The sequence below is a fragment of the Elgaria multicarinata genome, chromosome 6 (assembly GCF_023053635.1).
Source record: "Elgaria multicarinata webbii isolate HBS135686 ecotype San Diego chromosome 6, rElgMul1.1.pri, whole genome shotgun sequence".
In the NCBI taxonomy this organism is placed as follows: Eukaryota; Metazoa; Chordata; class Lepidosauria; order Squamata; family Anguidae; genus Elgaria; species Elgaria multicarinata.
This window is the reverse complement of record NC_086176.1, coordinates 56,920,375-57,208,732: the sequence shown is the minus strand read 5'-3', so window position 1 is coordinate 57,208,732 and position 288,358 is coordinate 56,920,375. Positions and strand designations below refer to the sequence as shown.

General features: G+C 41.7%; 2 protein-coding genes across 2 annotated transcripts; both read left to right on the top strand.

The window, feature by feature from the left end:
- The first annotated feature begins 48,629 nt into the window (after nucleotides 1–48,629).
- On the top strand, nucleotides 48,630–86,810 carry SPTLC1 (serine palmitoyltransferase long chain base subunit 1). Its single transcript, XM_063129452.1, has 15 exons — nucleotides 48,630–48,747; nucleotides 51,585–51,692; nucleotides 55,328–55,422; nucleotides 60,590–60,683; nucleotides 61,739–61,811; nucleotides 65,178–65,310; nucleotides 69,463–69,592; nucleotides 70,428–70,517; nucleotides 74,050–74,157; nucleotides 75,977–76,072; nucleotides 76,850–76,946; nucleotides 78,488–78,542; nucleotides 82,370–82,487; nucleotides 84,115–84,188; nucleotides 85,291–86,810. The coding sequence occupies exons 1-15, from the start codon at nucleotides 48,682–48,684 to the stop codon at nucleotides 85,382–85,384; spliced, it is 1,431 nt and encodes a 476-aa protein (XP_062985522.1). The 5' UTR covers nucleotides 48,630–48,681; the 3' UTR covers nucleotides 85,385–86,810.
- Nucleotides 86,811–133,244: 46,434 nt separating this feature from the next.
- ROR2 (receptor tyrosine kinase like orphan receptor 2) lies at nucleotides 133,245–274,910 on the top strand. The gene is made up of 9 exons (XM_063128589.1): nucleotides 133,245–133,368; nucleotides 230,423–230,500; nucleotides 237,117–237,404; nucleotides 239,260–239,290; nucleotides 255,070–255,197; nucleotides 261,677–261,991; nucleotides 266,605–266,850; nucleotides 270,773–270,975; nucleotides 271,915–274,910. Exons 1-9 carry the CDS (start codon nucleotides 133,296–133,298, stop codon nucleotides 273,355–273,357), a joined length of 2,805 nt encoding a protein of 934 aa, XP_062984659.1. The 5' UTR covers nucleotides 133,245–133,295; the 3' UTR covers nucleotides 273,358–274,910.
- The last annotated feature ends 13,448 nt before the right edge of the window (nucleotides 274,911–288,358 follow it).

Here is a 288,358-nt window from a genome sequence, read left to right as displayed (position 1 = left end):
CATGAGCCCAGCATGAACTCTGATGATTGGTACCACTTTATAGATCATTACACTTAGATTAGCAGCATTTTGACCTTGATAGCGCTTTATTGTCTATCTGCAGAATGCTTCTATATACTGATATTTGTAGTTTTACCTGCTTACAAGGGAAGTATATTTTACCCCTTGCCCACTGTCCATTCTTCCCCCCTTCTGCTATGTTCCCTACTCCTCTATTTTCATCTTTTTACCCACCCTATGTTGTGCTATAGAGCCTTTCGACACAAGGCTTTTATTGATCCCTCACTCCTGGTAGTTTTCAAGTCCTTTACATAATGTCCTCATCCTCCAGGGCCTCTCCTGTGCTTTGCACCCATTATCGCAGGTTGTTTTTTTTCTTAACAAGGGAAGTGTGGTATTTTCTCTGAATCACATTTCAGAGCTCTTGTTTATTTGTCCTCCACTATACCATAGTGCCACCTAGTGATTGTGTAATGTATCATATAGAAAAGGAAGTGAAAGAAAAACCCTGGGGAAAACGCTGACCTTAATTACACAAAGAATCTGGAAGCAGAAGCCTCAGTAAAAGTGCAGATTAAAAGCCTCTTGTAGAAAAGCTGATATTTACTTTCTTTACTGAGTTTTTAATATATGTTCTATTTTAGCTACATTTTGTTATTAGAAAACTCAAAAGGTTTTTTCAAATTAAAAAGTCCCTCAGAGGTCATCTGTTCCCCATGCCTGCCTTAAGAACAAATATAAAAATGAAATGAAGACTCTTGAAATCTATTAGCAAAATTGGCCTTATGATGCAAGGAGGTGAAGTGTGGAAAAGGCAAATCTCCAACCATTTTTAATTTGCTTTGCTTATTAGTTAAACATTCAGGCAAAGTCTGTAAAATTAATGCTCATTTCCCCACCCATTACTCCAAATTAGACTAGCCAAAGTAATTACTGGATTTATTTTGCTGATTCTGCAGGATCTGCCTGCCCTAAGATTAGCACTAATGGGTAAAATTCCAACAGATCATTTGTTTGATTCCATTAGCCTCATTTTCTTCTTGCAGAATCTCTGAGTGTGATTCCCACCCCCCAACTCTGCAACCTGTTCCTCAAAGTGCTGTACCGGCAAGATGAACAGGGCTCAAGTGCAGGTAGAATTATATCCCCATTATTTTCTAGATTTATATGGCACAGTGCTTTTCAGTATACAATGAAACTCTTATTTGATTGCTCAAAGCGCTTTGTGTTACACAGTAGCACATACAAATAAAATCAGTACGTAAATAAATAGTTTATTTGGATAAATAATTTATTTGTAGTTTTACCTGCTTACAAGGGAATGACAAAAAACCTGGGGTCTTTAGTCCACAGTTAGTCCATTGTAAGCCACTTCAACAGAGGTGTGCTATGATGCAGATGGCATCATATAAGCCACCTTTGACATCCCTGATGTAAAAGTTTAGAGCTGAGACGAATTCTGCGTACCACAAGGTGCCATGCAGTTTAACATCTACATGAAATCCCTGGGAACGATCATCTGGAAGCATGGGGGCGGGGTGCTCTCAATATGCTGATGACATCCAAATATATTTCTCTATGCCTTCGACAATAGCGTCAGCTAAGTATAGTGTGCCTCCTCTGAATGAATGCATGGAACTGGTAATGGGTTGGATGAGGAAAAACAAACAAACTGAAGGCCCCAACCTGGGTTTGGAGGTGTGTCAAACAGTTCTGGATGGGGTTACACTCCCCCTGAAAGACTGTGTTTGCAGCTTGGGGGTGCACCTGCATCCATCGCTCCAAATGACAGTCCAGATAGATGCGACGGTCAGGAGTGACTACTATCAGCTTCGGCTGATATGCCAGCTGTGTCCCCTCCTAGAGCTGGAAGTCCTAAAGATGGTAGTGCATGTGCTGGTAACTTCGAGGTTCGACTTCTGCAATGCGCTGTACATAGGGCTACCTTTGTGCCTAGTCCGGAAACTTCAACTAGTTCAAAATATGGCAGCCAGGTTGGTCACCAGTACACCTGGGGTGACCATATTACACCAATTTTAAAATCACTTCACTGGCTGCCAATTAGTTTCTGGGAAAAGTATAAAGTGTTGGTTATTACCTTTAAAGCCCTACATTGTTTGGGTCCAGGCTACCTGTGGGATCGCCTTCTCCCGTACAATCTGTCCTGCACACTCAGGCCCTTTGGGAAGAATTTGCTTCAGTCAGCAAAAACTAGGCTTACAACCATGACCCAGAGGACCTTCTCTTCTGCTGCTCCCAGACTGTGGAATGGCCTGCTGGGAGAGATTCGCCAACTCAACAGTCTTTCTGAATTTAAAAAAGCTATAAAGACAGATCTCTTCTGGCAGGCCTACCCAATCGTATTTTAAAATGACTTAAAAGCTTTTGAGATTTTAATAACGTATTGGTTTTATGCTTTTAATCGGTTGTATGTATTTTATATTTTTGTATTCAGTGCTGTTCTCCACCTTGATTCAGAGGGAGAGGCAGGTAAGAAAATAATAATAATAGTAATAGTAATAATAATAATAATAATAATATGTTACCGTTTGCTTGCCTCAAAAGCCATCAATAATGTGATCAAAATGTACATCTTCTAGATTAGGTGATGTGTTATACTAGAGCTGGGGAATCATTTTTAGCCTTACCTTGGCTCTGCTTCCTACTTCTCTTCCACATTTGCAACGAGCTGAAATTACACAGGCGAGAGAGTGACAACATGGCTTGTACAATTCAATGGGACGGCACCCTCTAGTTGGCATTTTATAGCAAAACTTTGCCTACACGTGGCAGCAAATTCTGACAAATACCGATATATCTCAGAGGAGTTGGATTTTCTGACTTTATTTTTTTATCGCTAAAACCAAGAAATAGAGTGGGAGACATGCAGAATGCTGCCAGCATCGTGAAAGTGACCTGTGGACTATGAATGGCCAGGCACAAGCATGCTATAAAACACTCGTTTAAAGATGTTCAAGGTCAAACTCGCTCTTTCTCTCTCATGTGTACATGAATGTGTACATTCATACACATCACCCGAGAACACACATACCTATTCTACACCCTATACATCCTTTCATTCACATACAACATCCATTTACACCTAACACACATCCTTTCATTTACACTCATTCATTTCACATATAAGACCCACAGGTCCTCCTCCAGGTGGCTACTCCAAGGGAGGCTCAGAAGACAGCATTAAAGGAGAGGGCCTTCTGTGTGGTAGCTCCCCAATTGTGGAATGATCTCCCTAATGAGGCCTGCCTGGCACCGACATTGTTATCTTTTTGATGCCAGGTCAAGACTTTTATAAACCGCCTAGAGAACTTTGGCTATGGAGTGGTATAGAAATGTAATAAATCTTAATTCATTTCACATGGAACATCAGTGCACTCTCTCACACATATACACTGAGAGGTCTGAATTGAGGGGGGGAAGGCCAGCACCCCCAGAGATGTAGGGGCTGGACTCAGTGTGCACAGTCCCATCACTGTATCCACTTTAAGCATACACATGGCCAACCAGTGTGGTATAGTGGTTTGAATGTTAGACTAGGAATAGGAGTCCTGGGTTCTAGTCCCCACTTGGCCATGGAAACCCACTGGGTGACTTTCGGTCAGTCACAGACTCTCAGCCCAACCTACCTCACGGGGTTGTTGTTGTTGTGAAGATAAATGGTAAGGTGGTAGAGGAGGATTATGTATGTTTCTTTATGTTTCTTAAGAAGGAAAAAGGTAGGATGTCAATGTAATACATAAATGAAATAAGATGGGTTTTTTTTAAAAAAAAATGTATTCAGGTAACAGCACAATAAATGTTACCCTAAAATTATACATGACACAAGTGTGTGTGTTGCCAGAAACTGTGCATATGAAAAATAGGTGGCTTTAGACATATGTACACATCTAAAACCATCCTTCTGTTTAAAAAGCAAGAATATTGACCATTCATGTCAGGCAGTCTGTCTGCTTTTCCTTCCCTTCCCTCTGCTCTAATTATTTGCCTACCCCTAACTAATGTAGCACATTTGTATTGCTGACGGAGAGTCAGATGAATTATTTGTGAACTGGGAGAGGAAGACTGGCAGAGAATTTATTCACAAAGGCTCTTTTCTCCCCTGTCTAGCGGCTACCTCCTGTTTTATTTCCACTCAAGTCTGGATAACAGATGTGCACAGATGACTGCAAAGGGACTCCTAAACAGATATATGGGGTTCCACTTTACAAAATTATCCTTCTTCCCTCCAAGAAAATCAGTGCTTTTGTTCTGTGTAGGGCTACTCCTCAACACAAAGAGACAGTCCACTTCCAGACAGAAGGAAAACCTTGTGTCCAGCTTCATCTCCAAAGGTCATGTTTGTGTCCAGACATTATGGGGAGGATGCAGATTGCTTTCATTTCTTTCATGACAGTTTTCCACTGCAGATCTTCCTTTTTCCATCCTTTTCCATAGCTGGCTTCACCATAATTTCCTGGCAAAGCTTTTCTCCATTATGGGAGGACTGTTCAGTTGTGATCACACTGTCTGGAAGGACACATGAAGCTCTGCTTCAGCTGCCTTCTCCTTATGATTTGGGACTGTTGCAGTGCAAGCAGAATATGATAGCACCTGTCTACCCAAAATATCCCAAACCCTAAAAATAATAATTTCATAGGAATGATAAGCAGGCAAGTGACTGGATGGGATATTTTTCACCTCAGCTACTATGCACCTGGGCTTAGTTATTAAAAATAACACAAACTTTTAATTCAAGAACACCTGCTGGGCAGCCTTCCCCAACTTGTTGTCTTCAAGATGTTTTGGACTTCAACTCGTATCAGCCTCTGCCAGCTTTGACAATGGTTGGGAATGCTGGGACTTGTAAACCAAAACACCTAGAGGGGAAAAGTTCTAGTTGGAGAAGGCTCACCACATAGAGGAAAATCACGTTTGCTTACAATCGCTTCTCCGCCTGTGCGTTTGTCCCTAATTACTTCTTTTGAAAGAGGAAGTAAACGACTTGCACATGGCCAATTCAGTGGGCTGCTTTGATCGCGCTGCTTCTCCTGCACACAGCAGGAGATAGCGGCAACTTCTGTCTTTAAAAATAAGTCTGACTTACTGGGGTGAGTTTTTTGTCACGTGAAGGAGGCCAGAAGAGATGGGAGGCAGATATCTTTGTGAGAGGGACCCATGAAAATCCGTGAGTGCCCAGTAACAAATGTGCAATAAAATGCTTGTCTGATGGATGTCTTCTGGTACAGGCTGTGATAATTATATTCAAATTTAACAGTTTCACACCAGTATTACTAAGTCCCATCGCGTAAACTGTGAATAAGTCTCATTAAGTCACATTGACTAAAAGCATGTCCAATTAAGTTAAAGGTAAAGTATAGGATTGCAACTTGAATTACTCTTGTCCAGATCCTCATCAACACCTCAAATTTCTCTGCTGCTTGATACTCCTAGCAGAAATGAATAACAGCAGTAATACTTCATTGACAGTATGACTTACACACACACACCCCAAAAGAGAAGGGTCATATTTAAAATAACACTCCGTTTCTAAATTGTGATCTCACTAAATGTACCCCTAGGGGGAGCTGTAACTTCAACATTCACTGGGCTTCAATTGGAAATTCAACCCTCTCCCCCATCGTTTTGGGGAGGTGGATTCCAAAATTCCCCTTTTGAACTTGAGCGAACGGTGATCAGGAAGGTTGACCAAAAGAGTTTGCCCCCACCTTGCAGTTGTGAAGGAAAGCAGATTTTCCTGCTAACGTTTCTTTGGAAAATGTTAGTCGTATTCATTGCATAATACAGATCACTGAAGTGTTTGATGTGCCGCCAATTTTTGCAGGCAATGGAGGGTACCTAAGAAACTTCAGAGCTTCAGGTGAAACTAAGAGAAGTTCCAATAGGTTGTGATTGGTCCAAATCATTATATTGTTTCATTACTTTTAATTTAAGGCAAAAACATAATTGGGGGGGGCAGGGGGAGAGAATCCTTGCATGATTTCAGACTTGCGTCTCCCCAGTCTCTATGGCAGGCTCTTTTCCATCAGGATTTCACACTTGACATCATAATTTGAGGGGCTTGACTCCACTGGTTAAAATAATATAATGTGGATTTTTATGAAATTTGGCAGCTATGGCAATCATACGAGCCTAATATAAAACATGTGTCCTGAGATTTGTAGAGCTTAAATTCAAAATTGAATTGCACGCTTGTGTTCCAGAGGCCATTCTGTATTATGCCATATAGAGGGCCTTTCTCACAGCAGATTCTGTCTCCTCTTATCAAAAGAAACACGGTCTTCAGAGATGGAGTCAGATGGAGATGTGAATGTTATGAAACATGGCAATGATCAGCCCCAGCTACTGATCACCTGCAGAAATCTGGACACTGATGCTGGTATCCAGTTTGCCGCTCCTTCACCAAATACAGAATTTAGCCCTTGATTATATATTTTTTAGCATTGGTGATTATTGAAACAGTCTTGAGTCCTCATCTCTCCTTAATATTGATTTATTTAGTAATTATTTGTGATACTTATACATCACATGTAAATATTAAAATCATTTTTAAATACAATATTAAAACACAACATTAGAAACAATTCCAATTACAATAAAAGCAATAAAAGGAGCAGTGAGATGCAGCAGCATGATTCATTCAGGTACAACCTGGAGAAAACCTGGGCAATCGTGTGCATTGTCCGGAGACATTTTTGAAAGATGGCACATTTTCTGCCTCCCAACTGCACAGGGTAGAGTTTTCCTGAGGGTGGGCACCACCACCACCACCAAGAAGGCCTGCCACGGAGGTATTGCATGGCAGCATTCCATTAATTTCAGAATGACCAGCAAGGCCTCGTCTCATCTGACAATCCTAAAGGCTGGCTGGGTGTATATATAAGGGAAGGTGGTCTGCTAGATATCCTGGTTCCAAATTGTTTAGGGCTTTATAGGATACATAAACTTGTAGGAGGTTTGGTAGCTAATAGGCAGTCAGTGCAGTTGTTTTAACATAGATGTTATGTGAGAATAGCTGGGTATCCTAGTGAGCCCCCTAGATGCTGCATTCTGCTGTAGCTTCTGAACCATCTACAAGGGCAGCCCTACATAAAGTGCATTGCAGTGGTCTAATAGTGAGGTTACCAATGCATGGATCACTGTGGCTAGGCTACCCTTACCCAGGAACAGGCATAATTGGCATACCAACCAAAATTAGTAATGGCTGCTGTGAGCCATCAAGGTCAGCTGGGCTTTCAGTGACAAAGATGGATCCAGGAGCACCCCCAAACTACATACTTACTCCTTCAGAGGCAGTGAAGACTCATCTAGAACAGGCAAACAAACTAATTCCAGGACCTGGGAACTGTCAAACCGCAGGGTCTCTGTCTTATTGGGATTAAGCTTCAGTTTATTAGCCCCCATCCAAGCCATAACTGCATCCAGCTGAGTGTGTGCACTGCCTCTCCTGATTCAGGTGTCACAGTGAAATAGAGCTGGGTGTTGTCAGCATACTGGTGGCACCTTGCCCCCGACCGCCTGCTAACCACTCCCAATGGCTTCGTATAGATATTAATTAACATTGGGAGAAGATGGTGTCCTGTGGCACTCCATGGTTCAGCTGCCATGGGGCTGAGGCACAGTCACCCAATGCTGTTCTCTGGAATGAACCCATAAAGTACAAGTTGAATCACTGTAGAACAGTACCTCTAACTCCCAACTCACAGAGGCGGTCCAGGAGAATGCCATGCACACAGGGCCGGCACCAGACTATATTGCACCCTAGGCAGGTGCATTCTGAAGCCTCTGCCCCACGCCACACCCGCCCGCTCGCCCACCCGCTTGCTTGCTCACCGCCCGCTCACTCTGCTCGCTTGATTGGTCGCTCACCGCCCGCCCGCTCACCGCCCGCCCACTCGCTCACCGCCCACCCACTCGTTCACTCGCTCACTGCCCGCCCACTCACTCACTCACCCGCTCACCGCCCACTCCTGGCTTTGAAGCCAGGAAGCTGGGGTTGGGGGAGCGGGAAGGAGGCTTCGAAGTGGCGCGCTCGGAAGTGGCTTCCTGGTGCGCCATACTGAAGCCTCCGCCTCCAACCCCAGCATCCTGGTTTCGAGCTTCGAAGCCAGGATGCTGGGGTTGGGGGACGGCCGGGGCGACAGCTTTGGAACAGTGCGCCCGGAAGCCGCTCTAGGAGAGCAGCTTCCGGGTGTGCTGTTTGGTGCCCTCGTTTGCTTGGCGTGCTAGGCCGCCGCCTGAGTTGCCTCTATAGCAGTGCCGGCTCTGCATGCACAACGGTATCAAAAGCCACTGAGAGATCAAAAGGAAACAGGGTCACACTCCCCCTTGTCCGTCTTCCAAAAAAGGTCATCTATCAGAGCAACCAAGGCTGATTCTGGGCCTGAATTCAGACTGAACTGGATTCAGATAATCAGTTCCATTCAAAAGCACCTGCACCTGAGGCACCATCTCTCTCTCTCTCAAGCACCTAAATCAGGAATGGGGGGTTGTGACCGGATGATAGCACAGATCTTTGAATCCAAGGAGGGTTTTTTCAGGACTTTTTACACAAACATATGATGAACTTCAGCTAAGCCCCAGGTGGAGTTCTGGAAGTTCTAGCTATATCAGCTCTCAGTTGGAACTTGAAAGCTGTTGGCAACAACACCTTACCTCAGCTTCCAGTGCCTTGCATCTTTTGTTCCCCTTGACCCTTCCTTGTTTTTGGACCTCCATGCTACTGACCCCTAGACTCCTGCTGATACTGCTTTTGGGCTGTGTTTTCATTTGACTGATCTCCTGGATTTTGACCTTGGTTGTGCCTCAGAATTCGTTTCTGGAAACCACCTACTTGGGAAAACCCAAAGGCAGGACAACAAAAAGGCAACAGTTCTGAACAGTTTCCAGAAGTGAGGTCTGAGGCACAGCCAAGGTTACATTCCAGGAGTCCAGTCAAGTGAAAACACAGCCCCAAAGCAGGCAGGAGTCCAGGAGTTAGTAGCATGGGAGTTCAAAAATGAGACATAGCCAAGGAAACAAAGGTACAAGGCACTGGAAGCTGAGGCAACATGTTTCCAACAGTTCTCAAGTTCCAACTGAGAGCTGATATAGTTAAAACTTCCAGAACACCACATGGGGTTCAGCTGATGTTTCTCACAGGCATGCACAAAAGGCATCCTCCTGAGGAGTCCAGGTGCTGTGGCTCTTGAGGTGTGACTTTTGCCTCCAGATGGTGTCCTGTGCTTCTATCTTCTGGTGCCAGCAAGTTCTAGGGATAGGTGGATGCTCAGCATCCTTCTCAGATTCAATAGGGGATGTATGGTCCTCAGGGCCATCATGCAGAGGGTTCCTCACTGCCCACTAGTAATGGAGGTCCTGGTCTAGCTTCCCTGGGTTGCTAGCAGTGCCATTGTCAGGAGGATGCATGGGGTCATTGGATTCCACAATCACAGAATCATCATCATCATCATCATCATCATCAGCAGCAGCAGCAGCAGCATCCAATGAGTCATCCTGGCTTGGCTAATTCATATTCCTAAACTCAGCATCTATACCAGAGGACTGGAAGACGGCCAATGTAAGACCCATTTTTAAAAAGGGATCCAGGGGGTATCTGGGAAATTACAGGCCAGTTAGCTTGACATCTGTTCCAGGTAAATTGGTTGAAAGCATTATTAAAGACAAAATTAGTAACCATGTAGAACGGCATGTCCTGCTGAAGAAGAATCAACATAGCTTCCACAAAGGCAAGTCCTGTCTCACTAATTTTCTAGAATTCTTTGAGAGTGTCAACATTTGTCACTCAATGTCAATCAAAGGCTTTTGATAAAGTCCCTCACCAAAGATTCCTAAACAAACTTCGCAGTTATGGAATAAGAGGAGAGGTCCTCTTATAGATCAGTAACTGGTTAAAGAACAGAAAGCAGAGAATAGGAATAAATGGTAAATTTTCCAATGAAGGAAGTAAATAGTGGGGTCCAACAGGGGGCAGTATTGGGAACGACTCTTTTCAACTTGTTCTTGAATGATCTGCAATTAGGAGTGAGCAATTAGGAGTGCACCAGTTGCCAGGGAACATGGGTGGGAGGGTGCTGTTGCACCCTGTCCTGCTTTGTTGGTCCATGGTCAACAGCTGGTTGACCACTGTGTGAATAGAGTGGTGGACTAGATGGACCCTCGGTCTGATCCAGCATGGCACTTAAGTTTTTATGACAGCCAGGAGCCTGACATATAGACATACAGCAGAACGAGGTGGGAATGAGGTGGTAAAGTCTGCATGCTTTATTCTATATTTTGATTCTTTTTCTCTTTTTATTGCTTACTGCCCCAGAAACTTCCTTGATATAAAGTGGTCTATAATTTTGGTAAATAAAATAAAATTTAAATTAAAAAGTAAGTCTGGTTGTAGTAGAACAAATTGTACCACTTTGGACTGCAGCTGAGAATATGATAAATGAATGATTCCCCCATGTTTTGTTTTGTGTTTAAATACTCTGCAGGTAAAAACCTAACATATCAGGAAGAAAGTTAAAATTCAGTCTGATGTGCTAAGGTATGTGTTTCATTTTTACTTGCGGGAAGTTTAGAAAAACCAAAGTATCCTCAGCATTACCTCAGAGCATATAAACATGTCATTACTTACCTGTAGTCTGAAGTGGTATAGAGCATACTTCCACCTCAGGATTACACTACCTCATTGCTCTGCATGTCAGCCAAAATGCTCCATCACACCTGAACGTTTGCCCTTGTATTATCCCCCTCCGTTTACTTAGAGTTTGAAAGCCTTAGATTTCATTCATCTTTACACCTCTCCTTGGAATCGCTGTTTCCCCCCACCCTGCAGAACTCATTTGTACCTCCCCTTACAATCTATTGGTTGTTCGAAGGGACACCTTGCTCTGGCATGCCCCCTCCCTTTCATCAGCAATGCCGCCCGCACTCAGAACATCGGATTGAGTACAATGGGATAAAATACATGAAGAGGGTCGAGCGCGTTACTGAAAAAACTGTTCCTTCCCCGCACTTGGAAACCTCGCAAAGTGGGGTGGGGGGAGGCGAGATCAGGACAGGACATGAACGGCATCATCTGAGTCCTTTGTATGCAACACACCATGACAGTGGGCTGTAACGCTGGTGTGATTGAGCTCTGAGGTCTCCTCTACACATTTGGGACTAGTTGAGATATGAGCAATGCTGATCTCAGTTCAATGGTAGAAAGCAAATAAGAAATTTGCTTTCTAGTGGTTAGAGTATTAGACTTCAGGTCTGTCTAAATGCTTTGAAAGCCCTGTGGTGGCTGCATGGTGGCGCTACAAAGCAGCAGCCATCACAGGGCTTTCCCATGAAACTGTGAATTAGAAAAGTCAGGGACTTACCCTGACGTTTTCACTGGAGTGAGGTCAGTACAGTGCCTCCACCAACTAACCTTGTGCTGGTGTCATGGCAGAGGCCTTCCCAGGCAGATGGCAACCCCTGATTGGTCGCCATCCACCTAGGAAAGGGGTGGGCCTGGCCGACAGAAAGCCCGCGCCCTCCCTCTGTGTTGGGATTAGCCACCGCCACCCTGCAGCAGAGAAAGTGTGGGGTTTCCTTAACCATGGCAGCAACGCAGCACCATCAAGGCAGGGCCATGGACTGGGGGAAACTGTGTTTGAATCTTCACTCAGGCCCTGAAGTTATAAAATCAATCAACAGAGTATACAAGGCAGGACTTACTTTCTAGTATGCTGAGAGTCACTGGATTCTATGCAGTGTGTGTGTGATATAACATTTCTGTGCCAAAATAAATTGTCATTCCACCCCCCCAAAACTCAGTCAACAAGAAAGAGGAAGTCTTTCTGTCATGTTTTGACAGCAGTTGAGGTTGAAGGATATATGCTTCCTCTGTCTTTGCTTTGGTAATTATAGAAGCAATGCCTTGTGTTTAAATTCAGAAGGCTTCTGGGGAACATAAAGATGAACACCTGCTTTACTTTTAGTCTAGCCTTGCCAACTTTTCTACTTGCAGCTTGAAGAACAGACATTGACACAGGGTGGGCAACGTGTAGGCCAAAACATCTGGAGGTCCTACAGGTCCCATCATCCTTAGCCAGGACAACCAATTGTGAGGTGACAGAGGATTGGTAGGTCAAAACATCTGGAGGGCTACAGGTTGCATTAATATGTGAGAATGTACAGCTGTGAAGGATTGATTTTATTGTGTTTATTTATTTATTTATTGCATTTGTATACCGCCCCATAGCCAAAGTTCTCTGGGCGGTTTACATAGTATTAATGCACTTAAAAACAATATACAAAAATTTAAAACCACAAAAACATACAATATATACATACATCTAAAACCACTATAACAACTTGAAAAACTATGAGCCTAAAAAACAGACCCAGGCTCATTTCATATTGCTAAATGCCTGGGAGAAGAGAAAAGTCTTGACCTGGTGCCGAAAAGACAACAATGTTGGCGCCAGGTGGGCCTGTCAGGGAGATTGTTCCACGGTTGGGGGGCCACCACAGAGAAGGCCATCCTCCAAGCTTCCCTCAGAGTAGACACCCGAAGGAGGACCTTAGATGTTGAACGTAGTATTTGAATAGGTTCATGTTGGGAAAGGCGTTCCGTCAGGTATTGTGATCCCAAGCTGTAAGAACATAAGAAAAGCCATGCTAGATCAGACTAAGGGTCCATCTGGTCCAGCATTCTGTTCACACAGTGGCCAACCAGCTATTGACCAGGAACCCACAAGCCGGAAACGGGTGCAATAGCAACTGGTTTACTACCTCTGGTGCTGGAGGCAGCACATAGCCATCAGAACTAGTAGCCATTGATAGTAGCCTTTTTGCCATTGTAGCCATTGATAGTAGCCTTTTTCTCCAGGAATTAATCTACCTCCCTTTTAAATCCATCCAAACTGGTGGTGGTAATCACTACAACTTGTGGTAGTGAATTCCTAACTGCTGTTCAGTCACAAGGAGGCCAGGCAAGACTTTTTTTCTGGTCAGTTGGCAACTCTCCTTTGGCCTGATCCCATTATTCCCTTTGAAGAGCTTTTTGTGTAATTCTAGGGTGGCCACTTATGCATCATCAAAAAAGAGGACAAAAGCCACTGTTTTGCATCATATTTGCTTGTGCTGTTATATGTATAGCTGCAATTTGGCAAATAATTATTATAATTTTAATAGATGTAAAATACATCTCACCATAGTGGGGAAGACCATGACCAGGTGACCTGTGTACCTGCACAGTTTGTTGTCAAGGTGCTAATTCTTGATGGGTAACTTCAAGGCTTCTGTTCTCCCTTCCTACTAGACTTAGATGGGAGAGCCCTTCAAGAGAAGGACACCAGGACTGTGCTTGGACAGCCTTTCCAACAGAGAACTCTCCTCTTTAAAGCGGAATGCCTGGCCTCCCTTTGTCATTCCCACCCACCATCTCCAATTAGAGGACAAACAGGACCTGTGAAGTATCTGACACAGCCAAGCAGTGATCAAGGAAGGGGCCAAGGTGTGGTGTCCAGGTTGTGATACTGCACCTGTGCAAAATTCTCCATAAGCTTACACAGATAACATCAACCAGCAGGGTAGAAGAAGGTACCCCTTAAAGCTTCTTCAGACAAGCTTCTCCATCGTACGCTCGCGACTGGCCACTCACGGTTCTTCGCAGGAGATTTTGACGATGCAGCATTCCTCCCACGTGTCTCCCACTCCTTCTGCTCTTTTCTACCCTCATAAGATATGGGGTGGTGGGTTTTTTTTTGGCCATAACAAAACTTGCCGCCATTTCCTGCTGTGTGTAGGAGAAGCTGCACGATAGAACGGTCTACTGAATCGGCTATGTGGTGGTTGCTTGCTTCCTCTTTCTTCCTTGTGTGAAGAAAGGGGAAGCTGTGAGTCCCTATTGTGGAACAGAAGCAGGAGGCAAACTGACGGCAGGGAAACGCGATCCCCCCCCCTCCACCGTCTGATGATCCTCTAAGACGTTGCACAAGCTCATCTCTGCAGCATGCATAACTCATGAGCTGAGCTGTCCCTCTGTTCTTATTCACCAAGCACTAGCGCTGACCCGTAAGAGGACAAAGGCCCTTTTTGCTCATTGCTTGGCATAGGAATAGGAGGGGGAGTGCAGCAGGCTCCCCTGCCCAGGCTGATATAGCAACATGAGCTGAAGGGAAAGGGCAATATGTACTAAAGATTTGCTGGCCACCACTGTGGCATACAGGCCACTGGAGGAAAATCAAGAGGAGTGCAATGAACCTAGGAGGATCCATTTGAAGTGAAAACAATGAAGATTCCCCTGTTATTAAACTTCAGAAAGTCAGGAGGGAGCCTTTGGAGGGGTTTTCTTTTGCCATTCATGGCTTGAGAGGACGCCATGAATTGGCATGGTGCGCTTAGCCAGCAAACAAATCAACAGAAATGTGGAATGGAAGTCTATTGTTTAAAATCTCAGCTCAGCCTTGGACTTGCTGGGTGGTCTTTAGGCAAGCAATACTTTCCCAGACTTTGGAATGTGAGACTGATAATACAAGTTTATACTGTAGGGTTGTTTTGCTATAAAGTTTGGCAGTGATTTGGGAAGACCTTTTTCCATATGAGTGGAATCCCCTTCCCCTGGTTTGCCTGGCCTTCATGCTGCAGGCCTTTCTCCATGCGCTGCTAGTTTGTTGGGCTTTTGATTTGATTGCCTTGCTATCTTTTATTAACCTACAAGTTTTTTTGGTTTCGGTTTTTTTTTTTTTTTTTTTGCTGTAGCTGCTGTTCCATTTTATGATGGCATTTTAATTGTTAATTATAGTTTTATCTGCTAGCTGCTTTGGGGGGGTTTGATCTTCAGGCACAAAGACCGCATATGCAATTTTAAACAAACAAGTAACATCAAGACTTACACATGAACTTTAGCTGTGTTCGAGGGTAGTTCCAAAATAAGAAAAGAATGAACAAGGTGTCTGTGTTAAAATGGATGAGTGACAGTTCTCCGCTAGTGCTTCTTATCGGTATTGAAGTGCACCAATAACTTTGGGGGAACATTATGTATCCTGTATACCACTTTTCTAGTGTTATTTCCTGCTTTTTATTACACGTTATCCAAAACACCACAACAGATATCATTGAGGTTCTCTACAGTAAGCAAAACTCCCACATCCTTACCCTGGCTTTCTTCTTCCAGAATCTTTTCAGGTTTATGATGGGCCTCTTTACATGGCGAACATGTGATTTGAAATTGAAAATTTCCCTTCTTGGACAATGCTTTATATGTTCAATGGAACAGCACCTTCTAATGGCTGAATTACAGCACAACTATTATTTCAGCTTATCTATGACCTTTTTAAAAGCAGGATAAAGGGAGAAAAACATGAGAGATGTTCAGGAGGATGACAACATCATGTAAAGGACCCACAAACTTCCACAAGTGGTCAATCACAAGCGTGCAATAAATCACTCCTGTAGAGAAGCTCATTGTGTGCACTACAAATTATAAATGCACAAGAGGGATATAGTGTCACCATGATTTATTTATTTATTTATTTATTTCGCTTATATACCACCCCCATAGCCAGGGCTCTCTGGGCAGTTTACAGAAATTCTAAAAAATTAAGATAAAACGAGTATACAAAATTTAAAATTCTAAAACACAGAACATACATACATAAAGCATTAAAAGCCATTAAAAACTAAACCTGTGGGTAATTAAGATGTGCCACTATATGCCTGGGCAAAGAGGAGATTGTATTGTTACGATATGAAGTGTACATCTGGCCCAGGTGATTGTGTTAAAATAGATGAATGACAGTGTTAACAAGGAACAGCAAAACACTGGATTTGTGGCTGTATACAAAATTGCCTGTTAGTGCTGGTTTATTGGTTCATCTTGTAGCACAGCAGAGTTCTGGATAGTTTTTTCAGTTTCGCCCAAAGTGATGACCCTCAACAAACAGACGTTCTGAACTGTGGTAGATGTGATTTGGACACATTTACCACATTTATTTTCAGAGCAGAGAATATGTGTTAAAACCACTTCCAGCACACATTAAGGGCGTAGTCAGACGGATTTTTGTGTGTGTTTCCTTACCGTCGTTATGGCCTTCTGCTGTTGCCCCACAATAGCAACGATCTCTTTACACAGGGAGAGAGAGAGGAAGTAAACAATGACCACGTGGCTCATTTAGTGGGTGTTTTTTATTGCGCTGCTTTTCCTGCACACAGCAGGAAATGGTGGCAAGTTTAGTTTTAAAAAAATAAGTCGGATTTTGCGGGTCTTTTTTTGCAACAGAAAACCAAGTGGAAGGAGTGGGATGTGCATTGGAGGCAGATGGCTTTGTCTAAAGGATGCGTGAAAAACTGTGAATGGATAGTAAAGAGTGTGCGATAAAATGTAGGTTGGACCCCACCCTCAGTTAAGTGGTAATTGCATAAATTCTATTGCTCATGCAATTGGACCCAATGTTTACATAAGGCAGCGGTAGGAAACCTGTGGCCCTTCAGATGTTGCTGGACTTCAACTCCCACCATCCCTGGCCATCGGTCATGCAGCTGGGGCTGATGGGAATTGGAGTCTAACAAAATTTGGAGGGCCACAGCTTCCTCCTGCTGCCATAAGAAAACAACAAAATAGCAATTGGTCATAGATACGGTGGGTCCAGTGTGCTTCATAACAAGACTGTGGAGTTCGAACTGAGGGGAAAGAAGAGCAGTGGGATGAAGCTGGTGTATCCTTTACTGGGTGTGTTGATATTTCCAGCATACTTTGCTTGATCAACAAAAAGAAGCATCATTCCAAACACGGTCATGAGTCAAAGGCCGACAAGGGGGACTCGTGTTGGCTTGACATGATTTTCTGACACATTTCGAGTCAGCAATACTGCAATCAATTTTAAAAGTTATATTTTTGTTAAGCTATAAAAAGTCTGGTAATTTGTTTTCTCAGCTGGTAGAAATCTTTTAAAAACCATTATTTCATAGTCTCTAACTCTTCTCCACCTTATTAGATTCTTGCACAACGGACTGTGGTGAACATTCAGTGGAGATGGTAGAATATGAGTAATGCCAAGTGGATTGCTGGGTGTGGACGGCTGGGGAGAGGGCAGCGAGGCCAAGTCATCATGACAATATTTTCTGCTGAAACAGCTGAGAAATGCTATTTGCCCCCAGCAGCCTTTTGAAAACAAAACACTTCCCAGCATTTGGAATATTCTTTAAAAAATAATTCTGTCTTTCTTTTTGTACTTCTATCAGCCCAGTACTGTGCATCTTTACTCAGAAGTAAGTCCTAGAATGTTCACTGTGGCTTTCTTTCAGATAAAAGTGCATAAGGTTGTAGCTTAGGGTTGCTTCCACCCAGCCATTCTGTCTGCACTCACCATTTTTGTTAACTGTCTTTTACAGAGCATCCAGACACCATAGTTACCAATCTATTGCATACCAGTATTGTCCTTCCATCTTTTTTCCCCAGACATGATTTGGGGCTTTTTTTTTTCTTTTAAAATGCATTGGTAGTTACAGTCTGTCCAAAGTACTATTGAAGCTTTTCAGAGCTACTGTGTTTTTAATTAGAAGCTTCTTTCTTGCAGTTTCTGCTTTCTGTTCAGTATGGCTAATGAACTGCCCTTTGATTAGTCAGCTCCTTTTCCCATAGGTGAGTTGGCTTTTACTAGCTTACTTATGTCATTTAAAATTTGTAAAATGGTGATATTTCTAGTCAGAAAAGTAAAGACAAATTAATAAATGAAAGCTTGAATTATAGCCTCCCTACCAGAGGAAAAGACATGGACAAACTAAAGGACAGCTAAGGGAATTCATTGGCCATGCTGAACAGAAAGTTTTTTTTAAAAAAAATTGTACACCACTCCAAATTTTTTAATGGAGAGAGGTATATAAATATTGTAAATCAATCAGAAGGAACCACAAGGGGGAAACTTCTAATTAAAGTTGCAAGGGACCTTTGCTGTACAGGACATATTTCTGAGTAAACATTATATAAGATTCTTAGCCATGAGGATGGCAATTGCTAGAACCATCATTTTAATTCCACTTCCATCTGATTGCTCAAAAGCAGTGCTTCAACAGCCTTAAGTGCCCTAGCCCGAAAGTAATCCAAATCTTGTATCTTGTTCAATGACTCAGAACACAGTATTTGCCATCAGTGATGTGTCTCTTCTTCTTTCATTCGGTAATGATATTTCTGACCCATTGTAATAATAATAATTTTTAAAAATGAAGCCCACTTCTAAATAGAGCCAAGCCAAACTGCTGCACCTCTCTGTAATGTTGGTTATACCCACACACAAACACACACCAGTAACATAATCACATTTCCTGGGACTCAGCAATTTAATTAGTTATTTCAAGCATGCATGAGGTTTCAGGGCCAATATTTTAGGCATTTTCTTTGTGCTATTCTGCAAAATCGTTGATTTGTTCTTGATTTTGTTCCACATGAAGCATACTTACTGTTATAATTCTCCTACAAAATACAACCCATGCCATTTTATAGATTGAAATACAAACCAGTGACATTTTAAATGTGCACCATTTGAAGATAAATAGCTTCAAACTTAATTTAGATTAGATAGAAGATAGACAGATGCATGCCTAAGAGCACCAAAAATAAAAATACTGTGGTATCAAACTAGATTATATATGATCTCTGTCAATTAGATAAGTTGATGAGAACATGCTGAAAGATAAAGTGGTCTTTTTGCATATTGAACATAATTATTTATAGGGAAAATGAAACCTAGTTTGAAACTTTATCAACTGAAGCAAGTCGTATAGCTTCCAAAAGAAATGTAAGTATCTGTAAGCGAGCCTACATATTCACCACATGCTAAGTCTTTTCCTGGATTGTACTACTGAAGTCTGCAAGTTGGGGAGGGTGCATGTTTGAATACCTCCCCTGGGTGTGCGGGTGGGAGACTTTACTCATAGAAAAAAAATCAGCACATCAATACATTATCCGGATATGCCATGATGAAGAAGGAAACCATTAGTTTCTGAAGGTCTTGTTTACATACGCACTGTACTGAATAGATTTACTCAAATAGTAAATCTAGGGTAGCTAGTCCTCTATCTTAGTGGCTTCCAGAGGACCATCCTCATCAACAACGAGCAACTTGTGGTCCTCCAGAAGCTGTTGGATTGCAACTCCCATTAACCCTCACAATTAGCTTTGTTGGCTAGGGCCGATGGGAGTTGAAGTCCAACAAGTTACTGCTCTATTGGAAGGCCTGTGCAGTCAAAGGCCAGCTTAAAGATAGAGAAACCATATGAAGCGAAAACAGCAGGGAGATTCAAGTTACCCATCAAGAGATAGCCCCTGGGCAGCCGACTGAAGGTCACCCGGCCACAGCCTCCCTCACTAGGGTGAGAGATATTGTATTTCAACTTAAATGACAGATAGATAGATAGATAGATAGATAGATAGATAGATAGATAGATTTCTTACTCACCTCTCCCTCCGGATAGAGGTGGGGAACAACATTAAATATGATACAATACATAAAACTAGTTTAAAAAGCATATAAAACCAATACAATATAAAAAATAACAATCACAGCATCTTAAAATCCTTAGGTTTAAAATTCATCTGGGTAGGCCTGCTGGAAGAGATTAGTCTTTATGGCTGTCTCAGAGAGAGTATTAAGTTCATGAATCTCCTCCAGCAGGCCATTCCAAAGTCTGGGGGCAGCAGAAGATAAGGTCCTCTGGGTAACAGTTGTCAGCCTAGTTTTGACTGACTGGAGTAAGTTCTCCCCAGAGGACCTGAGGGTGTGGGGTGGATTGTATGGGGGAAGGCGATCCCACAGGTAACCTGGACCCAAACCATGTAGGGCTTTAAAGGTAATAACCAACACTTTGTACTTCGCCTGGAAACTAATTGGCAGCCAGTGGAGTGATTTTAGCGTTGGTGTACAAAGACATAGACCAGAATGTGTATGACTACATAGGCCAGAATCCAACAGGGTGCTCCTCCCACCAATTCTTTCCCACCCCACCCATTCACTTGCACAAGTGGTGGGTCCCGCTGATTATATTGCACAAGTGGGACTCAGGACTTACGCAAGGGAGATTTTAGAGCTTCCATGGGGACCCCCCGAAAGAAGTGGAAAAGGTTGTTTCTGGAAGGGAACATGCCGGTGGAGTTCCCTTATGCAAGATCTCCCAATCAGCCTTCTTCCAGAAGCTTGTATTTCTACTCATTTCAGGTTGTCCTGAAAGTGCTAAATCGCTGTTGTGCAAGCGGTGGGAGCACTTACGTAACACAATCTGCTGGGCGGAAGAGAAGTAGCAGAGTTTTAAGTGCCCCATTGGATTCTTCCCTTATAAAACTGCATATGCAGTTTCATGCAAATCTGTCATCTCTATTGCCCTGTTTGTTGGTCATGCATGTCCACTTTTTTGGGCAATGTGTAAATGGCTCCCTGCATCAGAGACAGCTGGTCACAGCAGCACTGGTGGCGGTTCTCACTTTCTGGCAGCAAAAGTGAGAGAAATGTCATGCTTCTAAATGTTGGTATTCTCCAGTTCTAGGTCAGGTATGGGGTATGAACTGAAGAATAGGGCCCCAAAATATAAAATGGATCTCCCCTTTTTAAATTGAAAGCAACTGAAAATAAATGTTCCAATTCTATCATTCAACAAGTAGCCCTTTCCCTGGAAAGATTCTGTGCAAAATGTTTATATGATCAATGTCTTCATCGCCATAAACCTGGTACAGCAATTCTCAAAAACTAGGATGATTGTAAACACTCCGTGGATTTTCCCAAAAATTAATGCTGAACTTTCTGGTCTGCAATGTTCTGGAATGTCCATTCCAATAGAGAGAATCTATTGGAATGGCTATCCAATGTAAGGTGACCATATAAAAAGGAGGACAGGGCTCGTGTATCTTTAACAGTTGTACAGAAAAGGGAATTTGTAAGCATGCAGCACCTGGTGAAATTTCCCCTTCATCACAACTGTTAAAACTGCAGGAGCTCTGCCCTCTTTTGGTCATGTTAGGCAGAGCTCCTGCAGCTTGAACTGTTGTGATGAAGAGGGAATTTCACCAGGTGCTGCATACTTACAAATGACACCTGTCGAAATACCCATTTCAATACAACTGTTAAAGATACAGGAGCCCTGTCCTCTTTTCCATATGGTCAGCCTAATACAATGTAATCACTGGTACAATCATGCTCTGGGGCCTGGCAGATGTGGGGAGGAAGTGTCTGCATTACTGAGTCATTCCTGCCCCACTGCATCATCTGTGATTTTCAAGATATTTGTTTTGTTTATTTTTTAAATGTAACCCCCACATTTTTGTCTCCTCTCAATTCAGTTTAGGTAATAAAGCAATAAAAACATAATTGCAACCACTTAAAAGACATTTAAGCTTTTATTTAAAAATACAGCCAGGAACACATGAATCTAAATTGGTGCAAGATGAAACATGAGTAATTGGTTCCTAGATGTCAAAAGCATGGCAGAAGAGGAAAGACTATTTTTTTAAAAAATTGCCACTAGAACTAGTCTGTCAGGCAGGCCCATCGCAGAACATTTTGCTGCCAGAGGGAGAACAAGAAATGGTGTCCTATAGCCTTCCTCTCAAAGATAAAGACCTGGTTCACACGATCGCAGCAGGGTTAACACGCCACCATGGTTTGTTAAACCCCGCTGCGCATGCCAGTCACATGCTGGCCAGATTTCCCTAATTACTCTTGGTTGCTGTACTTACAACCTTCAATACTCCATGAGCTGTTGAGTTATTTGAGGATGGCTGCCACCACCCGACAAGCCATGTTGCATGAGTTCAGACAACATGGCAAGGAGCACCAGCAAGAGTAGTGAGGGAAATCCAGCTGGCATATAACAGGCATGTGCAGCGGGTGAAATAATCTACTGTGGCTTATTTTCCTTGCTACAATCATGCTAACTAGTCCAATGTCAAGGTACGCAGTATTCAAGGTACATGGTCAAGTATTTTTGGCACAGACCCCCATCCCTGGCAGTAAAACGACATAATAATATATTTAATAACTGATGATAACAACAACAGTTTATTGCTTATTAGCCAGTCAGGCCATGTGCATACAGAAACATAATAAAATACTCCTCTCGCCAGAGGGAATGCCATAATACAAAGTGTTAATAAAATGGCTAACAAGAGCAAGTTAAAACATCTTGTAATCCTGGACAATATTTGCTAACCTGTTATATTCTATTGATAAGTTTAGTCTTTTATGGCTCCAGAGCTGGTTTGACAAACTTGTCAGTCCTATATGAGGTATAATAATCTGTACCAGCAAATAGTGTTAGAGTTATGCTTACAGAGGAGTTATAACTAGATCCAACTATTAAGGGCTCAAGATATTGCTTAATAACTAACAACTTGCTGCCGTTTCATGACATTCAAGATTAGCTGTCTGAGATAGCTGCTTCTCCCTACCTACTGGTAGGGCCATGTGAAGGAAATTCCACAAACATAAGAAGGGCCATGCTGGATCAGACAGAGGGTCCATCTAGTTCAGCACTGTGCCCACACAGTAGCCAACCAACTGTTGACCAGGGACCAACAAAGCAGGACATGGTGCAACACCACCCTCCCACCCATGTTCCCCAGCAACTGGTGCACATAGGCTTACTGCCTCGGATACTGGAGGTAGCACCTAGTCATCAGGGATAGTAGCTATTGATAGCCTTCTCCTCCAGGAATTTATCCAACCCCCTTTTAAAGCCATCCAAGTTGGTGGCCATCACTACTTCTTGTGATAGTGAATTCCATAATTTAACTATGCGCTGTGTGAAGAAGTACTTCCTTTTATTTGTCCTGAATCTCCCACCAATCAGCTTCATGGGATGACCCCAGGTTCTATTATTTTGAGAGAGGGAGAAAAATGTCTCCCTACCCACATTCTGCACACCATACCTAATTTTGTATACCTCTATCATGTCTCCCCTTAGCCTCCTTTTTTCCAAGCTAAACTATCCCAGTTGATGTAACCTTCCTTCATCGGGGAGATGCTCCAGCCCCTTAATCATTTTAGTTGCCTTTTTAGTTGCCACGAAAGGGGAAGATGCTCAGTTTCCAGGCCCAGCTAATCTTGCTTCAGACAGCAGTGACACCTGAAATAGGACAACATTTGTAGACACCATCAGGTATGTTTGTGTGCATACACCTATGAGAGAGAATTAGAAACAGGCATTCCCTAAGGTATCCTGATTCCATACCTTTTAGGAATTTACAGTGAAATCCTATGCCCTCTTTCCCTGACATTTATGGGGGGGGGGATCTTCATGGTGCCACTTTCACTGCTGAATTCCCCAAAACCTGCAGCATTACAGTTGCAAAACGACAAAAATCACGATACATCGGCAGGATTGAATGTGGAATATCCTGCCCCCAAACCTCTCAGGATCAGTTACATGGCTGTAATGCCCATCAAATAGCAACTAACGATGGAGTTCGGAAAGTATTGCTGCTGCTTCTGCTTAACTCTGTAGCAGTGAAAGGATGACTCCATGCACCTACAAAACTACACAGCTTTAAATCAAAAGGCACCCATCCTTTTTCAGCTCTGCTCCATCATAGTTGCAAATCTTTGAATCAACAGGCTCCTCGCCCCCACTCATATGCTCATAAAGTGAAATGGAAGAATTACTTCTGAGTAGACACGCAAACATCCACCTGTACCCCTCTCTCTCTTTCTGTGATGGGAGGGGTGCCTCTAAGTGCACAACTGCAGCAAGGAGTGGAAAGGCAGCGATTGAGCCCACATTCGCAACAGCGCAGTTTCAAAGCAGCTGGGTTGGCTCCCCTCTCGACTCCTGTACTCTGCAAAATGCAATGGAAAGCAATCACTCCACCCCACACAACTTCCCCTTAGGCCAGTCAGCAGCGCTTCCATCAGCCCACGCTAAAGCCAGTTGAGGTCACAAAGCCTCTCAAACTGCACTGAAAGCCCCATCACCTCTAAGTCAAATGCGCAGCTCCCATCGCTTCTCTGTCACTCTGATATCGCTTCCTGAAAAAAAGAAGTAATTCGCCCCATTCATAGCTTCATCACTCCAGGATTATACTGTGCAATCACTGCAAATAGCATGCAAAGGACTCAGAAGTTTTCTAGTTTATAATCTGCTTTGACTGTGAAGTACTCCCGTGCATCCTGCTTTAATTGTGCTTTAAAGCCAAAAGACCTGACCTATTTTGCTACCTGTTTAGGAGCGAATCATTTGTTGTTTTCCGAGCGGCCACTGGGGGTGCAGGAGGAGGATTTGATATGGTTAAAGTACAAATTAAACAAACGCTTACATCTGTGTAAGTTTTAAAGATAAAGATATCAAAATTGGCACTGTAATAGATATTAAAGAGAGCTTTAAGCACACCAAATTTGAAACGGATTGGGTCATCCATTGATTTTTTATGATTTTTTTACATTTCCCCCCTTGAACCCTTTTCCTGGTATGCAAAGGATCTTAGGAGCGCTGCTACCCGGGGTGTGATTTAGCTAACAACAACAACAACGACAGCTTTATGCTACAGGGGATAATTCGAGGGAAATAGGTTCGTGGAATGAAGCCTTCAGTCTGGTAGGAGAAAGCAGCAACCGGACTTTCTCTGGGGGTGGGGGGTGTTGCGGTGCAACAAAGACCAGAAGGGGCAGAATGGGTGCAAGAGGCAGACAACGTCATGTGAATAATCCGTGAGTGCCCAGTAATGAGTGTACAGTAAAACGCTCCCCAGATGGAGCTTTGAATCTACAGTGATGGGAAAATCCATCACAAAATGAGTTTGTGGGTGGGGGTGGGGGGACAAATTTAGAGCAAGAATACAATTCCTTTAACTAGTTCCAGCCAAATGCCCTGTTGCCTTATTCTGGAATCTTCCATATATCTACAAGGGCAGATCCACATGGAGTAAATTACAGAAATCACATCAAGAGATTACTAAGACTGCAGCTAGATCATTACGTGCATGATGATTCCCTTTCCTTCTGGATCAGAGGGCAAGAAAGCTGAAGTGTAGGCAATGCATGGTCATTTCCTGATGCTTCTATTCTCGGAGGTGGGTTTTCTCAACTTTCTATCTTGGCTCCAGGCATTCCCTGTCTATGTAGACAAACCCTTGAAAACACACACACGGAAGATTTTTTAAAAAATAATCAGACCTATTTCTATAGAAATATGTGAGAATCAAAGTGTAATACTGTACTGGATCTGTTACACTTCAGTGTATTGGTAAAGCCATGGCAATGCTGAGAAGTTAGAAAACAGCTGCTAAACCTATACAGTGTCTAATGTGCAGACCAAATATCAGTAAAGAGGACAAGAACTGTCTGCTTTTGTGTTTGATCCAATTGTTCGTGTACAGCTAAGCCCAAATTTCTCGAAACACCACCAATCATAAATCAACATGCGCCCCTAACTGCCTTTACTGGTTGGAAACATATGCAGCGTGGTTAATAATCCTAATGTCATGCTGTGTAGGGGAAGCTTGTGACTCATCAGTATAGACCATGAGTGCATGGGAAAAAATGTATTCTCCTCTGGTAGCTTGAGATAACATTTGGTTTGCAAGTCAATGCTTCAGTAAAATAAAAATGGGTTTTTGAAAAATCCCTGAAGGAAACACAATAAGTGTATTGACAATTGAGTGGAACTCTGTGTAACAGATGACGATTTGTGAAAGGACAGAGCTTGCTCCAACCCATTTGATTAAGCTCTAATTGAATACTCAGGACATGACCTCACTAATAACTGCAAAAAGACAAGATTCAGATACAGCTTTCCTCCCTTCTAACAGCAATGTAGACTAGAATATTGCCAAACTAAACATGTTTATTTGGCCAGTGCTTGCCTCACCTAAGGAGGAAAGAGGCCCACTCGGTTACCACATTACTAACATAGAAAGGCATTTTTGTAACTACGTTTATAGGAAAAAGCCAGAGGATACAATAAAGAATCTAATCTCCTGTAAATCTGGCAATAACTGCTCCCAAACCGCTTAAAGGCACTGATAGTTGGGTTTCATTAACCCCCTTCGGATTGATCCAGATGCTAGGTATCTACCTGCAGTCCTATGCATGTCTGCTCAGAAATACGTCCCACTAATTTCAGGCATTTATTCCCAGGTGTGTATAGGATTGTAGCCTAAAATACCTAGAAGATAACCAGCCTGATCTGAAAGGTTTTCTCAAGGCAGTTGAAGGGAAATATTGGACTAGCCAATCCTTATAAAAAATCAATTTATCCACATGCTGAGTGGACCCATATGGTAAATTCCATTATTCTTAATTACAGTGTGCATATGGTACTCTGGTGCTGAATTAATCTTTCATCAGTATCTGCAATGAAACATCGACTCCCATATATTTACTTTTAAGAGTGCTAATTGTACAATTTGTTGACACTGCAGTCCTGCTTTTGTTCAGAGTGCTGATAGGATGTTGCTGCTACTCTTAATGCTTATTTGCTCAAGATATTATTTATTTATTTATTTATTTATTTATTACATTTATATCCCACCTTTTTCCTCCAAGGAACCCAAGGCAGTGTACATTATCCTTCTCCTCTCCATTTTATCCTCACAACAACAACCCTGTGAGGCTGGGCTGAAAGTCTATGACTGGCCCAAAGTTACACAAAGCTCCATCACACCAGTGTTATAGTCTGCTGTTGTGGTGAATTGCATGCAAAGGACTCAGATGACGTCAACCATGTCCTGCTGTGATTGCAGTTCTTCCTCCCCTCTTAGAGACGTATTTTGGCACGTGGAAAGTCTGGTTCTTCTGGTAATACGAAAGCACACTGCTTAAACTTCAACGTGTATTTTCATCCATCGTTTTCAATCCGATTTTCTGTGGACATGTTTTCAAGGGGCGGTATTGCTGACGAAAGAGAGGGGCATGTATTTTCTCCAGCTGGCTGAGTAGCTTCTCTCCCCTCCCCTTTCCCTTTCTCCTTTTCAATAAAAGGGAGTTTTAGTAGATTAATCAATTAATCTATGGATTAAATTTGCATGTGGGTTATAACCAGTCCCTCTGGAGCAAGAAGAGGTCCCATTGAACTTTACTCCTGAGTAGGCATTTTCACCTTAAAAGAAATGTGTAAAATGCACCGTCCTTGCCAGCAGCACCCTCATTTTTAAAGGTAAAGAGATCAAAATTGGCACAGTAATAGCTCTTAACGAGAGCTTTCAGCATGTCCAATTTGAATCCATTTGGATTATCCCTTGATTTTAAGGGATTTTTAAAATGGAAATTAAACAAATGCTTACATCTGCGTAAGTTTTAAAGATAAAGAGATCCAAATTGGCACAGTGATAGCTCTTAAGAAGGGCTTTCAGCATACCAAATTTGAATCATATTGGGTCATTCTTTAATTTTTTAATGATTTTTTAAATCCCCCGTTAAATTCTTTTCCTCTGTTTTGCACCAGTGCAAAGGATCTTAGGATCGATCTTCCATTCCTTTGATCATGCGAAGCTGTGCCATCTTCAAGTTCATAAACTACAGATCTGCTGTTCCCTTACTCAAAAGTAAATCCCATTTATTTCAACTGCAAAAGTCACATGCAGGCTTACCATTAAGTAAACCCCACTGAACAGAGAGAGTCTTACTTCTGAGTAAACACATATTCCAGTTCTAGAGAGCCACGGAGGGCTTGTGTGTGTGTGTGCACACGCACGTTTGACAGATGGAGAGGTGCACCATGCGAGGCGGGGAGAGGAAGGAGGGAGGGGAACCAAGTTTGCCTGGTGCCCTTTCCACAAGGCTTGGACACCAGCTGTCTCCGCAGTTGGCTGAGGATACCAATCCCAGGGGGGCTGCAGTGGTGGCTTCTTTTCTTATTCAGTGTGTGTGTGTGTGTGTCAGGCTCTGTTTTGCATCAAGGGGAGGTGGAGAGGCAACCTTGAGTCAAGCAGCGGGAAAGCAAGAGCCCAGTGTCTCTTTCCATCCTGGTGTGCACTTTACTGAAGTGGGATTCTCTCTCTCTCTCTCTCTCTCTCTCTCTCCACACACACACACACACACCTCTTTCCTTTCTACCAGCCAGATCCCAGGCTGTGTTCAGTGCTCCTAATTCTGCCTGGGAACAGTGCTCTTGCCCTTTCCCCTAAGATCTGGCCCCGATCCTATTAGGGACAGTTTCATTTATTACTTTGGGCAGGCTTAGGTAAGTCTACTCAGAAGTAAGCCTCATTGAGTTTGCTGGGGCTTACTCTCAGGTAAGTGGGTTATTTATTTATTTAAAGGGCAGAATGGAACAAACCTGGACTTACTTTTGCCCTCATATTATTGAGTAAGAGGGCGCTTAATGACTTATAGGGGATATCCATGAAACTACTTAGGGGAGAGAAGTCCTTGTTTTTCCCAAATCTGTTCAGCAACAAGAGAAGCTACTGCCGAGGAAAAAGCAGAGCAACATCTAGTAGCCCCATGTCCATCGTAGAGCTTTATCACACCAGCGTTACACTGTGCAATCACTGCGAATTGCATGGAAAGAACTCAGACATTTTCCACCATATAATCTGCTTTGATTGTGAAGTACTCCCATGCATCCTGCCTTAATTATGCTATAAAGCCAAAAGATTCACCGCATTTAGCCCCTACTTTTTGAGCGTATCTTCCGAACCGCCACTGGGGCGCAGGAGCAGGATTTTAAACAAATGCTTACATGTGCGTAAGCTTTAAAGATAAAGACACCAAAATTGGCACAGTAATAGATATTAGGGAGAACTTTAAGCATACCAAATTTGAATTGGATTGGGTCATCCGTTGATTTTTTTACATTTCACCCCTTAAACTCACTTCCTGGCAAAGGATTGCTGCTGCCCGGTAGCAAAAACAACCACCACCGCGAAAGCTTAGCGCTACGGGGATAATCCGAGGGAAGCAGGTACGTGGGATGAAGTTTACAGTCAGTGCAGGGGGCGGCAGGGGGTTGTCCAACCACCAACCACCAATAAAGTGTAGGGGGAGGTATGAAGGAGATCCGCGGGCGGATGCAATAGCGATTCGTAGGTGCTCGGGGAGGAGAGGTGTAAAGATGCATGAACCCTAAGAGTGCACAGGTGTAAGTGATCTGGGCTTCACACGCTATGGAAACGAAGGGGGATAATATGAGGGCAAAAGTGTAGGTGTGATGGAGCTTACAGAAAGGTTCTATGGCTGAGTGGGGACTAGAACCCGGATCTCCCGACTCCCAGTCCGACACTCTCACCACTATACTATGCTGGTGTAGCTATTGTTGCTGCAGCTCTTACTTATTTGTGCAAAGCTCAGGTTCATAGGTCTGGGAAGGAAGGGATTAATAAGACCTTTGCCAGTGGCTGAAGCTCAACCTGTGGGCTGGTTCACATGGTGCCTGCAACCACCATTTTGCATATCTATCCCCTGCTTGGAGGGTAGAACAGACCATTGATTGTTTAACCCTCACACTGCCAGGTTTGCATGATACAGAAATCCCGGAGCAGGGTTGGATATGTAAAGTGGTGCCCATGACTAGCCGCACCGTCATCATCATCTATTTAATTTATACCCTGCCTATGTAGAGAATACCTAGGCAGCAATATCACATTATAAGGAAGTCCCATCTCATCGTCGTCCACCCCCTCGCTATGTTTTTCTTTAAAAAAAATCTAAATTAGTTTGGGAAGGCTATGGGATGGAGTAGAGAAACCACAGACAAGAAAAAACTGCTTAACCCTTCCCTATTTGATCAATTTCCAACTCAAAATCATCCCCACGCCTGCTTTTTTAGCTGTGGAGGAAAAGACTTTCCCCCTGCAGGTTTTCAACCAAAGCACCCTAAGTTGTAGGTATATAAACAAGCTATAGTAAAAACAACAACAACAAGTGTGTGTAATTTCAAGCTGGAAGAAACAGAGGGATGCAACATTTTACTGTCACTTCTCTGATTAGGATTTTGTATGTCGTATGTAAATGTAGATGTTGACATGTTACGTTACGCCTCAGCAAGGCCTGCACCCTCCAGATAGTCCAACTGTTCCCATTATTCCCAGCCAGCAGCCCTCCCAATTGGTTGGAAGGATGGGAGGATGAGATTTGTAGTCCAAAACATCTGGAGGTCTCTAGGGATGGGGAAGGCCGCCTCAGCACACGGGCTCCCTATCTGTGGAGTCCTTTTGCCACCACCAACTTTTTTTAAAAAAAAATAAACCTGACCATCAGGAGATGCACCTGGCAAAATACATTACTGGCGCCCAGATTGCTGTCAGGGTACTGAAGTGGCCCCTGTGTACAGAAGTGGGCCAGTCCTGCCTTAGAGCATTCCAATACCATCTGTTTCTTTAAGGGACCAAACTTAGTAATACACAATGGAATGTTCCATCAAGGATTTAGCTTATGTCCGTTCCTCATGGAAGATCTGGAATTACTTCCTTTTCCCTGCAGTGTTCTTGATCACTCTTGAGTTATTTCCCTTCAGAATTGTGGTAAGGATAACTGCTCTCAGTCAATATATTTTGGCATTTTGAAAGAAATATTGCTCAACAGATACCTCTAGATGATTATTTGTCTGTTTAATCATCCTCTGAAGCAATCCACCCTTTACCAATTCAGAGGTAAATGCGACACATCGGCTGCTTCTGGTCCCCACCCTTATAGTAAAGCACTTTAACATGCTATGTCACATTCCATATTCATTCAAGACTTGTTGACAGCTGCAGCATCTTTTGATCTCTCTACCCTTGATTATTCTATAGTTCATTATTGGCAGATGAATGTGTGAACTGACTCTGCAAAAACTCATTAGCTTTTTTAACAAAGCTGAGGCCAAACCAGAGGCAAACCACAAGCCAGAGGTTGTGCCAGAAGGCCAAGCTAAGCACCAGAACTGAGGGATGAAGCCAGGGGGCTGTCTTTACGGCACCGGATTGGAGCTACCTCCCTCTGAAACTCCATGGTTTTCCTCTCCCATTGTGGTGTTGGGTAATCCTGGTGCCAAGGAGGGAGTGCAGCGTTTCCTGGCACTCATTCGGGTACCAGAGCCACCCCCCACCTTCTTCCTGGTGTACGGTGACCAATTGCTGGTTGCCTTCTACCGTGGACCACCTCTGGATTGGCCCCAGAGCGACGTCAGATGGTGCAAGAGCCATACTGATGTCACTCCAATTGAAACAGTCAGGGTAAGTAAACTTTTCAATACTCAGCTTCGTGGAAAAGCCCCACGGTGGCTGCGAAGCTGTGCCTGCATCATGTAACGGATGCAGCGCAGATCCACAGCCACCACAGGGACAGCCCCCAGGAATCTAAGCTGAGGAACAAACCTGAAGCACACCAGAGCCTAGAAGATTTCTGTTGCTCAGGTATACGTTGTGGACTAAACAGGAAGCTCTTTATAGCACTTCCTCTCTCTAGGAGGGTACATGTTTCCTGCCTCAAGGGGAGGTTTAACAAGACATCTATGCCCAGGAACAACATTGTCCTACCCCAGGAATGGCAGTGGCACTGCAGCTCTACCCCCTTCCTAGTCTACATTGGCAGGCATTACCACAGCAAGTACAACTTCTTTTAGTTGTTCTGGGGCTGGAGCATCCTCTCTGTATTTGGCTGATTCTGGCTACTCTGTGGAAGCAGGGTGGCCACTTATGTATGCCAAAAAAGAGGAAATGCAACAATAAAAGGAACTGATTTACATACAAATGGATATGCTCATTTATATGTATAGATGCAAATTTAGAAATAATTACTAGTATATTATCAGTAGAAATACAATAGGCCTCACCATTTGTGATCCCAGTAACATGCAGCTGTCCAGCATTTCAGAGCTGTTGGATGGGTGAGTTGGGGTTCTGAAAATGTTTGAAAATCTGTGTAGGCCTTGTAGACACAAAATCCTCATGCTTAATGGAAAAAACTAGAGGTGACACAGGGAATCCATGTTGTGCCTATCTTTTCCCTAGCTCCATAGCCTCCATCCAAATGCCTTGCCTTCCACAATGGTTTGTAACCAAATAAAAGTATGCCACAAGTTTCACCAGGTTGAAGAAAGGCAAATTTCATGGCTTCAGTTATCTCGCTATAAAACTGTGTGGATACCAGTGCTGTCTCTTGGGGCAGGGGGAACAGGGTGACTTCCTTGGGGGTAGCAAATGACTCCCTGAAGATGGTAGTGGTAGTGCAGGTCAGTGACAGTAGCAGCACTCCGGATTCTCCTAGCTGGTGCTAGGACCCACAGCCATCTGCTCATGGGAACTATTCATAGAGCAGCAGGCCAACATCGAGCTCTGAGGGGTTTTCTGAGCACCTGCATGGTGCTCTGGAGAGCTCTCAGGCTACAGGATTCCTAGCACAGCCCTCCAGAGTGTCACCACCCCTAACTCTGAGAACCCCATGAGAGTGGGATAGGCTCTTGGGGAAACCTGACTAGCTGTTTCCCTCCTGCAACAAATTTCCTACCAGAAAAACAGCCTGTGAAGTTATACAGAGACCCAACTGCCTCACTGTGAGGTCTATAGTGAGGTATTGAGGTGGCCTTAGAGATTGTCTGGGCCACAGCAGCAGGCAATCTCTAGGTAGGCCTCTGTGTGGCAAGAGAGGCACTCAGGCAGCAGCCAGGAGTGAAACGGGAGTAGTAGTGGTGGCCAGTGTATATAGGGAGAAGGAAAGGGAGGAGGAGGAGGAGGCAGCGACCAGGGGGAGGAAAAGCGGAGGAGGAGGAGGAGACAACAGTGGTAGCAACAGCCAGGATGGAAGTGAGTGGTGGAGGCAGGGTGGGAGAAAGCAAGGAGGAGGAGATAGGGTGGCAGCAATGGCAGCAGCTGCCACTGGGGATGGAGGCAAGAGAGAAGAGAAGGCATGTGGGATGCCAAAATAGGTCAATATAGTCCTGGTGGATGCATTTTGTGAACAGGCCTTTCCTGTCCTCCTCTCTCTCTCCCCACCCACCCCCTGCCGCTTCCGCCCTCCAATTGGGAGCAAAGGTCAGGTTGGGAGGTTCTCCTCCTGCCTGAATTTTTAAAGCTAACCAGACTGGTTTCTTTGCAGGTCACTTTCTTCTTTGGTTTCTCGTTCTACAGAATGCTTGTTGTTCTGCTCCTGTTACAAAGGCCAAACTCAGCCCTGATTGAACAATGTGAAACCTAAGCAAAATGCTTACTGGGTGATAGCCAGATGAGCAGCGCCTTCCTTTTGTTGAAGGATGCTTTGGCCATCCCCAAGGGGGTTCCCATTCCTGTTTTCGTTCCAATGAAAACAAGAGCTATGATACCACATCCTGAGACCCTCTGCAGGAATTATATCAGCATTTAGTTTATCACAATAGCCAATATTAAAGGTCAGCACTGACCCTTTTAGGAATATTCTTGTACCTTTAACATCTGGCTGGCAGTGAGGGGTTTGGCAGCTGCGCTTACTCCTATCACTTGGTAGAACGGGGTTGCTAGATGCTGCCTCCCTGCACATTTCTCCAGGCGGCTATTAAAAAAACAGGTGCTCTCCATTTAAGCCAACCTCAATATTAATTTTTTTTGCCAGGATTTCTGTTCAGTGACCCCTTTCAATTTCTCATTATTTTTCAATAATATTTTATTACTTGGCTAGATTACAAGTCTGGTATATTACGATCTGCCAATTACCTGTTCACCTAGGGTGAATAGCAGTTGCCTCTGGGTAAGTCTTAAAGGGGCAAACAGTGCCTGTCCTACTGAGGCACTCTATCAAGACCCATGTGTTTAAGATCCACATCACAGCATTATGTTATCATGGGGCAAAAGCAGCAACACATAAAGTCTCTGACTATTTCAGAACAGTAAGTTAGAAAAAGTACCACCACAACACACCATGCTCGCTGCACAGGCAATTTGAAGTCTCTTTCTGGCTTTTAGCCTTACAAAGTAACCTTTTGAAACTAGAAGAGGAAAAAGGGGAGGGAAACTGTACATGACCGTGACAAACCCATTTAAGTTTCAGTCTGCCCCAGTTATACATTAAACCAATGGAATGTCCAAATTTTAGAACAGAAAGCAAGTACGGGTGAGGGGAGAGGATGACACCGCCCCTATTGTTCTTGCAATGTCCTTCCCTAGAGCTCCTCTCCCTGTGCACTTTTCTTCCAGCGGAGCTCGCTTCCAGTATTGGAGCTCAGCTGAGGAGAAAAGTACTGGGATGGATAGGTTTAATATGTTGCCTCTGTCTATCATTGAGACAGGCCCAGTTTTAAACAAACAGGCTGGCCAACATCATGTCTAGTTTGGTGCTGAGCCACACATGTGCTGGCACACTGCCTTCCCTGTGTTGGTGACTATGAGCTTCTCCACATGTAACATGAGCAAATTGTGGGAAAATTAACCCACAATTTGCCAGATTGTATGCCCTGCTCAAGCCACCGCCATTCTGAATATGGCCCAATCGGAGATTATTTCATGTCATGCAAACCTATGGGTTAATCGTGGGTTAAACACCCCATGATTAACCTAAGAACAAATTTAGGTTAACTGCGGATTGTTTAACCCACAATTAACCCATAATGACCAGGTTCGCATGTCATGAAATCTCCAGTCAGGCTGATCAGAGATTGTATATTCAAAACTATGGTGGCACACGACCGTGACAAATTGTTAAAAAGACTGAGCCCATTAGAATGTTGGACTGGGAGTCGGGAGATTCGGGTTCTAGTCCCCATCCAGCCATGAAGCTCACTGGGTGATTTTGGTCCAGTAACGTACTCTCCCCCCAACCTATCTCACAGAGTTGTTGTGAGGAGGGCTCCTTAAGGAGGAAAGAAGGTGGGATACAAACGTAATAATAAAAAACCACATTACTTTGCATCTGTTTCTAGTCACTTCGTCTTTACAAATAAAATTCTATAGGGTACGTACAGGGCCCCTGATCCAGATCTTTAAAACCATCCCCAACTACATGATAAGAGCCCCAATCCAAATTGGGGCCCCTGTGCCTACTCTAGAGTGAAAATGAGGGAGGAAATCACTGCTAGATACAGATCTAAAGTAATGTCTGTTTTGGCCCAGACATACATATTCAGAGCAAGCCAATATTTAAAACCTGGATGAAAGGCCTGATTGGGAAACTGCACCACTAAAGAGAATGTGGGTTGTGGGAGAGAATACCCAGTATGTGGGAGATATGAGTGTGATGATAGAAGGGGAAATAGGACCAGAGACTGGTAGAGGGTAACAAGAAAAAGCCAAACATGGGCATAAACAGACAGGAGATTCAGGGAAAAGCAAAGGTTCCAGTCCAGAGAATTATATGCAGGGATATTTGATACACATATGACAGAAACTATAGAGAAAGCAGGTTAGCCAATTAAGCACTCATAGGAATGGCAAGAAAGAGATGGTAATATAATTCATGTGCTTCAGTCTGTAGCTATTGTACTGCTCTGATCCAATTGGGAAAAGTTTTGACTAGGGTTGCCGACACATTTTTCTAAGAAAACTCTGTGACTTCAACAGCTACAGAGTGGCATAGCGGTACACTTTGAAGTGCAGACATTCATAATGACTTTTCCCATAGCCACACCCCCAAAGAGAGTCCAAAAATGCAGGAAGTTGTGTCGACTCATATCAACAAACCAAGTTCTAGCAGGGAGTATGTAATATAGGTAGCCTACACCAGTAAGATGAAAGAATAATTGGCTCATTTCTTGACACAGTTCTGTTTGGCATCCGTCTTGTAACCACACCCAGAGGCAAAGAACTGGAGCCTGCTCAGTTCCAACTATTCTAAGAGAAACATTTTTGCCTTTCTACCACTAGGTGGCAACGCATAACATATATTACAGAGTAAATCTTTTGAAAAGCTACAGGTTTAAATTGTTCAGTCAAATCCAAGTGACACCCTGCCTTCCCCTGCGCCCTGCAAAATACTTTGCATTTTGTTCCTGGGGAAAATTATTTCCCAGAGCTACTGTGAGGATTGCAGCTAAGCTCGGAGGGAACCGGATAACTTTCCTGCAAGTCCTGGCTCCACTACAACACTGCAACTGCATGACAAGCAGAGATTCAATCAATTAAACTTTTCCAGCCTGAAGAATCTTTAACTGTTGAATCTGCTTCTGTAATGCAGCCATTATAGGAACTGGAGCCTTGCTGGAAAATAATGGTTTGCAACCCTACTTCCCTGAGACCTCTGATTTAAGGCTAGTGGGAATGGACAACAGCATGTGCACTTATAGCTCCATCACACCAGTTTGCCCTGGTTTGCCCTCGAATTATCCGCCTTCGTTTTCACAGCGTATGAAAGCCTGAGCACTTACACCTTTGCGTTTTCATGTTTCATTCATCTTTACACCTCTCCTCTCCTGCTCACCAGTGTATCGCTGTTGTTCGTTGTTCCTTTGTACCTCCCCCTACAGTTCATTGGTTGGTGGTAGTTGGACACCTCGCCCTCCCTAGTAATCAACATGGGACACTCCTGGTCTTGCACTGCTTTTTCCTAGGAAGTAGCTTCTCTTGTTACGGAACTCACTTCATGAAAACTCTCTCTCTCTCTCCTATGTACTTTCATGGTTATTCCCTGTTGCCTAGGCTCCACCCATTCCCCTCACCCTGCCTGGAGGCTTGTGTAAATCCCATTGATATCAACTACCTTTACATCCAAGTCATACTAAAATCCAATGCATGCTTACCTTTGAGTAAACCCCATTGAACAGAGACAGACTTACTAAAATGGGGTTTACTCAAAGGTAAGCATGCATGGGATTTTAGTATGAATTAGATGTAAATGCAGTTGAAATCAATGGGATTTACTCTTGAGTAAGGGAACAGCAGATATCTATTCTATAAACTTGGAAATGCACAACTTAGCATGATCAAAGGAGTGATCCTTCGCACTTGCGGACTACCAGGAAAAGGGTTTAAGGGGGGAATTTTTTTTAAATCCTAAAAAATTAAGGAATGGACCAATCTCACTCAAACTTGGCATGCTGAAAACTCTACTTAAGAGCTATCACTGTGCCAATTTTGATCCCTTTATCTTTAAAAATGTGGGAGGGTGAATTTTCCAAGTTTCTTTTAAGGTGAGAATGTACCTCTGGTCATGCCTACTCAGGAGTAAGAACATAGAGTTAAATGGGACCTCTCTCACTCCCCCTTCATGGTTGAGTGGATAATCATAGTACCCTCCTCTTTTGTTAGCAAGACACCTCCAACAACAAAGAACGGGATGGTCGATAGAACGCAACCACAGAAATACACAGGAGGGAGGAGAACATTTATTTAGCAGGGAGGGAAAATAATCCAGACTTTCTGCACTCCTAAAAGAAATGAAACATGGAGGATAAGAGCTGAAATGAGTGCAGCATGTGGACAACGTCATGTGGGTATCGGGCTGTAAAACTACATACCAGGCATAGGGAGTGTGTGATAAATCTCTGATGTGATGGAGCCCATAGATACTTGTAATAATACTGGGTTTCTATTCCCAGGTATGTGGTCCTTAGAAAATTAAAAAAAAACATAGCCCTTGATAGTCTTCTCATATTCTGTGAATTATGAATAACCTTGGACAGGCTAACTGGCTTTCATGAATGTTAATGAAACAATATCTTCATCAGATATGTGCACCTCAGAAATACATTCCATTTATTAATGTAATAAATTTGTGTTACATCTCTAGAACGTTTGAATTCTAACTGTATGTTTGGAATGTTAAGAAGAAAGGTTAAGTGTCCTGAAAATAATTAGTTTTCTGATCCACTCAAATGCACATAACTTACAGTACTAAAAAAAAATATTGCTCCAGGACTAACTAGATATTTGATAACCGGGGTGGGGGTAGGTGGGTGGGAGTCATAAGAATTGCTTATGTGTTGCAACCTTGGAACATAGGACCTACCTACTGGCAGCCTTCCAAATTTTTGAAGCTTTAATTTGCAAGCATTGAAGTACCTAGTGCAGAACTGCTCTCTAGTGGACAAGAGTTACCACTACAGATTATTTCCGGGCGTAGCTGTGAAATCAGTTAAGTATGTTGCCTTAACAAAGACAAACAATCTCTAGCTGGATTTCTTTCCATATTTATTTATTCTGGGTAGGAGGAGGATGCTAGATTACTTTCTGTGGAACATGCAATTGTGGAAATTAGCACAGCTAGAATTTTACTGGGTTGGATCCAGCTACTTTTTCACTGGCAGGAGCATTCCCTGAGAGTTCCGTTCAGAATGCCCGTTAGTAGAAAGGGGTTCAGGAGGTGATATATGCCGATTCCCCCCAATCCTCTGCAGTCTCCAGTGCCACTTTCCCCACAGTACAAATCACCCCAGGGAAGGGGTGGTTTTAGGGGATTGCCGGGAGACAACCTAATCAACAGAGATAGCTTTTCCTCCTTCCACCAGTGGGATTCTTCTACTGGTTCAGACATTTCCCATGGATGGAATAAATTTTCATCCATCCCTGGGAAAATCTGCCTGAAAGGGGCTGGGGGAAAATAACATTGCATTTGTGCAAATCTTCGTGATGGAAAAAATAGGTGCTGCTGTCTAGGGAAGTGACACAGAGTATCACTGAGTATGTTCAAGACATAATGGAGATGGGATATCGTTAGCAAGATCACAAGGAGTGACTGGGTTACCGCTGCTCTTGCAAGGTGCCTCTGTAGCCCTTTCTAACAAGTCAAACACAAGCCATTGTGGTGGGTTTATACATCAGGACAAGTTACTCTGAAAACAAGCCAGTGTGAACAACCCAACAACAAGCCGTGGGTTCTCAGGCTGGCTTGTGCATGGTTAACAAACCATGCTGAAGAAACCATGCTGGGTTTAGACGCCTGACTGTGTCATATGAATCAGATCAGTGCCTTAAACCTTTATTTCCATTTTCATAAAGATGTTTTATGGCAGGCTTGGATATTCAAAAACACAATGGGGCATGCATTTTCTGATTACATTTGTGTCCTAAAAAGGCTAGCCACTATTTATCTGTTTGGCTATGCCTTTTCAGTTCTAGAAAACTGAACTACAGTGCAAAGCTTAAGGATGACAGTCAATCAATCAATCAATCAATCAATCAATCAAAACCCTGTTTTTCCTGTTGTAGGAGCTTCTTTGGCTGTGCTCTTTTCTCTCTTGCAGCAAAATTATGTTACGTTAATGAGTTGCTTCAAACGATCAAGGAAGTATGAAATCAACAGTACAACATGCTCTCAATACATGTGCATGAAGGATATTTCTACACATGTTCTAACCACAAGATGAAGAAACAGGCTATTTCTTGGCAGTTATGGAAGGAAAAGGCTACAGTGGATTAACACATTAGGTCTACTTTGACATAAACAAATGTGTGTGGCAGGCATTTTTTTCCCAGTGCAAACATTTCATAGGAGCAAAGTTGAAAAACAGTAAATGGCCCATGCTGGCGAGGAAGCTTGTGCAAAAACTGTTTAGAACTTTGTAAGGCAATTCACAAGCCATTCCTTTCTTTTATCTTTTTATTTCAGATGTGTTACTGTGGATTTATAGAGATGATGCAGCGGTCAGAAACTGGCCTATAAGCCTAACATTTACAGTAGAATGAAGGGGATGCTGATGACACCACTTATTTATGGCTACAGTTTGTCCATTGCTTATTACAGGCCTACTGATGCTAATAAGACTTCTCTGGGACAAGTAGGCTATGATTTTTTAAACCTAATTTGTACTTGCTATCCAAGTTTGCTAAGCAGTGCTGGTTTTTAATTAAGTGCCACCCCGACAAAAAATAAACAAATTGCAATCTACAGTAGTGGAGCTGCTAGGGTGGCCAAATACCCCACTTTACCCAGAACAGTCCTCTGTTTGAAGTGCTGTCAGTCAAAGTCCGTTCTAAAGATAAAGAACCATAAAGGGGGGGGGGGGGAGAGCAGGGGCCTTGAAAACGCCCATCAACAGTTTAGCATCCAGACAGCTGACTGACCAGGCAACTTCAGGATCTACACTACTGCTTTAAAGTGCTTTAAAGCGCTTTATAACAGTTTTGACAACTGTTGGGGCCCAGGACACACTGCATATACAGTTTTCAAAACGTTTTCAAAGTGCTTTAAAGTGCTTTAAGAGCAATAGTGTAGATCCTGAAGTTGCCTGGTCAGTCAGCTGTCCGGATAGTAGTCGTCACCACTATGATGAAATACAAATTTAATTTCTATTTAAATTACAGTAATTATTTACAATTTTGCATCTATACTTATAAATTAACATAAGCAATTGGTATGAAATCTGTGCCCTCTTTTTAATGTTGTGTAAGTAGCTACCCTAAGAACTTCTTTAGATAAGAGATAAAAATAAAAAAGGACAGGAACTGAGAAATACAGATTACCATCTAAACACCCTGGAAATCCATCAAAACAGTTTGCCCACATTAGTCACTGCATGTAAAATACTTGCAAAGGACTATGGGAGTTGCAGAAGAACATGCAATTCATTTTTACCAATAGTTTTTTTTTAATGTTTCTTCTCTATAATTCAATTAGTAGCTGCAGACAGAAAATACCTTTATCATTTAATTTGCAGGTAGGGCTGGTTCCAAAATCACATTTGCTTCCACTGGAGTGTTTTTGACATTATTCTTATAGAAGAATTAATGTAGAAAATGTCAGGTGGCCATCCTTGTAAGGCGTTTTTTTAATTAGGAAAGAAGTGTGTGCTAAATTGCTGCTGGCAGGTGCAGAAATTTCCTGGTTGATGTTCTTAAATTCATTCAGAACACGAATTCTGACCTAACTATGCCCACAGGTTTTGTTCCATAGGAGTTATTCCATAGAGTGCCTCTTATCATCTTAGGCTGGTATCCCAGCTATGACTATATGTACTAGATGTGGATTACTTGACTTCAGCTATCCATGCCCTGCTCACCTCCTGTTTGGATTACTGTAATTCATTGGACATGGAGCTGCCTTTGAAGAACGTCTGGAAAGTTCAGCCGGTGCAGAACATGGCAGGGAAAGTTGTAACCAGGACCAGGCATTATGAACATTTTGTGCCAGACCTTTCTTGCCTTCACTGCCTTCTGATTTGTTTCCAGACCCAGTTCAAAATACTGTTTTTTGACTAGTGCAGTACCAAAGGCTTCAGTTCTTTCATTTCAGCATTTTGTGAGGGAGAAATGGAGACTCCAGCAAAAGAGGCTGGGGAGGGGAAGAACTCCAAATAATTTTCTTATTGGAGAGGGGTTCTGTTTACATTTTTAAGGTAAAAAGGTTTAGGAGCTGCCTGAGGAGTCTTCTCTCTATTATTATTATTATTATTTTTACTCCACATTTCATACTTGTTCTTGCTTGCAGCATTGTAGGACTCTTTGCACAAGAGACTTTCAGTCTAGCATCTCTTCCTGGAATGCCGATGAGATCATGCAATGTCGTGGGATCTCATGGGCATTCAGGAACTGCTGATATGAAAATCTTTCTGCAAAGAGCCCCATGATGCAAAGTAGACCTTTCAAACTCCTCCTACATGTAAAAAGATAAACTTGCCCCTGCTCCTATTCTCCTATGAGAAAATTATTTAAAATTCTTCTTCTCATAAGAACATAAGAAGTGCCCTGATGCTGGATCAGACTGAGGGTCCATCTAGTCCAGTGGCCAACCAGCTGTTGACCAGGGAGCCACGAAGCAGGACATGGTGCAAGAGCACCGTCCCACCCATATTCCCCAGCAACTGGTGCACACAGGCTTACTGCCTTGGATAGTGGAGGTAGCACATAACCATCAGAGCTAGTAGCCATTAATAGCCTTCTCCTCCAAGAATTTTCCAACCCCCTTTTAAAGCCATTCAAATTATGAAAAAGACCAAAAAAACCACAAACAAACCAGGAAGCAAAAAAATCCACAAAAGTAGGGTTAAGCATGGCACTAGCTTTGACCTATAATTACCATGGTACCTGAAGGAACACTTCCCCACCCCATATGTACCTTTCTCTGCCCTACGTATATCTATAGAGACCCCTTTCTACCCCCACATCAAAAATTCAGAGGGTAGCTATGAAGGAGAGGGCATTTTCTGCTCCCCACCCAATTTTGGAATACTCTCCTTAGAGAGGCTTGCTTGATGTCTTTACTAAAGTCTTTCAAATACCAGGCAAAATATTTCTTTAATTCTCACTGTTCTTTTAACATCATTTTAATATCACTTGAACATTGGTTTGGTTTCTTTAAAGATTGATACTAGTACAGTTTCTACTGACTGATGGTGGTTATTTGTAGTTTTGGAGGGTGGGGGTTGTCTAGCTCTTGATATGTGTCGGCATTTTTTAAAAAAAACTGTGTGCTGTCTTTGCTTTTAAGTGTGCAATTTGATTACATTATATTTAAGTTTTAAAAACTTGTTTGATATTTAATGGATTGTACATCACCTAGGGCAGGGATAGGCAATGTGATACCCATGGGCACCAATGCACCTCCGCAAGACACCTTTCTTGGCACCCACAAATCTGCCTACCCTTCCCACTTTTTAAAATAAATAAATAAATAACACATTTCCTTTCCAGCTGCTGGGATTGCTGTGAAATAGTTTTCTGTTGGTGCTGAAAATTGTGAGTTCAAAGGAGTTGATTAGAGTGTTGGAGCTCAAGCCATACCTCTGCCTTTTACTCAGTCTTTTGGGAAGGTTACTTGTCCTTTGCCACACCTACCATGTCAGCCATTTTTTGGTGGCGCCCGACACTTTCTCAAATTGCCAAATGTGCCTACATCCCAAAAAGATTGCCTTGCCCTGACTTAGAGAATTCATTATGACACAACTAACAAATATACATAACAAATAAATAAGTCCCAGAGAAGAAAAATTATTGTCAGCAAAGGCCCATAGTCATAAACAGTGTAAGGTGTTTCTGTAATGGTATGATGCAAATCTGTGACTTCCAAAGGAGTTGTTTAGCTGAATGCATAATACCTTCAGCTTTAAGAATAAGGACATACCTTTTTATTGGGCAATGTATCCTGTGGATCCGGAAGCTATTTTTCAGGCCTTATTCAGGATGACTCCTGTTTTTCCAAGACTGAAGACACAGGAGATCCGTCATCTGTTCATATATTCCATTCTCTGCACTCTGTAATGCTGTGGATCTTGGTGGTGAACTCAGGCAAAGTTCTTGCTGCCTGTCAGACGTGAAGTGTTCTGCCATCACCTTCATGCATGTTTTACCCATAACTCGAAGGAATTCCTGTTTGCCTTCTGGTGTAGATTACATGGACCTGTAAACACAGCAATGCCCTTATGAACTTACATAAGCTGGCAGAATCTACTGGTTAGCTCTTTTTTTTCCAGTTGACAAATGGATTTTAGGGATACCAAGGCTGTTCTGGTCTGGTGGTTTGAGCATCAGCTCTCTGGAATCCACATTTTAAACAACTATGCAATATTGAAAATTACAGAGTATGTGTACTGCGGAAAAGCCTGCGACTACACACTGGCATTCGAGCTTTATGAAATGGTAAACTCTCCAATTCCAAGGACTTGTTCTTCTGTTAGGTTTGCCGTACTGATCACCACAATGCTCTCCGGAGAAATCTTATGATTTCTTTCATAATGGTTGTGGTTTATACTTGTGGTTGTAGTGAAATGATCATGGTATAAATGCCAGGTAGGCTGTTTCATGGCTTTTACTATGCAGAAGAAATAAAGTATTGACTTATTTAACATCTAAATACCTAGTAACTTCAACCTAGGGCAGGTCTTCTCAGGAATGTCCTGTAAGGAAGCACCCTATTGGAAGTGCAGAAACAGAAAGTACCAGAAGAAAAATGAAGTGCAATGGAGCTTTGGGTGTCTTTATGGTACACAAACTCTCATTGCTCCTGCAAGGCAAAACCTCTTCCATTTGATCATCTCCCTTGCACCAAGGGGACTTGTTAGCTGGCCTTTCTTTCTTCTATACTCTCCATCAATTATGATGGGCAATGGGGTATGTATGTCTCCCCCCACCCCACTACAATGCTTTCAGGCTTTTTTTCTTCATTTTTTTTCATTCCCTGCTCTTCATTTGAAGCACATTCTGTCAGTTCCTCCTCCTACCACTTCTGCTCCATCACACCTACTTTTTTTCCTGATATGCATCTGCAATTTTGACCTCCATTTCATTAGTGGGGCAAGAGCTAGTCCCTTTCATGATCATCGCTATACCAGGGGACTCTCTTTTCACATGTTTTCTCTCCCGCTATTTCACCTGGCCCACCCCACCCCTTCTCCTTCCCCCTCCACTTCATTGGTTCTTGTTGGGTGATGGATGTGGGCTCCTCCACTCGGGACCTGATTTATTTATTTATACAGAGTGTTCCCAACATCAGAGTGATTACAACGGTTAAAGTTTGTGGAGTCACAGGCAGGACTTCCTTATGTTGCAGAAGTCCCAAAGAGTTTGGGAAGTGCTGGTGGGGGAGCAAGGAGGATTTTAAGCCAGGCGCAGAGTCCTCCTGACAACACAGGGGTGACTTTCTTCACCACTTCTTTGCTTAATGTCAAGCCAGCTTCCCAGCTTTCACACACTCTTTTCCCCATACCTCATTGGAAAAGCATCGCCAAGGCTGCCCCCTGCCCCTTCTTCAGCATTTAAAGATCTCAGTGCACCCCATATTTTCAAGCTCCACACCCGTTATTTTATCCCCTATCTCCCAATCCCAATTCATAACACTTAACATAGGATGACTGAACCCATTCTTCCCAGCCAAAGTCCCAATGAAACAAACAACTTTGTACGTAACTGGAAAATCCCAAACCCATCAGCCAATGTGATGGATGTAACCAAAATGCTTACAGCTTCTTCATTTTTAAAGATAAAGAGATGAAACTTGGGACTGTAAAGGAAGAGCTCCCAGCAACCAGCTGGCTTTTTGACTGGATTTAGCACGGATCCCCAGGTACAGACATTCACGGCTCACACAAAATGAGGTTTAAGACCATTTATTAGGAAAAGGGTAGGAATACATGGGATTAGCAGAATAAAACTATAAAAGCATGCATAAAAGTGTAAGAACCCAGAGCAAGCAAGCTAAAAACTACAACTACAATTCATACGTCACCCCAGACCGATCTCAGCTGACGACCCCCCTGTTCCCTTCACAGGGATGTCTTTATACTATTCTTTTTCACTCCTTCCCCCCTCCCTTCAGCTTTGATGCATGGAGCGTCTTCACACCTCCGCCGGGGATGGTTAATCACTCAAGGACAAGCGGACAGTTACAATCGGCTTGGCTCCAGTCTTCTCCCCCATACAGCTGCCTGGTTCTTATCTCCCTTCCTATGGAACCATAAAATTCATAAATTAAAGACATGCCAGCCCCAAGGTACAGTTTAACCCTCGCCTTACCCTTACAGGGACCATGATAGCTCTTAAGTAGGGCTTTAGGCATGCCAAATTTGAACAAGATCCCTTCATCAGTTGATTTTTTAAAAAATTATATCCCTGAAACCACTCACCCACATAAACATACACACACACCTCAGACATAAATGTGTGGATTAACACAGAATCAGAGAGGTGTGTGTGGAGGTGTTTATGTGGGTGAATGGTTTCAGGGATTTTAAAAAAAAATCATAGAAAATCAACCAATGAAGGGATCACATTCAAACTCAGCATGCTTAAAGCCCTACTTAAGAGCTACCATGGTGCTCTTCCCATTGACTGTAATTTGATGGTGAAGACCTGCTCTGCACACCCCTATTGTCTAGTTTTACAAGGTTTCATCAGCTGAGTGCTGTTTTTGCAGGCAATGAGGGTAGGGTTGGAGCAGTGAAAGTCCATTCAACAGACTCAGCACGAGCTGGCATGCTGGAGAAGGGGAACCACCTGCCCATCTCTTTAGTCAGCAAGACCTCCTTTCAAAGCACACGCCCCCAACAAAGAACATGGCATAAGAATGACAAAACATGGGGGAGGAAGAGTGCTTTAATCCCACGTGGAATAAATAAACCGGACTTTCCCCACTCTAGGAAAACATGAAAAATGGAGGGGAAGAGGTGGGGTGACTGCAGGACAGGCATGGCATCATGTGAGTACCGCACTGCAAAACAGCAAACCAGGCATGACAAGAGTGTGATAAAACGCTGGTGTGATGGAGTCCATACTCTCTCTTATGAAGGGTGACCATATGAAAAGGAGGACAGGGCTCCTGTATCTTTAACAATTGCATAGAAAAGGGAATTTCAGCAGGTGTCATTTGTATATATGGAGAACCTGAGGAAATTGCCTCTTCATCACAACAGTTCAAGCTGCAGGAGCTATACTAGTGTGACCAGATTTAAAAGAAGGCAGGGCTCCTGTGACTTTAAATGTTGTGATGAAGAGGAAATTTCCCCAGGTTATGCATGCATACAGATGACACCTGCTGAAATTTCCTTTTCAATACAACTGTTAAAGATACAGGAGCCCTGTCCTCCTTTCCATATGGTCACCCTATCTTATGTAAATGGAGGAGCAATTTAGGGTCCAAGCCACTGCCACCCTCCAGTCCAAAGACTGCAGTCTGAGAACTGCAATAATGTGCATTAATATCCACATAACAGAATCCCCTCCCCAAAAGGAATAGCTGCTCATTTTGTTTATTCTATTGTTTAAGAATTTATATCCACTCTTCAATGTTTCTTCTTTCAGTATTTCTTTCATTTTCACATGAACTCCTTCACCATGAGTCACTTTCCTCATCCTTTGAAGGATATCTCTATACCAGTGAAGTTCTTTTGCTGGAACATCTGCATCATGCGATGGTATTCAATATAGGGCAGAACTGATGCTGTATTCAGGGCTGCTTCCAGACAGAGGGCCCTTAGTGCTACCCAAAAGCACTGTGTAGCTATTCTATCTTTTCAGCCTTGACAGACTTTCTTTTCCTGGTAAAAAGAAAAGATGGAAGAAGCAGTGGAAGAAATGGAAGGGCTACAAATTGAAGACAATTATGTCTAGACCCATCCCAATAAAATTCAGTGAATGAGGCAGGGCAATTGTTTACAAAAACTCTCTTGTCTGGAGTCTCCTCCTCAGGAAGCAACGTGTTGATGATCAAATCAGAAGCAGATCTATGTAGGAGGGGTGTGTTTTTGCTGCTTTTAAATAGAAGAATGTGCAAGGTCTGGGCATATTTAATAACCTTATTTATTCAGACTGTTGTTTATAAGGCAAAGCAGGGCAGGCAACGGAACGGGTGTGGCTATACTGAGAAGCTACAAAACTGCAGTCCTGTTTCTCTGCTTGTTTTGCCCCTAGCCACCAGCTGAAATGTATTATTACTTCAGTCACCGCTCCCACACACTTTGCTCCCCATCTGGCATTATTACAAATGCCTGAAATTACAGTGTTTCATAAACTGCTCTGGATGTTTTGTGCATGAGGGTTGTTGCACTGGTAATTTATCACAACCGTGGTATTAGCATTGATCCCACGTGAATTCTTCTCTTAGGAAATATTGTGCAGGTGAGTGGAAGTCATGGGAAAAGTTATTCCTTCAAAATGCTGGTGAGCCAGCAGCACTTTCTTTTACTTATGCTTGCACGTCCCTTTAAGTTGTTATTATTATTTATTACATTTATATACTGCCCCATAGCCGAAGCTCTCTGGGCAGTTTGCACAAGTTGCTACAGCTTGTGCAGAAGTAAGCTCCACTGAGTTCATAGGCACTATGCTCAACGTTGCAGTCATAATCATTCTTATGATTGACTCTTTTAAAATTAATACTTGTGTTTTTTCTATTTTACATAACAGATACGTAAAAATATTAGACCCAAACACGCTAGGTGTTTGGAGTAAACGTAACTTGCTTCCTCATACCCTAGTATGTTAAGCCTATGATTCTAGCAATTACAGACTAATGTTTCTTTCTCTGGATGGTAGGAGCTGTAGAAATTGAGATGTCACTATTATTATTATTTATTTATATAGCACCAACAATGCACTTTCCTACTCTTTCCTTATGGCAGGCATGTTACTCCAGCAAATCCATTCATACTAGGGTGTCATGTGTCCTACTTTGCAGAGGACAGTCCTATATTCTCTCATAGGACAATCCTGTTTGAAGAGCTGGCTGGACCCAAGTCTGGTTTAAAGATGAAGAACCATATGAAGGGAGAGCAGAGCCCTGAACTTGCCTATCAGCAGACTAGCTCCAGTCTAACCCACCATGGTGAGATGTATTGTATATCTATGTAAAACTAAAGTAATTAATTCTGAATTTCTGGCCATAATATAAATTAGCATTTATTTGACGCGTTTCCTTTTCCCAGGTTATGCATAAGCGCCCAGCCTATTTCATGTCTAGGATGTGCCTGTTTGAACTGGAGCCTGATTTACAATAGGGCCAAAGCTGACACAATGCTACATGTGACATTACAAACCTTGTCGGGTTTTAAAAAAATAACATTAGGCACCCTGGTGGGGAGGGGAGGGGAGGGGAGGGGAGGGGAGCTCCAATTGGCGCGCTCTTATGCACAAAAGCCTCATAGCGGTGGGAAACATTTTTGTTGGGAGCATGGCTGGAGAGGAAGCAGTCTCTTTCCCATAACATTATGGCCCTGTTGAATTTTTTTTAAAAAGAAAATAATAACAGCAATTAAGACTGTAGTCTTAACCTGGCCCTACCCCACTCCTGGCTATTAAAAAGAGCAAGCCCAACAAAGCGGCAGATATGGCGTAGCTCGGAGGTGGGGAAAGTATGTGTGAGCGCGCGTGCGCCTTGCAGGCCCTCCCGTGCTGCGCCACAACTTCCTTCCCCCCTCCTTTGGACGCAGAGTGACGTAGCCGCGCACGCCTGGACCCGGAAGCAACTCGGGGCGATGGCGGCAGCGGAGGGCATGGGGCAGCAGTGGGTGCTGGTGGAGATGGTCCAGGCTTTCTATGAGGTGAGGGCGCGGCGGGCGCGGACGGTGGGGCATGTGGAGGCCAGCGTTTCGGGGGTAGCCTGTCTGTCCTGAAATGAATGAGGGGAGGCGGCGGAAGAAGCAGTTTTTAGGCGTTGTTGGGGAAGGAAGCAAAAACGGGCAGGTGACCACCGCCTCCCCTCCTCGCTTTTGGTTCGAGGTCTGAGGCGCGAGAATCCTAGGAACGGAAGAGGAGGAGGTCGGACTCCTATAAGGGCGTAATAGAAGTTGGAGTGGGTCTTGTGCATAGAGGGGTTGATTCCAAGGTTTGTCTAACCTAACCCCTATTCATTTCAATGGGTCTTCTCTAAGGAGGACTAACCGGATACAACCCACTGTAAGGAATCGTGATGTCTGGCTAGTGCGAGGTGTGTGTATTCACCCACCTGTAAGCATACACACCACAAGTGCATCTTGAGGAGGAGGCTTTGTTCTTTTGCAATTTCATTTTGGATATAACCGAGAATAGATGTTTGATCCTTTCCCACTTTTTAAAATCTCTTGGATTTGTACCCACAAATGATGACCCTCTGGGTAGGGTAGGTGTAAGTTATCTCACTCTCCCACTCCAAGAAAACTACTTTTCTTTCCTTTTTGACTCAGGGGAAGGAAAATGTCATGCCCATGTTTAACCAAACTTTGAGAGTGACATAGCTATGTATGTCCAGTCAAAATATATCTGGGCCACATTGGTCTTAGAACAGAACAGTTTAGGGTGCAGTCTAATGAACCTTTCAGAAGGAAGCCTTCTCTTTTGGACATGGTTGAGCATGCATGCAGATGACTGGGCAGTAGATTCCTGCTGTTCAAGAATTACTGGCAGTTTCTCACTAAGGGAGGGTCAAGTTGGATATGGGATGGCGCACTGCAAGCAGTTTTTGATTCTTATCAAAATTCCTGAAAGCTTAGACATTAAGATTGTAACTATAAGGATGGTTCTTGGGAATTTAAGACTGTCATCATCTAGAATCCTTTGCTAACTCCATGTTGCTCTCAGTCCTGCAGCATGGAGTTATTTTCTGCAGACAAAGAGCTTGTCAGGTTTTTAAAATCCTTTTTTTGTTTGCTTAGGTATTCTTGACATCTATCTGCTAGTTCATTTTCTATTTGTGTTCTATTTTTAAGTTGTAAACCACCCTGGAATCCATTTGGATAAAGGCTGAATAAAAATGTTTTCAATTAGTAAGCTTTTATTAATTGAAAACTCCATTATCTTTGCTCAGTTTCTACTAAATATAATTCAGAGTGAAATGTGAAAAAAAATGTTTTCTGCGATGGGAGAATTGGGTGGGGGAGCTCAGCAGTAGGGCTTGTGTTCCATGTTCTAAATTCAACCCTAAGACTTTCCAGTAAAGGATCTTGGGGATCCCACCCAATAGCCCCCAAAGAGACCTTGGAAAGCCATTACCAGTCAGAGCTGACATACGCTGCAATCTTGTACACACTTACTTGAGAGTAAGCCCCATTGAACACAATGAGACTTATTTTTTTAGTAGATATGTGTACTATTGCACTGTTAGTGATACATCCAGGACAAGGCAGACTCATGTCCATGGCCGGATCTACACTACTGCTTTAAAGCACTTTATAGCAGTTTTGACAACTATATATGGAGTGTGTCCTGGGCCCCAATAGTTGTCAAAACTGTTATAAAGCGCTTTAAAGCAGTAGAGTAGATCCTGCCCATATGAACTACACTATTCCAATATGAGCTGCAATATCCCGATATTCCTCTGGTTTAATCCTTTAAAGATGCAATCCTATGCCTATTTAAACAGAAAAAGACCTACAACTGCCATCATGCCTCAGTCTAAACATGCATGTGGGCCTTTTTTTCTGTATAAACATGCATAGGATTATGCCTTAAACTTGTTCTTAAAATGCTGGCAGGGTTCAGCCAGAGTATAGCACAGTCTGGAATTCGAAAGTACATTTTTTAATACAGATTGTTAGATAAACCTTACAAATAAATGAAATATTCTGCTAACCTTCATATAACTATGAGCCCTAGAGCAGTTTGGTTGGTTGAGCAAACAATTTGACAAGAAGCTATTATTCTTCCACTAGGTGAGTGCCAAATTATAAGTCTATTATAGATACATGAACACATAATTTGCATTATAAACATAATGCTTAACCAAATGAGCATAGATACTGCTGTCTGAGACATTTTTCTTCAAAATATAGGTGTTGACCTGAGTTTCATGAGAACCAATGGACTTTATGCAATTCTACAGTTTGGCTCCATAATGTTGGTCACAGCAGTCTTCCTCAACATGTTTTAGACTTCAGCTCCCCTCAACCAGTATGGCCAGTTGGCAGGAAAGTGGTCCAAAACAACTGGAGGGAACTACTTTGGAGAAGCATCTATGGGGGAATAGCGAATGTAATTATAGAAGACACTCTGGGCATAAAATGGTATTCAAGTGCATAGAAGTTACGTTCTGAGCTATACCTGTTCCACTGTGGACATACCACCTGGGAGAGGCCTGCTATCATGAACATGGAATTCTAATAGTGTTCCTTCTTCTTTAGTTCATCAGGCACATGTTGGTGCTCCCATAATATGCATTTTAATTTTCAATTCAAACCCTCAGAACACTTTAATGCATGAGAATACATCCAGCACCGTTCCAGTATCTCCCATGAAACTTTAATTGGACAATACTGGGCATCCTAGAAGTAATTCTTACACAGACATAATAATCACGTTGCAAGTTGAGCTATGGATAGCAGAAATGCTGAATATACAATTTGAAAGCCATGAAAATCCTAGAGAAATTATTAATATCCAGTCAATATTTTTGTTTAATTTCTAGGCTCCAACTTACCATCTTATTCTGGAAGGTATTCTGATCCTATGGATAATTAGACTGCTTTTCTCCAAAACATACAAGCTTCAAGAACGATCTGACCTCACACCTAAGGTTTGATATTTTAAAACAATCTTCATACACATCAGTGCTGTAATAAAGATGCTCAATATACTTGATGGCTGTAAAGCATGATATAAGGGCTTCATACTAATAATAATTGGCTATAGAACTCCCATTCTTTTCATTGAGACTCCACAACATCACACTGTGCTCAGTTATGGCCTTTGTTGGATTATTTCATATTAGCAGCTTGGCTGTAGAGATGCCTGTGTACATAAGGTGGGGAAGGAGTTGCAACTGGCATCTAAGAGATGCTGATGAGAATGTAGCACCCCCTCTCACCTTACCCTTCTTTGGATGCAAGTCTGTGTAACAATTTGCAATATTCACAGAAGCTACAGGGGATGAAAAACTGTTGGTTTCCATGTGCCATAAATATTTCTATTGTAATGGTTATTCTTTCAAACTGGTGAGTTAGGAGTGGGGAAAACATTTTTGTTTTAAAATATGTTAAATCTGCAATGGATGATTCTAGGCTACAAACAGCTTTATTTTCTCAATGCCAGCTTAGGAATAGTTTCTGTAGCCTTAAAGAGCAGCAGCACACCCCACGGACAGCTACCCTACAAGCCAAACAGCTCTTCTAGAACAATCTTTATGTTAATAAAGCACCTAACCCTAAGTTATCCTGAAAAGGGATTGCTTAGTTAAAGCAAGCGCTCTCCATGGTACATAATTTTGCCATGCAATATTTGTCCATGGGAGTACTGCCATAATGACACAATGGCAGTATGGCTGGAAAACACCCTGCCTTGCCCCTTACCAACTCTGATGACTGGCTTCTTCACAGCTGTTACTAATGACAAAGTAGGGTAATTTTTTAATTAGTATTAAAAAAAATTATCTGACCTTTTCAATGTTCAAGGCAGCTAACAAAATCAAAAAGTAAATCACATTATGCTACAATAAAACTAGGGCTGTGCTCCGCTTCGCTTCAGAGAAGCGATAGCGGAGCGGCCTGATTCGCCTCCGACAAAGGTGGCAACGTATCGGGTCAGGGGGATGTAGATCGAGGCGAAGCAGTTCACCTCGATCTGGAGCTCCGGACGCAGGTAAGTGGTGGGGAGGGAGACTCACCTGGCGGCGGCAGAGCAGTCCGTGCAGTGCCGGTGATGGAGCCAGGTAAGGGGGGAGGGGGGGGCTTACCTGTGTTCGTCAAGGGCTTCAATTGAGGCCCCGGCTTCAAGCTGGGGCCCCAATTGAAGCCCGCAACGGACACAGGTAAGGGGGGGAGGGGGAGTTGGGCTTACCTGGCTCCTCCGCCACCGTTGCCGTCCATGTGGCAATGGCGGTGGAGCCAGGTGAGGGGGGCTTACCTCCCTCCTTCGGCCTGCTTCCGCTTTGAGGTGTGGCCCTCTGTTGAAGCCCGCAACGGACACAGGTAAGAGGGTGGTGGGGAGTTTTGCTTACCTGGCGCTGCCGCCGCAGTCAGTGCGGCGGAGCCAGGTAAGGGCAGACGGGGGCTTACCTGCCTCATCGTGGCCTTCTCTTCCGGCTTCAACCGGGGCCTCAATTGAAGCCCGTGACGGACCGCGACGGAGGCAGGTAAGGGGGTGGGGGGCTTACCTGGCACCGCCGTCCATATGGCGACAGAGCCGGATCAACCCGAAGCGGTTCGGGCCCAATCCGGAAGTTCTGGATCAGGCCACAAAGCGATTTGGGTGTGTGTGTGTGTGTCTGTGCACAGCTCTAAATAGAACCAACAAACAATACATTCAAAACTTAAGCAGTTACAGAAGGGGCATAGCCCAGTGGTAGAGCACATGGTTTGCATGCAGAAGGGCCCTGGTTCCACCCCCAGCATCTCCAGGTAGGGCTGGAAAAATTCCTGCTTGAAACCCTGAAGAGCTGCTGCCAGTTGGTGTTGACAATACTAGATTAAATGGGCCAATCGTCTGCTTAGTATAAGGCAGCCTCCTATGTTCTTGTTAAAAGAACATAAATATCGATATAACAAACAACAAGATCACCAGCCTTCTGAAGCAGATACAGCCTACAGAAAGCTTTGGGAGGGGAGTAACTTCACTATATTGTAGGGGTTGGCATTCCTTGGTTGAGGGCATAGCTCAGTGAGGGGAACATGTGTCCCTCCCTATGTTGTTGGGTTGCTGCCCCCATCATCTCTCACAATTAGCTATGCTGGTAGGTCTGATGGGACTTGTAGTCCAGCAGCGTCTGGCCAGGAACATGTTCCCCATACCTGTGCTATAACAGCTAATGATGGGCATTTTGCCCAGTCTTTTTTTTTTTTTTAAAAAAAAAAAACTAAGCTAGTTGCTGTCAGCACATCTTGTGGTATAAATTCTAGGAGGTAATTAGGAAATTCATGAAGAAATCTTTCCTTCAGGCTGCTAGGCATCTTCCTGTTCGCCAGGGACATCCACCATAAATGCTATATTTATTTTCCTTGATCACCTAAACCGCTTCTAGTTTTGAAAGTATCAAAGTAGAAGGGACTATAACCTTGAGAGTGTTGTTTTCTACGGCCTTGGTAGCTGTCACTTCTGCTTTTCCTTTTGTGAAATGAGTAGTAGTGATGACTTGCTTACAAGTGAGATGGAGTTTTTAAAGAATAATCTGTGCTGTGGTTGCAACAGAAACAGAATATTAATCATTGCTGCTTTCATAGCTGGTTGTGTTTGTTTATTATTTTATTTATTTATTAATTACATTTCTATACTGCCCAATAGCCGGAGCTCTCTGGGCGGTTCACAAAAATTAAAAACAAAGTATAAAACAACAGTATAAAACCATAATATAAAATAAATATAAAAGCTCAACTAGATAAAAACAGCAGCAATGCAAAATTACAAATTTAAAACACCAAATTAAAATTTATTTATAGACTGTTAAAATGCTGAGACAATAAAAAGGTCTTCACCTGGCATCTAAAAGCATATAACGTAGGTGCCAAGCGAACCTCCTTAGGGAGTTCATTCCACAGCCGGGGTGCCACAGCAGAGAAAGCCCTTCTCTGTGTTGTTAGAACACATCTTGAGTTTCTTCCAAGCTTGTGTATTTTTTCTCTTTGTCCATTAATTCAATTTTTAAAACGATATTAAAACAATATTGCCCAAGTTAGAAAGTGACCATGTATATCATGTATATGATGTATTGTTAAGTTAAAATGAAGTTTTCACTGGGAGACAGAACTGTGATAACATGTTAAAATTTGTGGCAGCCTCAATTGAATGATCATGCTTAGTGCCCCTGTAAGGAGAAATCCATTAACTTCACAACCACCCCAAGTCTTTATAAACAGTTGTAAGTCTGTTGGGAAAGAGATGCATTTGCTTCATAATCAAATATTTTGTAATATGCTCCTAGGTAATGTAAAGGCTCTTGTGCAAACCAATATGTTGTAATTACTATAGCAACTAGTTAATATTTGTAATATGTGCATTACAAAATGAGAGACTCTATATAAATGAATGTTTTAAAGTTTTCTCTCCCTTGATGGTTTAAATAAACTTGATTTATCTACCCAGGTAACCTCTTAACTTGTGTATCCCTTTCATTTACCAAATACATTTATAAATGTTGCCATCTACTTAGATCAAACAATCGTCATCAGTTCTCACAGTAAAGTTAATAAAGATCAATATTTTGGCTTCTGATTGTTTTAGGAAAAGGAAGAATTGATTGAAGAATGGCAGCCAGAACCTCTTGTTCCTCCTGTACCAAAAGACCATCCGGCTCTCAACTACAATGTTGTTTCAGGGTATGAAGGAATTTCATGTTTGACCTAACATCCCAATCCTTTACATTCTTACGTGAAGGTCACTCTAATTGTTTTCCGAGGCACTGGCTTTCTAGTAAGTGCTTAGGATTGCAACCTTGATCACTTTCAAGGATCATTATGATTTGTTATTTTGCAGACTTTGAAGGCCGTGTTACAGCATGGGTTGAAATTTGGGCATTCAGTTGAGTTCTGAAATACTTGAAGTAGTCACAAAGATATTTGACATGTTTGTGCCAAACTGCTAAATTAACTGATAGTTGATAATTGTTCAGAAAGTTGATTAAGGACAACTGTGTCTTCAGATTTCAGCTAATTCATCTGAGGAGATTTTGGTGATTAAGAAACAAATCCTTTGAAGGTGTTAATGAGTACCAAAATAAGGCACTTCTAACTAATACTTAGCCATGAAAGTTTGCTGTATTCTGTCTCATAGAATTGCTTGTTATTTATCAATAAAGAAGCACAGAACTTTGATCAGTAAGACAAAGTGACTAATTTGGTGTGGTTCTGAACATCTTTTGAGTTATATAGAAAGTCAATCAATTTATCTCTCTGTTGGGAGTTACCACTGAAGTAGAAGGCTCTTTGTGGTATTCTTATTTCCTGGCATTGGCCTCTCCTGTTAATCAGTTCCTAAGCTTTTGATGTTTGTCCTGTGGTTGAATGAATTGTTAATATCTTCTACAAGGACACTTGAGTAATACTATTTGCAATTATTGTGGTACATGTTGTTAACGCAGTATGCGAACATGATGCACACAATTACACAGGAATTGTACAATCTTTTTTTCTTTATGAATATCATAAAGTGTAACTTACCTTGCTCTAGCAGAACATGAAGCACCTCTTAATATGTGAAAATGTCACGCATAGGTGAGATGCATTTAACTCTTAGCCAAGTTATAAATTCTTACAAGCAGTATATAAATCATATCAAATGAAGTTAGTGAGTGACTCACTGCTTAGTGGCAGCAAGGTAAATGATGTGGAACAAAATTACCTATGTTATGTTGAGGAATTCACTGTGCTTGTATGGGTTAATAATGAGTGGCGATGTTGAATTAGCTTTAGTTTTCAGTCATAGGCTAAGAAGAAGAGTCCTCTTATGGATCATTAATTAGTCAAATAATAGGAAGAGAATAGAGTGGGCAAATCTCATAATGTGGGAAAGCAAGTGTTGGGCAGGATCTACACTATTGCTTTAAAACAGTTTTGACAACTGTTGGGGCTCATGAGACACTCCGTATACAGTTTTCAAAACATTTTCAAAGTGTTTTGTCCTACTTGGTGTACCGTATTTCTTCGATTCTAAGACACACTTTTTTCCCCATATGAACATCTCTAAAAACGGGATGCGTCTTAGAATCGATGGCGTCTTAGAATCGCAGCCTATCCTCTCCCAGAGAACCTGCTGTGGCCAGGCATAACAGGCTGCCCCAAGATGTTGGCTTTACCAGATTGCTTTGCAAGTGTGGAGCCACCGTTATCACGCTCCAGGAAGGCGCTAGGCTAGGCACCGATGAGCACGCCCACGCAGCCTTGGTGGGTCTCGCGACACTGACCAGGAGGCGTGCGGCCCAATTGGGGCCTACAGTGCACCCTGCATGGCTCCAGGCGGCCGTCATCATCCGCGCCCGGAAGACGCGTGGCTCCAATGGTCAGGGGGCTCCCCCCCCAAAGCACCGGGCACTGGGTGGGGCCCCCTGGCCACCACGCTGGGAAGATGCCCGGCTGGGTTGTACCCAGCGGGCGCGTCCACGCAGCTCTGGTGGGTCCTGCGCTGTTGGCCGGGATGTGAGCAGCCTGAGTGGGGCCTGGAAGTCGTCCCCGGCTCCCTGGTCCGCTGGAGGGCAGGATAATGCTCCTCATGCCCGTGGATGCTGGGCCAAAGTGTCCCGAAAAACCTGTGGCCAGAGGTTGAAGAAGCGCTGCTCCGCCGAAGCTGCTCTCACGCCGAAGCTCCAGTTGACTCTCCTCCTCGTACAGGTAGGCTGCCAAAAGAGAAAGCTCCTGCAGCAGCCGTGCTAGTGAAGAGGAGCTGGGAGGGTAAGCGCCTGGTTTTTTGCTTACTCTTAAGCCCCTCCCAGCCCAGTGGCACCAAAACCCAGCTCTTTCTAAGAAATTCTAAGGTATTCTAAGAAATTTCTAAGAAATTCTACTCATAAAAGATATTCTAAGAAATTTATTTTTTCTTAGAATCAAAGCTTTTTTTTTCTGTTGGTGGTACTGAAATTAGTGTGCGCCTTAGAATCGATGGCATCTTACAATCAAAGAAATACGGTAGATCTGGCCATGGAGTCTTCCAAAGATCTCTTGAGATTAGTGCTACTTAGCTTTCATACATGAGTTGGTGGTGAATAGTGAGGTAGCCAAGTTTGCAAATCATGCAAAATTATTCAGTATGATGAAAATCTAAGCAGATTGTGAAGAGCTCCAAAGGGATTTTTTAAGACTAGATGAATAGGTATCAATAACAGATGAGTATTGTTGTAAGTGTCAAATGATCTGTGTTGAAGCAAATAAATAAAAAAATCCTAACTTCACATGTACTGTGCTGGAATCTGAAGTGGCAGCAACTAAGACATAGCATTTTGGTGCTGAGGAACATTAGCTATAGTACATGGCAGCTCCTCCCACGCCATAAAATATTTTCCATCAGCTTGTATGATAGCTTTCCGGTGGCCTAATGTGGCTGTGCGTATACACACATCCTTTGAAAAGTTTTCTGGCTGTTATCTCACCATGAGTTCCAATGGTTATCTGGTCCTGCAGTTGGATATAGCTATTCAGATTTTTAGGAATATGTTCTTGGAAGCTTCTTGTTTTACCTGCAGAGAAAAGTATTATGTTCCCAGTAATCAGTTATTTTGCACTGGATGTAAATCGGGGCATTCTAGTTGTGACATGTTGAAATTACTGCCCTTCAAAATAAGGTTTTTCAGGCCAGCATTGAATAGCAAAAAGGGGACTTGCCATGTGATCCACCTGTAGCCTGTTGGAAAATAGTAAGGGTCAGTAGAGTAGATTAATTCCAGTATCGTAAGTGTCAAATGTATGTTAAATTCAGAATGAAGGTTTTAGATGTGCCATCAAATGGATGCACCAGTATAACCTTGTGCATTAATTCAATGTTGGAAATTTCAGTTGTGTGTTTGACAATTAGACATTTCTTTTCTAATTATTAAATATTGGCATACTATGGCCTAATCTACACCAAGCAGGATATTGCACTATGAAAGTGGCATATAAAAGGCAGGAGCCACACCAAGCAGGATATAGCACTATAAAAGTGGTATATGGTATGAGTTGATGGGCCCCAACCGTTGTCTGCACTCCAATAAAGCAGTTCTGTGGCTCCTGCCTCTTATATATCACTTTCATATCGCAATATCATGCTTGATGTATATTAGGCCTGTGACCACAATCCAACACTGAATTAAGCACACTTAAGACCATTGACTTCAGTTGTTTTGGATTGTGATCTTATGCTAGCAGTCAGAGATGCCTTTGCATGAGTGGATGCAAATCGTAGCCCTGTCTATGTCCACTGATTCCCCCCCCCCCCACACACACACAATTGCACCCTGTCCCATTCTGTTCTAGAAGGTCCCCTGAGACTCAAAACTGGCTGGAATGAAGGGGTGGCTTGGGACCACAGTGGGGAAGAGAACATTGGTGGTGGGGGATCCCATTGTCTAAGTACAGTTTTGGTAACACTTAAAAATGGTATACACTTAACAAAAGGTATGTTGAAACCCATGCCCTCTACTCAAGAAAATTCTCCAAATTTATTTATTTATTTATTTAAGCATTTTTATGCCGCCATTCAGCCAAAAAAGGCTCTCATGGCGGCTTACAAAAGTATTTCCCCCCTCCCTGCGAAAGAGGCAGAAAAAACAATGCCTCTTTCACAAGGAGAGAGAAAGTTCCTAAAAACAGGAGACAGGATTCAGCCTAGTACTACTACTAATAACAAATGCAGACAAATAACCTTAACTAAATGATGAGACTTTACACCAAAATAAAAATCAATAGTTGGATAATTAGATAGAAAAAGGTGTGTGTGTTTGCGAAACACACTGAAAAGCACCTGGAGCACCAGGACCCAGCACTGGTCCACTACAGAGTGAAGTTTGAAAGTTTGGATCACACCCGAGTGCTTGAGATCTAAAACTCCTGGCCTTTTCTAAAGGATTTTGCATTAGATATGTCTTCCTTTGTGTAATATCCTTGCCATTTATAGTGGGTAGCTTATTTCTGGGACTTTGAAATCTACTGTGTTCCACAACTGATGAAGTACCGAAATACAACCTAAGAAGAGGTTTACAAATAGGATCCCCTGCCTCCACCAACAAATTATACTGAGTTTCCCCTGATACCTGGCATGCAGTATCTTTCCATAACAAGATCTATTTGCAATTTCTAATTCAACACTCCCTTAAGCATTGGCATAACACGATCAAATCAGCCTGTCCTAGATAGTAACCTAGCAGCTCTATATTGAACTATGACAGTGATAGATCCAGGAGCACCTCCAAGGTGCATGCCTGATCTTTCAGGGGGAATGCAACCCTCTTCAGGGCAGGATGACCCCCACTCAATGTGGCAGATGAACCACTTGCTAACAGTTTGTTGGCCCTCATCCAGTCCATTACCCTGTTCAGGCACCGATTCAGGACATCTACCACATTACCAGGGTTAGATGAAAAGGAAAGGTAACTCTGGGTGTCAGCATATTAAGGGCACCCCTGGATAACCTTCACCAGCCATTTCATCTAGATGTTAAATGGCATGGGGATAAAACTGAACCCTGGGGGATAAAATTGAGCCCTATGGGATCCCGTGACAGAATTATGACAGAACAAAGCAATAATCCCCCAGCACCATCTTCTGAATTGATCATCCAAGTAGGAATATCCACCAGCTCCCTTTTAATTGAAAAATGCCTTTAATTAGGCCCCTATTATCTTTTACCATCCATAGTTAAGTAGCCAGATTTTCCAGTTCTACCATTGCTTTACGTGTGTGTGTGACGCCAAAGCCATGAAGAATTGAACAGAGTTCTTCCAAACCTGTAGGTTATGTCTGAAACAAACTTATGATGACAATTACTAAGCAAAACAATGTTATGTTTTTATATTTTAAGGCCTCCAACTCATAAAATTATCGTGAATGGCAAGGGATGTATAAACTTCGCATCCTTTAACTTTCTTGGGCTTTTGGATAATGAAAGGGTTAAGGTAAGTGCTCCATAGCTGCTAAAATTTGTAATTTTGCATTACTGCCGTTTTTATCTGGTTGAGCTTTTATATTGTATTTTATATTATGGTTTTATACTGTTGTTTTATACTTTGAATGTTCTTAATTTTTGTGAACCGCCCAGAGAGCTCCAGCTATTGGGCGGTATAGAAATGTAATAAATAAATAAATAAATAAAATGTAGGTATTGTGTCGAAGGATTGGTTCAGATGTAACCATTCTTTATTAAGCCAGGAATGAGTGCTATGCCTGTCTCTTCCTTGTATGCTACAATCAACATGTCTGCTGTGGTTATTTTAAACCAGGGTGGGAGCCCCCCTTTTTTCTTTTTTTGCTAGGGCAGTGTTTCCTCAAGGATAATTTGTGAGGGGCTACATGCTGGTAGTGGCAGGGCCAGGACCAGATGGCGCCACCTCTTTATTCCTACCTAGCTGCAGGTCTATGGACAAGACACAATTGCTTTGGCCAGATGTCGGGGCTGATCTCCTACAGAGGGTTTTTGAAATTACCTATTTCTTCGATTCTAAGACGCACTTTTTTCCCCATATAAACATCTCTAAAAATGGGGTGCGTCTTAGAATCGCAGGCGTGTCTTAGGGTGTTTTTTTTCCCTGTTGGTGGTACTGAAATTAGCGTGCGCCTTACAATCGATGGCGTCTTACAATCGAAGAAATACGGTAGGTTGCTTTAAACCATAGTTTCCTGTAACCAGGAGACACCGATTTAATCCAAACCATGATACGGTCCTGTTTTCATATTACCCTTGTTTGTATCCTGCTTATAGCAGTGTATACGTAGTTCCCAGGCAATCATACCTTTAGGCACTGAAGCCAGACCTCCTTAGATTCTGAGATATCAGCTGTGTCCAATGTCTTCAGACATTCTCAGGATCCTTGTATATAGGACAGCTGTGTTGCATCTGTACTAGCTCTAATATGGAAGTTGCAATATAATAGTGCTGAACGGTCTAGTAATGACTTCATTTCTACTGTAGAATTGCATTTAACATGGCTTTTCCTGTTATGCTTCTTTAAAGACTGCAGCTCAGGCATCTCTGGCAAAATATGGTGTTGGCACTTGTGGCCCTAGAGGGTTTTATGGAACCTTTGGTAAGTATAGCACATATTTCAGTTCAGTATTAAAAGCATTCAAATCTAATTTAATTTTAATGTCGTGTGAAGGAATGGGCAGCCATGCTGAAATCGTCCTAATTCGGTTGAATTGGTACCCAAGCAGGTTGTTTCATATGCCACTATCAATGTGCATGACACTTTAGAGCAGGAAACCTCCCGGATTGGCAGTGGGTGTGGCCAAAGCCATCTCACACTCTTTCCCTCAAGATCATTTCCACCTCACACGGTTTCTCAAGAATGTTGGGAGTAGAAACTGTGTGGGATGGTGGTGATCTTAAGAGAAAGAGAGTGGAGTCATGATGATCACATACGGTAGGAGGTGTGGAGGTGTGGAACAGGATGTGTGTATGTAGTCATACACATCTCAACCCCCATTCATCCATATGCACGTTCCTCTCACTGTATCCATTCATTTACATAGCTGAGTAGTGAAGACAAGGGATGTGGCTCCAGCCTCCTTTTCCCCTGCTGACCAGTGTGGAGGGAGGGGGCTTAAAACTTCCCTTCCTGCAATTTAGACAACTAAAAAAACCCCTGTTTTTAGCTGTCTGGATTGTTTTAAATTTTGTATATTTACATTTTTATGCTGTATTTTACACTTTATTTTAAATGCTGTATTTTATTGTCTTATGAATTGTTGTAAACTTCCCAGAGAGCTTTGGGTATTGGGCAGTATAGAAATGCAATTGATGATGATGATGGGGGAGGGCAATTTTCATCATTCATTTTCATCCCTCAATCATTGCTTAGCTGATTTGGAAACAGCTGTCAGCAGGGGAAAAGGAGGCTGGAGCCACGCCCCTTGACTTCACTGCTCAGCTATGTGCTAAGCAGGAAGGCTCTACCCCCTTCCCCACTGCTCAGCTGATTGGTGGGAAGGGATCTGTGGCTGCATAAACCTAGGCAGTGGGCTGCAGGATGCCCACCTCTACTTTAGAGCAGCAAGAAGAAAGTGTCTATGCCCCAAGAAGGTTAATATCTTAAGTTTGACACAGGTGAGACAACAGAGATGAGAAGAAAATGGAACTGAGGGTGAACGGAAAGATCGTGTATCCAGTTGAGTTAAATATTCTCAAGGAAATTCAGATGTTTTTCTTAACTTGTGGAATGTGTTTAGGTTGTAGTATTTTGACATTAGCATGAGTAGAATAGATGGTGTCCTTGCTGAGTAATGTCTCGAGTTTGTTCCAGAAATATTACTAAGGATTCAGTCCCCATTCTCACCCTCCCATGATTTGCTTACATGGCTATGAAAATATCATATGGGAAGAATTGGCTGAGCTGAAGTAAAGATTGAAATATGTCACAAAGATTGAGCTGTTGCTTTCAAAGTGGCCACGAGAGGGCAGTCTGATTTCTGGATGAAACCCTTTAACTCCTTTACGAACACCATAATACAGATATTGGCGACATACTATGTCTGTGTGGTAATCAAGAGGTTTGAATGCAGGCCTGAAGCAGAGGGTTTTTGTAATACAAATCCTGCTATGAAACTACCATGTCTGTGTTTAATCATAGGATGTGATGGTGTTTCGCATTCCTCTTCTGTCTCCACAGAGCACTATATAGACAGCAATACAGTGAACTTAAACATTTGCTTTATCTTCCCTATGGCCTGATTTTTGGAAGTGGTAGACGTGCTGGTATTTTCCCCAGAAGATTAAAAATGGTTTTCATGGGGCTATTGAGGTATTTGGGTTTCACAAGGCAAACTATTTATATTATCAGTGGCATTTTTGTCTTGTGCTTTAATAGTTAAGCAAAATACCACCACCCCCTTTTTTTCTTAACTGTTGGATGGTAGTAAAACCCTCTGCCTTCCTTTTTTTGGAAGATAGTATTTTGGTAAAATTCTGTCTCTGACCATATAATTGTTTTGACTGGAACCATACCTAGATATCTGACTTTAAAGCCACATGGTCTCTGTATGGGCAAATGATTTCTTACTATGGTGAACAATCAACTGCTTTTCAAAAAATATGTCCTATCTTCTCAGTTTCTGCTATACTTTTGTGTTATAGACTAGTATCTAAAGTGCGTAGGAATATCTGATGTGTAAGATCTAAGCATTTCCTCACATTTGTTCTTTGAATTGAATAACAAATTCTCGTAGGAATGTTGGTAATCCAAATTGGGTCTAAACACAAAGGCTATATGTTTATTTTGAAGATTTAAGTGGATGAGAAAATGTGAGCTGGAGAAACTGTAGCAGTCCTTGTTACCATTATGAAATATATACACAGTGTTGCTTACTGTAAATTTCAAATATCTAAACAAGTTTTTATTACATAAAAATGTAATAAATAAATAAAATGTTGATCTTTATTAGTAAGTACAAGAAACAGTTTAGATGCCAAGAAAAGTACAGGCTCAGTCTTTTGGGTACAGTGGCCACATGTGGAAGAGTTCTATAGCACAATGCCCCCTGTCCCCTGTGCTTAAAGGAGTGTTGGATTGAATGCACAGACCTTCCATTCCCTGCAGTACTCAGCTGCACTACCTGAGTTTGCTATGTTGGGTGGCGGGACGAGGAGGGGCGCAGGAAAGAGAACGATGAGCTCAGTGGAACTCCTCTGTGTGCAGGCAGCGTACCTGTGCTCTACTGGATTGAGTCCTTTATTTCAAAATAGGGCTAATGTTAATCCACATTTTCCCACCATGGTTGAAATTAAATTTTAGAATGGCAACTAGTATTTATTGGGGGATCTGTGAATTACTATTTAGTATTTAAGACTTAATGTTAATGTCTTTTTCTGAAAGAGAAGTTCAGCAGAATAAGGGAAGTTAGGGAAGGGTAGGAAAGGACAGGTGTGTGAATGTGGGGGGAAAAACACCTGAATTGTTGGGGGAAATATGAGCTAGGAATAAGAGTCTGGAGAAGAGATTTAACTCCACTGCTTGTTTCGTTGGTTAATCTAGCTTTTAGCCTCCTTAGGGAATTGCACTTGGAGTGCACTGTGATAATATCAAACCAATAAAATTACCCTTCGCTTCTGAACTAATATTAGTTTCCCAGCCGCATTCAAGTTTTAGTAATCTTTTTCTCGAATATTTCTGATAGGTATATCAGTATGGCTGAATCACTCCAAAAATATTAGTGCCCTTTTAAGGTAATGCAGCCCAACACTGAAGTGGGTTATTTTGTGCCTGGTAAAATGATAGGATATCAGTTATTACTTGGCCCCTTTTTAAAACATTCTCTAGAAAAATGCGGTGCTATGATAGTTTCACAATTCCAGTGTTCAAGTTGAATGGATTTTTGTGGTGTTAATGACCTTGAGTACTTGTGATTCTTTTAAAACAAGCTTTCTATTTATACATTTATGAACTGTTCTCAAACAGATGTACATTTGGAATTGGAGGAACGACTTGCCAGATTTATGAGGACTGAGGAATCCATTTTATATTCCTATGGATTTGCTACAATTGCCAGTGCCATTCCTGCCTATTCAAAACGAGGAGACATTGTGTTTGTGTATGTAATCTTCATGTTTGTGATATTACAGAGAACTTTCTAGAGAGGGTTCTGGAGAACCTTGGTGGTATTTATGCTACTGTTTGAAAGGTTGAAGTACTGTATAGAAAAATTAACTTACTCTATCTGCTCTGTTTCACAAACAATAATAATCTTATTTGTTACATCTATATCCCTCTTGCCGTCCAAGAACATGAAACACACACACCAGTCCCAAGAAAATAAGTTTCTGTAAAACTAAAGCAGTGTTTGGACAATTGCAGGAAGAAAAGCCATCATGGCTTCTCCCCCCCCTTCCCCCCCCCCCCCGGGTCCCTGTGCATGCTGTGCACGTGCCTGTCATTTATATTATTACCCGTGCTGGAATGTGGGTTGGCATGTCATCCAAACCTGCCACATGGCATGGTGGCTTTGTATCCACCTATAACCCCTACTGCAAGACATGGATTATAAGGTGGATACAAAGCCACCCGTGCCGAGCCATGCACTGGGTTTGGATGAAACGCCAACCTGTGCTGCAGCATGGGTAATTATGTAAATGATGGGCACATGAATGACACATGTAGAAGTAGGGTCAGAAGCCACAATGGCTTCTTTCCTCCCATGATTATCTGAAACTAGGACAATGTCTTCTTTGTTTGACTACTTCTACTCAAAGCCGGTTCAGACAAAATAGTCTTGGAGCATTCACAAAAGAAGTGCAAGTTAGAGCTTAGGTCGAGCCTTCAGGGAATTGATTTCCAACGTGGGCAAGAGTACAGTTATGACCAGCATACACACTGAAGCAAACACTGTCTTTTTCAACTACCTTTATGCCGAAAAGGAGAAATGGGCATATAAGCTGGACTGAACCATGAGGCATCTCGTTGGAACAACTTCCTCAGTTGTGGTAGCACTTTCCAGTAACTGCAATCTCAGGAATTGTTGTCAGCAGCTACTGGCAACATCTGTGAACAACCCAGTTATCACAGAAAAGAGTTTCTGCCTGTACATGTGAACCACCTCTTAGGATTCTGTAAACATGTATTCTAAGAACTCCATCTTGGTTTAAAAACCAGTTTTATGGTTAAATGAGAGAGTTGGATGTATTCAACTTTGTAAAAGTGCCCTAATAGATCTTGCCATAGGAGAAAGGTATGGATGGAACTCCAACTATTAGGAGGATTGTCACACATTTTTTTTAGAACTGATTTAAATTAGGCATTACTTAAGATTGCTTATTTGATCTTGTCACTTTCAAAGCTGTGTCTTGATGCCATTTTAAAGGCTGGATAAAGTACAGTTTTAATCACTTATGAAATGCTTTTAAAATGACTACTTGCTTTTAATGATCCATTGCTGCTTCAAAATAAACTCTTTTAAAAATTAGTAACAGCTGTTGAAACGCTTAGTCAGTATCCCCATAGGTTTCAGCCAGGCCTAGAGATGCAGTTGACAAGAGTGGTTAAAATGAATTCAGTTAATGTCAGACACAAGAATTGCCTTCATCATTCTGGCTGAGCTGCTTATGCTTGTTCTGGGCTAGTTGATATTAACTGCAATCCTATATATGACTACTCGGAAGTATTTAGTTCAATGAGACTTAACACCCAGGTAAGTGTGCACAGGGTTGCAGCCTAAGTAGTGTTTTTATTTTTTATTTTCTTCTTGGTCCATGTAACCTAAGCGCTGAGTGATGCAATAGTAAGAATTTATTGATCCGTGTGAATTAATCCTTACTTAAATACCGCATTTCTCTAGTTTGCCTTTCTAAAGAAACAACCCAAAATCGGGGGGCAAACAAAAAATGCAGAAACTGAAGTGACAAATTAAAGCATTATCAAAGTAGGCATTAAGTTTACAACTACAATTAAAAGATCAAAAATGGGTATAAAATGGGCACATGAAATAAAATCTTATTTAATAATTGTTTTTTATTCAAGAAACAATTATTAAAATACCTTCTGGTTATGAGTCACAAAAGCTCAAGAAACAGCGTTCACTAGCACTCGAAAAAAGAAGGAAATACTGTTGCTCTTGGAGATAAGGAAATTAAAAAGGAACATAGAACAGCTCCTGGAGAAGGATGTATTCGCTCTAAAACGCATAGAGCTTAATAAATGTTCTTTCTGTCCTGAGTTTGTCTCCAGACTGGTTTCACTTTACATGAATAAGGCTCAGGCTCATGCACACTCTTCCCATCCCTTCTCCAGTGATGCCACAAGAATCATAGAATTGTAGAATAGCAGAGTTGGAAGGGGCCTACAAGGCCATCGAGTCCAACCCTCTGCTCAATGCAGGAATCCACCCTATAGCATACCTGACAGATGGTTGTCCAGCTGCCTCTTGAAGGCCTCTAGTGTGGGAGACCCCACAACCTCCCTAGGTAGCTGATTCCATTGTCGCACTGCTCTAACAGTCAGGAAGTTTTTCCTGATGTCCAGCTGGAATCTGACTTCCTTTAACTTGAGCCCGTTATTCCGTGTCCTGCACTCTGGGAGGGTCAAGAAGAGATCCTGGCCCTCCTCTGTGTGACAACCTTTTAAGTATTTGAAGAGTGCTATCATGTCTCCCCTCAATCTTCTCTTCTCCAGGCTAAACATGCCCAGTTCTTTTAGTCTCTCTTCATAGGGCTATGTTTCCAGACACCTGATCATCCTGGTTGCCCTCCTCTGAACACGCTCCAGTTTGTCTGCGTCCTTCTTGAATTGTGGAGCCCAGAACTGGACGCAATACTCTAGATGAGGCCTAACCAGGGCCGAATAGAGAGGAACCAGTACCTCACGTGATTTGGAAGCTATACTTCTATTAATGCAACCCAAAATAGCATTTGCCTTTCTTGCAGCCATATCGCACTGTTGGCTCATATTCAGCTTGCAATCTACAACAATTCCAAGATCCTTCTCATTTGTAGTATTGCTGAGCCAAGTATCCCCCATCTTGTAACTGTGCCTTTGGTTTCTATTCCCTAAATGTAGAACTTGGCATTTATCCCTATTAAATTTCATTCTGTTGTTTTCAGCCCAGCACTCCAGCCTATCAAGATCACTTTGAAGTTTGTTTCGGTCATCCAGGGTATTAGCTATGCCACCCAATTTTGTGTCATCTGCAAAATTGATAAGCGTTCCCTGCACCTCCTTGTCCAAATCATTAATAAAAATGTTGAAGAGCACTGGGCCCAGGACTGAGCCCTGCGGCACCCCACTCGTTGCCTCTCCCCAGTTTGAGAAGGTTCCATTGATAAGTACTCTTTGAGTCTGATTCTGTAGCCAACTGTGAATCCACCTAACAGTTGTTCCATCTAGCCCACTTTTAGCTAGTTTGTTAATCAGAATGTCATGTGGTACTTTGTCAAAAGCTTTGCTGAAGTCAAGATATATGACGTCCACAGCATTCCCACGGTCTACAAGGGAGGTTACCTTATCAAAAAATGAGATCAAATTTGTCTGACAGGACTTGTTCTTGACAAATCCATGTTGGCTTCTAGTGATCACCGCATTGATTTCAAGGTGTTTACAGATTGACTTCTTTATAATCTGCTCCAGAATTTTCCGAGGGATGGATGTCAGACTGACTGATCTGTAGTTCCCAGGTTCCTCCTTTTTGCCCTTTTTGAAGATAGGGACAACGTTAACCCTCCTCCAGTCGTCCAGCACCTCACCCGTCTTCCATGATTTTGCAAAGAAGACTGGAAGCTCTCCTTTTCATTTTTAACTAACTGCAGTTTAGGATTACATCTGAACCTGGACACGCTGTGGTTGGTGTTAACTATGGTTTACTGAAATAAGCCAGCTTCAAACTTTAGCTTATGAAGCTGGCTTGTTTCAATATACCATAGTTAAAAGTAACTACAGTTTAGGATTTGGATATAGTGATAAAATATGGTTAATCAGAAACTGAAGTGAAAACTTTGAATCTCATTGTGGCTCCTTCAGAGGGGATATCACAGAAGCTCGAGACTTGTTCACATAACACTAAACTTGAGTTTCTTGTTGCATCCAAATGCAGACTTACTGAGTATGTGTGTGTAGCTGGGAACAGTTGGGGCTGCAAGTATGGACAAAAAGTTATTGTATAAAGCAACTGTTTATTAAGGAACATTATGGAAAGAGATCAGCCTTGAAAAGGCATCTTCAGCTAAGAGTGTACTGACAGAACTCTATGTATTTACAGTGATGAAGCAGCCTGCTTTGCTATCCAGAAAGGTTTACAGGCATCCAGAAGTAACATTCAGTTTTTTAAACATAATGATATGGCTGACCTTGAACATCTACTAAAAGAACAAGAGATTGAAGATCAAAAGGTACTGTTCCTTTGAAGAAATTGGTGTATAGTAGGATGTATTTTTAACTAGGTAGAATATTTGAATTGTTTTATTGCTCATTATTTCTTTGCTAAGCCATTATGGAACTGAACATTGTATAACATTTGAAGTAAGATTTGGCTGCTGTGTTGCATTTACTATGACTGTAATGTTTGGATGGGGGAGTGAGTTAACTTAAGAAACAAAAGAAAATCTGTAGATTGAACTGTTGATACAGTTCATCAGCTTCTTCCTGTCTTTTTGAAAAATTGTTAAAATATGACAACCCGAAGCCATATTATTACCAATATCAATACTATGGGCCTGTTCAGACAACATACACAGCCATGGTTAGTCGGTTAACCCTTTTGCAGCAAATGGTTAGCGAGCACATGTAAACAGCAGCTATGTAGCCACTATGGTTAGGAATGGGTCACATGATGCCCTAAGCTATAATGTGTGTTGTCTGAACAGGGTCAATGTAAAAATATGCAACCTTTTGTTTCACGGAAGAATAGTTAAAGCCATTTTTGTACAGCACCCTTGTTGACAAAATTTGTATTGAGGTAGTTAACAGCATCCTCTGCCATTCTTAAGACATCAGCCTTTGGTTAAAAGGCTAGGTGAAAACCGTAGTAAGCGTTTGAAGAAGCTGTGGAGAGAGTGGTTTAAAGAATGTTTAAGACTCAAACTATCTTATTTAAAACTTGTTTGATACAATTGACCTGCGGTTGGGTGAACCTGAGACCTTGTTCTCAGCACTATCAGCTTTTGATGGCAACGTAAACAAGTTGCTCTTCAAACGACATAGTCATACTAATTTGTTTCTCTGCAGAATCCTCGTAAAGCTCGTGTAACCCGAAAGTTCATTGTGGTAGAGGGTTTGTATATTAATGCTGGAGATATTTGTCCTCTTCCGGAATTGGTAAGTAGGTTTTGTTTTAACTATATATACCCTACGAGGCTTATACATGCTGTGAATTGAAAATGGAAGAATTCTAGGGGCAGTATCCAATGCCCCCGGTCAATTTTGTTGTCCCCTTCAATTCCATTGCACAAGTGTTGGGTCCCACCAGTTCTGTTGCGCAAATGGTGAGTCCTGCTGATTCCGTTTAACACTTCCTAGAGGAAGCCCCGATATGAGCAGAAATGCTCATTTATGAATCGGGCTGGGTCAGCAGAGCGCCCTTATGTGAGCTCTGCTGACCTGCCATATTCCAGAAATGAGTGTTTTCACACCAGAAGTGCTGAACGTGGGAGGTGGGGGGACCACTTGCAAAAGGAGACCGGCAGGGCACATTAGAATCGGCAGGGGTGTAAGCGCCTCCTTGGGTACTGCCCTTGGCTGCTTACTAATAATGTGCTTTTGATCTTCTGTAAATAGGTGTGTTTGCCCCCCACCCCCAATTAGTTGTAGCCAGTAAGACAGTGGCTGATACATAGTGCAAAAGAACCGAGTTCAGCAATCACTCACACCCTGGAAATGGGGTGTCTCGACCTGCAATTGCTGTGTTCCGTTCTCTTACTGTTGCTGAATGACTAAGCAGTAAATTGTTTGAGATTCAGTTTTTTGCCGTAATTAATCGGGTTGAACCCTGAATGTCTGCATTTCGACTTTGTACACTTATAGGCTAAGTAATAAGGGACTTCCTATAAGCATGGTTTTTGGTGTTCAATGGTGTTAACACATGTACAGGGAAGCCACAGAATTCAGCATTATTGAGCTTTCAAAACCCTTATGGTGGTGGAGATGAGCTTTAATGTGGCTGGGGATTATGGGAGTTATAGTCCCACACATCTGGAAGGCAGCAAATTGGAGAAGACTAACGTAGGCAATTTCATTTTCTTGGCAGAGATTCTCGCTTCCTAGTGAAGAAAAACAGTTCTGCATTCCTGAGGGTATTCTTTTTATACTGAAGGTGCAGGATGGATAGATATAAAAGGTTGTTTGTGTTCTGCACTTTAAAAAAAAATCTTCTCCAAGCTTAACAAAATATGTGCTGAGAGAAGCTATTACCTATATAAATGTAGAGAGCTTGAAAATGAGTTCTGCCCGCCATAAGGAAAAGCATGGCATTGTTCCCTCACAGTCTGACTACTGGAGGTCCTGTGTGGTCCACCAACGCTGGCATTTCACTTCCCTCCCCTCACCTGAGATTCCATAAAGGTTTGGCCATGTATTTTTAAGACAAACCTTTCAGCCATAAAGGCTATAAAATGAAGGGATGGAAGAGGTTGTGTTCTTGGTTCTACCTTAACCTTTGAGTGGACTAACAAGTAATGCAGATTTTCTGGGAAGAACATGTTGTTCTACACACACTGCAGTCATTGAGGAGATCCATGTACTCTGAGTGCAGGGACTGTAGCTCTGTCCTTATGTGCTTTATCTATAGGAAGGTTCAGTGTCTATTATAAAAATAAAAAGATCAAGCAGCAGTTGCCTGAGGTCCTGGAGGGCTAGTCTCGGACAGAGCAGGCTGTACTCACCTAGATGAACAAATAATCCTACCCAAATGAAACTATTGATCTTGAATGGGCTTTCATAAACACATTCCATTAAGTGTTCTCTACTTAGACTGACATAACTATTTCTAAGAAATGTTAATGCCATCTAATGCCAGTTTGTTTGTTTATTTGTATGTTGTATTCTGTATTGCAAACTGTTCTATCAGACAGATTTTGCATTAGCATTGTTTGCAGGATTATAGAGTAAACCAGTTCTTTTCTTTCTTTAAATCAAGGTCCCCCCACCCCATCCCCCAAGCATATAAAGAAGCAAAGTAGTATCAAGTTTAAACAGTACACTTTGAATTAATAGCTAAGGAGGTCAAAATTACCAACCTTACATATCATCCTTTCATACAACAAACCCAACGAAGTTGTATGCTTGGAACAATTCAGTTTAAAAAATTGTATTAATATATTAAATGTTTTTAAAGTAGATGTTGTTTTTGATTATTTTATCTAGGTTTTATGTAATTTGTCAGTTTGGCCATTGCAAGAAAGCGCCATATTTTTGCAATCCACCCTTTTAGAGTTGGTACTTAGCTTCCAGTATTTGGAATATAGGATTGTATCCAGTGTTGTTCCTATTTTGAGTAGAGCCATTGAAATAATGTTCCTTAAGATAGACCAACATTGGATATAGCTCATTGATACAGTTACCCATTGGAGCAGCAGTTACCACTTCAAAGTGTTTGTTTTTGTGTCTTTTTCATATTTTAATAATAATCATTATTGTGATTATTATTTATAATATTTTAATAAAAACAATAATGAATCTAATCTTACAGTGTATTCTAAAATGCTTTCCATTAGAATCCCTAGCTTGTTCCAATATTTTTTTCCCCATAAGAGGTCAAATTCACTACATATGATAGAATGCAACACAGCTGCTTGACTTTAAGATTTACTTTTTCATTTTTTAAATAAATGGTTTGCCTCTATCAGACCCATACTTGCAGTGAAAAGTTGTCTAGGTCCATTATCAACACTCGGGGCTAACCCAGCTTTCTACATGGTACAATTTCTAATTTTAACAACTTCTTTTTGTGTATCTTCTATCTAAAAACTCATGAAAGGAGCAAGATGGTTCTGCTCCTGCGATTCACCTTAGCTTGCAGTATGACTCACAAGTTGAAGACCACTGACCCAGACAATTGCTTAGGACTATTTTCATAGACAGGATTTTAAAATTTATTTTTAAACATTTCTACCCCTCCTTTCTGTTCAGAAAAAGCCCCCTAGTCGGCTTCCAACTTAAAGCAAAGATATAGTTAAAGATTACAAAAACACAATCAACCATATCAAACAAAGCAGAGAGCATTAAATAACACCAATTAAAACACCAGCAAGCGAAGAACATAAAGCTGGGTCAGCTAAATATAAAACTATCAACAGCAGGAGGATAACAAGTCAGAGCAAATTAAAGTCTCTGTGTGGGAGAAAGGGGCTTTTTTGTCTACCTGAACCTCAGTTTTGCATTACTAACATGTGTTGGCATTAAAACTATGCCAAATATTATGTTACTGAGACGATTCAAAATACTTTGTAAGAGGGTGTTCTGTGTGCTTCTTTAAGGAAATCTTTCCCTACCTTTGCTCAAGTTTTTAAGATTCTACTGCTGTAAAATCAGAACTATTAAAATATCCTTAAATATATGCTAAAGATAATTGTTCCAAACTTCAGTATTTCCCCAGCTTCAGGTAAGAACGGTTCTGCTAGATACTCAAAGCACAGAAAGTTGCATCCATGCATAATCAGTAGAACTGTGTGTTCTGTGTTTTACAACAATGTCAAGGAACTAAAATACTTGATCCTTACATTCTAGGATTAAGGTGATTGTCTGCCAGAAGTAGAGATACTGTGGCAACTTGTACATTAATCTAGTTCCTTGTTCTGAGTAACCAGTAATCTTGTATTGTTTTGTCTTGCTTGTAAATTGAAAAAATCTGCAGGTAAAGTTAAAATACAAATACAAAGTGAGATTATTTTTGGAAGAAAGTCTTTCCTTCGGAGTATTGGGAGAACATGGACGAGGAGTTACAGAACATTTTGGAATAAATGTAAGTGTGTGGCTGTCTTGAGTGAAAATAGCTTTTAGTGCCAGGAAACTGGTAGGAAAAAGCAAAGTTTGATGCATGTTTTCTTGTTTATAGCAATGCTTTGCTAGCCATTAAATATATATATACATACACACAAAATGTGTGCATGGCAGTTTTGTCTATTACATAGTTCCTCATGTGTAATCCCTTAATCGTTAGTTTTGCATAGGAATGTTAACTGTAGGTGGAATTATTACTAGAAATAAACCCGTAATGTATCTTCAAGTTATCACAGTCTTTCCTTAAATGATCTGACTTCTTGCAACTTGCCCGGTTGCATTTCTGTGAATTGCATAGGAATCTGAATTCAGTAAGAATTTGTTGCGGACTGTAACAAAGGAATGTAAAGAAAAAATGGACATAAAAATATGCCTATGCCTTTGCTCTTTTAACACTTAAAAGGAACCATATATAATCATATCTTTGCATTATGTACATTTGCATATGATATGATAAAATCCTTTGGGGCATTTTACAAAATACTGGCCATGATCAGAAGGCGACATGCATTATGTGGTGTGTGCTTGCAAGTGTTTTAAACCTTCCGCTTTCAGCAGCTGCCCTCAACTCTTCCAGAAGCCATCCCCAAATATTGAAAGGCTGTCAGAGCAGCGCTGATGAAGCTAACATTGGAAGGGGAAATTGGCAGTCTCCTTCCACATGCAAAGAAAGTGCTTTGAGCCTCATGGATCCTGGATCATTTTTGTTCCAGATAACTTGTTCCATCTTAATTATTCTGGGACGCTCCTGTAATGATCTACAAATGCATTAACTATTCCAGAGTTGAGTTGAGAACAGCTTCATATACATTTCACTCCTTTAGATTTTTATAGATAGAATCAAGAAATTTAAAATGAAGTGGATGTCTTACAAGACTGTTACTGACAGGAGAAATTTGTGTTGTGTTTGACTTGCATCTTCTCTCATGTAACTTACTCTTTTCATATTTTGTTTTGTTCATTAAATTATTTCTGAGTCACCTATGTCACCTTTTAGCCCAAAAGAGCTTCCAACTGAAAATTTAAAACATTCAAACAGTTTGCAAGCAGCAACAATAAGGGGCATGGGTGGCCGGGGCCGGGGGGGGGGGGGGGAATCCAAAAAATAGAGAAGAGCTAATACATTTAAAATTGCTTAAAATGAAGAACAAGAAAGTTTTAAACAGCCCATGCAAAACTAAATAAAGAAGGGGCTACGTCTCTCTTCCTTAGGGAGATTTCCACAGCCAGTGTGTTGCCATAGAGAAAGCTCCATCCCATGTTCCCACAACCTAGCCTCTTGGTGGAACACCAGACTTACAGAAAGGCTGCGGAAGCATGCCTTAAAGTATGGGCAGGCTCATACAAGAGGCTGAGGTCTTCCTCATACCCTGACCCCAAATTGTTTAGGCCCTTATAAGAAAGAACCAGCACTTTGAATTATGCCCGGAAACAATTTGGCAGCTAGTTCAGCTGATGCACAGCTAGTGTAACTTGGACAGCAGGGCACATGACAGAAAGCAATCTGGATGCCATATTTTGCACTGGCCGCAGTCTCTGGACGCTCCTCAAGGGCAGCCCTGCATAGAGTGCATTGCAGGAATCAAATGTGTCACTCAGTATATCTATTTAAAGGGCTGCATGCTTCCCCCCCCCCAAAAAAAAAAGAGAGAGAGAGAGAGAGAGAGAAAGTGGGTATTTGAAAACTTAGGAAAGCCAATCTTTTCTTTGTTACAGCTTTATGACTGGTTGCCAAACATGCAGTTTTTAACATTAAACCATTGCCCTTTTTTGTGCAATAGGTGGATGACATTGATCTTATCAGTGCAAGTATGGAAAACTCTCTGGCTTCTATTGGAGGATTTTGCTGTGGACGATCCTTCGTTGTTGACCACCAAGTATGTGTAGATTCTTGAAATGCAAGATACATTTCTTACCGAGTTAAATTCCAATAGAACACTCTGACCAATGGGAGGTATCAGGAGGGGGCGGCACATCCAGCCAATCTCTTAGATGTTGGGGGGGCAGAGTGCATGTATGTGTTACATGTTGTCAACTGAGAATTGCATCACTCCAGTACAATCCCAGGAGTATGGTGCGTCAGCATCTATTGCTGGGAAAAGGGATGGAGGCTTCACTCAGCACAGGGGAATTGGTGTTTCTCCTTGCTATGGCTGAGCTGCCTGGGATATACAAGGGGGGCTGACCAACCAGGTAAGGGGAGAAGAAGGCAGGAGGAAAAAGGTGCTGCAGCCTTCCTGAACCTGCTGCCCTCCAGGTGTTGGACTACAACTCTCGCACATCAGGTTGGCGGAGGCTGTGCTAGTGCAAGAGAAAGCTGGCTATACTATTCCTCTCTTTATCTGAGATCCAGGGTAATTGTGGACACATGGCCACTGACACAACAGGTGGAGCTTTACAAAATTTAAGGGGCCCAATCCTGGACATTGGCAACAATACATGTTTCCCCTTGCAATGGCAAAGGAACCAGGTTGACTGCTCACATCCTGGGTTGGGTTGAAAACTGATACAAGTTTGGACATAGAAACCATTTTGGATTAATTCCATTTTATGACAGGGCATGCTAAACGCCTAAATTCATCTTGTTTAGCAATGGGCTATTCATATAAAATGTAGTTAGAAGTTTACTCAGTCAGTATTGTTTTTCCTTGCAGAGACTGTCTGGTCAGGGGTACTGCTTTTCAGCCTCTCTGCCTCCTCTCCTAGCTGCTGCTGCCATTGAAGCCCTCAATATCATGGAAGAAAACCCAGGTATCTCTTTGAAAAAACCAACTCAACACATTTTTAGCATAATTTGCAAGCAGTGCTGTGAGATACATATTCTCCCTTGGGCTTGCTAGGTGGTTTTGGTTATCCACAGTTCCCCGTAAGTTAACTGTTGGACTTGCCATTCACATTTGAGATGCTTGAAAATCTCCAAGGTGAGAAGATCTTTCTTGAAACAGAAGAAAAGAAAAATAAACTGGCTGTCATGAAGAATGATCATGGATCTGTAGTGACTTAGCTCAAAGTGCTCCAGAAATAGGCCAATTCAATATTGGAAGTTATTACCAAAGGGATTGAAAAGAGCAAGTAAGATCATTGTTTTAAACTGCCCAGAGAGCTTCAGCTAATGGCATTATATAAAACTGAAGATGGCCACACCTCGAAAATTGTGAACTGTGTCCATATTTTTAAAAGAATATTACAGTTGGGGAAAAGTGCCAAAATGGGCAACTGAAATGATCAAGGGGAGGAACATCTGTCCTATCAATCCTGCAGGTCTTTACCTCTCTGTCCTTTGTAAGTGTATCAGTAGAAAGGTGGCTTATGTTGCTGTCCCCCAGTAAAGAAAATGGCTCCTCTCAGCAAAGACCACATTTCTTATGCCTTTGTGGCAGTCCCTGCAGGCTTTTTGCTATTTGCCAGTTCTCCAACTTTCCTGGTGGAAACAATCGGTTGGGCGGGGTTGGTTGTTTTGCAATTGTCAGCCATCATCGCAGCAATTCCTGGGTTGTTTTATCCCAGGAGTTGCTGAAACGAACGGAATGTGCAAGCCGCATTTATTTATTTATTTATTTAATTACATTTATATACCGCCCCACAGCCGAAGCTCTCCGTTTCCGCGTTTAATGCCCCATTTCTGGGTTATTTCGTGACATTCATATCCAGAAACTCTAGGTTGTTCATGGGTTAGACAACCTGGGTTAACTCGGGATTGTTTAACGCATAAATAACCCAGAGTTGTCATGAAACAACTCAGGAACGTGGCCATTCCTGAGTTGTTGATTACAAGTGAAAACATCAAGCACACTGCTCTCATGCTCTAATTGTCCCTGTAATTCCTGGATTAAACAACCCAGGAATTGCTGCTGTGATGTCCAAACCAGTTTAGCAAATGTCCCACTGCTGACATGCTTCTGCAACCACAGCTCCTGTTATTTGGTACCTGCCATCTGATTCCTGATAGCCTGGAGCTGCACCTCAAGGCCCCATGTTTGTGTGGCTAACAGCTGAGTTTATGTACTCTGAATCTTCTCCTATAATGCCTTAAGTGGTAGATGGGCAGATGGGATGTAGAAGTAGCTTGGACAAACTCTAGCACAAGTCTTAAATAGCTGTTTAAGGATGCAATCATATGCAGGGTTAGACAGAAATAAGTCCTACAACTCCCATTATGGTTGGCTGTGGGATGCTGGGAGTTGTAGGACTTATTTTTGTCTAAACCTGCATATGATTGCACCCTAAATGATCTATCTCAGTTTTAGATACCAAAACTGGAACTAAGTTTTGTTTTTGGTGTATTTGTCTAGACATTTTTCAGATTTTACAGCAAAAATGTAAGCGAATACACAAGGCTTTACAAGGGTAAGTAAATACTTTTTCTTATTACTTAAAGCTGAACTTTGAACAGAAAATTACTTCTAAAGGTTTCACATTTGATCAAAGATGTAACTGTTCTTCAAAAGTAAGCTCTATTGTAGTTTGAGCACTTTAGAAAATACAGCTTCTGCCCTTGACTATAGTTGCAGGTATGTCTTAAGGTGATAAACTTGAGAAACATTATTTTAGAGCACAGAGCAATTTCTTGAAATACAATATGGGCAATTTACCCATAATCCATCATTGAGTTAAAAATGCTTTTCCAAGGCATTACAGTAGCAGAGATGGATTAAAGTGACCATATTTCCTCCAGTAATGCTATATTAAATTGTAGTTGAGATAGAAAAACATGTCATGTGCAAAAAAGCTTTTCTAGGCACTCACAGCTTTCCTCCCGCCAGAAGTTATATCAGTAACAAGGACTAAAGTGTTTTGGTTGATTCCAAAGACACAGTCCATGTTTGCAAATAAAAGTGGGGGCATAATTAAAATCTGACAGCCTGACAAAACTCACTTTAAAAAAAAATAGATATTAATGGACACTTATTGCCAAGACTCTTTCTGTGGTTATATTGAAAAGATGTCCTACGCTCCAGATATAGTCATTTAACACAGGATTCCATGCAATGACCAATATCAAGACTTGGGGTACACTAATCAGAACCTCTCTTGTAGAGAATTAATTTTTATGCACATCAATAGATTTGTGACACTTGTATACCACTGCCTATAATAAAAAAAATATTTTGTGTGAAAGGTCCTCCGTTATTGTACCCCATATCTTGATTTGGGTCTCTCCTTGCATTGATGTATTAAGCATTTCTGTTGGAGTTGTGAGATGCCTCTTTCAGAACGGCAGAGGAAAGCCTAGGCAATAGCATAAAATTGGTGTGTATAATTGAAGATGATTCTATCATTCTGTTTTCCCTAGCCAGGCATATCTTATTTATTTGCCTACCTTTGGGTTTTCCTTTTAAAGTCCCAGTCCCATATATTTACTACATATTCTCTAGAGTGTGTGTTCATTGTGAATAGATTGGGCCAAATTCCTTCTCCCTCCCTACGTCAAATACCCATTTTAGAATACGTTTGTCATATAGACAAAGCCAGCCTCTCTCCTCCAGCACAAGCATTAATTGACCTTTTGCCTGAAAGAGCTGTGTCTGGCTCTTTGCTTTGTTTATTGTTCCTCTCTAGTTGGATGTGTACTTGTGTCAGGTGATGGTTTATTTTAAGTAACTGATAAAAGGAACTTGGATATCAACTTGGGATTTGTATAGCAGCCTCTAGAAATTCAGAGTATAGCACTATTTAGGCAAAACCTGCAAATATCAAAGGTTTGAATTAGCTGGGGTTCAAAGACGGTTTTCCCTTTAAAGTACTTTTAATTGTTACATTTGTACCAATTATCTTCGCTTCTGAAACGTGTTAGTATTCAAACTTAAATGTCTCATTATTTGACATGAAGCATGAATATCTTCCTTACTAGAATGGTATATTAAGGGAGCAGTCCCATAGTCCCTAGACATCATCTGAGAGGCCATAGGATACTGAAGATTTCCCCCCTCTGAGGCTGGAGACAGTGTTCAGTGTCCCCTCACAGCCAGCATGGAAAGAACCTGCGCCAAAAATCTACCTCAGGGGGAAAGAGATTCAGTGGGCGGGGAGGGGAGGAGACTGGAGAGGCCAGGATACTAGCTGTCTTGAGGCCTCTCCAACCTCTTTCCCTCCCCCCCCTCCGATGCAGGGTGGATGAGGAGGCAAAGTTCACCTCCACTGCTCCTCCTGCCCACATTGGATGATCATAAACCTCCAAGATTGGGAGCTTCCAATCATCAAGAATGCAATCGATAGAATGGCACCCTAAGACTTCTTTATGTAAATGTTTACCTCGCCATCTGTAGGCATCAATTGCATTTGGTAAAATACTATTTTCCTTGTTAGTGGCTTAAGCTCTTGCATTCTTCTATTTCTAGACATATGTCTATTCATGATCCCTTATTCATGTCTTCTGAATAAAGTCGTAATTTAAAAACTTGCCTAATGACTGTCATCAGCCCTGTGTTTGGGATACACCAAACAGCTCTTGATGGTGGCATATTTGTTTGTTATGAACCCCTGTGGTTCTAAGTCACTATTGAATTATTGTCCCTTAAATAATTATTTACTGGGCTGGGTTGTGTGTTCTTGGCAGAGGATGTGGGATTTAGATATCTACCTCTATATTTAAACTACCATGTCCCATCTTAATGTGGCTTGGCAATTTGTGTAAAATAGTTAAGTAATTTACATTGGCACTCAATGTTCATGGTTTTAATTTTTGTGAACTGCCCCGAGAGCTCAGGCTATTGGGCGGTATATATAAATGTAATAAATAAATATTCAGATGAAGGAAAACACTAATTTTTATTATGTGATAAGCACCTTTTTTAAAGTGATGAGACACAAAAGTCCTTTATGTGCTTGTATAAAAATCTACTTAGGCCACAATTTTATACATGCTTAGAGAGAAAAAAAATCCTACAACTCCCAGCATTCCCCCAGCCGGCCTTTTCTGTGCTGGGAGTTGGACTTTTTTCTGTCTAAACATGCATAGAATTGTGCTCTTAGTTAACTGTACGTCAGGCCTAGAGTTGTTCAAACGATTCTGATTGTGATATTGTTTGCTTTAGACTGTTATCCAAACACTTCTCTTGTGTGTATCCTTCTTGTTGACGGTTTTCTATCATTAAATGGCTTTTACAATAAACTATTGTAGCTTTGCAAACTTTTTAACAACATACTTTTCCAGGAATTTTAATTAATGTGTAACTGTTGGAATCAAGTTAAGCAAAATTAGTAATACACAACTTTAGCAATGGCCTGCCGTGTTCTTGCATCCCCTGTTTAGAACATTGTTTCACTTGTCCTATCAGAGGCAATAAATCTGGGCTGGCAGGGCTTTTTGGCTAATGCGATAGCAGGAAAATATATCCTCTCATTTTTCAAGGAAATACCCATTCTTGATTTAGAAGTACATTTTAGGCACACTTTACTTGGTACTGGCTCTGTTACCAGTGGCAATTGGGGCCAAGCAGGAGCTGAAACTGTCCATAGAGTTTCATATTTTGTCCTTCTCATATCAGATTCCATCAGGCCACGTACTGTCACCTCTGCTCCTGTTAGGCACACTAGCACATTTTTCCCCTTAAAATGTTTGGCAGCTAGAGCAAGAACCCACGCAAGTTGTGGGAGGGAAGACTGCTGTACTGTAGAGTCATGCTAGGGGTTCTTGGGTCCATTTCTAGATGTACTGTTACGCATTCCCTAGATTTTCTGGAATTGGATGACGTCATAGGAAACTTACTCTTGGTCTAATCCAGGAAAGGCTTTCTTGCTATGGTAGAACATGCAGTGCTCTGCATTTAGGAAAGGAGCTCCATTCCCCAAATTATTTTTTTTTGGATACTGGACTATCTTCTAATCCAACAAGGGATGGAATTAGTCAGGCAGGGGAGACGTGGTTTATCCATACCTACCTGTACTTAAAGCATACAGCTTGCTTCTGCTCTATGTGCTTCATGGCACATCATGGCTTGGTTATGTAAATAAATGGATGGGAACAAGGTGGCAGGGCCTTGTTGATTGGGGTAGTCTACCTTGAGGTTAGGATTGAAATTGATCATGTTTTTTCATTTTAGACTCATAATCCTACACTACAGCAAGCAGCGCATTGCATTCAGTTGTATCGAAACTAATTAAATGTGCATATGCACAATTTTTATTTTAATCACTGACTCTGTAGATGATTTTGATATGTTGGCTTTATTTAGGATTCCTGGTCTACGACTGGTGGGACAGTCACTTTCTCCAGCACTACATCTCCAGTTGGAAGAGAGCACTGGATCCCGAGAGAGTGATATGAGGCTACTGAAAGAAATTGTAGATTATGTAAGGTTCCTTTTTGGAAATCCTGTAAGATAACAATAAAAAGGAAGTAATGGGGGCATTCTGTATTATCTGTTATGTCGTCTTGAATTGCTATATGAGCTGAGACTAAATGAAATTTGAAAGTAGCAAACGGCTCCAACAGTCATCTGGGATTGTTCACTGTTTTTTATAAGCCATATGAAAGACAGTCCAAAATCCTAAATATGAGTATAGTAGGAGCTGAACTTGACACGTTCGGAACTGTTGTATGGTATTACATTTTCTGGAGCGTACTGCTTCAAATCCAACTGCTCACCTGCAGGCTGAATTGCTCCTATGGAAAGTTACGGTGTTGGTGGAGAGGGAAAGGTTACAAGCCTAGATTTCACCTGGCAGAGACTGGGGAAGGAATCAAACACACAATTTTAAGTATGAAGTAGTACAGTCCCAGTAGTGTTTGTATCGTGTGATCCTTCATGGAGATCAAATTTAATCCAAGTTTTGAGCCAAAATAAATAGTGACATTCAGACATAACGCCAAATCATAGTTTGCCTGTATTTGGATGTAATGCCAATGTGCTGTGGATTATTTTGCCAGTAATACAAGTCTTAACATATACAACTTGTATTCCCAGTATCTCTCTTCTGCTAATTACCACATAACACTGGGGAAGAAAATTCCCTGCTTTTTCTCAACTAATTAATTAAATACGTTCTAAGTGTTCAGTACTAATTTACTCAACTTGAAAATTCTCAAATGATGTGGGAATATTAAGCTCCGCAATAAAAGAACTGTTTGAACATTATTTCCCTCCCATCTACCCACAGACTTCTACGCATGGCGTTATTGAATCAGCTTTGGCCTTGTCTTATAGGTTTCATATTCTTATCATAATGGGTTTCCCATTTGAAATAAACAAAGGAGCTCCCACTTCAGGCATTGTTCTAAGCAGGGAGAGGCAGCATGTGTGCCCAAGATGCTGCCAAATTGGCCCCAAGATTTGCTAAGAAGCATGACCTACTTGAATAGTTTTTACATGCTTGAGCCCTAAGCTCCTCCTGGGCTCATGCCTCCCCTCTCCTTCTCCTGGTGCAGCTGCAAGGATATGTTTCTAAGCCAGAATCATTGAATATAATTTTATGATAAGATTCTGAGCCAGTATCATTGAATTTTATGATAAGATTCTAAGCCAGGATCATTGGATACAGTTTGATGTTGACTTGTTTCAGTAAACCATGGTTAACACTAACCACAATTTTCTCTGGGTTCAGATAAGATGGGAAACCACAGTTAGTTTTAAATTGAAGCAAAATATTCTGAACACATGGCCACACCAGAGGAGGAGAGTGGAGGGAGAAGCCACAAGCTGGAGGCTTATGCATGTAATCCTAAACTATGATTTAGCATTATGTGCAAACATAGGTAAACCTGGAGAAAGGAACAGTGATGAGGACTGATGTAGGATGGGTTGCACTATGGAAACCAGAGATGGTGGAGATAGCTAGAATGGGAAGAGTAGTAGCAGCAACTAGGATTGAAAATGCTATCCTATGTTGTTGTTGTTGTAGTAGTAGTAGTAATTGTTAGAACATAAGTGTGGCACCTCATGTTCGTAGTTTGGTAACTAGTTTGTATCTATCTTCCCAGTGTATGAACAGAAGTATTGCACTAACACAGGCTCGCTATCTGGAGAAAGAAGAGAAATATCTTCCACCACCCAGGTTAGTAGATACTTGCCTTCCTGCCAAAACCAAACTGCTCAGATCTAGTGTGCTTCAAACAACATTTGTGGTGTGGTGGGAAGCTTGCTGTACCTTGTATTAGAAGCTCCGGATTTTAAAGATTGCTGCACATCAACAAGGGAAGCTATAACATCAAACAAAGAACTCTGGGGGGAAAAACCTGGGCAAAGGAAAGCAGCAAACTGAGACCTTGCATAGGAAGCTGCTTTATACTGAGTCAAAACATTGGTCCATCTAGCCCAGCATTATTACCTCTGACTGCCAGTGGCGCTTCAGGGTTTGACTGTCCTGTTCAAAATTTTGTTTATTTATCCTAAATTATCCTCAAGAAGGTGCTCAAAGCGGCTAACAATTCAACGGTTACAATTGAGAATAAACACAGCAGCTGCAAACAGAATAAGAAAAAGAAAGCTAGCCTATAAATCTGGGGTGGGAAACATTTGTCCGTTGAAGGGTCAAATCTCGCTTGTAAGCAAGCAAGATTTGACCATTTTTTGAACTCCCTAGTGCTTCAGATATCTTTTTTTGTTTAAGAACTTTTTAAAATCACAGTCTTTTTTGTTTAAAAGACTGGTGGGAGGAAGTTCCGGGGGGGCGGGGGAAGTCACCCCCGGAGCTCCCGAAGTTGCCCAATCTTACTTCACAATTTATGGATGCAGCATTTTGTACCAACTGAAGTTTCCAAATAGTTTTCACAAGCAGTCCCAAGTACTGTTTTAAACAGGAGTCCAACTGGATGCATTAGTTAAATTGCATCAGTATGGCCAGGTTTGACTGTGTCTGTATATTGTAAGGTGTATGTGAGAGCCAGTGTGATGTAGTGGCTAGAGTGTTGGAGTGGAAGCTGGGAGATCTGGGTTGTAGTCCCCGCTCAGCTGTGGAAGCTCACTTTGGGCCCGTTACAGACTCTCAGCCCAGCCTACCTTACAGGGCTGTTCTTGTGAAGATAAATGGAGAGGTGGATTATGTAAGCCACCTTGGGTTCTTTGGAGGAAAAAAGGCAGGATACAAATGTAATAAATAAATAATTTTTTGGTGTGCAATAAATGAACATTTACTGATATGTTCTTGCCCCTACCAGCATTCGAGTTGTTGTAACAGTAGAACAAACAGAACTGGAACTGGACAAAGCTGCCTCGCTCATCAGGGAAGCTGCAGAATCTGTTCTGAATTGAGTCTGGCATACTTGGATATTTCTTTCTCACCCACCATCATGGGTGGATACCTATTTCTATGGTATGGTCGATCGTCTTGCACTCCAAAGGTTCAAGTTCTTCGGTTTATTATCTGATGGAACTAAAGCTTGACTTCCACTGAGTCATTCCAGAACAAAAAGATGGGAATATGGGGGATACAAAGAATAAAAAATAAAAATGGGAATGCTAAACATACACTGTATGTTCGGAACTCAGCTCTATTTTTAAGTACCTTTGAAACTGGAGGTCATTGCTACACTGGTATCTTACAATGGTTTCACCTCGGTTCTTAGGGGGCCTTACTCCTTTTCCTAGTTCTCTAAATGTACAAACAAAATGAACTATTTTTGGGAGTTCATGTATAATGCTAATAAGTATGAAAAGAATATGAAAACTTACAGAATATTCTTAATTAACTACTCTTAATAAAATGCTGTGTTAAATAACATTTTTCCAAAAATGTTCTTATTGACAAACTGTAAATGGTATTATAAAATCCTGCTTTTGAATTATGTACTTAAGTAGCTTTTATTACCCTGGGTATAGGAATTTATACACTAATTTGTTTTAGATCTTTTCATTTCTGAAATTCCCAGAAGTGGCAATTTTCTAACCATTTGTCAAATTTTACATCAGTGTCTCATCTCACGCCAGTGCTTTCACTCCATATGACTTTGCCTTTCCCTTGGTTTGCCCATATATTTAACTTATACACCAGTGCTGTGCAGACACGGGAAATCTAATGTCGACAAAGATGTTTGCATGGAGATGCCGAGAGAGAGGGAGAGAGAAAGAGAGAGAGAGAGAGAGAGAGAGAACGAACGTATGTGATTGGTGTGCCAACCAAAGTGCCCACAAGTGCTAAGGGAATGTCTTTATCCAGGCAAATACATACTAATACTGTACTGTATTCTGGTAGGTGCAGAAATTGATGGACAAATTAATTCCACTATGATGTTTCTAGTGTACGTACTTAATCATCAATACCTCTTTTTAAAAAGACTCTTAAGTACATTAGAAATTCCTACATTTGGTTGCAGGGGCCCGTAGCCTTCTGCATTCAAGAAGTTCCGAACTCTGTCCTGAAACTACTTGCTTTAAGACTTCCATTAAGGTCTGCAGTAAAGATTTGTGGGGGTGCGGGAGTTTGCAGGTAAAACAGTACTTCATATTGCAGACGTTACAATATGTCAACTTCTTCCTCTTCTGCCCTTCACAATAGTTGGCGTAGAGTAACTTGCGTAATATGAATCGCCATAAGTAGTGGTCAAAATGCCTGGTAAAGACTGCTTTTAATACTTTGGGTTGTTTCTACACTTTTGTGCCTTTTTTGGTTGCTGCTACATGGATTCCAATGCTATATTTGAGACGTATTTTTTTTAAAATAAAGCATATATTTGATCCAGTTTTGAGTCATACTTCATATTCTGAATATTGTTGCATAGTTATTACCCACCTTTCGCTGCACTATCCACTATCACACTAAGGATGAAATAACAGGATTTATGATGCAACCCCAGAGTCCCCGGGAGGGCAGCACAGAGACCACAGGATTTTGCAGACCACGACCAGCAGAGGCTTCATTAAAGCAACAGAAACCTCTGCTGCTGGCGCTCTGGCAGTAGAAAGAAGGAGCATGTCAGGGTGGGTCTGCTTGATCCAAAACTGCTTTATTCCCCTAGCACACCACCATTGTCTGTATTGGTTTCTCCACTATGGACTCCTTACCTGACACAGGTTAGTGAAAACAGATTAAGTGCTTCATATTAACTTGAGATGGGCCTCAGGCTTGTCTTTCTGTATTTTGAGGTATGTAATCAAGCCACTGCCCTTCACGTTATGCTGCCTTTCTACATAGTAATGAATATAAGATTGCAATAACAAAGCAATTTAGTCTGAAACTTAACAACAGTAGGATTTTTTTTTCAAATGTGGATTTGGGAGTGTTGCCAAATATGCCAAACAGACCAATATAATTTCATCAGCTGCTTTAGCTGTGGTGAAGACTCCTGTTCTATGAAGCCTTCCCACTGAGGCTTCCCATGGCATTTAGAAAACCCATTCTTACAAACCACACTTGAATGTGGAAGAAGAATTTGGCGCCTTCCATGTCCCCGCACACACCAACACGAGATCATCCACTTTTCTATGGTGTCTTAAAATACCAATGGTTTAAAGGGTGGGAATCTGTTGGGCTGTAAATAAGAGGAGATGCATGTATAAAAGGTTGCCTGATATGTGGGGCAGAGCTGAGCAACAAGTTGCAGAATGTGCAAATCTCGTTGCAAATCCATTAACTTACACATCTGCGAACAATGTTCTCATAGAATTTGCAACACTTTGCTCTCTAAGCCGTTAGACCAGAGATGGGGCAGAATGATTTATTTGGTATAAGGATCCCATTCTTGTAATTGGAACATGGTATCCATTCATTTCCAATATTAGGATGAATTATCTGTCAAGCACAAAACTTTGAAACAGCTTTTCTAGAAGCTACTGCCCTAGGAAGATTTTCTTAGGAAATAATAGTGCCCTGGGCTGCACCTGATATGTGTTGGACAAATGTATGGCTACAACTGTTTGTTACTTTTTGACTGCATGAAATCAGATTTTTCATGCTATTCTGTTTCCTAATTCAATAGAGTCAAGGGAAAGTTCACCTCTATTTTTTAAAAATGTTTTTAAAGCTTAGATCTCTACAATTAATTCTTAATCCCATGATCAAAGAAAATGATAGATTTGTAGAGTGGTGATAGTGTGTGGTATGGATTTTTGTCTAGATAAATATTGGATGAAGGTAAACATAAAACTTCTAGTATTGCAATAATATAATTTTGTACAGCATTGTCAAAAAAAGAAAACCTAAGCATTTTACATAAGGCTGACAATCTGAAGGAAAAATGGTTTGAAACCCCCCTCTACAAGTATGTGCATGGGAACCCAGTTTTGTAAGTTTCCAGTGTGTTGTCAAAATGGCTGCTACACTGGGCACATATTGGCTAGTTCCAATGACATCACCAATATGCCTAATTCCCAGAACGGTTTTGCTACTGCTTTTCAAATGTTTGTGAATTTGGGGGGGGGGGGGGGAAGAGAGATACCATGAATGGTGTGTGTGTGTGTGTGTGTGTGTGAAATTCATATCTGCTGTTAAAATGTGTTGTGTTTAAAGGACAGCTTGTATGAAGCACAAGCAAGATAGAAGTGATCTAGCAATCAAGGTAAACTGAATTTGGGTTCCCACTGTGGCTGAATAATCAATTGAACCAACTCTTAAGGATGCTGTGTGTAACTTAACTTGTGATACTTAAGATTTCTTGTGACCAAGGCAACGCTTTCCTTCCTCCTTATCAGAAGTATTCGCAAAATACTGCCATTGTAAGATATCCCTGCGCAAGTAAGGCCACAAACTCACTTGTATGTGTTTTCATTGTTTTCTAGCAGTAGCTAGACTAGAGAGCAAATGTTTGAAACAGCAGTGCTTCACTGAAGCTGGCTGGTGCCAAAACAGTCCTTAGGCAAGAAAATTGGATTATCTGCCAGTATACAGTTACTGCTGTTTCCTTACCACCTCAAAGACTGGAAAAAAAATTAAACCAACAGAAACACTTGGAAAATAATGTGTGATTTTAAAAGGCAAAATCTGTAATTCTGAGTTGATGCTTATTTGGAGGTTAAGGGCTGTAATACACAATGAAAAATGTGTATTAGAAGCAGAGGTTTGCTAGAAAAGCTTTGATTCTCCCACCCCACTGCACCCGCCCTTGCTTTTTCACTTTTGAAATGTGATCCTGGTCACTGCAAAGAATGGTGGACTGTCTTCATTTCTTCTTTTTTTGTCACTCCATCTGGTCTTGATTACTTCAAAAAAGGGTTGTGGGGTGTTGTCATTCGCCAATATCTGAAGCTGCTACTGCAAACCAAACTTGCATCCTGTGATGATTCACAAAATGTACAGGAGCCATAAGTGCTACTCCAGCAAAGGAAATATTTAAGGTTAACCCCAAGCATTTAACAATTTCAGTGCTCCAATAAAAGGAAATGTCTCTCAAGTGTGTGTGTGTGTTTTGTTTGCACACTGTATGGAGAAAGTCTATATTTAAAAATGACCAGCTTGTTCAAAGATTTTCTTCTAGACTCAAAGCATGCACAATAAAAAAGAAGGCAGAAATAAACTTGACTAAATCAAACTCAATTAGAACCATATTATTATTAGAGCATCCGAAGCCAGCTTTGATCACAACTCATATCCTGTACCTGGTGTACTGGCAAATTCTGAACTGTGGGCACTCATGATGACAGCCCCTAGAGCCAGAGCCTGTTGGTCCATATTAACAAATCAGTTCTAGCGGTTCTCCAGTTCCACCAGGAACAGGTCTTTATAAAGCTAGTGAGACTTATTTCTGCATTCAGGACAAAGCTACTTCCAAAATACTTTGCAGGCATAGCTTGCAACAATATCTTGTTGCTGGGGAGGGGGGGGGACATTCCCTCCCCAGCTACTGTGATGTTTGCACCCAAGCTCACAGGGAACAGGGAATCCTGAGGGTGGCAGATGTTGTCGTTATCCCTGCTAATCAAAAGATCACGGTGCTTCGATCGTGCAAGGCCAGGCTGGCTCCACTACACCACTGTTCCTGATGCTGCAACACCTGGAATGCAGCAGGCAAACAATCCAAATCAGTTGCTAGATCATTCTCGTACCATCACCCTGCCTTTGACACATCCTTATTTATTCAATGTGGTGTTAAGCAAATTAAAGGTGCAATCCTATTCAGGTTTAGACAGATAACAGTCATACAACTTCCAGGATTCCCCAGACAGCATTTGAGGCAGTTTGTATGTGTATGTGTGGGTCCCTCTAGTAATGCCCTGACTTCAGAATTCTCTTTCCAAAGACATGCATTTGGCTCCTACTCTTCTGTCTCCTAGGTCCCGAGTTAAAAACAACATGTTTGTTCTCTCGAGCATTTAGTAAGTAATAAATGATGTGTGTGTGTGTGAGAGAGAGAGAGATATTTTTTGTCTGCCTATTCTGCTGGTGGCGGTTCTGTTACTGTTGTACGCTGCAGTTTTGATGTATAAGGATGTTAATTGTTTTCTTTTGAAATGAAACCTTCCTCAAAGGCCTTGCCATGAAAATACAGGATATAAATGTTTTAAAGAATATAAAGGGTTGGATCCAGAATTAAGTTGGTGGGATTCCCCCATCCCCTCCTTCCCATGGCAGTCCCTCCAGCTCCCTGAAAATACATAACAGACACCTGGTTTGCATGACAATCCACCATGGCTTAATTTACCCAGGGGGGCTGTTGTGTGGTGTGGGGCATCCACAGGCACCATTTTGTGAACTGTCCAGAGAGCTTCTGCTATTGGGAGATATAGAAATTAAATTAAATAAATAAATATTTTTGCATGGCACCTTCAGGCATTGCCCACGGCTTGTTGTGGGGTTATTTGAGGGTTGTCTGAGACTGCATGACATGGCAAGCCAAGTGCCATGCAAGAATGACATGACAGCCCCCACAGGTAAATTAACCTATGGTGGGCTGTTGTTTCAGGTGAACCAGGTGTGAGAATCAGAAGACCCTGCTGAATGGATTGAGTGGGGGTGGGGTGGGGGGAGGGAAGGAGGGAGATCCCAAAAGTTGAGTTGAGGGTCCTTCCATGAGTGGAGTCCTCGCAAAAGATCCCTTCCTCTCATGGAAGGCAGTTTCTGGATCCAACCTAAAATAACAAAATGTGTCCTGTGCTTACACATACATGCTTGGCTACGTTCTGTGACCCCAGCACTGCAGAGTCCCCCGTCCCCTGATGCACACCTCCCCAAGTCAGCCATTAAAACAGATTTAGGTTGGAATCCTATACTCATTTACCTGGCCGTAAACTCCATTTAACTCAATGGTGCTGACTTCTTAATAGACATGTACAGGACTATGATACTACACATCCACTTGCATGCATGATGTCACCAATGACGTCAGGTAACCCCCAGCGGAACTATTTCCCTCTCCCTAATAAAAACAAACAGATATAAGCCTATGAGGAATGACATGCAGGAAACCACATAACATGCAGGAAACCCCCGAAATGAGCATCTGTCCTAAGACAGCACTGCTGGGACCAGAGCACCAAAGCCCACAAGAACAACAACACATGTCTTTGGACATTATTTCTTCCCTCTTCACTTCATCCCATCCCAGATTTTGAATTTTATCAGCCCCCTGGGGAGTTGCTGTTGTTTTGATTTTAGCCTTATGGACCAGGAACTTGCTTTTAAAAGCAAAAGAGCTGAGATCCAGGGGATGTTAATATTGAGAACATTGCAACCTCAACTGCAAGTTACAGGAAGGAGGCAGTGTTGCAGTTAGTTAATGCATTGGAATGTTGACCACACCTAGCCTTAGGATGGCTATAGCCTGCAGTGTGGATTTCTCTACTACTCCCTTTCCTTCCCCTGCAACTTGCACCACTGCTGAGGGTACGTGTGTGTTTGCTCTCACTCTCTCCTGCCTGTGTAATGGAACACAAAATGGACTGAACAAAACTTACTTTGAAACTCTACACTGTACCCACATTTTTATGCAAGAATATTGTGAATAAAGCTTTTACCGTTTCTTCACCCTTATATGCATGTAGAATTGGTAAACTCTCATTCTGATTTGCTTTATGATTTTTCTCTGCTAATTGTCTTTCTAACAGGAGCTATAATTACTAAACTAGTGTAAACCCCACGGGGTCTACTAGTGTGAGAATGATTGGATAAAAATATGTTTGCTTGTTTCCATTCCAACTGGAAGAACTTTACACATTTAAATAAATCTACTACAAATAAACTGGCAAAGGTGAAAACAAAAATGAATTAAAGATATTCTTTTTAAAAAGATTATTCACCATTTCTTTAAGTTGAAAAGTTAAATCCCCAGAGCCACAATTCCCAGAGTTCTTTCACAAAGGATTACTCCCCAGCACCACCAATGCGAATGGATTTTGGGGGCGGAGGGTGTTTATTTTATTTATTTATTTATTTATTTAAGGATTTTTATGCCGCCATTCAGCCAAAAAAGGCTCTCACGGCGGCTTACAAAAGTATTTCTTGAAAAGTCCCTGCCCACAGGCTTACAATCTAAGGTGTTGAAGTTTGTTTTCCCTTTCATAAGACTTCCCCCATTATCACTCACTGAAAACTACAAGTCCCATAGTGTTTTGTGTTCTCTCAGTAAGATGGCTTTACCTCAGTCTCTTGTCTCTGGGCCAGGCCCACTCATAGTGCAGTTTTAGCTTCTCCCCCGGCTGTGGCTCATCTGTGGCGGCCACTTTCTTGGGGGCCTTTGTCTTCAAGTCAGGCTGGGCTCAGGGTGGGCCTGGGAGGGGCCTGACCAGGGCTGGGGAGGACACACTGTTGCACCTGCATGAGTGAGGGAAGCATGCAGACAGGGCTCCTTCTCAGTGGGCACAACCCTCTCTGGCCATGTGCTGCATTGCCCCAGGCCAGCCTGAGCAGCAGGAGGGAAGCCTGGGTGGATTTCACTAGGGCCAACATGTTGCCTATGGGCAGCGGCAGCAAGAGTGACAGGAATACGAAGGATAACACAAGATTTCCATTCCCAAAGGAATAGAAGATTGGTACAGAGCCAAGAACCATAGTGTTTCATTCTTAAAGCTCGAGCTTTGAACTTTTTTGCAGTTTCAAAATTTTCTGCACGTCTCAAGCTTCAGTTTTTTGTTTTTTTTAAGTGAGCAAACTCAAGCAGAATCTGCCCGGTAGATCACTAGTAATAAGCCTTACACTACTGTATTCATATATAAATAATTCCCATCAGTTAAATCCCATATCCACAGTGGCTACAGCTGGCCAAAAATCCAGGGCCCCAAATCCAAAGCCTGGCAGGCGATGGGAACAGTGGCAAACCATCCCAGCACCAGCATGGGCATGCCACAGAGCATATATATGATCATTTTCTTCAACAAAATAGTGCTTAATCCCAAGTAAAAGTGTTTATTATCAGGGTAGCAGAAGTAAACTCCATTTCATTCCTATAGTCCTAAACAGGCTAGGATGTAAATGAATTTAACATGTGGAACAGCACATGGCGAGAGTATTTTGTTACAGAATCAGGGTTTGCAAATGGATTCTTCCCTCCCCTCCTAAGAACAAGAAAAGCCATGCTGGATCAGACCAAAGTCCATCTAGTCCAGCAATGGCTAACCAGCTGTTGACCAGGAATTCACAATAGTACATAGCTATCAGGACTAGTAGGCATTGACAGCCATTAAAGCTGTTGTAAAGCATGGAATGGTGTTTAGGGGCCAAGAGAGAAGAGAAATGTTAGTTGTGTGCTTGACAGCAGAAGAACTACAACAGATCTGTCTAAGGAGCATGAAGTCGAGAGTCTTAACTTTTCCTGGCTGCACCACTGTGAATCCAAGATCAAGGTCTGTGCTTGCCATGCACAATTCCAAAATACACCGAAATCAAATTTAGTGGATCCGTGAGTACAGGAAAGAATGAGATTGGTGCAATGTGATCTGAAGCTACACCAACTAGAATAACTGGCACCGTTGATAGGACCAAAATATAGTGTTAGTTGTACCAGTAGCATATAGGTGCTGTTTTCTAACACAAAATAGGTAATAGAAAACCATTCATGGGGAAACTATTTTCATGCTTTCTTACCAGCTAGTCTACGTATATATGTATTTAATCTATTTTGTGAAGAAACATCCTTAAAAATGCCATCCTCTGCTTGGCCTAAAACATCGTTCTGGAGTTTGTTTCAGGCTCACTCGCTCTCTTTCAGCCAAAAGGCTGACAAGTTAAATTACATCTTCTGAACAGTGAAATAAAACACTTAATTTTCCAACAATAGTTTTGCACGTACGTATATAGGTCGTTTCTGTCTGCTAACAAGAAATGCAGCCCTAGTTGTCTTGCTTGTTGGGTTGGAGATCCAGGGTTTGGGCCAAGGCTGAGCCTGCCTTCACATAATTTATTTATTTATTACATTTTTGTACTGCCCACTAGCCGAAGTCATGACTGCAGCCACACAAAATTAACATACCGAGTGTGGCAACAAGTTTTAATTTAGCAATTCTGGATCTTGTATGCCCACCTGGGCCTTTTAGTCCAACCCCCTGCATGGAGGCAGGATGATCCACACCCTTACTTAGGTACCCAAGCTCTAAAATCTCCAAGCAGTCTCTGTATGAAGTTGAGTACAAAGCATTTGCTCATATTAATTTGTTCCTACCATTGTTTCTTCTAGACTTCCTTTTCCTGATTTTTCCCCTACTGTCAAACCTAAGATTGTAATCTCCTTGGGGCAAGCATTTCCAGTTCTTTCACTTATACTGTAAAGTAGTGTTCCACAACCTGGTGCTCTCCAGTTGTTTTGGACTATAATTCCCATCAGCCCAGCCAGCATGACCACTGGTCAGAGATAGTGTGAATTGTAGTCCAAAACAGCTGGGGGGCACTAGGTGGGAGGGAGACTGCTATAAAGCACCAGGTACAATAATGGTGCTGCATGAACGAATAAATACCAACCTACTTGATAAATTCAAATCATGGTGAGGAGGCAGGGAGAATCTTATTGTTGATTGTTTAAAAGTGAATAGATAAATATTTGTCTCTGACAGGTTCACACAACACTATACTCCACAATCAGAGTTGAGTATTGGTTGAGTGTGGGTTGTTGCCGAAACATGGGTTAGCATGTTGTCTGAACCCAGCTGTGTAAACAAACCGTGTTTTGTTAACCACACAGAGCTCATGAAGAGAACCCATGCTGTGTTGTTGGGTTGTGAACTGTGGTTGTTGTGGTTAACAAACCATGGTTTGCTAGCGCAGCTGGGTTCAGTCGACATGATAACCTATATTTCAACATCAAACCATGGTTGTTTGGTTTTTTCAATTGCTTTTTTCTGCTGTGAGCCACTTTGGGCACATAGAGTATATTCAGGCAAAGTTTTTCTCCTGCAATTTACCACTTCTTCCTGTTCTGATTCTTTTCAGGATTTAAAGAGGGTGAAATTGAACAGGTCTTCTCTCCTATGGAGAGTGAATAGAAAGGGCTGAAAGTTTTCCGGGCAGCACGTGCAGAGCAGAACAACCCCCTTTCCATTGCTAAGTGTTGATTCTTTGCAATTTCAGAAGTCTGTGAGCACGTCTACATGAAGGGTTTGCTCTGGGGTGCCTTTGCAGTAGCGACACGTCATCTACATGACGCAGCCACCATTGTGAAGCCATCCAGGGCAAACCCTGGAAACTCTGCTGAAAAAAGGTTGGAGTGGGGAGGAACAGGCAGCCAGAGAGCGGTCAGAGGGAGGAGAGGTGGTTCGCCTGGCGGTCGCGTCCCCCTCCGGCTGCCTCGTTCCTCCCCCCCTTTTTATTTCTAAAAGGGGGGAGGAATGGGGGAGCACTGCATTCTCCTCGTAGCAAATAACATGTGAAAAGGGGAGGTGGGACAATAATTGCATGGCAACAGTGTAGTGTAAAGTGCGTGGGGAAAACAGTGACCAAACCATCATGATCGCATAGAAAATTGCCTGCCCAAAGGACCTCATAGTGTGGGAAAGCAGCATCCACATTAAAGTAATTATAATGATTTTTGTGAGGGGCTGTAGCGCAGAGATCGAGAACATCCTTTGCTTACCGAAGGACCCAGGTTTGATCTTCAGGTAGGGCAAGAAAAACTCTTGCCTGAAGCTCTTGCACGACATCACAACCCAACATGGACAGCCCACCCCACCCCCACACACATTTCCCCTTTTCTGGTCCTTCTTGAGTGATCAAATGAGTTCCTCCTGTCTCTTAGTATTACTTCACCTCCACTCAGCAACCTGGTCCTTGTCAATGGTGCACAAATAAGCCCATCTAGCTTGTCCATTTCCTTGTATATTACTTACTGTTTCCCTATGCTCCCTTGACAGCTGCAACGTACAAGGACATTGACAAGGCAACACTACACAGTTCAGACAGGCCAAAGTCTGCTCTTGTACACCTGCAAAACAATGGGTGTGGGAAATAATTTTAAAATTCTGGAGCATTAATGGCTAATGAAAAGAGTCTGCTGAAGGAAGGATAGCAGCAGAAAATATTTGCAGGTTATATGTGTTACCTGTTCTTATTCTTTTCTATATTTGTTTATATTTATTGTACTTTTATGTACATTATCTTCTATCATTAATGGCTCAAATCAGTTAATCAATATAAGAAACCACTTGAAAATTGCAAAAGAAATAATTAAAAAACACCCTTCAAACGCATAATTCTTCTTAGGAAGATAGATCAGCAACAAGCTCTGGTTCAGGAACATATTTTTTGATGGTGGTCAAAGATATGAGTTCTGGATTGGATGGCAGATAAATCCCAAAGAAACATAAGATGTACTTTTGGGGAGTGCCTTAATACTATTTGGTAATGTCTTTAAGGCTGCAATCCTAAACAGACTTCCTAGTGATTAAGGCCCATTGAATAACGAGGGATTTATCCTCTACTCCGCCTGTCTCCATCCTCAGAAGGGGTTTTCTGAGCCATCCTATGGTCCCTGGGACACTGAAAGAAGGTGAAAAGGTTCAACACAATTCATAGTATTGTGTTGAACCTTTTTCACCCTCTTATAGTGTCCCTTCCGAGGTTGGAGCCAGAGGAGTAGGAGATCTGCCCCCTTGCAGTTGGTGCGGAAAGAAAACCTCAGAGATGGGGGAAAGGGGGCATTGCAATGGGAGAGGGTGAGACTGGAGGAGGCTCAAGATATGATTTATCCTGAGCCTCCTACAGCCTTCGACCCTCTCCCTCTAAAGTGGCCTTGCTAGAAAATATATAGCAGAGTATAGAAAGGGGAGGCAGAGATCATTGACACCACTTCAGCCCAGCAGAGCATAGGAAACTTTGAAACTTGGGGGTTTCAGAGCAGTGAGGGCACAGTCCATAGGATTGCACCCTAAGCCTTCAAAGAGGGATTTCAGCCATTTAGAGCTCCTTCAGACAGGGGAAATCACTTTCCCTTCCTGTTGGCTCTGAAGTTGCATCTCTTCCGCTTCTGCAACTACACAGGGAAAAGAGAGGAGGAAGAGAAGCAACCATGTGGCCCATTCAGTGGAGTGGGACAGCGTCCTCTAGTGGGCATTTTATAGCAAAACTTCACCTGCACACGGCAGGAAATGGCGAATAATTTTGCTATAGGTGAGAACAGTCATGATTTTAGAGGATTATTTTGAAGTGAAAAAAATGGCAGAGGGAGCAGCAGAGGAGCACGGCGTCATCAAAACGTGCAGTGCAGTCCTTTGCAGGTTTACCTGAAAGGAAGCCGCGCTAGGTTCAATGAGACTTACTTCCAAGCCCTAAATAAGTTGTGTACAGGATTGAAACCTAAACCCTGTTGAAACAAATGGGGCCTAAATTAGTTGTAATTAAATGTCCCATTGGTTCCAGTTTGGACTTAGCAATTTAGTAAATTACTGAGATCTGAACATAGTTTGGGATTTGCAATTTTAAGGTTCTCCCTTCACTTTCCTATAAAGAGAAACAATACACATGGACAGAATTTGGACAGAAGATAACCTTTCCCCCCCCAGCCATATCAGTGCAGTCGTCATTGAGAGGTCTATTCGAGAAAGTGTATGGAACATAATTGAAGTTTAATTAATTGCCAAATTGAAAAAGTAACACTTTCTCCCCTCTAGGCAGGTGGTTATGTTTTTGACCTTGTATACACGTAGCTCCTTTAATCATTTAGATATACAGTAGAGCTGAGAAGGTTCCAGATGGAAGCTGAACCTACTGACCCTTTTACATAAAAACATCTCTGACACCAATTACACCATCTGTTGGTCATAAAACCACATTCGCTGCTATCTCTCCTTGGCTCTTGTATTATACAAAGCTGAAGGTTGAGACTTGGGACTGTTCAAGTTTATCCAGGAACTTTAATACAGAACACATTTCCACCAGGAAAGAACAAAGCACAAAAGCCCTACACTTAAATTTACATTCTGAAGTCAGTGAAAACAAAACAAAACTATATGGAAATAAGGAAGTTGTCTAAAACTTATTATTTATGCCCAAAAACTATGGCTGCATAAGTGTATGTCTTCTCATGCCCATATATCTCTATATCTCTATATATAGTTAGAAAAATTTTAATTCTGATTTTTTAAAAGCATAAAGCCAATAAAACTGGTAAGGAAGGAAGGATGAGTAGGATAGATAAGGGCAGGAATCTCTCTCTCTGTGTGTGTGAGAGAGAGAGGGGGGGAGTGGGTGTGGATGGACCTCTGATGAGAGATGAATTGTCTCACAGATTTGCCTTTTGTGAAATGGGTTGTGCTTTTGTTGTGCTTTTATTGGGTCAAATATGTGGATTGGTTTTGGAGTTCAGACCCTAACCCTTCTTGTACTCAGTTCCTTTAGTGAATTACTTATCCTTTGTCCAGCCAGGCCCTCCATGGCAGCCATTATGTGACTAGCCACACCCTCTGTGGGAGCCATTATGGGGTGGTATCCACAGGAGTGGATACCATTATGGGGTGGTATCCAGAGGAGCCCACAGGTCCAAAAAAGATCTGGGACCTTTGTACAAGACTGTTTTAAAAGCCAGTTCAATTCAATACTACTAATAACAGAATTAATACTTAATAAATAGCTATTAAGTGTTTAATGCCAGAATGAACCAAAATAGAGAACAAATTATATATGATTCCCAGGCTTTTAGACACGCCCAGTTTTGTTTTGGGGTGGGAGGAGAAAGCAGGATTTCTCATCCTCCTTCCATTTGCTCAGCCCAGAAATCTCTTGCAGGGTTCTGGGAAAACAAGAAAAAAGGCCTGGATCTGGTTGTTATATGTCAAACTATCTCCCCCACCCCCCTTCCCAGTAAATGAATTATCTAGAAGAGAAAAGAACTGAAAGGGAAGGGAAACCCATGTTTTTTATCATCACAAAAGAGGGATAAAAGTTAGCCGAAACAGGAATGAATTTGGCTCATTGTTATTATTACATCTGACTTAAATTAAAACCAAGAAGAAATTATGTTCTGTCAGGAAATGTCTTATAATGTGATAACGGCACACTTTGAACACACTTTTTCACTGGTTTCTGGACTCTGGATATGAAGATAAATGATCATAATTTTGGCATGCATTTGATTGGTGTCCAGCTATGAATGTGCATGACAGTTTAAGACGTTTTCACTTGTGATGAGTCATGGGAGAAGGCTGGATTATTAACTGTTACATTAAATGTGAATTATATACAATCAAATTCCAGGTAAACTCACAATAGTTGAATTGTCAGAGGCCATCATGAGAGCTTCAGCTATTGGGCAGTATAAAAATGTAATAAATAAGTAAATAAAAATATTGGGCCAGATCCATTGCGCTACAATGGATGTTCCACTCATGCATGGGGACTTTTCAGTTCCCACCACCACCTTCCAGCAGCAACCTTCCATGTCACTTGAAAAGCCCTTCTCGAAGTAAGGGACCCTCTGGAATAGCATCTCATAAATTGAAAGAGGCCACCAGGAGCAGAATACATTGTCCTCTCCATTATGCAAGTACTTTCCACGTGTGCATGGATGGGCTTAGAATTCATACATCCTATGTCTTTATGTATTGGGTTAAATCTGAGCTATCCCTGTGCTGGACAGCTCAATGAAAATGTCAACCTAGTGTGTGGCTGCTGTGAAAAAGGCAAATTCCATGGTAGGTATAATTAGGAAAGAAATTGAGATTAAAACTGCAAAAATCATACTGTCCTTATACAAATCTATGGTGCAATCACACTTAGAATACTGTGTACAGTTCTGGTCATCACACCTTAAAAAAAGATATCGTAGAGCTGGAAAAAGTGCAGAACAGGGCATCTAAAACAATCAAGGGGCTGGAGCAACTTCCCTATGAGTGAAGGTTACAACAGCTGAGATTGTTTAGCTTTAAAAAAGGCATGTAAGGGAAGACATGATAGAGGTGTACGAAATTATGCGTGGTGTGGAGAACGTGGATAGGGCGACATTTTTCTTCCTCTCCTATAATACTAGAATCCAAATGAAGCTGATTGGTGGGAGATTCAGGACAGATAAAATGAAATATTTCTTCACCCAGCACATACAGTAGTTAAACTATGGCATTCATTACCATAAGACATAGTGATGGCCACCAACATAGACAAATTAATGGAGGATACACCTATCAATAGCTACTGGTCCTGATGGCTCTGTGCTACATAGGCATTATGTACACAGTACTGTCTATGGTACACATAGGCAGTATGCTATGTATACCAGTTGCTAGGGAAGATGGGCAGGAGGGTGCTGTTATGGTCATGTCCTGCTTGTGGATTTCCCATGGGCAGGTGGTTGGCCAATGTGCGAACAGAATTCTCAACAAGATAATCCCCTTGGACTGATTCAGCATACTCTTCTTAAGTTTTTATGTTCTAGTGATAAGCTATTAGGTCAGATATGTAACTAACCACTCTCTTGGATGCCTGGTGTTTTTTGACCACATTTCCTCTTTTACAGAAGACAGTCTTCTATTTGAAGGGCTGTCCTGTCCAAGTTCAGCTTAAAGATAAAAGCAAATCAGCAAGAAGGAGCCTTGAAATTTCCCACCAACAGTTAGCACCTGAGTAGCAGATTGAACAGGGAGGCACACAGGCCACCGAGTCCCAGACTCTGCACCCCCTTGAAATTGTATTTCCTTTATTTATTTATTTATTTATTTATTTATTTATTACATTTCTATACCGTCCAATAGCTGAAGCTCTCCAGGCGTTTCGCAAAAATTAAAACCATAATAAAACAACCAACAGGTTAAAAGCACAATTACAAAATACAGTATAAAAAGCACAAGCAGGATAAAACCACGCAGCAAAAATTGATATAAGATTAAAATACAGAGTTAGAACAGTAAAATTTAAATTTAAGTTAAAATTAAGTGTTAAAATACTGAGAGAATAAAAAGGTCTTCAGCTGACGACGAAAGGAGTACAGTGTAGGCGCCAGGCGGACACTTACAAAAAGTTCTGCTAAATTGGCATTGATACATGTTGATTAGCATATGCAAATTTTGTGCAAACCAGTGTCCTCTTTTTTTGGCAATTTATTTATTATTGCAAACTCTCTTTCGAACATTTTATGACATACTGGATTTTTTTTTATCTCCCTGTGTCCTAGCATTGCTATCAAGGTACCCTGTTAGAGAAACATGGGCAGCCAGTTGTCATAAACTTTTGGTTTCATTGCATTTTGCAATAGGATTCTGTAGTTGACAATATGGGCTTTGTCTTCTTAAAGACTTGCAAAACCAAAAACCTCTATGGGAGTTCTTACATGAAGAAACACCGATAGAATTACCTTGTAAATGTTAACGTGAATGAGTGCATTCCTCTTCTTCGGCATGAATAATAAAGTTGGTAAATGATGTCCTGATAAATATGCATCTTATCAATTTGTCTTTCATCTGTGGAGTTTTCATGTTCAAAGCTCAGTGCTGTAAAACTGTGATTCATATTTCTATATATGGTAATTCTGTAAAAGATCGTTATGTTAAAATGTAATCCCTTTGTTGGAAGGTATGTGTTTTTTTTGTTTATGTAGAAGCTGGTTATGTTACTTTTGTTACATATGTCTGATTAGGATTTGCCAAGAAGGTTGTAAACTGGCTCCCCTGGGAACACTCCATTTCTTTTTCTTGCATTGGAGATTTTATTATTTCCATAAGCTTTCCATCTTATTCAGCTCTTTGTTTCAAGTCTGCCCCCCCCCTTCCGCCTCCCACCCCAACAAATTCTAGTTGTTATTCTTCAAATCAACTTAATATATTGCATCAGATTTTAAAATAAATGCTGACAGCAGCAGTACTGGACCTAAATACCAGGCAGATAACACATGGTTTGAATAACTGAAAGCACCCCACGGAGTGTGGATCAAATCAAAATCCTTGGACAGTTATTGCTTAATGTTGATTCAAATCTGTCTTTAAAACTTCTCCTTGATTTTTTAAATAGAATCTTTGGGGGGTATATTCTTCTCTGGATGTATTTATGTAATTCCCATTGAAGCTAATGAGAGTTCCCAAGACTTCCTGGAACTGTAGTTCAATTACTTGGTCATCTTAAGCCTTCATTCTGTACTGGCAATCTAAGTCATAAACATATGTTTATCCAGACAGTCTTGGATGAAACAGATTTTCTAGCTCCATTCCAACTGGGCTTTAGGACTGGTTTTGAAACAGAAACTGACTTGGTCGTCCTGTAGTCACCTATATGAGCTCCGAAGTTATTCCTCGTAGCATCTCCTGGATCCTAGCACTGACTTGTTAGTCCTTGGGTCTAGTAGGGAGCTCACAATAATAAGTAGAATGACTTATAATGCTTTAGCTTAACATCAGATATGTTTCCCCATGATAGGAAAAAAGCCTGATTCAAATCTGTTCATCATATTGGGTTGGATGCAATTCTGGCCTTCTACCAGCAACACAGAAACCGCTGGAATGGATTTCCTCTTCCCTCTACCCCAAATCTGCTCCAGTGGATTGGAGAGAGCAAGGTGAAGTCCACTTGCATGGTGTGGGATTTTAAAAGATTGCAAGTGGGACACAGGAAATTGCTTTATACCAGGGCCCAATCTACATGGAAACAGAATGAGAAGCACTTATTTAACCCTCAAATAACCCCCATGGGCCAGGATGGATTCACACAACATGCTAACTAACCCAATATAGGTTGTTGTTGAACCATAGGTTATCATGTTGTCTGAACTCAGCACTTTTTCCACAGGGTGATTTATCGTGTTGTCTGAACACAGTGTGTTTTCCACAGGGTTTCTCATTAACCATGCAGTGTGGCTTGCTAGCCACCTTGAACAACCAACAACAAGCCATGGGTTCTCAAGGTGGCTTGTCCGAGAAAAATAAACCACAGTACATGGTTATTTATTTGTTACATTTATATACCGCCCCCATAGCTAGAGCTCTCTGGGCGGTTTACAGAAATTCTAAAATGAGATAAAAACAAGTATACAAAATTTAAAATTCTGAAACACAGAACATACATACATGAAGCATTAAAAACCGTTAAAATAAACATGTGGGTGATTAAGATATGCCTGGGCAAAGAGGAAAGTCTTAACCTGGCGCCGGAAAGATAGCAGTGTTGGTGCCAGGCGAGCCTCGTCAGGGAGATCGTTCCATAGTCTGGGGGCCACCACCGAAAAGGCCCTGTCCCTTGTCACCGCACTCCGAGCCCCCACTAAGGAAAACACATAGTGCTCAGACCAAGCCTTGTGTTTTGTAGACCTGGTTAGAAGAACCTTGATTTTTAATGATCTATAGATGGTATTATAAACCTTGGAGGCTTTGTTTTTTTATTCACACATTTGAGCCAAGGTAAGTGCTAGAAAAATTGTAGAAAAACTGTAATCTGCAGGTAATATTATTCATATTCCATGTGACTGGCTGAAGCTAAAACAATTTTGGAAAGAGGTGATAAAACTCATGCATGTTATGACAGGGTTTAACTTGCCAGAAAATCCACAAATGATTCTGATGGGATATATCTATGAGGTAATAAAAAGGAGGATTATTCCATATCTGCTAGCAGCTGCAAGGATTGAAACTTTGGAAAGACAATACGGTCCCTGGAGTCAAATGCTGGACTTAAAAAGCTTTGAGAATTAGCATTGATGGAGAAAATCATTTCCTTTGTTATTTTAAAAGAAGTGAGCACAAGAGCCAATACATTTAGAATTGGATGAATGTATCTTTTTGGACAACTCATTCCTGGGAGTAAGACTGGAAAGCTTACGGAGATACAAATATTTATTTATTAGATTTATTTTATTTTTAATCCTGCCTCACTCAAGGTGGTTTACATCAGTTAAATATCACAATAATAACACAAGATGGAGAGGAGAGGAAGACCATGTAAGCCACCTTGGGCACCTTGCAAGAGGAAAAAAGGTGGGATATACATGTAACAACAACAACAACAACAACGTTCAATGGGATGCAATAGAAACAGGCATGGCAGATAAAACAAACTTCAGTTTCAAATGAGATCTGACCAGCACAGCAAAAATCTGTTGGAATAGAAAAGCCTTCGTTTTAAAAAATAATAATACAGCAGCAAGACTGGCTCCATCCAGACTTTCTAGGGCAGGGTGCTCCAGAGCCTGGGTGCCACCACAGAGAAGGCCCTCTGCCACCCTTGACTCTACCATAGGCAGAATATAGAGACGGGCCTCTCCATTAGATCTCCACTGGATCTTGGCTGGCAGGCAGGTAGGCTGGTATGGGTGGAGGTGGTCCCTTAGGTATCCTGGACCCAGGCTATTAAGGGCTTTGAAGGTGGTCACCAAAACCTTTGTCTCCATTGACAAATTGGCAATAAGGGACAGCTGCTGCAGGACAGGAATAATATGACTCCATTGGCAAGTGCCCACTCACATCCTTGCTGCTACATTCTGGACCAACTGAAGCTGGCGAAGGCTCTTCAGAGGTAGTTCCATGGAGAATGCCTGGAAATAATCCAGTCTAGATGTAATGATAGTGTGTGTTACCCTCACCAGGTCTGACAACTCAGGAATTTATGGAGTTGGCATACCAGCCTAAACTAGGCAAAGGCACTCCCAGTCACTGTTTCCACCTGGATTCAGTGTTACCCCTGGAGGTTCAGGAACATATCTGAACTGTTTCTATCGTGGGAGTGCTACCCCATCCAAAACAGATGGAATCCCTATTCCAGAGTCCGTCTCCCTTCTGACCAGGAACACTTCTGTCTTGTCTGGGTTAAGGGCCCAAACAGTATAGGTAGGTAGAGCTTGTTGATATTTTTGTGAACCGCCCAGAGAGCTTCGGCTATTGGGCGGTATAAAAATATAATAAATAAATAAATAAATAAATAAATTGGACATACTGCATTATCAAGTGATTGTTTATTATGAGGTTCGCTGGATGTTGTATGAATACAGTGTTATGAAACATGATCCTATGCGAATATTACATAGATGCCAGACATTTGTTGTAGAGAAATCTGCTACATCTAGGAGTAGGTTGCTAGTACTTTTCAATGTTTATGAGCTAGTGCTGAACAAAAATGGTGTGTGTGGAGGAGGCGGAAAAGTGCAAAGCTTTTGGCTCTCTTTAAAATATATCCTCCTGTTATCTCTATTTCTCTGATAAAATGTCCACCTATCTCTAGCATAAAATATATCAGCGCATTTATGCATATGTAGGCACAGAGAATTTAAATCCAAAGTCAAATTAGTGGAAGCGATAAAAATAGATTTTCCATAGAATTGAAAACATATTATTATATATTCTAAATCTGGATAAACAGCAACCTTTCTTTGTACACTGATTGCATAAAGAGAAAAGGTACACAAATGCTTTATTTACCCAATTACTAAAAGGCTATGTTGAGGGAGGGGAGGAATGTTTCAGACTATTTCAAAGTATTCAAGATTGCACCAACCTCATGGTCTCAATGTCCCAGAGCACCCCTAGCCAAGATATATGATCTTTTTGCATGCCTCAATTAGAAAAAAGAAAACGAATTAAGTAGAATAATAAGAGTGCCCAGTCCCACCTCTTTTCAAAAACCAGCCCATCTAGATTGGGTAAAAAGGTTTTTTAATCCTGAGATATGTATCAGTCAGTTATTTTACAAGGCAGCAAGAGGGAGAGCTTTGGGCAAGTAAGTCAGAGCTAGGTGCCACTGAGATTGGGCATGGTTTTTTTTTTCAGTATAAGATTCAAGACCAATTAGCATTTAAAATGAGATTCCATGAAGATGAGGAGACATAAAATACTTCCTGGAAAGGCCAGCCAGAGAAAATGGTAGAACATTCCTCCCAACTCTATGTTGCACACATTATTACACAAAGGGAATGCAATTGGACACCAACTTGGAAGATTGCCTTTTAAAATGGTGGCCAGTTATGTCAAACTGACCAAATCACCCCATTTTGACCAACAGAAGCATTAGGAACATAGACCATCTAGCCCAATATTGTCAACACTGACTGGTAGCAGCTCTCCAGGGTTTCAGACAGAATTCCTTCCTAGCCCTACCTGGAGACGCTGTGGGTTTTCATCGGAAGACTAGAGGAGGATTTTGCACATATGGGCCTTTGACTCACTGGCCTGGTTCAGACACCACACTAAACCATGCTGCTTAACCACAAAATGATTAATGGAATACATTATTTCCTTAACCATTTTGTGGTTAAGCAGCATGGTTTAGCATGTTGTCTGAACCACGCCATGGTCTTCTTTCTTTCTTTCTTTTTTAATGGAATGGGCTATAAAACAGAGAAAGGCCAACACTGATTTCATTGAGCTTATAAGGAATACTAGAGCAGATGTTATATTACTGATGATGTTTCTTACATTTCTCTCTCTCTTCATGCTTCTTGTACATAAAACCATAGTATGTCTTGGTTACATTATGCATGACTTGGGGCCTTCCTAGACGGGGCTTTAGCCTGGTGCGAGCCCCGGGCTCACCCCTGTGCATCCAGATGATGCACAGGGTATCCCGGGCTCAGGCAGGGGCAAACCCTCCCTGGGCCCGGGGTAACCAGCACCGCTTCAGGCCGAGACCACAGGTGTGTAGCCAGGTCCACCGCTTTTCCTGGCTACCAGATTTACTCCCGAGTAGCCAGGAAAAGCGGCAGACGGTCTGCAGCGCTCCACAGGAGCGCTGCGGCCAACAGGGCTACAGTGGGGACATGGGGGGGGCAGGAAACAGAGGCTGGGGAGATCGGGAGGAATCGTGGCCCAGGGGACATCGGGGGGAATTGTGGGCGGGGGACATCAGGCGGGGGATCAGACATCGCGGGCGGGTGGCGGGTGGGGGAATGAGAACGGGGACGGGGGGAGATAATAATAATAATAATAAGGACAACGGGGCCAGGGGGGAGATCATGGATGGGGGGAAGGAGAACGGGGCCGGGGGGGGGGAGATCGCGGATGGGGGGGAGGAGAATTAAAAAAACCAACAACCCCTACTTACCTTTCCTGGCTACTGTGCTGCTGCTGCTGCCACTTTAAAAATAATAAAAAAAGGTTCTACTCCAGAGTTCGTCACGGCTCACGTGTGAATAAGGGCAAGATCTCGCGTTATTCATAACGCAAGGTCTCCCCTCCTCTCCCCCGGATTTTCCACCAGGTCTAGCAAGGCCCCAAGAGAAGGGGGCAAAGTTATGTAAATAAGCGGGGTTATTATTTGCTAGTACAAAAGTATTCAACAGTTTTGTCAAATGTTCATTATTTCAAATGTGCTATATATCTGAAAGATGGTGTAATCCACAGTTTGTATGAAGAGCACCATCAAAATGCTCTTCATCTTTGTAATCAAGTCTACATTTTACACCGTGTGACTGCAAAATACCACAAGAGAAATGGCCTAGACAAATGTAACTGGTGTCAGATGAGAAAATGTCCACAGAAAATGTTCTCAAAAATGTTCCCAAATAATATGAAAAAAACCCCACCCAGCTAAACTGTTCCTGAGTAAGCAGTAATACCTAATAGTCTTGGTTGGGGAAGATATTTCCACTGCAATATGGGTGTCTTCTTTGATGTTTCACTGTGGTAGCTGTATTAAGTATGCATACCAGATGTCCTTAAGAAGAAGGCCGAAAATTCTGCCATATGCAGCTGCTCATGTCTGGCTTTGTCCTAGTTGGCTGAGTTTGCCCCATGAAGGCTCTGATTGCTTCCTAACTACATCCAGGAGAGTATAAGGTGAAGTTCTATTCCCTGGCATTTTTCTACCTGGGGATCTATCAGATATGATGGTATCTAATTTTCTTTCCTGGAAAATTAGTCCGGAAACTTCAACTAGTCCAAAATATCGCAGCCAGGCTGGTCACTGGTACACCTAGGGGTGACCACATTAAACCAGTTTTAAAATCTCTTCACTGGCTGCCGATTAGTTTCCGGGCGAAGTACAAAGTGTTGGTTATTACCTTTAAAGCCCTACATGGTTTGGGTCCAGGCTACCTGCGGGATCGCCTTCTCCCGTACAATCCGCCCGCACACTCAGGTCCTCTGGGAAGAATCCACTTCAGCTAGCAAAAACTAGATTAACAACTGTTACCCAGAGAACCTTCTCTTCTGCTGCTCCCAGACTGTGGAATGGCCTGCCGGAGGAGATTCGTCAACTTGACAGTCTTTTAGAATTTAAAAAAGCAATAAAGACTGATCTATTCCGGCAGGCCTATCCAGTGAAATTTTAAAATGTTTTCAGGATGTTTTAATCATGTATGGTATATTTTAATTCGTTTTAATGTGTATTTTATCTCATGTTTTTATACTGTTTGTTTTACACTTTGAATTGTTTTAGTTTTTGTGAACTGCCCAGGGAGCTTCGTCTATTGGGTGGTATAAAAATGCAAATAATAATAATAATAATAATAATAATAATAATAATAATAATAAAATATTATCAGAAAGCTGGTAGTATTGTTATGTAGATTTCCACCCTGCACCAGCAGATTATTCCTCAGAGATTAGCCTGGGGAAGAGAAGAGTGAGGGGTATAGGATAACGCTCTTAAAATACCTAAAGAGCTGTCACTCAGAAGATGGAAAATACTTTTTACTCTACTCCCCTGGAAGGCATGACTAGATCTAATGGGCTTAAATAACAGGAGGGTAGTTTTCAGTTGAACATTTGGAGAAATGTCTCTACGGTTAGAATAGTTTGGAAATCAATTACTTGGAGTTGAGCATCTTTAGATTAAGGAGAAATCACATTACCTTACATGGGCTTTGCTTCCTGCTTCTCTTGCGCAGTCGTAATGGGGCTGCATTACACGGCCGGAGAGGGGCGACCACGTGGTCTATCATGGAAAACTTCCACTCCTCTCGCTGCTCATAGTCCTGAATGGGACAGTACCCTCTTGTGGGTGTTTTGTAGTGCAATTTCCCCTGTACATGGTAGGAAATCCCAAGATATTCCGGCAGAATTGGAATAGTACAGTGTTTTTTTAGAAACGGAATTACTGAGGCAAGGTGCTGGAGACATGCAGGAGGTTGCTGACGTTGTCAAAAGGACCTGTGTTTATCTTATGTGAACCGCCCAGAGAGCTTTGGCTATGGGGCAGTATATAAATGCAATAAAGAAATAAATAAAAACTTGTGTGAGTGGCCGGTCTCGAGGCGTGCTTTATTTCACTTGTGTGAAGAAGCTCTCTTTCTCACCAGAGCTATTCAATTAGAGGCTGGGAATACTGTAACTACCTCTGGATTTCCTTCACTGAGCTGGAGTTTGGACAAAATGACCGACAAGGCTCCCTCCAACTTTATGAGTGTCATCAGATGGGGGAAATTTACATTTCCTTACTGTCACTTCCCCCCCCCACTTCTGTCCCATGATGGGGGAAGAAAGAGGAAGTCAACAATGACCATGTGGCCATTTTTATCACGCTGCTTTTCCTGCATGCTGACGGAAAATGGTGGTACAAGGAGCATGAGGCCCATTCAGTCAGGTAATATAATCACGCTGCTTCTCCCACACACAGCAGGAGAGAGCAGCAAACAGACTTTTTCTGGTTTTTCTTCCAGCGCAAGAAACCAGAAAGGGTAAAAGGAGCACGAGAGGCAGATGACGTCATGTAAGGGACCTCTGAGAAATCTGTGAGTGCCCAGTAACAAGTGTGCAACAAAACCCTCAAATGGAGCTCTGGGACTGAGACTGTGATTGATTGAGTGAGTGCATATATGAGTGTGAGAAAGTGAATGTGGTCTTGGCAATCATGTTGGGGCCGCATGCCAGCAGTGTAGTGCAACATCCCAACATGTCTGCCCAAAACTAATTTTAGCCTTGGACAGACAAAGGTTCCTCAGCCTGTCTTAAAGCATTCTATGGATGCATCTGATTCATGATTAGGCAGAAAAAAATCTTACAGCTATAAAGATTTCCCAGCCAGCCATGTTGGCTGGGAAAAGCTGGGAGTCGAAGGCCTTTTTTCTGTCTCAACATGCATGGGATTGTGCCCTGAATTGCTTTGCTTCATAACAACCAATAATAACAGCAAAAGTTGTTATTATCTTTCAGTTCTCATGGTGAGAGCAAGCGAGAATATTTCAGACTAACCTTAAAATAGCTTCAAAGGGAGGATAGGTTGGTGTTGACTCACTACCAACTTTTTAATGTTTTTTTTAAGAAACCGTTACTCGTCTTTTTCCATTTTGAGGCATCATCCAAACCTGTTTCTAGTGCAGTTCCAATGTTCCATATTTAAGTTGCAGAAACAACAGACATTAAGAAATTAGAATGAACGAAACCTCCCCTCCTCCCCTCACCCCATCTCCTTTTTAAAAAGTGTTTCTGGTTTTATGAGGGTCAGAGGAGTTCAGACTGCAAAATACTACTCAGGATCTCATTAATGCAGATCACTGGGGAGTGATGGGAGGGAGATCTGTTCCTTTGAACAGATCTGAACTATTCCTTTTTTCTTTCTTTTCAAAAATCATAAAAAGTAAGTGTTGAGTTTTGCTTTTGTTTTCAGGAAGGGGAAATGCCAGAAATATTATAGTGTGTACCCTTTCCCACATATCACTTCTGATGACATGAAAGCTCGTCAGCATCTGTCGGCTGCATGGGACTGTCTAACATCTGTTCCAGTAACATGTGGTATGTTTACAGAGGCAAGACAAACCCGGAGCCAGATGTTTTGTGTGTGAACTTAAAAGGGAAGGAAACCAGGAGAGAGAATGCCTCCAAAATATTTTTTAATGATTTAGGAAATTACATTGGGAAAGCATACAATATATTAAGGGTCTTACTAAAATATGAAGTATATGCAATTATATATATATATATATATATATATATATATATATATTACTTAAGGCCAGGACCCAACGAACCGTTCAATTAATTCCAGGTGCCAAATGTGACTTCGGCTGTGGTTTCTCAAACAGCAGCCCCTCATCCCTTGTGGAAAACCTCTTTTGAAATTCACTGGACTTTCGAAAGTAGTTTGTAATGAGGGGACCATTGTTCAAAGAAAAAAGTAGACCAAAACCAGGAAGACATTGACCTGGTTTGGATAACACAACATGGCTCATCATGGGTTATTTAAAGAAGACCATGGGTTATATGAGGGTTGTTTAATCTACACTCACCAGTTTCACGTGATATGTTATACATGGGATTCTGCTATCTATACTTGGAAAATATTTTCAAAAATTCATAAATTTCCCCCTCCCACCATAAAAATCCTTGAATAAGAATAAGATAAACTAACAATTAAAGGAGGTGGGTTTGGCTTTTTGGATCTTGATTTATATTATTAGGCCTATTTTTTGGCATGTACGTAATTTGGGTCTATTCCTCTTAGATCAGATTTTCCACCTTGCTCAGTTTTGGAACTTTCTTGTCTGGATCTTCTCTGTAAATGGATGGCATTAGGTACTTGACTCATTACAGTTACAGTTGTTAGAGACACATGGCATATAATATCATGCCAATTACCTTTTGATCCATTTTCTCATGCTAAATTAGGTAGCATGTAGGTAAACCCAGATTTAAATAGTTGGTAAGATAGTGTTTTTGTGGTGGACTCGGACAGATAAGTTTATTTTTCCTTTGATCAATTAGTGGGTGCTGCTGATGGGTTTTTGTCATTGTCAGCTTTACATGGCAAATATAAGTAGCCTGCTATGCTGAAAGGGAATACTTGCAATTGCAACATTTGTTAGAATCGAAGTTTGTCCCTCTCACTTTTACAGCTTCAGAGTCTCCTTTGCTATTGGAAGCAATTATTGAGGCTGAAAAGTCATATCAACCCACGATCCATGTCTATAAATACTTATTATTGGTGAATAAGTCTGACACTGAGCCTTAAGTAGGAATGGAATAGGAAATTGGATTGTCCCATTTTACCTAATCAGCAGATCACTGCTTTAGCATCTGTATCTGAATTGTCCATGGATTTTAGGTTATGATTTATTTAGCAAAAAATTTGTTCCATGTCTATTAGATGCCACAATGTCTCTTTAGTAAAGGTTTGGCTAGTCAGTTAATTGCTGGAGGTGTAACTCAGCTAATGCTTCTTTTAACCAGATGTTTTGGCATTGCACAATAGTTGACTCTTTCTGGGAGGAGGTTATTATACAGATAAACACTCTGTAACACTGATGTACACGTCCTCATAAATTATCAATCTGCTTCCTGGAAGTTAATGCATGGTTAGGGCAAATAGAATTTCCATGCAGGTTTGACAGCTCAAAGACTGATACTACAAGATTGGAAGGATTAACACTCACCTCCTATAACGTGATGGACTGAAGACCTTTCAATGCTCTCTACGTTTGAACAGGTGGGGTATAAATCCCATCTGCAAGTAGATACTTATTTGGATATTTGGACTGATGTGTATAATTCTTAAAAAGCTGTATTTTCATAAATACTTTATATGTTTGCATTGAAATTGATTCAAATTTATGTAGCTACATTTTTTCTTTTCCTCTTTTTTGTTTTGTTTTGTTGAAATGTACAATAAAACATTATTATTATTATTATTATTATTATTATTATTATTATTATTATTATTAGGTTTGCATGATACGACAACTCCAGAGCAGAGGTTGCATTCAAAATGGTGGCCTAGATCAACCACAGCCTCACTGTGGGTTAAATAACCAACAATTGGCTATCGTGTCATGCGAACAAGGTCATGGTATTTGAAGGATAACCTGTTCCCATATGTCTCTGCTCCATGTCCCAACATCATCATCTGAGGCCCTGCTCTGAGTGCCCCTGAAAAATTGAGATTTGACACATGTCTACTTGTGATAGTCCGCAAACGCGGAATGAGCTCTCTAGAGAAGCCCACCTAGGACAAACTTTGCTGACTTTGTGGCACCAGGTGGAGACCTTTTTGTTCTCTCAGGTCTTTTATGTTTTACATTTTTAGACTGAGCTACAACCTCAGGGCAGGGGTAATCTAAGTGGGGATTTTTCCCTATCCCCACCCCCTCCCAGCCACCACAGAAAGCTCCTATCGTTGGTGCTGCAACCTTGGAAGAGGATGGGGAGGGATGGGGGAGGGAGAGGAGAGGCCGTGGATCCACCAGATCCACAAACCTCTCAGCTCCTTCCCATCAGAGGTCTGTCTAGCAGAAGCTATAAGAAAAAATACAGAAAACCTCCACCATTCCTCTTGCCCTGCTAGCAAGAGCCTGGGGCACGGGATAATAGGATTGCACTCTAAGGGATGTTATTGGATTTATTATTGGTTTTCTTGCCTTTGTTTTTATTATGTATGTCATCCTGAGAACTTCAACTATAGGGCAAATCCTAAATGATGTAAAAATATAATAAATAAATACAAAGTCTATGAGCATACCTAAAGTACCTCTTTGGGAATTGGATTTATGAATCTAATATTGCAGTTGCTTACACAATAGCTTTGGTGAAGCAATTTGATTCAAATCAGTGGTGTAGTAGTAGAGCCTGGGCAGGCAGGGTTGAAGCACTGTGACCATTTGCTTAGCAGGGATGATGACATCCTCTGCCACCCCACCCCATGTTGGAAAATCACACTCTGAACCAGAGTTGAGCAGAAGTAGGAGCGGCTCTCAGTTTAGGACGCAGCAAAGACTCAAAGAGGCAAAGGGTTTTTGTAGTTAAAATAAATCCTTTACTGGCACTTGAATAAATTAGCACACACAAATACTCACAGACGGTCAATATACAGCAGCATACATCGAGATGGAGGGAAGGTAAAAACGTACAGAACACAATTACTTATATAGGGTAGACCTGTACAATGATGCAATCACTAATTGATTAATTGCAGAAAATGCTTCCATACAATAATTCAATAATTCAATAACTGTCCAGCTGAGACCTTGACATTTAAGAGAATACATGTTCTGCTGACTCCTCATTTTCTTCAGGTCTCTAGGTACTTGTAAAAACAGTGGAAAAAGAAAAACTAGATCCAATCCAGGATCCAACACCCCACCCCAGGCTTCCCTGTTGCGCAATCTGCCCGGTAGCTGGAGGGAATGGATTTTTCCCAGCAACAAGTTATTGTTGCACGCTACGCATATTGTAATGCAAAATATGGGGGTGGGGGCTGCTTGGTCTTGAATGGGCAAGTAAGACCCATTAGCTTTATAAAGACCTGCTCCTGGTGGAGGAGAAAAACGCTAGATTTGGATGGCTGATATGGCTCAATGCAGCTGCTGGCAGTTTGGATCCTTTCAGGGCTGTGGCTTTGGGGGACTGTCATGATGAGTGCCTGCCCCATACCACTGATTCCAATAAAAGTTCCTGACACAAGGACATAGAAGAAAGTGGGTTAGCCTTGCTTTTTCATTTAAAGCAAAGGAAAATGAGATGAGCCCTATATTTTCTTACTGAGAGAATGTATGGCTACATACATTTAAACATTCTAAATGTTCACAGAAGAAATTTATCATTTGAGCATTGGGGAAACGCTACCTTGAGAGAAGATGTGTGCCTGTGGTGAAACAGATGAGCCCCACAGATGTGCAGTTATTACTGTATAAACAGATAATCTGGGAAAGGCTTTAGTATTTCACCTGAAGTGACTGGGAGCTCTAATTTTAGGGAGCTCTAATGGCAGAATACTCATTCAGCCTCACCCAAGTACCATTTCTAGGGCTCTTCGAGGGAAGCAAATTAAACTTGCATAAAATTAATATGTCTATAAATTTATAAGGAATTAATATGGGGGCAATACAAGTAAAGGATGTTCCAAAATCTCCAGTGGGAAATGTCTTTATTAGGGCCAATCAAACTCGCACAACATTGGGCCGCCTTTCAAGTTCTCTTGAACTTTTCATCAGGCTGAATAGCACAAAAGCTGATCTTTGTACCATCCATATTTCAGGATGCCTTCATATGTCTTCCCATCTGAATTTCTCCCTCTATTTGGGGGAATGACTTGGTCTAGTTTGTAACACAGTGCCAATACATTAGCAATTCATAGTTTTTCCATGTTGGATTTGTGGGCTCTGTACAGACATCTGCGTCTGTGCAGTTTGCCATAGTTTTCATTGCCACACATATTTATTTGTGTCTTTCTCTGCCCAGTTTACCATTGAACTCATGTGCGGATGGAGGAGGAACAGAAAGATGAAATTTGCAGCAGACTACATATACCAACTCCAGAATTATTTTTTGAAATGCACTATTAAATCAGAAGAAAAGTAGAGTGGAGGGTAGAGCAAACCAATAGAATAGAATGGGGGAATCACCACTCACCTCTGGTTCCAGTATTTGATTGCTGCAATGAGCTCTACTACATGGGGTTGCCTTTGAAGAGCATCTGGAAGCTTCAGTTTGCTCAGAATGTGGCAGGCAGATTGTTGATTACACAACCACGTATTTGCAACGTATGATTCCTTTCCTTGGTTTGTCATTTGTTTCTGGTCCCAGCCATAGCTTTTTGGGCCCAGTACAAACTTGTAATGTGAGCCACCTGCCACACTCATCTCTTCTTCATACTTCATGTATCAGTGTTTGCTACAAGAAACAGCACTTAAATACTGGTGTACACAGCAAGCATAATTACTGTGTAAAGTGTGAAGGTACCCTTGGACATAGTAATTTGTAATTCTTTAGTCTAAAGCTGCAATCCCATTCCTTGGGAGTAAGGCCAATTGAATATGGTGGGACTAATAAGTCAGCCTTCCTAGAACTTGGGCAGGAGAGTGTACCAGTCCTGCTTGTGGGGTTCTTGTGGGCAGCTGGTTGGCCACTGTGTGAACAGAATGCCAGACTAGATGGACCCTTGGCCAGATCCAGCAGGGCTCTTCTTATGTTCTCCCTCAACCTGGTGTCTCCCAGATGTGTTGGTCTACAACTTCCAACATCTCCAGCCAGCATAGCCCTGCTGGTAGGGATGATGGGAATTGTAGTCAATCACATCTGGGATGGAGTACCAGGGTGGGGAAGATGATTCTAAATGAATGCATGCAAGCAATTTCAGGAATGTAGCATTGACCAAATAGATTATTTGTAGCTGTTGTTTTCCCCCTCTCACTACTGTTTTTAAGGAGTATTCTGCCCATTTTTCTTGTTTTTTCAAAGTAAAAAATACTCCAATGTGCTTAGATGACTGGACATGAGCTGCTTCCTCTGTGAACAGTCTCCCAAAGGGATCTGAGGACTGCAGCCTTCATTTGTTCTCTGTCTTGTACTGCAGCCTCCCCCTAGCCTGGTGCCCTCCAGATGTGTTTGGACTACTACTCCCTGCCCAGAATCATCCTTCTGGCTAGGGATGATGGGAGTTATAGTCCAAACACCTCTAGAGGCATCAGATTGGGGAAGGGTATTTTATGCCATTCAGTTTTTCTTTGTTTTTATATTAAAAAGTACTTTATACCTATGTCAGGACTGAAGATTTTATTACCAAGGATGAAATGGAGTTCTGTACAGAGAGCCTCCACCCTACCCAAGTCCTATTTTGAGACTTCAATAGGAATGTAAGTGAAGCCTATGTCATATCCTGGCTCTCCTCATAGCAATTGATTTCACCACAACTCACTGAGTTGAAGTCAGCAGTAAAAATAAGTTCCCATTTTCGGTTTAAGGAGAAGGTCACATCTCACAGAATTTTACATGAAGTGTAACAAGTCCTGTGCAAAGTTTAAGTTCCTCACGGCGCTCTAATAAAACACCACAAACAGCACTAGAGCTTTCATTTTGAACTTTATGTATTTCGTAGGTATAAAAGGATTCAGCTGAGGAAACAAATACCTCTCCAGCAATTCTGTTTATTCCAGTTATGATATTATGGCCAGCCTAACCTGTGGAAGTTTCCTCTTGAACCAACTGGATTAACCTAAGGCTGTTTATATGGGAATAAAAGGCAGTCTATTCTCTGCAGTCACTTCTCTGCAGACTTCCAGAGAAGTGGTCTCATCACAGACATTCTGAAGGGCAGTGTTGGTCAGTTCAGAATATAGGTTTCATCATAAGACTTAGCTACTGCAACACATTTCCTTGGAACTGCCTTTGAAGACTACTTCAAAGACTACTACTACTTCAGCTAGTTCAGAATTCAGCAATCAGATTAGTGACTGAAACTCAGGCCGTAGCTAGATCTAAGGTTTATCCCAGGATTGTCCTGGGGTCAAACCTGTTCATCTAAGTGCCACACAGGGCATCCAGTGCTCAGGCAGGGATGATCCCAGGATGATCCTGGGATAAACCTTAGGTCTAGCTACGGCCTCAGAGGTCAGAATGTATCTCATCAAATCTTCATTGGCTTCCAATCTGTTTCCTATCACAGCGGTTTTGGATGGTGATTGATAACAAATTGGAAATGAAGGACTTGATGAGCGGATTGCCTTGTAAATGTGTTTGGTTGTACTTATTGATAACTGCCATTTGCATTTGCGTGCACTGAAAGGTGGAGTAAACATGAATGATATTCATTGTAAAATGTAAAATAACGGTGGCATGGGCTTTTGTTTGATGCTCTTGCCCTACTGAGTCCTGCCTGGCGACAACACTGTCATCTTTTGGGGGCCAGGTAAAGATGACCCTCGACTCTCAGGTATTTAATGGTATCTGATGCCTGCTATTTTAGAACAGGTGTATTGGGGGGGGGATATGTTTATTTAAATTGTTTTTAGCTGTTTATATTGTTTTAATTTTTTCTATGATAAAAATTTTAGACTATTTTTTATCATGTTGTATTTTGTATTTTTATGAATTGTTGTAAACCTCCTAGAGAGCAGCTATGGGGCAGCATAGAAATGAAATTGTTGTTGTTGATGATGATGATAGATTTGATCCGGATCTATGACTGGGAAGTGTGAACACCACAACAGCAGCACCAGTTACTGTGGTAGTTCCAACAGTGCATTTTTAATTGGCTTGGATGAGGATGGAGTCCAGTGTGGCTCCTTGCGTGGCAGTAGTGGATGGATCGGGTCCTTAATAAACTGCTCACTTTTGTCGTAGATTTAGTGTGCTTAGCCAGAGTAAGTATCCTGGGATTCTGGAAGCAATTATGAAGCCATTGAAACTTTATGAACTAAAGCCTCAGGAACACCAGCGCTCAACAGCATCATGAAAGAGCAGTCAATATAGAAATGTAAAACAGCATGTGGTTCAAAAAAAAAAAAAAAAAAACCCAAAGTTTATCAATATTTGGCTGCAATCCTGAGCACCCTTACTTGGGTGTAAGCCCCATTGAACTCAGTAGCACTTGCTTCCGACAAAACATGCCAAGGATCGGGTGGGGGGTGGCGGTTAGTCAACTATCAGCGGTATCTATGGCTTGCAGCTATTCGCATCAGACACATTTTTAAACCAGATGGTCATGCAAACAGATCTCTGCATAGATCTTTTTTCATCAAACAAAAAGCAAACAGTTTGGGACCAGATGTGAAAGAGCACAAGCCTACATTCTAAAGATGTAAGAGAATGGGGTGAGCAAACCAGAAGCTGTCTGTTCTTTTGTACTTATGGGCCTTTCTTGTCATTTTTTTCCCAACATGGAGGAGGAATTTCTATGGTGGATGATGGTTTGTTTCTTCGCTGTAATTGCTAGGCTAGAACTTTGGGAGCTGTCTCCCCCCCCCCCCCCCCCGCTGCATGAGGGGTGAGCATCATATGAACATACAACATTGCCCAGCCTGGTGCCCTCCAGATCTTCTGGGCTGCAACTTCTGTCATTCCCAGCCAGCATGGCCAGTGGGAATGTCAGGCCTAACGATCTGTTACACACAAATATGTGTAAGGTTACCACTTATACATAGACCCAAAAGAGGAAATGTGTCGCCAAAAAAACCTAGACAAACACAGACACTTGTTTACATAGAATTTTCATTTAATAGATAGATATTTAGAAATAATAATGATCATTTTAATAAAAGTACAATACATCTCTCCATGGGGAGGAGGCTGTAATCCAGGTGGCGCATCGCAGTGTGCCTGCTATTCAGTCTGCTGTGCAGATGCTAACTGCTAATGAGCATTGTTAAGGCCCCTGTTTTCCCTTCTTCTGAGTCTTTCTCTTTAAACTGGACTTAGATTGGACTGCCCTTCGGATTGCCTTCAAATAGAGGAAAGTCCTCTGTAAAGTAGGGCAACCTAGACTATAATGGCACCTTGACGGCCCCTATTTTTAAGGAAAAGCAGCCGTGGGAGGGGATGATTTGGAGCAGAGAAGCAGAAAAATTATGTACACACAAGCACACACTGCAGTCCATCTCATTCCCCCTGAGGGAGGTGAATTTTGTGTGATGTGTAGTTTGGCCCCAGTCATGTTACCTGATATCATAAGAAGAGCCATGCTGCATGAGACCAAGGGTCCATCCAGTCCAGCAGTCTGTTCACGCAGTAGCCAAGGCCAACCAGCTGTCGACCAGAGGCCCACAAGCAGGACACAGGTGCAACAACACTCACCCATGTTTCCTAGCAACTGGTGAACAGAAGCTTACTGCCTCTGATACTGGAGGCAACACATAGCCATCAGGACTAATAGTCATTGATAGCCTTGTCCTCCAGGAATTTATCCAATCCCCTCTTATTCTAAGTATGGCCACACCATAGATTTGTATAAAGGCAGTACGATACTGGCAGTTTTATTCTCGATTCCTTTTCTTATAATGCCTAACATGGAGTTCTAATAATGCCTAACATGAAGTTGTGTTCTTTACAGGGGCTGCACACTAGGTTGTCATTTTCATTGAGCTGTCCACCACAACCCCAAGATCTGTTTAATTGACAATGCCAGGGATGGACAGTGACCTCCTGCATACAAAGTAGGTGCTCTCTGCCTTTAAGCTACCACCCCTCAGCAGCACAATATGGAGTGGCATTTTGTAGTCCTAAAGATATCCATAGGTCTGCTCCAGAATTGGAGAATGTAAGTGCTACAGGCAACATGGTTTTGGATCATTGGGGATACCCTCTTAACAATATCCATCAGATGAAGTAGAGTCTAGTCCCGGAAAGCTTTAGACTACCATACTTTTTTTAGTCTTTTAAGCAGGGATGAGCAATTTGTGGCCATATGTCTGCATGCAGCCTTCAACCTAATTTCAAAAGCCCTCCGCGTATAATGAATTCAGACCTCAGGGAAGAGCAATTGTACAAAAACTCTCTCCCACCCACTCCCAGATACCACTACCACCACAACAACCAATAGTATTGCTCTGTTGTTGCATTTTCACATGAAATTTTATTTTATTTTGAAAGAAAGTTTTAAAGAAATAAAAGCAACAAAAAAGTACAGAAAATAATGTAACAAGATTGCTAAAGAAATAAAGAAACAAGCTAATATCATTCTTAGACTATCACCAATATGCTTGTGGAAGAGCTAGCATGAAATATCTTAAGCAGAAATAATGAAATAATGAAAATACAAGTTATATATTGTGTATGTGTGTTTGTTAGTCAGAAAAAAATACAGGCAACTGTACTTCGTTGGAATTTAAAGGATGTCCATGTAGGAAATAAATGGAAACCATGGTGCTGTAATATGTACCTTTCTTTTGTTTTTCAGTATTCTTAACAATGCTATCTCTATGCCACATTTGGACTGCAAAGATGTACCGAACAGTGTTTTCAGTGTCTGTCTTTTGAGTGTGGAAAAACTTCCCCTTGGTGATTTGCCAAGTGCTAAGTCTAAGCATGTTCTGGAAGTGATGTACGTTTTTATTTCAGCTGGCTTTAGTGGTGGGAGGCTAGCAAGAAGGTAGTGTTTTCATCATTTCAGATTTTATGTTGAACAGGTTTCCCAGCCTGAACCCCTGAGATGGAGAGGGCTACAAATCAAGTATTAAAAACAAGGGCATGATCCACCATGATGTTCCTCTGCACAAGGAGATGAAGAATCCCCATTCAAATGAATGGGGAGAGTATTCAGTCTAATTTTAAAAAATTATACTTTAAGTATTTTAAAAACAGGGCATGAGAATTTTCAATTGTTGTTGTTGTTGTTTAGTTAAAAGGGAAAAAGTTAAGGATATATGTATAAATTAAAATTTAATACATATAAAATTGAATTATTAATACTTTCAAAGAGCACTCCTACACATTAACAGAAAAAGTGATGGAATGAAAACAGTGCTCAGATATACCTTATTATGCACGAGAGTTGAGGCCAATCCAAAACGCCTTGGTGCATTCTATCTACCATTCTGGGGAGTGGCATATAAATCCCTTATTTTGGGAATACTTAAGTCAGCCCCCCCCCCCTTTTTGAAAAACATTTGCTGAGTACTCAACAGCCTAGTGATTGGGCCGCTGACGAAGACTAACAAGTCGAAATGTGTATGGCCAGACTCTAATGAGCACCGTTTTCATTCCATCACTTTATCTGTTAATGTGTAGGAGTGCTCTTTGAAAGTATTAATAATTCAATTTTATATGTATTAAATTTTAATTTATACGTATATCCTTAACTTTTCCCCTTTTTATTGTTTGTTTCTGGTTAAGGTTAGCACCTTGTTATTTGTGCTTGTTGTTGTTTAGCCTTTATTATGTTCAGTGGGTAAGGATTTGAAAATTGCCCTGATGCAAATGATAACTGATGTATGGGTAAAAGAAATTGACCAGTCATTCTCCCTATCCAAATTATAATCAAGAAGTGGCAGCAAATGTTTAAAGATGCATGAAAATATCATCATTAAGTTTTAATGTGTTATCTATTATTTAGATTCTGGAGGAGAATTTCTGTTGTTCTATGACAAAAAACACACAAAAAGTCCTCCCATGGCAACTTAAAGATCAACAAAGAAGAACCAATTTATAGTAGCATAAGCGCTCACAAGGAGAACCTTCCTTCTTCAGAGGAACAACTATCTTTGGTTTGTGAGATTTACTGAGACAGAAGAAACATGCCATTTCATTTTAAAATTAATGACAGGATAGTGTACATCCTAAAGACATTTGTTTGAAAACAGTTCCCTTTTGTTTCAACATAACTTTTTTTCCAGTTACAAGAAAGGATTAGGATGCTGGTCTCTATACACAGCTGTGCTAGGAGACATTGGCCATTGATTTTATATTCAAACTGTTTACTTCAGAAACATTTGCACATAGATGAGCATACCTCCACTGATGTCAGTTGGATGAAGCCCTCAATAAACAACCTCACTAACTTCTAGAAATTTCTCTGGACTCATCACACAGTGGGTAATCACAAACAGAACAGGTGAAAGACTGCCCCTAGAGAAACATCAGCAAATTGTTGTGTTGCTGTGTCGTTCAAAAGGGGTCTTGGGCAATATGAAGATTGAGCTTTGGATTAAAAATTTCCCTTAGAGTTCCTTAAGCAAGTTTTGAGAATCACTGACCTTCATGGCAAAGGATGTCGCTTTGTAGCCATGTCCTCATGTGAAATGTATTCAGATTGCTTCTGTGGTTGCCTTCCCCGGAATGATTCCTTCAAACTCAAAAGGTTTCTTCACATGTGTACAAGACAAAATAACTTAAATTAGCAAGACAACATACTGTTTGAGTTCTTTTCCAAATGACTTTGACAACTGCAATTAATCACTTTTGAAATGTTTTGCAAATTTCAAAGAGCAAACAGAAAAGAATCTTCGGTCCCTTACTGGGTAAAGTTACACAATTTACTTTTAACAGTGAAATGAGTGAAATATAATCCCCTGTGTTTTCGAGAGAGGCTCATGTTCTCTTGGACAGTCTCATCTTAGACTGTGGGTTACTCTTATAATGAAGCCGGACACTTTGTTAGAAAGAGCAATTGGTTTTTGATCACCTTACTTAGAAGTGACATAGATGCTCAGGCTGCAGTTAAAACAAGAAAACAAGCCTGGTTAAAACAGATGTACGTCCGTCTTTTTTTTTCTTTGTGCAGGCGTAAAAGATTATGAGTTCCTGTAAACATTTCCCTCCCCCCTCTGCCCCCAAATTGCTCCATCGTTTGCCACAGAATGTGTGTGACAGTGCTTTCAAACACAGCAAGGCTGTACTATGCAGCTTTTCCTATGTATATTTAGTTATTGCTTAAAGTATTAGTGGATGGCCCTGGCTTTGCTTGGGGTGGAAGAGCCCTTAGATTGTTATAGCAAAGCTTTTAAGCAAATTTATGCTGCTGTCAGGGTGGCCCTAGCTGCCAGCAACTGGCGCCCTAGGTGAACCATGCAATCAGCACCCCCACACACACCCAACCCCCCAAAAGCAGACCTAGGCTGAGTTTTTTGATAAATTGGGAAACATTTTGTCCCTATTTCCCTTTAATGTTTTTAAAACAGATGTATTTAAACAGGTTCATTCCCATAATTATTCTGCCCAACCAGTGTTTCTGAGATCAGATAAAGTAGAGGCATGAAATGTTCATTTTTGTTTGTTTTTGTTTTTTTAGTTGTATTTGCCCCACTCCCCGAATTTGGCACCTCACTTAACTTGGTTAGCTAGTTCACCTATATGGGCGGTCCATCCCTGAGTTTGACACATTGTCTCTGTCCTGTCTGAATGAAGCCATGGCCACTCACACTCCTAGGCATGGTCCCTGCCATATTGCACCCCCATAGCACCCCGAGGGAGGGGTCTGCCAAATCCATTCCCCTGAGAGGGGGCTGCCGCATAGCATGAGGGAGGGGGCAGCCATAAAACTCTTGTTCCCTGGACTACTCAAAAGGTATTCCCTTTTGACTACTCAAAAGGATTTCAAAAGGTATCAAGTGCAAAATTGATGTGCTTTTTTGGGAAGTCTGCCACCTAGTGACTGAAGATGGTACTGTATACATCCAACATTTTAAATTAATTAATGTGTTTTAACACCAAATAACCCAGAAGAGTACACCACTAGAGTCATTTTAGTATGCACATCAAGTGTCAGGTGTCTAATCTTATGGTCTTAGAGCAACCATGCTGACAGACAGATACACATACTCTTATTATTAGAGATTTCTATCCTTCCTTTCTGTCCTACAGAACTACAAGGCAGCTGCTATCAACTGGTTAAGGATTTTTAACTGTTTAACTGAACAGTTAGTTGATTAATAATAGTAATCAATATTTAGTTAATCTCCCCCCATTCATTTAAAATAAATATTTTGCCAAATTATCAATCTCCACTTACAAGAGAATAATCCCAAATTGGTATAAGGTTCATAATATAATATCCTCCAATCATCTCCACTTCCCCATCATTCAGTCTGTGCTGCACATTATTGTTACCTATCATAAGAAAAAGTGTCTATTAAATATAACAGTCTATTAGTTATGCAACCCTAGAATTTTACTGGGATTTATTTGTGTCTGCATTGTTATGTTTTAAATTGTAGAACATCTAAAAACATTTATTTATGAGGTGTTTAATAAATAAAATATTACCAACATATATAGAATTTCTTATATATTTCTGTTTTTTTCATGCAATTGTGTGTGTTCCAAGTACTCAAACAAATGTATTTTTTCTACCTACAGTGTTTAACTTGTGAGAAAGCTTATTGATCATTAAAATGTCACATAACTTTTGTATCCAGTCACCTGTAGCAAGCGTTCTTTTCCCCAAAGCTGAGCAATTAATATGCAGGCTGCTGCCTGTTAGTATTTGTATTGTATGTATTAAAATGTGTAATTTTACAAAGAATAAATTCATTAAAGGAAAATAAAATAGGCAAAAGATTGTAGCAATCTAAAAGCAGGTGTTTAAAATTAAGGCACAAGAAACGCTGAAACATTCAGTGTCAGCCTGTTAACCATTTAAATATGGGAGGGTCTCAAACAGAGTTGTGGGTGGAAGTGAATAGGAGGTGGAATGTACATGCTGCTGTGGGAGTTTGTTTGCGAAGCTGTTATCTTGTTGTTCAGTGGCGAAGACCTCAAGCAAGTTCAGCCTGAAGGTATTCCAAAAGACTTTTGAAAAGAAAAGAAAGGACTCTTTGCAGAGGAAAAGAACATAACTTAGAACTGTATGTATGCAAGGAATACAAGTTGTTCATATGTTGCTAATCTGAAAAGTAAAGATACTCATCCTAAAACCTAGTGTAAGAAGTTTGTTCCAGCACATAGGTTTAAAGGGTGAATCCACTGTGTCACTCTGTTTCAATCAAAATATACCCTAACATAAGCAGAATCAGGGTTTTACAAGAATGAGAGATATCCTTTCAGTGTAACCGAAGAGCACTGTAAGGGCACTGGGCTCTAACAAAAAGTCACTTACTTCTTAGGCAACAATCCTATGCATGTCTAGACAGAAAAAAGTTCTACAACTCTCAACACCCCCCCCCCCCGCCAGCATGATTTCTGACTAAACATGCTGTAAAAGGCATGACCACTCAGCATGAGGACCTGTCTCACCTCCTTGTCTCCCAACAGTTAGCCATACTTGCTTAGAAACATATCCTATCCTATCAGGGATTAGATACTAATATCAAGCCATGACTTCAACATTATTTTCATAGTGACACTTAAAGAATTGGGAGGTATATTAGACTAGTTATTAATCCATAGATAATGGGTTGGGGGCAACTCTGGATCTGACTCAATGTGTTATAGTGTGATGTAAACTTATTTCCAATTTGTCCATATTTTTTGTCTTAGGTTCCTTGTGTTTGTTGTTGCAACAGGAAACCATAGAAACAAGTTGCAATTCTGTTTGCCAGGTCCTGCAAGGATTCCAGATGAACTTCTGTTCAAGGAAGGGTATGGGTAATTTGATGTTTAACAGAGGAGGAGAAGGAGGAGGAGGAGGAAGAAGAAGAAGAAGAACTACTCTGTAAAAAAAATCAGATTTATCGACTGGTAGACTAAGAAGGCGACTATAGCCACAAATGGTCAGCCTCAAAATCTCTGAAGGAAAATAAATAAAAGTGCTTACAGGAGAAATAATCCAATCTAAAGGGGCCACTCGTAAAATTCTACACAATCAAAGCAGATGCCACTTAACCAAAAGAAGTGCCAGATTCACATACAGTGTATCCATACACACACACACAGGATTATTATGTTTTCAGTCAAATTGGAATGATAACTAGATATGGCTTGAGTCTGACTTTGGAAGCAGAACCTCAATTTGCGAAGGGACTCCAACCTCCATAAATCTATATTTGGGGCTTCTCTTATGTATGTATGTATGTATGTTTGTATTATACCAACAACTGAGGGAGGCTTCCCCCCACTTCTAATCTGCCCCATCATTTTCTGAGAACAGCCAGTCCTGTTTCAAAATCAGATGACAAAATCTGAGGAACCTTCCTAACTCCTTCAGAGCAGGCACTTTGGCCTGTTATGAGAGGTTCGCTTCTCAGGGCTAGTTTTCAAATTTGATCATCTCCCAGATGAAGGAGCAAGCTGTGGCTTATTTAGGCCAAGATAACACTACCAAAGAAGAAACACTCTCCTCTCTGTTACGTCTGGAGGGCATTCTTCTCTTCAGATTCTCACTTCAATGGTCTTGTAATCTTAATATTGCCACTCTGACCGTTGAGATTATCATTTTTAAAATGATTGCCCTTCCAATGGAATCATGGAAAAGAAATGATGTGCACCAGTTCCAGGGCTGCTGTACATTCCCTGCCCCTGTCTCAAGAGCCTATCTGGGGATGGGAAGAGCCCCAGACCCTCCCATGTCATCTCTCTGATGTCCCCCCTTTTTGCACTACCACTGGCAGAGCTCTGATGTCATAGAGGCAAGGTCACTGAAGGTTTCTGTGGAGGCTGGAAAGGGGACTATCCTGTGGCCCCTGGGAAACCCTCTCAGTAACCATAAGATTGTAGCATAATAGTGCAAATACATACATACAGTATCTATTTAGAAGTCCTGAGTTTAATGGGGCTGAGTTCCATGTAAACGAGTATAAGATTACACCCTAAAGGCACAGTCCTATGCACGTTTAGACAGAAAAAAGTTCTACAACTCCCTTCCTTGGGAGCTGCAAGATATTTTTCTGTCGAAACATGCATAGGATAGCAGCCTATGAGCTTTATCACACCAGCATTATACTGTGCAATCACTGTGAATTGCGTGCAAAGGACTCCAAAGTTTTCCAGTTTATAATCTGCTTTTATTGTGAAGTACTCCCATGCATCCTGCTTTAATTGTGCTTCTTAACCAAAAGAAGTGCAATATTTTGCTACTAGTTTTCGAGCGTATCATTTGTTGTTTTCTGAGTGGCCACTGGGGCACAGGTGCAGGATTTGAAGAAAAATTAAACAAATGCTTACATCTGCATTTGTAAAGACATCAAAATTGGCACAGTAATAGATATTAAGGAGAGCTTTAAGCATACCAAATTTGAATCAGATTGGATCATCCATTGATTTTTTATGATCTTTTAACATTTCCCCCCTTAAACCCATTTCCTGGTATGCAAAGGATCTAGCTGCCTGGTAGCAACAACAACAGCAATGGCGACAGCTTAGCACTGTAGGGGATAATTCGAGAGAAACAGGTATGTGGGATGAAGCTCTATGTGTACTTAAACACACTGATTTCAATAGGGTTCCACAAATCGAACCCTGCAAAGGATCATAGTACAAATGCATTAAACATAAATGTATTGCAAAAATTTGATGAAGATCTATTTTGAAGCATCTTGAAGGATGGGGATTTCCCCCTGTAAGTTTAATATTACTTACAATTTAATGCAATCAGTCATTTCTAAAAGGAAAATGATTTTATTTCTTTAGTAGATTTGGGATTTATCTAATTGCTTAACACATTTATATATTGCCCCTCAACCAACTGGTTCCCAAGGCAGTTCAGAGTAAGATAAATAGCTATAAAAACAATAATTAGAATAAAACTGACAATAATAAAAACAACAATACCATAAATTAAAAGAAGCATATTTTAATTAAAAGCAAAAATGCTAAACAGACAATATTTCCTACCACAGTAACTTACAACAGCCAAAATATACTTTTACATTGTCCCTGGCCCATCAGGTTGTGAACAATTGGGTTTAAAAGATGTATTGACACCATACAAGTGAAATTGACTTCAGTTACTCATTTATTGTTTAAAGGGGAAAGCCTAGCAGTTTCACCATGAAAATAAACACATGTCCTACATTCGGTAAATAAATAAGAGTTTTTCTTCTCATCAAATTTATCTTAAGAATTACACATAGGAGATAGTTACCAGATGCTCCTAATTTTAAGGAACATTTATTTATTTATTTATTCATTTACAACTTTTATATACTGCTCCACTGCTAAACAGATTATGGAGTGCAGAACAATAAAAGATAAAATGATAAAAAGACAAAAGAAGTAAAACACTATATTAAAAGTATTTTAAAAAGAGAGAGAGAGTAACAATAAAAAGTCAAGGCTTCCTGGAATAAAGCTGCTTTCAGGAGGACCTGGAAACAACACAGTATTGGTAGCTGTCTGAACTCAAGAGGCAGGAGTTCCATAGAAAGGGGGCCACCGCACTAAAGGCCCTTCTCCAGGTGGACTCCAATCGAGTCATAGGTCCATGTGGAACCACCAGGAACATCCCTTATTTTAAACAACTGTATCCCCTTGTTTCGAATTGGGTGAGTGGATCTGTCTTTACAAGGGTTCCCTAGAAAAGAATTACTGGTAGGATACCACCAGTCAGGATGAATCTCCTGATGCATCCAGTTGCTTGCAGAGTTTCCGAGCCCTATTGACATGGCCCAGCCCTAGGGGAAAAAATAACAAGAAAGGTGCTTTGCATTTTCTTGCTCAGGAACACAGGACTCAAGAAAAGCCCTGGCCAGATCTACACCAAGCAGGATATAACACTTTGAAGGTGGTTTGAAAATGGTATATGGAATCAGGGCCAGTGCCAGACTATTTTGCGCCCTAGGCAAGGTGAGCTACTTTCACACACACACACCCCACAAGAAAAATTGCCAACTTTGATTTTTAAGAGCAGATGTTTTGTAGAAAAAAATAAGAAGCACAAAACTACAGCGCCCAGAATGCCCCTGGCCGAGGGAGGCTGCAAGAGGACCACCAACGCAGCGGGGGTGGGAGGGGAGAGAGAGCACGCCAGCCAGCTTCACAACTGTGCGCCGGGAGGGGCAGCGGTTCGGTGGATGCAGAAAGCCCCAGGCGGATCCAGGTTAGGCGAGGCTCTCCTGCCTGAGAGCCTGCGGAGGGGTGACACAACCAGGCACAAGGGAGAGAGCGGGCTCAGGCCTGGTCCCCTCGCCCCTGTGGCGGCTGCCGCCTTCTCCTCCCAAGAGCTGGGCTTCCCCTCCTCCGGCGAGAGCCGCTCAACCTGGAAAAGCCGCTTCCTTTCTCCGCCCACCTTTCCTTAGGGCCAAAGGAGCCCCGACAGGAGAGAAAGTCTTCGCGGCTGCAGTGCCCCTAACGCCATCGCCTTCTCTGATCCCAGATCAGGCCCCGCAAGGGCAGCCACCCATAGGGCGGGCCCCACATGGTGCCGGACCCTCCGCGACACCAGTCCCAGCTGCGCTCGCCTCCCCCACCAGAGAGAAACCGCCGGGGGTGGGGTGACGGGGCGCAGCCCTTTCCTACGTCCCGTCTGTAGTGGGGGAGGGGAGAGAGGAAGGAGCTGCCGCCCCCATGGACCGGCCCCCACTTTCCGTTCACCACCTTCCAGCAGCCGCGAGCATGTCTGGGACGGGGGGGGGTCCTGCAGCCAGCCCTCCCCAACTGCCCCCCCACACTGCTGTCCCCTCCCAGGGCCACCTTGGTTTGCGCTTGGGCCGAGGCTGGGGCAGACGCAATGGGACCAGACGGGTTGCTGGTGCACTCAGATGCCATTCCCCCGGGGCACCATCTCGCCCGCCCAGGCCCAGCCGAATCCTCGGGCCAGGCGGGCCAGCCTCACAGCCAATGCGCGGGTGAGTGCTGCTGTACCTAGCCAACAGCGGCACCTCTCTGAGCTTGGCGCTCTAGGCGGCTGCCTTACTAGCCTCTACAGTCGCGCCGGCCCTGTATGGAATGGGTCCTGGGAATGAAAACACAGGCAGAGAAGCGACAGCAGGGAGCATGCCACCCTCCCCAGTGTGATGGAGTTCTGAGTGTGCTGGTTTGCAAGTGTCTACTTTTATCTTGCAGGTTGGTCTCAAAAGATGGTGGTGGAAATTAAATTTCCACTCCTGTAGCAGATGCTTTGTGGAGTCCAACAAGAATCTATTTTAAAATTGCACCTGGTGTGATTCAACATCAACATGAAATAGCTGGGAGTTGTTGTTTGGGAACTGGGGACACAATGTCATCAGAATGTTGATGAGACCCAACTCTGATGTTTCCTTTTTGTTAGATTCAGGTGTAGCAGCCGGGATTCTGATATCTGCCTGAGGTCAGCAAGAGAATGGATAAGGGTGAGGACACTGAAATTCAATCTTGAAAAGACAGTTACCATAACAAAGTTTGTTATGGTAAGAGGCCAGGGTACCTGGAGAATACTCCTTAATGAGAGTTATTCTTAATCAGGGGAGGAGTGGGCACGATCGTATCTCAGCATGTCTTTCAGATATCTCAGCCTGGCTGCTTCATCGCCGTTTGAAACTCAATATGGCAAAAACTGAACTGCTTGTTTTTCCTCCTAAACCTTCTCCTCACCTCTCATTCTCTCTTACTGTCAACGATGTCACGCTTACTCCGGTCAAGGAAACTCGTAGCCTTGGCTTTATATTTGATTCCTCGCTCTCCTTTATTCCTCATATCGAGGCAGTAGCTAAATCTTGTCGTTTCTTCCTGTATAATATTGCCAGGATTCGACCATTTTTGTCTGTCTCTTCTGCCAAGACTCTCGTTCACGCACTGGTTATCTCTCGGTTGGACTACTGCAACCTCCTCCTCTCTGGCCTCCCCTCATCTCACATCAGTCCGCTGGTCTCTGTCCACCACTCTGCCGCTAAGATCATCTTCCTGGCCCGCCGCTCTGACCATGTCACTCCGCTTCTGAAATCTCTTCATTGGCTCCCAATTCATTCCAGAATCCAATATAAACTTCTCCTGTTGACCTTCAAAGCTTTTCACGGTCTAGCTCCTGCCTATCTCTCCTCTCTCATCTCACACTATTGCCCCGCTCGTGCTCTTCGCTCCTCTGATGCCATGCTTCTTGCCTGCCCAAGGGTCTCTACTTCCCTTGCTCGGCTTCGTCCATTTTCCTCTGCTGCCCCTCATGCCTGGAATGCTCTTCCAGAACACCTGAGAACTACCAACTCAATCACAGCTTTTAAAACACAGCTAAAAACTTTTCTTTTCCCTATAGCTTTTAAACTTTGAGTTTGTTCTGACTCTATACTGTTAGCTTCACCCTTCCCGGTGCCTGTTTACACTTCGCTGTGCCTGTTTGCATTCTCCTTCCCTTCTTATTGTTTACTACAACTTTATTAGATTGTAAGCCTATGCGGCAGGGTCTTGCTATTTACTGTGTTATCTGTACAGCACCATGTACATCGATGGTGCTATATAAATAAATAATAATAATAATAATAAATGATGTATGTGTGTTTAAAATAATTGCCCAGGTGGGAAAGGATTGGGCCCCTGCACTTATTAACATATAGTTTATTGTGTGGAAACCAGTCATTTGAAAATGCATTCACCACTGGCAGACCTGCACGTGTATTCTGCCGTTTCAACTTGGGTGTTTTTTGGTAGTGCAAAGTGTGAATGGATCCCGGGTAGTTATTCGGAGTTATTTTGCAGTGATTTTCAAAAAGACAGTCACACCCACCAAAGTTCTATATATGTGTGGTGCCTTATAGTCATTCTCCTGTGCAGGTTCAGTAGGACGGAGTTTCCAAACTCTTACTGTGGGCAGCATTCCTCATATGCACTTAGTTGGGAGTGAAGCCCCACTGAGCTGGATGGGGCTTCCTCCAGACTCTGAAAGCTCCATCCTTGGAGCATTTTATTGCACGCTCGTTCCTGGGCACTCACGGAGTTTGCTCAGGTCCCTCACATAACGTCATAATGTCGTCTGCCTCCCGCTCGCCTTCCGCCCCTTCTGGCTTTCCTTGTGCAGCAACAAAAAAAACCTCATTAAGTCCGATGATTTTGTAAACTGGAATTGCTGCTCTCTCCTGCTGTGTGCAGGAGAAGCAGCGTCATTAGAACAGCGGACTCAGTGGGCCTCCTGCTCGTTCTGTACTGCCTCTTTTGAAAAGAGGAAGTAACTGAGGAGCGAAAACTCGGGCGGAGAAGCGAAGAAGGTAGGGAGCGTGTTAACCCTGGGTGTGATGGAGCTTAGTGTTGCATCCACAGTTAGTCTTACTTAGAGTAGAGCCATTAAAAGTTAGAGAGGACCATTGAAATGAATGGGACTTCGGTTAGACTAACCTTGGATGCAAGCGACCTGTATAGGATTGCAATGCGCTCTCCCAAAGGGGCCATGGGCGTTTCCCAGAAGGCACCCCATTCCTTCCGTCTCCCCCCTCCCGCCGCTTGCACGGAGATGTGCGAGGGGGAGGACCAGGCTGGCCTTTTCGTCCTCCCGCTCCCTCCCTCCTTCCCGGACGCGCGCCAGCCCAGTCCCCAGGCCCCCTTCTCCCGCTCCCGGGCGAGGGACGCCGGAGGAGGAGGAGCACCTCCCCGCCCCCTTCGCTTTGGGACGGCCGCCCGCTCTCTCGCCGGGCTGCAGGGCAGGCTGAGCAGCCGCCGGCCGGCGTGAAGCGAGGTGCGCGCCCACCAGGAGGACTCAGCGGCTCCCCCCTTCCTCTCCCTGTGGCCAGTGTGGGGCGCGGACTCGGCTCGGAGAAGGCGGAGCGCGGCGGCGGCGGCGGCGGCGGCGGCAGCGGCAGCAGCAGCAGCAGCTTCTCCCTCGGCCAGGGGCGAGCGCGCTGGTCGGTCGGTCGGTCGGGCAGGCAGGCAGCATCCTTGGGAAACGCCGGCAAGAGCCGCCGCCGCCGCCACCTAAGCCAGGAGAAGACGCGCGAGAGGCCACAAAGGGCTCTTTGTGGCGCGGAGGCGGCCCCGTCGTCCCTCTCTCTTGGCCGGCGCCAGGATGGGGGCTGCCCGCGCCGCCTTCCTAGCCCTGCTGGCGGCGGCGTCCGCGCTTCCCCCCCTCGACGCGGCAGGTAAGACCGGCGCGCCCCGACGGCTGGCGCAGCAGCAGCAGGAGCGCCTTACTCCAGAGTAGTCCCATTGACAGCGCGCTCTGAACGGGACGAGGCGTGCGCCCTACTCCGGAGAAGTACTTCGGGCTTCCCTCGGAGTCGTCCCACACTGGCTGGCTTACTCCAGAGCAGCCCTTTCGAACTGAGCCGGGAGCGCGCCGGAGTAGCCGCTTTCTCCGCGGGCGCTCCCTCGGCGGGAAGGGTGACTCTAGAGTAGTCCCACCGGCTTCGCCCTCTGGAGTAGCCCCATAGAAGCCAAGCATCGTCCGGAGACAAAACGTGCCCTGTCCGTCCGGGCGCGCGCCCGTTCTCTGCCCGGGGCGTTCGGCTGACTGCGCCGCAAAGCCCGGTGGGGCGCCCAGCCAGCGGCTCTCGCCGCGGAACCGTGTCCGTCCTTCCTCGCACGGCTTGCTAGGTCGGGCTTGGAGCGCTGCCCTTTGTATGCTGGCTCGGAAGCGAGTCCCACGGAGTTCGGCGGGGACTTCCTCCCCACCGGAGCTGTGTGCCTGCAGTCGCAGCTCAAGGCTCTGGCTCGCGAGTAGCCCCATTGGTGTGCAGGGAAGGATCGCGGGCGGGGGCCTTCTTGACCCCTTTCAGCGGAGAGGGGCCGCCCTCGGCAAGAAAACTGCCCTGGAAAGGGCACCATGAGGGCTGTTCGCCTCTTTAAGCCGTTTGCAACGCAGGGGGCCTGACTAGCAGGCAACCGTGTTGGGACTGGGGCGTGCAAACCCCCTTTATCTCCGAAATCCCCACCGCGCCAACCTTCCCCCCTTTTCTTCCTTCCTTCAATCTTATTGTACAACATAGACATCTAGCATTGCTCTTTGAGGTGCGGCGGGGGGAAAAACGATGAGATGGTGGTTAGAAAAGTTTTGGAAAAGTGATGTGAGTGCATCCAGCGTTCCCCTCCTCTCCCTTTTAACTCTGTTGGAGACATAAAGGCTGCTGCGGTAGTCCTATTTGCGGGCGGGTAGAGGAGGTTGGAGAAAATAAGAGGGGGGCCCTTCAATCCCTGTAACATTTTCTAGGGTGTGGGGGAGACACGGGTCACTTTTGCCTGGGAAGAAGGAGAATACCTGTGTTTCAAAGGAACCCAAGAGCAACTGACAGACACGGTCTCTGCTGCCTCCCTTGCAGTGACTGTAGGACTGTAATTCTTTGGTTGCTGAGTGTAGCCAGGGGCCGATGAGTGTGTGTGTGTGTGTGTGAAACAACTGTGCAAAGGGGCATGAAAGATTCTCTTCCCTCCCTGCCCTTGCTCCTTCCCGAGTTCTTGTTTTTTTGGAGAGCCCCATTTCCTTTGGGTTACCTGGCTGACCGACTCCAGGAAGAAAGCCGAAAGGCCGTGGGGATCAGGAAACATTAGAACTCGGTTCAACAAGCCTTATGCTTGTTTTTAGAGAGCCTGAATTCAAGCAGTCCTATTAACATCTGACCTTGCACCGTGGCGGACTGACTGCTATTGCTGAACTGTTGCCAAGTCGTCTAGCATCTCTCTCTCTCTCTCTTCCCCCTAACAGCAGCAAGATTTATGGGAGAGCTTTAGAGAGGGAGGAGTGCAGAGTGTGTTGAGTGAATATGAGACTCTGGTGGAAGACTTAACAGTCCTTGCAAAAGCAATTGCCTGACTTTGCATTTTATGTCCAGCTGTGGGGTTGTGGCGCTTTCTTCTCCGGCCGACTAGCGCTTAAGTTTTTCTCCTCCCTGTGAAATGAAGTGGCGGGGGTGGGGTGGGGAGAAGACGCACCCCTTTGATCCCTGTGCTAAATCATTCGATGTCCAATCAGCTCCCTTCCCATACACTTTCCAGAAAACTTTTGTCTCTTTTACACTCTTCTCGCTGGCCAGGTTTGCCCGGTCATGGCAGAGATGATGAAGTCCTTCTTCCTTTTGAGTTGTTCTCAACCCCTTGGCAACGGGGTAGTTTGGCAGGTAGCTGGTGGAGTTTCCTCTGTTTTGTTTTATTTAAAATTGTTGTTAAGTTTTCTTGCCCTTAAGAGTAATAAGAGAATCCATCTCAATGGAGGCATAACAGGCCCGAGCTTCAGATTAGAGCAGGCCTGTTAATCAGTTGCATGTTTAAAAGAGCTTTTCTTCCTTTTGTTGAACGCTCTAATCCATTTACCTCTCCCCAGGAGGTGACAGATGCCTCTATTTCCTGTTATTCAGCTCTGGGGGTCTCATGGCCTTGCCATTTGTTGCTTTATCATGGGGTGGGAGATAACATTTCTGAGTTTATTTTTTGTGGGTGGGGGACCTTATGGCCATCTTGAAGGACTTTGTGTGTGTGTGTGTGTGTGTGTGGTGGTGGCAGGGGTGCAAGTTTGCAAAATCAACAAGCGCTCCAGCCAGCTGCAAAATACCCTCCCAAGGGGCTTCAGTTTCTGTTGCTGATGTGGCTTCCCAGAGACAGAAAAACAGGATTGAAATACCCTGAGGACTTGGAGATTGCTGCAAAATAATGGGGGATTATGTATGCAGACTCTGTAAAAAGACTTGGGGGACTGCTTAAGTGAGGATGGCAGGCACTCTCTGAGTGCTGGAGTTCCAACCTCAAAGTGAGAAATAACCTTCCAACCCACCCACCCCCCATTTCCTTTCAACAGCTGGATCTGTTTTAAGGGGGCCGGCAATGAAGGGCACAGAAGAGTCCCCACCCCACCCCGTTTCTCGCTACAAGAGGGTCTCCTTCCTCCTCTGATGGATTTCAGGCAGTCCTAAATTCCCTTTGCTCAGTGTCATAATGGAGCCTTGTTCCTTTAACAAGAGTTACTTTTGCTCCGATAACGTTACTGACCTTTGTACTCCTATGAATCAAATACTTGTTTCCATTTTGTTTGTTTGTTTTAAAAAAGTTCTTGAGGAGTGACATCTTAGTAAAATGCTGGAAATATTTTAATTGTGAAATAAGAAAAGCTGGCTAGGTGTCTGCTTTCCCCTTCCTTTAGCTAATCTTCCCCTCTTTCTCTGAAGTGCCTAATTTTTAAGAATTCTGTGTTTTTATCTCTCTGCGGAAAACCTTCTCTGGGTTTAGCAGTGCAGTCCTATACATGTCTACTCAGAAGTTGCATTGGGTTCACTAAGACTTACTTCCAGTTAAGTATGATGGCAGCCGAAAACACCATTTCCTGATAGTGGTCACACTCTATTTAGTAGGGAAATAGTTCTCTGTGAATTGATTCTAAAAACACAATTGCTCACAGTTTCAGATAAAGGTGGGGATATTTTGTTGCGTCTAATATAAAATATCTGCATGGGTTGTGCTGGGAGTTAGTACTTTAGGGGATGAAGAGTGCCAGCCAAACTATTAGTGAGTAGCATAGAAAATGTCTGCATATGCTGGTGGTTTACTTTGACAATACATCTCTTGCTATGACCAACCTCTTAGAATTTCTGTATAAGGGTATAAGCAATACGTACGTGTGTGTGTGTGTGTGTGTGTGTGAACAGCCAGGGGACATAGCTAATGCCAGCTCCAGGCTTTTGAGGGCCCTTGGGCAAAACACCCTCAACGGGTTCTTTCCTCAGTGTATCTACATTCTTACCAGCTGCTGTTGCGAGAGGCCACATCTTTCTCATCATTGCTACCACTTGTTTGCTTGACAGACAGAGCCAGTAAGTAAGTAAGTAATAATTTATTTCTTACCTGCCTCTCCGATTGGATCGAGGCGGGGAGCAACAGCAAGCACAAAACTGATTAAAACATGGTATACACTGTTTAAAATCCTAAAAACATACTAAAATATCCTAAAATTCTACTGGATAGGCCTGCCGGAAGAGATCATGTACCATTCGCCTTCTCACCACCACCATTGTCTGCACCAGAGTGATAGGCAAGGCGACAAGCAGGTGAAGAGGAGGAGCAAGTCCTGGCAGGTCTTGTCAGTGGGCCTGTGCTGCGGTATGGTGCTCCATCATACCTACCTTTGACATAGGCCTAGTTTATACATTAATGTACTGGGATGCACAGTGGAGGAGCTGTGCAAATTTAGGGGATAGGAAGTAAATGAAGGAGAAATTTGCACAAATGTAGATGTAAACAGGAAGTAAACAGAGGGGAAATTTGTGCAAATTTTAAGTCTGGGCAATAAATGGAGGGAATATTTTCACAACGGGGATAACTACTCCAAGAAGGAGCTGTGAAAATGTGTGTGTGTGTGTGTGTGTGTGTGTGTTGGGGGGAGCAAGTAACTCTCCTTTCTGGTCTTGTTGGAGACTCTGGGAAGTGTTGAAAGGTGGGCGGATGGGGGACACATAGACAGGTGTCAGTTCAACACTTAATAGGGAGAGGGTTACATTGCCAAGTGGAGATATTTTCCCCTCTCTTTGGTGCACTTACTTCATTCACATTTCTTTTTCTTTTTTGTTGCTTTTGAATTGTGCAAATGGATTCCTCCATTGTATTACTATTATTTTCCCCCTGGTCCTTCACAACTGTGCACAAATGAGCCTCTATGCAATCTCACCTGGGCAGTTTTCTCGTACATTACCTACTCCACTTTCTTGCTCCTGTTGACATCTGAAACATGCAAGGAAATTGGCAAGACAACACTGCACATATCAGACCACTGAATCTGTGCTGTTGCGCCTTTGCTAAAGACTGGGGGGACATTTTTTTTTAAATGACCCTCATTGGCATAAATTTCAAGATTCACCCCCAAAAAACCACAACAAACAAACAAAAGCAATTTGCGCAAATAACTATTTGCACAAATGGCGGGATGCCCCCTCCCCAAATGCGCAAAACAATTCTGGAATCAGACAAAAAAATGTGCTACAGTCTGCTTCTGCTTACCCGAACAGAAACACTACAGAATCCTATTGGGATGAAATGGAATGAGATCTCCAAGCTTTGTACATTTGCATGGCCCCCTTTTTGAGAAGGATAAATTGTGGAAATGGTGCCTCTATACAATCAGGTATTTCTGTGTAGGCTCCTGCATAGTAGTGAAGGTATTTGCATGGTAGTGTGGGGTAGCAATGGGAACCTTAAGGACAAAATGGGGTACTTATCAGACAGGTTTCTTTACTCAGAAACACATGTAATTCACTTCCATGGGAATCATTTATTCAGGCTTGCAGAGTTTGTTCAATCATATGCACCAAGCCACATTGGAACTGCTTCTCTGTGGCATAATCCTTGATTGCTCCGGTAGGCATATGCATACCACAACTACTTGGGTGGGAATGATTGTGTGTGTTTTTCAAACCTAATAGTAATTCTCCTTTACAGTGTAGAGCATGTCTACTCCAGAGTAAGCCCTATTAGGTTTAATGGGACTTGCTTATAGGTAAGTGTGTATAGGATTGTAGGCCAAGTCTAAATGGATTTAATGGTACTTTTTCAATGAAGAGATAACAAAATATGAAAGTTTACCCTAAGCAGGAGTGGGCAACTTGTGGATCTCCAGATGTTTTGGCCTACAACTCACATCACCCCTAGTCAGCATAGCCAGTGGTGAGGGATCATGGGAGTTGTAGGGCAAAACATTTGGAGGGCCACAAGTTGATCACTCTTGTTCAAAAGTTAGTACCACTGAGTCAAAGACTGCAACCTTAAGCACACTTAGTGGGAAGTTACCTTAGAATCCAGCTGTTTATGTCATATAAATGTGTTAATGATAGAGGACCAAATGAACCTAAATTAAAGTATGGCTTGCAGTAGAACATAAGTCTTAAGATTGTAAGTCTTTCTTTGATCCAGTAGTGGGTTCTTGTGAATTTCAGACTTTTTAATTAAACACCTTTATTAAAGATGGTAGCTACACTGGAGGATTTGGATTGTAGTTATGAGGATGGAAAGGAGAAGATTTATGTACACCGCCTTGGGTTCCTTAAGAAGGAAAATGGTAGGATGTAATGAAATAATAATAATAATGATAAAATAATAATAAATTCCACCCCAAACATCTCTGCACAAGGAAATAATGTTGGAATGGGCAATAGTTAGGCAAAGGCTTTACAGAAAATGTTTTAAAACATGACTTTAATGAACATAAGAACATAAAAAGAGCCACGCTGGATCAGACCATGGGGCCATCTAGTTCAGGAATCTGTTCACACAGTGGCCAATCAGCCATCGGCCAGGGACCAACAAGCAGGATATGGTGCTACAGCCCCCTCCCACCCATATTCCCCAGCAACTAGTGTATACAGGCTAATGGAGTTTGAGAAATTGTGCTGTATGGGATTATAACATTTAATTTAGGATACGTTATTATTATTATTATTATTATTATTATTATTATTATTATAGTTTTCTAGTGCCTTTAAAATATTAAGACTTAAAAATTCTGTCAAAGAGTTATTAAAAATATTCAGACTTCCAGCATTTAACTGGAGAACTGTTTGATTTTGCAACTGTAGGCTTTCAGCTGCAGTCCTATGCACACCTGAGAGTAAGTCCTAGGCCGTTGCTAGACCATGGGTTAGCGTGGTGCGAGGTCCGTGCTCGTCCCTGTGCGTCCACATGATGCACAGGGGATCCCGGCCTCAGCCAGGGCTCGAGCCACCCTGGCACCGTGCTAACCAGAACTGCTTGTAGTGCTTGTAGTGCAGTTCTTCCCACGGTCCCGGCCTCAGGTCGGGCTGAGGCTGGGACCGCGGTCCACTGCTTTTCCCGGCTACTGCACTTATGCGCGAGTAGCCGGGAAAAGCAGAGGACGGGCCGCAGCGCTCCATAGGAGCGCTGTGCCCATCAGGCTGGGAGAGGAAATCACGGGGGGGGGGGAGATGGGGGCTGGGGGGGAAAGAGCGGACCCGGTGGGAGAGATGGGGGGGAAGAGCGGAGCCAGGGTGGGGAGATCACGGACGGGGGCGGCGGAGGGGGCATCGGACATGGCGGGCGGGCATGGCAGGCGGATGGGCTATCGGGCGGGGGGGCATCAGACATGGTGGATGGGGGGAAGGAGAACGGGGCCAGGGCGATGAGACGGGGGGGGGGGAGAATATATATATATTTAAATAAAAACACCACTTACCTTTCCAGGCTCCTGCGCTGCTGCTGCCGCTTTAAAAATAAAAAAAATGGCGGCCGCGACAGCTCTCCTCCAGAGCTCATCGCAGCTCACATGTTCATAAGGGCGAGATCTCACATTAGTCATAATGCGAGTTCTCCCCTCCTCTCCCCCGGATTTTCGACCTGGTCTAGCAAGGCCCCTACAGAATGTAGGGACTTCCCTTTGAATAAACATGGACAGGCTCAAGCTCACTAACTCCATGAGAAATGCCACCAAGTTGCCCTTCATTCAATTTGTAATGCATTGAACAAACCTCCAGGATTTAATGTGAAAAGGTTTCTTTAGTCACAAAAATCCATCTCCTGTCCTTTACAATTAAATTGACAATTGCAGAATCTTCAGTTTATTCTTGGGTCAAGAAGCAGATAAGGCTTCCACTGAAAAGTCTTTCCCCCCCTGGGAGTGCCCTGATTTTGTAAATAGATCTGTCACAAATACTTTTCCTCCACAGTCTCTTGTCTTCTCCAGAAAGCACAGAAATGCAAGAGAAGGGAGAGGGGAAGGAAGATTGACAAACTTGGGGGATTAATCCTACTTAGGGAGCTTTCAGTTGTTTGCAGGAAAGCTGATCTTACTTTTCTTTTGAAACACACTTCACTTTGGGCAAGGTGTTAATGGCACCCAGCATTTGTCATTTGTGTGGAAGCAATTTGATTACTAATTACAAAATGACCATTCGAACTCTGGGTGGTTAGGATATTGAAATGAAAAACAAAAGGGGAAAAATGTTTTCATGTACCACAAGATGTGTTGCTTAACTGTGTATTTCTTTACTAAGGTTTAAGGTCTGCTGCTTGTAGTTTGAATAATGACTGCCAAGTTAAAATTTTATTCAATGAACATCATATGTTAGAAGCATGTATCAACTGTAGTGTATATTTTAATGCCAGAAAAGTTTAATTACATTCTTCTCATTGGCCTGAACATAACAACTATAGCCAACGTTTGAAACAAAACAAACCCCAAATCTAGCCTGGTATGCATCAATTAGAATATCTTTGCATTGCTGGATGTTTGTTTCATGAAAGAAATTGTGAGGTTAATGTTACTTTTGTAAAATTCTGTTACTTTTGTAGCAGTAGACTCCGTCCCGCAGCGGAGGAGGTGCAATTTAAGCTTGTTTGTTCTCTCTGGGGCTGTTGCTTTTTAAAAGGAAGCTGTCATTAAAGCTCAGTCTGTCTGGAAAGTATGCAAGTGCCCAAGTCTTCTAATCCAGTGAGTACAAACTAGTTAGGACTTCAAAGTAAAGGAATGACAGGCTTTTGCTGCAATGAAAGAAGAGGCATTGTTTGTTAATCCTGTTTTTTATTGTTATTTAGACGGCTGGCTCCTGTAGCATACCCTACAAATATCAATTTGACTTAGGTGATTGCATTTCATTTGTTTTTGTTGACTGAATCACGTGAGAGGTTCGGATTAAAGGCCCCTTCCTCACTTACATTGCCTGTGCCCTCCCAGCCACAAAATGAGGTTGCAGGGGCGGAGCCAGTACTTGCCAGCTCCCGAGGCCCCTTGTTAACTACCCCAACAAGCCACCCTTGCTGGGTTAGTATGACATAAGAAGTTGCGGGGGCTTGAATTGACAATTTGATGCCCACGGGCACCGCAACCCACCGTGGCTAACAAGCCATAGTGGGCTGCAGTGAACATGTGAACCAGGTCTTTCTCTAACACAAACTGCTTCTCTGTTCCCTGGAATCCTAATCTTCCCTGTAATCTCATAGTTTATTCCTTTTCTTTTTGCCCTGCCCCTGTAGCTCTCCAATGTGTTCACAATGCACAGCCTTTTCTCTTCTTCACTGCCATGCGGTGTCTTGGGCCGTGTAGCTGCTTCCCTGCCAGCCGGCTTCAGAGAGTTGCAAACTTAAGACATGGCAAAGTCAGGAGTTTATTTTCCACAGCCCTGCGACTAGCAACAGGGCAGTTATTCTCACTTTGCATGGTGTGCCCAATTAGGTTTGAGGCAGCATGAAAGGATTGTCAGTTTGCATGACTCTAACTGAGGGACCAAGTCAAAGTTTCTTGCCTGTTGTTGTTTATTCGTTTAGTCGCTTCCGACTCTTCGTGACTTCATGGACCAGCCCATGCCAGAGCTTTCTGTCAGCTGTCGCCACCCCCAGCTTCCCCAAGGTCAAGTCTGTCACCTCCAGAATATCCTCCATCCATCTTGCCCTTGGTCGGCCCCTCTTCCTTTTGCCTTCCACTTTCCCTAGCATCAGCCTCTTCTCCAGGGTATCCTGTCTTCTCATTATGTGGCCAAAGTACTTCAGTTTTGCCTTTAATACCATTCCCTCAAGTGAGCAGTCTGGCTTTATTTCCTGGAGTATGGACTGGTTTGATCTTCTTGCAGTCCACGGCACTCTCAGAATTTTCCTCCAACACCACAGTTCAAAAGCATCTATCTTCCTTCGCTCAGCTTTCCTTATGGTCCAGCTCTCGCAGCCATAGGTTACTATGGGGAATACCATTGCTTTAACTATGCGGACCTTTGTTGTCAGTGTGGTGTCTCTGCTCTTAACTATTTTATCGAGATTTGTCATTGCTCTCCTCCCAAGAAGTAAACGTCTTCTGATTTCCTGGCTGCAGTCAGCGTCTGCAGTAATCTTTGCGCCCAGAAATACAAAGTCTGTCACTGCCTCCACATTTTCTCCCTCTATTTGCCAGTTACCAATCAAGCTGGTTGCCATAACCTTGGTTTTTTTGAGGTTTAACTGCAACCCAGCTTTTGCACTTTCTTCTTTCACCTTTGTCATAAGGCTCCTCAGCTCCTCCTCGCTTTCAGCCATCAAAGTGGTGTCATCTGCATATCTGAGATTGTTAATGTTTCTTCCTGCGATTTTAATTCCAGCCTTGGATTCGTCAAGCCCAGCATGTCGCATGATGTGTTCTGCATACAAGTTGAATAGGTAAAGTGAGAGTATACAACCCTGCCGAACTCCTTCCCTATCTTAAACCAGTCCGTTGTTCCGTGGTCTGTTCTTACCGTTGCTACTTGGTCATTATACAGATTCCTCAGGAGACAGACAAGATGACTTGGTATCCCCATACCACCAAGTACTTGCCACAGTTTGTTATGATCCACACAGTCAAAGGCTTTAGAATAGTCAATAAAACAGAAATAGATGTTTTTATGGAACTCCCTGGCTTTCTCCATTATCCAGCGGTTATTTGCAATTTGGTCTCTAGTTCCTCTGCCTTTTCTAAACTCAGCTTGTACATCTGGCAATTCTCGCTCCATGAATTGCTGGAGTCTACCTTGCAGGATCTTGAGCGTTACCTTGCTGGCATGTGAAATAAGTGCCACTGTCCGATAGTTGGAACATTCTTTAGTGTTTCCCTTTTTTGGTCCTGCTTCCTGCTTCTTTTCTTTCAGATGGCTTTTTATAGGGCTGGAGAAGTAATCATATTTGAAACCTAATCCTCTGAATGGTGGCTTAGGAGGATGGGATGGTGCCTTCTCTGTATCAGATTTATTCTGTTGGAGGTTTTGTTATTGCTAACTGCTGCTGCTGCCACCATGTGTATGTATGTTTACCTAAATGTTTGCAGTGTCATTGCTGATTGTTATTGTTTAGTGGCAATATTTGGTATTTGCTCCAATCCAATCCATTGTGTGGTTGATGTAACATTAAGCCAGGGTTTTGCTTCAATACCTTTTTTGAGCAGCGTACTTCTGTATGATGCTTGACCATGATTTTATGTCACAACATAAAATGTTAAACAACATGTGTTTTTATACTCATTTATTTTATACTTTGATTTTTATTTGATGGTTTTAACTTTTGTGAACGCCCAGAGAGCTTCAGCTGTTGGGCAGTATAGAAATGCAATGAATAAATAAATAAATATCTATATAAAGTCTGCTTACTTAATTTATTAACACCAAAGCACTGGAGAGAGATCCCCTTTTTCTGCCCCACATAAAATATTCTATTTAATGCAAGTTAAACAAGCAGAGTACTATCGTTTCATTTTATATTCATATCCTAAGGTCTTGTTTATAAGTATTTTTACTTACCATCACCCTTTGTATGTGTAAGTGATTATAATAGGTGCTGTCTTGCTATTGCTAGCTCTGAAGACCACAACCTCAGTTCCTTCAGTGATAACTTGTTCATGGGGAGAGAAAGGTGCAATAATACAAATATATTATGATCCTGTGCATGTTTATGTAGAAGTAAGCCTTAGTCAGTTCATGGCACTTACTTCCTAACCCTAACCCTTCCCCAAAAGAGAGGTCATGAATCTTTTATTGGACTGGCTTCAGATCTAGTGTACAAAATGGTGCAGGTGATAGTGGATGTTTCTACACCTGCCTTTTTTCCAGGGATCATTTGCATGCAAATGACACACGGGAGCAGGCAGGGACAATCCCTCCATTTTCCTCGGATAATCCTTAGGTGTAGAAAGGGCCAGTGTTTGTGCCTATTCTTGAATTGTATGACATTTAAGAGACTGCTTTCTTCTACACCAACAACCTCCTAAAAACTTCTCCTAATAGCTGTAACTCAAACATTTTCTTCGGTAGCTTTACGCCAATTCTGTTTGTCCTGCTAGAGTAGTTTTAAGCCATTCAGTAACAGTTCATCTGGTAAGTATTATATCACAATGAAGTGGCTGCTCTAACTGAATTTCCTTACTTTTTCCAGTTTAATGCCCTGACATTATTTTTCTGTACTTTTGTGTATTTAACTAGAAGGACTTTGCATGCTGTGTAAAGAAAAGATAAATTCAGCCATGGTTCTGTAGCAGGTTAAGAGTTGGGATTAATTGAGTGTGAAAGTTAACATTTCAACACAGGCTATATAACTGTCCAACTGAATCATAAAACTATCCAAGAAAATGGTGGGTGTTTTTTTTTGGTATTGTGAAGATCGTGCATGATATTTTTCAGGTTCAGAGTAATTAGTATGGAGGTAGCTGAAAGACTTGCCCAGAAATCTGTACTTTTTAAGGAAAATAAGTTCAAATTAAAATTTCATAAAAAGAGGGTTGGGGTAAGGCTCTGGGCATATGATAGCCAATCTCACCGATGGTGAGCCAGTTGTATCGAGCGTCCTTGCCACTGTGTAAATACACAGCTTGTATCACAAGTTGTCAAGCAGCGTTTTTCCAGTTCTTGCCAATGTGTGCTGATAGGTATATTGTACACCTAACCAAAGGTGCAGAAGAGCAGACCAGCTATGCATGATTTGGAGGCACTGCATGAAGGCTTTTCAAGCATCCACTCTGTGCTCAGATCTTCATGTGAAAAAGTCTTTCTTTTTTGCATTGGCCAGATAAGATGAAATTTCTTCCTGTCTTTAAACATGTCTTTCAGAAAGGCATGTTTAAAGACAGGATTTTTTTCATTAAAATATATCAAACTGGGCCTAATGTATACTGAGTGCATTACATTACCTGATGGAACACCTCTCCCGACATGAACCTGCTCATATACTGCGCTCAACATCGAAGGTTCTCCTCCGAGTGCCTACTCCGAGGGAAGCGCGGAGGATGGCAACAAGGGAGAGGGCCTTCTCGGTGGTGGCCCCCCAGTTATGGAATGATCTCCCCGATGAGGCTCACCTGGCTCCAACTTCGTTATCTTTTTGGTGCCTGGTCAAGACTTTTCTCTTTTCCAAGGCATTTAACAGCATTTAGCAATGCTAAGTTTGTTTTTTAACGGACCCCAGAACTGTTGTTTTAAATGGATACCATTGTTTTTATACTGTTTATGTTTTTGATGGTTTTAAATTTTGTATACTTTTCAATGTTCACTCTTTTTAACTTTTGTAAACTGGCCAGAGAGCTTCGGCTATGGGGCAGCATATAAATGCAATAAATCTGTTGTGGCACCCCGACTGTGGAATGCCCTCCCCTTGGAGGCCCGACTGGCACCAACGCTGATTTTATTCCGGCGCCAAGTGAAAACATGGCTTTTTAACAAAGCTTTTAATGGTTGAATTCACTAGGCACATTGTTTTAACTGTTTTAATAGCTTTACTGCTTTTAAATTATATTTTAAATTATATTGTGGGCTCTCCCACACTAGAGGCCTTCAAGAGGCAGCTGGACAACCATCTGTCAGGGATGCTTTAGGGTGGATTCCTGCACTGAGCAGGGGGTTGGACTCGATGGCCTTGTAGTTCCCTTCCAACTCTGCTATTCTATGATTCTATTGTTTTAACTTGGTTTATGGTTTAATTTGTTTTTAGCTGTGTATATTTACTGTTTTTATACTGTATGCTTTTATCTGTATGCCGCCATGAGATCTTATTGACATAGGGTAGGTTATAAATGTTTTAAATAAATAATAAATAAATAAATCAAATCAAATTTTCTTGATCATCCTTGAATAATTCTACTTGAATCACAGCTCTGGGTTAGGTGTGAGTGCAATGTGAAGATTAGGAAGGAGGGCCAAGGGTTAAGTGGCCTAAAGAAAAGTATAAGGAACTTCAAAACTTTTATAGGGCTATTTGTTACTCATAAGAAAATCTAGAAGCATAATCTGGTATTAACATAACTACCCCTGGTTTGCAAATGGTCATGTTTCTAGCAGCCAGGTTTTCTGTGTGTGTTTATTCAGAAATCAATCCAGTTGTATTTAATGGGACTTTCTTCAACACAGGACCACATCCATTGTATCAGCTACAAGTTTGACTTTCAGGGGACATTTTCACTGGAGGAGTATAATCCTACATCCTTGCATGTCTGCTGTGCCCGTGGACAGCCACTGTCTTCTCTGGTTTTGGCAAAAGATGCAGGATCTTGTCAGATTTTTTTTTAAAAAATGCATTTTTCATTGGCCCCTGCATTTATGGATCTCCGTTCCATCAGTGGCGGTACTATAGATTTATAAAAGAGATTCTTAGAATTGAACTTGCCTTTTTAAAATGCCTCTTAGACCAGGTTCTAGTCAAGTCTAGGGGCAAGTTCCTGGAAGAGAGAGAAGGCTGGAGGTCGTGGTATGGGGAATGTGTGAGGCATGACTGAGATGAAAACATAGGCTATAGCTAGACCTAAGGTTTATCCCTGGATCGTCCAGGGCTCAAACCTGTTCATCTAGGTGACACACAGGGGATCCAGTGCTCAGGCAGGGGTGAACCCTGGATGATCCCAGGATAAACCTTAGGTCTAGCTGTGGCCTAAGAACAGCAGCAGCAATAGAGTTTCATTATTGCTCAGGATGGGGAAGTCAGCCTGCCCTTGGAAGCTTTTATAGGGACGAAGCTTTACCACATGTTCTGCTCTGTCTTATGCCTGCCTAAGAGGCTGCTTCGCTGGACTGATTTGTAAGCTTGCTTTGGCTTCAGCTATGTGGTAATGTTAAATCCCTGCCTGACATCTATTAGGTTCCAGGCTCAGGATCCATTGTGCATTTGAGTCTTGACATTGTCCCAAGATACTGAATTATTTTACTGAGGGATCTACAATGACTCCAATATCAGTTTCCCCTCTGGCTTTAGACAGTTCATATTCGATATGAGGAGTAAAGATATGTTTGTTCCAGTGTGCTTCACTTTGCATTTGTAATGATCCTGGTTTGTTGTCCAGTCACCCAATTTGGAGACAGTATTTTGAATCCCTGTGTAAGCCCTATTCAGGTGCGCAGGATGTGAGGAGGGAGCGCATGCTAGTTCTGCCTTTCTAAAGGGGAGAAGCCCCCTGTATTCATGGAGGCTGTCTATGTGGTTTTGAATGCTGATTTCCAGTGTCTGAAAGTCTCCCCTTCAGAGAATTGCCTCCCACGTTTAGAGGGTGATGAAAATGGTAACCGAGGGGCGGAGCTAGCATGCGTCCCCTCCTCATGTGTTTATTCTACACAGTTCCTGAATAGGGCTATGGTCTTCTTCAGATTTCACTGTCCTGAATAATTTAGTGTCATCTGCAAACTTGGACTACCTCAGAATATCCAGAATATTAAAAAATATATATGTTTAAACAGAACAAGTTCCAATAGATTTTTTTTTTTTACCAACCCAATATATTATAGGAAGGTGTGTATGGGAGGTCTCCTTGTGCCTTTTATATTTGAACTGCCAGAGTTTGTCAGTCTGCTAATTCTGAGTCAGGTCAGGTGCTGGATGGCCATACTTGGCAAGAACTGCACTGAAATGCACGGTCCTTTCATGATTAGGAAGAATGTCCAAGGGGGATGGAGACTTGCTGTCCACCAAATGTCTTTAATTTAAAACCACGACTTGGATTGGAGTGATGGGTCTCTAGGGGGAAGGGAAAGGGCCAGTGCTTTTATTTACACTAGTTTGTCATTGTCCTCCCTCATTGGCCTTTTGTTTTGAAAGTGTTATGGTTTACATTGCCTTAAAAAAAAGGAAAGGGGGAAGCACAAAACTGAGTTCATGTGATTTAGTGTCCTGCTCTATGATGAAGTGTCATAGTTTAGCGGTTAACAAGATATTTATGGAGTGATAAGGTTTCTCTACTCTGTGGTCAATTTAGTCTCTGGAATGGGGCAGGAAAAGTTTTTTGTTTTTGTTTTAGCTAGTTAAATCTCAGAGCAGCTTCAAATTCTGCATTAAGACAAAATACAAAAAAAAGGTATTCTTTTGGAAGCTGATTTATTGAAGTGCTCAGAGCTATTGTAAACCTTTACGACAGGGAAAAATTAAATACGTTGATCTGTAGATGGTACATGGCTGCTCTCCAGCAAGAGGACATGGCTGTCCTCCAGCAAGTTTCTAATTGAAAATGCAGCGTTGTTTTTATTTTCACCATTTGTGCACTTGAATAGGTATTCTGCTTCCTTACTGTGGTAGCTGTTAGACATTATATAGAAGAACTTGTACGATTTCGTCTGTGATACCCAATAGCCTGAGAAACTCCTCCAAGACCAACAGCTAAGCTTATCCAGCCATGCTTAAATTGATTTCGAAGTCTGTGTTCTAAAGTGCTTCTGTCCACTCAAAGTGGCTAAAGAAAATACTGTCTCGGCAACTCTGGTAATGTTATTTATTATTTATTTATTTTATTACATTTATATACCACTCCACAGCCGAAGCTCTCTGGGCGGTTCATCCCCCCTGTCACCCCAATCCTAGTGCAGATCATTGTGTGTAAGGCTTTAACTCCTCACCCACCCACCTACCAAATCCCAGTCATATGGAATAGTATCCCTGGGATGGAGGCAAGGTGAAAACTTCCTCCACATCACAGTGGTGCTGCTGAAGGTTACTGCTGCAGGGAGGAAGCTTTCATCTTGCCCTCAGCTCAGCAATTTTCCAGGAAGAGAGGAGGCACAGGGATGACCCGTTGTGCATGACTCCTTGGCAGGCTGGCAGAAGCCCAGTGCCCCAGGGTAGCACTTTTGGAGGTGGTTGGCCAGTACAAATGGCATGCAGCCCACCCCTGTTCTAGGTAATGGGGTAATGCTGAGTTCCATCTTGGACAGCTCTTGAGCAAGTGAGATGTTGTGTTAGCAATGATCAGAACCTAACAGGAGCCCTAAATGATAACTCAGGTCTCATCGATGTGCAAGCCCTAGGCATTCTTTTTCTTTTGCATGTCTTTAGACAGATTATTATTATTATTATTATTGGCATTAAAAACATTTCAACCCCCAAAATGTCCGTTTCCTTTAAATATGGACCTCTTCAATGGCTGCAGTCATATTCTGGCAGTGACAAATGTGGAACCCATCAATTTTAATTTAAAGTGGCTTCACAGCTCTTTATTTTACTGTTAAGTTAGTTGACATTCATCATTTTGTTTGTTTGTTCATTTACTATTGGTACTAGGCTCTGACCGTGACATTTTTGAGTGAGAGATGAAGGATTGAGAGAACAGCTCTCATTTGCATTGAAATGTATGGATAGTGCCATTTCTAGTGCATGTGAGTATATGCTTTAAGTGAACACCTTTATAATGCAATGTGTTTCCAGTCCCATTTAGAAGTTGTTCATTTAAATCCCCACCTGTCCTCAGTCTTTATCTGCTAGAAGAAGAAAAAAACAGCCCTGTGTAATTGTTATGATCGGCTCCAGATTCCTGCATTATTAATTGTAAGCCTTGCAGAAGTTTAGTATTCCACCAAGACTTTGCATGTGTATTTCTTGCTTCAGTCCTATGGTATTAATAGACTTTTCAGTGAGATAAAAGTGGTATTACTTCTAGTGAAACCAAACAGTTCAATCTGTGCAATAAAGCACTTTTTGGGTGGTCTGCTCATTCGAGGAAATATGAGAAACTGATCCTTGGGGAATTTCTGTTCTTATTGCAGTTTGGGATTGAAGAAGGGAGGGAGACTGTGGATGAGCGCTTGCACATTAGCTTTCTTTTAGTGCCAGTGGCCTGTTCAGACAACACACTAATCCATGGTTAGGCTGCTAACCCTTTTGCAGCAAATGGTTAGTGAGCATGTTTAAATTGTAGTTATGTGCCACCATGGTTAGGAATGGTTTACATGACACACTCATTGTTCACATGACACACTAAGCCATAATTCTTAGCTCAAAATGCTTAGTCACCGTGGCTTAGCATGACATCTGAACAGGGTCTCTGCATTGGGCAAAGAGGGGCTTTATTCATTGCTTTATTTGAAACTCTGTAAGTGTTTCAAGTACTGTACAGGAACCTTTCCGAGGGTTCTTTCACATGTGACTTATATCTTCGGTGGATATAATTGCTTAAAGAAAAGCTACATATACCCAGACACATGTGATCTGCACATATGTATATTTTGCCATGTGCCATCATAGCTTAGCGAAATAGAAATGCTAGCTCTTGTGACGGATGATGGCCTAACGCTTTCTATCCAGAAGCAATATTTGTGTAAATAGTTGTGGTGTAAAGGGACTCTGAGCAGTCCTTTGAGACATGTGTTGTAAATGTGCTATTCAGCATGCAGTCTTTGTTTGATGGCGCTTAGAACTGCACAGGTTTAAGCAAGATTTAAACTTTTTATTTCTCTGTCTCATCTTACTGAAATCATTGTGGTGATGAATTCAAAGAAGCCTTTGACATTTTATTTATTTATTTATTGCATTTCTATACCGCCCAATAGTCGAAGCTCTCTGGGCGGCATGCGATTATGTGTGAGCACTAATCTAGATGGCAAGGAATGACTGTGGTGTCATGCCCTATCTGTTCCCACATCCTCTCCACCTCTGAAACAACACCAAAAGGCTTCCTGGCCTCTGGAACACAAGAGACATAAAATACCAGCCATGTTCTTCCTCTGTTTCCTGTTAACCATGTGCTAGAGTTTTGGCTGATGCAGATGTTCTTTCTATGCTTCTTTGATTGGTTTTGTCACTCACATACTATGGCTGTGTTAGGACAACCAGAGGGGGAGAAGAAGCTATCATGGCTTCTTTTTCCCATCCCGTGCGTACTGGCAGCATGGCAGTGATTTCCCTAATTACCCACAATGCGGCGCGGGTTAGTGTGTCGTCTAAACCTGGCCAAGTGTATGGCGGGGATGGCTTGGGCTGTGGGGTGGTTTAGAAACCATCCACGCTGGGTTTGGATGACACGCTAACCCATACCGAGTCATGGGTAATTAGGAAAATCGCCATCATGCAACTGGCATGTGCAGGGTGGAGAAAAGAAGGCATGGTCGCTTTTTCCCCCACTTCTGATCATCCGAACCCAGCCTTTGCCTCTCTCCGTTGTAATTTAATGGAAGATTTGATGTTCTATTAATCTATTTATTTTTAGGTCAAAATCTGGTCACGTTATGAAATAAAGCTGAGTTGATATGCTTACTTTTCTATTGCGCTTTTCTAGATTTTTAAAAACACTCCCTCCATTTACAGGTTTTCCAAAGACAAAATATGTTCAGTTTTCAGAGGCGGTTGAGTGGAAGATAAGTGAGTTAGAAAGGAATAACACAGTACTGGAAGTCATAGGTGGCCATAGATGGCAAAAGAAAAACTTTGTAAGAATGATTGTCCTGGTTATTGTTGTTATGTATTTATATTGGTATTCATCCATTTTAAAAATCTCGATACTGAATTATGTACTGTGAGTGTTGGCTTGATCTCAAAAAGAGTTCTGAACTCTTGTTCTGTTTCTGAACTTCTGCCTTGTTCAAAAAACTTTGGAGATTTTATTGCTTGGTTTGATTCTACTTGGTTTTCCTAAGGCCTACTTCCTTTCCTGCAAGAAATCAACCCTTTCTTTTCAAATAGTCTCTTCTTGGTTTCAAAGGCTGCCTATTCCAACAGCAGGAGGTTATCAGCTTTGCCATTTAGTTCTTCCTTAAGAGGCCAGTGGGTTGATGCTTTTCTACTAGAATCAGAATCTTGAATGGGACTCAATGGGCCATCAAGAGCAAATGGGACTCAATGGGCCATCAAGAGCAACCCTATGGTAAGGCTGGAATTCCCAGGGCTGGTAAAGCATGTCATTTGCTTAGTACTGCAATTTTGAGGCATCTGGGCAATTTCCATCAGTGGGATACCCTGTACTTCAAATATCCTAGACAGATAGCTTCTCCATCTATTCTCAAAACGCTTTGAAAGATGATGTCCCACAGCATCTCAAGACTGTGTATTCCCTTCCTATGTAGTTCTAGTCCTAACTGTTGCAGTTAGGACTAGAACTACTTCCCTCTCATTAAAATTCTTTAGTTCTGCCCTAAGCTACTTTATCTTCTAAGTAGACATTGCTAGGGTAGCCAGATCGGTTTATTTGCTTGTCTCTTTCATTAATGTATAGGTGCCCAGCTTTTACATGAGAAGCAGGGGCTGAGACTCCAGGAATGAGCCAATGTAGTATAGTGGTTAGAGCAAGGATACAATGGAAGACCATAACTCTTATCTACATTTCTTTCTCCCCCCCCCACACACACACACTTCTGGTCGCAGAATATGGATGGGATTGTGGATGTAAATGTCATAGGATTGGGTAGCTGATGTTGGGTTATATTTATAGAACTGGGAGTCTGTTTTATCATGCATCACTTGGAAGTGCAGCAGGCAGATGATTACACAGCAATATGTATTGTGACTGTTTTGCAGCTGGCATTTTAACACATTTGTAAGCAGAACTTGTGACTGTATTCTGTGTTCACTGGATAAATTCCATTCCATTTCTAATCATGAGATGAATATAGTTATAGAGAACACATATCAGATTTGGTGTCTAGATCCTTATTTGAGAGTTCTTACTGTGGGTAGACGATACATGAGTAGGGAGTGAGGATGAGTACAGTATGTCTGCCTCTTCCCCCAGTCATCATCCTCATCATCATAAGAAGAGCCATGCTGGATCAGACCAAGGGTCCATCTAGTCTGGCTTTCTGTTTACACAGTGGCCAACCAGCTGCCCATAGCAAACAAGCAGGACATGATGCAAAATCACCCTCCCGCCCATGTTCCCCAACAACTGGTGTACATAGGCTTACTGCCTCTGATACTGGAGGTAGCATAGAGCCATCAGGACTTAAAGCCATTGACAGCCTTCTGCCCCAGGAATTTGTCCAGTCCCCTTTTAAAGCCATACAAATTGGTGACCATCACTACATCTTGTGGTAGTGAATTCCATAGTTTAACTTTGCACTGTGTGAAAAAGTCGTTCCTTTTCTCTGTCCTGAATCCCACACCAATCAACTTCATAGGATAACTCCCGGGTACATCATCATCATCCTGCACATGTTGAGGGTGATTGTCTGCAGCAGGGAACCTTCGCTATCCATGGAGATTCTCCATACAGTTAAAACATTGATTTTCCAGGTTTCTAAATCATGAGAGGAGATCCTCCACATGTAGAGGAGGCTCCCTGATCCAGAGAGTTGCCCTCAACACGTGGACTCATCCCTGTTCTCCCTCTTTGCATGTAGAGTCTGCCCATGTTAGGAATACCTGAATAGAGCTTGGATGAGTTATTAATTGTGGGAGTGCAATTAACATGAATGTTTTTAAAAATCTAAAGAGCAGCTATGGGAGAGCCTGACCAGCGTCAGGACCACAGGGTATAGGAAAGGGAGAGTTTTACCTTCTCCTCCCCTACCCTGCTGTGGTCCAGACAAAATCCCACTCACCCATCCAAAGCTGGAGGAAGCCTCAATGGGCTCCTGATGCAAATAGCAGCTCTCTCTGAAGGTATTTTTGTCTAGATTACTGCAGAGGGGGATGGCTTGAGTAAGTCTTAATCTCTCCCCTTCCTTTTCCCTGTGTTCCTGATGCTATTCAGGTTTCCCCCTCCAGCTGCTATTTACATTTAGAAAAAACATGCATGCTAATTGCATGAATGCAATTAACATCATGTCTGGTATGGCCCTGAGGCTGTCTATTTTTGACACAATCCTGGCTTCTGTTGGTACCTGAATTGAAGAATAAGAAATACTGGTTAAAAAAAAAAAAGTATCTGCTTGGGTTTTGGGTGGGGGTAATGATGGCATAAAAGTCATTTTGCAATGTTCCGGGGTGTGTGTCCGTCCGTCAATGTGTTTATTTGGAGTATACTCAGGCTATACAATTTGGGGTGAGATGACGTCCCAAACTGCACAAATCCAAATGCTGCCAGTATAATACGTTAACATTTAATTTAATAAATTTCTTATGCAATTAAAAATAAGTGTGAAGTGCCCAAGTGCTTGTTGATTACCTGAATGCCTTTGTTCTTGATTGACTCCAACACTGAGACCTGGGCGTGGAATTGCTATTTTGCAAGCAGCTGGGTAGAATGCTGCCCGCATGCCTTTTCCTTTTAAACCCCATTAACAAAAGGGCCAGAGGGTTACTTTAAAAAGAAAAGAAGAAGAAAGCTTCAAAATTAATAGAAGAGGATTGGCACCCCTGAGACAGCATGGCTCCCACAGAACCTCCCCTGAGTACAGGGCACTGGTCAAATTAAATTAAAACAAAATCTACACTTCATTTCAAGCACCTTGTATAATTTTGCACCCCAGGATATATGGATGGATAAGAAGTGTCTTTTTATATGCCCCAGGAGTTGCTGTTTCAAATCTCACCCACTAGACAAATGCTTTCTGTCAAATAAATAGTTCCTACCTCTTGGGTACTATTTATTTTATTTTATTATTTATTTATTATTAACTCTTCCAGCAGGCCTACCCAGTTGAATTTGAATAATGCCTTTTAATAATGTATTCGTTGTATATTGGATAATAATGGATTCCAGAGGGCTCTGGGGGATTTTCCTGCTGATATGGCCGGTGCTCCTGTCGAAGCCCAGGTCGCTCTGTGGAATGCAGAGATGACTCGGGCGGTTGACACGATCGCGCCCAAGCGTCCTCTCCCTCTGAGCAGAGCCCGGTCAGCTCCTTGGTATACACCTGAGCTGAGGGCAATGAAGCAAGAGGGGAGACGGCTAGAACGCAGGTGGAGGAAGACTCGTGCTGGGTCTGATCGAACACGGGTTAGAGCTCACTATCGAGCCTACTCTGTGGCGGTGAGGGTGGCAAAGAGGCAGTTCTTTTCCACCAGCATTGCGTCTTCTCAGTGTCGTCCGGCGGAGCTTTTCCGGGTGGTTCGCGGCCTGTTACACTCTGGGCCAGGGCGAGAGATGGTGGAACCCTCGGTAGCACGCTGTGACAAATTTACACGGCACTTTGAAGATAAAGTCGCTCAGATTCGTCATGAATTGGACACCACACTTAATGCAGCTCCACTAGTAGAGGTGTTCAGAGCGCCGTCCGGTTCAGTTTTATTGGATGAGTTTCAGTTAGTGAGGCCCGAGGATGTGGACAAGGTGCTTGGCCAAGTCCGGTCGACCACCTGTGTGCTTGACCCTTGCCCCTCGTGGCTCATTACATCAAATAAGGAGGGGATCGCCGGCTGGGTCCAGGAGGTTGTAAATGCCTCCTTGAGAGAGGGAGTGGTGCCGGCCTCTTTAAAAGAGGCGGTAATTAGACCACTCCTGAAGAAGCCTAATCTGGACCCGGAAGATGTTAACAACTACAGGCCGGTGGCTAATATCCCTTTCCTGGGCAAGGTGCTTGAGCGGGTGGTTGCAGGACAACTCCAGGCACTCTTGAATGAAACGGATTATCTAGATCCATTTCAATCGGGCTTCAGGCCTGGTTTTGGAACAGAAACTGCCTTGGTCGCCCTGTGGGATGACCTCTGTCGGGAGAGAGACAGGGGGAGTGCGACCCTGTTGGTTCTCCTGGACCTCTCAGCGGCCTTCGATACCATCGACCATGGTATCCTTCTGGATAGGTTGTCTGAGCTGGGAGTTGGAGGTACTGCGTTGCAGTGGTTCCGCTCCTACTTGGATGGCCGATTCCAGAAGGTGGTGCTGGGGGATTATTGCTCTGTGCCGTGGCACCTAAGCCATGGGGTTCCACAGGGCTCTATCTTATCCCCTATGCTGTTTAACATATACATGAAGCCGCTGGGGGAGGTTATCCGGAGATGTGGACTGAGGTGTCATCAATATGCGGATGATACCCAGCTCTACCTTTCCTTTTCATCAAACCCAGGTGAGGCAGTGGCTGTTCTGAACCAGTGCCTGGGCACGGTAATGGACTGGATGAGGGCTAATAAACTGAAACTCAATCCAGACAAGACGGAGGTACTGTTAGCGGGTGGTTCTTCTGTGATGTGATGTTTGCGAGGTGATGTTTGCCCTGTCCTGGACGGGGTTGCACTCCCCCTAAAGGATCGGGTCCGTAGTTTGGGGGTGCTCTTCGATCCAGAACTGTCACTTGAGGCACAGGTGAACTCAGTGGCAAAGAGCACCTTTTATCAGCTCAGGCTGATATACCAGCTGCGCCCTTATCTGGACAGAGATAGCTTAGCTACAGTTATCCATGCTCTGATAACCTCTCGTTTGGATTACTGCAATGCGTTATACGTGGGGCTGCCTTTGAAAACGGTCCGGAAACTTCAACTGGTGCAAAACAGGGCAGCAAGGTTATTAACAGGGACTGGCCGGCGAGATCACATTACGCCAGTCCTTTTACAACTTCATTGGCTGCCAGTCCAGGTCCGGGCCCAATTCAAAGTGCTGGTATTGACATTTAAAGCCCTAAACGGTTTGGGGCCAGGTTATCTGAAGGAACGCCTCCTCCCATATGTACCTACCCGGACCTTAAGATCATCTACAGGGGGCCTTCTCCGTGAGCCCCTGCCAAAGGAAGTGAGGCAGGTGGCTACTAGGAGGAGGGCTTTCTCCGCTGTGGCACCCCGGTTGTGGAACGAGCTCCCCAGAGAGGTCCGCTTGGCGCCTACACTGTACTGCTTTCGTCGCCAGCTGAAGACCTTTTTATTCACTCAATATTTTAACACTTAATTTTAACTTAAATTTAAATTTTACTGTTTTAACTCTGTATTTTAATCCTATATCAACTTTGCTGTGTGGTTTTATCCTGGTTGCGCTTTTTATACTGTATTTCGTAATTGTGTTTTAAACTGTTGGGTGTTTTACTGTGGTTTTAATTTTTGTGAACCGCCCAGAGAGCTTCGGCTATTGGGCGGTATAAAAATGTAATAAATAAATAAATAAATAAATAAATAAATAAATGTCTTTAATCAGTTTTATGTATTTTATGGTCTTTTGTATTTGGTGTTGTTCCTTGCCTCGATCCAGAGGGAGAGGCGTGTAAGAAATAAATATATTATTACTATTATTACATTTATATCTTGTCTTCTTTTCCTCCTTAAGGAACCCAAGGCAGCGTACATAGCCCTCCTGCTCTCTATTTTATCCTCACAACAACCAAGGTAGGTTGGGCTGAGAGTCTGTGACTGGCCCACAGTCACCCAATGAGCTTCCATGGCCCAGCGGGGACTAGAACCCAGATCTCCTGACTCTCAGTCCAACACACTAACCACTACACCAACTAGCGTGGTCTGTGCTGTCCACATTCCAGGATTCCCATAATAAGCCCAAAGGTGTTCCAGGATAAACATGTCTGCACATCCAGTTGTCATGCTTGAAAAGTTCAATTGGAACTCTTTTTCCAGCCTGTTAAAAGTTCCATGTGAATGCAATTTAATAACTCTTGAGTTGTTTGATTTTTCCCTTCCTTACCATCTGGTTTCTTTCTGTCTCTCTTCCTTTCAGGGTAAAAAGTGTTTTTTCAGCTAACATTTTAAATGTCAGGCATGTCATCTGAACATTTAGCTAGCTCTGAAACTTACTAATGAAATTTGTTTTCAGGGAGAAGGGCTCTGTATCCTCATTCACGCTTTCTCTTCTCACTTATGACTGGAAGCTGAAGACAAGTTAGAATGGCAGGAATGTTGTATCTGTTCCTCCGTACTCTAATATTAGTTGAAGGCTCATTATAAGTAGAGTTATAATATAGCAGTTAGTTTGTCTAGAGAACCTGTTCCTGCAACTTAATTATCAGGCAGAACTTCAGCCCCCACCCCACCCCCTCTGCCCTCCCTCAGAACAATAAAACTGTATTTAAGGTTGCTGTTGCTGTTGGTCTTTTATTTTTCTATGGAAACTGCATGCTAATCTGTTTTAGCCTGACTTTTCTTTTCAGCAAAGTTTTGTTTGATGATATTAAAAGATTTTGTTTTTTTGTTTGTTTTTTATATGTTCCCTTTTAGGCAGGGTATTATTTATTAATTAAATTAATTAATTTCTATACCGCCCAATAGCTGAAGCGCTCTGGGCACTTCACAAAAGTTAAAACCATCAAATACAAGTCAAAGTATAAAACAAACAACAGTATAAAAACACAATATAAAAGCACAACCAGGATAAAGCTGAGCTGAAATACAGAGATTTATACAGATATAAAATATAGATTTAAAACAGAAAAGTGAAATGACTAAGATGATAAACTGTTAAAATACTGGAAAAATAAAAAGGTCTTCACTTGGCGTTGAAAAGAGTGTAATATAGGTGCCAGGCGAACCTCTCTAGGAGCTCATTCCACAGCCGGGGTGCCACAGCAGAGAAGGCCCTCCTCCTGGTAGCCACCTCCCTCACTTCCTTTGGCAGGGGCTTATGGAGAAGGACACCTGGAGATGATCTTTGGGTCCTGTTGTGCCCCAGGGCAAATCTTTTGTCCCTCAACTTCACTTTCAGTTTTGGAAGTGCTGCTTCTCCCCCACAGAGAATTTTTTTTTTCTTTGCATCTCACGTCTGAAAATTGAATGAAACTACTATTCTGCTTATGAACTATATACCTATGGATATATGTACTATACCCGTCTAATAGATCTTTCACTATCTGTAATGCAATAACTACATTCACAAGTGGCACATTCTAAATGGAAAGGCATTGTTATCCCGACTTGTGAAAACACTCCCAAACCAAAGGTAGCAGGTGCTTGGTTGCTGGATGACGTCTCCCATTCACAAGTTAGTGATTAATTAGCTTTGCCACTTTTATCTCTCAGCTGATATCTTGTGCGGAGGAGGGAAGCATGTTTCCCCCCATGAGCTGCAGAAAATAGAAGGGACTATTCCAGACGTCCTGTGAGCATGTGGTTAATAACGGGCAGCCAAGAAGGATCTTCCAATTCATTTTAAGCTTGTAAGGCTGCTCATCCTGGAGCGACAAATGTAGTTTTAACATCTTATAAACTGCATTGCTAAAGGATTTCTTGATAACATAAATAATGAGCCTAATCATCGTCCTTCTGTATACAGATAAAGTAGCTGTGCAGTTGTGAATAAGCACATACATGTGAGAGGAAGGGAAGAGATGAGCCTGTAATGAATATCTGCTTGTCCCAAATCTCACTACGTGGGGGAAAACTAGTTTCAGAATGGTTACTGCTACACAACGGATACACCCTGAGACTCGGTACTGGATTGAATTTCCACTGAAGTTGCACATTTGGGATTTATTGCTAATTCAAAATTCATTCCTATGGCCCCTAGGCATTGCCTGAGAGGCCATAGGATAGTGGGGATTCCACTCTCAGTGCTCTGACCTCCAAAGGGGGAGTGGGAGAGCTGACCCCCCCTCCTCTGCCCTGTCACAGCCAGTATGGAAAAAAAACCCATGATGGCTGCCCTCTGAGGTCAGAAAAAGAAGGTGTTCCAGTGGGCCGGAAGGGGAGGAGACTAGAGTGGGCAGGGTATAAGTTATCCTGAGTCCCTTCCAGGCTTCCTTCCCCCTCTGGAGCGCCTTAGTGCTGTTTAGTGAATTCTTGTGCAAACAGGAGAGCTCCTATAGTGCAGTGATGCAATGTATTAGGGGTTGCACTACAATATGAGAAATATGGTGAATAAGGAAGGTTGAGGCTGCTGCATATAAACTCGAGTAGGCTTGAATGCTATCCCCAGGGATATCCGCTTGGTGCCAAAAATGTCATGTTTTCAGCGCCACATTAAGACTTTCCTCTACTCCCACGCATTTGATGGCATATGATAACTGGATTTAGTGTTTTAAATTGTTATGTAAGTGGATTTTTATATTATCTTATATATTGTATTTTCAAGGTTTTAATTTTTGTAAACCATCCAGAGAACTTTGGCTTTGGGCCAGTATATAAATGTCAATAATAAGTCTTGAGAGAGATTATTCAAAATTTTGCTCAGGATCTTGCACAAACAGAATCACTTCCCTGGATTTTGGAGTCTCAGTTTTTCAACTTCACCCTATTATTAGTTTTTACAAGCAATACAGCATTAAAAAATAAAACCAGACAAAAGGAGAGATTATAGGGTGCAAATAATGCATCACTTGTTGCATTTTCATAGTAAACATATCCATTAACTTTTTATCCTGAGTGTCCTGAGCAACATCTGAGTCTCAGAACACAGGGATTGTCATTCACAGGGGATATAAAGGGAATATCATGTACAGAAATCATCAATTATGGCCTCATTTCTTGACAAGTTTAAACCACAGGTCAAGTTTTCCAATAGAGCTCCATCCCATAGGTGAGTGTACATCCCTTTAAAGAGTCTGTGTCAGAGTCTTTATGCAGAGACAGCTCTGCTGTGTGTAGAAAAGGCACCCTTCCATCTAAGCCAAATTTCTTTTAATGTAGGCATGTTGTTATTTCATGGTATGCCCAACATACACTCCTTTAGTTAATTGTGAAACTTACATTTGTAGATTGGATGTTTTTTGATCTGGATATTTGTTCAAAGACTTGTATACTTAAAATCCAGTAGCTATTCCAGTAGCTATGCTAAACTCTTAATGGAGAACTTTTATACTGCCAATATAGAGAACCAATATAGCATAATGGCTAAGGCTGTGTTCTTAGTCACACTTATGTGAGAAGGTCCATTGAACTCAGTGGAACTTACTTCTGAGTAGTCAAGCATAGCATTGCACTGTTTGGAACAGACATGTGAACCAGAAAGTTCCCAGTTTGTATCTTGCCTCTGCCATGAACTGGCTAGGTGGCCTTAGGCAAGCCATTAGCCAAGCTCAGTACAGATGTTACTGTGGGTAGGAGATTGGACATTACATCTGTACTGGACCCACCTCTTAGCCTTGGCCTAGTACCTACAATATGGATGTTTCAAAGTTGTTGTACTGCATCCCACAGACACTGTTTTCCAAACAAACCTAAGTTTTATTTAAACAAACAAGAGAGGGGACCTCCTCTGTGGTGGCCCCACAATTGTGGAACAATCTCCCTGATGAGGCCCACCTGGCGCCAACATTGTTATCTTTTCGGGATGAGGTCAAGACTTTTCTCTTCTCCCAGGAATTTAGCAATATGTGATGAGCCTGTGTCTCTTTTTTTTAGGCTCATAGTTTTTTAAAATGTATGTGTATATTGAATGTTTTTGTGTTCTTTAATTTTTGTATATTGTTTTTAAGTGTCTTAATCTTATTTAAACTGCCCACCTAGCTTCGGCTATGGGGTGGTATGCAAATGCTACTACTACTACTACTACTACTACTACTAATAATAATAATAATAATATTTGGGGGCCACTACTGAGAAGGCCCTCTCCTTTGTTGCCATCCTCTGAGCTGCACTTGGAGGATGGCCTTAGATGTTGAATGTAGTGTTCAGGTAGGTTCATGTCGGGAGAGGCATTCTGTCAGGTATTGTGGTCCCAAGCCATATAAGGCTTTATAGGTTAAAACCAGCAACTTGAATCGGGCTTGGAAACATATAGGCAGCCAATGCAAGCGGGCCATAGTCGGTCTTATATGTTCAAACCTCCTGGTCCTTGTTATTAATCTGGCTGACGCATTTTGCACAAGCTGCAGCTTCTGAACCGTTTTCAAAGGCAGCCCCACGTAGAGTGCATTGCAGTAATCTAACTTGGAGGTTACCAGAGCATAGACAACTGAAGCGAGGTTATCCCTGTCCAGATAGGGTGTAGCTGGGACACTAACCGAAGTTGGTAGAAGGCGCTCCATGCCACCAAGGCCACCTGAGCCTCAAGTGACAGAGATGATTCTAGGAGAACCCCCAAGCTATGAACCTGCTCCTTCAGGTTCCTTCAGAGTGCAACCCCATCCAGAACAGGTTGAACACCCTCCATTCTGTCAGTAGAACCACCCATGAACAGCATCTCAGTCTTGTCTGGATTGAGTTTCAGTTTATTAGCCCTCATCCAGTCCATTGTCGCAGACAGGACATCCACAGCACATCCACAGCCTCACCTGATGAAGATGAAAAGAAGTAGAGCTGTGCATCATCAGCATACTGATGACAACACACTCCAAAACTCCAGGTGACTGTACTCAGTGGTTTCATGTAGATGTTGAACAGCATAGGGGACAGACTCACTGCAACGCAGTGCCTCCCTCTCCCAACTCAGACATTACTTTTATCATTCAGTGGTCTCTCTGTCTCTTCATAAACACTTTTTTAGAAATTTATTTATTTATTTATTGCATTTTTATACCGCCCAATAGCCGAAGCTCTCTGGGCGGTTCACAAAAATTAAAACCATAATAAAAAACCCAGTAATAAATCTGTTCTTCACCAAATATTCATGGGCACAATGTACTGGGAAGTTCTCCTATCCAACGTCATGGAGAAGGACGTATATCCCATTTATTTCAGTAAGGCTTGTAAAGCTGCTTGGTAGATTGCACACTAAGTAATTATACTTTTTAAAAGATATGTATTTGAGGAATGGACTGTAATAGATTTTACTGTTTTTCCTCCTCCTGAAATAGTTTAATACATGTGTCTGAGCTACTTGCCTTCTAGCCATGGAAGACAGATGTTCTCATCCCCATCGGGAAATTAGTCTCCACTCATTTTTTTTGTCAGCCATGAAACCGGTTTGGGAATTGTGTAAGTCCGCTGTATAATATTACTCCATATGTTCAGCAGAGTATTCATGACAGGATCTTGCAAGATAGTTAACGGAATGTTTCCATTATCTATAATTAAGCAGTGTAATGCCAGCTAGTCTTGTATCTGCTTCTGTGGTTATGCATTTCATAAATATGGATAGGAACTTCTCTTGGGATGCTAAACAGCACTAAATGTAAAACTGCAAGAGTAGTTAAATTACTGTAGTATATTCCATTAAGTCCTGGCCTTCTACCTTTCCAAATTGACTGTACCAATCCAGTATCAGGGTCAAATGTACCCCAAGAAAGCCTTACAAATAAGCATAATACTATTGCAAGTTTTTTTTTTAAAAAAAAACACCTCTTGCCTTTATTAAAGATGTTCCCTTTTTCAGTAAATCAGTATAATTCCACATAAGTCACTGGAGACAATAATAGCTCCCAATATAAAATACAAAACCCAACACAATTGGTCTGTGACCCCATTGCTTTTTAAACATATTTTGCTATTTCCATACGTTTGCCATAATTATAACAGTTGTGCAAGTAGGACTGTGCAATAACAGTGTGTTACTGGTAACAACAATGACAATAAACCTCAGTGATCTTGCTAGGATAGCACATGCTACATGAGCAGCCCATGTGCAGTCGTCACATTTCATAATGAACAGTTACATGAAGCACACAATTGCTACTTCTTCACACAGCGCATACCTCAAGATGTAGTGATGGTCAACAATTTGGATGGTTTTAAAAGGGGTATGGATAAATTCCTGGAGGAGAAGGCTACTAGCCCTGATGGCTACGTGTTACCTCCAGTATCCGAGGCAGTAAGCCTGTGTGCACCAGTTGCTGGGGAACATGGGTGGGAGGGTGCTGTTGCACCACGTCCTGCTTTGTTGGTCCTTGGTCGACAACTGATTGGCCACTGTGTGAAGAGAGTGCTGGATTGGATGGACCCTCGGTCTGATCCAGCATGGCACTTCTTTTGTTCTTATATTCTTATTATTTTCTGTTATTGTCTATTCTTGATGTCCACAATAGCAGCCCTCCCAGTTCTGAGGCTTTCTCTCTTGACATCCCAGGCAAACTTGCTGCATCCCTAGATCCAAAGTAAGGTTTGGTTAACTCTAGACCAGTTCTAGGCCAGAGACATCTTTTGAGATGTTGGAACCATTGTGGGTTTCAAAAATATAGGCATTTAAACAGGCAATGCCCACTATATTTGAAACAAACAAACACACTAGCCTATTGTTTCTTTTTTATATTTACTGTAAGCCACTCAGAGAACTTTCATTTATGGGGTGGCATAGTACTGTTGTTAATAAATAATAAACAACTAGTTCAGACAAACTGGAAAACATCCACCACAGACCTACAGAGAGAGAATGTGTCTTAAGATGCTGGAAAATAGAACTTTATTTTCAATAAAACCCAATATGTTTCAGCTCTATTGTTTTTGGGAGGGGTTCTTCAGGGGTAGCTTTAAAATTGCCTTCTGAGAACTCAGATAAATCTTAAAACAATGTATTTCTTCAGCTCAATAGTTTTTTCCCCCAGGTGTCCCGATAATTTCTATGGGTAGAACTGAGCTGCAAAACTAAGAGTAAAAATATGGCTTTTTCACTAAATTAAGTGGGCTCCTGAAACACCACACAGCCATTTACACCTTGCCAGAGGACTACCTAGAACACATGGAGTTGTGAAAGACTTGTGAGTTGTGAAAGGTACTTTGATTTTTTTCCAGTGCTTTTGGGGTGCATTTCACCCTACTTGTTGAAGGTGGGTTAAAGTGTAAGAAATATCATGCATTTTAGGAGGAAATACTACACCCTTTTTTTGTAAACCACCCTGGAGCTCTGCTAAAGGATGGCCTATAATTATATTAATTCCTTGAATGGGCAGTGTTAAATATTTGTTGTTGTTTTTAATGATTACTTACCGTTTTAGATTTATAACTGCTGCTTGAGAGACTATAGATCTATGTACATAACAGTGCAAAATGACTAAATTACACAAGAAGAAAGGACTACATATGCAAATGTTAAGATTTACAGAGATTAAGCCCTTGCATTTTTCTTTGCAGAAAACATACATTTAAAAACTACTATTTTGTATTAAGTATTTACAAGAGAGTATTCTTTCTGATTTAAATACTAAGCAGCAAAGGGGATGATAGCAAAAAGAATTGTGCTAAATAATATGCTGAAAACTTCATTTTACGGTGCTTTCAGAGTAATCTGCTGAAATGATTACCAGTGTCCAGTGAGCCCCATTATGGCCAACGATTCCGGTTCACAGTCTTCCATGTTTTGGTTAAACCAGCAGTATTCTGTAGAAAGGCTTTGTGCTGTTCCATGTCATTTGAGGGTTGTGACCCTAACAGTCCCATGGACCATGTTGTCTGGTCACTGAAGTGGCTTCATTGGTCGAGCTCTTAATAACCTTGTATGAAGACCACCCAAGATGGAAATGGCTGCTCTAGTTGTATTCTGTGGCATCATCAGCTGCATTTCATATGTGATGTTCAAGCAGTCCTTGAGAGTTCATTTTATTATTTTCTGAATGGCTGCAGCAGGAAATAGCACAGGGCCACAGCAGGAGAGGGTAGGCAGTCACATCTATTTCATGTGGGATATATTTTATACGGCATTCCAAGGGTCTGTTTTATATGAATATTCTTTGCGTCCTAGTGGAGTCTGGAACTAAAATAAATGAAAGCTCAAGTGAATGATTTCCTATCATCAAATGCAGATATATCCTAATGCAATCTTTTAAAAATTGCAATTTACTTCTTGAGAATGAGGTCTATGATGAATTACTGTAGTCACTTAATGGTTAGATGGGAAGATGGAGATTTTGCTGACCATACAAGGCTTTTGATCAGTTTATCGACAGGGAATTATTACAACATAGCCTTATTTTCTTAGTTGTCAGTTAAGTGTACTTTGAGAAACAGATGCTTGTTTAATGCTGGGTTACTGACATTATTGTTGACATAAATATTTAATTACTGATGTGTCATTTTAATTCTTAAGTATTATAACACAACCCCCTTGTGAGTGGGAATATTTAAAAATTATGCTGCTATCTCAAAAAAAGAATGGAAACGCAGGAAAACATGAACAATAAAAGAAAGACACATCAAAAGAAAAGGCAGCCATGTTGGCTCATGAGAAATAAATTCAAAATCCACAGTTGGGCAATACCATTATTAGGGCCAACCAAAATGTCACAAGAGTGTGCAAACCTTTGGTTTTCTGGAATATATCAGTTTAGCTAGTACAAAAAGTAGATGTGAAAAGAAACAAAAAGGTCCAAAAATTAATGTTGTGGCGATAGGGCTTCATTTGAGACTGTGGGCCTTGCTAGACGAGGCCTTAGTGCGCTGTGAGGCCCGGTTTCCCTGCTGTGCTTCCAGATGACGCACAGGGGAATCGGGGGTCAGGCCGCGCTGAAGCCTCCCCTAACGCGCCATAAGTGAAGTCGCTTATGGCGCGCCTTTTCCGCAGCCCCGGCCTGAGGCCGGGGCTGCAGAACGTCTAGCAGAGTCCGTGGCTTTTTGCGGCTACTCGCTTACTCGCCGGGCACAGCATCGGGGATGGCAAGAAGGGTGGGGAGAAGATTGGGGATGGCAAGAGGGGTGGGGGAAAAGCCGGGCACGGCATCGGGGATGGCAAGAGGGGTGGGGAGAAGATTGGGGATGGCAAGGGGGGGGAGAAGATCGGGGACGGGATCGGGGATGGCAAGAGGGGGGAGGACGAGCGAGCAGGCAGGGGGAAATCAGGGGCAGGGAGAGTGGGGGGGGGCTTTATTTTTGTAAAAAAAAAACCTTACCTTGTTCGGAGTCTTCGGGCCGCATGTGGCCCCTTTAACAGTAAAAAAAAAAAGGCCGACGCTGCAGGGCTTCCGTAGTCCCTGCGCGTCGTGCATGTAGGAGGCTGGGCGGCGTGCGCTAAAGTTTCTCTGAAAAAACTTGCATCAGAAATGTCTCCCAATGCCTTAAATCTATTTGGATCTGATTTAGCATCTTTGGATTATGGTTACTTTTGTGGTTTTAATTTACGTAATATATTTTATTTGTGTGGTTTTTTAAAAGTTTTTTTTATTGTGAATATCAACAAACAGAACAGAAAATGCATTGTGACAATGGGGGCGGGGACACCCCATACCTTACGTATATAAGATTATCGTCATTTTTCATCATATGTACCGGGGGGGGGGGGAGGGAGAGTTATACAAAGGTTTCAAGAAAAGCAGACCAGATATCCGTATATTTATCCACTTGCAAGTTGAGTCTATATAACACCCGTTCAAAAGTTGATAATATTATTAGTAAATTTAAATATTTGGATTGTATTTTATATTTTTAAGTGTTCTATGCATTTTAATTTTTTAACTGTTTGCAATCTGCCCAGAGAACATTAGTTACTGGGCAGATTAGAAATGCAATAAACAAACAAACAAACAAACAAACAAACAATAATTCTCTCTCTCTCTCTCTCTCTCTCTCTCTCTCTCTCTCTCTCTCTCTCTCTCTGTGTTTGTGTGTGTGTGTGTGTGTGTGTGTGTGTGTGTGAGAGAGAGAGAGAGAGAGAGAGAGAGAGAGAGAGAGATGGCTATCTGTCTGCCCACCCAAGGGATAATCATTGAAAAAGTATAATTACAGCTTTGAAATTGTCCAGTGTGATTGGTATTGTGTTCAGAAGTGATTTTATGAAATAACACATTTTTGGCAATATGAACATTTCCATGTTAAAATTTAGTAGTGGAAAAATGCCCATCCAATGTCACTGTATGAGTAATAATAAGGCATAGAGAGTGCCTCTGAGTTTGTACAGTGGCCTTTTCTGAGCACTAGCTAAATGACCACAGGGAGACTCCTCTCATATCTAGAATTAGAGAAAAGGGCTTTTAGAAGTTATAGGGAATAACGTCCAGGCAGGCTTTGGTCCAGACACCTCTTGTTATAGATATTAAGCACTGTGTGAATCCAAGAAAAGCCTTGTTCCTGCACCAGCTGTGTCCTCTCCAGATGAATCTTGTGGCAAGTCATAACCTTTGAAATGAGGTATGTTACCCAAAGGAAAAAGGGAAGTTATGGAGAGAAATGAAGTGCAGTAGAGCACGACTATGTTTTCTGGGGCCTGGCCAAGTGGAAAGTGGATGCATGTCAGAACTGATTAAAGAATTCCTCATTGTAAGAGCACAGCACCTTGTATAATGGTGATGGAATGAAGAGAGCGTAATGAGAAAAAATACAGGTTTGGACTGAACATTATTTTGCTTTAATCAGCTCTACATCATGGATTAAAATTAAACAACAACAAAAGAGATTCTTTCCCTAACAAAATGTTTAAACACAATGATTTCACCCAAAATAAATTAATGACTCTATTATTTCTGTTCTTCTATAAAATTGGAACATATAGAGAGGACAGTTTTTGGAAAAATCATACATAGAAAATTATTTGATTAAAATTGCTGCCCTACACTCAAAGACTGGATTCGACGACATGCAACGGCTTGTCATGGGTTATTTAACACATGATGAGCTACAGCGTCTGTGGGTGCAAAGTTGAAAATTCAGTGAGTGTGGGTTTGTGAGGGTTAAACTGCCCTTACATAACTCATGGTCTGTTTTAGGGTTGTGCAAGGGTTACTTTGTGTAACTAACACTCACTGTGTTAGCACAACAAGGGGCACATGGCAGCTGCAAATGCCCTATATGTGCTGCATCCTCAAAGTGGGTTAAATTGTGATATGCAAACAGCCACAAATTATGGGCTTTATACTAATGGCACAGCTGAAGTTCCAGCCAGTGGTTATTCCGTAGACACATATAGTAATGGACTCTTTACCTGTCCATACACACATGCATTCTGTGGCATGGGAGCTGCATCCTCATGGCATGCTCATTCACTCCTTGGGACTGTGTATGTGAATTATATTCACGTGAGGACTGATCTCATGGGTGTCTTCCGCTCCTAGAAGGCTTCCTATTGTACGAAAAAGGCCCGTATATTTGGCCCTGCTTATATCTTGGAAATATTTGTGTGTGCATACATGTCCCCATACATGCATGCACACGCTCATACACAGCCTAGTAGATAGGGATCAAATCATGAGAAAGCGGCTTCTGTACTGCTGCTATGCATGAGGGGGGCTTACTAATAAAAATTACATCTTAACAGGTGGCTTTATATGCAGGAGTTTTATCACCTTAGCCAGTTTTAATTAAATATAATTTCACATGAACATTCTAATCAAGCATGATTTCAGGCCCTTTGGTGATTTCTGCAGACTCACCATTGATTTTTGTTTTCATTCTGCTTGGAAGTCCTAGTTAAGAGGGATTTAAAATATAACTGGAAGTGCCATTAGGAGGTACATTCCTAGAGAACTCAGTTATTATACTTACAAGCTATTTAGGAAAGTAAATTGGTCTGGCAAAGGATTTGGATATATAAACCACCTACAACTCCATTTGCTTATATGGCAGAAGACAGGAACCCAAAGTGAAGGATTTGTGGGAAAGGGAAGCCAGTCACAAACTTAAAACTTGCGTTGTCAAATTAAGCTTAATTTTAGATTATAATATTAAATGACAAGTGATAAACTCAATATGACATTTGCCTCTTCTGTGATGCAAATATGCATTATAAGTGACTAGAAATTCACTAGTTATAAATTATTATGGGAAAGCAGTTCATTACAGGGTAAATGGCAACCCTTAATTAGATTTTGGAACAAGATTATACCACTGGTAAATGTTAGGCAAGAACTAATAGTGATAATGTAAGATATGGACATAAATTACTTTGTTTGGTTTTATTACATAATATAGTATGTATATCATATGATTTTCATTTTTTTGAGCTTGGAGTTAATGGATTTATTGATAAGGTAGAGGTTAAATAAAAAAATGAGGTAATGAGTAGTTTATTGTAAATTGTTTTGTGTGATGCTATTTTAGATCATTTGTATATTTTATGAAAAGGTTTAATGTTAACATTTATATTAAAAACAACTTAACAATAATGTTTGTGCTAAAGGTTTTTAAACGTAGCCACAGCTTCTGGCATGCTTATTTTTATTTTAAATGAGCTCTTGTCATTACAGCCAAAAGTAAATAAACTTGGTATCTTTGCAAAGCAATTGGGCATGTCAGGAGCATCAATTTCATGAATTGAGAATAAATTAAACCTGAATAATTTTGAACTCTGAAAATTGAGTTCATTGCTAAATTTGTCAGATTAATCCTAATACTGTTTATCTAGGATACCAAAATCATATCACAAAACTTAGGAGCTTTAGGTTTTATTTAATATTCTACCTGAAAGGCACCCAAAGTGGTGTATAACTCATATGGTTGCCATTGAATTAAAATACATTTAAACAGACTTTCATGTATGAACCATTGCAAGACTGGAACATAGAAACATAACTGAAAAATTCCAAGCTAGGCTGGAAAAGATTTTAGAACAGTTCAATCCTGTACTTGTTTACTTAGAAGTAAGTCCCATTGAACTCAATGGAGCTTACTCATGGGAAAGTGGGTATAGGATTGAAGCCTGAATTGGCAGGTTCTGATTTCTTTTTTGAAAGGAAAGCTGCCCTGTAAATGAGTGTTTAAAAGTTATTTGATCCATTATCCGAAATTCACATTTGGGCAATGCTTTCATGAGGACTATCTGACATGTCATTAAATAATGAGCTAGCTTTCCTACTCTGGTTTTTTTTTTCCTAATGGGCCAACATGGCTGCCTTTGTGCTCTGTGCTTTGTCGATCTATTATGACAATAATAATAATAATAATAATAATAATAATAATAATTTATTTCTTACCCACCTCTCCACTTGGATCGAGGCGGGGAGCAACAGTGAATATAAAACATATTAAAAACTGATTAAAAACATAGCATACATGATTAAAGCATCCTTAAAACATCCTAAAAAATGATAAGATTGACACTTCGAATAATGAAGAAACATGACAGTTTTATTGTGTGGTGACTGGCAGGGCTGGCCCAAGACATTTGGCTGTCTGAGGCAAAGACCTAGATAGTGTCCCTCCCATTCCACATACACAATTTGACTGGACTGGCAGATTAATCTTCCTTCAATACTGGCACTGAGGCAGCATTCTCCACTGCACCTGAAGGAAGCAGTCTAACTTAATGATTAGGGAGCAGGCTGTGGAGCACAGAGCTCTGTGCTGCAACACCTGGCTGCTGCCTCACAGCATATGGGCGACCACCTTACTCTGTCTAATGGTGACTCCTTTCCTTAAAATAGTGTCTCATTTGCTGTAAAACAAACTCAAACGTTATTTTAAATCAAATTAGTGGGATTTAATTTAAACAAGGATAGTGCCCTGAAAATTGTTCTCCGTAACAGAGGTATGTAACATGGGAGTTGCATGCTCTCAATATCCGGCACCAGTTAGTAACCTGGCAGCAGCATTTTGAGCCAGCTGAAGTTTCCAGAAAACTCTTCAGAGATGTATAGCACATGACAGTGATCCAAGCAAGGTAGCTAGGGTATGTGTCCTTGGCCAGATCTCCAGGTACAGTTGCAGTTGGTTCATGAGCCTTTGCTATGCAGAAGCGCTCCTGGCCACCAACCTGGGAGGTTTCAGTTTTGTGCAATTTTATGTTACTGGTGAAAGTTTTCTTATGGAGAAAAGACAAAGTATTATGTACATTCTCTTCTGAAGGACATAGATTTGTATGTGACCAACACCCCCCCCCCCCAATCCCAGCTTGTCTATCTGTTCAGATAAGGTCCCACAGAATGATCTGAATGCATATATATGATGGAGCAACTTGGAGGAAGATAAGCAGGGGTAAATTGGGATGAGAGACAACTTGGGAACCTTATGTGTTTTACCTTGAGTTCCACAGAAGGTGGGTAGCATATAAATGTAATAAATATAATTCAACCCTTCCTGCTGCTCTCGCCCCCAAACCCTTTGGAAATAGCTGCTATTGTGGCCATGTTTTCTCTTTTAGCATGATTTTACTGGGCCCTTAAGATAGTTTCAGCACCCGGAGGGGCTTGTTAACTCACCTTTCCCAGTGACAGTGGCTTTTCTTTACCTCTTGATGTAAAATAAATTGCCGGTTGTTTTATGTAACAACGGAAGGCTTCGGGGCAGGATTGGTGAAAATGCAAACTGAGCATAATGGGAGGAAGGGATCTTGTGAAGTCTTGAGTAGTGTCTCTGTTCTTGTTATCTTACAAGGCAGATGAAAGTCAATTTGTCAGAGGTAATTTATAGCTTGCATTCTCTGAAAACTTTTTTTAAAGAGCATATGGCCAACCCTGTTGGCATACCTTGAATACTTAGACATTGGTTTCAACTGCCTCTGCTTCTAAGCATAAGTCACAGCCTTCTTTATATGCTAGTAATTCATATTTATGATTAAAAAAAAACATTTTAAGGATTGGAAAGGGTGCTTTGTCCAAGCCAGTGAGCAAACTAATAATAATAATAATAATAATAATAATAATAATAATAATAATAATAATAATAATTTTTACACGCCTCTCCATTTAGATCAAGGCCGGGAACAACAGTAAATATAAAATACATAATACATACAACATCTTGAAGGGCTACATGATTTTTTGCCTGAGCAAAATAAAGCCCTTGGCTTTAACTTCTTCATTTTCCATTGTTTGTTTGTAATGCAAGAACTCTGCAAGAATTAGTTCATTATTTTTATATAAAAAAAAAAACCCCAACCCTGTTAAAAATAAGCCCTTGTATAAAATATCCTAAACACGTTCTTAGATGTGGTCTCATTATGTTTCTTATATCTGTCAGGTTTCTGCTTTTCTTCATAGAAATGTTGCATCACTTTTTTTAAAACAGTGGGGATTGGTGTTGATTAACTAGCATGGTGTTAAGTCTGTAGTGATGGTCATCTGATCACTCTGTGACATGGCTATACTTCAGAACTGGGTTGAGTGGCATGGTGAGCAGAGATTATGGTAATTGGACCCATTTTATACATTAATCTGTGGCATGATTTGTCACAATGCAAGGAAGAAGGAATTTACCCTTCCCAGAAATACTGAAATGTTTTCAGAACCTTTATTTATTTTAGCGTTTTTATCCTTCCCTTTAACCAAAAAAGGCTCTCAAGGCAGCTTACAAAAATATTTCTTAACCTTATGTATACATTACCAAAATACTAATTAGTTAACTGTTGTAGCAGAATTATTATGCTACTTTAGAAAGAAATTGGTCTTTGCTGGAGGTCTAAAGTGCTAGCATCTCATTCTGACACCTCTTTCTTAGAGGGCAGGTGCCATGACACAGGCTCTGAACACGAGACCTCATATCTGCCACCACTTATTATGGGGCAACACAGGCTCTGAACACCAGACCCGGCTGAGGCTACTCCCTGCTCAAGCCAAGCACCACCGCTAGATACGCCTGAGGCAAGGGATAAAGCCCACCTTCCTCCAAACTATGTGGAGAAAGGGGTTTAAAATGGAGAATGGATTTTAATATATATAATAATGCGCTGTGAGTTATATCTGCTTAGGTGAATGATTGTCAGAGTGGGTGTTATATGTGTAAACTTAAGATGATAAATGCCAAACAGACACGTGGGATTTTTGTGGTAGTTTTAAAAACAAAACAATCAAAAATTATTTTTAAAAGTTCATAAGCTTTGTTTCAAATAACAACATTTAAAAACCTTTTTGAAACCTTCCATACAATCCTGTCACTCTCACATTCGCGCTTTCCTTTCTCTCGCACAATCACTCTTGAACTTTCTTTATTCTCAGTATTGATTAATATACTTCCACTACGTGCACACCACACTCTAAAGACACCACTCACTACACTGACTCTCAAATTTCCCAAAACTTAAGTACCATAAATACAGAGAGCACTACAGACTCTAAGAGTCCCTAACAAGTCTCCCTGGAAAGAACTCACAATCCCCTCAGTCATTCCCTTATATATCACTCCTCCCCCCTCCCAAGACATTCTAACTCCGCCCACTCAGGCCAACATTCTACAAACCACAGACTTACAAACTGCAGGCATACCTTTGGGAATTGACTTGTGGGGTGTAACGCCACAGCAGGTTCATAGACTTCTTCAAGCAAGTATGCTTAAGGTGTGCCTTACAACAAGTGCACCCAGTCCCATAAATTATGAGCTGAATCCAGATTTAGGGGTGTACAATAGGACTGACAGGTGGAGATGCTACAGAGAGGGGCGGGGGACCCTGCTGAATGGGTAGGTTTTGGTTTAAGGCAGCTAAGGGAAAGGGGGCATTCCTCAAAATTAGGCAGTGGCACTTCCGTGAGTGGGATTTCCATTTACTTAAACAGTTAACAATTCTATCTGAAGCTCAAGTTGGTAGCTAATATGGCTGTTCTAAATACTAATAAAATTCAGACCATTTGTCCAAAGTATGTGAAATTATTCATTGAGAATCGATGTGCTGAGCACTGGAAATCTATAAACTTGCTTTCCAAGGTAAAGATGAAATTAGATTCAAAGGTATTCATGGGGCTTTTTCTTTCTTTCCTGTGTGATGTCCATGAAGGTAGCATATATTCTCTGAAAGTATTCATATTCTACAATGGATTGCCCCATTGTTATATCTGAGAAGGCTGTTTATTGCTTGGATACAGCTCTTACAAAAACAGCTAGTAGTAGTTTTGGACCATAAACATTAAATAGAAGCTAAAATTGCTATAATCAAAAACTGCAGGTAATTAAGAGAATCCTTATCCGGCCACCACAACAAAACCAGCTACAAGTTTGGTGGCCACAAATCTAAATGTTCTTTAGATAATGTTTTGTACACCTGGGAAAAACATTTATGCACACCAACACCAGGTTTCATTTAAAATCCATTCCATGACTGTAGCCAGAAGCAATTCCATGCTGCCTGAAATAATGTATTCCAGATATCTAAAATAGGATGGAATTTTCTTCTTTCTGACAACTGCATTTTACATTTGATTTGGCTTTTCTTTTAACTAAACACTAAAATACTTTTTACTTGGACAATCTATCATTCTTTAAACCCCCACCACACCCGGTAAGCACAGGAGATGTCTAAAATAAGTTTTAAATCTTAAAATTCACTAAGAGTGAGTCTCCTTAGTTATAAAATTTATTAGTGTGGGGGGATATTTTTTCGATTGCTTTGATTTTACACGATCAATTTCATTGATTATGTAAAACTATTGTTTTATGTAGGGTATCTTTTGTAATAAGTATTATGTAACTGATGATAATGTTTTTGAGGTTGAAACAGTGGGCTGATACTCAAGCATGTGTGTTCATAACTTGATAAGCTCCCTATGGGAAGGACTTAGAACAGATAACTTCAAATACAACTCTTTTCAATGAAATTACTTCACACAGTCAGCTGTGAAATCATAAAGTGTTGACTAACCTAGCAATGAGAAACCAAGCAGCGGACATAAATGCATAAATTGGCCTTATTATCTGAGCAGAGCTTTTCTGCCATAAAAATGTGATCCTTTTAACGTTCAAAATAATAAAATAGCTATAAACGGAATTGATATATAATATTTGATACGCTCAAATTATACGGTTTAATGGGAGGTCCTATGTGAGCTACGCTTTAAATTTATATAACCTTTGGTATTGCAGATGGTGATTCAGCGTGACTTTCCAGGGAATTTTGTTTAAAAGAGCAACTGATGGATGTAATTTCTGAACAGATAAAACTTTGGAACAGCTAAGTCTACTGTTAAGCAAGGAGTCGGATCCAGAAGAAGTTAGTCCTGCTAAAATCAATGAAACAAGTTAGTCATGACTTACTTGTTTCATTGAGTTCAGTGGGGCTAAGCATGACTAATGTCCTCTGGATCCAACCCATGGTTTTTGAATTGAGAAACAGACCAATAATGCAGGTGTCCTTCTGTTTTATACTGCTCTTTGAAATATGTTTCTTTCTGCATCAAACTTAGAACATGATTATTTTGTTAAAAGGCCTATTGATTTCCATGGAACTTACTCTCAAGTCAATGCGTTCATTCCAGAGTTAATCACGCATAATGGGGCTGGCGGAAAGGCGCTCCCCCCCTTACCCTGATAAATGGGATGGGCTGAGAGGAATGGGGGAGATCCCTGAAAACGGGGCACAGATACATTCTGTTCAGCGGGATGTGGTCTTCTCGGAACTTGGCTACTCCTGACCACAGTCTCTTATGTTCCCAAAAGATTACCCTATCATTGGGACTTTTGTATTGAATACAAATCTTTTGCATCTGCATGTCGCTTGGTTCAGTAGATCACTTTGTGATTTCTTTTCATCACTACTTTGTGCGTGATAGCTGTTCTGTGATCTTTGTGTCAGTGTTACATGAAATGAACAAACAGGGAATTAATTTTTGTGAACCGCCCAGAGAGCTTCGGCTATTGGGCGGTATAAAAATGTAATAAATAAATAAATAAATAAATAAATATTTTGGCACTGCTGAACCGTGAACTTCCATTTTTCTCAGCGACAATAGTCACATGCCTCATTTACACCTGGCTTGGAAACGGCCCTCCCTCATCTAGGGCTTGAGGTTTTTTCCCCTCCCTTGCATAGATTTAAACAGATTAATACATTCAAATAAGCAAGGCTATCTAATTGTTTTCCTCTCTGAAAGTACTGACAGCTATTCAATTTACTGCTTTCACTGTACCGGCTTCCTCTCTGAGGAACTCCCTGCCTAGTGATGTTAGGCAGGCTTGATGTCATTTTGTTTTGGCACCTGCTGAAGACATCTTTATTTAAACAAGCCTCCCCTGGTTGACTAGCCATGGAATTATTGACATAATCATATTTTAAATATTTTCATTCTGTACTCTGTTTCTCTTTAGCTCTTATATTGTTCATGACATAGGAATCATGCTGGATGTAGAGCAGTATGGAAATTTTGTAAGTAAATTAAATTAATGTTTTGTTTCTTTAAAATAATTTTCTGAATGCCATATAATTCTACTATCATTTAGTATTTTTCTGCTTTGCAGAGGGATGGGAGCAAGAGCAAAATGGCAGCCACCACATTCAATACTAAAAATGCACTGGGAAAAAAACCATGCTTAATAACCCCTTTAAAAAAAAAGGTTCACACTGCTTTTGATTATGGATAATTCTGCTTTAATTATAAGCATATGGTAGCAAACCTAGGAGGTATTTCTAGTTGCCAAGATAGATGTGGGGCATAATTTTTAATAGACAATTACTACTTTTAAAGGTCAAATTTATCCTTGTTGTCTTACGTCCCCCACCCCAGTGTGTATGAACTTTTAAATGCACTTGCGAACCTTCAGGAACTCATCTTAGTCCCATTCTAGAAGATGGAGGGTTATGTTTGGCTTTATTTCCTTTCTTCCGCTTTAAAAAAATTATCAGCTACCAAAGGGAACGTGCAACCCCCACCACCCCAAACACAAAACTAGCAGATTTCTGGTTTGTTGCTAGCAGATATCTTTGCTTAACATTTCTTCCAGAGTGGTGGATGTATTAGCCATTGATATAATGAAAAAAAAAATGTCAATCCAAAATATGAAAGCGTGCACACTGAAATGGTTATATTCGGCACACCCCACTATGCCTTGGCATGGCCTGCCCTCTAATCTACTGAGCTGGGGGAGTACTCTTGTCTCTATGCTATAGTCAGGCTCAAGTACCTCCCCCCTGTTCCTCACCGGAAGTACCACAAGTTGGACAGTATTTTCTGTTAGTTGTGTATTTTATGTTTGCACATAACTTCAAAATGGAAGCTTCTATGTGAAAGAAGTGCTTTCTTTTGGGCGAGGAGTTTTTAACTATGGGTGGACAGGGTTTCTGTGGCCCAAGAAAGGGCAGCCCCAGCACTGTTGACACATTTAGCACAGTTCTGGTTCTTGAAATGTAGACAACACTTCTGGGTTCTTTAGAAAATCAGGTATGTAATCATGATAACAAAATAATTATACTAATGTGATGACAACCTTCCTTTTAATTTACAATTTCTTTCTGAGCTCCATTTTTATATACAGGAAGTGGGTAATTCACGTATATGAAGAACTACATCTTGCTTAGAGCATTGTTTTTTTTGTTTTGTTTTTTTTTAAAAAAAGCGGGGACGAAGTGTTGATTCTTTTATTACAATTGCAATGTTTTGGGAGAGAACCAATTTTATGAATGTTTTATAGTGGTGCATAACCAATAATTGAGAGAAAAAAGCCACCTGCGTGAATATTTCCCTTTGTTTTCTTATGTTCAGTTGGGCAGGATTTATGCTTGATTAAGTTACTGTCTTTTATCATAATTAAAGAAAAATGTTGTGGAGAATGAACTAAAAACACTGCTCAATGAAAAACAGATTGTCAGAGCTGAAGTGAAACAAAAGGTACCCTGTCACACATGCTGCCTCCTTTTTTCTGAATAATGACCAGTCAGAAAGATTTATCTGCTGTGAGAATGAATCGACTATGTTTTAACGATTGGAAGAAAAAGAGAAAGCGTATTTATATTTTTTCAGAAAAGATGCCGCTAAGTTTGGCTAGGATGATACCCATATTTATTTTATCCAATCTTGCTCCTTCTTACAATTTCTGCCCCCCAAATAAAGTTAGTTGATTTCAACAGCATTAAAGTGCATGTTTGTATGCACATTGCTCTTGACTTACAAGAGAATTAAGTTTTCCTTGTGGTGCCTCAGAGTCTCTGATTTTAAACAGCATAGCCAGTTTTCCTCCTTGAAATATATATGCTTCTATCAGACTAATTCCACAGTTCTCTGAGTTTGTTACTAGCTGCAGATACCCACAACGAGCAATATACTGTATGAAAATCGTAGTGCAATACCATAAGTTAATGAAGGGAAATAGAACACATCTTGGGTTTTTCCTCCCTCTTCCTAACCCCTTTTATTTTTAGTTTAACTCTGCCAAGTTAGAGCAGACCATTTTAGGTTGACCAGAAAAAGAATCTTGATAACACATGTTGAATTATTTAATGTTTTGCCATGTTTATAGTTTTAATTATGTAAAGTCACTTCCAAAGCATGTAGGCAGATGTCAATTGGTTCAACTTCTCAATAGTTAGCAGCACTTGCCATGTGTTTTAAAGCACTCGTGTTGATTTCTCCTTCGGCCCTGCCCTAGCATCCATGAATAATAACTGACTCCATGTTGGCCCTGAATCATGTAGTGAGTGTTGCTAAATATAATGGCTGGTCCAGGGAGGGTAGAAGACTTGCCATAGGAATGTTGATCTTCCAAGCGAATGTAGCATATAGGCCAAGCCTTAGTCATTTGTGGCGTATCAGCAGCTTCAAACCGTTAAAAAAAATCTACCCATAGAAGTTATTTTCAGCTTTCCCAGGTGAACACAAGAATATTTATTCACAAACCACATGGTGGTATTGACAATCCTGTAAGACCAGAGTGTAAGGCAATATTCACTATATTTCCCAAAACAAAGAATCACCCAAGGTGAATAAGGAATGCATGATGTATAGAACAATAGAAATTAAACAGCATGCCTTGAACTATAATTTTACCAGTAAAAATTATGCATAATTACTGATGATCTTCAGATTTATTCTCTTTGTTTATCATCTCTACAGCCATTGTCCAGTGTAAAAGTGTTTTCCAATTCTTATCTCATTTCCTATCTCCTTTATCTTCTGAGGAAGTATGATATTTCTGGATGATGTTGAAATATTAAACAAAAAAACCTTTGTACAGTTCAGGTGCAACATTTTGGAATAACAATGTACTTACTCAGTTTTCTATTTTTTTCTGTGACTGCACTTTTTAAAACACACACACACCATAATATTTCTAAAACTTGTGACTTGAAATGAAACTCTTTAAAAGAAATTCTTTTCATCATTTACTTAAGTTTAAGACTCAATGAAGTATCATTAGTGGTGAGCCACAGGTGATAAGTCATCCCTAGTTCCTAATTTAACTGCAAAATTCCTTGATATAAATAACATTTCTTTAGGGTCATCTGTTTTTCATTTTGAAGGAAGTTCATCCACCACCACAAAATGGAGTAAGAATTACAATGGAAATATATGTGTTTCCCTTTTCAGAATTAATCTGCAAACAGGTTTCTATCAACATCAAAAGGACAACCTTGAACTCTTGGTGGATGGATCTGGTTTGTGCAGTGTGGGGGTATATTTGGTGGTAGCAATGATAGATTAGATCCTGCTGTTGTAATCTGCATAGAAATTTGCTTCTTTGAGTGGCTATATATTGCCTCCTCCCCGCATCAAAATCAAATATCATTAAAGTAAGGCTGAACTAAAACAGCTTTCAAAGATGAATCTCAGGCTGCATATATGTTGTGATGTGCACCTGAATAAATAAATGTTTTGGATTGGCTGCAATAAGTTCCTGCTGACTTCCTTTCTTTCCACCACCACCTGGAATTACTTTGCATGGGAATGAACAAAATCAAATGAGATTTGCCTGGAGTATTTGGGGTTATTTTGTATGGACGTTTTTCTGTACGCCAGTACCCCTTCTGCTTCCTTTAGTAACTATTTGCCAGAGAGCAATGTGTTGGAGAGCCTGCTATTATATATTGTTGGCTACATAATAAGGTTAGTGTGAAAAAATGGTTCCAGACAATAGGGAAAAAGCCTCGAACAGGCAGCATCAAAGCTAAAAATGCTGCACAAACCTAACAGTCTGCCAAAACGGAAACAAACAGGCAATGAATAAGCAAAGCACAACCACCCAAACTCCCCCTGACATGTTTTACCTGTTCCACAGGCAACCCACAAGGCAATGCTTCGCTTGGGTCAGACGAAATGAACCGAATGTTATTCGTTGTTACTACAAAAGCACAGAACTTGAAACAATAGCATCAGGATACCAAACAGAACTTCATAGACTATTTCTGCAAACCTACCCCCATCTAACAGACACTGTAACATAAAGATGATGATGATGATTATGATGATTATTATTATTATTACTATTATTTTTTACATTTATATACCACTCCATAGCTGAAGCTCTCTGGGCGGTTTACAAAAATTAAAACAGTGAACATTAAAAACAAATATACAAAATTTAAAAGCATAAAAAGCTTTTAAATTTTAAATTTAAATTTTTAAATACTATATGTATTTAAAACAACTATTCTGGGGTCAGTTTTAGTTGGATCCTGCAATGATGCAAAGGATGGAGGCTGTGATGTCAGTGGGATGGTGATTCTGTTCCAGGTTTAAGTCAGAAGCAGTCAGAACTCCTCCAAAGGTGCTCTGGCTGGGGTTGTTAATTAAAAGTGGAAATAGGTCTCACATTTTACTCATCCCCATAATTCCTGGATTAAACAACCTAGGAATTTTCTCTATATGTGAACCAGGTCACTCTTGCACATCAGGGAAAACTAATGTATCATTTAAGATTAGATTTATGGTAAGTTGATTATTTACTCAAGGACAAGTTGTATATCTCTAGCCCACTGTGAAATTATTCTAGTAGTTCATTGCATAACTGCCATGTATTTCAAAAAGTGTGCATAAAACCAGAATTTGTGTGTGCTATCTCAGTAACATCAAATGTAAAACACCTCAACAATAAAGCCTTTAAGTTGTTATATAAATACAGTACAGCTAGGGCAGCATAATCTCTCAGTGGTATTTCTAAAATACTTATGAGAATACTCTATCCCAGACAATAATAGGAAGTGTTACTTTCCTTTAATTTAGAGTACTATTCAGATGCCACTGATTTTTCTAGAGTGTGGACCCCATGTTATGTCCCTACTTGAGGAGTCCTCGTCAGAGGAGGAGCTAGAGGACCCAGAAGCCCAGGATGCCCCAAAAAGTGTGTCAAAAATGAATGGGGAGAATGGTGGAATGGCACAGTTACACTAGATTCCCGGAGATACTACGGCCAGCTCCAATATTTCATAGACTGGAAACGTTATGGGCCAGAAGACCATTCGTGGAAAGATGCCAGGAACCTTCATGCTCCAAATCTCATCCTGTTGGAACCAGAGCTTGCTGCTTTGCAGGAATTCCTCGACCAAAAATTGAAGAGGTAGTTCATTCGACGCTCCACTTTTGCAGTGGCCCCTGTCCTGTTTGTGAAGAAGAAGAGTGGGGAACTCAGGCTCTGCAATGATGATGATGATGATGATGATGATGATGATGATGATTTATTTATATAGCACCATCAGTGTACATGGTGCTGTATAGAGTAAAACAATAAAATAGCAAAACCCTACCGCATAGGCTTACATTCTAATAAACTCATAATAAAACAATAAGAAGGGGAAGAGAATGCACCAAACAGGCACATTTTTACAGGGCCTTGATTACAGGGCCTTGAATAAAATTACAGTCTGAAACCAGTACCCTCTTCAGAAATTTTAGAATGCCTCCGAGGAACAGTAATTTACACTAAACTAGATCTGTGGGGAGCATATAACCTGGTCCGAATCCATGCTGGGGATGAATGGAAAATTGTGTTTCGCACCCAGTAGGGCCACTAAGAATATGCCGTAATGCCATTCGGTTTGTGCAATGCTTCAGCCATCTTCCAGCATTTCATGAACGACATCTTTCGGGATATTTTGGACTGCGTTGTCATAATTTATTTAGATGATAACCTGATATTCTCTAAAAGCCCACATCATGTCTGGGCAGTGTTACAGTGACTCAGGGAACATCATTTATATGCTAAATTAAAAAAGTGTGCCTTTGACCTCTCTTCAGTGGACTTTTTGGGACACCACATTTTCCCAGCAGGAATTCCAATGGATCCAGCCAAGGTAGAAGCAATCTTGTCTTGGCAGGCACCTCAGTGGGTTAAAGACATTCAGCACCTTCTGGGGTTTGCTAACTATTACTTGTGGTTTATCCCCAACTTTGCAGGAATCACTGCACCCCTCTCAAACCTGCTTCAGTCACATGTGCCATTTCAGTGGGATATGGCCTCACAGCAGGCATTCCAGCAACTGAAGGAAGCCTTCACCTCAGACCCAATCCTACAGCATCCTGATCCTCAGACTCACTTCTGCTCCCTGATTTATCAGCTCATCTGTTTCGGAATCATCCATCACCACCTCCACCCATTGCAGTGGATGGAGAGGATGAAATGAAGTAGATGGCATACTAGATTCCTGGAGATACTGCAGTCAGCTCCAATATTTCATAGACTGGAAAGGTTATGGGCTAGAAGACTGTTCTTGGGTGGATGCCAGTAACATCCATGCTCCAAATCTCATCTGGTAGTTCCACCGCCAATATCTTGGAAAACCTGGCCCCTGAAATCTGTCGGGGGGGGGATTATGGGGAAGGGAGTGATGTCATGCACATGTACAATAATGGTACTATATAAATAAATAATAATAATGCCCCTACTTGAGTCCTCTTCAGAGTAGGAGCTAGAGGACCAATACGCCCAGGATGCCCCAGAAGCCCAGGATACCAATCCTCACAGAAGCCTGAGCCCTTGGGGTAGATGGTTGCAGGGCCATTCCTGCCAGGAGAAAGATTCTACTTCTGAGGCAGAGGTTGAACAACCCCCTGACACCAGGGAATGTCATTGCCTCAAATGACAGGCAATTGGGCTCTTGCGCAACAAAGGGCTTACCTGCAGAGAAGGACTCAGGAGAAAGTTACTCCTCAGGAGTAAGGCTCTGCAGAAGGAGGCTTGATCATGCCAGCTGAGCTCTGGGTGGGGTCCAACAGGCTATGGGCTTATTTTATTTATTTATTTATTACATTTCTATACCGCCCAATAGCCGGAGCTCTCTGGGCGGTTCACAAAAATTAAAAACATCCAAAGTATAAAACAACAGTATAAAGCCATAATATAAAATACAATATAAAAGCTCAACCAGATAAAACAGCAGCAATGCAAAATTACAAATTTATAACACCAAGTTAAAATTTATTTATAGACTGTTAAAATGTTGGGAGAATAAAAAGATCTTCACCTGGCATCTAAAAGCATATAATGTAGGTGCCAAGCGAACCTCCTTAGGGAGCTCATTCCACAGCCGGGGTGCCACAGCAGAGGAGGCCCTCCTCCTGGTAGCCACCTGCCTCACTTCCTTTGGCAGAGGCTCGTGGAGAAGGACCCCTGAGGATGACCTTAGGGTCTGGGCAGGTACATACAGGAGGAGGCATTCTTTCAGATAGCCTGGCCCCAAGCCATTTAGGGCTTTCAATGTTAATACCAGCACTTAAAAGCCTGCAATAGCAAGCCACCAGCGGTGGAACAACTTTAGTCCACCTGCCTTGTGTCATGTTTCCTGAACTATGCCTCTGCCCGATATGCTGTTCCTTGACCTTTGGACTGCCTAAGAACTCTGTTCTTGGACTATGTAACGTACTGACTGTTTACCCATGTTTCGACCTCTTGCCTGTTCTTTGTGACCACTCTTGTTGATGCCTGCTCCTCTTGTCTGCCTGCCCTCCTGTGCTCTGACCCCAGCTTGGAATTTGACCACTGCTATTGTAATCTGAACTGCAGCAAGAGTCTGTTACTGCCAGAACAGGACACTCCGTACCATCACCATCACCATCTGCCAGCACAGTTTCCCCTCTTTCCTCTGGATATGTGCCACAAGTATTTCTGTAAGCACCCTTCTCTTGGGACCACTGATGGACAATAAAGAGTATTATCTGGAAGTATTCTTATTGACTCAAATAGGAAGCTACACAGCTTTGCTCTTATGTTTTGGCTTTCAGGCAGCTGTCATCTCTGAAAAATTCCACTTACAACCTCACAATAAATATGGAAAACAAAATATGAGTATTCTGTGGCAGTCCAGTATGCAGGCAGATACTAGAATGCATGCAAGCAGCTGAGTGGTAATTACTGGCTTTCAGTACCCATTAGTTTCAAATTTAGATTAATTTTTCTTTTGGAAAAGTTTCCCATGCCTTTTGGTTAAACAAAACCACTTTAGTGTATGATTGACAGGATGATTATTTTTTTCAGCAATTTTGTCAAATGTACATAAATCAAAGGTGCCAAAGCACTTGATGGCATTTTGTCTTTCTTAACTGTGGGCTGGAAAGTTGCTAGGAAACACGCTGTCATGGCTAAACCACTTTTCTGCTGACTTCAAACCGGTTTGTGGTTTTATAACGGCAGACTACGGGGAACCAGAAGATATCTCTACTCCTCTACCCACCCTTTCCTAAATTACTGACTGCTTGTGTGTGTTGTGGAGTGAAGGGCGTATCAGTGCGATCACTGTTCTTTCACCCAGCCAAAGAGTCAAGCGACGCTAGAAGTCAAAATGCCTAATTGCATGAAATTCACATTCGTTCCGAAGAGCAGTTTTATTGTCTTAAGTCCTGATTAGCAGCCAAGTGGGCTTGTTTGTGGGGATGGTGTGTCGTCGTCCCCCCACCTGGTTTTTTTTTCTTTTTTGAGGAGATGTGATTTTTTATAAATGAAAACCGAGTTGGCGTCCTTTGAAATGGAAAATGGAACGTTTGGGATAGCTATAACAACTCACACCAAGAACACCTGTCATCAGCCTAGGTATTTCCTTTCGTAGGGAAGATTTATTAAGGTGGCAGCTTGAGGAAATAGTCGTTGCCATTACCTAAGCAGAGTGCATTGACAAATATGAGTCTTAAGAGTTCCTTCTTTTTATTTCTTTCACTTTATTGTGCCATTTATTTTTCAGCATCTCTCCCCCCACCCAATTCACTCTGCAACATTTTTCATATGGATGGCCAGGATCTCCCCGCCCCCCTCCCCGCTTTACAGCAGGGATCTGCAACAGCTCTGCCTTGACTTGTCATACTCCTGTGAGACCCCTAAAGTAGGGTTGCTCAGCACCATTCAGGAAGTGCTAAGTATCGTTATGGACCTGGCGTGGATGTGCTGGGAGGTCCAGCCGAGGAATCGGTCATGAATGACTTTTCCTTTCATACTTGTTCTCTGAGTCTCTGATGCAAATATTTCTTCCTCCTGGCTTTCCAAGCTGGATCTCCATCTTTTGCTTATGCTTTTAAAAAGGCTTTATGGGCAGTTTAAGCAATCTTGCCAAAGAAGTAAGGAATATACGGCAGAATCAATGAACATAACATAAAATACGATCCTGTGCACAGGAATCTTTGTTATTGAATCCATATAACTCTGATAGGGAATGATTGCAAGTGGTGGAGTGAAGCCACAGTTGCCTGAAACAGCCACTGGCTCATGCAGCATGATTTGAAAACTTGCTGTAAATATACTGTACTTGTGGTTCTCTTTGTAACCAGTGGCGCCAGGAATCAGTCCCAGGGTTTTAATTTTTTCCTCTTAAAAATGCTTCATATTTTATTACATTATTAAGTTTTTAAAGTGCTATTGTTCCATATTTGGATCATTAAAGGCTTTGAGGTATGCCTTCACGCTTTTAAGAGAAGTATGGATGTCATCAGGATCCCAAGTAGTGTATGTTTTCTCTATCTTTATTTTAATGTCGTTCTTGACTTTCTGCCCAGGTTTGGGTTATTAGGTTTTCCTCTCTGCTAGAACAGAAATTAATCTAGTTTTCCTTTCTGAGTGCACAAAGGAGCCTTCTTTTTAGTTGTAGTGAATTAAAGTTTTACTGTAGGCAGCATAACTGTATATTATTGTTCTTTTTTTTTTATAGGTAGCAACAGTCCATTTATTTTTATGAATGTCTCAATTGTAAAAAGGTGCTGTGTCTAATTATGAATTATTTGGTTATATTTTGAACTGATTACCCTCCTTTTTTGTATCCTTTGAGGCAGTAAGGTTCTTGCATATGATGTTTTCTAAATATAAAGTTCAGTTTGAAAAGTACAGATCAGTCATCTCTCTCTTTGTTATTTATTTTAAAAACTTGTACTTCATCATTCTTCCCAAAGCACAGCATGGTGCAAACTGAGGCTTTACATATCTGGTGTGTGAAAAATGAATGGGAAGAATGGTGGAATGGCACAGTTACATTTAGTCATGAAGTTACATGGCCCCTTTGTATAAACTTTCCCTTCTCAGTACTGGCCTTGGAACAGTTTTTCAGAGAAGTGTTTTTAGAGAGCAGGTTCTGTCTAATGGGGGGGGGGAACATCCCCCCCCCCAAATCCTCTTGAAATATTTAGAGGCCAAGCTAGACACCTAATGGCAGAAATATGAAAAAACCCCCCACTATTTTTAAAATCAAAGGACTTCTGGGGAGACAGTGAGTTTGAACAGAAAATTATAGGGGGAGGACTGCTTCATCCTTTCCCCTTCAACCATTTTCTCCACTCAAAATCAGCTCCCAGCTGTGGGGGCGCACTGATCCAGGTCTATACCTCTTTCCCGTGCTGGTGGATGAGCAGCTGGGGAGGAACAAGAATTCTGAATGGGGGGAAAGGGTTAAGCACTCGATTCCCGTGTCATTGCTTCCCTCACACAGCCATCATTTGAGTGTTTTTCATTAAGGAAAAAACCTTGGAGACTGTTTGACATGTCTTCCATGTAGTATGTACTTTGGCCATGTCATTGCGCACCTGGCTGAAACTGAAATATCCTACCATAGATGTTCCTTCTGGCCAAAAAGCAATCTTGATTTGAAAGAAGCATTTTTTTTCTTATGCACTCTATATCACTAGGATCTCAGGGTGGCATACAGATAAAATTATACCTGGAAACAGATTGGAAGCCGGTGCAGTTGGTATAAAACTGGTATAATATCATCAACAAAATGCATGCCGTAAAGCAATCTGCCTGCTGCGTTTCATTCTAGTGACAAGACCCAATCTCAAAACTGTGGATGACTTACCGTGCTGTTTTTATTTTAAACATTTCTTGGCCGCTTCTCAGGGCAGAAGCCATCCCAAGGTGGCTTACAGTATCTGTATGGAACCTTAAAGGGTCAGTGACTGTGGACACCTGCAGTTAAAATTCTACTTATCCTGGAAAAAATAATATATTGTACCTATATCAATGTGTGCAAAATTACTTAGCATTGCTTAACACTGAAAGTGACCTTCAGAATGATGATATAAATTTTAGACTGGCCAGAAGCTGCAAAATATCGCATGACATCGGTCTCCAGCAGCTAAAGGCATTGAACAGAGCTTGTGAAACAGACCAGTGCAGCTTTTTTTTTCTTTTTTCTTTTTTGCTGAAGGAGGCCATTCAGTCACTGTAGGAAAAATTATCATACTCCTGAGGCTTCTAGCTGAAGAAGCTTACCATTTTTGTGTTAATGGTTTTGAAGCTTCATCTACCCACCTACAGGGCTGCTTGATTTAGTTGGGGTTATTGTTAGTGAAGTCTGACCTTTTAGTATTATGGGATTAGCAAGGTAGGAAAGATGGGGAGTTTTGAGGTTTTTTGGAATATGAGTGATGCATAGGCAGAGGTCAGTGTGAAAATAATCTTTCCCATGAGACATTCATTGAGAGAAATCGGCATTCCGCTATTAAACTTGGCTTGATGGATGGTATTCAGTAATCTTCAGATTGGGTTTCAGCTTGTAAACCAGGAAACAAATAATGCCTCTGCAATGGGAAAAAAACTTTCTTTGAAAATGCTACATGAGGTAGAACATTTTTATTTTAGAGAGGATGTTAAGCCATAGTAGTTGAGTAGCCATTTTGAAAACTGTACAAATGCAATAGCACTACACAAAGCTTGCTAAACAAAAGGGCTGTTCCTCCTGTTTACATGAACATTACACATGTGGACAAAAGCACATGGTAATACATCTTGCTCTATGAGCAAGACTCTCCTGCACATGCAGCAAATAGGACCAGCAGCTGGAACACCAGGATTGAGTTGGATTTTGTTGCCATCTTATCTCTCCATCCATTTCTAGCACTTGGAGACTCTGCAGAGAGGTATAGAGGGCAGCTATGGGATAGATTTAGATCTATGGCCTGGCAGAACTGAAGCCTTGCCACCTTGTGTTCTCAGCTGCCATATTTTTCTGGTGGCTCTTTCCCCCTCATGTGAATGCTGGCTCTCCTCTTTGAAGTACTGCAAGATGTGGCATCACTGCTTTAAACCCTGACAAAGCAGTTACAGTGAAAGTAACAGGGCATTGAGTTCTTTGCCTCTTCAGAGTTAAAGTAATACCTCCCTATGGGGTTTTTCCTCACAGGGTTTCATTCATCCCACAGGTATTGGGTCTTCAGGTGGAAAGGGCTTTTCTGGGTCCTTTTCTACCCCATCCAGCCCCTATGGAATTGTGCCATGAGTGATCAGTTTCGCCTACTAGAAGACATAGACCTGGTTCATACATAACAACAACCATGTTATGGATTGTTGAATTGTGGGTCCTCTCATTCGAACCCAGAACTATGGGTCAACTATGGGTTGCTAGCATAGGGTGACCATGTGAAAAGGAAGACAGGGCTGCTGTATCTTTAACAGTTGCATAAAAAAAGGGAATATCAGCAGGTGTCATTTGTATATATGGAGAACCTGATGAAATTCCGTCTTCATCACACCAGTTAAAGTGCAGGAGCTATACTAGAGTGACCAGATTTAAAAGAGGGCAGGGCACCTGCAGCTTTAACTGTTGTGATGAAGAGGAAATTTCACCAGATGTGACATGCATACAAATGACACCTGCTGAAATTCCCTTTTCACTACAACTGTTAAAGATACAGGAGCCCTGTCCTCCTTTTCATATGGTCACCCTAGCTAGCAACAAGCAACACATGAAGAGAACTGAGTTGCATGTAAACTCCAAACTGGGTTGTTCTGCAAGGCTACAAAGGTGGCAGGAAAGAGCAGTAAAACACAACAACAAAACCCAGCTGCTTTACATGCCAGAAATACAGTGCCACAGTGGCATTTGGGACACAGTAGGGTGATGCCGTTGGGAAACAAACAACCCAGGGATTGACTAAACAAACAGTGGTTTGCTCAATTGTCTGGCAGCCAAACTGTGAGTTAACTCTGGCTAAGGCAACGACCCATGTGTTAATTAAACCATGGTTAGTCATTACATGTGAACTGGCCCTAAATCTGTTTCTCCAAGAATAGATTGCTAACAGTTGTGTTTCCTCTCTGGAGGTAGAGGAACTGAGGACTTGGAGGTCTCATGGGATGATTTCCCCCCAGGATTGTGATTACTTATTCCTACCAAAGCTGGGGAGATCCATTGAAGTGGTTTTCCCTCCCTCCACTCTGAAAAATTGTTTAAGACACTTCTAGGCAAGTTAGGTTTATCAAGTCCAAGCTTCTACCAATCCCATTTACCCAAGGACACGCACCCCCCCAAACCCTTTGTTTTCAGCTCGTCCTAGCAGATTGTGAACGCACAACCACAAATATTGATAGCTTTGCATTTCTCCAGATCTCTCTCCAATGAAAAACCTTTCTTGAATCAAGGATTCTCCCCCCCTTTCCCCCCCTTTTTTCTTTTTAAAGCCTTGAAGAAAATTTCCCATCCAGGACAAGGCCAGCTTGAACCCCAACTACATGGGAGTAGAGTCATCTTTCAATTGAACTTTGTGAAGATATTGGCACCTGGAGGATTGGCCTGCTCTGTACCCTGCGGAGTTTCATCTACCCTGCGGAGTTGGGTAGATGTCAAAAGGACATATAAAATACAGCCAACCTCTTCCTTTAATACTCCACCTTTTCTTAAATAAAACAAATAGATCTTGGGATATGAACTGGTTCTTTAGGCTTGAAATGCTATAGAAGATCAGGTCTGCAGAAAACAAAACAAGAATTAAGCATAGACTGTTGAACTTTTCTTCTCAATATACTGTCACCTGTGGTGTTTTGTTTGTTAATTGATTCTAGGTGTCTATGATTTAAGATCCCATTTGTCAATAACAGTATGATCTGAAGAGCTTTAGGTATGTGTTAATCATTTTAGCATTAGTGAAGTGTCTGTCATCATAATAGGCTCCTTGTGGTCTCTAATTATGGTAAATGCACACTGGAGCATAAGGCTGCCTTTGCTGTGGTGAGGAACATTGCCAGGTCACTGCTGCTTTGCAATGGAGGAGTGTGGCTTTGACTCTGTATCATAGTATGAAAACCGGGCCCATTGTCCGCTCTAGGACAACACTGGGTGGTGCATTCCTCTTCCTTATCTATCACTGTTCATGGTCCTGAAGGTGATGAAGCAGTTCACATGTAATGGAGGCAATGCATGAGCCATTTCCAATTTCAGTTAAAAACACAGGAATGCCCTGTTCCTCGGTTCTTTCATAAGGTGAAGCTGGAAACTCTGGGGTTGTTTATGGGTTAAACAACCCAAAGTTAACCCAACAACAAACCATAGGTAATTGTTGGATTAACTCTAGTTTGTTTAATCCATAGTTCATGCATCGTGAAACAACCCAGGGATGGGGCATTATTGCAATGTTGAAATTAGAAATCAGGGCGCTCATCCCTGGCATGTGAATTGGTCTTTTTGTTTGAAGACTGCACACATACAGATCCATTGCATCACTCAGGAGACTTGACCACATTCACCCTTTGTTTCTTGGGGGTGGGGTGGTATGTGTCTATGTGTGTCTGTTCATCCCCTATAGCAGAGGGCACACAATATTGAAGCTCAGTGTGATAAGCAGACAAAAATGTGTATGTGTATTGTTTTCGACAAAACAGTTTTATCTTTGTGACACATCTTGTTCTTTAAAGTTTATAATATTGAAAAAAGCAGGTGCTCCTTCACGTACCTGGATCCTACACCATATAGGGCTTTAAAGGTAAACACCAGCACTTTGTTGCTGAAAATGGACTGAAAACCAATGAAATACCTTCAATACTGGCAATATATGTTGACACCAACTGGTCCCAGTCATCAGATTGTTGGCTATATTTTGAACTAACTGAAGTTTATGAACAGTCTTTAAAGAGTCTGTTCAAGCCTAAAGAGCATTTCAAGCCTAAAGAGCCAGTTCATACACTACACTAGTCTTAGATGTTTCCAGGACATTGATAGTATCTCTGTTTGGGAGAGGCTGCAGCTGGTGCACAAGTCTTAAACTGATGAACGTCCCTCCTAGCAACAAAGACTACCTGGGCCTCCAGTGACAAAACTGACTCCAGGAGGACCCACAAACTTCAACCTTGATCCTTTAGGGTTAGTTCAACCCCATCTAGAAGAGGTTAAACACCATGTCTTTGAATGGATGTACTACTTACTCACAGAACCTCCACCTTGTTGGGATTGAATTTCAGTATATTGGCCCTCATCCAGCACCAGTTCAGATGGTGCTGGATTATTTGTTCCAATATTATTTATTCCTGCACTAGTTCAGCACTTCTGCTATTTTATCTGAATCCAATGAAAAACAAGAGAACTGGATGTCATCTTCATGCACGATTCTTCAGGCATCCTTTGCAAGTGTTTGTAGGTTTTCCACCCTAAATTGTCCCGTCTCATCCTCTCCCATTTCACTGAACAGTGGGAGGGCACTAGGTGGTCACATCTGTTAACTCAAGTGTGATACAAAGTAAGATATTCTATAGAACAGGCTCCTCCAATTTGGTGCCCTCCAGATGTGTTGCACTGCAACTCCCATCATTCTCCATCCAGTATGATGCATACAGCTCCCACCATTCCATCCTACTGGTTGGGGAATGATGGGAGTTGTAGTGCAACACATCTGGAGGGCATCAGGTTGGGGAAGGCTGCAATAGATATTGGAGGGCAATGATATCAGGGGAAAATATAATTGAATGAATGCAAAGAAAGCTGTTATTTTTGGACTGAATTTCTAAGGAATTTTATCTGAGTGAGAAGCCATACAATTGGAACACAACCTAGGTCCACATTTATGGCTTATTCAATTCTCAAGATGCACTGCTTCCTTGTTCATGACATTTGTTAATTTACAACAGTCTGTAAAGGAATGTTGTATTGATTCCTCATTAGGGAGTGAATTATTTGAATAACCCTTATACAGGTGCATAAACTGACTTCCTTTCTCGCAGCTGCTGACTCCAGAGTGTTCTGTGCGCCATGCAACCACAGAGCTTGGACAAGGAGTGCTATTGTGGAATACTGGTTGTGAAACAAGCCAGGTGACTGGTCCTCGGCCCGCTTCCAAACATCATGGCCAAGTGTTCCAAACAGATATGCTTTGTGAGATGTGTTTGCCAGGAAGACAAGGAGGTTTATGGTCAGGTAGTTCCTTCTATTTATGTCAGCACTTCAACAATTCCTTCATCGAATTGAATTGATCTTAGTTCATAGCTTTGTGTTGAGGAATTCCAGGTGAAGAATTATCTTGATTGCGTTCCTCCTGTGGCTGAATATTTCTGACATAATTCAATGAGCAGCATAGAATATAGCATTGTATATATTTAATGGAAAAATGTGCCTTTCTACTTCGCCTTATTTTTTTAATCCGTTTGTGCTAATTCTACAAGCTTTTGGTGCTTCCCCCCCCCCCCCCAATTTATCAGTCTTCAATTTGTGTCACTTTACAAAAAAATTACTCTAAATTCTCATTTTTCAGGTTTGGGGCCCTCTTAGGTGTGTTTCTCTGACAAACGCTGCCACCCTTTGCTTGAAAGAAGTGACCCCCTCCTCTTCCAACAAACAGAAACCATATTTAGAAATCCATCACAGTTGCTTGTCTTAATGGTTTTCCTAAAATGATCTCATCTACCTAATCTTCTTTGTAAAACTACTGTCTCCTCAGGGCAGGAACTATCTTAATCCAAAATCTTGTAAAGCATTGCATGTGCTTATGGCACTGCATTCTTGTTGAATTTTTTAAATATACGATCATTCAGCAGCAAGGCTGGGTTCACACAACACACCAACCAGTGTGGGTTGTTGTTTAACTGTGGTTTTTTGTGTTGTCTGTATGCTCCAAAGGGGAATGGGTGTTGCTTGGCATACCTATTAGGGAAATAGGCTTGGGATGTTTCTGCTTGCAGTGCTGGCGTGATGTCATGGCAGGCTAGAGAAATCTTAAGTACAAACTAAATTGCTCTAAGATATAAAGCACTTCCTTACAAGAAGCCATAAAGTTTGTAACATCGTAGGCAAGAGAGCACATGATGATTTCCAGTGTTGTCCTGCAATTTATATAAATTATACGTTAGTGCTGTAAACTTTGTTATGATTTGAAGAACCATATATACTGTGTTGAATAGATCTGAAAGGAAGAAAAATCGTATTGGAAAACTATGTGATATATCAAATGCTGCTTTTCTCGTGTATTCTCATGCTGCTCCGAACAAGAGCAGCATGACAGGAGCAGTAAAACCTAGGCCTAAATCTTAATCCTGCCACCATTATCTAAGACCTAAATGTTGCCTCAGAATCCTCCCTCTTTAGCCCACCCATAAACAGAGACATTTTTGCCAGCAGACATAAGGCAGAGCAGCATTCTTAGGCTGAACGGGAAACGCAACAATTTCCTGGCAAAGAGCACACTTGGTCAAGTTATAAAGTGGTTTCACTTGAACAGAGCCCTTGCTATCAACTTTTATTAGGGCACTGTTTATCTTGGGCCTTGTGGGAGTCAGGAGAAGTTGTTCAAATGGAACTTTTAGGTAAACTTTTGTGCTACATCTAATGAACCATATCTTCATGAAATATAGGACCAAGGAAAGTGTTTTATTTAACTTTAAAGTCAGTTTTCAGCTTTGAAAATTACTCTTTGGTTAAGTGTGTTTTATGTTAAACAAACGAAGAAAGTCCTATTTCTGTATTTCTAGTTTATTTTGGCTGATGGCACTTCAGTAAAACATTGTTTTCAATTTAATTAAAACATAGATGTCAACACTGCATTTTTGGTGTTTTGTTTTGTTTGTATAGCATAAAGGTCTGTGGAATGTTTGCCCATACTCTGGACTGATACAAAGCAATATATGGATTGTAATGAGGGTTGATACTTGAAAATATAGGTGGTATGATAACTAGTCTCTTGTACATGTTAACCTTCTGTGTGCACACTTCCTGTTCTGGCTTTTTTTCTATTGGTGGCAGATGCTCGGCCTGCTGCTGAGTTTTGAGAAGCCCAATGTGATGCCTCTCCCAACATGAACTTAAGGTCCTACTCCAGGTGCCTCCTTTGAAGGAGACTTGGGAGGCCGCAATGAGGGAGAGGGCCTTCTCGGTGGTGTGCCCCCCCCCCAAAACTGTGGAAGGATCTATTCAACAACATTGTTATCTTTTTGGTGCCAGGTTAAGGCCTATCTCTTTTCTCAGGCATTTGGCAACATATCATGAGTTTTAAAGCAGTCCTGGATCTGTCCTATGGTTATGGTTGACTGTTCAAAGTTGCTTTAGATGTATGTTGTCTTCATGTAAATTGCTTGTGTGTTTTATGTAAATGGTTTTTAAACATATACTATATTTTAATGTTTTTAATCTTTGTAAACTGCCCAAAGAGCTTTGGCTATAGGGTGGTGTAGAAATGAAATCATCATCATCTTCATCATCTTCATAATCATCATCAATCTGAGATTTGTGGGGAATCTTGATGCAGAACAGATCCTTCAGAACAGTTTTCCCCCTTCAAAACTGATCGCAGGATGTTGCCATATCCCAATCTCAACCTTCCCCAAACTGAAGCCCTCCAGATGTTTTATACTTCAACTCCCAGCAGCCACAGTTAGCATTGCCAAATGTCAGGAATACTGGGAATTGTAGCCCAAAATGCCTGGATAGCATCAGGCTGGGGAGGCCTGGCCTATCTAGTGCAACCCTGACTAGCAGTAGCTTTCCAGAGTTTCAGGCTGGAATCTTTTCCAGCCCTACCTGGTATCTTTTGCTCCATCACTGACCGATTGCCAATTTAGGACTTGAAACAATTCTCATGGATAGCCATGAGTTCCAAATAGGACCAGGCCCCCATGTCTCACGTTCAGGGGTCTCTACCTTCATGAGGCAAAAAGGAGGGGCACGGCATTTGAACCCGCTTCTTACTAACTTTTGCTGCATGTGGCTCTGCCACAGCCCTAGTCAAAACATTTTCTATTCTACTTTTGCAGATCTGAAAACTGGTTCTCTTAGAAGTGAAACATGGAGCACTTGGTTCCACTTCCTGGCTCAGGCTACACCTAAGTCACCACCACTTGCCTCTCTTCCCAGATGAAGAGAGAGGTAGAGCAAAACCAGACAGCAGCATCTGTTAGAAAAGCAGGGAGGTAAAGAGTTCATGTGAGATCTGAAGGGTCAAGATAAAGATGAAAGAAGGTTTAGGAGAGAACTGAAAATATGTTCAGAGATGACAATGAGGCACTAAGGGTAGTGAGCCAGATCCCAGTGAAAGTTCATGTAAAATACTTAAAGGAAACACTCCAACTGGTCTTGGAGAAGTGTCCTAACATACTGGAAAAAGCCTTGTGTAGTCCATTCTTCTTCATGGTCTCTGTACTGTACCATGTCTCAGTTCTGTGCCTATACAGAGCAGCAATCCCGTGTACACTTAAAACAAAGATCCATTCAAACAATCCTGAGGACTGGACTGTTAATATCCCAAGTTTGGTATATCGGGAATAATAGTGGTTCACTAACTAAGAAATCCTTCTCCTTTAGCTGTCTGTTCTGAAAATTGTGTTGCTCCCCTTTCCTTACTGAGCATCAGCTTCAAACAGCAAGAGACAGAAATGGGTAAATATAAGTCAAAATAAGATTTAGAGAAGGTTTTGGAAGGAAACACCTGCATTCTATTTTAACAGAGCAAGAAGTACATATTAACTAACAAAGGGTGCAATCCTATGGGTTACATCCTGGGTACCTGTAAGCCCCTGAACTTGGGGACTTACAAGCATTCAATGCAGGGTGGATGGAGGACAGAAGTGATATACTCTTCCATGCTCTGTCCACCCTTCAGTTGTTGGTAGATGTTCGATTCTGAGCGTCTACCTGAATTGCTTGGAAAGGGGAAAGGGGAGGCTGCATTTTCACACAGGAAACTGTCTAAAGCAGCTACCACAATCTTTTTTCCTTCCCCATCCCTGGGAACGCCCCCTTATCACCCTCTCCATGCTTGGTTTTAGTGGCTGCAAGGGGGAGGAAGAGACGGGGAGCATGGTTTCCTGGCTCCGAACTCAGAGCAGTGTCTCTGAGCTTGGAGCCAGAAAACTGAAAAATCCTGTGTGTACTCCAGGGGACATAGTATTTCTCCCAAAGGGTCTTGGGAAATATGTAAGTAATTAATAATAAGTATTACTGAGTTCAGGTTGACCCATAGATGATAATGATTTTTTCAAAGTCCAAACCCACCGATGCAGGGAAATAAAAGTGTAGCTAGATAGTGTAGTTTGTGTGACCATCACTGTGCATTGCACATATACTGGAATCTATATTAATAGTCTGTGCCTGTACATCTGTCGGTACGTCTGTCAACACCATAACACCAAGACCAGGAAACCTAGACACCTGAAACTTGGCATGCTTCCTAAGGGGACCATAGGGATGCGCACCTTGATGATGTTATCCTTTTTTAAAATGCATTAATTAATTTTAATTAATTTAGATGTATCCATGTGGATGGACCCTGCAGTAACACCTTCAGCCACTAAGGGCAGGCTTCCCTCTCCAGCACATAGTTATGCAGACCATTCAGTTTGAAGCTAGAGGAGGTTAGGTTGAGGGACAGAGCCCTCCCTCATGGGGCTATAATGGTGCACCATGGCAGAAGCTGTGCCTAGGGATGTCATGGCATGGTTTCACTCAGGTGGGCATGTAAGGGTGTGTTTTTTAAGGCTTCCCTGTATTTAACTAAGGGCTATTCCAACCTGTAAAGGGCAGATCCATTTACTTGTAAGAAAAGAAAAGTATAGTTCCACACAAAGCGTTTTAAATTCTTTGCTACAACAGAGAATTGGCAGCCTGTATAAATAATTGTTTAAAAGTACTAACGAAGTTAAGGAAAGTGTTAATACCGAAGCTGTTCTAGCAAACCACAGTGTAGAGTCGTCGTACTCGATTTAGCAACACAGCGTTTTAAGATGTAGATCTTAATGGTGCACTGTTTTATATCCGCTTGTATATTTTGTATCAAAAGCTTCACTTTTGCTAAGCTTGCTGCAGTTATACTGCGGAATTGACCGACTTTAATTGTTCTGCTTTTATAGGAGACCGTTGCTGTAGCTTGACCTCCTAATTGTCGAATTGCTTTCCCCCTCTCAAAAGCAGGCTCTCTTCATTTTACAAAAGAGAAGGAGAATGCCCGGAATGTAGGCTACCTCCTGTTAGCCTGCAATCATGGGGTCAATTTGCAGTAATTGCACCAAGGCAGCTGCTGCCCTGAGGGGGACAGAAGTGAAGCATCTCAACCAGAGGCCAAAAGGAATAAGAGCTTAGTTGCTCTTTCAGGAGCATTATCCAAACACCACCAGGGAACAATAAGGGAGGGATCAAACTAATCCACTTGCTCCATCAAAGGCGATGAGTCCTTTAAAGTTCCACTTCATCCCACATTGGCGGCAATTTTCAGTTAGTCCTTTATTGACAGATTTAGATGGACAATATCAACATAACTAGTACATTCAGCTCTTGTATTATTGTCACGTATAGGGCAATCACAGGTCTATTTTTTCATGGTTGCCTATATTAAAGACTTTGAGATAAATAGTCAGGTAAAGCAAGTAACGTAATTTTAGATTCTGGATTTAATAGTCATACACCCCCTTCTTTAGATGGTAATGTGAATTATTTTGTATACTTCAAAATGTGGTACGTCAGCCCTGCTGCATTTAAAACTCCCCTTATTCTGCTGAGTAGGACCCCAGATGTTTCCTGCTCTGGTGTCCATGGAAGAAGTAACATATGACTCAGTGACTGGGGGCCTTGCTAGACCTGCCGGATAAGCCAGCAGGGAGGAGGGGCGACGGTGCACTAGAGCTAGCACGTGCCATCGCCGGCTTCTAGACGCACAACGCGACGGGGCAACGGGAAGCCCCGTAGCGTCAGCCATTTTTTTTTTAAAGGGACCATGTGTGCCGGAGAGCTGCCGGACAAGGTAAGTGGGATTTTTTTAAAAAAATTAATCCCCCCCGCTCCCCCTGCCCCTGATCCCCCCCCACAATTCCTGACGCCCCCCTTGCACACTCGGCCGTCCTCCCCCCATCCCCGATGCCCTGTCCCCGTCTCTCCGTCTCTCGCCCCCATCCCCTGTCCCTGGCTCTCCGTCCCTCCCCCCCATCCCCGATGCCCTGTCCCCGGCTCTCCATCCCTCACCCCCATCCCCGACGCCCGGCTCTTCGTCGCTCGCTCCCGTCCGCGATCCCTGATGCCCGGCCTTCTCCCCCCCTCTCTCCTGCCGGGTCCGGCCTTCCCCCCCGCCCCTCTCTCCCCCCCCGGGATCCCCCCCCCGGCCCGATGGGCACAGCACTCGTATGAGCACTGTGCCCAGTTCGTGGCTTTTCCCGGCTACTCACGAGTAAGCGAGCAGCCGCAAAAAGCCACAGACCCTGCTAGACGTTTCGCCGGGGCTGCGGAAAAGCCGGGCCATAAGCGAATTCGCTTATGCCGGCTTAAGGCAGGTTTCAGCGCGGCCTGACCCCGGATTCCCCTGTGCGTCATCTGGATGCACAGGAGGGAAACCGGGCCTCACACCGCGCTAATGCCTGGTCTAGCAAGGCCCTGGGTTTACACAACACCCTAATCCAAACTCAGTGGCTTAGTGTGTATTGTTGTTGAACTGAGGATTGCTTGTTGAACCATGGATTAGCGTGTTGTCTAAACCCAGGATATTTTTCTCAGAGTAGCTTGTTAACCATGCACTGTGTCTTATTTTTCTCAAAAAAAAACCTACCTTGAGAACCCATGGTTTGTTGTTGGGTTGTTTGGGGTTAATAAGCCACCTTGTGGAAAATCTCCTGGTTCAGACAGTACACTAACCCATGGTTACCAACCCATACTCAATCACTGAGTGTAGGTTAGCAGGTTGTGTCAACCGCCCCAGTGCACCCTCAGGTACAGCCACTGCTTTCTTGTGGTGATGCTTGTGAGTAATTAGACTGAAGACTGTTGCAGTTTGTAAACTGGTGTTGCTTTATATTTGGGGTTACAGTAGTCTGATAGAATGGCCACGTAGTCACCTGGGGTATTTCCAAAACTTTGTGGTACTTTTCAAAGTGCCTGTTGTTTGTTACTTTGTCAGAGTTGAATAAGGTTTTTCTGTGATTCTCATAGCATGTTCACTATCTGGGGATGGAAGCATATGAAACCTGGATTTCTTCCTTTTATGTTTTACATGACATATATGCACTTGGCTTTGTAATGAAAATATATAGCTAGTAATTGTTGAAATTAGAATGTAATATTATCTTCAAAATGCACATATCACACACACTATTGTGAAGAATAATTAGGGAGCACATAAATGCAATTATAACAATGTGAAATATATCTCATGTACTATCCTGTCATCCCCAAGCCTTCCCATAGGGAGGCAACATTAGTTTGTTTTTGTGGTACCTCAGTACACTTTACATGTATCATCTCCTGTATGGTTGAAAAGAAGAACAGATACACAGTGGGAGGGGTGGGGTGGTAAAGAGGGAGGGAGAAAGCATGAATGAGAAGGAAAGGAGGAATCTTTAAAGGTCATGAACAGATTGCTTAGGATAAATTGTGCAAATCAATGCATACATAAATTTGGCTCAATTTGCATGCTTTATGATAAACTATATCTTAATATTTTGTAGGAAACCTAGAATCTGTTAGAAACTTTTTTTTTTTGGTGGGCTAGCAAAATAAGTAAGGGTACATAAGGATTAGGGGTGTGCGCCGCTCTATTTTGGGTCCCCGGATCCAAAGCAGAGCAGGCCGATCCGGACCTCCGAAGCCCGGTTCTGGAGCGGATCAGGGGAGGTCCGAATCGGCTCGAAGCAGTTCGGAATGGTCCAAAGCGATTTTGGACCGTTCCGAAGCTTCGGAGCCAGGTAAGTGGGGAAGGGGGCTTACCTGGCTCCGTCACCGCCGCGGCAGTCCATGCAGTGATGGCGGCGGAGCCAGGGGGAAGGGGAGGGGAGGGGCTTACCTGGCTCCTCCACGGTTTGGGTGGCGGCTTCAAGTGCGGCCCAGGCCTAAGGCCGGAAACAGGCCGCCCTAATAAGGATTGCAAGAGTCTATCAAGTAGAGACACTCCATAGGTTGGAGGTAAAAGTAACTATGCAAAGCAATTACATTCTTTCCCTTGAGCTCTCCAACTACTATTTTTATATATACTCTCATAATTGTGTTATCTTCCTAACTCTACAATTCAGAGAGAGAGAGAGAGAGAGAGAGAGAGATTTGGATCTAAAACCCAGATCTATTGGGCGGTATAAAAATGTAATAAATAAATAAATAAATAAATAATAAATTCTGCACCAGATTCTGTTTGTCAAATCTCAGAAATAGGCAGCATTAAAGGAACTTAACTACACGGCAGTTAGTAATGCACAGTTTGTCAACCAGAGGGGACCCTGTACCTAATTACAAACATATTGGACTGGTTATAAGAGCAAGAATAGGCTCTGAAAGTGACTGGTCCTGTGATCTGGTACAGCATGTATGCCTGACAGCCTTTCTCAGCTCTGTAACTTGTCAGATGAACTCTGGTTCCTCAGCGAGTGAAGGAGCACAGCTGTTGCAGAGGTCCAGAGTAAGCAAAACATTTCAACAAATGAAGAATGTGGAAAAGGTGACAGCTATTTGGAAATGCGTTTCTCTCTGACCCAGACCAAGTAACAATACTCTTTTATTTATTTATTTATAATGCTGGTATACTGCTTGAGTTTTCTGGCATGTTGGTCAGATGGGAGTGGAGCATCTGTCATAGAGAATCCTGTGTTGCAGGTGTTTTTACCTCCTGGCAGAAGCTTTTCAAAAGCTTTGTTTGAGTACTGGAGGACTTGGAATGGACAGAGCTTCTTAGGTGTGTGATGATCTACAGAAGAGAGTGATTAAGGGTGCGATCCTATTGCAATGGTTGTAAGGCCCTGAACTTGGAGGCTTACTGTCATCCTATGCAGGGCTGGAGGAGTGACGGAAGTGATTGGTGCCTCCCTATCCTTCCATCTTGCACTTTTGCTAGATCGGCTTTTTTGCTGGGGCATCTCAGAGAGTGAGGAAAGGAGGCTGGAGAGGCCCCAGGATAGCTTGTCCCCTGGTATCTCCACTCTCCTCCCCTCCCCACCCACCATAATGCCCCCTTTCCCTCCCTTTCTCCAAGGACTTGTTCCCAGCCTCAGAGAGGCAAACTGTGCGGTTCTCTCCATGTCAGTGGGCCAGAGCCCATTTTAACCGCTATTCGAAGTGGTAATTTTGCCGATTTATCACCAGTTAGGAGTGGGTTACACCCACGCTGCCACACTTTTACTCTTTTGATTGGATCTGGACTTTCTCTGGCCCATGTAAATTCATGTCAAAATAAATTATGTAGTGCTTACGTTGCGAGAAGGTATCCTGCAGCAACTTAAAACAAGTAGGTCATAGTTTATTGGTACTAGTAATCATTATTTATTTATTTATTTATTTATTATTTATTTATTACATTTATGTTCCACCTTTTTTCCTCCAAGGAACCAAAGGTGGCACAGTGTACATAATCCTCCTCTCCATTTTATTCTCACAACAACAACCCTGTGAGGTAGGCTGGGCTGAGAGTTTGTGACTGGCCCAAAGTCATCCAGTGAGTTTCCGGGGCCAAATGGGGACTAGAACCCATATCTCCCAACTCCCAGTCCAACACTTTAGCCACTGTGCCACACTGGAGTCTTTACAGGGTGCTTCCAAATACCTCTGTTAATACTCAAGAGGAATGAGAACCAAAACTCACAGAGCATATTTTGCTTTACAACATCTCTGGCTAACATGGCCGGATGTGTTAGTTTTTCTGACAAGATCAGGGACCAAATTCTCAATAGTTTATGGTAGAAGTAATGTTTCTGTTTTTAAGGGAAAATAATTCCAGCTTTATCTATTTCCCCTGTTTTTATCAACCTTTTTACCTTGATCCATGAGGGTTGTGTTCTGGACTATTGATTAGTCCTTTATGATCTTACATCTTTTACCAATGTATTTTCTCTTTGCTTTGTATATAACGAAGGGCAGTTGGAAAACTTAGTGCTTTGGCCTGCCTGACAATCAAGGCAATATCACATTTTCCAGTGTGGAACAGAATCTGTGCTGTATGGTTTAACAGCCAGGTCTTGCTTCAAGAACAGTGTTCACTTTGTTTATCTGAGGATTAGTGAAAATCCCATAATTCATCACTGGTCTGTCAGAAGCAAGTTTTAGTTGATTTAGTGCTTCATTCTACATTGGAAATGTATACACTTTTACCTTAAATGTTTAATGTTCTTTCTCAAGTACTACTTTGTGGCATCATGTTCTATTTCAAACTGCTTTGGTTTACTTTTTGAAATGACAGATCATATTAATGAATTAAGAACTGCTTTATAAAACATTGCAAGGAAGATAAAGATGTATGATCTGATAAAATGTCTGCAGAAGACAGTTATAATACTGACTTTTAGGGAGACTATAATTTATTTTCACATACACACTAGACTATCTAATACTGGATGATAAAAGTTTCAAGTGGGTTATTAAATCCAAAGCAGAAGTATACTTTTACTTTACTTTCAGTTTTTCCACAGTGGACATTAAAGCTACTGTATGGGACATGGTGGCCTATTAAAGCTATAATTAACTATTTTCTATTGCAGATCTCTCTTTTTATTAAAGTACACTGTATGTCTAAGGCAAATTAATTTGAAAATTAGCAGAAGTTTAGAGGGATGGAGAGACACCAGAGTTTTACCTAAGAAGACTCTTTGCCAGTTATTTTCCCATTTCTTAAGTAACTCAGTCCCACCAAAGATCTGACGTTATTTTAACTCTGTACTTACGTAATTTACCATATATTTTCTTTCTGCAGGGCTTATCCCGCCCTAGCAAATCTTTCTCCTAATGGCAGCTTCTGTATAAGAGTTAGTTAAGAACATGCTACTAATGCCTTGGCTTCTGAAAGGAAATCCCATCTCACTAAGGTCATAAACACTCACCTCCATGCTGGGTGCGTGGACCCTACCGAGTTTAATTATGAGTTCTGTGACATCTGTGTTAGGTGGGCGAAGAACTGGAAGGCCGGGTCAATAATTTTTTTGCTTTACGGTATGTTTTTAAAGCACTGAGTAGATTTAGAAGGCTTCCTTTGTGTCCAGGTAAACGTATTAGCTTGCAATATTACGTATCACCTCTAGTCCACATTTCCCTGGATTGATATTCCATTTAGGTTGAGAAGAAATCCAGAAGGGCAAGTAGAAACAGGGGAAGAATATTCTTTGTGTATTAGCATAGAGCTATGGCTGCCTACGATCTGTATTTATTTATTTATTTATTTATTACACTTATATACCGCTCCCATAGCCAGGGCTCTCTGGGCGGTTTACAGAAATTCTAAAATTGAGATAAAAACAAGTATACAAAATTTAAAACTCTAAAACACAGAACATACACACATAAAGCATTAAAAAAGCATTAATTACCTAATTACCTGTACCTAATACATTGTGTCCATAGGAGTACGGCGAATTTATTTGACACTCTAGAATCCTAAAAATGTGACTATTCAGCTGCAGTTTGTACACCCCATCCTGTATTGTTATATCAAGTTTTAAAGACAGGATTCATCGAAACATTTTATTTAATTAACACAGATACAAAGGAAAACCTTGTATGTTGTTTATTTGAAAATGTGATGCGGATAGATTTATTTAATTTAATGCATTTCTCAGCCACCTTTTCAAGATTGCAGTCTTCCAAAGTTGCAACTTAAAAACACACACAATACTGTAAAACCACCAAAACATAGGAACATAGGAGAATATAGATAAAATAATTTATTTATAAACACTTCCATTAATTAACATTCTTGCTTGCTCAATTGGAGAAATATCCCTGCAACATTTTCTACTATTCCATCTTTTAAGGTTTAATCATCTCTGTAAATGCAAAATCCCTAAAACAGCCATGTTACTGTTAAAACAACTAGTATAAATAGTGAACTGCTCCATTACCAAGAGTATAAATAAATTGAGACAGGTAAGAGTTCTCTTGAGCTGAAAGTTTAGGTTATGCAAAAATTTCAACAGCTGTTATTTGTAAGTCCTTGCAGACTGAGAGGTGCGAGTGATGTGAACTGTGGAAGTCAACATTTGGTGAATGTGGATTTTGCCACTTTGCCAAAAGTCGGGACTTTGCAAATGCTGCTTTTGCAGTGTCCAGTTCTTGATAAGCATACATCTAGTGATAAAGAGTACAAAGATACGCATTTTGTTTACAGAAATGCAGCACAAGATGAATAACCACCATACCCCTATGGTACTACTTGCTGATAAAACAGCTTTTAGAACATAGGAGTGGAGGAGTCTAATTGCTTTATCATGGCATATAGACTTCTTTGAACTAGAACCTATTTCATTAGGTGCACAAAGTGTTATCCTCAGTTGGCAGATGTATATATTATATATGGCTATGAAAAAAAGGGTAAACTGTGGGGAACGAATAGCTATAAAATACATGAGCTACCAGCCACCTTCAGAAGTATCACTCACATGCTGATAAAACTAGCCCTGTCTTTGATATCATATCACGTCCTCTAGCTCCGCTCTCCGCTGTCGGCATGTGCCGCGTGAATAGCAGGGAAACCTTTGTGCATGCACAGGAAGTGTTGTAGCCATCCATGCTGCACGTGCAGATGCCAGGTTGCAGGTCAAATTGTCAGAAGGAAGGCTAGTTATCACTGCTCCAGTCAGTGCAGCCTCACTGGCATTGTATCAACCTGTGAGTGATCCTTCTGAAACAGGCTACCGTCTATAACAACTGTATGTAAACCTCAAATACAGTATATACAAAATAAGGTTGGTGTTTATTCACAACAGCAGTAATTGGTGATAACACAATCATCCTGTTATCAAAACTACCAATGATCACTAGTGGTCACTGTGAATAGTCATTGTGTTTGTTTATCTTGTATATATTTAACCTGTAAGTTTCTAAAGCTCGGGAGTCACAGACTTGTGCACACGTTCTTGCTCAAGGTAAGCAAAGGATTCTGTGTGCGTTATTAGGCTTGGATATGGTCCTTCCCTGACATATAGCAATATTGACCCAATTCACATGTAACTGTGGCATATCTGCTAGGTCGCATGTATGTGCTGCTGCCATTTTGTATAATCAAGCTCTGGTTGGCCCAAATGGAGGTTGTTTTGTGATGTGTGAACCAGACACTATGGTTATTTGTGGGTTAAACAACCCACAGTTAACCTATGATTCATTCTTAGGTTAATGTTGGATTGTTTAACTCACAAATAATCCATAGTGTGTAGGTTTGCATGTTACAACACAGCCTCTGATTAGGCCATTTGGAAGTTGATTATGCAAAATGGCATTGACATGCAGCAGCCATACAACCCAGCAAATTGTGGGTTATGTGCAAACGGGCCCATTCTGTGCACACAGTGCAGTTCACTTACATATGGATACCTGTTTTATCCATGGATAATGAAATGGTTTACAACAGATGCAACTGGAAGTTGCTGATTCAAGTCGACTTGAAGGCACATAACTAACTAACTAACTAACTAACTAACGCAAACCCCTCCCCCCCCCCCCCACGGATTGCGTTATCTGGATCAGAGCAAAAGAATGTGGCCTTTTCAATTGCTTTCTGAGCTTTTAGTACACCTACTTGAATGTCTTCCACTTGGTGCAAACTACTTGAGAAATGGTGAAAAAAAGAATGGGCATAAATATAAGTTTTGTAAAAGTACATCAGTACAAACAAAGGGAAAACATATCCCAGTTATAAAAGGGGAGTGAAGAGATATAATGACACAAGTGTGTTCTCTGGGATAGTCCTGGCAGTTATATGGCATTTAAAATAATATGGATATAAGTGTCTGGCTGATTGGGAAATAAAATTTCATAAAAAGACATGAACAGATTCTGAACTGTATATGCCAAAGCTGTTAAGCTGTTCACAGCTTATGTGCAGATCTTTTATGGTAGTTCTAGGCCTATTTTTGTGGAGCAAGCAGAACTATCCACTTGATTAGTGCATTTAGAAAACTTGACAAATGTGGATGCATTTTTAACCAATCTAAGGCCATTTCCATGGCAGATGAACCCTCTGAACCATATCTGTATAACTGTTATTACATTGTATCAGTGTTGTTCAGTGGGAAAATTATGCTCAGTTGAGATGTAATATTTAAGGGAATGATTTTTTCCCCTAAAACGTAAGTTATTCAGAAGATTAATGTTTGTTTGTTACATTTATATCCCAACTTTCTCTTCAAAGAGGCCAGGGTGGTATACAAGATGGTTTTAAAGGCAAGGTTTTACTCAAAATGTCTGTAATATGAAGATTTTATGTAAGCAGACCTATAATACACTATTGATGAGTTCTGAGTTTTTTTATTTGGTATTGTTGAAAAGTTTTACTCAGGGCTCATCTACACCTAAGGGTGTAGCAGGAGGGAGTGGGAGTATCGCGGACTTACCTGCTTCCACAATCCTCTCCCAGTTTCTATATGGCCCTGCAATGTCTCAGAAGGGAAGAGGGATGTCATGGGCGCCATTTTTTTTTTTTTTTTTAGAAGAGGAGCCTGATCGCATGGCCCTGAAAAAGATATGTTTAAGAAACAACTCCATGGCCAACCCCCAACCCCCTGCCATCCCAGGGATGGTGAAATTGCTGGGGGGGGGCACCCCTGAAGGGCAAGGAGCCCCCCAAACAGCTCTGTGCCTGTTTTGTAAGCCAGAGGAGATGGGAAGAAGCCAGGATGGGCATCCACACCCCTGTGGAGCTCAGGATCTTCCCGAGACCATGGGAAAAATTGGGATAACTGAGGTCTTGGTTATTTCGGGGAAAGTCTCTGCCTGTCCCTAGTTGCCCCTGGGATCCCCTGTGCATCCTATGGATGCATAGAGATGCTCCTGAGCTGATCCCGGGATAACTGCATGGTGTAGACATGGCCTCAGTGTTCAAATATGCTGCTGGTTCTTAATTTTTTAACCACATGAGACTATTTCTGTCTAAATAATACACATTTGTTAACTACAGAACATGTATTCTGTTTTCAACTTTTACTTTTTCTTACTACCTGGATGGGAAAATATGTGCTTTCGTCATACAGGGTGAAGCATTTTGCAGCTCTCTGTATAGTATTAGGTATATTCACAAAATTTTCTTTTACAAAACTCAGCTATTCATACTCTTGAGGCTGTAATTTTGTGCACACTTACCTGGGAGTAAGCTATACTAAACAGAATGGCTCTTACTTCTGCATAAGCATGCATAGGATTCTTTTATGTAAGCTATCTTGGGCACAATGTTGAACAAGATGGACCCTTGCTCTGATTCAGCATAGCTCTTCTTATGTTCTTATCATGAAGGACTGTACCTCTGAACAATTTAAGGGTTGCCACTTAAATAAGATGTGGACAGGTGGCTATTATAAACTATAAGTGCTATGTCCTGTGCTTGCTTATGGACAAGCACAGCTAATGACATACAGTTCACTAGCAGGTGTAATGTTTGCATCACCATTCACTCAGGCCAGCTGGGCACTTTTTCAGAAATTAATAAGAAAATTCCAGCCTTGAGACCACACTCCATGCACTTCTGGAATTTTTGGCTGCAATCAAAAACTTTAAAATATTGGCTGGACAAGGGTTTGCAAGGGATTTGAGTTTCTTCTAGAGCACAGTGTTGTCGCTTTCATATCACATAGCTCTCCTCAGTCATCATTTGCTTCTTGAGAGAGTGAGCTTTAAAGTTAGTTTGAAAAAGATATCTATAGTCATTATACCATGCTAGCATGTGTTGGAAGGTGTCCAGCGGCTGCTAGGGCAGCTTAGCTCCTTTCTACTCCTAGCTCTCTTTTTGTGAATATAGTCCCCCTCTCCTTGCCTCAAATATTGCCTGTTGCAAATATTTTTTGCAACAAAATAAATGCAAAGTAAACTAAAAAAGTAAATGCAGCTTATAGATTTCTAGACCACGGATGGGAGAATCGATAACCCTCTGCAGGTTTGACAGTGCTAATGGGCGGAACCCTGCCTGCTGATGTCATGGGTTGCCAGACAAAGGGCTGGAGCTCCTCCAGTCATTGCTTTGTTGGGGACCTGGTGTTGCCTGTTGCCCTCCTTAATGGTGAAGGTTCACATGAGGTGGGCGAAGCTGCCCCAACTGAGAGACTAGAAGAAGATCAATTCTACTGCCATACCCCCATACCACAAATTCAATGCATTAGCCTAAGCAGCTCTTTGGATTTCAGTTATGGTGTTTACTATATCAAAGAAGTCAGATAGCACTGCCAGCTTGGTGTACTAAAAAAGAGACACAGAGGCAGTTGAAGGAGAAGGCAAAGTCAGTGGGAAATAGCTTAATCTCTTTGAGTTTCTGAGGTAAAGTCGTTCCAAATATTTGTAGAGTAAGTCTAGGAATGATAGCAAGTTCTTCAATGACTAAAGAATACTTTGACCATATCTTATCTACCAATGTGTATGTAGCAGGCTTGTAAATCAAATACTTTCTTTCATGTCAGTGACTTTGTACTTCATAGAAAATCTCAGTCGAAAATCTGAAAAATCAGTGAATGGAAAGTTTAAAGGGTTTGGGGCCCCCCTTTTAAATACTCATTTGTAATGGGTGAAAATGTACATAAGTTATTACTTTTCATATTTCAGACCTAAGTTTGTTTTAAATGGCTGAATCCAGACAAGAAAGTGGAACATTAGAAACTGTCATATACTGTGTCAAAACATTGGTCTTATAAGCCCAGAATTGTCTACTCAAGTATGGGCAGCATCAGGGCTGCATGAAGCCCCCCCCCCCGTTACCCCCTGGTATTTATTATTATTATTATTATTATTATTATTATTATTATTTATTACATTTTTATACCGCCCAATAGCTGAAGCTTTCTGGGCGGTTCACAAAAATTAAAACCATGGTATCCCCCCACGCCCCGCTGCAATCTGCAGGTATTTCCCAGCTTTTCTCCAGTCCCGGGACCAACCCGAGTCCATGGGAGATATGTGGGTACCTGCTCCTTCTTCATCCTGCTTCCTTGCGAGGAGGTGGGAAACAGGCACGGGGCACAGAGCTCTTTGGGCACTTGGTGCCCATTGGGGGGGAGCAGGGTATTCCCCCCCCCAAATTAAGTTTTTGTTGGGAACGCAATTGTTCTCAACTCCCCTCTTTCTTTAAAAAAAACTATGGTAGGTGCAACATCCTTTCTTCCTCCCAGGATGTTGCGCACCATATATGAATCCAGGCAGAGGATCTCACATGCAGAATATTGTGAAATTCTCCCCCCTCCCTCTGGGAAGGCTGGGAGGTGTAGAAAGGGCCTAAGATGCAATAATTGGTTCAGAACTTAGCAGCCAAGCTTTTGACCTTATAACACCAACCTTAAAGGATCAGCATTGGCTTCCATTGTGTCTCTGGGCTCAACCCAAGGAGTTAAAAGCCATAAACATCTTGGAACCCAGGTAGTGATAGTGGAGTTCTATCCATGTTTACTCAGAAGTAAGTCTGGTTGTGTCCAATAAGGCTTATTTCCTAGTAAGAATGTTTGGGATAGCAGCCCTAAAGGATGACCTTCCCCATAGGAATCTGCCCAAAGATTAAGATGTGTAAAAGATTTGTGCTTCGCCAGGTTCAGCTGAGTGGTGATAAAAAAAGAGGGCCTTTTCAGCTATGGTGCTTCATTGTAGAATGTCTGTCCCCAACAAGTAAGGTTGATACCAACCCTTTTATAATTTAGGAGACAAATTAAAACCATCTTATTTGCTTGGTGATTTTTTTTAAAAAAAAATTAGTTTTAATAATTGTATTCTTACTGCTCTTATGTTTAATTTTGATCATTAAAGTTGTAAAAGGTTTTATTTATTTTGAATATTATTTTCATAGAAAAGCAAACTATAAATATTTTAATAAATAAAAACTATTCACTGATACAGCAAATATTGCTCTTTCTTTAATGCAAACTGTTTAATTCATAGAATCATGGAATAGTATAGTTGGAAGGACCCTGTAAGGCTATCGAATCCAACCCCCTGCTCAGTGCAGTAATCCACATCAAAGCATACCTGACAGATGGCTGTCCAGCTGCTTCTTGAATGCCTCTAGTGTGTGAGAGCCCACAACCTCCTGAGGTAATTGGTCCCATTGTCGTACTGCTCTAACAGTCAGGAAGTTTTTCTTGATGTCCAGCCAGAATCTGGCTTCCTATAACTTGAGCCCATTATTCCGTTTCCTGCACTCTGGCATGATGGAGAATAGATCCTGGTCCTCTTTGGAGTGATAACCCTTAAAGTACTTGAAGAGTTCTCCAATGTTTCCCCTCAGTCTTCTCAAGCCCAGTTCTTTCAGTCTCTCCTCATAGGGCTTTGTTCCAGACCACTGATTATTCCCTGTTGCCCTCCTCGGAACTTCCTCCAGCTTGCCTGCATCCTTCTTGAAGTGTGGTGTCCAGAACTGGATGCAGTACTCAAGATGAGGCCTAACTAGGGAGGAATAGAGGGGATCCAGTACTTTGCATGATTTGGAAGCTGTATTTCTGTTAACGCAGCACAAAATAGCATTTCCTTTTTTGCAGACACATTGCACTGTTGGCTCATATTCAGCTTGTGATCTACAACAATTCCAAGATCCTTCTCATTTGTAGTATTGCTGAGCCAGGTATCCCCCATCTTGTAGCTGTTTTACATCATTGTATTCTTGACAATGTTAGAAACATAAGTTTCAGAGATAAGAGTTTACCACTCATCCCTATAAAATATACGACGGAGAAATAAATTCAGTAATCTTTTGTTTGGGGGAAGAAATTACTGTAATTGGCTTTTGCAAGGTTAATTTTTTCTCATTTTTAATTTAAATTTTGCTGCAACTTTAAGACTCAAATAGTAAATGATACTAGCTAGCACTTGTTTGCTAGACCATGTTTCTGGTATATGTCAGGGGGATTATATTACAGAAACAAATATTGTTTATGTAGCAAATACATCTACTTTTCTCACAAAACGTAGTGTTTAGCTTGGTGGAAATTAGTCTTCATCTCAGGACTTCAGTAGTTAAACAACTTTTTATGTCTCCTTTCTTCTCCTGTTTATAAAAATGTGTTGGTATGTTTTCCTAAAGTTCTTTTGAAAAGTTGGGGCTTTGTGGCCCAAAGGCACATGAAAATATTGGACTGCCTCCTATAGTGGCTGCTATATTACTAACTTGGTAGAACAACTTTCCCCAACTGGTGCCCTACAGATGTCTTTGGGCTACAACTCCCATCATCCCCAACAAGCAGGGCCATTGGGGATGTGTCTAAGCAGGTTGGGGAAACCTGTGAGCACTGCTAGCTAAGCAGCAGATCATAGAAACATGTGCACTTAGACCCTCCATTTTTATTTCTAGGTCTATCATGAGCTACCTCTTCCAAATGTAAAATAATAACTCTTCAAAGAAAATACCAGATTTCAATTGATACTTTCCCCAGTGCATTTTTAAAGATGTGGATAATTTTAAAGTGTTTTTACTGTCTTTTTTTTGTTCATGTTGCTGCATTATTTTATTTTATTTTTTAAAAACCATCAAATAGACTGAAGTTTTATCAAAGCAAAGCATATGCTTAATGGTTCTTGTGCAGGAACAGCTATTTTTCTTTCTTTCTAGCCTTAAAGGTTTCAGTCCAAGACCACAAACACTACTTATACATTGTTTATGTTTACTCCTGTTAACAAGGAAGGTAGTCCCAAAAAATCATTTGTTCTCCAGATTTATGGTGTGCTAGACTCATAAATTATAATTATTTTGCAACCTTTTGGAGAGGCTGGAATTTTTTTTTGTCTTGTTTTGTGTTTTCACAGCCAGAAGCAGTAAAATAATCAATCATGCAATAATGTCATGGATAATTATCATGTTACTGGGTGTGCTTTGAGATGCAGGTGTGTTTTCTGCTGCTATTCAGTGCATTTAAGTCATGATGTTTTTACTGCTCAGGCAGTGAAAAGTTTTTTGGAATGATTTCTTATTTTCAGGAAGTATTTTTATTTGGCATAATACTTAACTGTATTTACCATCTGTTGTGAAGGCAAATATGCATTTCATTGTGTAGTTTAATGCTGATCCCCCATTCATTATCTTCCATATTTCAACTATATTCTTTCGAAACTAAAGATTAGCAACAGATGTGATTTCTACAAATAGATTTGTGCAATTGTTATCTAGACAGTGCATTTAATACTTCTAAAGTAAATAAGGGCTCGAAACTGCAGGAATTGTCTTCTTGAACTAACATCCTCCCATCACCAACGTATCACTTCACTGAAAATTATTTATCAGTTCACATGAGGAAAATGATACTTTCACTTCTTTCTGTCTCTCACTTCTAAAAGAGAGATCCGAGTTGCAGCAGCTAGGCTACTAAAACAGTGTCTCCATAAACTGACAGGGTGAGGGTGACATGCAGACATTCCTTATCAACCCAAGAACAAGCCTTGTGCTATTTGCTTCCTTTTCACCCCTCTCCATCATTCCTCCTTTGAAGTGAATGGTGCTTGTGTGTCTAAATGTGGGTACAGGGCACCCTGGCTTCGTAAACTAACAACACAAAAACAAACACATGTGTATCTTCTTCCCTTTGTTTTGTATGGAGAACCTGGTTCAAACGTTACTGGCTTGGTGGAATTCTACACTAGTGGTTTTCTAATGTTATGAATTGGTTACTGTGATGCACAGGGTCGTTAAGTAAATGAGTTGTACTTAACGATTTTATTTCGTTGTCCCCTTTCGTTGTTGTGCAGAAGTAGCACATATTGATTGTGTGTGCCCCGTTCTTTCGTCATTAGTCGTTCTCCAGAAATTTCAAAGTGAGTTGAACAGCCAATAGCTTCCCTGTGTGCATTTCATCTTCCGTTCCCCACCTTTAGCAACTGCTCTAGCAGCGCAGATAAGATAGGAAAGGCGGGGAGGCGAAGGAAAGAGAACAGGAAGTAGGCGGAGCAAACAGCGCAGCTCAGCTAATTGCAGAGCAGAGGCAGAAAAGCTACAGAAATAGAAGAAACAGTGTGCCCAGCTATAATGAATAAATAACGACAAAGCTGAAGGTAAGTAACGCTACATTCCGTAAGTGTGCCCTGTGACGTTCAAAAGCAAAACAGAAAACAACGCTGCAAATGGACATGAACAACGTTATAAGAGTAGTGTGGATCCGCCCTGGGTCTAATAAACCAAGTTTGTTAGTCTGAGAACAGGATCTGTTCCTATGTGGTCCTTTCTTGTCCCTCCTTTTCCTTCTTCCTCTTGCACACCCATCATTGGCACTTACGACCTTCTATCCTTTCATGTCCTGTTTTGTAAGCAGTGTTTAAACCACAGCGGTTAAACCACAGTTTCCCAGTTCAGATGTTTTTGGATGTGATATAACAAACAAGCATATGTAGTGCTGAAGCCAGGTGTGTGAGGGGAAGAGGAGAAAGGGAATGGGCAGGAACAACATGTGCAGGCACACCCCCTCTTCTCAATTTAGTGACAGACAGTGAGAAAAGTGAAGCTGCTGTCATTGTCACTTTAAGAATTCCAACTCCAAAGGCAAGTTGTGTGGCTGCTTTTACTGTTGGTTGTGTGTACTAGGTTGTGCCCATTAAAAACAATTACTTCAGAATCCACTTTGGATTAGGCACCACTTCGCTTTGGCTGCTTAGAGAAATCCTGCTTTGGTTTGGGTCCAAGGTGGAGCCTCTTTTTGGATATCTCAGCTACCATGGGTAAGTCCACAAATAGGTGTAACTTTTTTTTAGTTTTTGGAAGAATTGGATGAAATTGGCAGTCATAGAGTGAATGAAGGTTTCCAAATGTCAGACAGATAGAGGGGAATTTGTGTCTTTAAAGTTGATTCTTTTGGTGAGTGGGAACAGAATCCGCCTTTCCTCTCAAGAAACAACCTTGGGCCTTTGCCACGCTCCTGCTTCATTCTTGATAGACTGGATGACACTTCAATGAATTCTGAAAGTTTACACTAATATTGTGTTTGTGCACACCATAGTGAGTGTGTGAGAGTGTAAGCATCCTACAACACACACATACACGGACCAAAAACAAACAAGCAAGCCCAGATGCAGAGTCAGAAACTATACTATTCAGAGACACAGAGCTGCAATTATTTTACACTGAATTTAAAGCAAAGGCAGCTAGGGCCCAATGGAATGAAAGTGACTTACTCAGTAATAAACACTCAAGACAGCAACAAACAAAAGAAGCAAGAGTAAATAAGAATTAGCATGCAATGGACTGGATTTTAGGAAAGGATTGAGAAGGATTGGAATAAGATCACACAAGCAAAACACAACCAACAACGACTTCACAACTCTTTCACTGTTGCTGCTCCTAGGACGAGTCAGCTTGCAGAATATTGAAAAGACTGGAACAAGTTTTGATATGTGACATCAATGCCCCTCCCAAAATTACTGTGATTGGTAGTCCTGCTAAAGTTATTCCCTAGTTGGAAACTCTAGCTGTCAATCATAGAACTATACCCCCACCCCCTTCCTACTATGTGGCATTTCCTTTTCATAGATAACTATAGGGAGGTTCAGAAATCAACTGAATCTCCCTGAAGTTATCAAACGGCAATCATCATCATCATCATCTCTTCTGAAGCGGGTCTGAAGCTTTGGGAGCAGACTGCTTTGAAAAGGATCACTATGGACAAAAGCCATTTTGCTTTGGAGGAGGTCTGAATATCTTTAAAGTAAGCCGCTTCAGTTCAGTATTTTGGCGTCATCCAAAGCAGATGCACCTCCCCAGTATGTACAGAAATGACCCTTGTGTTTATATGCTACCACCTTCCCTTGTACATTCCCAACTAAATTGGTTTCTTTCCCTTTGGCATAGAGAAATGTAGCACCAAGAACAAGAGGTCACCAGCATGGTTAACAAACAGTGTTAAGAAAGCTGTTATAGAAAAGAAGGCTTTCTTCAGAAAATAGAAGTCTTGCCCAAGTGAGGAAAATAAAAGGGAGCACAAGCTCACAGAAAGGCGATGCAAGCAGACAATAGGAGATGCAACAACAACAACAACAACAACAACAACAAAAAAGCATCTTGAAGAGCATATTGCAAACATTATCAAGGCCAAACATAAAGAATTCTTTAAATGCACCAGAAGCAGAAAACCAGCTATGGAAGTAGTTGGATCATTGGATGACAATGGAGTTAAGGGAGTACTAAAGGAGAATAGGGAGATTGCAGAGCAACTGAATGAATTCTTTGCATTGGTGTTCACTGCAGAAGATACAGGACTGATGCCTGTTCCTGAACTGAAGTTTTCAGGAAGGGAGTCTGAGGAACTGCAGCAAATAGTGGTGACAGAAGATATTGACAAATTGAAAGCAAATAAGTCACCTGGCTTGGATGGAATCCATCCTAGAGTTCTCAAAGAACTCAAATATAAAATTGCTGATCTTCTAACAAAAATATGCAACATGTACCAGAGGACTGGAAGATGGCCAATGTAACACGAATTTTTAAAAAGGATCCAGGGGGAATACAGGCCGGTTAGCTTGACATCTGTTCCAGGTAAATTGGTTGAAAGCATTATTAAAGACAAAATTAGTAAGCGTATAGAAGAACAGGTCCTGCTAAAAATGAATCAACATGGCTTCCACAAAGTTAAGTCCTGTCTCACTAACCTTTAGAGAATATCAGTAAACATGTAGACAGGGGTGTTTCAGTGGGCATTGTTTACTTGGACTTCCAGCCAAGAAATCTTGGGGTTGTGGTTGACAGCTCAATGAAAATGTCAACCCAGTGTGCAGCTGCTATAAAGAAGGCAAACTCCATATTAGGCATTTTTAGAAAAGAAATTGAGTATAAAACTGCCAATATCATACTGCCTTTATACCAATCTATGGTGCAACCATACTTATAATAAAGTGCAAAAAGGGCAACTAAAATGATTAAGGGGCTGGAGCATCTCGTCTTTGAGGGAAGGTTACAACAGCTGGGATTGTTTAGCTTGGAAAAAAAGAGTCCAAGGGGAGACCTGATAGAGGTGTACAAAATTATGCATGGTGTGGAGAATGTGGATAGGGACACATTTTTCTCCCTCTCCCATAATACTAGAACCCAGGGTCATCCCATGAAACTGATTGGTGGGAGATTCAGGACAAATTAAAGGAAGTACTTCTTCATACAGTGCATAGTTAAACTATGGAATTCATTACCACAAGGTGTAGTGATAGCTACCAATTTGGATGGCTTTAAAAGGGGGTAGGATAAATTCCTGTAGGCGAAGGCTGTCAATGGCTATGAGTCCTGATGGCTATGTGCAACCTCCAGTATCCGAGGCAGTAAGGCGGTGGAAGGTTGCTGTTTTATTTGTGTCCTACTGTTGGGTTTCTGGTCGATAGCTGATTGGCCACTGTGTGAACAGAGTGCTGGACTCGATGGACCCTTGGTCTGATCCAGCATGGCTCTTCTTATGTTCTTACACACTTTTAGTTTGCTGATATAGCCAAATTGGCAAATTATGACTTGCACTTGCCCTCAAATGGGATTGCAAAGCAGTTTCAAGTTCCAACTAGCAAGGACAAAATATTGTTTGCTGGTTCAAATATCACTGCAAACTACGGTTTGCACTAAAGAGAAACAATTTGTTGAATAAGAGCATGTGAGGGGAGAGGACTCAAGCACTAAACTATTATACCTGAATTGAGCCTAAGCAGTTGTTCAAATGTAGTACAAAGCATAGTTTTACATTACAAGAATGAGTTTTGTGGTGGCACTCTTCCTTCTCCCCTTACAAACTCAAACTATTAATGTCCAACCTCTGTTTGCAGAAAATCATTGTTTTATCAAAGAGGCAAGCTGTGATTGGTGCTTGTCTGCAAACCAGGATTCAGACCCTGGGAAGTGCAAACCACAGTCTACATATTTGGACAAAATGGCAAACTATAGTTTGCTGAAAACCAAAATCAAAACATATTTATTTCTTATTAATGCTTTATTTGAGTATTCTAGTTACATATACGTTCAACACATGAGAGGGCCATGCTGAGTACAAGAGGTGAAAGGAGCATGAAGCCCCAAGGGTCCATGGTACTTGTCCTTGGAATGCCAAACTATGGCTTTGCAATATGTCTGAACACACTTTTGTGAATTCTAGGAAGTCTGCCCAAATGTTCCTTTATTTGTCTGGGATTTTCTCATTGAATGTCAGCCAAGTTGCTTAAATAGCAGCAGGTGTAGTTATTGCCTTGAGCCAAGGATCAATTCCCCAAGAGCTTTTGCACTTCCATTTAGTTAACATTTTCTAAAAAAAGCTGCAAGAATAGACCAGAGTTCCAGAGACAGGGGGACATTTATTTATTTATTTTAGGAAAAAACTACATTTTTCTTCTTCTGCATAAACTTCTACTCTCCTATCCAAAAGTTGATCAGAAGTTTACTGACCATGTTTTTAGTTCCCAACTATAAAATTATGTTTATTGATATTATGTACACGCTCCTAGTGTTTTCTTGCCTCTACAAACATGACCCTAAGTATTTGTTGGTTTTTTATTTATTCCCTTGATTTGTACCTTGCCTTTCTGCCAAGAATGGCAGTCAAGGTAGCTTGCAGTCATAAATAAAACATGATTAAAACAATAATAAAACAAATGCATTAAAACACAATTAAAGAAACAACCATAGCAGAATAAAAACAGCAGACCGGCTTACATGCCAAAGGGCTGCTTGAATAAATAGGCCTTTGACCATCCGCAGAAGGACAGCAGAAAGAGAACAAAGAGAAAATAACATACAAATTACTTCCCTTACATTTTGTTCAAGGCAAGGGAAGGACGACTTGGGCATCATGCATTCTAAGACATAGAGTCGAAGGGCTACTTATGAATAGTCAAAGTGAATTTCATTCATTCATTCATCCATTCATTTTCATTTATTACATTTCTATACTGCCCAAATAGCCAAAGCTCTCTGGGCAGTTTACAAAGATGGAAGCCTTCCAAATACATTATGACCCTGTTCAGATGACACATTAAGCATTTTGAGCTAAACATTATGGCTTAGTGTGTCGTGTGAGCCATGACTTAGCATTTTGTGTAAACCATTCTTAACCATGGTGAAAACACACTCACTAACCGTTTCCTGCAAAAAGGTTAGCAGCCTAACCACGGCTTGGCATGTTGTCTGAACAGGCCCTGTCAAAACCATTTACATTCAAAGATATAAACAGAGCGCGCACACCGAGACAAACATATATTTAAAAACAATTCTAAACAATCAACAATAAGAAATAGTAAATGCAACATACCCTGGTCACTGAAGCTGCAATCCTGTACCCACTTATGTGGGAGAAAGCCCCATTGAATTCAGTGGGATTTACTTCTGAATAGACTGGTATAGGATGTTAGCCAAATGGCTTTTTGTCAAAAGCTCTATGTGGGGTGGTGTCACGCAGCAGCGTCCATGACACTAGACACACTGAGTAACTACTCCTGGTGTTGGCATATACAATGCAAAGGGAGACCGCCTCTACTGGGTTCCATATCTGGAGGCGCAGATTGAGAGACTAGCTCTGGTGCCGATAAAAACGATTAAAATCTTTAATCATTCTTGTCTGTGTCTAGAAAGCGCGACGAACGTTATGTTGTCAGTGTTCCAGGTCATGTGGAACCCTTCGAATCTGTGCATCATTATGGGCAAAGCCCTCTCTCCCTGCAGGCATTCGCATGGTACAATAAGTAGCCCATTCCCTGGGGAATGGGCTACTTAATACAAGCAACCATGGGAGCAGGGCTAACGCCCAAATAAGACTACGATGTTTGTGGCCAGCTATTTTTTCAGAGGATGGATTTGCTAGAAAAATTGACTTTAAAAAAATTGTAATTGCTGCTTAGGTTCGAAATTCCTGCCTCAATTCACATTGCTCAGCCAGGTCTAGATGATGTCATTTGATGCCCGTTTTCATGACTTTCACCCTGCAAAATGGCTTTTATTCTGAATTCGGCATGAGAAGAACGTAACAAGTCCTCCCTCCCCTTCCTGGTGATGATTCAAAAATAAATTGACATTGAAATCATTAGCTTTGCTTATTTAAGGAAGCAAAATGCCTGTACATGTATATGTTTATCCTATAGTTTAAACAGGAAGTCTTTTGACTTGCCCATTTGGCTCTGCTGTTTTTATTTCAGACAGGAACTGTAAGTAGCAGAGACAGTGGAGGTCCTATCTGTGCATCACCATGAAAGGGATGTGCTAACTGTAGCAGTAACTGCCTCTTTGTAGGCATTTCAACACCCTTTGCCGTTTTGATGTCTGTTGCCAGGAGCTGCAGATGTTGGGGGTGGGGAAGGAGAATTCCAGTGAAAGGCTATGATTCAGCAACCTAAGCAGCTTGCGTTTCACAGCCAAAGTAATTAGATTGGCAGCTGAATTAAAAACCTACAGTGGCTCTTTTGTTTGAGGGGCGATAGACGTTGGTAACTGACAGTAAGCCAACAAGAGTACAACCAAGAAAATAATAGCGAGTTGGATCATATTCATTTGAAAGACACATTCATTTGTTATCCTGTATTATATATGGACACTTGTGGCACCCTCAGACAATCATTTCTAATGCCATGAATGAATTATCTTTTGAGAGATAAACTGGAACAGAAACCCAGTCCTGGCAGGTACGCAAACAGGAATAAGGGACCCGGAGCTGTGGACACTGCCCCCACCCTCTATGTACTCATGCGTGCCTGGCCCCTCAGACCCTGATGGCAAAGTCTGAGGAGCAGCTATCCTCATGTTTGCTTGGACAAGATCAGGGTCCCAGCTGAAGTAGGGTGTACAGTTGTGCAGCAAGTAGAGTCCCATTTCAGACTGCCCTGCTCAACATGGGGACGTTGAAGACTGAGGGGATGGAGCTGGACATAGAGGTGGAGCTAGTATGAATAGCTCTGCGCCCTTCCTCATGTTTGTGCTCCCTGTTAGGGAGTCAAGCCTGAACAGGGTTAGAGTATTTTCTGTTCGTCAACACGATCAGTGAATTTGAGTATTGGCATCTGGACACACCTCTTTGTCGAGACACAAGTGGGTCGTATGCTTTCATCATTTCCCCAGCTTTCTCAATGTTTCTGCCCAAATATATTCCTGGAAAAATGCTTTAATGAAATAAACTTAACATACATATATATGTATCTGATATGGTGCTGCTTCTGGGGGAGAAATGCTGGACTATCAAGGGTGAGCTATTCCACCTGCTCCCCGCCCCCCCCGGAGACATTAAAGCAAGGCTGGAGCTGAAGGCTTTCCCCCACCTTACCTGGTTTGTTTTGCTGTACATGTGTATTTAGTATATTTTGAATATTATTGTGATATTGTTGATTTGTACATTGTTAAATATTGTTGTAGTTTTTAATTTTTGTAAACCGCCCAGAGAGCTTCGGCTATTGGGCGGTATAAAAATGCAATAAATGAAATGAAATAATAAATGAAGTCAAGCCTCAAGTGAACATCATCCAAGCAACTTCTATTTTCACTTTATAAATCTAATGAGATCATGTTCTGTTGACAATTATAAATGCCCTTGAACCGTCTTCTGAGATTGGATATTATTTCTGTTATCACTCATTAGCCTTGAATATTGCTCTTACTACTATTAATTAGTGTGATTCGAGAAAGCCGTTTGAAAAATATTATTCAGAACAGGAGAACATCTTGAATCACTGGTTTTTGATTGTCCTCTTCAACTTTGTTCATGTTACGGGTTTACTATAAAAATGACGTACTTCATATTTAGAGATTGCAGGTAAACACTGAATTATTTTCCATTGATGTTTTCAGATTCTTGTAGTTTTCCACTCATTTGTACTTTTGTTTTGGTGATTATACCAATATACTACGCATGTATAGGTGCCTCTCTTAGGTAGATTCCACAATTTTTGCCTGACCTTGATAGCCAAGCCAAAAATTGGTGGTAGGCAGGATCTTGCAGTTCTGGGCAAAGTCAGAGGCAATCCTGTGCCCCTCCTTGCTCCATGTTTGAAGCTGGAAAGGATGAAGCAGGCTTCCCAGCCTGGCTCTGCACTTGTAACACACTCCAGGAGTGCTAGAAGTGCAGCAGTGGATGAACACCTTGCCACCCATTCCAGCTTCACAGGTGAAAAGGGTGGTGAAGGCTTTTTGGTTTGCAGGATACCCTGGAAGCTGCGGCAATGCAGCAGCTAAATGTCCCCAGTCTTCTCAGACTTCGAACTGAGGAGTTAGCAGAGGTTGCCATGGAAGTGCAGGAATTGTGCCTGGCCCATTCCACAGTTTCCAAGTTTGGGAGAGAGACCAGATGACCCACGTGCCACAGTGAGCAATAATGTAGGGCCCTGTTTCTCAGCTATTGTGATGGTGGGTACTTTTATTTTACCATTTTACTGGTGGTAAATTGTGATAGGCGTTCTGGATAGCTACAAATCTGAAAACATCGTGATAGCTCCAGGTTAGGCCACAGTAGTCCCCTACAGTGAGAATGAAGATGAGTTGCTATATTGATGCATATGAAACCCCATATTAGTGTAACACCTTTATTAGGTTGACCAAAAGATTCCTCCAAATGCACAAGCTTTCGAGATCTCCAGATGTCCTCATCTGGCAAGATGTGTTTTAAGCAGTGGGCTTGGGGTGGGATGGGGAAATAGGGGTGGGGAAAATTGATTTGATGGTGAAGTCTGCATGTTCAGAGTCCCAGTCGAATTGGGGGAGGAGGGGTCAGCAGACATTCAAATTAGGCTCTGCAGGTCATGTGATGGTAACAGGTAAGAAATGGAGCTGCCCTTAGGATTTGTGGGAGTAAGAAAGGAGAAAATGTTACATTTTGGGAATATAACATGCAGCTGTTACACAGAAGTATTTCCATGCTGAGTGAAGCACATAGGCTCTTTTGAGCAGCAGGTCACAGAACGAAACAAGGAGAAAATACAATACATTTTCTTTACCCTAACCCAATCTGGAGTGTGTAATGATGAAACATAAGTGCTATGTCAGATTTGACCATCAGTTCAGTTTAATTGCTTAGCACCCAAAGGTCAGTAGTTCATTTCACATACCTGTCTATGTGTAGATTTTTATGACCAGTGTATAAATCAGTCAGTGAAAAGGGCTAGCCATGTTATCCCAAAATGCTATCTTTCAGATAATGGTTTAAAAAGAAAATTATCAGCAAGTTGTGTTTGGGGTCCTTTCTTGCTTTATTGTATTGATCATTTAGTTCTGATGAATCCTTTTTTTGTGTCAGATTTTCAAAGAAGGTTCTTGAAATCCTGGATACCAGATTCCACAGTAGCTGTGGTCATTTGTGCAGCTAGACTATATATATATATATATATATATATATATATATATATATATATATTGAATTGTTCTGACTTTTATTCTGCCTGTTTGGTGCATTCTCTTACCCTCCTTATTGCTTTATTATGATTTTATTAGAATGTAAGCCTATGCGGCAGGGTCTTGCTATTTATTGTTTTACTCTGTACAGCGCCATGTACATTAATGGTGCTATATAAATAAATAATAATAACACACTAGTCAATTGATATCATTTGGAATCATTTGAAAAATGGAATATTATGGCTTTGTTTCAGATATTGGTAAGAGAGATTTATATAACTCACTCATATGCTTTAAAATATCAACCCCCAACTTAAATCTGTTGAGATGAACCTACATGAATTGGATATGTGCCTGTGAGAATGAGCTGGTGGTCATGTTTGTATTTGGCTGCAGGAGGAACTTCAGCAAGGAGGAGGTCGGGCCCCAAAATGCTCTGTGTATAACAATTTTCCGTAATTTATTGGATTTGTGAGATGACATTGTTTATTCAATTCTGTTTGCTTATACACCCCAGCTTGGAAGTCATTGGACAGTATCCAATGGGGCACTTTTGCCCTGGCCGATTTTCCTGCACTTTGCAGATTCCTTTCTGCAAGTGGTGCCCACCGTATATGCAAAAGAGATTTAAAACTTCTGGAAGGAGGCACGTCAGTGAGCTTGCGTAAAAGTGTTTCACTGACCTGCCTCCATCCAGAAATGAGAGTTTCCACTCATTTTGGGGCTTCCCTTAGAAAGCACTAAATCTCCCTTGTGTAAGCAGTGCGCCTTACTTGAGCAATGGAATCCACTACTTGCAGAAGGGAGTTGGTGGGGGCATAAGCACAGTGGGATTCTGTGTATCAGTGACCAAGGCCATGCTTGGTGGATGATGGTATCTCCAAGCTGTGGTTTTAGGTGCTAGCTTGTTTTGAATCTGGTAACTATAGTTTCCCAGTTTGGATGAAATGGGAACGATGATTAGTTGGACCAGATCTAATAGCTGTGTGCTGCAAAGGGAAGGGAGAAGGGCTGAATGCATAGGCAACAGGGGCCGTACATATCTCGGCTTACAGTACCCAGCCAAGATATGATAAATCAAACCATGTCCAAGACTCTGGATCTAATTAACTTAGCTAAGTCTATAATCCATTCTATTACATTTTTTCTCCCAAGAGAGGAACTATCTGATACCATTTGTCTTAATATAGGCCAATATTAAGCTATTTGCTTTTCTTCTGTATCACAAGTGTAAGTTTTCATGACCAAATAATTTTCGACCAGTAGATTGATGGGCATTGTCTTTACATCTACTAAATCTGCACATTTCCATGGTTGTGGTAGCTGTGTAGATTACTTCTTGTCATGGGACACATTGAAAATGTGGAATGTTGGGTCTTGGCAAGGCTTTGGGTGGTGTTAATGCCCTACGTGGCAATGCTCAACATGGCAATATGTGAGTTGTAACCTGGGATGTGGTTGTGTGGAGCTTTTCAAGCAGGCACAGTTCTGTATTTGGTGAGGGCATAAATATAGAATAACACATCAGTATTATCATCCACTTTCTAGGCTTTTAGCAGCATGTGATGAATTTTTAATTGATCAAAGATCTGTTTCTTAGGTTTGGCTGATCGCTCAAAGTTGTTTTTAGATGTATATTGTCTGTTGTATGCTTTTGAATTTTGTATATCGTTTTTAATGTTTCAATCTTTTTGTTAACTGCAGAGAGCTTCAGGGTCCCTGCAGTGCAAGGGAGTGCCCAAAGGACCATCATGAGAGCAGCAGGTGATGGGGCAGTGGCAAAGCAGCCCCGCATCAGCACCTAGGCCAGCTGGGCACTGTAGTATTTGCAAAATTACAAAACGAAGCATAAAGACTTAATTTTAAGGAACAAACTTTGCTTAGCAGTAGGCTGCTACCCAACTATATAGATGAATAAAAGAAATCAGATCCTTAGCTTCCTTTCCCTGCTGGTCTCATCCAGAACTGATTCCCCCATATAACCATTTCTAAATCACTTTAGTTCCTAATCACATAATATGCCCACCGGGGCCCACCAGGGCTAACACCACTCACCACTGTTTCCTTTCTTCGTAGTTTTAAACATTTTAGAGCTAAGGTGGCAGCCGACTGGGCAAGGCCATGGTTATAGATTCTTATTTTTTGTTATTATTATAGTTTACTTTAAGCATACGTTATCCTTTTCTACCACAAAATGCTGCTATTTGCCATGGAGCCATGATTTAAGTGAGCTTAACATGCAAAATGGCACATTTCTTTCTTTTTCTATCAGGGTTGGCAAACAGGTTTTTGTTTCTTGCTCTAACATATTATGAGTGGACAACCAGTTGTGAATCATGGAATGGCAGGGAGAGAGAAGAAGAGAAATAGCAATTGTGTGCTTCACAACGGAAGTTGTACACAAGGCGGAAGTAACATGGCAGAAGTAATAGGCATGGCTGTTTAAAGCCACCTCTTCCCCGCATCACTCCAGGATCTAAAATTACCGAGCTGCACCACTGCTTGTGAAAGGAGTACTGACCAACACTGGGAAGAAATGGGTGCATGAGTAGTTTCTGAAGCATTTTTAAGAACTTTAAATGTTGACACTGTTGTTATGAAAGGAAACCAGTTTTCTTTGAGCCAGATTGCTTATTGGCAGTTTTGTAGAGACATAAGGAGTGATAAAGCCGTGCCCTGTGGCATGCAGAATAGTCTGATGTTCCATTGACTTCAAATTTAGCAAATGTCTAGCCTAAACTTAAAATTTATAAGGAGAATTTCCAGATTAGATTATCTTTTTTTTAAAAAAAAAAAATTTAAATGAAAAAGTTTGAAATGATATGTCTGTTTGGGATGTGTAATTTACATAATACAAAGAGGATCTTTCAAATTAAACATAGCTTATTCATACAGATTTTTTGTTGTTGCTGTTTTGTACTTTCTGTGGCTTGTAATTATGCACTGATAAGGCACATCTGGAGGTAGATGTTTTTGCCAGAAATGAACATACTGAGTACAAGAAGGAATTGCACAAAGCTATTATTAAAGCATTTTTAAATGAGCAAATGCTTTTGTCTCTTTCCATCTTGATTTGAGGGATTTAAAAATCAGTTAGGAATGCAACAGGGTGGGTGCCGGATAATGAGACAGCCCCCACCCGAGATCTAACTCCTCTATTGACTTGACTTGCTTGTCTGTCTCCAGGATTTCAGTAAACAGCTAAAGAATTTGAAAACACAGGGAAGGAAGCTGAATTTTCTCTAAGCAACATTTTGGTGTCTCTCGTTATTTGGTGTCTGAGTGGTTTTCTTTTAAACAAACCCAACTCAAGATTATATTTAAGAGTTATGGTTTGGGTGTTTAGTGTAAAAGGTTCCAGGATATTAAAAGTATCCAGGCATCATTTTCTAAATGATACTTTCCCCCAGCCAGTAGATTCTATACAACTAAAGGACCCTTTTGCCAATGTGTTATCATGAACATCCTATTGATTCTTTTGCATGTTCCCACACTATATTCCACTTCAGCTTCTAGCATAGCCCAATGCTCATGTAATGGATAGTAGGAGTAGCTCCAAGATATTTGTCCTTGTTCCTTCTCCTCATTTTCTTTTTTAGTAGGAGGAAAATAATAAGACTCATGAGAAGTATGATGTAGCTTCTCCTCTCTATCCAGATTATGATCTCATGACACAACCAGCTTTTGGAGCTTACCTTGTTTAAGGAGTCTCAAATGTGTTCTCTCTAAAGAACGTTTTGGGGTCTTGGTGATGACTAAGTCCAAAGAGGCAACAATCCACTGTTAGGTTGTACAGGGGATTTAGAACTGGAGACTTGCAAAACATTTCCCCTTGGTATTTTATTCTTTGCCCTTGGACATGGTGCAAGGTTTCTCCCCAAACAGGTGAAGTTTGGAAAACAAAGCATAAGGAACCATTTCTTCCATACCTATGCTCTCTATAAGTCAAAGCATGTACTGCACCAAACAATTCCACTGCACATGTTTTTAATTTCAAGGCCCTCTTCTCGGAGAACCCCACAGCACCATGAAAGCTGTGTCTGCCTATTTCTGTGTCCTTTTGTTCTGACTCTAGGACAGTGTGGCTCCCCTTCCCTTTGGAAATGAGGAGGATGGAAACCTCAGACAAACCAGAGTGGAAAGAGGATTTTACCAGACAAGGAAAGATTACTACTTTACAAGTAGAACTTGTAGAAGTAGTCTGTGAACCTAGTCATGTAAATAGCCATTAGTATTTATAGGCTGAAGGTGACAGAATGAGACTGTCCCAGTGTCCCACTTCAAACTATAGGTATAAAAACAGAACTATATAGAGGAGAAATGCCTTACTTCCACACCCGGTGAAACCTGGGCGTGGGGAGGCTATTGTGGGTGGGCGTGGGAGATGAGGCAGGAAGGCACGCCATAGGCAGCCTCCCTGTGATGCCACCGGAGAGGGGAGGGGAAATCCAAACCCCATTTATTGGCTCTTGCTCCTTCCCTCTTCCTCTTCCTCCTCCTCCTCCTCCTCCTCCTCCTCCTCTTCGAAGCGTGGCTCCCTCCCTCCCTGTAGGCAGTGTCAGTGAGCATTCAGAGGCACTATTGCAGTGATTGGTAATGCCTGAGGCTCCCCAGCTGCGAGCCCTGTGGCCCAGCTGGCGGTGATAAGGGTCACCTTTGAGGCCAAACTTCCTCATCGATTTGGGGCCCCACGGCATGGGGGGTGATGGCATGGAAGGCCTCCCTACCCCAAAAGGGGAAGCCTGGGAGATGGCAAATGTTGAGGTGCCACTCTCAGGCTGTGAATGTCTTGCCCAATATAACAATGGCATGAGGCCGGATTAGAGAAGATGCCCGCTTAGGTTTACCCTTTATACAGATCTATTAATAAATGTGGCCCTGTTTAAATCCCAACCTTGTGTCTGCCTCATCATTTCCCACACTCCACATTCCCTCAAAGGGTCTAGCCTATTCCTTTGCTGCTCTGCCAGTTTTCTATTCTGCAATGAGTTTTAACCCTAGCAGAATGTTTGAAAAGATGTGTCCCCCTACCTAAAATGGGACGTTCCATTCCAGCGCCTCATTCTACTGGGTGTAAAGGCCAAGCTTTAGTCATCAAAATGATTTGCAAGTGTAACAGTAAAGAATCACAAAGTTTAAAAGCCTTGTTGTCCTATCCCCTTCCTATGAAGCAGGGTCATCCATTAAACACCTCTACAGTAGCCAGATGATACTTTGCCTTATGCTTTCTGTGGAGAAGAAAATCTCCACAGAAAGGTGTTTACAGAGCAAATGACTTGTACAAGACACCAAAGGTTAACCTGCATGCTTCAAGGAAAGGCAAAAAACCCTCTAGGGTTATGGCCAATTTTACTTGGGAGTACATGTACTATAAGTAGAGTCTTGGGATCTAACTGCACCTTTTAGCATATAGCATAGGCTGTTGTCTATATTTGTTCTCTTAGATCCAACTCAGAAAAAATATAAGGGTGGCTTATAATGAGGATATGTGTCTAGGGCCTTAGCTAGGCCTAAGGTTTATCCTGGGATCGTCCCGGGGTCATCTTTATTCATGTAAATGACACACAGGATAACCCGGGAGCAGGCAGGGATGACCCCGGGATAAACCTTAGGTCTAGCTAAGGCCTAGGCTTCTGTTCCCAAGTGATTACTGGAAATCATACAATGAGGATAACATGAGTCTAGTTTTCTGTTCCCAAGTGATTATTCTAAATCACAGAGGTCTATAAAATTATGTGTGGTGTGGAGAATGTGGATTGGTAGATGTTTTTCTCCCTGTCTCATAATACAACAAATGAGGTCATCCAAAGAAACTCAGTGGTGAGAGACTCAGGACAGATAAAGGAAAGTGCTTCTTCAAGTAGTGCGTCATTAAACTATAGAATTTTCTACCACAGCATGTCTTAATAGCTACCGATTTAGAGAGTTTAAAGGAGGATCCTGCAAATTCATGGAGAATAAGGCTATCAGTGCTTACTAGTCACAATGGCTATATATATTCCCTGCAATATGCCTCTCAATACAGGAGGGTGCTCTAAAATAATAATAAAAAACCTATAATTTTTTTTGAAACATACTTTATCTTTTAGCTTTTCTATTTAGTTGTTCGGGTGACAGTTCTAATTTCCCAGTAGGATAATGACCTGGTTCCCATGATCACTGCTGCCCACCATGGATTGTTTAAGCTACAGTGAGCCATGGTAGTGCCAGTTTTAAAATATTCAAGCCAAGTCTTGTCATGTCATCCGAATGCAGGGAGCGGGGCTTTTACGAGGGTTAAACAACCCTCACATAACCTTAGAGCCTGCTTTCTGGGACTGGATAGCATGATAAGCCATGGCCACAGCTTGAATATCCATAATGGCTGCTCGCATATGCTGGCACATGCCGCAGCCCACTGTGGCTTAAATAAGTCAGGGTGAACTGTTTGATTATGTGAACCAGCCCAATGGAGGTTTGAATATAAGTTTTTGTAGCTCAGCCAATCTGCAAGTCAAAATAACATGTTTGTAAGAGAGGAAAATGTCAGAATATCTGAACTCAATTAATGTTAAATAGCTTGTATTTTGTTGTTGTTTAGGTGAACTGGAGATACCAGATTCCGATGATCCTTTAGGCCAGATGGATGGACATGACAGACCAGTTCCAACCCACAAAGGTAATCCTTTATAAAAATGTGACAACTAAAGGTTTTATTTTTATGACATTTTATTATTAATATTGCAGCTTGTTACCTTGTACAAAACTATGACCTATATTACAAATGCAAAAGTTTTATAATGATGTACAAGTATCTCCAGGAATCCCCAAGGTTCATCTTGACTTATCAGTCAGTCATTGTTCGTGGTTGCCCGGGATCCTTCCTCTGCCTAATGTCCTCTGTTTGTACAGAGGACCAGTGGAAGGTTCTGTTTTTTAAAAAGACCCAAAATTAAGCAAAGCCCCGCTCCTTTCCCTAAGTTCTCTGGTACATACAGAGGACATGGGAGAGGGTCACAGTATTGTTTTAGTACCACTTTTCCTCCTAAAGATGTCCCAATTAAGCTCCAACATAAGATACTCTATTCCACACAACTAGGGATGCTTTTACAAAAAATACTCTAGTTACTTGTAGATAACAACAAGGCAGCAGGAGCCCAAGTTGTAACTGCAGGTTTCCTTGCCAAAATTCCATCAAGGTTTCCTGCTATTGCCAATTTTTCTGTGGAGTTTGCAATTGACAAGTATTTTGATTGGTACCACTCTCTCCAGCAAATTAGCATCTTTGGTTAAAGGGTAAAGTGGTTCAAGAAAAGTATTCCTTCCCCAACCAATATGTTATCATACCTCCTGACCTTTGGGTCAATTTTAAGCAGAGATGGCACTGAGATTTTCCCAAGCCACCATTCAAGAAATGAGACAGATAGGGTTGAACATATTTTTATATACTGCTCTTTGTGCCAATCAGGTTACTACCACATGCCATTTCTATTTTCAGGATGTGAATTCTGCCTAAATGTCTTGAATACCATTAGATGCAAAGGAATGAAGCGATCAACTAGGAAATGTTTCCAACTAGTAATGCTGCTCTAAAATTGTGTTTAATTTACTCTGCTAGGAATTAAGTTTAATTTACTAGAACTTCAGATATGCTAGTGTCTGACTGGTTCAGATGAAACAATAACCCATGATAGTTTAAATAATCCATGGTGGGTTATTGTGCCATGTGGTGGGATATTTTTTAACCCACGGTGGGTTATTTTGTCAAAATGACCCATGCGAATAACCAACAATGTGCAGAGTGGGATGTTTACCACCGTTGGTTATCATGTTATGTGGACAGCACCACTGATTATTTCGTTGGCTACAGAGTCGCTAGGCAAGAGTGGTCAAAGTGGTGGTTGCCGCTGTACTCGAGACAGCAGAACTCTATTTTTGGCAGCAAGAGATGATGGGATACAAGTGGGAGGACTGGGAGGCAGGAGGACGGAGGGTGGAGACAAGTTAGTCAGTGCACCATGGATTAATAATCCATTGACAGTTGCTTATCACTAACTCACAGTTGGTTATTTTTCTGATTGTGTGAGGAGTACCCACAAAATAATCAATCGTAAGTTGATTATTAACCCACCGTTGACTATCGTGGCATCCAGATGTGACCTCTGTGTACTTACCTTGAAATATCTGAGAGTTCGATCACTGAACTTTACATTCCTAATGCTACCACTGACATGCATTTTGCTTTCTCGTGTATCTCAGAACAGAACACTCTTTTTAAAATAACCTTTTGAATACCCCAGGCCTTTTTCTTTACAAGTTATTTCATAGCACATATTGCAATTTGGAATTTTGGAACATTCTAATAATTAGGCTTGGCTGTATGCCACTCTGCATGTTTTTTGGCAGCATCACATATACCTACTCTGTTTGAAACAACCTGTCAGGCATCTGAACTCTTTGTGGAGTCATCTGTGGAACAGCTAAAGTAAAGAAGTACCGCACATGAGTTTTGAGGGTATTCTTCATTTAGCCTAGTATTTATGTGCTATTTTTGGTTCTGTTTGTCTTATCTTGAAGCTATTGTATTTTATTGGCAAGTTTTTTTTCTTCCACTGAAGAACTGATATCGTAATGCAATCCACATGTTGAATTTGGGATAGCTAGATTAGATATGCATTTGGGTACCTGCTGTGCTTTACGGTACTCAGTGGGTTTTATTTCCTACTAGCTCTTAAGTAAGTCATTAAACATGTTAACAGTCTGTAAATACCAGCACACTCTTGTCAGTCTTTTTATTAATAGCAACAACAACAATAACAACAACAAAGCAAAAACAAAAATGGAAGACTAATGGGTTTCATGTGGGTTGCCTTGGAAGAATCCCTGATATATACAGCTGAACTAATAGAGTTTTTAGGAGAATAAAGTAGGAGGAGAACTGTTAAGTGTAATGAGGGAGCATGCGAATACAATCATGGAATGACCTGTGAACACTGAGATTTGCGAAAGGTTTCCGAAAGATTTTCTACATTTTATCTAGAGTCAACTAGCTTTTGTGTAACCTGAACCCCCATACTTGTCTTCAAAATTAACATGAGAATACGTTATCATGCAATAGGCAGTTCATTTACAACAGCAGCAGCAACAACAACAGCAATAACTTCGCTTTGATTATCTTGGTCCAATGAAAGCCATTGAATGATTTGAAAAATTGTACATTAGGGTTGTGCCCGTTTGCCACTAGCCTAAGCTGGCCCTTACACTTACCAAACATATGTGACTTTTTGCTTCAAACTGCTGTTGGGAATCCTGCTGGGTAAAGAGGTGACTATAATAATATCACAATAGACTATGACATATACTAGTGCTGGGTCAAAACCTGCACCCTATTTTCAGGAACTTTCTCCCTGCGAAAAAAGGCATTGTTTTTTCTGCCTCTTTCACTGGCATTGGGGAGGGAATTCAGAGAATTTTCTCCTTGGGGAGGGGGACAGAGTTTCCAGATAACTTTTTTTAAGTGTAGTCGGTTACTGAGGGGCATTCTTCCTATTTTTTAATTTTTCAAACTCCCCCTTCTCCCGGCATTTGGAGGAGCCCAGCAGTTCTTAGTGAATGCCTATTAAGACCATGTGATCTCACCCTCTCCGATAAACATTCAGGAAGAAATCCTAGGCTCCTGAAAAGAAGACCCCCTCAACAACTGGCTACATTTTAAAAAGTATGTGGAAACCCTGTCCCACTACCCAATGAGAAAATTCTCCGAAAATTCTCACCTCTCCCAGCCTCTTTCGTTTGTGTTTTCATTCCACACACACCCTCTGCCCCCATGAAATGCTGAAAATGGAATGGTTGAAATGTTCTGCCTAGCACTAACATATACTAATTTAGGTACAGTTGATCTGAAAAATATCATCCAGATTTGAAATAAGCACAGGTGTGAATTACTAGAGGTTTAAACCTTTATGAAAAATTCTATCTGGGTATGTTCTCCTATGCTACAAAAGTTGAATGTAATCCTAGGATTCCGTTTGGTCAGAGGCTTGTAACATGAATCCAAGCATCTGATTAATTTCATGGCTTGAATCCAAGAACTGCATGACTAGTTTTACTTGCCCAAGGGAAAAAGAAACAGTTGTCCCGCTCCCATGCCACATGGCAAATCTCTTGAAACTGAAGGAAGTTTCAAAAACAATTTGTAATGTTGCATGCAGGGTAAGGGTTTGATGCTTGACATTAAAGAAGAGGAAGAGGAAGAAGAAGGCCAAGATTTCAGCTTTTGGATACTTTTGGATACTTCTAGAGTTGCTTTTTAGATCCTAGCGAAAATTTAATGATCAAAATGAAATTTGATGTAATACAATGCTAGTGCAAGCAGCATAAATAAATTTCTTGCTACTAGGCTCAATTCTGTCCAAAATGATTTACTCTCAAACAACTTCATAGACAATTTTCAATAATATCTAATTAATCTTATTGCAAATTGAATATTAACTTTAATTTTTTATAGATGTGTTCCCTCTCTTCATCCTAGAGATTTGTGTTTTTTTAAAAAGAATAATCAATTCAATATTCTACCTGGTGCCTTTGTCAGTACCTATAAAATCCGAAGTACCACTGTGACGGCACAACCAGCCATTGTTAAGTAGTCTTGGTTTTTTGGCATCCATCTGAGGTAACCCATAATGGTAGATCTTCCAGAACAGAGTAACAATTTAACTAGTTCTATTCCTCAAAAACTTTTGTTCTTTAATGTACTGTTAATGTACAGTTGCCTTTTATAGAATACAATACACCACAAATACCATTCAAATTCCACTCTGATGAAATGGTTTGGGTTAGTACAAACTGGTGCTTAGATTTGAGTGCTTTGCATTAAAATATATATGTGGTGCCCTGTCTTGCGCTACACTTTGTAAAAAAAAGTGTGGAATTTGAATCTATTAAAATAATGTTTTGTTGAAGAATATATCATTCTGTAAAAGTAAGCTTTTCTAACTCAAACCACATTTATTAGTAGGTTGTTGTCATTGCAAACATAATAGCAAATATTTTAAAAGTCCTCATAATTAGTTTTAGCTTAAGAGTATCACTGAAGTTGTAAATGTCATCTATTACAACTATTATTTTAGCCTTGAGAGTCAGATATTTGAATGTTAAAAATGTATTTTGAAATTCTTGCTGTATCACAAATTAATCTGTTGTGGCTTTGTTTAAAATATAGTGGACATCCCTCTTACATCAGCGTCTTTGGGCAGAACTGAATGTGACATTAATTGCATGACAGCAATTAATGTGTACTTATAAATTGTAACTAGCTGCTACAGGAAGGCCTGAGCAAGACTGGGATGAGAAAATGGAGTGTTCCATGTGTAAGGGCTAATAGCAGCTCCATTGGGGGCATGGCGAGGAGTGGTGGGATCATTTTCATTACGGCATGGGGGAATGGGTTAGTTTCTTCCCTGCCTGCTCTAGTCCCAGTCCTGCTCAGGGATGAAGGGCAGGGGCTGCAGCTATTTATATAAGAACAACGGTGCATGTGACTTGCTCTCAGGCAATTAACCTCATGTTTAGTTTGGCTCTTCATAGTTTATCTGAAGATGAAGTGCACTGCACAAAAAATCCATTTGCAGAACACATCTGTATTTTACCATGAACAAAACTGAATTTTCAGCTGTATACTCTCATTGGTGATGCATATTATGACTAATTATACTGTTATTGTTTGACTTAACACAGTCAGATAGTTCTGACTTTAGTCAACTGTCTGGCACAGGACTTAGGCCTTCATTCCACAGTAGACTCAGTGCCTAAAGCAAATTTCTGTACCTTTGAACTGCAGTGCTTATGATGGGAATGTTTGGCAAATGGTTCAGACTGGCTTTTAAATGGTCCTTCTACAGCTTAAGTGCAATACAAAACTAAGAGTAAATAAAAGTCCTACATTTATTCTAGGCCTGGACTATCATGTTCGATCCCTGTGAAACTGGGAAGCTAGCTGCTGCTAGTCCTTTACTTGGTAGTTTCCGTTTTGTTCTTGTGGGTGATTACTTGCACTGTGCTTTAAGGTATATAAACATTTATACCTTTTCCCACTTGAATTGGTTTTTTTTTTAAAAAAAAAAACAAAAACAGTGTGGGCCATGTATTTGTCACAATCCTGCTTCTTGCCTGCTTATGAATCACCAGGAAATAGACCAACAATTCGCCATAACCCAAGATATGTACAAATGGAGGACAAAGAAAAAGCAGACCATATTTTAGTACTGAAAAGGGGCAGATAACAATAGGTGAAAGCAGGCCAAAACTGCAGGAGAACAAAGTTACATTACCTGCAATTCTCACACTTTGCCAAGATCTAAAATGGAGGATCTCATAATAGATACAAAAACACAGAGAACTATTAGTTATCGTTGCTACACATTACAAATTCAGATGTGATAGTGATCCAGGAGTGGGAGGAACTTCTTGCCTTTAAAACGATGACAAAATCCAGAACCTCCTCTGGTATATAGACAAACAGAATCCACAAAAATGAATTTAATGGTTTCAGTTACCCTATGCTTACAACTACATATTTTAACTATATGGTACTTTTTACCTCCCTGCAGACACAGGCCAGTTCTCACAATACCAAACTCTGGTCGCATTAAGGATTGCATCTGCTATTGGAGAGCCTAAGACTCTTGCCTGTATTTTGGAGGAGTGGAATTAATGTACTAGTCTCAAAGCTGGCTGAAAGAAAAAGGTTTTTGCACACAATCATGCTAACTGCATTTTGTGTGTGTGGGCAGTGGTGTTAATTTGGAAATTATTTGGCATCCTGGAGCATTGCAGACCTATATGACTGCTTAAAATGCACCTTTTTTTGGATCTAACTGTTTCTTGCCTTTCTTTGATGCTTTTAACAAGTAACAGGATCAACTAGGTAAACAAGTTTTGTTGTTGTTGTTGTTGTTGAATGTGCTTTGAGCCTGATAATTTAAACTGCAACAACCAGATTTCCTGTTATCACAACATTGTCATAAACCATTAAAGTGAGGCATGAGGAATTTTGATCAAGTGAAAACTCAACTTAAAATACATCGCAAGAGTCAAGTAATTCCTAGAGAAGCACAGGATTATTTGAAGGTCAAAACTCTTGTCAGTCCATTGCTCAGAGAATTATGAATCTGCACAAAGTAGGTTTAATAATAACAAACCTGAAATTATTTTTTAAAGCTGTTCATAAATAAGTGTCCTTAGGCAGTTGCTTATCCCAGCTCAGCTTTGATCTCTTGTGACCTTCACCTTTTCAGGTTACTATTTGACCTTTCTGGAACCAGTCAACAATATCACCATAGTCCAGGGCCAGACGGCAATTCTTCACTGTAAAGTAGCAGGAAATCCATACCCCAATGTCAAATGGTTAAAAAACGATGCGCCTGTGGTTCAAGAACCAAAAAGGATCATCATAAGGAAAACGGACTATGGCTCACGACTAAGAATCCAAGATCTTGACACCACCGACACTGGTTATTATCAGTGTGTGGCCACAAATGGGATGAAGACAATAACGGCAACAGGAGTTCTGTTTGTAAGACTGGGTGAGTGACTTCGTTTTAAAATGTGGCTTTTATAACTAGGTTTATTGCTTTATAGACTAGCTCCTAGTTTTCACAATCGCCAAATGAGAAATTAATTCACTGGTGTTTTTCTTTTTCCTTTTCGAAAATAAATTGCAACTTGAAAGAAAATCAATAAAGTCATTGCCTGAGGCTTCCTCCTCAGCACAAAACGTCTGGGTTGAACCTGATACCATTTACAAGTAATAAAAGAAAGTAGATACAGATGGAATGGTCTGTAAATATGAAGTTCAGAGAACAGCACAAATGTGAAATAAGGTTTAGTGTAAGGTACAGAAAGGCAAACTTTCATTACTTCACATTTCACAGTACTGCTTGAACTCGTTGCGTTCTTGCTGCCCAGAAGAATAGGTAGCAGCTCTCCATCTGGTATTCATAGCTTTGGCCCCAATCTTTGTAAGATCACACATGATGTTTGTGGCAGCTGGAAGCTGAATACCTGCTAAAAATCAAGGCGCATAGTTTTCTTTAGGATTTGTAACTCATTTTTGGACAGGACTGTGTAGCATAAGGCCTTTGGACCACATGTAGTCATAAAAGCATCTTTGATGCTCTTTCATCAAAGAGGAAAAGGAAATGCAGTGGGGACAGGATGTAACTCCATAATAGAGCACATATTGTGCATGCAGAAGGGTTTAGGTCCAATCCCTGACATCTCCCATTAACAGGATCTGGTAGGAGATGATAGGAAAGGTCTCTTTGAGGAACCTTGAAAGCGGCTACTGGTCAAAATCCTGAGAATTCCACCTTTCATTTCTACAGAAGTAGATGTTTAATGTGATGAAGAAGTAACAAAATGATCACCAGAAGCATGCGAGGAGAAGTCCTCCATTATTTGTTTTCCAATCGTAAAGACCTCTTTAGTCTGTGTTTTTCAAGATTGGCTTAATTTGGGGGGGGGGGGTAGTGGAAACAATTTTCAGATTAAGAATATGGGTAGAATAAATGTAATGTTTCAGCCAACAGTAGTTTGGCAGATATTATGGTAATAGAGTAACAATCTGGCTCATGAGACATTTACAAAGTGACCTTCAGCTATGGACAATGTAGCCATCCTTCCTTTAGAGGGCTCTGTGCATTGCCTGCTTTGATCCAGATCTCTGTCCACGTGGAGCTCCCCTACATAAAGACTTTGTTTCAGTGGACAAAAACTATCTACATTTGCAAAGGAAAGCACATACAGATTGGGTCTTCCCATTCAAATTAATAAAGAAGCTCAGGTAGATGACAAGAAAATCACTCCATGTCTACCCTCAGCCTCTAGCACTCTATGGGGTGTTTTGATCAAAACAATAAGCTAAATGCTGAGACTTATGTTGACTAACTGGTTAGTTTTGAAGCCTTTGATGTAATGGCACTAAACCTGAAGGATTTTGTGCATTCTATGCATATCTTATTTTATTATAATGAATATTACTGCTGTTTATTTAAATAATTATTAAATTACAGGACTTCAGTATTGTATCTGTGTTTACAACAAAGGTCACGCAACAGTACCGATTATTATTATTTTCTTTACAACCCCTGTTTAATTCATTTTACTAGAATTTTGCAAGAGACTGATCATTATGAAATAAGATAATATTGTGCATTGAAGAGTGAGAGAAGTTTTCTCACACTTACAGAAATCTTTTTAAATATTTATTTCAGCAGACACAAGATATTGATCTGTGTTTCTGGAAACAACAGCATGTAATGATGGTGCATGAAACATACACTTTTTGTTTGAAACTGAGGAGAAAATCAGTGTTAGAAATTATACATTTGTTTTCTAAGAGTAAAAGCTGCTAATTATATTTTGTTTATATTTTTACAGGCCCAACACACAGCCCCAACCACAATTTTCAGTAAGTATTATTTGAGACTCATTTATTAGGTGTCTAAAGATTTTGATACAAAAGTTGGATAATAGAACCATTCAATATTGCCTAAAATCATCTCATCCCTTTACTAAACTATAGTTGGATTGAAAACTTTTGGAACATTTAAGAAAATCTTCTCAAACAAGTAGACCATTGTTTTTATTTGGTTTCTATTTGACAAAAATATCTTGCCTAGTTTCTGCATGCAGGTTTCATATTTTAGAAGAGCAATACACAATACAGTACAATGTTACTATAGTGTTTGTGTGGTAACCATTTCTGAGCACCCACTGTTCGAGAACAGACATATGTCATTGTAGTTTTATGTTTTACCCAGTTTATTCTACTGGAACTCAGAAAGCTGTGTTAAATTATATTCTGGAAAGAGAGATTTTGAATTTTGATTGTATAAATCACAAGTTTGTATTTCATGATAACCTTTTTGGGCTACAATCCAGTATCATCTTGGCCATAATTTTATCTGAAATTTACACTGGCTGGAAATGTTTGTCTTTCTCCTATCAAGATGTGTCTGAATATCTTTTACATTCTTTTATATCCTTTACATAATTTGCTTGTATAAAGTCTTAGAGGTTAATATCATATAGTTGATGAGGAGATAAAGCTGAGCCTATTTGGAAAGTACATGCATAATATTGTCGGATTTGAGTATGATAGCGTTTACCAAATTGGCTTGAAGGTCCACCAGAACAATTAAATAGTCAATGGTTCAGATATGATCTCTTTCTTTGGGGCTACATGGAACGGAAATGTATAGGAGAATGTGTGTTTGTTTGGACAGCGAGCACATTCCACAAAAACGATGACTGTAAAAGGCAGTTGAATTGTCTAGCCTATCTTAGGAATGGTTCACACAATCTGTTCCCTGCTCAGGATTCTACTCCTAAATATGAAGCAAACAGACATACCCTCAATTATTGCAGGCTCCAAGGTATATTAGAGTGACTGGAACAATCCATTTTTGCTCTGGAAAAAAATCAGGAGACCTGGCTTTTCCATCTGACCAGTATTTATCTCAGAATCCATTCTGGACTGTGCCCATCCTGTTTCAGTCGCACATTTACCAGTCTACAAGAACACATGACAATGATGCATTCCTATCCCCACAAAATTGATGTTGTTGCTTTAGTGCATGAAGAACATGATGTCATCGTCCCATGTCAGTTTAAAGGGCCTCAACACATATGGGACAAGGCATACAGTACCTCTAAAGATTTCTACTGAAAAAGCTCAGGGTTCCAGTAAGTCCCTGGTCCATTATAAAGCAGTTCTGCCATTGGCTGAACTGGAGATTTGCTGCTGAATTCCCCTTTGCCCTTCTTTGGAATTCTGGAGGAAACTTAATCCTGTACACCTGCTGTGTTTAAACCCTCTCTGGCAGCCCCTCAAGCCTCCTAGCATCTTCCACCACCCCAGACAAAGCAAAAGGTGTAAGACTCATTGCAAATCTTTACTTCCAAGTTTCTTCCTGCTTCCGGGGCCTCTAGGAACAGGCCTCTAGGATTTTACGGCAGGAACCATACAGCCATCTTAGGATATATCCCAGATTGTCTCCTAGAAGACTATCGGCTACACATAGACTTTGTGCTTGCTGCTACTGCTGCTAGGAGACAGCAAAGCACAGCTTTTTTCTTAGAAAAAGCAAGAACAGAAGGGGGCGCTGAAAAGAAATTCTCTTTGTAAAAAAGTGAGCTGCGATAAAATAAATAGAAAGCAAATGGAATAAATATATCAGGAAAAAATGGAATGGAAAACCAGGGGAAAGAGGGAATTGAATTGAGTATCCTGGAAGAAGGCATGGCTGGCAGGAAACCTGAACAGGACGCCTGCCCACCCATCCCACACACCTACTGTAATGTTTTGACCTGGTTTGCACATCAGCAACAACTCATGGTTAACAAACTGTGGTTTAAGCTCGTTGTACTATGCACGATAATTGAATGAAACAAAATTTTAAAAAGAAGGAAAATGCAGTGGCACCGAGTGTACTGGTTCCATGCAAATGCTGCTTCCACTGCGAGAACAACCCAGGGATACCATGTCCCTGGGTTATTTATGTGACATCCGAACCCAAAACCCTGAGTTCAGACTCCAGGTTGTTCACCCCCTAACAACCCAGAGTTTGTTAACCATGGGTTGTTACTTATGTGCGAACCAGACCATTGTTTCAGGTAGTATAGATTGTGGTTTCCTACTTAAACATACGCAAGGGGATGCCTGTGTACATGATGTATTTTATAAAGTACTCTAATTCTGCTTTCACAGTTTCTGCTAACACGATTGGAAATATGGTTAATTGCTTAAATATTGAATCCTTTTGATATTTTCTGAATATCAGTCTTAAAACAAAAGGCTTTGGAGATTTTGGTCAAATTAATGCATAAGGGCCTTAAAAATGCTAGACAGCATCCCTTTCATCAGAAGTCACATCTTATGTGTATACAAAGTATGTGAGCGAATAAAAGGATTCTCATAATCTTCCAGATTTGAAGGGTATTTGGTCTTCAAAGAGCTCTTTCTAGTTTTAAAACAGTTTGTAATTTGATAAGGACATGGTGCTTTGAAGTGAAATTGAGCCATGACCCTTATAGGTATCACATGGGTAGTCATATGCCCACATATAAAGTAATAACTGAGAGCCCATGCAGAAACACAGTTTCAATGTTAGAGGCCTCAATTACGTTACAACAAAAATAAAACTAATTTTATTTATTTATTTATTTATTTTATTACAAATTATGGCATTCTTGGTTTGGATACTGGAGAATCATAGTAACCTTCAAGACTGTGAGCAATTAGGACAAATCAAGGAAGGAAAACTGGTATGGAAACAGGAGAAGCCATGTTTCTTGAATCCACGAAGGAGCGAAACCTCAGGCCTGGTGTATCACGTTAAGCAAACAGGTTTTTACTGCCAATGAACAGAATGGTTTGGTGCATAGATATTTTAAGTTTCCTTATTCTGTTCATAAGCTGCTTATTTATGATTATGGTAAAGATAACCAAATGAAGTTCTTCAGAGTTTAAACATATGTATAATGACAGTCTAAACAGATTACCACAAATAAATAAATAAATAAAATATTGTCTAAATTGATTTACTGTGCAAGCCTATACATATCTGCCCAGAAGTAAGCCTTATTTACTTCAGTGGGACTTATTCCCAGGTAAAGGTCTTTAGCAGGTGTGGGAAACTTGTGCCCTTTCAGATGCTTTGGCCTCCAACTCCCATGAGCCCTAGCCAGGGTAGTCAATGGTGAGGAAAAATGGGAGTTGTAAGCAAAAACATCTGGAGGCTCAAAAGTTGCCAATTCCTGTTCTATAAGATCACAGCCTTCGTCTTTAAGAACAGTCAAACTGAAAAGGCTTTACATGCTAAATTTTATTCTTTAGAAGCGCCTTTCAAAATCTCCATGTGTTTTCTATTGACAAAATAAGGATGAATAAATATCCAATGTTCTTTCTCTGAAAATCTTATAGTTGACCATAATAATTCTTTAGAGGGCAAGATTCAATAATTATTCTAGAACAATCTCAATACCTCATCTAAAATGTATCGCCATAGTTGTGAGTTCAAATTTGCCGCAATTAAGTGAACCTAGGTATAATAAAGTACTGACAGTACAAACTAGTTAGGAGGTGGCTCTTCAGGGTTAGGAACAAAAGATCAGTAGGCATGTGTGTGTGTTTATGTGTATTTGAGAAATACCATGCACAGTTGAAACATTTGGTGCTTTTTCTTGTATTGGCAAAGAGACAGCTCAGAACGTATTACCTTGGATCCTGAGTTGCCCTTTACAGATGGAAGTGCCATTCTGCCATGCCCGGCATTGCCTGGGTGTGGGGAGGCTTTTGTGGGCGTGGGAGACAACGAGATGTGCCTTCCTGCCATTGACTAGGCAAAACAGGGCACCACCAGGCTAGGAGGGGGTTGTGGGGTATATAAAAGAGGACTCACCCTCCTAGCTTCATCTTTGCTGCGCAGCTCCCTCCCTCCCTTCCTGTAGGCAGTGTGGGCTTGCTGGTTTCCATTTGGAGCTGAGTAGGAATTTTTTACTCATGTACTGAATTGTGCATGAGTTTTTATGGCTACTACACAGTATGACAGCATGGGAGTACTAAATAGGTTAATTTGTGGATTTAATTTGGTCACAATTGATTTTGGCGCTAGGTACAGGCATCCAGAGTGGGACTGGAAATTGGTGAGCATTCACAGGCACTGCTCAAGGTGACTGGTAAGATCTGAGGGTCCCAGCTTTGAGCCCCGTGGCCTGCCTGGGAGATAAGGCTTATCTTTGGGGCCAACCCTACTCACCCACTCTGAGCCTTGTGGCCTGAGTTTGGGCATGACAAAGGAAGGTCTCCCTACCCCACAAGGGGCAGGCCCATGGGAAGGCAAATGGTCCCGTGCCTGCCCAAGGGCCATGAACGGCTCGCCCAACTATGGCCTGTATACAAGCCATGCTGGATGCCTGATAGGATTCCTACCCCTTTGCAGGTCATTAATAAATGTGGCCCTGTTTAAACCCAGCTATTCTTGTCTCGTGTTATTTATCGACCTATGCACTACAAAGTCTCCTTCTGTTCACGGAAGGGACTCACATGCATTGGAGACTCCTGCTGGCGGAAGGAGGGAAGGGCATTTTCTTTATTTCCCTGTTCTCTCCAGTTCAGTCTCCCATGTTGTTCTGGAGGGACCCTTTAACTGTTGAGAGCACATTTTAGGGGATACAGGGGAAAGGACTAATCAGCAAAAATGGTCTCCCCACCATTTTTGCCAGTGGGAGCATCCCTTGAGCAGAGTTCAATTCACAGGAAGTTAAGATCTAAGCCAATGGCTACATTCAGATGTTGTGATAGAAATAAGCCGCAACGAGCTTTGGGCTTGCCTACTCACCTCTCTTCCTCCAGTGCAGCCATGAGGAGCAGTCCATGCTGCAACATTTTGTTACAGGTCCCACTTGCTCATTTCCATTATTTTCAATGAAGTACTGATTATATTCTATTATCTTTGGTTTAGCTCCCCATCCCACCCTGCCCATGAATTGTTTTCTGTTTATACATGCATCTTTTACTTTAGATCTTTTTTCCCCCCAAACTGTTTTTAAACTCATGTCCTAGGGGCTCCTCCTGATTCCCTGTTCTGAAGTATCCATTACAGTTGGCAATAGAAATGAGCTTAAAGCTGATCCCTACTGTAATCTACCCTCATAAGGAATCAATGTCTACAGCCACATCTGCTGCTTGCTACCGTTGTACTATCCTCATGCATGTCCAGAATAGACTGATTATGTGTCTCCAGTACATTCTTTGGCCAGAGGCACCATTATTTCAATAATGGAAGCATTCTGCCTTACTTCTTATGTCAGTGGTTAATTACTTACATTTCTTTTTGGAATGATTTGTTGTTTTCCCATAGCTAAAAACACACTAAAAACAGCTCAGTTATGTGTTATACGATGAAGATATTAATGTACTGATGTAATTTGGCATGGATACTTCATGGAGGACCTGAAATTTTTCAGGATCATTTATTTATTTATTTAACAATATTTATGAATTGCTGATATTGAAGAAGTTTCTAAGTGATGTACTAGGACGAGTTACCTTCTTGGGAATGCCTTTTGGGAAACATATGATTTCACTAGGTGCTGAAAACCTTGAACGTTTGGCCCTTGCCTACTTTGTAGTGGTAGGGAGCTCCAGAAAGTGGGTGCTAAGATACTAAAGGCCCTGTTCCAAGCCATTGTAGACTAGACCCCCAAAATCATGAGTACTGCCCTGATGAGCACAGCAGCCAAGCAGGCCAGTAGGGAATCAGGCAATCTCTTAAGTATCCTGGTCCTGAATTGTTTAGAGCTTTTTAAACAAAAGTTAAAACCTTAAACCTGGCCCAGAAGTCTATAGCCAGCCAGTGCAGCTCTCTCAGCATAGGTATAATACGCTGGCAATAAGCCATTCCTCTTACCAACCTGGCTGTGGCATTCTGCACCAACTACAACTTTGAGACCTTAAAGGTAGCCCCACAAAAGTCTGTTACAGTTATCCAATGCTGAGCTTACCAATGCATGGACCACAGTGGGCAAGCTATCTCTTTCCAGCAATGGCCATAACTGCCTTACCCACTGGATGTGGTAAAAGGCACTCCAAGCCATTGAAGGCACCTGGGCCTCCAGTGACAGCGCTGGATCCAGGAGCATCCCCAGACTACATACCTGTTCCTTCTGTAGGCGCGTAAACCCATTCAGACCAGGCAACTGACTCCATTCCTGGACATGGGAACCGCTCACCCATAAAGCTCCCATCTGCCAAGATTCAGACTCAGTTTATTGGCCCTCACTCACCCACGGCTCACCCAGGGCTGCATCGAAGCACTGGTCCTTGAACAGCCTCCCCTGATTAAGATGAACAAAGAAATAAAGCTGGGTATCATCAGTGTACTGATACCACCTCATTCCAGATCTCTGAATGATCACTCCCAGTGGGTTCAGATAGGTGTTAAATAGTGCCCTGCGGCACCCCACAGCCAAAACTGTTCTCTGAGCCCAACTCTGCAGATAGTACTGGAATCAACAAAAAAATGGTTCTCCCAATACCCATCTCATGAAGTCGGTCCAGGATGATATCATGGTATCAAAAGCTCCTGAAAGATCCAACAAGAGCAACCGGAGAGCCCTGGATATGGGGGTGGTATATAAGTGAAATAAATAAATAAATAAATAAATAGTGCTCCCATCACTCGCCCTAATTATTATATTATATTACCATTGACTAAGAATAGTCTGTTTCCAAAATCTAATTGATTTAATTAGCCATTTACTGGAGTTATGTCTATGCTGTAAAAGAACATGGGATATTTAGTCATATATAAAAGCAGTATAACTCTACACCTGGGAGCTCAGGCCAGCATGGATGGAAAGGTTTGCAAGCCAAAGGAGAAGCACAATAGATACAAGGTATAAGTCAGGCTTCCCCCATCTGGTGTCCCCTGGATGTTTTGGACTACAGCTCCCATCAGCCCCAGCCAGCATGGTCCATGGCCAGGGTTGATGGATGCTGTGGTGCAAAGCATCCAGAGGGCATTCTTTTAACAGGTTTCAGGCAATAATGGCTCTTCTTCAAAATGGACCCCAAAAAGAGAGAAAAGTCTCAGGATGCAGAGATTTCATTTGTGGGAAGCCTAGTGTGTTTTGGCCTCTCTCCCTCTCTCTTTCTCTTTTAAGGCCTTCTTCAAAGGTTATAAAAGCATCTGCAGAGACTTTTATAACAAAATGTCTCCTTCTGTAATTCACTGGCAACACCAGGAGACATTTTGTTATAAGAATCTCTGCAGATGTTTTTATAACCCCTTGAAGAAGGCCTTAAAAGAAAAAAGATAAAAAGAGGCCGAAATGCGTTGGTCTGTCCACAGATATAATCTTCGCATCCTGAGAAGTTTCTCTCCTTTTGGGGTCTACTTCGGATGATTACCTTTGCACCCCCTCATCTTCAAAACAACAACCTTAATGATGGCTAATGCAAAGCGAGTTCATATGTTCTACTTTGGTTCCACCCTGAGTACAGGATTGCGTGAAGAAATGAACCTGACTCTGGCTGCGTTTAGACTTTATGATAGCCCACAATGGGTTAATAAACTACTTACAGTAGCTTACTTTTTAAAACTAGTCCACAATCCCCCACCACACAAGCAGGCTAATAAGCTACTGTGTATAATTTGGCTCCCCACCCACCCAGCGCCCTGCCCTGGCAGAGCAGTGGTGCAGTTTCACCTCTGAAGCGATGGATGTTTGCAGGATTTGGTGGGGGGGGGGGTCATATACACCCTCCCCCAGCAGGAGGAACCTGATCCACCATCAAACCCCTGCGTGATCACTCACCGAGGAGGAAAAATTCTGAGTGCGCCTAAAAAGGGAAAGTGTCTAGAAAGCCTGCGGGGTTTGTAGGATCAATTCACTTCATACACAGCCTCCTCTACTCAGGAGGCACAGGATGCATCATCAAAACCCTGCATCCTGACTCTTCATAGCCAGCAAGGAGCAGAGTGGCAGCAGTTTTGACTGCTCTTCCCACACAGCTCTCTAGCCAACCAAACTAAGCCACAGTGACCGCCACATGACCCAATAACCCATGATAGTTTAAATAAGCCACTCTGTAGACTGTGGGTTATCAGAGTGGTTTATTTTAGCCAAATAGCTATCATGGGTTAAAAAAAACTCCCACCAAACAGCATGATAACCCACAATGTGCTTCTCCTTAAACCATTGTGGCTTAAGTAGTCCATTAGGGGTTCTCGTGACATCCAAACCCAGTCAATATACAAATGTAGGCCCTGAAGGCCAGCAACTGTGTCTTGAAACCACCCAATAGACCAAAAGAGGCTAGGAGTTTCACCGAAATGTAGCTCGTGCACCATAAAATTTCAAAGACGGTTAATCAGAGTAATCACACTGATGGTTTCAGAGCTAATTTTTTTCATTTATGGGAAGGTTTCCAATGACTACACTCATTGCTGAATTCCTGTGTAAAGTTGTATAAATGAAGCAAAGGAACTGTGTGACTGTCCCGCAAGGCATTGTCACTCTAATTTCAGGCGCTTACAATTCTTGGATGTATCATTGAAGCAGTTAGGCAGTGATAATGACGCACCACAAGTGCAGACGCTTCTGTGTGTTTTTAGACGCCACTGGCTCAGATCAACTGTATCAGCATATGCTGATGGACTAGAGCACCACCTCCCAGTGCTGCTTTTTATCATCTTACCCACAAGAGGAGTGACACCACTAATGCTCACTTACCAATGTTGCTGTAGCCTTGCTTGGTCCTTTCAGATCAAGGAAAGTACTGACCATGCTCTTGCTAGCACTGCATAGATGAGCCTTTGCAAGCCTAAGCAAAACTTTGGGCTTGCATAGTTCCCCCATCCCCCATCCTCTTTCCGTGCAGTCAGGAGGAGAACTTAACCAAGGCCTTAGCTAGACCTAAGGTATATCCCGGGATCATCCTGGAGTCATCCCTGTTCATGTAAACGACACACAGGATATCCTGGGAGCAGGCAGGGACAACCCCGGGATAAACCTTAGGTCTAGCTAAGGCCCAAGATTCCGTTTCTATGACTCAGCTCGTCATTAAGAATTGTGGTTTAAGACAAACTGTAGTATGTATTTCTTGTTGGTGGCTTGTTTAGCAATTGACTAGAGTTTGTTTTAAATCACGATTTCTGGTTCATACTGAATGAGAAGCCAGGAATCATAAGAAGCAGTAACTGAAGCTTGATTAAGGCTTCCCAGCCATGGAGAACTCTATCTATGTAGGCCTGCTTCAAGTGTAACGTCAACCCAGAGTATGGGTTGTTATAGAAAATTGGGTTGTTACGTGTGAGCATTGTACTATGCTTTAACAATAGGTTGTTAACCATGAACAACACAGGAAGAGAATCCATGGTTTGTTGATGGGTTCTTGGTTGTTCATAATTAACAACCCATAGTTAAATCATACTTCAAACATAATGACAATCCACAGTTCAGCAGCAACCCACAGTTCAACAACAACCCATATTCAACCCATACTCTGGGTTGTTGATACATGTGAACTAGGTCATAGTTGCTAAATCCGGGCCAATTTGTCTGCCTTGTTCTCTCTGGAGTTTGCTGCTCTTGCAGTCTCTGTACCACCATAAAATTGTAGACAAGAGCAGTAGGAGCATATAGCTGAACATTGATTTCCTTGTTCCTGAGTCTTCCAAGACAAATAAAGGCTTGTGTCGTGATGGGGAGTAGGCAGCCGTGGTGGCAGGCTTTTCCTTGCAAGGTGCACAAGGCAGAACAAGGATAGAAAGAGGTGCTCCGGCTTTTTTTTTTTTTGCCAGTAGTGGTTGTCTAAGCTGGTGGGCTCAATGAGACTGAATAGAGATGAAGAACAAGAACAGCTTTATTCTCCTGAAGTGATAAGGAGAAAAAGATTCCTGCAAAAAAGCATCAGTCATTTATATTCTGCTCATTATGCAAGCATCTGTCATCCATCAATTCTAAGTAAAAGAAGCCTTAAGACTTTAAATCTTGATTTTATGTTCTCAACACAGATTAGACTGATATGTGCCTACCTATTCTCTCCTGTTGAAGACAATGTAGTTATTATTTTTCTATGCCCTGTGGCTCCCTCATATGACACCGTGCGTATAATAGATGTGTTAGACAGTTAACATGCATCATGTTCTGTCTGTATTTATTCTGACATCTTGCTTATTTAATTTATAAAGAAAAGCTTCTTTGTTCCATAGGTACCTTTGAAGGCTTGCCCTGGGTGGTGTTAGTATACTGCATGGAGGAAGTTATATCTAGTAAATCTACAAATATTGCTTCATCGTGAAAACTGGAAATTTGAGTTCTAGTTAATGAGGGAGGTGAATGCTCAGCACCACTCAAGAAATCTGTGGCATCTTTTCTTAATTAGTCCCTAATTCATAAAGTAGTATCACCTTTGCCAAAGCCATTTGTCAGTGCTAATGAATTGGACAACAGTGCTGCTGATAAGTGAGTTTTATGGCTTAGGCAGAGGTGTTGTTGATTTTAAGGAATACATAACTTTTCGCCAACACATGAACAGAGCAGTTTCACTAGTTAAACATAATATCTCTGACATTTTTCTTTAGGTATAAAAGTATGTTACATTTCAAGTGCTATTGCTATAAAGATGCAAATATTTAATTAAATAAAGCTCTGCAAAAAAAATTCTGAGTATTATTGGCAGGATGGTATTGTTATGTTTCTTTTGTTACACACAGGCAGTTGAAAATTTTAAATCCTTTGTTTTTATATCCATTTTAAACTGGAAAGAGATTTGGGAACAGAAACACTTGGTGGGCCCATTCAGAAGACACCTTAAACCATTACTTTAACCATGGTGGTTAAGCCAGAAAGTCAGGCTGTGTTCAGAAGACACCTTAAACTACAGCTTTAACTATGGTGAATAAAGCAAAAACACTTATTCACCATGGCTAAAGCCATGGTTTAAGTGTTTTCTGAAAACGGCCTGGCTTTCTGGCTTAACCACCATGGTTAAAGCCATGGTTTAAGGTGTCTTCTGAGCAGGGCCATTGTAAATCTGAACCACGGGCCTAGTTGGAGGTTTCAGAACCAAAGCATGCTTTGGTGTTCCAGAGCATGCATTGTGCTGGTGTGCTCTGTCCTCTTCCCCTTCCATCAAGGCTGCATGCAGCCCCTATGGGGCCGCTGCCACCACAGCTGTATTCCCAGCAATCTTTTTTCTTCTAACAGAATTGTAGTTTTTGCAGAGAAAAATCAGGTCCAGTCACTTCAGGTGTTGGGGTGCGGTGGAGGCGAGAAGCAATGCAGTTCCTGAACCCACCAAAGTTGCCCACCCCTGCCTTAAATATTAGGATTCCAGATGCTTCAAATTATCATTTCCTGCTGGATAGTAACCAACATTCAGACTGCACAAACAATGCTTAACACAAACCATGGTTTGTTTATAAACCAGAATTAAAAACCTATGTCAAACCATAGCGAACCTTTCTTTGTATTTCCTGCAGCCAATGGCTGTCTTTCATTTTCTGTTTCATGTTAACAACAGTCAAAGGAGACATATTTCAGGCCAAAAGATACTGGCAGCATCCTTTGTTATAACTCTTTTAGAGCTATATTTCTGGTTAACTTATTCAACCTTTCCTTAAAATGCAGGATGATAAAATTAACAGCCAAGTTCTTTGGTTTTCAAAAGCAAAATAAATAAATAAATAAATAAATAAATAAATACATTATTAAGATAAAAGCAGTTGAAACTCAGCGTAGTTAATGATGCAACATTTAAATTATCCCTTAACTGTCAGTACATGCAAGTACAAGTATTGTTTCACTATTTCAAACTGTTCCTAGGTTTTGAATGGCTTGATCTGATTAAGGCCATAGCTAGACCTAAGGTTTATCCCTGGATCGTCCAGAAGTCAAACCTGTTCATCTAGGTGACACACAGGGGATCCAGTGCTCAGGCAGGGGCGAACCCTGGATGATCCCAGGATAAGCCTCAGGTCTAGCTGTGGCCTAAGATATAAAATCCATATCAAATTGAACCTGATTCAAGTTTTGCAGTAACAGACTATCATGCTAATTAAAAAATAGCTTGTGCAGCAAGAATGAGAAGGGTTCCTTCTCCTTCAGTTTCAGCTCTGGTCTTTCTACACGGTTGTTTTTCCCTGGGGTCGGCCCTGTGCATCCAAAGGACGCACAGGGAATCCCAGGGTCAACCAGGGATGACCCCAGGGAAACAGAAAATGGGTATTTCCCAGTTTTTCTGTGGTTCCAGGACCATCACAGAACCACGGGAGATGTGTGGCTGCCTGCCCCTGCTTCATCCCACCTCCTCGCAAGTAAACATGAGGAAACGGGCACAGGGCATGGAGCTCTTCAGTGCTCCCTGTCCATCAGAGGGGGGGGGGGGGAGCGAGGTCAGGTTTTTTTTTTTTTTTTAAAAATAGCTTACATTTTTGTTGGAGCACAACTGCACTTATCTCCCATTAAAAAAAAAAATGGTGGGCGTGACATCCTTCCTTCTTCCTGGGATATTGCACGCCATGTGTGAATCCAGCGATGCAGAATATCATGAGATCCTCTTTCCTGGAAGGCCGGGAGGTGTAGAAAGGGCCTAAGTCACTTTCTTTTGGTTTGTGAAAAGTATATTGAAGCTTTACATCAAGTGTGGGCAGAAGGTATTTCCCAGGGTTATTTGCATTAATCAGCAATGGTCTCCGATTCCCATAACTTCCATGATCTATATCATGTCAGAATCCCTGATCTATAGTGCCATGAATGTAGATTTGGGTATGCAGGTTAGCACAGTATGGCAGCCTTCTCCAACTGAGGTTGAGGAAGGCTGCCTCATGGGGTTCAGTAGGTAATTGGCTCTAACCCCTGAGGCACCATTTTGCATCTGGCTCCATTTGAACTTAGGGGATGCTAGTAAAAAAAACCCAAAATAGATCTTCAACTCCAGAAATTCTTTCTGAAATGAGATGGGTCTGTTCTTTTCTTCTGTAAGTCTTTTTTCCCCCTACTTTGCTGGCTGGATTATGTTCCATAATGAGTTTGGTTATTGTAAAATTTATTGCATTCCAGTCACAGGAAGGAGGGCTTGTCTCTAACAGACACATTTAGTGAAGCTTTTGTTAGAAAGCCGTAATTCCATGTGTGGGGAAAAAGGTTCATATAAAGAATATTCATCCTACTTTAGAACATCTTATTAAATTATATGTGGTTGTGCTACACATTTCCTATATCCATTGTGCTTCTTGGTCATCTTTCTAATGAACATGGCTGGCTTAAAGTTTAAAGCACCATAATGTTGTTTAGCCTTTTCATTCAGTTGATCCTATCTGTAATTCCCTAATTGCCATAACAGGCTGTATGATTGTGAAACACGCCTTTGGCCTCCTCTACAGAGGCAAAGTTTGCACATTCATTTTAAGAAACCAAGTGCGTGAAGAAATCCATCTGAAACTGTACCTCATCTTCTTTCTCTCATGCTCCATCGCTTCATACTCTTTAATAAAGTACCAATGGACAAATATGATACTCTGATTTGAGAACAAAAGGCTTCCCTTCCGGATTTTGCAGGCAGTTGCTGATTAAGCTAAAAGGGGAAATGCAGCGGTGACTGGTTCAAAACATTTTACAAACTAGCTGAAGCCATCTTTACAGACCATAAAGGAGTAGCTGGTTCATTCAGCTTATCAGATCATGTACTCTTTTATGTCTCTCAGGTGAAACGAGGGAATCCATTTTTCTGCAGGAAATCTTAGAATATGTGGGGCCCTCAGCCTCTACCATTTTGTCCCTACTATATTGCATGTCTCGGGTGCAGAGCTGGATTAAGACATGCCGAGGGTCCTAAGCCATATCAAGATTCAGAGGCCCCATACCATTAAAATAAAGAAAAAAAGAAAAGAAAAAAGTATATTACATTATAATAGGAAGGGTACCACGCAGCTTGTAGTTAAACTGTGTTAGATAGCATTCTCTGATGTCTATGAAAGGACTAATAAAGTAAGTCAGTTTTAACTTCTTTTAAACCGGCTCTAATTTGCAGTTATTGCATCCAATACTAAATGTAGCATTGCCACACTTTCTCTGTATGAGGCAACTCTGCTGTAAGCCACACCAGACTTTCCAACATAATTATGCCAAAGCAATTTCATCTTAGTTATCTTATATCTATGTTATCTCCTGAGGCCTAAGCCATGGCTTACTTAGCTTGTTCCTAAATCTGGCACTGCCTAGGTTCCACTTTTAAAGCCTTTATGCTTACTTCCGGATTCCCTCTCCCTTTCCAACAGTCAGAGCCTAGCAGTGCAAAAACTGGTTGTCAGGTCCAGTTCCTAGCGAGTGAAGGAGGGGCTAAGGATGCTGGAGAAATCCAGCAATTGGTTTGGATTCCACAGCAGACATGTGGATTCCTTGGGACTTGCAGATCATTTTTTCACTCTGTGGGGAGATTTGCACTAATTCAAATTAGCACAAGTAGAATGAAATTCCAGTTAATAAAATCTGTTTCCATCAATGAACCGATGACAGAGTAGAAGATGCATGGCAATCCGTGAAATGCAGATGGAATAGATTTAACAAAATCTGTACATCTTTAGCCAAAGCGAAGAGAGAGGAAAAGGCAAGGATGATGGACTCTCACTGGCATAATTGCAAAATTAGATGTTTTGTTCTGCTAATGAGACTGCAGCTAAGAGTAGCCTTAAATTAGCAGGACACTTGAAACACCACTTCTGATGTTCTCACTGGGAGGCCTTTGAATAAAGCACCATCCAAGGCCCAAATGACAGAAGTCTCTCACATGCTACTTTTGCCCTCAAGTGACTTTAGCTCCGAGACGAGCACAGACGAAGCCAAAAGCTGGTGCCGCTTCCATTTTGATAAGTGTCTGCCCAAAGTGACAGCATGAACCAGCTCCCAAGTATCAGAGTCATACAGCTTTCAGGGTCTTAGTCACTGGGCATTGCTGGCACTGAGAGGTAGGATGTTTTATATCAGTGTTACACTGGAGCTTCCTCCATGTATATTGGGCACATTCAACTGATTTAAAAAAGTAGGACAGAGTTCAATCCAGTTATGAGTATGAATTAGGTTCTATAGCTGAAAAAGGACTTGGCATTAAGTCTTAACATAAAGCGAGCGGCCAGGGGAGGTGGGAAGAGCAATGATTTCACTCTGTTTATCTAAGCCACAGTTCAAAAATATGCTATATTTTAATTAAATCTTGGCATGGGCTGTTTTGCTGTTCACTGAAGGAAATGAAGACTTGCAGAAGGAGGTGGGAGAAGAGGAACAACTAATTGCGGAGTATGCCATTCGATGCCAGCTATGTATTACGAGGTGTAACATGACACATATTACTGTCTCAGTTGAACAGCTTTTTAATAGAATATCCTGTCACGTCCCATTATCATTAGCACTGGATTTCTAGGATAATTCTTGTTTCCAATTTCCAGAGGTTTCCCCCCGCCACTCTCTAAATTAAAATGTTCATTGGTGCCCTTCTTATTCCCAAAACAGTGTCAACGTGAAACCGAGGAGGGAGAGCAGGGACTGGAGGAATGAAAGAATGTCAGATTTACCATCTCCTTTTCCCATTTCCCTCAAAGAACGTCATTCTTTAACATTCATCAGGGACAGGAGGACATCTGCAGATGTACTTAGAGGCTCCCAATTTTGTCTTTTGCTTAGGGAAGATTACCATGAAGATGGTTTTTGCCAACCTTACAGGGGAATTGCCTGCGCTCGAATCATTGGAAACAGGACCATTTATGTGGACTCACTCCAGATGCAAGGGGAAATTGAGAACCGAATTACTGGTAAGCCTGCATGCTTCTCTTCTGGTCAGAAAATGTTGTATTTCATAGAGAAACTTGAAATCCAATGTCAGCATCATAATAAATGGAAATCAAATCAAGCAAAACTTTTTGAAGCTTGGGTCTTCAAGTGAAGTCTTATGTTGGAATCCCCGTGAATTTCATGTGTGATGGATATCTTGTGATGCAGTGCTTCAAGATACGTTCGGGGATGTGTCTCTCCCTACACCTTAGTTCCAACTACTGAGCATCAGCAGTTGCCATGTTCTGCAACAAGGTGTGAGCAAGCTTGTACAAAAGAGACGTGTGCAGGAGCCATTTATATGTGTGTAAAAGAACTGAAGATCCAACCAAGGCTTTTGGTCTTTCCGTTAGAGTTTCCACTGCTGAAGAGGCAAGCAGCATTTAAAACTGTAGGGGTGCAATTTTATGCATGTTTAGACAGAAAATAGTCCTACAAATCCCAGCACTCTCCAGCCAGCCATTGGACTTTTCCCCTTCTAAACATGCCTACAATTGTGCCCTAAAACAACTTTCCTTGTTGTTTGTGGGATGTGCAGCAGTAAAATCCTGAGTGAACACTCCGACTGCATGCCCCTGTGGTCGACTTCCGCCTGTGTAAAAGGCTCTTTGGGTACTGCAGTCCTGGTGGTATGCACTGTAGGACACTTTTTAGGATTGAGACTATTATTTATTATGCATTGTTTGAAAGTAATAAAGTTCCCTCCTAATAGTTCACTGTAAAGTGTGTTCAATGTAAGGCATGACAGACAAACTTAAGATGGCAAAACTAGAAGGGGAGAAATTTTGTACTAGGAAAAAGCAGTTTTATTATTTTTTAATAAAGCAAACCTAAGTTTGCATCCATTAATTTGCATTAAAGTTAAAGCCCAGTGAAGTATGTAACCGTGGGAATGGAAAGCAGTGACACCTACTGTCCATGTCAGAAATTTTATTTAAAGAGGTCACTTCAAAAGCATTTTGGTATTAAAACTCTCCAGTGTAAGGTCTGAAGCAGCTCTAATGTATCTCCTTTCGTGAAGCAAATATGTTCTAAGACGTGCATTCATGTTTTCTTTTGTCTTGTTTCTGTCTGGCCACTCAGGGTTGAAACTTACTGTGCCTTTCTCCAGTTCAGAACTTTGTGCCCAATGACGTATGACTTGGCTTCTTTAAGCCCAGCTGACCTGTTTAGTTCGTCTGTATTGTACTTCTCTTGGGACTGATGTTGGCATCAGAGCAATCCAACAAAGAGCCGACGGCTCCTGCACTATCAAGAGGATCCATGGCCAAATCTAGAGCAAGTGTTTTGAGGAAGTCTGCCTTGGAATGAGCTACATTGTAATATTTCTAGGCAATCAGTGACAAAAATGTACAGTAAAGGTCCTACCCTGCTTACTCTGTGATGTGTACCTATAAATAACATATTACAGCTATGATGCTTACAAGTTCAAACAGCTGCTGGGGGCAGGGTTAATTTCTGTACCACGCAGCTCTAACAAGAAGACCGAAGTATAACTTGGTTTTTATTGAGCAGTGAACTTCTTACATCCCTGGCACTATTAGTTAGGAACATAAGAAGCTGCCTTATACGGAGTCACGCCATTGTCCATCTATCCTAGTATTGCCGACACTGACTGGTAGCATCACTCAAGAGTTTCAGACAGGATTCTTTCTTTGCCCTACCTGGAAAAGCCAGGGATTGAACCAGGGCCCTTTTGTATGCAAACCAGGTGCTCTACCACTGATTTACAGAGCCTCTTCTTTTTTAAGAAAGTAAAACAAATTCTTGTGTTTTGTAACAGGGTGTTTCTTTCCAAAATGAAGTGGTGCAGTCAGTAATTCCTGACTAAAGAATGGCAGCATGAATGTAGGGCAGCTCTTAGCCCAGCTAGAATCTGACCACGATCTGAGAAGCTGTGGCCGTTTGGGCAGAATCCAATGGGATGCTTACGCCTCCACAAATTCTCTTGCGCACCACCAATTCTGTTGCACAAGCGGGGAGTTCCACCGATTCCATTGGGCGAGTGGGACTCAGTGCTTACACAACAGCAACTTAGCGCTTCCCAGAGGAGTCCCTGATACAATCAAAGACACTCATTTCATGCGTGGGACAGGTCAGTAGAGCTCCCTTAGTATTCTCACTTACTCCTGGTTGCCCCGGAAGTGGGTCCCACTTGCGGATGAGAAATGGTTGGGCATAAAGGAATCAGCAGAGGCAGAAGCATCCCACTGGATTCTGCCCATTGAAGCCCCTCTGCCAGTGCAGTCACCACATCGTGGTTATCTTTGGGCACTTCCTCTCATGTCAGTAATTCTCAGTCTAGTGCAATCAAAATTGTCAGTTGTACTAAACAAGAGACTATCTCTATAATTCCTTTCACTGAAATATCTTATATGGATGCCTTATCTGTTCAGTTGTCTTAACATCTGCATTTCTGCTGCAGGGAATATTACTTATTTAGCAGCTGGCCAAGAGATTTATTATAGGACAAATGTACCACCCTTTTCAGTTTAACTATCTCCAGGGTTGGTTCAGATTGTGTGAAAGAGCCCATGACCTCCCTAGGTAATTGGTTCCACTGTCTTACTGCTCTAACAGTCAGGAAGTTTTTCCTGATGTCCAGCCAGAATCTGGCTTCCTGTACCTTGAGCCCATTATTCTGTATCCTGCACTCTGGGAGGATCGAGAAGAGATCCTGGCCCTCCTCTGTGTGACAACCTTTCAAGTACTTGAAGAGTGCTATCGTGTCTCCCCTCAGTCTTCTCATACATGCATATGTGATCACATGAACAAATGTGTGTGGTCAAGGATGGACTAAGACTGCTAGTGTGGAGACAATTAGTCCCAGTTCTTAATGCCAGCAAATTCCTTGTGTTGATTGTCCTCCGTCTGAACCAAGAAAAATTGATCCAGCATTGCCAAGGAGATAAATTCTCTAGCAAGTGTTTATCCCCAATACTAACATTCCTTCACTACTTTATGCTCCTTTCCAATGATTTCTTTTGTGATGGCTCCACTATCTTCGCTTATCTTGGCCTTGTTGTTATCTGCATTCTTTTTAAGACCAGCTTGCTCAAGGATGCTTTGCCATTGATTAAAGTGACTTTGGTAATTCATTATACTCTTTACTGCAGATGGCTGAAATCATCAGCAAACATCGAGCTCCTTCTGATGTGCTCCTGCTTTTCGTTTAACACGGCCATGGCTGTTGCAAACAGGAAAGGGCAAAACAATGAATTCTGATGCAACTAAACCTGAACTGCAAACTCTTCATCGTACTTCCATTTAGCATTCTTGGGAATTGTTCTGTTCAGTTACTCAGCTATTTGAAACATGCCAGCCCACCCACGAGAAGCAATCACTGGGCATTTGAATCCATTGTAATCCTGCAGGTGTAGCCCACTCTCCATCAGTGGTCTCTTGATCACAAACCTTTTGCTTTTCTGCATAGAAGATGGTTGGCTGAATACTCCATTGGTGACTCCATTGACTTGTGTGGTGAGAGAAAGTGGTTCTCCAGTTCTGGAAACCAATGATAGGTTTGCTGCTCAACCAGGATTCTCCAGGTTTCAGAGTTGGAAGCTAGTATGGCTTCCTAGGTGCTTCTGCTTCAGTCTTTCTTCAAAGCTTTTCCCATTCTCCTGCTCCTTTCCTCTTGACTCCTGCCATCTAGTCCCACTTCCATCACCATTCCTACACAGCTTCATCAGAAGTTCCTGGTGGTTACGCTTGAGATAATGGTGGCAGATCTGTATATTTTAATTTGGATCATGTAGAAACTGTGTGCATGGGGGGCAAAAGCCAAATTTAAGGAGCAAAGGAGGCATATAGAGTAGGAGAGTTGAACCCTCCTTTGGCTTACCCCTCTGTATCACCTCTCCCTGAGAGCTTTTCTCTCAGCTGGGCTCATCTCTGGTATCAGATATGAAGCCGGGAGGATAGTGACCAGGAAGGACGACTGTGGGGTGATATGCCACAGGTGGGGGGAAGGTTCTGCACTCATGACCTGTCATATTGGACAGAATCCACTTTCTACATTATTGTGGAAGTTATATGTCTTAACTCACCTTCCCCAAGATTCCATTGGGCATGGTCACTGGAGATGATGGGAGGTGTAGTCCAATATATTGAGGGCACCAGCTTGGGGAAGGCTGGTCTAAGCACACTGATTTGCCACTGTCACATCTGGTTTGAGCCTTGGAAACCATATTGCTGTCCGTTCTTTTTGATGGCTGACTTGAGCACGTTGCCCCTTTTAAAACCAACTCCAGTGTGACGTGAGCTTGCGAAATAAGAGCTAGAGGGAATGGAGGGAGATTTGCAGGGCAACGCAAGGCTTTTGAAAGGGCACTTTTGTACCAGCGGCCCAGATCAAATGAAAGCATAGCTAGGGTGGGAGAAAAAGCAAGGCATGGAAGACTTCCTTTGTACAACTAGACATCCCACTTGATAAGAGGGTTCTTTGAGGGTTGTTAACAGAACAGAAGCATGACATGGCTGAGTCCTGAGGATGGCTAACAGGGGAACAGCTATGTAGTCCAAACTGGCTTGTTATTCATCAAACAATCCCTAGCCCCAGAGAGACAGAGAGCTATTGCTGCTCAATGCAGCCAAGTGAAGCTCATTCTGCTTTGCTTGGCTGAAGGGGTGGGACATACAGCTTTCCCTGAAGGGGTGCTTGTGCCTATGCTTCGCTAAATGTGAATTTGAATAATTGCCCCTTCTCTACATGCTTGGGCGAAAACTCCCTTGTGCTTTTGGTAAGGCCTGATAACCAGTTTCAACTTGACAGTATGCTAAGTGTTTGTTTGAAATAATCTTCTCTTGCTTAGTGTAAAAATCCAAACAAATGAAAATCACTTAAAGGCATTTTACAACCATAATGAACATGTACTGTACTGTAGCCATGGGAAGCAAAGCCCAGTGCGTTAAGGGGACGGTGATCATTTGTCAGCATACTGAGTAATGTCATTATTTCATCATTTCCTTGCTTGTTACAATTTGTGTTGGCAGAGCATGCAGATTTATAACTAGCTCAAAGCTATATAATGACTGGAAATGTGGGAATATACCTATATTTGTGGCTTGATTCATGCATGAAGCCTGTGATACATAGCTTCCTATGTTTGTGAACTTTTGAATATTCAAAAAAAATTACAAGTGATAAATATCAGTATGTAGGCCACAGTCACCGGAAAGTGGGAAGGAGGTCAGCTCTATGATTATGACACATATGTTAAGGTGAACAATACAACTGTGCTTATTAATACTCATTTCTCCTTAACATAGTCTCTCCTCCCCCCAAGAATTGTACTTTTTATCTGTGGGGGGTTGGGTTTTTAAATTCTTTTTAGAAGTGGAAAATGAAAATGCATATTATATGTTTTATGCAGCACAGTTGTAGTGACATAAAATAATAGTAGCAGTAGTAGTAGTAGTAGTAGTAGTAGTAATAATAATAATAATAATAATAATAATAATAATAATAATTCAGCCAGACCTTACGTGGGCTCAGTCCTGGTACTTGCTTCTAGTGCCAAGATGCAGCTGTGAAACGTGTGAGGTAATACTATAGAACAGCGTGTTTTGGATCATGGGCCCTGTGCCTTTACTGTATGACTCAGTAAGTGCAACTCACCCCAACACATCTGGGATTAGATGGAAAGATTTCCAGGATATAGGGTGTGATTTCCAGCCAGGTTTGAGCATCTCCGCTTGGAACCAAAGCTCTCCTTTCAAAGCTGAAATCGGCCAAGAGTCACATAACAGAGACCTGTAAATGGTAGCATGGCACGTTGCCATGCTTTTGGAAAGGGAGGCCTGAGGATAATGCTGTAAAGGGAGAACTTCCAGGCCTGCACATTCGGTTAGCTAGATACATTCTAAACTCAGAGAGAAAATAGTTGGTTGATCTCAAAGGAAAAATGTTTGGGAGCCATTGGTGATAACAGGGCGCTTTTTCAAGCTACTATAACCAGGGTAGATATGTATACTGCCCTGTGTGTGCAGCAGACACATATTTGGCAATCACAATCACACTGCCTCATCAGTGAACCAGTCCTTTGTTACAAACAGTAACCATATTTATGCTGGATTAACTGGCATCACTTCTACTGAACAACTCATAAAATCATAGTGTTTATGCAAATGCTGAGAATTCTGTATTCTTAAGCCCTCACTACTCTATCAGTCCCAGGGGTTATTTGGATAAAAGCTTGAGACCCAAATCTGTCTGAATGTATAACGCAGATATGCACTGTTGTGCTTTGTGAGTATGATTTTGTCAGAATATCTACACGGGATGCCTTAGTAGCACCTCTTCTCTGTTCTAGAGTGGCTACCTTTTATTAATGTCCTTAGTTTGTTAGCTTGTTTTGAAGATCTTTCGGATAGATGAAATCAGTAATCATGTAATATGTTTCAATTATTATAGAAACTAAACCTTAGTGACTGCCTTTTGTTTTTTCTTTCTTTCCAGCTGCATTTACTATGATTGGCACATCTACCCATTTATCTGACCAGTGTTCCCAGTTTGCCATCCCATCTTTCTGTCACTTTGTGTTCCCCCTGTGTGACGAACGCTCTCGGACACCTAAGCCAAGAGAGCTGTGTCGGGATGAGTGTGAAGTTCTGGAGAACGACCTCTGCAGGCAGGAATACAACATTGCAAGGTCTAATCCACTCATTCTGATGCAGCTTCAACCACCCAAGTGTGAGGAGCTGCCATTGCCAGAGACCTTGGAAGCTGCCAACTGTATAAGAATTGGAATACCTGTAGAGCGGCTCAACAGGTGTAAGTTATCAGTCTTGCTTTACCCTTCTGCTTCCCCCCCTTTGTGTTTATTTTAACAGAATAAATTGTTTTGTGTAGGTCTGTCATCCAAATAATTGTCTTTAGCTGTTTAATTATTTAGTTTTTAATTGATGAATCGGTTAATTAACAGATCAGAGCCACACTCCTATGCATGCCTATTTGGGAGTAAGCCCCCTTCATCAGAGTAGGAGTTACTCCTGAATAAACATGGATAGGGATGGATTGTAACCGGAAGTATATTTGCATATTACTAAAATCTCAATATAGGTGCATTTTTGACAATGCTGAAGGAGAGATGGAGTTTCTAATAGGTGGGACATAATAGCCAATTTAATAAACAAAAGCCATTCTATTAATCTTTAGAAGGAAAAGCCATCGTAAATGTATTCTTGTTCATTGATTTGATAATATGACACAATATCCAACACTGCGCAGTGGAAAGCAAGCTCTCACGAAAGGTCTTTCCCTTTGTCTCCTCTCCTGTTCAGCACCCTCTACCTCCTAGGAGCCTCTCTGGAGAGTTGGGGGTGGGGGAGGACCCACCGGACTTTGTAGGCCGGGTCTTACGGTGCTGCAGTTGGTGGGGAATCAGGTGGAGGGGTATTGCACTGCTTGCTCAGGTTTCCTAACTTTGGTGGTTCCCCCTCCCACTGCAGCCCCCTAAGACACAACTCACGATGTTCAGTAAGTACCCAAAACCCTCTAAAGAGGCTTTTGAGAGGGAGGAGACTGTAGGGGAAAAGAGAAAATTCTTGTCAATCGAGAATTTCCCTTATTGTATCATGGGGCAAAATACCTTTAGAGAAAAAATGAATAAGTTCTGATCCCACCAACACCGTAAAATATGCTGTTTGGAGTTAACTGTTTAACTCATTCATTTGTTACAACAATTCATTGCAGAAAATAAAAGATGTTGGGAAAGAAATCTAGGGAAAAGGGGGATTGGGAAATACAGCAGAAAGGGGGCAGAGACAGAAAAGGGCCAATAAGGGGAAATGGGTCCAGGGATGAGACATTTCAGAAAGGGACTAATAGTCAAACGTTTTATTCTACTTGTCATTACTTTTAAAAGAGGAAGTTAAACATCACTTGTTTGGCCAGTGTTAATCATTTATATCTGAACTGACATGGATTTCAATTGGGCACCTTCAGCCTCCTTTGCTGCCTTACTACTAGGATGAAAGACATGATATTTTCACCTTTTGGATACATATTGTAGGCCTTCTTGGAGATGTTTTCCTGTTCAGGCTGCTCCAGCAGGGATCCAACTTAAAATAAATGAGAAACCAATGAAACAAATCAGAAATTAATGGTATTTGGAGTTCATTTCTTAGTTACGGTATGTGAAGAAGTACTTCCTTTTCCCCCAACCCTGAATCTCCCACCATTCAGCTTCATTGATTGACCTCAGGTTTTAGCATTATGACAGAGGGAGCAAAACCTCTCTCTAACCATTTTGTCCATACCATGCATTATATGGAAAAAGTCAATAGGAAGAGTTTTCCTTGCTCTGTCATAATACTGGAACCCTTTATCTTCCCATGAAGCTGATTGCGTGGAGCTTCAGGACAGACAAAACGAAGTACTTCTTCTCACAACACATAGTTAAACTGTAGAATTTGCTACTACATGACGTGGTGATGCCCTGAACTTAGACATCTTTATTCTTGCTAATCCCTAAAGTACATGAGGGCTACCCACAGCCCTTGGAGGGGGACGTCTCTCTTGCAGCCCGCCAAGTGTCCTAGCTGCCTCCATTAAGTTCCCTGCACTACTGATTTACCCACCTCCCCAAAACTACCTTCCCCTGCCACATGCCATGGGGTGCTGTTGGGATTCTCCCTGAAGGAGCTGGCCCACTCCACGGTTGGCCCTCTTAAGAGAGGATGGCAGAGCATAGTCTGGCTGGGACTCTGGGAGCCATGCTCAGATGGCTGACCCCAGAGAGCACCAGGTAAAAACTCCATTTGGCAATCCATCTGGCACTCTCAGTGCTGTAAATTGTGCTCCCCTGAGCCTGCCACACATCTCTTTGGTGGGCTGGCAGAAGCATGATTGTGATGGGGTGTGTGTGTCCGTGGGAAGACTCTTCCAATGCACCATCCTCCCCATGTTCATCACTTTTCTGCCAGGCTGCCAAACAGCTGTTTGAGTGAAGGAGTGTGTGTCTGGGTTGCATGATCTGGATTGGCAGCATGGCTTAAATATGCCATGATGGTTTGTGTCAAATGCCGTTATGAATATTCAAGCCATGGCGGGTGGTTTCTGAGGCTTATGTTGTGCGAACCTGGACAGGGTGAAGCCATAGTGACCTCCTGCTGCAGGTTGAATATTCACAATGGCAGTTGACATGCACCCTGAACCACCATGTCTGATTTAAGTCATGCTGCTGGCTGGATATCATGCCAGCTGGCCCAGTATGTGTGAATGAGTGAAGGGATGCTGGCCCTAGTTCCAGCCACCGGCCGCCCCAGCTGTGACTACAGCCACCTGACTGCCCGCCCATCTCTGTACATATCCCTCAGGGTCAGAAAGGTTGCCCACCCTTCCCTGAGCCCTCCATTGATCTTTCAGTCCCGTGTCTGGAAATAATGAACAAAACAATGCATTCTGCATCTAGTGAAGTGGGCTCTAGCCACAACAAATGGCCATTAATGCCACAAGAAGTGTGGCAACCTTTGAGGTGTTGCAAGACTCATTGTCGTTTTGATAAAACACTTGATTTTTGAACTGTACACAGCACATGTTCTGTGTTTATGTTCAAGGGGTTTGACCCTTGAACATAAACACAGTGTTGCAGTGTGTGGGGTGGGTGGGGGGGTGGGGGTGTCTTTCTTTTGCTTTTCAGGTCTAAATTCTCAAGCGAAAGAGGAATGAGCTTTGAAAGCAATTAGGCATCTGAAAAGGAATCAGTTGAATTGGGCACAGGATGCAAGATGGATGAGTGAAGTCTTGCTGCCCTGATGAAAAATCTGCTTTATTTAGCCTCCTTGTTTTCTGCCCTTACTTCAGTCTATCTTGAAAAGTTATGGGGATTGAAAGTAAGAATGCAAAAGACTATGAGCCAATAGATCTGTTTTCTTCTATGGAGAAATACATATGAACAATCTTATTCCCGAATCAAATGTTCATATGAATTTTGCAAGAGAAATCCGTGAGCAGGATGCCAGACTTTTGCCTGTTACGGCCTGTAAATCCTTCCTGCAAAATCAGTATGGATTTTTCATTCCAATGTAATGGTTTCACATGTATTCCTCTGTGGTGCAGAAAAACGTTGTGCTGCTTTTGGCTTTTTTCTCTTTCTTCACTGCTTGGGGCTTACTTGGAAGGGGCTGCCATGTGGTGGTGAGAAAGAAGAACAGCAGATGTCAGATCGCTCTTCTACTGCCTCTGCCTGTATGATGTAAACGGTTATTGCCAGAAGAATGCAGATTCTGCCCCAGGCACCTGAGCAACTGCCAGACCTCCCTGGTAGGAAGGGCTGCCCTGGCACATACTCACTGCTTTCAGCTTCTTTGTTTTCAGTAACATGCCATGAATACAGGATACTGTGCATAACCTTTACGCTGTCGAAAAGTACTTGCTGCGGTGTTAGGAATCCACTGTGGAATAGGCTTGGTGGGAAAGTGAAGGCCTGAAATCTCTGGAAAGGGGGTTTCTCTACCCACAGAATGACACACAAGAGGCAGCAGATCTGCCGGTGCACACCACCTTGTGCAAATGGAGCAGTTTTTACTGGGATACATAAATATTATGACATCGGAACAGTTCTATGTTTAGGGAAGTAAAGCAAAACCAGATAGAGAATTAAAATAAAGAACAGGGCTTGGGAGACAGAAAGCTGCAAGTTTAATCAGTGCAGTAATACAAATAAAAATGAATACCATACAAACACAGTCTAAAAACAATACAATTGGAAAATTATTCATCCACAAATACACAAAATCTCCCACCACTCACAGCCTAGAACGAACATCGCAACTCATGTCCAAATGCCCAGGAAAATAATTACATTATTGCCTTATGCTGAAAAGATGAGTGTCGGCCCTGGACAAGCTTCCTTGGGGAGAGCGCTCCATAAACACGGGGCTGCTATAGGAAAGGCCTTGTTCCTGTACTGACACCTCCATCTTTCAGAGAAGGGCTTCTGAAGCTGGTCTCAGGGACTCTGTCGTCTCATATGGGGAGAGGTGGTCCTTGAGGTATTGTCACAGTAATCTATTTGGTTTCTGAATTGCTTTTTTATTCGTACAGCTGATGCAAAGTCTGGGTTACTCTAGTTTGTCTTTGCAAGCTCAGGCCTTTTCCACATCTTTCACTTTGGGATCAAGCAGTTAATCTTACATAGAACCAGATGGGTGTACTATAAAAGAGAGGCTTAACTCATGTCGAAGCACATGAGTTTGCTAAGAATGGTTGATACATAGAGTACTGCACTTCATCGTTCTCTGGATTTGCCTTTACACTGCATCCTATCATGTATGCGTGAGCCAAATATTAGATTTACGAGGCATAGGAAAGTATTTTTTGAGGGACGTGGGAGGATTGTGTCCTTTTAACCATGTTATCTGTTGTAAAATCACTTCTTGCAGATCACCAGTGTTATAATGGCTCTGGAGTCGATTATAGAGGGACTGTCAGTGTCACAAAGTCTGGTCACAATTGTCAGTATTGGGACTCTCAGCATCCTCATTCCCATGACTTGACAAGCACAGAGTTTCCAGAGCTTGGAGGGAGACATGCATACTGTCGCAATCCTGGAAGCCAGATGGAAGGTCCCTGGTGTTTTACTCAAAACAAAAACGTACGCATGGAACTGTGTGAAGTACCTTCTTGTAGTATGTATTAATTTTTTTTCCTTGCTTCTAGAGTGTTTGTAGTAAAAATGGCTATAATGTGAATCACTCTTAAGGGCCTTTTTCTGTTATACTTTTCTAACTGAACTGAATCCAAAATACAGTTATTTCATATGAATGTATTGTTTATTCATGGACACTGAGGCCAGTGGGATTTAGATGCATGAAGCCAATGGTCTGGATTGTTGCTGTTGTCCTTTGGTTGGAGGAAAGTCAGGCCAAGCACTGTAGAATAGCAGTGTGGGATAGCAAGTTTACCTAATGATTTTCTCAGAGTCAAGAAAACAGTTGTTCAGCCTTCCCAATTGTAACCTTGCAGCTCATGTGTGTTTCATCTAAGTAGCACTTTCTAATCCAGAACTACGAGACATGTAAGGTTCCTGGGAGAGGAGAAATATGAATGCGGCTTGATTTACAACTCCCTGGCACTGAAATAACAGAATGCAGCCTCCTCTTTCGCTCTGTTTATTTATACATGGTATGGATGAATATGCTTTGGCACTCTGCTGTCAAGCACAACAGCAGCATATTCTGTATGTATTAATTGGAATTTTAGGTTTTTAAATTGGCTTGACACCTTGAGTCTGATGGGTTCTGAAAAAAAAGAAGAAGAAGAAATAGGTAGAAGTTGCTGGGTAAGACATTATGGAAACACTTGTGGGCCTTCTTTTCGAAGGTCTAGACTATGTAAACACTGTCCCAGTTCAGATGTAATGCAAGCCACAGTTTAGTACTGCAGGAATCAGCCTGAGTGAACTCTCACATTGCCTCCTCCCCTTTGCTCCTCCAGTGTGGGGGTGAGGCAATTGGAAGCATCTACTACTCTTTTTGTCTTAACCATGATTGTTACATCTGACAAGGACAAATTGTGGTTAGGTTAAGCTATGGTTTATTTCTACCTTCCCTATCTTGGTTCCCTCCAGATATTTTGGGCTACAACTCTCCGTATTCCTGGCCATTGACCATGTGATCTGCTGCTGATTGGAGATGATTTCCAAAACAACTGGAGGGCACCAGGTTGGACAAGCCTGGTTTATTGTGACAAGCCGGGATCAAAGTGTGGTTTTTGAGCCTGGCTTGTTTAAAAAAGCCTTAGTTTTGTCTGGAATTGCTGACTATTGCTCCAGTTGCAACTTCTCAAGAAAGAAATAGTTCCACCCAAGCTAGTTATTGGTGTCTCCTGGGCAGGAAGAAGTATAAAGGATTCAATTTTCCAGCTGAGACTTGCTTGGACAATAAGGTCTACCTAAGCTGTACTGTGTCCTATATTTCTGTTTTTACTGTTGGTTCTGACTTCTGGCATTCTCTGGTGCTGTGCCCTCATTAGTCCTCTGGTCCCAACTGCTCTTCAGTCCCAACACCTGGTTTGTTCTCTGGCCTCCTCAGATCTTGATTGCTCTTCATTCCTGGCTCCCACTTCCCTGACAAGTTTAAGCTAATCAGAGCTCCCGGTTCAGACCTAATGCAAAATTCCAGTAACCTTAATTCAGGAAGTGGATTCTTCCAAACCTCTCATTAGAAGAGGAGAGACGTCTTTCTGCAGTACTAGACTATGGTTTAATGCAGCATTCTTCAACCCAGTACCCTCCAGATGGTTTGGACTTCAGCTACTATCAACTCCATCCAGCATGGCTACTGGTGAGGAATTCTGGGAGTTGTAGTTCAAAACAACTGGAGGACACCAGGTTGAGGAAGGCTGATTTAGCATTATGTCCAAACCAGGGCAGGTTTGTAATTTGCGTCATGAGTGTCCTTAAAAAAAATTCTTTGTGTGGTGTGCAGAATTTTATGTTTATGAGTATATTCTAAATTTCATCTTACAAATGCTGTCTATAAGTGGACGTTTTGTGCCCATCTCAAATGAGTACCAATAATACACATTTTTAGCCAAAATAAATTGTCATAAAGGGATGAGCTTTACAACAATATGTGAGAGGTCTTCCTGGATGGTCCTACCTCAGATGGCAGGTGCGAATTGGATAATGTTTTTGAATAAATCATCCTGGTGTACTATTGCTTATTAATAGTTTCATGACTGCTATTTTATTTATTGTTATTGATGTGTGTTGTTGTTTTTTACTTTGGTTTTATTTTTTGTCCTGTTGTATTTCCCTGGTTTTCCTATGAACTGCTTTGATTGGTTTTTTCCCATTAAAGCAGGATATAAATATTAAACTAAACTAACTATGGTTCAGTCCAAGAACTCTAACACATGACTTTTGGTTTTCTGTGAATTTTATACAGTTTTCTTTGGAAGAGCTTTTTATAGTTTGTCTTTTTAATGAGGGTCACTTAATATCATAAGTATATCCCAAACCTTAAATTTTGAGATGTAAATGCCTAATTTGCTGTCCTAAATTATAATTAAGGATAGCAAATGTGTTGGGATTTAGTATGCAACATCGCTCACTGGCTGCATTTGGACAACACGATAGTCAACGGTGGGGTAATAATCAACTCAACAGTTGTTCATCTAAGGGATACTCCCCAGACAACCATGGTGTGGATTAGGACCAGCGTTGAGTTGACTATTAGTGAGTTGACTCATCCCCCACCCTCTCGCCCTCCTCAGTCCTCCTGCAAGTATCCCATCAGGCATTGCTACTGAAAAACTATCCTGCCACCTCTACTAGAGCGGCAGCTGCCGCTTTTACTGTTCTTGCCTTGCGACTCAGTGGCCAATGAAAATAATCAACAGTGGCCGATGAAATAACCAGCAGTGCCCACCACACAACACAATAACTAACGGTGGTTAAAATAGCCAACTCTGCACAGTGTTGGTTCTTTGCATGGGTTATTTCAGCCAACTAACCAACCGTTGGTTTAAAAAATCCCTCCACACAGCACAATAACCCATGGTGGGTTAAATAACCAACTATCGACTATTTAAACCACCATTTGTTATTGTGTAATCTGAACCCAGTCACTAATAAGTTACAAGATTAAACTGTAGAAATACATAATTGCTGGTTACAATATTTGTTGTATTTGTGAATAAGTGCTGGGGATGCTCTAGTGTAGCCTGTCCTGTTTATTTTAATGGGGAATTAATTCTGAATGTGCACATGAAGCTTTTACCTTTGCCACTGAAATGAAAGGGGCAGCCCTTGTGGGTGCTAAAGTTCTGTATGCATCAGACTTCTGTCCCTGTAGGGAATTGCTAGACCTTGATAAGGCAGTGGTTTAGTATTGTGCCCTATTAAAAACAGTTCATAATTTTAATGCGAGGTTTACTTGGAAGTAAGTCCCATTGTATAATTGTTCGGAGGATTGCAGTCTTTGTTATCATAAGCTGGGGGTAAGCAACATGTGAACCACATGTGCCTCCATCATAGCAGGCCCCACCACCTCCTGTTGCCCCCCCAAAAGAGTTTAAGAAAATATTTGGGCGGTGGAAAGGTGTCTGTAGCAGCTACGGAGAGGTTTGCCACTGAATTTCAGCAGCAAAATGGCAATTTCAGTTAGTTGGGGTAAGCACTCTGCAAATTGCACCCTGCACTGGGGGTCCTGGAGTCAAAAATGCCCCCCCCCGACTTTCAGAGCTTGTCCAGCCCTGTCATAAGCAAACTCATTCCAAATCCCCAAGTAAAGAAGAAAGTCCCTTTAAAGGCGTTTGTGTATACATGGCTGATGAATAACTGGACCACAAACTGATTGGATCTGAACTTGTTGTATTTATTTAGTTATTTATTTTGAATATCAACACTTCTGAAACATCTTCACCATTTAGTCTTGGGAGTATGAAATAGGTGATTAAGCCATTTTTCCTTCTCCCATTTCTTTTCCCTGCAGGTGTGTGCCTGCAAACTTAAGTTGAATCCTTTAACGCTTGCTGTGTTTTGTGTTTACATTCTGAATGTTTAAAATTCCATCTGAAAACATGGAATTTTTTTTCTCTAAACAGGTCCACGGGACAGCAGCAAATTGGGGATCCTCTACATCCTAGTTCCCAGCATCGCCATTCCTTTGGTTATTGCCTGCCTTTTCTTCTTGGTGTGCCTGTGCAGGAATAAGCAGAAGGCATCTGCTACTACGCCACAGCGTCGGCAGCTGATGGCATCTCCTAGCCAGGACATGGAAATGCCTCTTATTAATCAGCATAAACAGGTATTATTTACAAGCACACACACAATTTTTAAAGTCTTCAGTTACTAGATATTCAGACTGAAATCTATTGCCTGTATCAAAGTCTTCCAGTCTGTTCCTGCCATTTACTGCTTTCTCACTTGTTTGACCTGAAGCCCAGGTACAGAAAAATACCAAGGCAGAGAAAGCCCTTGTGAAAGGAACTATGCAAATTTGAGCTGCTTTAATATGGAATGTCACCTAAGCCTTTACTTTTGACTTAGGTTAGGTACACATCTATGTGCATTACTCCATCTCATCAGACACCTTAAGTGCCAATTTTTGGTAGAAAGGATCAATAAATGCTTTGATATCCTATAAAACTTATGACTTCAGACACCAGTGCCTGTGACTACCAAGGTAGTATAACAGCCATTTTGTAGAAGAAGAATTTGATTATTTTTAACATGAAAAAGTGGTGGTCTTCAGAATCATAGGCTCAGTTTGGACGACACGCTAACCAATGGTGGTTTAAGTAGTCAACCATTAGTTAAATAGTCAACCGTTGGTTATTATGTCGTCTGTCAGGCAAAAACCACCTCACAGTTGACTGTTTTCCCAAAATAACCAACGGAGATAACCAACGTTCTGCAGAGTTGATTATTTGCACAACCTTTGGTTACCATGTCATTTGTGGGGCTGCATAGACTGTTTCGCAGCATTGAGTTGACTATTTCAGCTGCCTACAGAGTCCTTGGGCAAGAGTGGCCAAAATCGTGCCAGCCGCTCTGCCTACAACTTCCAAAACTCAATTTTGGAATCTGCCCAGCAACAGATGACAACCACCTCCCCTTCCTGCCCTCATTGCGTTCATGAACTAAGCGCTTTCTGACAGACACCCATGCCCTCTGCTTTCTAAAAAATATTTAATGCTTTATGTTAATTTGAAACAATGAAGACATTTTGTCTCTTTACTTTCAGACTAAACTAAAAGAGATCAGTCTCTCCACGGTGAGGTTTATGGAGGAGCTAGGTGAAGAAAAGTTTGGAAAAGTTTATAAGGGTCACCTGTTTGGTACAACTCCAGGGGAGCAAACACAAATGGTGGCCATCAAAACACTCAAAGATAAAGCAGACCTAAGCCTCCGAGAAGAATTTAAACACGAAGCAATGATGAGATCGAGGCTACAGCACCCAAATATAGTTTGCTTGCTAGGAATAGTGACCAAAGAACAGCCTATCAGTATGATTTTTAGCTATTGTTCCCATGGCGATCTCCATGAGTTTTTAGTTATGAGATCCCCTCACTCCGACGTTGGCAGCACCGACGATGACAAGACAGTGAAGTCTACGTTGGAGCCAGCTGATTTTTTTCATATTGTGACTCAGATAGCAGCAGGAATGGAATATCTCTCAAGCCACCATGTTGTCCACAAAGACTTGGCCACGAGAAATGTACTGGTGTTTGACAAACTCAGCGTGAAAATATCTGATTTAGGTCTTTTCAGGGAAGTTTATTCTGCTGACTACTATAAACTCATGGGCAATAATCCACTCCCTATACGATGGATGTCCCCCGAGGCAATCATGTATGGCAAGTTTTCCATTGATTCAGACATCTGGTCATATGGAGTGGTGTTGTGGGAGATCTTCAGCTACGGCTTGCAGCCTTACTGTGGCTATTCCAACCAAGATGTCATTGAGATGATAAGAAATCGGCAGGTTTTACCGTGCCCTGATGACTGTCCCGCATGGATGTATTCATTGATGTTAGAATGTTGGAATGAATTTCCCAATAGAAGACCCAGATTTAAAGACATCCACAACAGGTTGAGAACATGGGGAAACCTGCCTAATTACAACAGCTCTGCACAAACGTCTGGTGCAAGCAACACAACACAAACCAGTTCCCTCAGCACAAGCCCCGTTAGTAATGTCAGCAACACGAGATACGTTGGACCAAAGCAGAAAACGCAAGCTTTCCCTCAGCCACAGTTCATACCAATGAAAGGACAGATAAGACCAATGGTCCCACCTCCTCAGCTCTACATTCCTGTCAATGGTTACCAACCAATGCCGGCCTATGGGGCCTATTTGCCCAATTTTTACCCTGTCCAAATCCCAATGCAGATGGCTCCTCAGCAGATGGCTGCTCAGATGATTCCGAAACCAGGGTCTCATCACAGTGGGAGTGGTTCCACAAGTACAGGATATGTCACAACAGCCCCCTCCAATGCCTCTGTGGCTGACAGGGCTGCTCTGTTGTCCGAAGGGACAGAGGATGTACATAACGTGACGGAAGATGTTGTTCAGAGTCTGGTCCAGGAAGAGGAAGAAGAGGAATGCTCAGTACCTGAAACAGAGTTATTGGGTGATAATGACACTCTTCAGATGGATGAGGCAGAGTTTCAGTCAGAAGCCTAGCATGTTGCCTTACTGCAAAGACAAAACTGGACATTTCTTCAGTATGCTGGAGACTATAGTCCTTCTGACTTGTATAATCAATGTTTTCCTTCAGACTCTTACACACAACTATTAATCTGAAACCACATAAAATAAGCAATAATGATGTACCATGTTTATGGACCTTTCTTTCCAGCAGATATTAGAAGACATGAAGATATGAAATTGCTGTTTTTAAATCTAGGGTTGATTGCTGTCCTTGCAGGGAGGCTGCTTTTATAATATACTGTTGCTGTGCAACATATAGTGGAAATGCATTGCACATCATGTATATCTTGAACTCTGATTGTAATTTTTTAAATGAATTCTGGTTAAATCAGTAACCAGAGAAAGAGCTGAACTACAATAACACAAGGGGTTGTTCTGCATGTGAAAAGGTGCCCAGTGTGTCATTGCACTTCCTGTTAATCTCATTGATTCAATAGATTTGCAAGGGTTTTATTCAGATATGCATAAGGTACAGATAAAGTTCAGGTTAGTTAGAAAGCAGAATGAAATTTGTGCATTTCTCTCAGTAACTGAGCATTATAACGTCTTCCTGCACAAATCAGTTAATTTCTTTTGTGAGTGGATGGTCGTTTGATAAATGTTTTAGCAGGAAATAGATATTTCCTACCCAAAAGAAATGACAGGGTAGGCTATGCACTAACTTAACAAGCCAACCTCTTTTGTCCGTTCGTGGTCAAATTTTGATAAAGGGCTCAGAAATACATTAGCACATTTTATTGATTGCATTGATCAATAAGGATTTCAAACTTTAGATAAGATGGTGCTAGAAAAATACACCCACAGCCTCCTTTGTTTTTAAAAAAAATATTTTTAGTGATTGTAGATTTTTAAAAACCAAAAATAAGCAATATTGTACAGAATGTGTGCGCGTGTGTTTAATGTTTTTTTGTGAGATGAATCATGTACAGACTTTGAAATGTAATTTATGTTTTGTTACATTTTATATGTGTGTGTTTTGTCTTCATTGCAACATTTGGATCTTTGAAAAGAAGGCCTATATAATTTAACGGTTTACATTAAGATTTGTAATATTTTATTGGGATTGGAATTTGTATGCTTTGATATGTTGATAAAACTGGTCCACACATTTCATAGATATTTCTGTAGTACAAATGCTCCCTGAGTTATATTATAATGTAGCTACATATACATTATAGTCCTACGCTGTAAATCCAACATGCAGACTATCTAACAAAGCAGCACATAAATATTTGATTCATTTTAAAATGTTGTAAAAAGAGAGAGAGAGAGAGATTGAATAAGTACACTGTAAAAGTGGAAACTCACGTGTTTCCCTTTTGTTATGTTTTACCATTTAAACTGTGCCTTTTCGAAGTACAATTGGATTCACTTGAGGTGTATCATTGTGATCTCTGCAGCCCATGTTTGTGGCAGGAGCTGCTTTACTGGTTTCCAGTTTCTCTCTTGAAATTGGCTATGCACTGGTAGGTAAACAATGACAGCTCTCTTGCTTGTTAATATAAATGCAAGTTGGAGGCTATTAATAAATCATACAAATAAATGTGAAGTTTATTTACTTTTTAAACTGTGGATCTATGATACTCTAATGTTATTTTATGTGCATTGATATGGTAGTATAAATAAAACTGTAAGCCCAGAGATACATGCAGTTCTGTGATGGAGAGAGAGAGAGAGAGTGATACATCAAGATTTTTTAAAAAATGAATCCTTACGCCAGCAATACCTGCTGCACTCTTACGTCAATGGAAACTACACTGATGTTTCAAAGATGTCCAGTGTGCCAGAATTTATCCTAGAATAACTGTCTTAGTGAATATCTGCCAGAATTGGAATTGCATAACCTTGTAGGTTTTGTCGTGGCCCAAATCACAATGGACACACTTTCTGTGTTCCAACACCAGTTCATTGATAGAAAGGAAACATTGCAACAGAGAAAGATGCACCTCTGCCAAGAAGCACCCCTCTGACTCTTGCTGGGTGTGCCAGCTGTTTTATCAGCAAGTTCAACAGAAGTAAATAGAGCATATGCAGAAAGCTTGTTTTCTAAGACAGAAATTCTAGCTGACCACAACCTTCCTGTAGCAGGCCAGTTACCTGGGCAACTAGGAAAAACAGATATCTGGCCCGGCAACTTAGGAAAAAAGGGAAGTCTGGCCTGACAACAGATTCTTTCAGTTTGTGCAAGCAAGGTACATACATGGGTGTGTGGGTGTCTTGTGAGACACAGACAATTTTTAAAAAGTTACTACTCGGCTATTAAGACAATGCCCGATGTCTGGCCCTTCTATCCAGATTGATCAAAACATGGCTTCCCTTACGTCAAGATGTGTCTGATGTGGCTGTGGCTGTGACAGTTTCCAACATCATACCAGAAAGATATTACCAGAAGACAACACCATTACATATACATTACTGTGGCTTCTGGTTTATTGCATCTACCCTTGTTTTAGAAAATATTTATTTATTTATTTATTTATTTATTTATTTATTTCATTTATATACCACCCCATAGCCGAAGCTCTCTGGGCTGTTTACAAAAGTTAAAAACAGTAAACAGTAAAAAAGTATACAAAATCTAAAACCATCAAAAACATAAAAACAACAGTAGCCATTTAAAAACAACAGTTCTGTGGTCTGTTAAAAAACAAACTTAGCATTGTTAAATGCTGTTAAATGTTTGGGAGAAGAGAAAAGCACCTGAAAGATAATAGTGTTAGTGCCAGGCGAGCCTCATTGGGGAGATCATTCCACAGTCAGGGGGGGGGCACCACCGAAAAGGCCCTTTCCCTTGTTGCCATCCTCCAAGCTTCCCTTGGAGTAGAGAATATTTCAGGAATTTAATTGATATCTATTGTTGAACTAATCACAGCCACAAAGTTAAACAGGAGAAAGAAATTGAAGAGATGCTTCCATTTGCTTTTGAAGATATATATGCTAGACTCCACATTCCACTTGCTGTTTAAGCATAAGTTTTATTAAGAGTGGCTGTATTGAGAACATTGCAGGTCTTCTCATTTTTAGAACCTCAGCCAGTGCTGGGATGTCTGACATGGCAAGAATGCGGTGACAAAGTACCCTAAGACATTCTGATTAGCAAACTAGCTGTGGGCTAGATGGAACAACTATTAGGTGGATCCACCGTTGGCTACAGAATCGGACTCAAAGAGTGCTTATCAATGGTACCTTCTCAAACTGTGGGGAGGTAACAAGCGGGGTACTGCAGGGCTCAGTCCTGGGCCCAGTGCTCTTCAACATTTTTATTAATGATTTGGATGAGGAGGTGCAGGGAATTCATATCAAATTTGCAGATGACACAAAACTGGGTCGGAGCTAATATCCTGGAAGACAGAAACAAACTTCAAAGTGATCTTGATAGACTGGAGTGCTCAGCTGAAAACAACCGAATGAAATTTAATAGGGATAAATGCCAAGTTCTACACCTAAGAAAAAGAAACCAGATGCACAGCTACAAGATGGGGGATACTTGGCTCAGCAATACTACAAGTGAGAAGGATCTTGGAATTGTTGTAGATTACAAGCTGAATATGAGCCAACAGTATGATGTGGCTGCAAAAATGGTAAATGCTATGTTGGACTGCATTAATAGATGTACAGCTTCCAAATCATTCGAGGCACTGGTTCCCCCCAATTTGGCACTGGTTAGGCCTCATCTTGAGTATTGTGTCCAATCCTGGGCACCACACTTCAAGAAGGATGCAGACAAGCTGGAGTATGTTCAGAGGAGGGCAACGAGGATGATCAGGGGTCTGGAAACAAAGCCCTATGAGGAGAGACAAAGAACTGGGCATGTTTAGCCTGGAGAAGAGAAGACTGAGGGGAGACATGATAGCACTCTTCAAATACTTAAAATGTTGTCACACAGAGGAGGGCCAGGATCTCTTCTCGATCCTCCCAGAGTGCAGGACACGGAATAACGGGCTCAAGTTACAGGAAGCCAGATTCTGGCTGGACATCAGAAAAAACTTCCTGACCATTAGAGCAGTGTGACAATAGAACCAATTACCTAGGGAGGTCGTAGTCTCTCCCACACTAAAGGCCTTCAAGAGGCAGCTGGACAGCCATCGGTCAGGTATGCTTTAAGGTGGATTCCTACATTGAGCAGGGGGCTGGACTCAATGGCCTTATAGGCCCCTTCCAATTCAACTATTCTATGATTCTTTGGTCCAAATTCCATCTTTAGCAAATTCATGAGCTTCTAATGTTTGCTTCTTATTCAGTGTTGGTGTCCAAATTTAGCAACTAAATCTGTAAACAATAATGTTCAAGTTTGTAGTGGACTGTACTTTATATTTGAACCATGCTGGTCAAATTACATTTTTGCCCCACAATTTTTAAGGCTCGGTGTCTCCAAAGAATCATTTCTTCATGTGTGTATTGGTCAAAACTCAACATATTACCAATTTTCATCCAGTTCTTCATTGCTTCCAAGGTAATTGGGTGGCTACAGGTTCAAGCAAAGTTGGTCCAAGAGGGAGAAGCTCCTGGTTTAAGAAGGGTTTGCTCCATCACTACCCTTGCCTGGAGGTTGTCTTGTTTGTCTCTTCCATTTCTATGGCTTCCCTTCCCACAAAGAAAAAAAAGCAGTATGTTAAGCTGATAGGAAGATTAATTACAGCTGGACAGCAAACAATTTAACATTTGTGGTAACTTATCTAATGAAACATCTCTCCAACTTCAATTCTTATATAGAGTTTTAAAAAGATTACTCTCTTCAGCTTCGCTCTTCATTCATCACTTCCCTACAGCTTCTTAAATATTATACATGGGAAGTACGAGAATTCATTTGTGCTTCGTTGTTCTCATTTCATTGTAATGTACTAAAATGCCCTAAGTGTGTATGTCTGGGCAGGTGGGTGGCAGGGTGAGGTTGATTCTGGTATTTGATGGAGAAAACATGATCCACATGCTGAAGCTCTGCCCATAAATACCTTGCATATGGAGACAACTTCCATAGGAACAACTGCCATATGATTGGTAGGAGATTCAGGATAGATAAAAGGACTTCACACAGCACATAGTTAAGCCATGGAATTTGCTACCATTGGTAGTGATGGCCACCAATTTGGATAGATTTAAAAGGCAATTAGATACATTCCTGGAAGAGAAGGCTGTCAATGGCTTCTAGTCCTGATGGCTCCAGTATCAGAGGCAGTATGCCTATGTATACCAATTGCTGGGGAACATGGGTGGGAGAATGCTGTTGCACTCATGTCCTGCGTGTGGGTTTCATGTCTACAGCTAGTTGGCCCCTGTATGAACAGAATGCTGGACTACATGGACCCTTCATCTGATCCAGCATGACTCCTCTTATGTTCTTATGAAACCATTATAATGGGTCATCTGCATGTCAGCCCTTCCTCTGGAGGTTATACTGGCATAGAATATGCTTCTGTTGTACAGCCTTCTGCATCCAGTCTTCATCTTTTCACTGGTCTTGGGAACTGAGTGGTAATAGCAAGATCCACTAGAAGAACCACACCTACAGGCAAGGAACCTGTTCTTTTAATGAAAAAAGGTCTGAAGTCAACAGATGTCTTCGGTAGTTAAAAAGAGTCAGCAAATACTTTTGTCCTTTTGTGAAATGCTTTCTACATTGTATTCAGTGTATTGAAACACTCTTAATATGGTAGTTTCAAGGAATAGCTTCCAATAAATATGCTCCAGATATAAATGCTAGATTTCCTTTCTGTAAAAAGTAATTTTATATGCTTGTTTGATGTGTCAGTATACAATCATAACTCTCTGATATGTCCTATTATATAAAATTATGAGATGCATTGTATTTCCCCTTAATAGTTTTCAGTAATATGATTATGCCTATGGGACTTACTTCTGCAGATGTAATTGGGCATTATGACTGCCTGTGTTAGCAAGGATGTGCTTTTGGATAGTGATATTTATTTTAATAATGCACACATTTTCAAAATAGGTTCTTGAATTACATGTTTGAGTTGAACAGGTTTTTCTTAAAATGCATGGTTTTCTGTAAGGGTAAGCCTAGTTGAATGAAATGCAGGATTTAAATTATGGAGCAGGGAGGCCTTTTATGAGTCCACGAAAATGTCTTAACAAGATATCACAGCCCAGACATCATGCTTTAGCAGTTGGTTTTCCTATGCTGAAGTAGCTTTGTCCTCACAGAACAGCTGTTCTGCACAAACAGACATGCCGTGAATGTGACTATTAAAGGAAAAATCTAATGACGCACCTTACCTGCAGGTAGGGTACCATCACCCACCATTGCCTGGAGATAAGCTGACTGAAACACACTTTCTGCCTTTTGTGTTTTTGTTGTTTATTCGTTCAGTCACTTCCGACTCTTCGTGACTTCATGGACCAGCCCACGCCAGAGCTTTCTGTCGGCTGTCGCCACCCCCAGCTCCCCCAAGGTCAAGTCTGTCACCTCCAGAATATCATCCATCCATCTTGCCCTTGGTCGGCCCCTCTTCCTTTTGCCTTCCACTTTCCCTAGCATCAGCCTCTTCTCCAGGGTATCCTGTCTTCTCATTATGTGGCCAAAGTACTTCAGTTTTGCCTTTAATACCATTCCCTCAAGTGAGCAGTCTGGCTTTATTTCCTGGAGTATGGAATGGTTTGATCTTCTTGCAGTCCACGGCACTCTCAGCATTTTCCTCCAACACCACAGTTTAAAAGCATCTATCTTCCTTCGCTCAGCCTTCCTTATGGTCCAGCTCTCGCAGCCATAGGTTACTACGGGGAATACCATTGCTTTAACTATGCGGACCTTTGTTGTCAGTGCGGTGTCTCTGCTCTTAACTATTTTATCAAGATTTGTCATTGCTCTCCTCCCAAGAAGTAAACTTCTGATTTCCTGGCTGCAGTCAGCGTCTGCAGTAATCTTTGCGCCCAGAAATACAAAGTCTGTCACTGCTTCCACGTTTTCTCCCCTATTTGCCAGTTATCAATCAAGCTGGTTGCCATAATCTTGGTTTTTTTGAGGTTTAACTGCAACCCAGCTTTTGCACTTTCTTCTTTCACCTTTGTCATAAGGCTCCTCAGCTCCTCCTCGCTTTCAGCCATCAATGTGTACTCCCTACAAAAGGCAATAGAATAACCCTGCAAATCAGTTCGAGATACTTAGGCCACGCTTAGCTCCACTAAAGCATGTGCAGATGTGAATTCACATGTGCATTCAATCAGTGCAATGCTTGATCAGAAGGGAGGGGAAGGGGCACAGGAAAAGAGCCCCATTACACTGGGAAAGCGGGTGGGAAGGAGGAATATTTTGAGGAAAGTTTTCCCCTCCTTTGCCCACCCCACTCTGGCAGTCCAGTCTGACTGGGAATCACAATATGGATACATACTGCTGAGGCTCTTATTAGCTATGATGGGTTTTAATGTTGAGAACTGGGGAGGAAGATATGCATTTGTGAGTGTAGGGAGAGGTTTGGGGCTGGGGAGTCTTATCATGAATGAAAAGCATTACCAATAACAACAACAACAACAACAACAAAACACCTTTAAAAGTTGGGAAAGCACTTGAGCCCCAAACAGTGCTCTTCTAATTTGCCATGCCTAGGACATGTAGTTTTGTCAAGATATAGGAGGTAGGCACTTGTTTTCTGACTGTCTGGGGTTGGTTGTAGCACAACCCACCCCCCAGTGCTGAAAGCAAAGGGAAAGCTAATCTATCCTCTGCGTCATTTCCAACCCAGAGAAATAAAGCTTCCACTCACACTCTTTCTTTTGTAAAAGTCTGTAATCCAGTGCTTGGGTGCAGGAACCAATGCTTGGGTGCAGCTAGCAGCTCTCCACATGTTTGAAATTACAAGTCTCAGCATTCCTGACCATGGGACATACTGACTTGCAATGATGGGAGTTGTAGTCCAACACCTTTGGAGGGCACCAGGTTGGGGAAGGGCTGCTCTAAACAAAAACAAAAAAGAGAGAAGTAGGTGGCCCTAAGTTGTTTGTCATCAGTTTTCCACAACCGCACAGTCACCTCTGCATATCCTATTCTCCATCCTGTCCTCATGGTTTATCTGCTTTGGGAGAATGAGAATTTCACTGGCACTTTCTGCCTCCTTAGGGAGGATGTGGTGTTAAGGCTGGCGAGCCTTAATTCCCAATTCCCCTGCTTTTTGGTGCTTGGTTGAAAACTGTAGAGCCTCAACGTTGTTTTGTAAACTGTAGGTTTTTTGTTTAATGATTTAAGTAGTAGCTGATGAGTGAAAATATCAATGGTCATCAGTTTTAAAGAAAAGAAACCATTAAATCCCCATTTCTTAGAAAAGCAATCCAAGATTTCTTTGGAACAGCCATCTTGATGGAGATGCTTATGGTACATTCATAAATGGATGCAAAACCAAGTTATTAGAAATTTCATTCTATACTTAGCAATGGATAAGCATGTGTATCCTTATAATGTGATGATGGAAAAGGAATTGAAAAACTTGCTCAGCCATGTTTTCTTAATTTTAATTACTTATGAAATGAATTTTCTGCTAAAGTGAAACATTGGAAATTGTGTTTGATGCATTAATTTTTGCTCTCCACTTTTCAACTACCACATACATTTGATTGTTGAATAAAATATCTTATAATTATGTTCATTTAAAGTGATTTAATTCTCAGTACGCCTGAAGCACTTAGTTCAGTTGAATTATACTTCAAATTACTTTTGAAATGAAGCAGAGATGTAATGTGACAATAGCCTGCCTCTCAACTGTAGAATGCATTGTTTTACATCATCATCATCATCATCATCATCATCATGAACTTGGAAGGAGTTGCTAAAATGGTTAATACACAAAACATCCTAATAGTAGGTGGAACTCTACTGATCATACTTGTCCATTAGAGATTGGTAAGTAGACTTTCTTTAACATACCCTATAGCAGGGGTAGGGACTCTGTGGTCCTCTAGATGTCCCATCAGCTCCAGTCAGCATGGCCAATAGTCAGGGATGATGGGAGTTAAAATCCAACTTTTGGAGTGCCACCCCTGCCCCTTTTGGAGGGATGAAGAACATAACATAAAGAGCCATGCTGTATCAGACCAAAAAGAACTGCAAATGAAGGTGATACTCTGAAGAATTATACAAGTTCGTGCATTATCTTCTTGCTGAGAGATCACATCTGAAGAAGACTCTTGACTGCTTTGCACAGCAGTATATGAACAAGCCTCTGCATATTCAGAAGTGTCCAGGTACCTGTAGCAAACATCAGGTCTGATCATTGTGATTTGCAACCATAGGTACCTTTCCAATCCTTTCAGCCCTATGTTGCTAGTGCCACAGCTTACTCTCCAACTGTGCTCAGTTTCATCCAGCAAAGAATAACATCACTTCTCTTCTCTGCTTGTTGCTCTGTATACTTGGAGGGTAATTCACTATCGGTAGCAGAGAAAGAGAGAGTGGCTTCGCTCTCCTCCTCATGCTCTCCTGATGGGCTTGCACCTCTCAGATGCATCCTTTTGTGACTTGAGGAAGTACTATCAACACTCCAGCTCCCAGCAAAATCCCAGCAGGATGGAGAACATCTAACTATCTGTGATGTAGAGAGTTTAGCACTATTCTCTATAGTTTTGATGAGAAGCAGCAAAAGGTCATGAGGAAAATAAGCTGTTCTCTGTCTGAGTTAGAGAAATGTAATGAAGTTAGACCTTCACTCCCAGAAATTGTGCACTCTGTTGCAAAGATGTCAAAAGAAGAAAATAAGGGGTGTACATTGACCACAAGATTCAGTTTAGCCCCCAATTCTGTGATTCAAAAACCAGGCTGATTTGGCTCAGATGGATTTGGAGGCTGTGCACTTTGACTTGGGTCCAAATCCAAACACAACTTGAGAATTCAAATCTTTGTCTCATATCGAGTATCATTTGAAATAAACAAATGGCTATAAACTTTTTTCTGTTTGTCAGAATTGGTTGAACTTTGCAGGCAGAGTATTCCTTTATGTGGGAATTATGCCAAATTTCAGACAAATTATAATTTAGTCATTTATTTATTAAAAAGGAATTGCTGGTAAGTTCTATATTGGCAAAATAGGATAGGTGCAACTTTTATTGCGGAAGAGGAGTATTCAAATTTGAGAGAGAGGATAAATGATTTACTCCCCCTTACTCCCCTTCCCTGTTTTTTTGACCATTTGTCTGAAAATGTCATAGAGAGGCCCCTGGGCAACAGACGTGCAAATTTTCAGAAAGATGGGTACTAGGGCCCATGAGTTCGGATGAATGAAAAACAATTTAAGGTGTCTTTGTTTTCTGCTCAACTGGCATCAAAATCACAAAGTGCAAAATAGGACAGGGGTGGGCAGTGGTGGTGGTTATGGAGCATACAGTCACAGGGGAAGGAAACTTTGAACATTCATCGGTTTCAAAGCAAGCTACACCCTCCCAGTTCCCACAGATCCCACCAAGCCTCTTTAACGTTCTTGGCCCTGGGAAAGCACTGAACACTGGAACAGTCCAGCGATCTATTACTTCAACATCCCTTCCATAAAGCCTTGGGATTGGAGAGCACTGGTAAAACTATTCATTGTGATTAGAAGGTAGAGCCAGTCACAAAACTAGACCCCATTCTATTCTTTACATGGAGAGCATGCAGGAAAATGTATCAAATTTTGAAGACATACTGTCTATGGGCATGTCTACACCAGCCCTATATCCTGGGGTAGTCCTTGGATCGTCCCTTCACATCCAAATGACACACAGGGAATCCCAGGGGCAACCCAGGACAACCAAGGACTTTCCCTGGGATAAAGGGAACCGTGGAAAATCTGACTTTTCCTTGGTCCTGGAATCGTCTTGCAGAGCGCGGACCATGTGGCCACTGCTCCTGGGTCCTCCCATTGTCCACACATGTATCAGGGACCATAAAATGGGTATGGAGCTGTCCATGCCTATGCGGGGTCGGGGTCGGGGTCGGGGCTGCTTCTGCTTCTTCTTCTTCTTCTTCTTCTTCTTCTTCTTCTTCTTCTTCCTCCTCCTCCTTTTTTTTTCAGAGGAGGAATAGTTGCATAGTTGCACTCCTCCTCCCCCCACTTCAGGGGGGAAAAAGGCGGCCGCAGCATCCTTCTGGGACGTTGCACAGCCGTCAAGGCTCTGGGGGAGGATCGCAGAAGCCAATAAGTCTGTGATCCTCCCTCCCCCTCCCTCTGCACCCTATGGCAGGATTCAGCCAAATTTGATAGATAGCCCTAAAGCAAATCTATCTTGGTTTCAGCTGCTCGCTCCCATTGGGATGAGCATTCTGAGGGTTGAACATGTTCCTCCGAGGAGGAGGACCATTTCAGATAAAATTGTTACTGCTTCTCTAACGAGCTCCACCGGAAGTTCCTTGTAGAAGAGTTTTGTGTGTGTTTCTATATTTTAAGAGTAGTTTTCGTGTTTCAAAGTCATTTTATTTTTATATTGCTAGGGAAAATGATCAATTCTCATTGGTAAATAAATTAAGTTTTTAAAAGTGTAATACATTTGCAATTTGTGAGACCAATTGGATATAATTCAAAGTACAGAACAGCGAGTCTACATAGCCACCTTCTATAAACTATGACTGCAATCCAGCTACAATAAGCTCATCCATAAAGAACCTTTTTGTGTTACACTGTGTGGAACATTTTCAGTTACCATGCTGGAGGCTCTTTTCTTCTAATCAAATAAAAATGAAGTAAGATCTCAAAATAGATGTTGGCGAGGTCAATGGCTCAAATTGGAGCCGAGTGGCTGATTCACAGAACCATTCAGAGCGCAAATAAAGATGTGTGACTCACAGTCACGTCTCCCTCTGCTTTTCAAAGTCCCTGTTCCCCCTCAGAAGTCACAATTAGTGTAATATCAAAGCGGTAATGCATGCATCTTTCTCAAAGGGAATATGCATGGAGGATGGAAGTCCAAAAGCAGCTTCAGAGTTCACTTGCTCTGTGTACCCCCACCCCCACCACACAAACAGAGATGCAGATATATGCCAATTCCATCATTATGCTTCTTAAAAAGTGTGTGACTTCAGAAAAACGTATGTGCCCTTGAAGGTACGAGAAGTGACCTTTGGTTTATATTATTGTGGTAAACAGATTGCTCTAGACTGCAGTTTTGCAGAGCAGAGCAGACTCTTTGCCTGCATTTATCACTTGAGCAAGGTCGCCGCTTTCTGTAAACATCATTTTCAGGGCTGGTTTTACTCACTGTTGCCTTCTCCAACTTGGTGCCCTCCAGATGTGTTGTTCTGGGAGTTGTCCCACAATGCTGAGAGATGTACTTCAACACATCTGGAAGCCACCAGCTTGGGGAAGGCTGGGTGCTGCATGGAATTCAAATTTTCCAGTTCGGGTGTGGTGGTTCCCTTCCACTACTGATGTGCGTGCGTTACTTTATTGGAAGTATTTCTGCAGCTGCATGGGTGTAGGGAGAGAACAGCACCTGGGGTATACCATGATGCTCATGCTCAAAGAGACTGCTATCATGAAACAATGAGAGGCAGGGTGACCCAAGAGTAGTTTTGAGTGCACACAAAGCTTGGACATACACAGTATATATTTAAAAACCTTTAAATTAAACAACAGAACCCTATTTACCATAGTGTACAGTTCTTTTGAAAGAACCCTCAGTTTCAAAAGCAGTTTGCAATGTGGCATGAAAAACTGTTTTTTAAGGAATGCATGTTAGAGCAGTACGACAATGGAATCAGTGACCTAGGGAGGTTGTGGGCTCTCCCACACTAGAGGCCTTCAAGAGGCAGCTGGACAAGCATCTGTCAGGGATGCTTTAGGGTGGATTCCTGCATTGAGCAGGGGGTTGGACTCGATGGCCTTGTAGGCCCCTTCCAACTCTGCTATTCTATGATTCTATGTGTTCCAGTATCAGAGGCAGTAAACCTGTATACACTAGTTGCTGGGGAACATGGGTGGTAGGGTGCTGTTGCACTGCATCCTGCTTGTAGGTCCCTGGTCGACAGCCGGTTGGCCAATGTGTGAACAGCATACTGGATGAGATGGACCCTTGGTCTGATCCTACATGGCTCTTACGTTCTTAAGTCCTGCTGTAAAACAATCAACCTTGAGTCTGAAGAAAGTAAGTCCTGCCTCACTATTTTTAAAGAGATTGTCATTAAATACATATATATATATAGGGATGATCTGCTAGGCACTGTTGGGCTTTTGAAAGCTTTATGATAGAGTCACTCACCAAAGTCCCCTCAGTAAACCTAGCAATCACAGGATAAGAGAACAGGTCCTCTTATGGATAGGTAGCTGGTTAAAGAACAGAAAATAGAAATGAATGACCAGTTCTCACAATGGAGGGATGTAAACATGGGGATCTTTGTTGAGACCAGTGCTGTTTAACTTGTTCATAAATGAGCAGTCAGGTGGCTGCGTTTTCTGATTATACAAAATTATTTAGGGTGGTTAAAACAAAAAGGGATTGTGAAGAGCTCCAAAAGGATATCTCCAAACATGCGAATGGATATTAAAATGGCAAATGTAGTTCAATGTAAATAATTGTAAAGTGATGCACATTGGGGCAAAAAAATCCTAACTTTGCATATATGCTGGTGAACTTTAAGCTGGCAGTGAATGACCAAGAAATAGATCTTGGGGTTGTGTATAGCTCAATAAAATGTCAACCTAGTGTGCCATTACTGTGAAAAAAGTAAATGCCTTGTTGTGGAATAAATAGAATTGCCAACATCATAATGTTCTTATACAAATCTATAGTGTGACCACACTTGGAATACTGTGCACAGTTCTGGTCAGCACTCCTCAAAAGGGGTATTGTAGAGTTGGAAAAGATGCAGAAAAGAACAATCAAAATGATCAAGGGGTTGAAGCAACTCCCCTATGAGGAAAGGTTACAACATATGGTGCTTTTTAACTTAGGAAAAAGATGAGAAAGCAGGTCATGACAGAGGTGTGTAAAATTATGCATGCCATTAAAGAAGAAAAAGTAGGTCTCATAATACTAGAACCTGGAGACATGCATTGAAGTTGAATGGTAGAAGTTACAGGATAGATAAAAAATGCTTCACACAACACATAGTTGAATTATGGAACATTTGCTACCACAAGATGAAAGGATCGCCACCAACTAGGATGGCCATCAGACAAATTCATGGATATGGTTATCAATGGCTACTAGTCCATGATGGTGATATATTATCACCAGAATTAGAGGAAGAATGCCTCTGTATGCCAGTTCCTGGGGAACATGAGAGGGAGGGTGCTGTTGCGCTCATGCCCTGTTTGAAGGCTTTCCATGGGCATCTGGTTGGCTGCTGTGTGAACAGAATTCTGGATTAGAGAGGCCTTCTTACATTCTTTGATATATAAAGGATGTATCCTGAAGCTCTCATCCTGCTGTACTAACTGGGGAAGAGTATCTATTTTAGGTGTGTACACATGTTCTAACTGAGGCATTCTCCTTTAAAATGCATGGCTTATGGGGGGACACAGACTTTCCTATTTACTGTCTCAGTCACATGTGAAGCACGCATGTAGCCTTTCCAATATAAATGATACAGGTGTATTTTGTATTTAGATATCCATACCAATGTGCACAACATTTCATGAGATGGCGTCTTAAGGAGGCAGCGGATGGACTTTAGTCTAGTGTGTGTGTAAGTAGCACCACAGTTCTTTTCTGCTGGATTCTCTGCAATCACACCTGTTCATTTTATTGAATCAATAACCACCAGGACGAGCCATAGATCAGTGACAGAGCAAATGGTTTGGACGCAGAAGGTCCCAGGTTCAATCTGTGGCACCTCCATGTACGGCTGGGGAAGATTCCTTTCTGAAACCGTGGGGGAGCTGCTGCCAGTCAGTGTTGTCAATATTGAGTTAGATGAATGAATGGTCTAACTAAGGTGGCTCCGTATCTAATCTAATAGGTTCTTTCAAGACCCAAGTGGAGAAAAGCTGCATTCCAAGTAGCCTTGATACAGAGGTGGTCATTGCTGTGGTGAAAAAGGAACCCTTGGAAGAAGTGTAAC

Coding starts and splice junctions, on each gene's coding strand:
- SPTLC1 (XM_063129452.1), top strand. CDS start 48,682: ATGGCGGCAGCGGAGGGCATGGGGCAGCAGTGGGTGCTGGTGGAGATG. Junction 76,073..76,849: donor CCTTCGTTGTTGACCACCAA/GTATGTGTAGAT, acceptor TTTTCCTTGCAG/AGACTGTCTGGTCAGGGGTA. Junction 84,189..85,290: donor AAATATCTTCCACCACCCAG/GTTAGTAGATAC, acceptor TGCCCCTACCAG/CATTCGAGTTGTTGTAACAG.
- ROR2 (XM_063128589.1), top strand. CDS start 133,296: ATGGGGGCTGCCCGCGCCGCCTTCCTAGCCCTGCTGGCGGCGGCGTCC. Junction 133,369..230,422: donor TCCCCCCCTCGACGCGGCAG/GTAAGACCGGCG, acceptor GTTGTTGTTTAG/GTGAACTGGAGATACCAGAT. Junction 261,992..266,604: donor TGTAGAGCGGCTCAACAGGT/GTAAGTTATCAG, acceptor CACTTCTTGCAG/ATCACCAGTGTTATAATGGC.